At 39.4% G+C, this 229,199-nt stretch overlaps 2 protein-coding genes and 1 non-coding gene across 13 annotated transcripts; 1 reads left to right on the top strand and 2 right to left on the bottom strand.

Annotated features, from left to right (window-relative positions):
* Window positions 1–14,260: 14,260 nt before the first annotated feature.
* ECT2 (epithelial cell transforming 2) lies at window positions 14,261–111,644 on the bottom strand. Of its 8 annotated transcripts, none has more exons than XM_053572468.1 (27): window positions 111,464–111,644; window positions 110,491–110,620; window positions 83,362–83,507; window positions 82,071–82,150; window positions 81,870–81,962; window positions 79,737–79,919; window positions 78,138–78,227; window positions 77,266–77,373; window positions 76,233–76,306; window positions 75,411–75,541; window positions 75,157–75,272; window positions 74,991–75,053; window positions 72,789–73,011; window positions 68,214–68,350; window positions 55,668–55,787; window positions 53,307–53,375; window positions 51,809–51,919; window positions 49,771–49,867; window positions 47,427–47,508; window positions 36,323–36,401; window positions 36,036–36,155; window positions 32,717–32,855; window positions 31,196–31,350; window positions 20,379–20,486; window positions 18,797–18,943; window positions 16,964–17,231; window positions 15,515–15,591 (listed from the first exon to the last, which is right to left on the bottom strand). In XM_053572468.1, exons 3-26 carry the CDS (start codon window positions 83,483–83,485, stop codon window positions 16,965–16,967), a joined length of 2,916 nt encoding a protein of 971 aa, XP_053428443.1. In that variant the 5' UTR covers window positions 83,486–83,507; window positions 110,491–110,620; window positions 111,464–111,644; the 3' UTR covers window positions 15,515–15,591; window position 16,964. The 8 variants fall into 8 exon arrangements, with proteins under 8 accessions (XP_053428448.1, XP_053428449.1, XP_053428450.1 ...); XM_053572470.1 differs by having other exon boundaries at window positions 72,876–73,011; XM_053572473.1 differs by lacking the exon at window positions 16,964–17,231 and having other exon boundaries at window positions 14,261–15,591.
* Window positions 111,551–159,954, top strand: NCEH1 (neutral cholesterol ester hydrolase 1). Of its 4 annotated transcripts, none has more exons than XM_053572479.1 (5): window positions 111,551–111,917; window positions 142,429–142,657; window positions 145,294–145,363; window positions 157,539–157,710; window positions 159,108–159,954. In XM_053572479.1, the coding sequence occupies exons 1-5, from the start codon at window positions 111,780–111,782 to the stop codon at window positions 159,723–159,725; spliced, it is 1,227 nt and encodes a 408-aa protein (XP_053428454.1). In that variant the 5' UTR covers window positions 111,551–111,779; the 3' UTR covers window positions 159,726–159,954. The 4 variants fall into 4 exon arrangements, with proteins under 4 accessions (XP_053428454.1, XP_053428452.1, XP_053428455.1 ...); XM_053572477.1 differs by having other exon boundaries at window positions 111,697–111,914; XM_053572480.1 differs by lacking the exon at window positions 111,551–111,917 and adding an exon at window positions 132,803–132,880.
* Window positions 116,791–116,894, bottom strand: LOC128573183 (U6 spliceosomal RNA). The gene has a single exon (XR_008376352.1). It is a non-coding gene; the product is annotated as a U6 spliceosomal RNA (small nuclear RNA).
* Window positions 159,955–229,199: the final 69,245 nt, after the last annotated feature.

Raw genomic sequence — 229,199 nt, 5'->3', positions numbered from 1 at the left:
TTAAATTGGGGGAAAGACTGCCTATTTAACAAATGGTGCTGGGAGAATTGGCTGGCAACTTGTAGAAGACTGAAACTGGACCCACACCTTTCACCTCTAACAAAAATTGACTCTCACTGGATAAAAGACTTAAACCTAAAACATGAAACCATAAAGATTCTTGGAATGAGTGCAGGAGAAACACTTGAAGAAATTTGTCCAGGAGAAAAATTTATGAGAAAGACCCCCAGGGCAATTGAAGCAATACCAAAAGTACATTACTGTGATCTGATCAAACTAAAAACTTCTGCACTGCCAAGAACACAGTAAGTAAAGCAAGTAGACTGCCCTCGGAATGGGAGAGGATATTTGCAGATTACATTTCTGACACAGGTCTGATAACCAGAATCCACAGAGAACTCAAACCTATTAATAAAAAAAGAACAAGTGATCCCATTTTACTATGGGCCAGAGACCTGAACAGAAGCTTCTTCGAAGAAGACAGGAGCATGGTATACAGACACTTGAAAAAATGCTCATCTTCTTTAATTATCAGAGAAATGCAAATCAAAACAACTTTGAAATACCATCTAACTCCAGTTAAGAGTAGCCCACATAACAAAATCCCAAAACTAGATGTTGGCGTGGATGTGGAGGAAAGGGAACGCTTCTGCACTGCTGGTGGGAATGTAAGCTAATACATTCCTTTTGGAAAGAATTTTGGAGAACACTCAGGAATCTAAAAATTGACCTGCCAATGGATCCTGCAATTCTTCTACTAGGAGTATATCCAAAAGACCAAAAATCACTTTGCAAAAAAGATATTTGCACCAGATTATTCATTGCAGCTCAATTTGTAATAGCCAAATCATGGAAGAAGCCCAAATGCCCATCAACCCATGAACAGATTAATAAATTGTGGTATATGTATACCATGGAATAGTATGCAGCTTTGTGTTTACATGGAGGGATCTGGAACATATTCTTCTGAGTAAAATGTCTCAAGAATGGAGGGAAAGTATCCAATGTACTCAGTACTTCTATGAAACCTACTTATATTTACTCACACTTTCTTATTAAAGATAGAACACAACTATAGCCCAGGATGAAGCGAGAAATGGAGTGGAAAGGGAGGGGAGGAGGGAGCTTTGACAGAGGGAGGGTAAAAGGTGGGACCACACCTATGGAGCATATGACAAGGGTACAAGTCAAATCTATCAAGTGTAGAACATAGATGTTTTGGCACAATACTCAAGTAAATGAAGTGAAAGCTATGTTGATTGGTTTGATCTAACATGTCAGATTGTATAAAAACAAAGTCAGCACATTATACCCCACATATGCATGAATGTATTCATGATCTATGTGTATTTGACTTAATTTAAAAAAATAAAAATATATAAAACACACATTCCTCCTAAGGCACGTCTTAGAGGAGCATGATAGATTAACACACCTTTTGAGGGAACTAAAACCCCTTGTCACTTAGGTGTACATTGAATGTATTATTCTTCATTGTGGTGACATAGTTGGTTTGCTTTCCCCATATACAGCTTTTCCATAGAGATTGGGATAATTTCAAAAGATATCGAGGATGTGTTATCTGTTGGTCCTGTATAAGGTGTTGACAATCTAGTTTAACAGATTGATCAGACAAAAACATAACAGAATATGATAAATTCTGTGATACAGGTAAACACAAATGCTGCCACAACACACAGGAGGGAACTAATTCAGCCTGAAAAGAACATAGCATCACAAGGCCCCCTGAAGGAGAGAGCAGGTGAGCAAAAAAAGAGAAGGGCATTCTATGGAGAGGAGGCAGCACAAACAGAGCCAGAGTAGGAGCAGGGCTTGCTGCAAAATGTGGTCATGTGGGAAGTGGTGGGGAGCATAGTTCACTCTCAGTCCTACAGCCTTACAACCAGCGAAGGTGATGGAAGCTCAATAAAATCTTTGCTATAAAATAAATTCTTACATATTATTGTCTCCTGCTGAACTTTCTATTCTACTTCATGAATTTGTTTTGATGCTAGTACCATAATGTTCTAATTATAACACTGAATTTTTAACACTAAGAATACTAATTAACATTGATAATACAAGTAATATTTTATTCTTATTGTAATAAACTTTAATAATAATAATTAACATTAACACTATCACTACGTGACAGTGTGTGATGAGCTGTGATAAGTGCTCTGCATAGGGCATCTCTCTTACTTTTCATAATTTCCAAAGATACAGAGGACTATTAGTACCATCCCCAGTTCAGTTTTTAAATTATAATAGTAATAAGAATTTATTAAACACTAGTGGAGTATGAGTCACTGCTGGAAGTGAAATTTTTGCAATAAAACTATGAAGAAGTACTATAATTACCTCCTTTTTATACATGAAAATGATGTCAAAAGAGTTAGGCAACCTATCCAAAGCCACTCAGTAACCAGGAGGTGAAGTTGGGATTCAAGCCCAGGCAGCCTTATTCCAACCCGAAATATTCTGTTAAAAAATGTTAAATGATAATACAAATACATTACAAAGTCTTCAACACTCATTATTTCACAAGAATTTTGTTGGTTCTTTCCTTACAAATCAATTTATAAGTTGTCTTTGCATTTTTGAGATACATGCCCTTTGCCATATGACATGAAATGTTCTATTTGCTGTTTTTTTTTAAGTCTTTTAAGTATATGGAATTTTTTTGCCATATAAAAACAATTTATCTTTATGAAGTAAAACATGTCTATCTTCATGTTTTTTGGCTTCTGGGATTTTCCCACACCCCAAGTTTACACAAGTATTTTATTAAATTTTATTCTATATTTTATATTTTTATATTTTGAAGTTGAATTTTCAAATCGATATCAGCTTTGGATATCACTTTGTTTTATTCCAGATGGATAACCCATTACGCCACATACTCATAAACAAATTATCCTTTAGCCATCAAATTGGAATGGCAGCTTTATCCTTTATTAGTTTCTCATCACACTCTGATCTTCTGTATTACTTACTAATCTATTTGTCTACTCCCATCACAACACTAGGTAGGTTCAACTACAGCAGCTTTGAAGTATCAGTTTCCACCAGGAACACATTCCTCAGGCATCTCCTGTCTCCTACACACATTAGGGCAATTTTATTCTGTTAAGAAAAGTAGAAGGGGTTAAAAAAATAGACACTATTCTAGGTGAAAATGCAGTCAATTTACTTAGTAATTTGGGAAAAATTATTTTAAATATTAGATATCCCTATGTGGGATAAATAAGTCTGTACAGTCATTTAAAATTGAGACTTACAGTTTAATGATAGTTTCCCTGTACCTTTCTTATTAAATTTATTTCAAAGGATTTAATAAATTTTGTCATTGTTGTAAGGAAATTAAAACTTTTTTTCTTCATATGCTAACTAGATGTTTTTATATTGGAGAAAAGCTTCTGATTTTTGTATTATTGTGTAACCAAATATTAATTCCACAGGATTTTTAGGGAAGTCTCTAGAACACACAGCCACATTATCTTCAAAGAATAAAATTGTTGCTTAGTCTTCTTTCAATTTTATACTAATTATTTAATGTTCTAGTATTATTGGACTTAGCTAAAACTTTAAAAACCAAATAAATCATTGTGGTGATGGAGGGTGAATTTAACCTTTTCCTAATCTGTTGCAATGACGCTGTTATTTTAACATGCATTGTGATATCTGTCCATCGTTGCAAAGTCTTTATCCTGCTTACGTGATTTCATTCTACTGTTTTATTTTAAAAACTTTTCTCTTTTAAAAAAATTTATTTTGAAATAGTACAACATACAACTTAAAATTTAAAGTGAATATGATAGCAACAAATAAACACCCATGTGCACACTATACTGCATAAGAAATAAAAATTACCAGAACCTTAGATGCTCCCTCTGTGCTCTTTCCTCCCTGATCACTTCTCTTTGCTTAAACCCTCCAAGACGCTGCTGGTATTCAGAATTCCACGTTAGTATGCCCTTGCTCTCTTTCCAATGTTACCAGCTATCAGCTGTCTCTAAATAACTCAGTTTTGCTTATTTTGAATTTTATATAGAATAATCCTATATGTATCTTTCTGACTTTGTTTCACTCAGTGTGTTCCTAGAAAATTATCATTTATTTATTTAAGACAGAATTTCACTCTGTTACCCAGGCTAGACTGCTGTGGCATCAATGCCCAGCTCACAGCAACTTCAAATTGCTGAGCTCAGCGATCCTCCTGCTTCAGCCTCCTGAGTAGCTAGGACTTTTTAGTAGAGTTTGAGTAGAGTTTGAGTCTCTCTCTCACACTCAAACTGATCTTGAACGCCTGAGCTTAAGCAATCCTTCCTCGGCCTCCCAGAGTGCTGGGATTACAGGTGTGAGCCACGGTGCCTGGTCTAAAATTTATTTATGTTATTGCATGTAGATAACATGTATTCATTTTCACTACTGTGTGTTAGTCAATGGTACTGCTAATAGACATTTGAACTGTTTCAATTTGAGAATACTAGAAACAAAGCCCCTGCGGACGCTCTTGCCCGTGTCTGATGGTACACAACATGCAAGATTGTCTCTATATAAGAATGAGTCTACATTTTGTCATGTACAACTTTACTACAAGTAACAAACTGATTCTGTTCAAGGAATCACCTTATTTATCAATACATCAATTTACCTGTCCTTACAACCAAATAAGTATTGCTATCTGGGAAAGCCATGGCTCCACCTTATTCTCCTTCATGAATATTTTAACTATTATTGGTCCCTTGCTCTACCCAGTGAATTTTAAAATCAGCTGTCTTAATAAATTTTAAGTTCTTTTTCCTATTGAAAATATATGATCAGTTTGGGAGTTGTTTTTTTTTTCGACACATTAAAATTTGCTTTAATAGTTCTTTGGGGAAAAAATATCACACTTTTAGTGAATGAACAAAAAACATTTTTACGCTATTATTTTTATCTATCATGCCATGAATTCATAGGGAAAAGGTTCCAGTATCTCAGGGAGGCACCTTGCCATTGAATGAGTTTGGGAGATTTCTTAACAGTTTGCTGTTTGTTTAGATTTTATTTAATGTGTTCTAATAAAGTTTTAATTTCGTCCATAAAAGTCTTGTAAATAATTTATTGCTAGAATTATTTCTAGCATTTCATATTTTTGTTGCTATTGACAATTGTAATGGTTACCCTTTGCCTAAGCTTCTGATTTTTCTGGTGTGTAAGAATAAAATTGATTTTTACTTATTGACTTGTTTCTAAAACCTTACTAATCTCTCATTAATTCTACTAATTTATCTGTAGATTCTTGGGGGAGGGGAGCAGATAGCAGAAGAGTCTATGTAGATAACTTCTCTGCGAGTTGTTGGGTTTTTTTTGTTTTGTTTTTTTGAGACAGTCTCATTATGTCGCCCTCGGTAGAGTGCTGTGGCGTCACAATTCACACAGGAACATCAAACTCTTGGGCTTAAGTGATTCTCTTGCCTCAGCCTCCCGAGTAGCTGGGACTACAGTAGACGCCCACCAAAATGCCCAGCTTTTTTTTTTTTTGATTGTGGTTGTTGTTGTTTGGCAGGCCCAGGCTGGATTCGAACCTGCCAGCTCAGGTCTATGTGGCTGGTGCCCTAGCTGCTGAGCTATAGGCGCCATGCCACAAGTAAGAGAGTTTTTTTTCTTCCCTTTGAATTCTCATAAGTTTTGCTTTTTTAAATTGTCACTGCACTGGCTAGGACCAGTATGTTCAAAAGCACAGCCTTCTATTCTTTAGACCTTGAAAGGAATACTATCAAAATATTATCATTATGAAAGTCTCTTATTATTACCTTAAGATGCCCTTGTATTCCCACATTACTAAGAAGTTTTCCTGTTTTTAAAATCATGATGCATTATTGAATTTTTAAAATGTTTTTTTATTTATCAATTGAGATGATGCTATCATTTACTGCCGTACATGTTAATGTGGTAATTGCAGTAATCAATTTAGCATTGTTAAACCAACTTTGCATTCCAGGGATAAACACAACTTAGTAATGATACAATGCTGAATTTTCTTTGATGTTATTTAGCATGTTTAGCATGTTCTCATGTATAGTCTTTACTGAGATCAGACTGTAATTTTTCTGTCCTGTTCTGTCTTTGGTCTTAATATCAAGGTTAATACTAAACTCATTAAAAATGGACAATGTTCCCTCTTCATTATATTGCCCAGGATGCACTCGAACTCATGCAGATTATGTGAGGACTGTTTTGCTTATCTGTGGTGATGGACATTGCGAAAATTATGCACAGACCTTTCTGTGCTCATCAGCTTTTGTTAGTGTTTGTATTTAATATGTGGCCAGGACAACTCTTCTTCCAGAGTGTGACAGAGGAAAAGGTTGGACCCTCCTGGAAGCCTTACAGGTTACTTCTCCCTCAGCCTCTTAGGTAGCTTTGACTGCACACTGGCCACTGGGCCCAGCTCTTTTCATCTATTATTTTTGTATCTTAATTAATAAGTTTAAGACAGGATGAATCTGTTTCTTGAATTTTCGGTATACTTGCCCTAAAACCACTTAGGCCAGGTGTTTCTTTCTTTGTAGGGAATAATTTTAACTTTGGAATCTATTCTTTAATAATTATAGAACCATCAACAGAATAGGGCGCCAACCCCATATGCCAGAGGTGGTGGGTTCAAACCCAGCCCCGGCCAAAAACTGCAAAAATAATAATAATTATTATTATAGAACCAATCAGATTATTTTTCCTTATTAGAGCTGGTTTTGTTAATTTGTCTTTTCTTAAAAATGTTTTCAACTAAGCTTTCAAATGGATCCTATTATATAGCTTGTATCTAGATGCATCATTTCGTACCTAGGATTATGCGGTGTCTCTTTGTCTCTCTCAAACATGAGATGTCTGTCAATGTTATTAGTTTTCTCAAAGAACTAATTAAATGGAACAATGAACTACCAATGAACTATATACCTTCTGCACAAGTTAAAAAGTAGAATGCTGCCTATAGCCAGCCCCTTCCTCATGTTTCCCCAGGGAAGTCACACTATCGTGACTTTTATGATAATCACTCTTATAATTCTTTAAACCTTAACCAGATAACTGTGCAACCTTAACACAATAAAGCATCACTTTACCAACTTTTATACTTTATGTGAAAATCATACAGTACTTATATTTTATTCAGTACTTTCAAGATTTATCTAGTCATTTCATGTTTATTGATGCTTATTTAAAACTTGATTATAACACAGTATACTTACTCATTCTAATGTTGATACCTAATGTTGAAGTTTCTGATTTTCCAGCTTCAGTCTATTATGTATAATGCAGCTATATAAACTTTCTTGTGCATGCATCCTGGTATTCCTATGTCTAAGTTTCTCCAGGAAAAAAGTCTAGGGTTGGAATTGTTGGCTTATACATAACTTAAACTTTATTGATTAATGACTAAATGTTTTGTAAAATAATTACAAAATTGACACTTCTACAAGCAGAGATTTCTTGCCTCTTAAAAGAAGAGACTCCTCCTGGGTGCAGTGTCTCCCACCTGTAATCTGAGCACTCTGGGATGCTAAGGCAGGAGCATTGATTGAGCTCAGGAATTTGGAGACCAACTTGAGCAAGAGTGAGACTCTGTCTCTACAAAAATTTGCTGGGCATGGTGGTAGGCACCTGTAGTTGCAGCTTCTTGGGAGGCTGAGGCAGGATTGCTTGACTCAGGAATTTTCAGACTGCAATGTGCTAATGATGACCCTATTCCACTCTAGCCTTGGCAGGAGAGTAAGACCCTGTGTCAACAACAAAACAAAAAAAAAAGGAAAATACTTCTCTGCATCCATTTGTGCTAAGGCTGTAAGACGCATGCGGAAGAGAATCTAATTTGCATTTTATTCATTATGAGTGCTGCTGAACATTCTTAAACAAATTCATTAGCCATTTGGATTTCCTCACTTGTGAAGTGCTTGTTTTTCTATAGACATATCTAATTTTTCTTTTTGATTTTTTAGTTCTCTATACATTCTGGAGAGAAGTCTTTTGTCAAGTTACATGCACTGTAAACATCTATTCTGACTTCTACTGCCTTAATGATGTCTTTTTGCATGAATAGACATTTTTAACAGACTTTAATCATTCCTTCTGTAATGAACTTTTGGTAAAATATTTCAGCAATCTTTTCCAACCCTGGAGAGATTAAAATACTTTCCTGTATTATCTAGTAAAATCTTCATAGTTTTACCTTTCTTATTTAGGTCTATAAATGCTTGGAATTCATATTTGTGTACAGCATAAATAAGTTTTTTGTTTGTTTGTTTTTTAATAAAGATACCCATTTTCCTCAGCATCATATAGTGAGTAGATTCTTTTCCCCACATTATTTTACAGTGTCAATTCTATTTGGGGATTTTCAACTATAATTTATTAATTCATTTGTGTTTAGTGCACTAAAACTTCCAACACCTCACTGTCTTGATCACTACAGCTCTATGATAAACCTTGTTATCTGGCAGAGCAAGTGTTTTTACTTCTTTAACTGTGTTCATTATTCATCACCCTTTTTATATCCATACACATTTCAGAAACAATTAGTCATGTTCGGTGCACACACACACACACACACACACAAACACGCATGGTCTGCTAGCATGCTGACTTACTTCATTTAGATTTGTTCCATTTCATAAAAACTGCTATTTTTCAGTACCAAGGCATTTAATCCATGACTATGGTATAATATCCTAAGACCTGCCTTAATTAGTGTAAAGTTCCATAATCCCCCCATAGAGATCTTATACTTTCCTTGTTAGATTTACTCGTAAGCACTCTGATCGTCTTCATGTTGTAAGAGATATCTTTTAAGAAAAGTATTTGCTAATGCTCTGTGGCTGGTTATCTACTTACATGTTGATTTTGCATCAGAAATTAACCTAACAAATTATCTGTAGGTTATTTAGAATTTCCTATCTATGTCATAGTTGAACAATAACAGTATTTTTTTTCCTTTACTTCTTATACCATTCCATACTCTTGAAACACTGCACTTCCTTGGGGCTATAGTGAAATATTCACTGAAGGTGGCAGAGCCTCCTTCCCGATCACAGAAGAGGCATTTCCAATGTTTTATCATTAAGTCTGACATTTGTTGTATTTTTGTAGACAATCTTTATCAGAGTAAGCATGTCCGTTTCTATTCGTAATTTGCAAAAAGCCTTTATCGTAATGGACACTGAATTTAACAAATATTTTTTTCTGCAACTTTTGAGATAATTTTTCTCCTCTAATTTATCACACTGTAAAAATATACTGGTGGATTTCTAAAAGTAAATAACTTTGCATTCTGGCATAAATTCAACCTAGTCATGACATGTGCATGATTTTTTATATATTACAAGATTTGGTTCGTTAATACTTTATTTTGAAATTTTACATGTACTGCCACAAATAAGATTAGCCTTTTGTAAAGTGTCCAGAGTTATCTGGGAGCCATAAAATGAGTTAGGAAGTTTTCCCTTTCTCTGGTATTAGAATTTGTAAGATTCTTCTTTGAACATTAGAATTCACTAGTAAAGCCATCGCTGAGCCTAGTTTCTTTTTAGGAACAAATTTAAATGTGGATTCTATTTCTTTAGTGTTCATAGGAGCATTACAATTTTCTATTTCTTATGCATAAAGTTATATTTTCCTAGTGATATGTCTATAGAACTGCAGCATTCTGTTGCTTTAGCGAGTTCCAATTTGCACACGCCTTCTGGCATCCACACCTGTAGGTAGTTAGCAGTGCCTTCCCATACTGACTTCAGCTTTGGCTGTATGCTTTGTTTTGGCCAATGAGATACAAGCAAAGATTTGAAAATTGCTGCTTTTTAAAACCCTGTAACTGCTCATGTGGACAATCCTGTACTAGAGACTACTGATGATGACATCTGCCCTCATGACCTATCACCCTAACCAAATGCCAGGCAACCTGCGATTCCCTGAGTAGTGGGCTCCAAAGGTATGGGCATTCAAATCCTAGGACCTTATGTTAGTTGGCAAAAGGGACTTTGTAGATGTGATCTTGAGATGGGAAGATTATTCCAGATTTTCCAGGTGGGCCTGATGCAATCATGGGGGTCCTTATAATAAGAGGGGCAATATGAGATTTTTCTATAGAGGTGAAGTGTGAAAGCAGCAGAGATTGGAATGAGGCAGTCACAGCCAAGGAATACCAGCAGCCTCTAAAGAGGCAAGGAGCAGATTCTCTCCCAGAACTGCCAGAAGGAACAAGTCCTTTTGATACCTTGACTTTAGCGAGTCAGACTAATTTTGAACTTTTAATCTCCAAACTATAAGAGCATGTGTCTAAGCCACTACATGTGTAGTAACCGGCTGCAGCAACAATAGGAAACTAATACAGATTTTGGTGCCAGATGTGGAGTGTTGCTATATAATACTTAAAAACATGTAAGTTACTTTGGAATCGGTTAGTGGGCAAAGGCTGGAGGAATTATGAGCACATCAGGAAAACCAGTGTGTGAGCACATACTGCAAGTGTGTGAGGCAACACATTTGCTAATTACCTTGATGTGTACAAAGTATACATATTTTGAAACATTTTTATGCCACAAATATATACGTTTGTCAATTAAAAGTAATTAAGCAAAACCTAAATCATACTAAAAACGGGAAAGACCCTGATTGCCTTTAAGAAACTGTTACTAGAAAAATGAATGTTAAAGACTCAGCTAGTGAACACTCAGAAGGAAGTGACGATCCTGGGAGAGAGTCCTGTATAATCTCAGAGGATACCTAAATTGCCAGAAGGAGACTGCTGGCAAAAATATAAGTGTTAAATATGTGCTGGAAAGCCTCAGGAAGAAATGAGGAATATTATTGGAAATCAAGGAATGGGGATCTTTTACAGGAGAGGAAAGGGGCTGTACATGATGAAGTTGGATATTTAGCTAAGATTTCGAGGCAAAGGTACAGCCTGGTTTTTTTCTTGCTGCTTACAGTAAAATGTGAGTGGAAAAAAACAGAGGCACATCACATTTTACTGTGCTTCACAGACTGTGCAGTCTGTACAGACTGAAGACTTGTGGCAGCCTGTGCTGCGCAGGAGTCTATTGCTGCTGCTTTCCAGCAGGTGCTCACTTCCTGTCTCTGTCACATTTTGGTAATTCTCACATTATTTTGAGCTTTTTCATTATTATTATCTATGATGGTAGGAAACACCATCTAGGTTTCTGTAAATACACTTTATGATGTTTGCACAACAACTATTTTAACAATGCCTTTCTCAGAACATGTCCCCACCATTAGGTGACGCATGACTGTGTAAGTCAATACACGTAACCGGTATCTCCAGAGGGCCTAATACTGTCAGCATTCAGTAAGATGGCCCCATTCAAGCCCCCCGAAATCTCTGTGAAGAGATTAGGCATGTGACTCAGCTTTGTCAGTAGAAATAGAGATGGGATTATCCAGAAAAGATCATGAAAGGCCTCTTATCTAATGGAGTAAAATGGGTGACTTACATGAGAGCTCACAAGGATTCTGAGAATGTTATACCAGCAGAAACACTTATAGCTGGAACTACGTGAAAAGTTTGATCATGAAATTATCTACATCAAAGTTGCAACCTGCTCTCAGTGCAAGTCTTAAATACGCACTCTATAATGCGTAACATAGCACATTTCCGACAGCCTCAACACAAGAAATATTGTCAAATATTTAGATTTCTAAAGATGTTTAAAAACAGTATGCTAGTACAATTTCAAGGGAATTTCTCTTGTAAGGGCAACCATTCTACACTGTGAGGAACAACTCATCATGCTTGCTGAGCTGTCCATCTCCTGGCACTCTACTGAATCTGCACCTCGTGGAGACCAAAGTTTAAGAGTTTTCAATACAATCTAGGCTCAGCGCCTGTAGCACAGCAGTTATGGTGCCAGCCATATACACAGAGGCTGGCGGGTTTGAACCTGGCCCGGGCCAGCTAAACAACAATGACAACTACAACAAAAAATAGCTGGGCGTTGTGTCAGGCGCCAGTAGTCCCAAATACTTGGGAGACTGAGGCAAGAGAATCGCTTAAGCCCAAGAGTTTGAGGTTGCTCTGAGCTGTGATGTCCTGGCACTCTACCAAGGACGACATAGTGAGACTCTGTCTCAAAAAAAAAAAAAAAAAAAAAAAAAAACCATATACTCTCGGGTGGTGCCTGTGGCTCAAAGGGGTAGGGCGCCAGCCCCTATGCCGGAGGTGGTGGGTTCAGACCCAGCCCTGGCCAAAAACGCCCCCTCCCCTCAAAAAAAAGTTAATCTTTAATTTTTGGTGTTCCAGTTTTCTCCCAATCTGTGACTTGCTTTTTAACATTGTTTATATTGACTTCTTTTCTATTAAGGTCCATAACAAATTGACTAAGCTTTTGACTGAAAAGTGTATAGGGTAATTTGAAGAAAATTCACATCCCTTTTACACCTTTCTATTCATATACATGTTACTTGTCTCCATTATTTTTCTTCTAGGCCATCATTTTAATGCTCTCATTGAAGACTTTTTAATTGATCCTGCTCAGTATTTGATGTGCATATTAAAAGTTCAATGTTTTTCTACTGTTTTAGAAAACTATCAACTCTCTAAAAACTGCATTCCTTCCATAATTTTAATTTTTCTCTCCAGATACCTTATTAAAGAGATTTTGGATATTCATGTTCTATTTTTTATATCTCCTAAACACTTTTTAGTACTTTTCAACTGTGAGGCTTTCTAGGCAATTTTCTCAAATTTATCCATTTGTTCACTAATTTTCTCCTCAGTCATGTCTCCATTTTTATTCCTACAAGTTCAACTTGGTTCTTTTCCAAATCAAAGTTTTTTTTCTTTTAAATCATTCTGGCTTATTATTCACTATGAATTCTTTCTTAAACATATTAAAGTATTTTTCGGATTCCTCCATTATTTCTAATTCTTGGAGTACAGATTCTATTTGCTACATCTCTTTCTTTTCCTCATGCCTTTTCTTTCCACTTTTCTTTTAACTGAGATCTCTCCCAACCAGACTGAGTCCAGGATCAACTCTCCAGCAGTTTAAGATCTACAGTGTAGCCTTAAATCTCTTCAACCAATCTTTATCCACCTACACTTAACCACTATAGCTTTGATCTCTCAATTTCTCATAGGGTTTCCATTATTTCTTTTAAACTTAGTTATATATTAAAATCATTTCTTAGTTATAGTTCAGAGAAATGCTTGATGTTTCCATTAGAAGGGCTCCCGCTCTGAATGTGGTTGCTTTGTCACACTTGTTACCAAAAGTACTTATTTAGAATTTCTATTAAGAATAGAGGCTGGGTGGCACCGTGGCTCAAAGGAGTAGGGTGCCGGCCCCATATGCTGGAGATAGCAGGTTCAAACCCAGCCTTGGCCAAAAACTGCAAAAAAAAAAAAAGAATAGAGGCTAAGTTTTATTAAACAACCTTTTGGAATCTATTGAAAAATTATAGACCTGTCTCCTTTAAATTGTCAATATAAGTCATATTGATAAATTTTCTGATATTGAGCCACCCTTGCATTCTTGGAATAACACTATTTGATGAACTAAATGCTTTAAGGCAGTTCAAAGGACTCTTACAATAGTAAATAAAACATACATATGATTTTCTCAGTAGGGGAAAACAGTTAATTATATTTAATATACATGCTGGATACAGCATCTTACCACTTGAAGAACACACACAAGCTGTCTTCATCTGATAATGAGGATTTACCAAAAACCAAGAGCAAACACTTGATGATAAAAGTGTTGATAAAAGTGATGATAAAAGTTTACTTCCTTTGAACTTAAAATTACCTACTTGCTATATTTTGCTAGTGTAAAAACAATACTTTCCCAAATTCATGCCTTACTTCATGTTATTTCTTGTCTCTAGAAACCTCACCCTTTGGGAAGAATCACAAGCCCATCCCCAGTAAAATGGTAAAACTTGTATATTTTCTGCCAGAAAAACACATACATACAAATACAAAATTTTATGTAAAATATCATAGGATTCATGACTTTCATTCCACAAAGTAAATTCCAGATTAAAAATTCAGAGTCTAGCATACACAATGCTAAAACAAATTAATGAAGAAAGAAATTAACAAAACAAATAAGCAAGCAGATACATAAAAGAGTACAAGTTAATGCAGGCATTCATATATAACTAAAAATATTATTTTGTTTTTCTATTTATCTTAAGCAACATATTCCAAATCTAAGCCTATCAAAACTTACCTGAAAAAATTAAACATGACACATAAAAATACACTTAGGTTTTGGCTATTTTATTTACAAAGTTCTTACCAATACAACTACTTAAAAAATAAAGCAAAGGATCATATACTCAGAAGTGACAAGTATGTGATATAGAAAAAAAGTCAGTTAAGCTATTAAAGCAGATAACTGACAAATGTTTGCAGTACTCCCTAAACAAGTAGAAAAAATGCATTTATTCACAGGAACCTGACTATTTTGAATTACTACCTATACAAAAAAGCTATTGTGAAAGATAACATCAAGCTTTGAAATAAATTTTACAATAGCAAATAAATTTTCAATTTTATTTGAATTATAGACCACAACCAAAAGCTGATGATACATATATTTAAGCATTTTCCAGGAGATTAGTAAAATTTACTTATGACAACTTTAGAATTATTTCACAAAAGGAATAAACATTCTTTATCATACTTCTTTACCACATGGTCTTACAGTTTGAAATAAAATTCCATAAAATATCAAACTAAATCAAGATTTGCTAGTGGCTAAAATCACCAAAAATAGGTAGTCATAGAACCATCTCAGCTACCAATATATACTAACATCTTGCTTTGGCAAAATATACAATGTTTTTTAACCTTTCTGTCTTTATCTCAATTTGCAAAGATATTCTGAAACAATCTCCTTTAAATAGTGGTCTTATTAATAAGGGTAAATCTCTTAAAATCCACATGGCAGACTCTTGAAAACATTTGAGGAAAAAAACTGAAAAAGGAATAGTTAAATACTTTAAACGGCATATGTGAAAAAAGATCCCACTATTTAATTAGGAACCTATGCAAGTATTTTAAATCTATTAAGTACTCCAAAATCATTTAATCGTTACAGAAGCTGAGATACACCAGTATCTATTTCCATAAATTCATTCTCAGACATATACAGACAGACTCACAGCAGTATTTGGCACCCACCAAATAAAATTTACTTGCTGTTTCAGTGTTGCAAAGCTACTGACATCATGAATAACTTAAATTACTGGTCCTCAAATAGGGATTTGAATAAAGAGATAAATTACATCAAAATCAATATAATTTTTTACATGAATTAACTTGAAAAATATAAGAGGTAAACCTTACTCTTTCAAGAAGAAAATCAAATAGCATAGTTTAGTGTTTCTTCTTTCTGGCTTCCAGCAAGTGCTAATTACAAGTACCATTTAAGTCAGTTTGTTAAATATGAGTATGAAGTGTTTATACATTTCTGTAATTTAAGAGTTTTTAAAGCTTCATATCAAATGAGTTGTAGATCTACTTAAGGTATGACTTCTCCTTTCAAAGAAGGAAGGAAGGCTGACAAGGGAGGGAGATGAGATGCCCTGTAAAGATAAGACAAGACAAATACTTTATATTTTTAATTTTTCTTAAAAAAAAAAGTAACATACAGTTCAGTATCATGCCTATTACTTTTATGCTTTACAACAAAGCACTATAATAGTTAATTACAAGACATCTGATAATTCTAAACTCTTTAAATAAAATGGGGAATGGAATAGGGACAAAACACAATTAAAAGTATTTTAACATTCTGAAAATAAAAACCAAATGAATAGATCAGTTAACTAGATAATGGAACAGATATTGGCTTTCTGTTAGTAGTGATAACTTTCTTCTGTGAGATACTAATGATTTAGTGTTTCCGGTTATAAAATTATATTAGTAAACAAGTTTTTGACATAAAAGGACAAACCCTTGTAATTTCTTCTTAATTCATAAAGTAGAATAGGAATTAAATCATTTCATGAGAAATAATTTTCTAAAATTAAGCCAGATAGTCCCAAAGAGTGTTTGTATTATACATGAAACTCATGTGTATACATGTGAGCATGTGTACTTATGCACATATGTAATTTTGTTACATACCAAAATTAGGTATAATTAGTCCTGGATAAGTGACTACTAACTTGCTAAACTATGTAAACTTACTGTTTCAGAATTCAAAGTTACTATTGTCAGAATTTTTAACTATAACAAACAGAAAAAGTACATAATACAAAAAACAAGAATGAGTATAAATCAAAATAAACTATAAGGCTAATGTTCATTTTAACATAAATAAAGGGCTAACTGTAACTACACTTAAGGTAGGTGGAAGGAAGTTCTCATCAACAATGAAAACAGTGTTTAAAAAGCTCAGTTGGCAAGGTGCTACCACCCAAGTGATAATAAAATGACCTATATAAAAGTTTACATTTTCCTCAGGTGGCACTCTTAATGAATTGCCATATTAAAATTACAAACCTTACGTAAATGCCATAAATCTAGCATTAAGAATCAGATCTGGAATATAAATCCACTACTCATGACAATCATTATTATTCTTTAAAATGATCATTGTTCTATTATAAGAGGGACTCAATCTAACAAATGCAAACATTGTTACCTAAATTCATTGTACCCTCAAATTAACTTAAAACAAAAATAAAAAATAAAAATAAAATGATCATAATCCTAAATAAGAAAATTTCCAAAGTAACTTCATTTTTTTCAGACTTAAATTACCTTCCAAAAATATTTTTATGTGCCAACATGTAAAGAAACTGTATTAAACCTTAATTGTGAATTCAAAGCAGATATATAGTGTGACTTCCAAAGTCCCCACCCAACCAATGAGTTATCCACTAGAGAAAGAACACTTCCCTGTTTTTTGTTTTTTCATAAACACAAATTTCAGATAGCTAATAGGCTCACATCAAACTTCATGAGGCTTGCTTCCATTAGTGCTCGGCATATCTCCTAATTCTTCACAAATGTCAAAGATGATGTGAAAAGAACCTTTTTTGAAATTTGAAAAATCAGTATTTCCTTCTAGTATTTCTGAAAATCTAGCTCGGGAGGCAGAATGACGTATGGATGGAAACCAGGAGTATTTAGCGTGCCCACCCGTAGAGCCTGAGCGCTGAACATTAACATGCTTAGTAAATCCAATTACATTGCTTGTGGAAATAGAACGGGTAATCTGTTAGAACAGAAACAAGCATTTGAGAAGAAGACATGAATGTTTTTAATATATTTTAGGTGTTCCTATGTATATTGTCTATATAAAAGTGTCAGAATCATATGCAACATAATTTTCTATAAAATTAACTTACCTTCATTTGAAAGGCAACAAAATTTACAATATTTACTATAGATGCAGCAAATAAACAAAGGATAGTACTTTGACTTTGAAAATGCTTGTAATCTAATTTTAACAAATTAATGTTTATATTTTGTCAATTTTCATCAAATTACTTTGCATATATTTACATTATCAACTAGTATAATTTCTCTCCCATTAAGGTTAACCTTGATTAAAAACTTATGTAAATATACTAATAGATTTAGCCATTAACTCTTTCATGTGTTAACTAAAAACTTTAACTATATATATATAGTTATATATATATATATATATATATATATATATATTTTTTTTTTTTTTTTTTGTCTTTCCCTTGCAGTTTTTGGCCCGGGCTGGGCTTGAACCCACCACCTCCGGCATATGGGGTCGATGCCCAACCCCTTTGAGCCATGGGCGTCACCCAACTTTAACTATATTTTATATAATAAAAAGTAACCACTTATAAAACAGAGCCCTCATAATGTGCCAATGTACTATTTGAAGCACTTCACATATGATAACTCATTTAATCCTTATAACTACTTGAGACTCATTTTATAGACAGTGAAACTAAAACAGAGATCTTTAATAACTTGCCAAAAGTCATAAAACTAGTAAATAGCAGAGCAAGGATTTGAACACTTGGGTTCCAGAGTACATGCTCTTAACTACTACCTAAAAGGCCTCTCAGTATACAATCACATCAAATGCCTGTGTAACTATACGATACACACATATAATATTTAGGCCTTACAATAACAGTACGGGATAAGAAAGCACTATTAACATCTTTTCTTGCATCTGCAGATGAGAGAAGAAAGAAGAAACAGTCCACTTGCTTTTCTTAACCTCAATAGGTTAGGATAATAATAATTTTACAAAAACAGATGTATCATTCAAATACTTAGTGATAAAAATACATGTTAGAAAGCCACTTGATATTAATATCTAATAATTCTGAGTTTACTGGAAGTTTGTGTTGTTCAGGAAACATTTAAAAATATATATATGAATTTAGAACTCATATCATCCTCTGAATTCAGTTTCAGAGGTTATATTCTACTCATCACGGAAATTGTAGAAGGAATAAAAACAGTTTCTGCTACATTATTGAAACCAATCTGTATAAATAGAACCATAGCTATTAATATTAGTAAAGTGATAGGCCACACTAAAACATCTTTCTTTTCTAGAGATTTTAGAATATATTTCAATCCCAATTCAATCAAACTACATGTTTAGTATGTCTCTAGTTCATTAATAGTAAGGTTTTCTCAGTTGCCTTTACCCCAAGAGGTTAGAAACTTAAGGACACATAAAAAATGGTGGAAGATATTAATATTTCTATTTATTAAAAGTCAGCAAATTCCATACCAATTCCATAAATAAGTCACTTAGCCCATTCAATGAGAACCACTTACCGCTAATGATGAGGTGCTAGACAGACGAGTCACAACGTGTTTATCAATGCTGGGAGGGCTTCGTCCCTCCACTGAGCTATGGGAAGTCATAAGAGCCCTTCGTAGAGCTCTTCTTGGAGTTTTGGAGAAAGAAAATGCTCTTGTCACCTAGAATTAAAAAGAGTTACCATAAGGTAAGCCTGGACAAATGTGACACAGCTGATAAGAATGTTTATATGTAAAAAAGTAAAATATATATGAAAAAGTTTTCTACTACTAGTATGTGGCAGAATTAGAATCTCTTTGGCACACAGCAGCGAAAACAATTTTGTAGACTATTCCATCTTGCACTGAAAGAGCATTGTAGTCCAATGGAAAAAGGAAGAAAGAAAAAAACCTAATAAAAAAAAAAGAAAAACCAGAAGCCATAACATCACCCAAAAAACAATAGTTATGCAAATTCCCCACATTCATAGGAAAAAACAGGGTGCAGCTATTAATCGTGTTTTCAAAAACTAATTAATGACAGGGCCAAAAAGAAATGAAGCAAAGGATAAATAAGAAAATCTATATAATTATTATATAGAAAATCTATATAATAAGATAAGAAAATCTATATAATTTTATACCATTTCTGTTTGTGAACAGAAAATGGTATAATTTTATACCATTTCTGTTTGTAAAAATGTGTAGAGAAAAAGAAGCTTGGAAATGATTAGAATTAAAATGTAATCCTTGTGTTACTTGAGTAATTTTAAAAGCATTTTTAAATATCCAAAAGATTCACCATAAAATGTTACTATGCTCAAAAACAAACAAACAAAAAAAAAAAACAAAAAACCTAGCCTTAGAGAAAAAAAACTTGGGTTTTTGTCTGACTCAGCTAGTCACTAATCTTTACTGATTAGAGTGGTCACTGATCTTTAATACAAAAAATCAACAGAAATCTTTCTTTATTGTAAGAGTTCACTTGAAATATCATTTAATGTTTGTTTATTATACATAATACATATTAAATAATGGGAGAGATGGAGATGACCTAACATACAAGGCCTTTCTACAAAGGGAAAGAAAACAAAACTTGTAAATTTAACAAAAGAGAATATGGCTGCCAATTTCCCTTAGAACACTAAAATTCTAGTTGTACTTTTAAAAAGCCACGTTTACCAATGTACTTATACAGTCCTCAACAACTCTGAGAAGGGTGAGGAATTGTCTCTCCAACATGAGAAGCCTAAAACATACATCTAGGGTCAGGAACAGATTCTGAGTTTCCTGTCTCTATCATGTTAACATTTGCTGAAAAATATCTGAGATGATATTTAAGATGAACATACACATATCCAGATCAACAGTACATTTCTACTAAAGTAAATTCATAGTATTATTGCTATGACAAGAATAGGAGGGATAACAAGTTATAATTACTAGGACACAGAAATCACTGAACTAAAACTATTGTCTCTGTAGGCCATTTCCACAGAGAACAGTTTTGTTGTATAGATTATCTTTATACTGGTGCCTATGGCAGTATTATTATATTGAATATAGTCTGGAAAATATACTGTAGAGCTAAGTCAAATAATAATATACTAAAACTCACCTTTTTTGAAGTCTTTTTTATTGCTCTAGAAGCTCTACTCAATGTACTGTCCATATCTTTTGTATTTACTTCAAAGGATTCTGGATCAGCAATGTAAATAAGATTTTCCTATTAAAAAATAATACTCTTTCATTATTTTAAAATAAAAAACATAACAGTTCCTAAAAATCAAACTATCACATACATTCGTACATACAGGAGTACCTGCAAATAAAGCTACTCCAGATTTCTGATGTACTTGATGTTTGACATATAATCTCTATTCTGAAATGTCCAAATTTAAAGATAGTGGGGAAAAAAGCATTCAGTAAATGAGTAATTTGTTACAAGGACCATAGATACCAAAGCAACTGAAGACAGACCTCAATATAAATCTTACTAACAGAATCAATATTACAAACACTTTCCTTGATACAATCTCAAATAAGGATTTAAACTTTCTTCCTTCAATTAGCATTTGTAAGGATTCTAAATCAGAAGTTCTAAACCTGTGATCAAGAACTCTTAGGGTGACAAGGGATAGAAATCTGGGTGTATGCAACTCCCCTCAAAGCGTGCACAAAATTTTGCATGCACATTTGCAAAGTGCATTTTTCTTTTTTTCTGAAGTCTCAAAAAACACACAACTAATATTTATAAATAAAAGTAAAAGATAATTTCAAAAAACAGATCATGCCAAATCTTACAGACAACAGAAAAAGAAGAAATATTTCAAAATCATTCTACTTCATCTGGATATACTTGATATTAAAATTGGAGAAAATGTATTATTATAAAGAGGAAATTACAAACATATTTCACTTATAAATGAGGATGCAATATCCTAAACAATATATTAACAAGAACAAGTTGAATTAAAAATTAATGTTTAAGTAATATACTTTGGTCAGAATTAAATCCAATTTATGTGAGAATTAGTCAATATTTTCTTTTCTTTTTTTCTTCTTTTCCTTTCCCTCACCCCCTACACCTCATTCTCTGTCTGGTCTTCCCTATCCCCATGCCCCACCATGTCATTAATTGTCATTAATTGTCCTCATATCAAAATTGAAGATTCATACTTCTCCATTCCTTCACATTATTCTTAGTGAAGAATAATGTGTTTCCACCTCCATCCAGGTTAGTACAAATGCTACAAAATCTCCATTTTTTTAATGGCTGAATAATATTCCATGGTATACATATACCACAGCTTACCAATCCATTCCTGGGTTGAAGGACATTTAGGTTGTTTCCACATTTTAGTAATTGTAAATTGGTCTGCAATAAACAGCCTAGTACAAGTGTCTTTATAATAAAAGGTTTGTTTTTTTTTCCTTCTGGATAGATGCCCAGTAATGGGACTGCAGGATCAAACAAGAGGTCTAGGTTGAGTTCTTCGAGGTTTCTCCATACTTCCTTCCAAAAAGGTTGTATTAGTTTGCAGTCTCACCAGCAGTGTAAAAGTGTTCCTTTCTCTCCACGTCCGCGCCAGCATCTGCAGTTTTGAGATTTTATGATATAGGCCATTCTTGCTGGGGTTAGATGATATCTCAGGGTGGTTTTGATTTGCATTTCTCTAATAATTAGGGATGATGAGCATTTTTTTCATGTGTTTGCTAGCCATTCATCTGTCGTCTTTAGAGAAAATTCTATTCATCTCTCTTCCCTATTGATGTATGGAATTGTTGTTTTTTTTCTTGTGAATTAATTGAAGTTCTGTATAGATCCTGGTTATTAAGCTGTTGTCTGATTCAAAATATGCAAATATCCTTTCCCATGGGGTAGGTTGTCTATTTGCTTTGGTTGTTGTCTCCTTGGCTGTACAAATTAAACTGTAAAATTTCAGTTTAATTAAATCCCATTTGTTCATTATTGCTGTTGTTGCTATTGCCACGGCAGTCTTCCCCATAAAGTCTTTCCTCAGGATGCTATCTTCCAGTGTTTTTTCTGTTCCTTCTTTGAGGATTTTTATTGTTTCATGCCTTAAATTTAAGTCCTTTATCCATTTTGAATCAATTTTTTGTGAGTGGAGAAAGGTACGGGTCCAGTTTCAGTCTTTTACATGTGGATATCCAATTCTCCCAGCACCATTTATTGAATAGGGAGTCTTTCCCCCAGTGGACGCTCTTGTTTGGTTTATCGAAGATTAGGTGGCTATAAGTTGTTGGTTTCATTTCCTGGTTTTCTATTTGATTCCAAATGTCTATGTCTCTATTTTTGTGCCAGTACCATGCTGTCTTGACCACTATGGCCTTGTAATACAGGTCATGTAAAATCTGGTATGGCAATACCCCCAGCTTTGTCTTTATTACTAAGAACTGCCTTAGCTATATGGGGTTTTTTCTGGTTCCATACAAAACGCATAATCATTTTTTCCAAGTCTCGAAAGTACGATGTTGGTATTTTAACAAAGTGCATTTTTCTAAAGTGAGAGTTCACAACTTATACCACATTCCCAAAGGAGGTAAAGACCTCATATACCCACTAATCTATTCTGTACTTCTATGAGATCAGCAGAAGCTAAGGAGGTTTGGAGGGTATGGGAGATGGGGAGAAATTGGTTCAGGGGCACAAAATTAGCTAGATGGAATGAGTTCTGGTGTTCTACTGCACAGCGGCGTGGCCACACAGTGTCCTTCATAATAACTAGGAGAACATATTGAATACTCACACAATGAAATGATGAACCTATGAGGTAACAGGCATTCTGGATACCCTAACTGGATCACTATACAATGTTTCCATGTATTGAACGTGTATACACCGTACTCCATAAATATGTACAATTACATGCCAATTAAAAATAAATTTTTAGAAATACCTCACATAGACCAAGAACCACTGAATTACTAAAAAAAGTTAACTCATCTTGAAGTACTATAAATTCAAAATATTACTTGCTCAGTATGGTTGGCTGTTCACAAGAAATCAATCAGACAAAATGTTTTTGCACACTCCCATAACCAATTTTGCATAAATCTAGACTATGATTTGGTAAACTGCCTTGTGGTATAAGGCTATACTAGCACTATCATTTTGTAGCTAGAGTGAATTTTATACAATCTTGTCAAAGTTGTTTTTTTCTTCTTTTTTTTTTTTTGTGATTTTTGGCTGGGGCTGGGTTTGAATCCGCCACCTCCGGCATATGGGACCGGCTCCCTACTGCTTGAGCCACAGGCACCGCCCCAAAGTTGTTTTTTTCTGAACAGTTTCTCATCTGCAAAATGTAGAAACTATCTAGGGTATACCCAACTTATATAATCATAAGGCTAAAATAAGTTAAGGCACAGGAGTACTTTGAAATGAAATGCTAAGCCTCTTTACAAACAGAGGAGTTAAATATTATACTCTACAACTATAATACTTGCTTTGGCTCTCTATCCTTGATATCCACAGACAGCATTAGTTTTGCTAAAGCTTTTCTAATTCTATCATTTGAACAACCAAATCCCCTCTACCTGCCCTGACCTGCTCTTTCCACCTGATCCACTTGTGAATTGACTCTTGGTTGCTTATTTCATCCCAATCAGGTAAAAGTACACACCACTGCCAGCATCTTCCAAAAATAGCATAATTATTTTTTGAGTTAAAAAGAAATTTTAGCAGGTTCAGCACCCTTAGCACAGTGGTTACAGCACCAGCCACATATACTGAGGCTGGCAGGTTCAAACCCAGCCTGGGCCAGCTAAACAATGACAACTGCAACAAAAAATAGCCGGGCATTGTGGCGGGCACCTGTAGTCACAGCTACTCAGGAGGCTAAAGCAAAAGAATTGGTTAAGCTCAAGAATTTGAGCTGTGACGTCATCACACTCTAGTTCGCAACATAGTGACACTGTCTCAAAAAAAAAAAGAAAGAAATTTAGCAAACACAATTTAAAATAAATTACCCTTAACTCTACTAATCAATTACTACATATACTTTGGTATGTTTCTCACCAGTATTGTTCTACATGAATAAAATTTTTTTTAATAAACAAAATTTGAATCATAGTATTCAGTTTTTGTATTTTATGTTTTTCAGTGTGTATTTTTTTATGTCATTAAATATTCAAAAGAATTACTCTTAACAAATAGCTAACAAATCTCTTCTGATTATACTATAATTTTATCTACTATTTTTGTGCATTTAAAGTGGGGTAATAGAGAACTATTATATAACAGGTGTAGAGTTCCAGTTTGGGACAATGAAAAAGGTTCCAGAGATAGATGGTGATAATACTGCACAACAGTTAATGCCATTTAATTGCACACTTAAAAACAGTTAAAACTGGTATATGTTATGTTATGTACATTTTACTGCAATTAAAAAAAGAAATATGCTAAAGTCTATGTATATAAAAACCACGTGTGATTTCTAATCTAGAACACTTGAGAGTTGAACAGCAGAGTGTGAAAGTTCCTGGTGGATAAAATGGTATACTGTTTCAACCTCTACCTTGCCTCAACAGCCTTCAATAGTTTCCTTTTAAAAATTTCTTGCAATTTTGTGTGTAAAAAAAAAGAAATTGACATGTTGCTCTATTAATCTGCAGTGCTTTAATTTACTGAGGTGTGGTTTGTTTGTTTTTTTCATGTTTTCTGGCTCTTAAAACTTTCTTGTTTGTGAATTATCTACTTATATACTTTGCCCATTTTTAAATTAGTATTTAAATACTGGTGCTTTTATTTAATTATAGAAAAAACTATTTACTTATTTTTTTCAGTTTTTGGCCAGGGATGGGCTTGAACCTGCCACCTCTGGCATATGGGGCCAGCACTCTACTCCTTTGAGCCACAGGCGCTGCCCTAGATATACATTTTTTTACTCTTACACTGCTTCTCTGCCTACAAAATACTTCCCTACTTAAAAAAACTAATATTCACCACCTACATTTTTATAGGTTTTTAGAATGGTTTCATGTTTTCACATTTAACTCTAATTTATCTATAATTTATGTGACACAAGGTTAGAATATACATCTAATATTCTCTAATGCTTAACCAATTGTCCTAGCACCATGCCTTAACAAACTTAGTTAAATATCTACATTTATCATACAATAAAGTCTTCTTTGAAGGCCATTTACCCTTTCCATTGGTACACCTATTAATTTTTCAATCAATGCAATGTTCTGATCACTGTAACTTTATTTATTTATTTATTTTTTTTTGCAGTTTTTTTGGCCAAGGCTGGGCTTGAACTCACCACCTCCAGCATATGGGGCTGGCGTCCTACCCCTTTGAGCCACAGGCGCCACCCACTGTAACTTTAAAAGTACAATTTTATGTCATATAAAGAAAGTATTGTTTTCTAAATTTTCTTAGGTATTATTGCTTTTTCTTTAAAAATCATCTTTGGAATCATTTTAAAGCCAAAAGTTCCCTACAGGATTTTATAGATAGTAATAAATGTGTAAGTTAATTAAAGATGAACCATCATCTTTGTGTTTAGTCAGCATTCTCAGTCAGGAATATCACAGGTCTCTTAAGCACTGTAGCTTTCTTAAAACAGCTTTTATGAATTTCTGTAAGGCCATTCATATATATTTTTAATAAAATTTTACTGGAAAGAGATCTGTACTTTCCTGTACTTTCTGATTACTACCAGCATAAAGGAAAACTACAGTTATCCATATATTTACATTTTAATTGGCTATTTTACTAAACTGTGCCATAAGTTTAGTAAAATTGCCAATTAATAGTTTTCAGTTGGTTCTTGTCAATTGCCTTGCAAAATAATTCTGAATACTTAATGCCTCTTGCCAATCCTTGAGAAACAAAGCAGTGAGGAATGTGATTCAAGCTCTGTCTCTATTCCCAAGCTTCCCTTCACCCCCCCATCCACACACACCTCGTAAGATCGTGCTTTACTAAGATTTCCTAGTTTCCCAGTAGAGGGATCACAGTTCCTATACTGCTATATGTGTGAGTAAGTTACAGCTGTGTCTTTACTTTTGTGAACTTAATTCTGTTTTCATTTCATTCCATCTTAAATTTTGATTTCAATCAAATATATGCTAAAAACTTACAATTTGACCATAAGATACAGAGGTAAATTCAGAAAAATGTTTTGACATTTAAATATATTTTCCTCAAAGAAATAATAAATGTTTAAGGTGATTGACATGGTAATGATCTGTACCTGCTCATTATATAATGTATATGCATTAAAACTATACCCCATAATCATACTGTACTACCCATAAATATATACAATTGTGTGTCAATTATAAGTAAAATAATTAAAGCTAAAATAAATAATAGTAATAAAATAATAATATAAATAAATAAAATAGTAATAAAAAAATAGGCGATGCCTGTAGCTAAGTGGGTAGGACGCCGGCCACATACACCCAGGCTGGTGGGTTCAAACCCAGCCCTGGCCAGTTAAACAACAATGACAACTGCAACAACAACAAAATAGCCGGGCACTGTGGCAGGCACCTATAGTCCCAGCTTCTTGGGGGCTGAGGCAAGAGAATCGCTTAAGCCCAAGAGTTTGAGGTTGCTCTGAGCTCTCTTGCACTCTACCAAGGGTGACATAGTGAGACTCTGTCTCAAAAAAAAAAAAAAAAACCAACTAAAATAAATAAGTGTATTTCCCTCTATAATGTTTTATTTTTAAACTACAAAGTAATTTGTCAATATTCATTGCAATTGCTTAACTTATAATATGTTTTTAAAAACTAAAAGGCGAGAAAGCCAACAAAGTTAGCTGGAAAGTGATTAGAAAAAAGAGAATTTATTAAAAGTGACTGGTTACAAATTTAACAAACATCTATCAAAGATTCACCTATTTACAAAACAACTTAGAAACAGCTAAAATACTCTTCTTTTATGATAATATGAAGAGAAAATTACATAGGAATAAATCTAATAAATGCATGTTTGTGAAGAAAACTTTATTCTTATGGTTCTGGAAAGATACCAAAGGAAGTACCAAAAATCATACCTCTGAAAACCAAGACTGGCTAGACATAAGTAAGAAATGTATATTTTATTGCAATATGTTCTTATGTATTTTTTTCCTTAAGTATAAATACTTATCTTTTGATTTAAAACAGATGGTAAAAATCATAGCATACATAAAAACTAAACATTATTAATTTAAATATACTATTTGCATCACAAGTTTATGCAAAATGTATCAAAATTTTTCTTTCTTTTCTTTTCTGAAAAGAGATTCCACCTAGTTATGGTGCTGGGGCAGGAGAATGGGAGCCCTAGGCAAAATGTATCTATGTATGTATGTACAATGAAACTAAATTCCAAGTGTGTTTAATTTTGAGGAAATACTCTTTATAATTAAGGCCCCTGAAATTTAAATCCTTAGCAGATGCTAATTAAAAAAGGGCTTCTCAGTTTTTCCTTAACTAAGCATTAATAACCACCTATGAGCTAATAAGGGAGGAGGTGGCTTCATTTTTTCTCTCCAGAAACAACTAAATTGCTTCTAATTTAGGGGAGTGAAAAGATACAAGATCTTTTACATTCCTAAAGGATTCTGGGTTCAGAGTAACCCAGTAACAGTTCACTGAAACTAAAAATACAATGAAAACTGTTTCCTAAGATGTAAATATGAAGTTCTGTGGCTCTCCCTGGCAGAGGAGAGTAAACATGGTAAATCATGAACACGAGTGTGAAGTGAGGGAAACTTCAGTAGTCCTAGACTTCTGTTGCTCTTTTTTTAAAAATGATTCCCTCCATTCTTCCAAAAAATTTTTTTCTTCTTTTTAATCTATTCCTCTAAATTTCTAAAACAAAATAAAAATAAAATTTATAGTATAACTAAAACTCATTTTTAATAACAAACCCTTTTAAAAACATACTTCTTCAAAATATGGCAAACATTTAAGAAGCTTTGGAAGGGCAAGAATTTTCCCAATCAGCCCCTAATTCACCTAGTTCTGAAGACAGACTTGACAAGTTTAAGACTAAAAAGTAATAATCAATCTCTCCCATTAAGATACATAATAGTAATTTCAGGAGAAACTGAGCCTCAGCGATAAATTTTAGAACTTTATTCATGAGTATTAATTCACAGGACATTTTCTACCATTTGACATCTTAACTTAAGCAATGAACCCAACTACTTGTGAATTATCAGACCCTTTCTCTCCCCCTTCTCACCCTAAACTTTCCTTTCCTCTTAGTCCTTAATCTCCCAGATGCTAAAGAAAAAATAACTACTACCACGTGCCCCCTTCTTTGGCCTGTTACTCAGTGATTTCCTCACCAGAATCTATGGGTTAGAGTTTCTAACGTGGCCAAATTAAAGTAGTACCAATAATAGGCATTGACATTAATAATGTTCTGCATATGCCTAATAACTAGCAGAACAGTTATAATTTTAAGTATAAATCATATTAACCTTGTTATAAATATTATTGGCTCACAAGCACAAACTCTTTTCACATATGTTCTATTTTCAGTCTATTCCTCACACAGTTGGAAATTCTACTTACAAGTTTAAAAACTAAGAATGAGTATTGCGATTCATAAGTAGCCAGTAGTGATTTGACCACTGTGTAGGATAAGTTTGATTTTTAAAGGAAATATAAATAGTGGCAAAAGTACTGAATTGTACCATGTGCATTCAATTATCAAGTTACTTCTAAACTTACCAAATTGGGAAGGTATCATTGTCTGTATTCATTTGTTAACAAGATTATACTTTTGATATTGGAGGTTAGAAATTTGTAATGTCCTCAATAAAGCTACCATCTGACCTCAGGTGACATATGAACCATAAGAGAATGAATGCAATTAGAGATTACATGCTGGCAATAGATCTCTCTATATATCTACTGTATGTGGGATTCTGAATAAGATTTTAAATAAATTTAAACTTTAATCTATAAATTCTGAAATAGCAGAATATGGAACATGATATCCATGGAGAAAAAAACTATCATGAGGGTTTGACTAAAAATGAGAATATCTAGATTCTTATTAGCTTTATACTAATGAGTCAGTTTCACATATAAAATAATGATTTAGATTAACTTTTCTTTTAGCCTGAAAATTTTAACTCTTAAGTAAGTCATTTACGAAAGGGTTCAATGAATGAAATAATACAGAATAAACTAGCTGTATTTATATTACTCTTTTAATTAAGCAAGTTCAAATTACTTAGACAGTGGTTCTCAACCTTCCTAATGCTGCAATGCATTTTCATTGTTACAAAGGGGTAGCGACCCACAGGTTGAGAACCGCTGATTTAGGATACCAAAAATATATGCTACTAACTCAAGAATCAGATTTTTATATCTTTTATATCTTTTGTACATATATATTTAGAAATACTTTCTCTTCAATATGGGAAAATGTCCTAAAATAAGATACTCAGGCCTTTTAAAAAATTTACTACATGTAGAATTTTAAATGCAGGAAAGGGCTCAGTTAAAGTCACTAAAACATCTGAATTTATAAATATATTTCTTAAGAACAAGATTTCCACATTGAAAGAATTTTGTGGTCTAAGTATAAATAAATCAGAACATAGTTAAATGTTTGCTGCCATCTTGTGGCTTATTTTACTTCATAAAATTTTACCATTCACTGTCTACATCTCAGTTCTAGTATTGGCAATCCTGTGGCTAGTTAATTCGATAGATTGCATTTTAAGAAAAATTTGCCATTAATTTGACATTTCAGTATTGGGGTTATACATATGAAAATGATTATATAATACACGTAGTCTGATATCCTGATAAATCCAGGAGTTATTTCCATAATTAGGAATTACTATAATGTAAGGAAGCCCATTTTATATATGGATACCTAGAACTATGAAAAAAATTCTTTATTAAGGAATTGTGTAAGCCTTATAGCAAAAGCTAGTTTTAGCTAGTTCATTTTTCTAACTAGCATTATGTTGTACAGCTAGCATTTTATTTCCCTCTATGAACCTATTTTGTGAAAAAATTATTTTTTATTTGTAACAACATACAAAATAAGAAAAAAACCCAAACAAATCAAAAAGTCTGATTCTAAAAACTTTAGTAGAGGGCTTTAATTATCTACCTTACATACCACATTACATACCACAACTATGACAAAATGTTTTATTCCCATAAAAATGTCCAAGGCAATCTCAGTTACAGTACTAATGTACTGAACAGGGTCATCTACCTTATATTATATCAATACATTCTCTCAATCTATGTCATCTTTACTCAGATTAAGAGGTCTATATAAGCCTATTATTATCTCTCACACATACAGAGATGAAGTAATCAAATTATATTTTAGGGGATCTAGATTTTATCTAAGATCTCCTACAGGCTACCTGACATCTGGCAAAGTCATTTAACTTCAATATTTTGATTTTTCATCTATTTTCACTTTAATCTGTATAATAGTAATTATATACTCATATAATTTGATTTTAAGAGGGTGGTATGAGAAAAATGGATTGTGACAATCCATCTATTGCTTTCCATAGAATTAAGAAAAAAAAAAAAGAACAAAATACTCTCTGTTTTACTAACAGCCACACCTAAGAGCACCAGTGAAAATCACTGAGTATATTACAAAAAATTCCAAAGCTTCACTAATCAAAGGCACAGAAGATATAAGACTATTAAGGGCCTATCTGTATATAAGCTAGGGACTACGAAAATACTACTTATGTCTGAATTTTAAAAGTCTTGTCCAGAACAACTTGTTAAACCAGTGTTTCTGAATGTACACAGAACTAAAACACTCCTACATTCACAATAAATAAGCCATTAGAAACTTACAGGTCTATCAGTGTGAAAAACAGAGCTCTACAAGAAATGCATAGGTTTAGCCTGAATGTCTTGACCCAGAGTTTAAACCATCATTATAATACTGGTTACAGAACTTACAGCATCAGCTTTGCAAATGGTGTTGGCTACATGTCGACACAGCATCCTCAGCCAGTCTTCTTTTGGAAGTTCATCTGATGTCATCTGGAAACTGAGCAGCACATTTGCCTGCTCTGTTGGGGGCCTCACAAGCAAGGCAAAAGCGTTGTGGCAATCTAGGGTTCCAGAACAACCACAAGCATTCAGTGTTACTCCTTAGAAAATGACAGATTTATACAAATTTAGTTCCCTCAGAGCAACAGAATTTCAACGAAATTATTTCTTCTTTATACTCCTGACCCCTCTATTTTCAACTAGACAAGAATATCACAAAATTAAGTTGAAGCACTGGAAAGAATAATATATAGTACACCATGTAAGGAACCAATAATGATAACTTAATTATAAAATATAATATATTAAGCAATATTTCCATAATATTTAATCTTTTCTATAATGGAGTTTAAGAATAATTAGATCAAAAGGGGAAGATGTGCATGGGTTATATGCAAATATTATGCCATTTTATATCAGGGACTGGAGCATCCACAGATTCCGGTATCTACGGGAGATACTAGAACCAATGCCCCATGGATACCAACAGATGATGATATAATGTAACCTTTAATACATCTGAAATTTGAGAACTAAATGAAAAAAAGCAATATAAATTTTGCTGTTCAAGTTTGCTTTAAGAATCATTTCTCATGAATTGAAACCTTTCATCATTAGAGGAATCAGTGATGGACAAAGCTTACATTGTAAAAACATATGCCCAGGGTGGCGCCTGTGGCTCAAAGGAGTAGGGCGCTGGCCCCATATGCCGGAGGTGGCGGGTTCAAACCCAGCCCCAGCCAAAAACTGCAAAAAAAAAAAAAAAAACAAAATATATATATGCCCAATGTCCAGGATATGGCCATGCACATACAGTACCAAGTCCCAATTAAACATGGCATTGTTTTAGGTAAACAATTTTTGGCAATTTCAGGCCTGCAAAGGACTATCTCTCTAATACCATCAATGATGAGAATAAAAACTGTCCTTACTACATACTTGACCCCTTATCAAGTCTACCAGTAACTTTAGGTATACTTATTTCACTTGCATCTATTCTTAATCCATATTCTAAACATATCCCTAAAAATGCGGCCACTGGCAACAGGAAAGTTGTTAAGATAGGAAGTACAGGTAATAGACCCAGTTATCTCTTTTGTATCCTGAAGAAAACAAAGATAAATTTTAGTGTGAAAACAGGCTAAGCTTGGGCACTATTTTAATGCACAACCATTTAAGAGCTCTTGAACTCTTAACGGATGAGGATATCTTATAGGTTAAGACAATACTTTCTTCTGAAAACATAAAAAAATCAAGTATGTCTCTAGAAAAGGAATTGGAATAGAGGAACAAGAACAATTTCTTTAGCAGAATCAACCATTTTTAAAGATAATTTACCGGTTAAAAAAAAATCCTTAATGGAGTGAATCAAACCTACAATGAATATGAACTATTTTTATTGAACCAATAGTTCATCAAGAAGCATACCTTCTGTCTCTCTTATGTCCAGCACCTTCTTAATCTGAGAAAGAGGCATTAGATGAATATGCTTAAGAGAAGCTGGAGGTCGGGCATGGCCATGAGGACTCCTAAAGGTACCAATAACCTTGTGCCGTTTTCTTGCTATCTAATTATAGAAAATAAAAAAGTCATCATCAGTAATATGAATAAAAACAATTAAAGACCAACTAAAGCTAAAATAGCAATAAATACATGAATCTATATAAAACTCATTTAACCATATATAAGACATTCTAAAATTGCTATAGTATAAGCAGAGTTACTAGGTGACAAAAGAATATAAGTGTGTAGCAGAAATGCCCATGTTTATATAGGAACTCAAAAATCAGGAAAACAGCCAAAGGCATATTGTGTCTGGAAAAGGTTGCAGAAGTAGGAAAGAACTAGAAGCCTTGTGAGAAGCAATAGAATCAAACAATGAAGGAATCTTGAAACCAAAGCCTTGAGTTTAAAAGGGAAATTGGATAAATGAGAAAATAACATCTATGGTTCCTACTGTCATATTTTATACACTATTGAGAAAGGGAAATATTACAAATATAATTAAATACATTAAATAACTGATATAAATTATAAATTCAAGGTGTTGTGTTAGGATATAATTTTACCTAAACTCGGATCTCATTCAAAAGAAAAGAGGCAAAGTAACAGTGGAGAAGACAGGAGCAAAACTAGAAAGGACCATGTGATTCCTGATGTACCCAGGATCTTTAAATTTTTTATTTTTTACTTCTGTGAAAGCTTAGTATATGATGTTGCCTTTTGTTAAAGAACATCTCTTTTGCAATAATAATTACCAACTGAAATATATTAACATAAAAATTTAGTTTAAATTACTTACTAAACTAAGATAGATTGGTTATCACATAAATATGACAAAGTATGGCTGAAAAACTTTGTGGTGGCTACTGAAAAAAGACCAAAAGCTAAGCAGTGTATCATATCCACATTGATGCAGAAATATGAAACAGGTCCATGTTACATATCAAATATATTTATACCAGATATCAAAAGATCATTTATGTCAATATAGTGAAAATAAGCAATAAACTCTTAATAATTTTTCCACTGTAATATTAGAATATACTTATAAATTAATTTGATAATAATTAAATGATTTAAAGTTTATTTTTAAAAATAAGTGTTAATACTGAAAACCCTCAAAACACAGATAATACAAAAAAGGAAACACATTCAAAATTAGTTTAGTTTCCATAAAATATCACTTATCATATTAAAGAGAAAACAATATAGATTTGACCCATTTTGAACGTTTCTAACTTTTATCATTAAGTATGATGTTTGCCATAGGTTATCAGTTAAGGAAGTACCATACTTTTCATCCCAAATTTGCTAAGAAATGTGTTAATTCTTTTAAACAAATAAGCTAAAGAATAAGAGTTCATTTAGAATTTATTATTTTTGTTTTTTAAATATTTATTGACCATGAATTTTGAAGTCCAAATATGTCATAAATAAAGCAGTTTCTGTTGAAGTGATTATGAGGCAGGGAAGCCAAAAAAGAATAGAACAAAATAATACTAAATTCAAGAAGGCAAAAGAAATGAGGCCCTTCCAGGGACTTGGAAGCCACAGGGGATGGCCAAAGGCAGGAATTAAAGTGGAAAGTAAGTCCATGAGTTAATTACAGAAGGCTTCAAGGAATCTGGTGGGGATATAAAATCAAATTTAAAGCAAGGCAAGAGCTGTATCAGGAATAAGGAGGTGAAAACCAGAATAGATAGGCAAGGAAATACAGATAACCTAACCTATTAGATGAATGAACAAGATGACCTAAAACAAATAAATAAATAAATAAAAAAAGTGGATTTTGTCCTAGCCCAGGGAGGGAAATCTTACACAACCAGCACCCAGGTGGAATAAAGCCATTTTAATTGCAAAAAAACCCCAAGATGACCTAAGGGACTTCAAAAGAATAAAAAAGCAAACAAACAGAGAAACTATGTAAAATGAAACTCCATGATAATACAAATTGAGTCAAAATTTGGTCAAAAATTAACTTTCACGTAGCCCTGACCTCAGAAGCAAGACAAACTGAAGTTCTCATAGGAGAGACAAAATTGGTGGTTCATGATTTCACTTTCTCACTTTAGGATGTGGTCATTTATGTATGGTAATTTTTTTTTTTTTTTTCTGGCCAGGGCTGGGTTTGAACCCACTACCTCTGGCATATGGGGCCGGCGCCCTAGCCCTTTGAGCCACAGGTATGGTATTTTTACTTTCTTTTTACTTTTGTGCTTTTTGTAACATTAATGACCAAAGGAAAATATCTTTTTTCATTAAGCTTGTAACAACAAAACTCTGCATCTAACACAACTGACTTTTTTGGTGAGATTTTAGTGCATCAGCAATTGTTCTATACATGGCTTGCTGTCTAAGAGTCCCTTGTATGTTATACTATAAATAATTATACATGTGGTATAAGAGGGCAGCACTTGAAGGAGAGAAGGATAAAAGAAAGGAATACAGACTTTAAAAGAAAAAGGAAATCCTTCGACTGCTTTGATGAAGGCAACAAAGAGTTACTACTAACAAATGTCAAATAAGTCTTCTTGCTAACATCTGCCATATCAAAATGAACATTTTTCTCTACTAAGATGAAGGAAAATCCACTTCTTTTTATCTCTTACTAGACCGTTTCGTTGTTTAAAAGTACATATAAAAAGAGAGAAAAGATTGAAAAAAACCACACAAACATAATTCATTTTTTTGGTAGGGATAACACAGAAGAAAAACAATTTGGATAATTAAGAATCTTAGAATTAGAATCATTATACTCCAGCTAATATGCTGACCACTCATTCACTTTAAAATCTGAAATGGAAGAATCAAGAAATAAAGAATAAATACTATTAAAGTGTCGCGTTATCTCTCTCTTCAACAAAATAGGGACTTCATTTTTACTGGAAAAATCAAAGTAAATTTCAAAAAGAAAACCTCTTAAGTATTTTGTGAAACTTGAATAAATATAAAATAGAAACAAAAGTTCCCTAAATTCTTGACCAAAGCATTTATTTGCATAAAAATATTCACTTTGACTTGGATTTAAAATCATAGAAATTTATCATACTTCTTAATATCACAGTTTCTAAAAGTACTTTATTAAATCAACAATTATTAAATCAACAATTGGTCTAAACTTTCAAGAAAGTGATTAAGTTTACTTTAAATTTCTATAACGTATTTCAAGCAAAGCTTGGTTTAAATACTCAAGGAAGTCACAAAAGTCAGCAGAGCCATTATTCTATACAAAGTGCAACTTTACCTCAAGGCAGTCATTGAAGAGGAAGAGAGTTACTTGTTCTCCTCTGTCACAGGGATGCTCACCTAGAGAAATGGTTTCAACTCGTTGTACTAAACTTCGGTGAGAAGATAAAAGATTAGCCTGTGCAGATTGAAAATATGAATAATAGAGATCTTCTGATATCAAGTAATTAAGAAATCATAATTTAAAAGAAAGTGGTACCAAGGTTCTGCTTACATTAAAACTGTAGAAACCTCATTAACCAGAAAGAAAAAATAAATTGACAATTGTCAAAAAAGAATACTTACCGGGCAACCATCTACTTCATAAACAACATCAAAAATTTGTTTTTGAGCTTCTGTTTTTCTCTTATCCTCATTAATATGCCTGAAAATTAATAGTTATTTTTAAAACATGAAAACTAATAAAGCTCATGTCACAAAAACATCCTCTCATGTAACTCTGTCTTAATTTTGATAAGGGAATCAGTTAAAAAATTCCTTAAAACATCCCACTACTACACTAAATAAAAATTCCATCCAACTATTCAGAAAAGCACGTTTTACTATTATACTCCTTTGTATGTTTGTTTACATACTACATACTCTCTACAATACATTAAACTTCTACAAACCTCAGAGTAATAAACAAAATTTTGAAGTTCTAAATATAAGTTCAATAATGGTTTTATGCGGGTCATTCACACTTCATATGCTAGCTAATCGTTTCACTAAAAAACTAAGACTACTGCTTCCAGGCAAAATAGAATTAAGAAGAAACAAATTTACCCTTCTGCCTGAGACAACTAAAAAACCAAATGAATTACAAAGAAACAAGTGTTCGATCTCTGAGGGAAAGGAATTTAAGGCAAGCCCTACTATCTAGCTCTTAGCTCAAAGTTTCCTGCCTGTGGAAAGGACACAGTAGTGCCACCTATATCCCTAAATGAAAGAAGCAAAGATGGGAGTTGAGTGAGGAAAGATGGCTAGTTTGCAGGACAGATTACTGGAAAAGAGAGCTACACAGAAAGAACTCTATAGGTCTGCAGCAGGCTGGCTTCCTAGTGAGCTCAGCTGAGAACTCATCACTGCATGGGTAACCAAGTGAACGATTGCAGGTAATACTGCACGGGGCTTACCCGGAACAGTGACCCCAAAGTGGAAAAACTCAAGATTCATGTGCCATAGAGCATTAAGAAAGGTCTTTCCCCAATAGCAGAGAAAATTAACTCTAGACTAAATGCTGTTCTGATCTTGCCTAACAAAGTTTAAGAGCAAGCTGTAAAAAGGTCACATTGTTTTTTAAGTAACATAATTGCACACCAGAAAAAAAGCTCCTTTATTGAATGTAAAAATATCTAGCTCTCCAAAAATAAAACTGACAATGTCTAGAGTATAATAAAATAATACCAGGCATGTAAAGAAACAGAAAAATATGACTTATAACAAGGGGAAAAACCTCCAAGTGACACAGATAACTGAATTAGTAAACAATGTGAAGTTATCATATCCACCTTACAGGTTCAACAAATTACACTGAGGGTTGACATATTAAGCAAAGACATGGAACATATTCTTAAATGACCTAAACCCGTCATCTAGAGCTGGAATGTACAACATTTTAGATGAAAAATACACTGGGTAAGAAAGCATACAGCAGATTAAACACTGAAGAAGAAAAGATCAGTAAAACTGAAGACCACAATCGTGTCAAAATCAAAAATAAAACACAGAGATGAATCTCTAGACTTAACGTTTTACTCTGAGAAGCAAGAATTGCTATTTGGGACATAGATATAGACTGGTGGTCTTTGCTATGTTCACAGAACAAGGAGGTTAGAGTTCTATTAGAAAGAGAAATGTAATCATAATGTATTGTTTATAAAGAAAAGCTCGCTGGAAATAGTAAATTTTCCAGGAGCTGAAAAGCTGAATTAGTGAGTGATGATGATGATGGGTAAAACTAGTCTTAAAGTCATGGTCTGGCCAACATTTGAGTAACAAAGAGGCCAGAAGGAAAAATTTTCTCAGGGCAGATTTTCCTGAGGCCAGCAGTTGAGTTCTCTCCTGCTATTTCCATAGTTATTAGCAATCCTCTCAAAGTGTTGAGCTAACATCATCCTTTGGAAGTTTTAACTTCACCAAGATTAAATAAGCAATAAGAATAAGGTTTAAAAATCATAATACAAAAATTCAACACTATAACAAATTTAATTAGTTTTGAACCAAGAGCACAAGCCTGAGGGGCAACCATCTACACAAATCAAAAGACCCTGGGGGAGACTGGTGAAACCTGTTGTGGCCACTGAGGAGCACTTTAGAGACTGCCAACTTTACAAAAGGGACCACCAGTACAACACAAAGGAAGGCTTGGTTAGAGATATGTAGTATTACCGTTAAAATTACCCACTAGGTGGACTAAAAGAATTTCTTAGGTTGGGGTTTGTCAAGTTATTTACAGCAGTTACTGATGGTGAAATTTTAATTACAAGACTTTTTTGTCAAGTGAAAAGGCAGGCATTTAAGAAGGTTCAGAGTCTCATTATGATATGGAGTCTTGTTCTGATGTCTTGGGAAAAGCTCTCAATAGCCTGAAAAATGACAACTTATCCTGGTTTGCAGTTTGAGTATCTCTGGTTATGGCATCAGGCATTGGCCTACACATCAAACATAAGACTTATTTCTTCAAATTTATTTAGTTTCAATTTATAGGGCTTTGGGAACAGGATAATTCCCATTTTTACTAATTTTATGGAAGAAAGTTGAATTTGAGAAACCTAGAGTTTAGGTTCTAATCTAGTCTACAGGTAGGTAAAAGGAACTCAAAAACAATGAACATACCTGCAATCTAATCACAGGTGTAGAATAGATTTTATTGGAAATATAACTTTTTTTTTCCTAAACTGGCCATATAGAAATCTCACATTTAAACACTTTAAGCCAAAGGAAGGCCGACTTTAGATTTTACTTAGTCTCAAAGTTCTAGGGCCTACTGGGCATTGACAGTGTTTTTTTTTTTTTACTCACTGTAAAGCTAGGAACTTTTTGAAGTCAGGCATTTTATGCATATTTTCAAATATGACATTTCAGTCAAAGTTCCAGTCAAAATGTTTTAAACTGTATACTGCTATAAAGAACAAGCAGATTTTTATTGGACTTATGGAAACAACTATTTTGCCATAAGAATCCTAAAAATTAGTTTTCAAATTGTGGAGGAATTAAGTAGGGAGAGTAAAATAGATGTTTTTATCTGTGTTTACAAAATTACACTTTAACAAATGGTTGTAAATTACATACAGTTTCAAAGAGAAAATCTTCACCCAGAAAACATTTGAGTAAAAGAACCATCAATGTTTTGAATAAAGTAGTAAAAACATTATTTTCATCAGTTATTCAACTTCATGTAATTAAATTTTATCCCGTTTGCTTTCCACTAGTAGTCTGATGAATCCATTCTTTTTTATTAACACTCAGCTATGGAAATTTTTATTAAGTCCATTGATCTGAAACTTATTAGAAATCTATATACATATATATGAAGTCTTTCTCATGAGTCTGATCGTAAAAGTTTCTACAGAAGAATTAAAATAGTAAGTGTGAATCATAAAAACCCTTAGAACAGTGATGGTTAAAAATTCTGATAAAAGTTTACAATTGATAAGGAAATGCTATATAGCATTTAAGATAACCAAAATTATAACTAAAAAAAAGGTTTCTACAAATTTATTTAATTTTTGAAACATTTATATCAACAACACCCATAACGCAGCTAAAAGAAGATGTAGTATCATTTATCATTGAATACTTTTTTATAAAATTTACCAAATAATCCTAATCATTTAATATCTCTACAGGTTATGTCTTTCCATGTTTTCCAGGGGCCCACCTTGAAAAATCCTAATTTTAGGTTAAAAAGACTAACATTAGAATTTTATTTTAAGGAAGCTTGTCAAAGATGTTAAAAAGACTCAAAACACTTGATCAAAATAGGATCTCATATCACTTGTGAAGTAACAGTCATTTATGTAACCAGAGTGATAACCAAAAAGCTTTAAAAGCAATGCAGAGAATGACATAGATTTAAAAAAAAAAAAAGGAAGAAAAAAACCTAACCTTTTTAAAGCAGAGGATTTTATTTATTTTTGTTTCAAGCCATCAAAAGCCTAATAAAGGCAACACAGGAAATTATCTTGATAAAAGGTAGAATCTTTGGTTCTTAGGCCAGCTAAAATGTAAGGAGAAAAACATTGTATAGTGTAATTGTTTCTTCTTTCCAGAAGCTCATTTAGATAACCTCCAAATTAAACCCAGAGAAAAGGGTACTTAAACTTAGAGAGGAAATGTTACACAAATGAGTGTAACAATTCAAGTCAGATCAAGAAAAACCACAAGTACAACCAAGGCTTCAAGATAAACAATTTAGTGTCAGGTTCTAACAGCAGAGCAAGAGAAAAAAGTTACAGAAGAAGGGATAAAAAGTCAAAGAAACAAGTTATCCACCCAAGCCTTCTCAAGGGAAGAAAAAGCTAAAGATGGTGATCTATGACCTCTAAGATACAGCAAGTTAAATATCTGAGATTTGAGACTGAGAAATTTCAAAAGCAAAACTCTATAAAAATAAAACAATTTCATGGCTCAGCATCTGTAGCTCAGCAGCTAGGACGCCAGCCACATACACCGAGGCTGGTGAATGGAAATCCAGCCTAGACCTGCCAAAATAAACAAGGACAACTACAACCAAAAAATAGCCCTGGGCGTTGTGGGGCACCTGTAGTCCCAGCTACTGGGGAGGCCGAGGCAAGAGAATCACTTAACCCCAAGAGTTAGAGGTTGCTGTGAGCTGTGATGCCATAGCACTCTACCCGGTGCAACATAATGAGACTCTGTCACAAACAAACAGAATAAAATAATTTTAGATGAAGAGGGCAACACTTTTAAACGGAAATCACTGTATTTTGCATTTCCGATATACTCCTATGGATAATGCCCACCCATGTTTTGGGTCACTTTTTAGAAAAAAAAATCTTTCATTTTCATTTTTTTAATTCAAAATTTTATTTGCTTTTATTTAGGTACCTTTTTTGCACTAGAAAGGAATTTTAGCATATATTTTTTTCACATAGATTTACATTTTAACACATAAGCATAAACAAAAGAATTTAAAACATTTAAACAGATACAGAATTAGTACTATCCATGTATAATGTGCATCCTCATTTTTCTACCAAAACTTTGAGCAAAAAGGTATGCACCATTTCCAAGCAAAATATAGGAAACAGATACCAGGGAAAAAGGGGGGGCACTAAATAAAAACTGCAGTTTAGAAGATGGCTATTAAAGAAACAGGTTTTAGAATGAAGTATCCAAACATCTTCCAATTTTATTAATGCTTCAGGAAAACCTCCTTGTCTTAAACAACAGAGGACTTTGGTCCTATATCATCAGGGAATCCCTAACATCAATGTTTAATTATTAGAAAAACTTACAATTTTTTTCCAATTTCAGACAACCAGAACACAGATACCTTCCTTCATAAAACTAAGCCTTCATAAATCCTCTTTGACCAGTTTACACTTTTCACCATTTTCTTAAACACTCAGTCTTAGTCCTACATTTTTTTTCCATTGGCAAAAACAATTTTTTTTTTTTTTTTTTTGAGACCGAGCCTCAAGCTGTTGCCCTGGGTAAGAGTGTCGTGGTATCACAGTTCATAGCAAACTCCAGCTCCTGGGCTCAAGCGATTTTCTTGCCTCTGCCTCCCAAGTAGCTGGACTACAGGCGCCTGGCACAATGCTGGGCTATTTTTTGGTTGTAGCCATCATCATTGTTTGGTGGCCTGGGCTGGATTTGAACCCACCAGCTCAGGTGTATGTGGCTTGTGCCTTCGCTGCTTGAGCCACAGGTGCCAAGCCTGGAACAACCAATCATTTTACATTAGGACAAAAATCCATCACATAAGAGTATCTTTTTTTTTTTTTTTTTGTGGTTTTTGGCCGGGGCTAGGTTTGAACCCGCCACCTCCGGCATATGGGACTGGCGCCCTACTCCTTGAGCCACAGGCGCTGCCCTGGAGTATCTTTTTAATGGAATTACCTTTTTAACTTTTTAAATCAAAAATACATCTTTATATCCATAACTTACTTTATATCTTTCTCTCCTATTTACTAGGTTATTTTCTTGAGTTTAATTTCTCTGTACTTTTTTATTTTATATTATTTTATTTGCAGTTTTTGGCCAGGGCCAGGTTTGAACCTGCCACCTCCGGTATAATGGCTTTTGAATAACCTCCAAATTAGACAAAATTATTTATAATAGAAAACATTTGTCTTTTTATAATTTACATATATTAATAAATCTAAATATATTTAGTATTTTTATAAAATGTAAGAAGCCAAACACAGTGGCTCATGCCTGTAATCCTAGTACTCTGGAAGGCTGATGTGGGAGAATTCCTTAAGCTTAGAAGTTCAAGGGCGGCGCCTGTGGCTCAAGGAGTAGGGCGCCAGTCCCATATGCCAGAGGTGGCGGGTTCAAACCCAGCCCTGGCCAAAAAAAAAAAAAAAAAAAGCTTAGAAGTTCAAGACCAGCCTGAACAAGAGTGAGACCTCCATCTCTACTAGAAAAAAATAGTAAAATTAGCCAGGCATTGTGGCAGGCGCCTATAGTTATAGCAACTTGGAAGGCTGAAGCAAGAGGACTGCTTGAACCTAGGAGTTTGCAGTTGCTATGAACTAGGTTGATGCCAGGGCACTCTAGACTGAGCAACTGAATGAGACTGTATAAATAAATAAATAAATAAATAAATAATGAGAAGTCAAGAACAAATTATTTATTCAGCAATGTGTTTTAGGTTTTCATCGTATTTAGATATAACCCAGACTTATTTAGATATAACCCATATTATTTCTTACATAATATGACATAACTTTAAGATTTCAAATTATATAAAATGTCTATTTATAAATGCTTATCCCATTTACAATTGCCTAATTTATTCTTTAACAATCATACCTTAATTACTAATGAAACTGACGTATTTGACAGAGGTAATCACTATTTTATTTTTTATTAATCAATATTAGAGACTGTTAATATCAAGTGTTTTTCTAAGTAAGAACCTTAAAGTTAAATACATAGGTATGTTGTCAGTAACTCTGAAGGTAACAACTGTTTTACTAAATCAACAATACTGAATTATCCTCGCTATCAAAGAATTGTACCAGATCATGTTTTAGTTTGTATTTATAGCTTCATGACCAAGACTTCTAGCAAAGACTACGTTGACTAAAAATTTAAGACATTATTTTAGCAACAATTTTAAAACTAATTGATTTCTCAAAGATTTGCATAAGTCAAATAAACTAAAATCTTTTAAACTGGACTTAGGATATTTTATATTTGTTTAAACTAAATGGAATAAAGTTTCCTACAGGACCTCTGATCAACTATGCCAGATTTCTGCAGACACAGCAGATAGCATAATACATACACACATCTACAATCACATCTGAACATAAACACACACAAAGCTCTAATAGCTTTTAGAAGAATTTTAGTCACAAGATAGTAAAACTATATATAAACTAACCAGTTTATAAGACAGCTGGATCCAAATGATTTTTCTTTCATAATAAAAACATAAAACAAACTAGAAGTTGGGACTTCTTCAATCTGATAAAGGTAACCTACAAATATTCATACATAGTGGTGAAAGACTGAATGCCTTCCCCTTGAAATCAGGAATAAGACAAAATGTCCACTCTCATTACTCTGCTTAACATTGCTTCTAGCCAGGGCAATTAGATGAGAAAATAAAAGGCATCTAGCTTTGAAAGGAAAAGGTATAACTACCTCTGCTTGCTGATGATACAATCTTATTTACAGAAAATCGTAAGGAATTCACTAAAAAAGTATTAGAATAAACAAGATCAGGAAGAATGTTGTACAAGATCAACATATAAAATGTTATTATATTTCTATATGCTAGCAATAATCAATCAAAACATGAAATTAAGAAAGTAAATCCATTTACCATAGCCATCAAAAAAATCCTTAAGAAAAAGTTAGATAAATGCCACCAATACCTATAAACTAAAAACCACAAAATATAGTTGAAATTATAGAATAAATGAAAATATATGTTTCCAGATCAGAAGATTAAATATTGGTAAGATATTGCAAGAAATATCTTATTAAATCTACAGATTTAATAAAATTCCTGCTCAAATGATCTCATTTTTGCTGTTGTTGTTTTTAGAAACTGATGATAATCCTAAAAACCATACACAAATCTAAGAGCCCCAAAATATCCAAAATAATTACCACAAGGAAGAACAAAATTGGAAGGCATTTCCCAATTCCAGACTGGGAAAGTACAGTAATTAAGGAGGTTTGGTACTGGCATAAGCATAAACATGGATGTATGATACAGAGCTGAGAGTCCAGAAATAAACACTTACATTTATGGTTAGCTGGTTTTCAACAAAGGTACAAAATAATTCAGAGGAGAGAAAATATTCTTTTCAATAACTAGTGCTAAAACAGATTTCCTTATTTTAAAAAAGTAATTTTGATCCATACCCCAAAGAAGAACAAAGTTGGAAGGCATTTCCCAATTCCAGACTGGGAAAGTACAGTAATTAAGGAGGTTTGGTACTGGCATAAGCATAAACATGGATGTATGATACAGAGCTGAGAGTCCAGAAATAAACACTTACATTTATGGTTAGCTGGTTTTCAACAAAGGTACAAAATAATTCAGAGGAGAGAAAATATTCTTTTCAATAACTAGTGCTAAAACAGATTTCCTTATTTTAAAAAAGTAATTTTGATCCATACCCCATATATAAAAACTAACTCAAAATAAATTATAGACCTAAGTGATTTTTTACCTAAAGACTAGAACAAACTTTCTCGAGGTAAACAGGAAAAGTCCTTGTGAACTTGGGTGAGAATAAGATTTCTTACATAAAGTGATGTACCAACCATTTTTAAAAAATTAACAAACTAGATTTTAAAAGTTTTTTGCCTGTTTTTGCAAGAAACAGAAAAAATAATCTACAGAAGAGTAGAAAGTATTTGTAAGTCACATATCTGACAAAGCCCTTTAACTGCATATATACAAAAAGCTCTCAAAATTCAATTATATGAAAACTCCAATTTTAAAACAAATAGATAAAAGGTTTGAAAAGGCTTATCAATAAAAAAGATATGATCTCAAAAAACACACAAAAAGATGCCCAACATCATTTGTCATTAGGAAAATGCAAATCCAAACTACAATGACACATCACTATGCATCTATTAGATGCCACAAATTAAACGATGACTGGCTATCCCAAGTGCTGGTATGGACACGGAGACTCTGGAACACCACACATTAGTGGGAATACAAAATATTATTAACAATAGTTTGGCAGGTTCTTAGGGAAGCTTATGCACAATACACCTATCATCTAACTTTCCACTCCTCTTAAGGAGTTTATTCATGAGAAATAAAATCATTTATCTAAATAAAGACTTGTTCACAAATGTTGACATCAGCTTTATTTATAATAGCCAGAAACTGGAAACATTCGAAAGAAATGTCCATCAATGTGAAAATGGCTGAATGGACTGTAATATAACCACATGATAAAAAACAAAAATAAATAAACTATTAAAATAAGCAATAAGAAATAATCTCAAAATAATTATGCTGAGTAAAAAAACAGACAAAACACCCTCTACGTCACAGACCAAAATAAATAAATAAATAAAAACCAGATAAGAGACCATGCTGTCTGGTTTCATTACAAGTAAAATCATACAAGGTACGGCTATGCATACCTCATTTTATTGTGTTTCACTTTACCGAATTTCCCAGATACTGCATTTTTACAAATTCACAGTTTCTATCAACATTGAGTCAAGCAAGTCTAGTGGACCATTTTTCAACACCACCTGATCACTTTGTGTCTTTGTCACATTTTGCCAATTCTTGTAACATTTCAAACTTTTTCATTATTGTTATGATCTATGATCAGTGAATTTTGGCATTTCAAACACTATAGTTGTGGGGACCAAGGACTGGTACCCATATAAGACATCAAACTTAATTGTTAATTGTTAAATGTGTATGTTCTGAGTACACCACTAAACAGCCACTCCTCCATCCCTCTCCCTCTCTTTGTGCCTCCCCCTATTCCTCGAGACACAATATTGAAATGAGGCCACTTAATAACCCTATGATGGATGGTCTTTAAGGAAGAAGGGTACATATAACTCTTCCAGCAGCAACACAAGATGGTATTAGCCAATTTGAGCATTAATCTCTTGAATGAGAGAGGTCTCCACTGGACTCTCTATCTAGAGCTCCTTAAGAGCTCCTTGCAAGTATTTAAGAAAACTCTTTCATATAGTCTTTATGAAAACTCAATCAAAACACCTCATGAAATCTCTGAAATCCTAACATCTACTAAATGCACTGATACATAAAGTCCAGAGAATTTAAGTACCTTCTCTGACGCAAAAGTGTTAATGTCAAGTTTTTCACTCTGATCATAACAGAAGATTATTTCTGATCAGAACAGACCTATTGCTAAGTTAAATCCAGAGTAAGCAGCCTACATTTAATGCTTAAGCTCTCCAAATCAATTTCATTTCATTAAAAGACGCACTTTTAATACAACTCTAACCAATCCTGCCAATTTAAGTCCATAAAAATCTAGGTAAAAAACAAAAAGTGAAAACTAAAATTGGCCAAGTGAGGTGCCTCACCCTATAATCCTAGCATTCTGGGAGGCCAAGGTGGGTGGATTGCTTGAGCTCACAAATTCAAGACCAGCCTAAGCAAAAGCGAGACCCCATCTCTACTAAAAATAGAAAAACTGAGGCAAGAGGATCACTTGAGCCCAAGTTGACACCACAGTACTCTACCCAGGGCAACAGCTAAAATTCTGTCTCAAAAAACAACAAAGAAATAAAAATAAAAAAATAAATTTGAAAAAAAAAAAATTATACATCCTGTTTTTTGCTTTTACACTGGAAATATACACCTTTTTTCATTTAACATGTGGGCAGTTCATATCAATATAAAAATAAAAATGAGCTATAACTGGAGATAAATGAGGAAAATGTCTATTTGTGTACTTGTAACATTTTTAATTTTCTAAACCATTATTCTCTAGGCATAACAGCTTAATTATCTCCAGAAATATAAATTTTGATTGATCGGTGTATTCTTACAATACTTCCCATTGTATTCTTACAATACTTCTCATTTTAATGTATAACCACACTATTAGAAAAATACTTCAGATGACACTTTATAAAAATTTGCTATTGATATTTTTTGCTCCATTTATGAATCTAATTATTTCATCAATTCCATTCTAAATCTAAAAACAATCAAAATTGGAAATAAAGTACTTACGTCATTACTTCCTTTAGTGATCCAATAGCTTTTTCTAAAGTGCCTTTGTCAGGATTTTCATCAGTTGTATGCTTCTTAAGATCTGTAATAATAAAATGGTTTTTCCATAATTAAAAAGAATTCAGTGGACATGATTGCAAGAGGGACTTTACCTAACAATTGCAATCAGTGTAACCTGGCTTATTGTACCCTCAATGAATCCCCAACAATAAAAAAAAAAAAAAAAAATTCAGTGGTTTCCCATCTAAGACTTAAAAAATGCTATCTCGACAATACGTATGCACTGATTAATTTTAAAAGATAATATCTAATCTTAATAAAAGCTAAACAGTTTTATTCTTTTTTCTTTTTTGAGACAAGAGTCTCACTATGTCGCCCTCGGTAGAGTACCATGGCATCACAGCAAGCGATTCCCTTGCCTCAGCCTCCCAAATAGCTGGGACTACAGGCGCCCGCCTATGTTTTATTGCAGTTGTCATTGTTGTTTGGCTGGCACAGGCCGGGTTCGAACCCGCCAGTCTCAGTGTATGTGGCTGGCACTGTAACCACTATGCTACCGGCACCAAGCCAAAAAAACATAAACAGTTTTAAATAACATTCCCTACAAAGATCCTGTTACATATCATTAAGGTTTCCACACTTTTTTTATTGACTAAATTTTCAGAACACATATCACAGATTTTCTTGCACCTCTGTCCCAATCCCTTCTAGTAATGCTTGGGAACTACTAGATTCCTTAAGCCCTCTCCATGGTGCTGAATAAAAGCACATGTTCCTTAGCTCAGAAATCATTATCTGTATCATATTGCATATTGGGGCCCATGGCTACATGACAGAAAGTTATCTGGTGTCCTTAAACACAGGTTTCGTTGTTTTACAGAAACATATGAAACAGACAGACTTTTCCTATCCAGGTTGTTTATTATGATCCCTCTGCCATCCTCAGCATATTCTTAGCAAAATCAAAGCTCAACCTAGTCCACGTCAACCTAATTGCTTATGTGAAATAATAAGAATAAAACTTAGAACCCAAGTTCATTTTATCATGACATTTGATGGATTTCTATAAGTTCTTAATGAAACAGTAAGATACACAAATCAGCAAAAAAAATACAATGTTTTGGAAACTTGGAAATGTATTCCTATATTCTCCATATAATATACAAAATAGCTTTTATTAAAGAGTGGAGAAATTATCTTATAGGCTAGTAATTCTCAAATATATTAGATAACACTAGGAAAATAAAAAAATATCAATTTTTTAAGTTGGTACTATAATTCATATACTAACCAAAGTATTTTACAAAAAAAAAAATAGATTAAACAGTCACAAAATTAGCTCCCTTATCTGCTGTACATAGTATTGTAGTTAAAGTTAGGGATCAAAATGGTTTATTACAAATTTATTCCTGCTCACATTTGAGTTTTCAAACTTGCCTAACAAAAACTAACACTGCCTTAAAAATACTCACTACTTTAGCTAAATGTGAATATACATATGATTATTTTTAACCACAGGCAAAATTTATTCATAAAAACTCTGTTGTAAATCTCCCTTCTACTGATATCTGAAGTTAAAGCTCTATAGATGTTTCAAGGGTATTCTGAACCCAAGGCAAAAGAAAAAAAAAAAAAAAGAAAAAGACTAGATGACCAAGTATACAGAACTTCACTAAAACGCAGAAAAGGACTAAAAAAACTTGGGACATATGAATCAGCTCTCTCCTTGATTTTGTGGGTGACTTTTGTGAATACTTGGATATAGATTGATTCTGAATTACTGACACATCACGAAATAGAGGAAGACTTTTAAATGAAAAGACAAAAGTACTTAGAGTACTAGTCAATACACAGGCAGTCCACACATCACAAACATCTGATATATATTACTTGCACTTAAGAACTTACAGGTAATACATAAATGTGCCTATTCCAACTTACATACAAATTCAACTTAGGAAAAAAATCTATAGGGTGGCACCTGTGGCTCAAAGGAGTAGGGTGCCGGCCCCACATACCAGAGATGGCAGGTTCAAACCTGGCCCCGGCCAAAAAACTACAAAAAGAAAGAAAAGAAAAAAAATCTTGGAACCTATCTCATTTGTAACCCAGGAACTGCCTGTAAATGATACCAGAACAAATAATTTCCGACCAGTTCAAATTTTTGTAGTACTAGTAACTATTTCTCCACATTATCCATAAAGATGTTGTCCATATTTATAAAGATATATAAACTTTTATGCTGAAATCTAAGAAACTGAAAATGAGAAGAATTTCAACTTTTTAAAAAAAAAGGATTCCAAGAAATTCTCTAAAGTAATCTGATAGCAGATTAGACAAGTACCATTTAAAAGTAATGCAACACTTGGTAACCTCTGTACTGGTCGAATAAGAAGTTCAACAAGGCTTTGCCGTCCACATTCTGGTTTGGCTTGGTTTATCTGAAAAGAATTAATTTATTTAACAATTTAAGAAAAGGTTTTCTTCAAAGGTTTTCTACATTTATTAGATTACATCATTAGTGTCCCCAATAAGAACTAATAAAGAAGTAGGATGAGACAGTGCAGGGAAAACACTTGAAGAAATTGGCCCGGGAGAATATTTTATGAGGACCGCCCAGGGAATTGAAGCAACACCAAAAATACATTACTGGGATCTGGTCAAACGAAAAAGCTTTTGCACAGCCAAGAACACAGTAAGTAAAACAAACTTCAGAATGGGAGATTTTTGCAGGTTATGCTTCTGGTTATGCTTTTTGCAGGTTATGATTCTTGTCTGATAACTAGACTCTACAGAGAACTCAAACTAATCAAAAAAAGAATAACCCCATTTCTATGTGGGCAAGAGACTTGAACAGAAACTTCTCTGATGAAGACAGGCGCATGGCCTACAAACACATGAAAAAATGCTCATCATCCTTAATCATCAGAGAAATGCAAATCAAAACCACTTTGAGATATCATCTAACTCCAGTAATATTAGCTCACATCACAAAATCCCAAAACTACAGATGTTGGCGTGGATGCGGAGAGAAGGGAACGCTTCTACACTGCTGGTGGGAATGCAAGCTAATACTACCTTTTTGGAAAGAAGTCTGGAGAACACAAGGAACTAAAAGTAGACCTACCGTTCGATCCTGCAATTCCTCTACTAGGTATATAACCAGATGATCAAAAATTATCTTACAACAAAGACATTTGCACCAGAATGTTTACTGCAGCCCAATTCATAATTGCCACAACATAGAAACAGCCCAAGTGCCTATCAACCCATGAATGGATTAACAAATTGTGGTATATGTACACCATGGAATACTATGCAGCCATAAAAAAGATGGAGACTTCACATCTTTTATGTTTACCTGGATGGAGCTGGAACATATTCATCTTAGTAAAGTATCTCAAGAATGGGGGAAAAGTATCCAATATACTCACTACTACTATGAAATCAATATATAACCACCTACATACTCATACGAATGGCAAAACATAACTATAGTCCAGAAAGGGGAAGAAAAGAGGAGAGAGGGAAGGGAAGGGGATGGGGATATGAGAGGAGGGAGAGTATTCCGGGGGACCTTACCTAATGTGCATGATGCAATGGTACATTTCAAAACTATTAAGAAACGAGTATAACTGTGATGAATGTGTTACTTAGTTCAATGTAAGCATTTCACATTGTATATCAAAGCAGTACACTGAACCCCATAAATGCATCAATATACAAAGTTATGATTTACTTAAAAAAAAAAGGCCAGGCAAAAATTAATTAATTAATTTTTTAAAAGAAAAGAAAAAAAGAAGTGGGATGCGGGTTGCTCTCTGGCAAATTATTGGGATTAGATAATCTTCCAGGGCCAAAAATGACCTCATGGCCAGACAAGAGTTAATGCCTTATCAGGAGTGAGTCCCTCTTCACACCCCATATAGCTGGCTCATCTTCACTTTCTCTTCTGTCTACATTGTTCATAAGAAAAAAGTTTCAAAATATTAATTACATTAATACCATTGGATAAACAATGTAAGGCATCTGTAAAAGGAAAAAAAAAAAAATCACTAAAGACACAACAAAACCTCTCTGGAAAATCTGTAGGTGCTTTGAGGGCTAAAATATGTATAACTTTTTTTTTCCTTTTTAAAAATAACTACATGCAACATTCTCATTCATTCAGCTGCCTCTTGGCTCCTGCTCCCTAATACATCAAATATTCTAAAGGTAAAAACCATTGTCACTCACAGGTACAACTAAAATTAATACATGAACATTTAACATGTTGTTACATGGATACATTTCAACTAAAGTTATAATCTACATTTTTTGTAATTTTAATGAATTCCTTCGGAAATGATTATCAGATTTGTGTTTGAAAGAACTGTAGTTACCTTGAGAAATGCGTGAAATCTTGGTTTCTGTTTTTCACATTTAATAATTGTTTCCTTGCTCATTTCAAAGAAGTTTACAAAGGGCGGGTAGGTTTTTACCAAATCTTTTGACTAGAAAGAAGAAAGAGGGGGGAAATACGATTAATTTGTTATGCTTTTCACCATCAGAGACAAGGAAATGATATAATCTGACATATTGGGTGCAAAAAAAAGAAGTTTAAAATAATTTTTTTCTGAAATTATATGCCTAATTTCATCTTAGAAAGTTCTTAGTAAAAACTTAATTGCTAAAGAAAATACATCACTTGGTAGACAAAGCATAAACTGAAAAGTAAATAAAGACACAGAAAGAAATAAAAGTATATTAAAGCCTACTGCATTAATACAAACATGACAAAAATTTCTGTAAGATCATAGGATAGCAATTCAATTAGGCCTGATGCATACAGAATCTAAGAGTCCAAATCACTATTAAAAGATCAATCTTACTATCCAAATGCAAGCAAGAAAATGAAAAATGTCTTGGCAAATGGAGAATGTATAAAAAATCTGAATAGGTATAAAAAAAGATAATGCAGTAAAGATTTACATATTTGGAATTCTCAATCAACCAGAAAAAAATACCTAAGACTACTTGATAAAGAACAAGGTTGGGGATAGGACTCAGAAAAGAAAAATATTAAGTATAACGTGCCAGTACTTGAGGAACTGAAACTTACAAATCTGATACAAAGATTAACGTATAAGTCCTATTCACAGTGATTCATTAAAATGAATTTATTTTATAAAACTTAAGTTGTGTGGTTCTCATCTTAGTAAAGAAGCAAGTTCACTCAATGAACCCCCAACAACAACAAAAAAAAGCATTTCATTAGAAGTCTTTTAACACATTAAATGCCCCGTGAGCTGTACTAAACTTATGCTAGTTTTGAGACCTCATAAAGCATATATAATTCATGGGTCTCTTGACCTTATATTTTCATAATAAAACTTTATTTCCAAGGAAATAAATTTTTTTCTAGTGTGGCAATCAATATGTTAAACAGAAACAGACACAATAACACCAAAAGGTAGTGTCAATGAAGAGAAAAAAATTTTAATTGTAGAAAATGTCAAAAAATCGGAATCCATGGCCATTTATGAAAGGCAAATAATTTTATATATAGCAAAACAATGATAGCACAATGCAATAATCAGTATTCTTATAGTGATGATCTTGAGCTATTAAAAAATTGTTAAGTAATTTTATATATAGCAAAACAATGATAGCACGATGCAATAATCAATATTTTTATAATGATGATCTTGAGCTATTAAAAAAGTGTTAAGTTGTACATAGATACGTTTTAGTGGACAAGAACATTTCCAGTATATTTTATAAACATGACCATGTCAAACTTTTAAAATCTCTCACATTTAAACAGGTAAATTTCAGTTCCTGGCAGTCCTTGATCAGACGATTCTTTAATCCAGAAACTCAGAAAAGAAATACACTTACATATTTAAGAAAAATGTCACCAATGCTTTTGCTTTCATCCCAATTCACCATAAGGTCTTCAAGATCATCCTGAAATAGCACATATGTAAACATTTAAGATTAAACTTGATAGCCCCTTACATATCTTTTAATATTTCCAAGATATTCATTGGCAAGAAGCACTTTTAAAAAGTGTCTTAATTTGATGCACAAAATAATTAATATCCCATTCTTTCTCTTCAACATGAAATTAACTTTTTGAAGGCAAAGAAAATATCCTTTGAAAAATAAGAAGGAAAATATAGTGTCTAAAATAAATAAATAAAAAAGAAAATATAGTGTCTAATCAGTAAGACTAAAGCCATATTTCCCAGTATGATGCAATAGCTTACTATCTTTTCTTTTTGGCTTTTTGTTTTCTTTTCTGAGACATAGGGTCACTAGGCCGGGATACAAGAGCATCATCATTGCTCACTGCAACCTCAAACTTATGTGCTCAAGCAATTCTCTCTCCTTAGCCTTCCAAATGGCTGTCTTATAAAGCATTTAAATGTCTTCTAAATTTTTACAAATACGTAATATTTTAGAATGACTATGAAGAATTTTATAGACCACAGATTAGGGAAGTATGGTTCACAGGCAAAATCCAACCTGCTGCTGTTTTGGTAAAAAGTTTTAATGGAACACAACCACACTCATTCATTTACACACTGTCTGTAGCCTTCTACTGTACAATGACAAAGTGAGGAGTTGTGACAGAAACTATATGACTTGCAAGCCTTAAAATATTTACCATATTTAAAATTTGCAGGCCCCAGTTACAGATTACAGTCTTTAACGGCTAGTGTTAAATAAGATGCTTTAGCTACAGGATTGAAATCAGCTTTTAAGTTAAGAAAAGACATTGAGGCTGGGTACAGTGGCTCATGCCTCTAATCATAGCACTTTTGGGAGGCAAAGGAGGGAGGACAGAGATTTGAGACCAGCCTGAGCAATATAACAAGACACTGTTATATGGGACACACCTATATTCCCAGCTACTCAGGAGCTGAGGCAGAAGCATGAGGTTTCTGTAAGCAATGATGATGCCACTGCACTCTCGCCCAGGCAGAGCAAGAAAAACAAAAGAAACCCCACCATTTCAACTATTTTCATTATAATAGTCAGACATTACCATCTTCTCCATTTTACAGATAAGAAAACCAATGCACTTAGAGTCACCTGACTTCAATCTCAAATCTGTTTTATTTCAGAGTTCACATTCTTAACTACTACATGAAATATGATAAAAGATTTTGATAAAATACAAAAGGGCAAGCAATTGTTAAGTTGCATTTTTACTATATTATAAAGCTTCTATAATGTTTTTTATTTCCTTGCTTATTTTTTATTTTTATGTCTTTGCTTCTTTTTTTGTTGTGTTGTTGAGATTGAGTCCCACACTATAACCTGAGCAAAGTGCAATGGCAACATAGCTCTCTGCAACCTCAGACTCGTTTGTGGGCATCCCGCTGCCTCAGCCTCCAGAAACCACTGGGATTATAGGCGCTCACAGGGGCACCCAGCTGGGATTTTCATTTATTTATGAGTCCAGGTCTCAGTCTTGCTCAGGCAAGTCTCAAACTTCTGAGCTCAAGCAATTCTCCCTCCTCAGCCTCCCACAGGGCTGGGATTACAACAGGTGAGCACCATGCCTCATTTATAATGTGCACTAAATTCAAAAGCAATTTAATGTATTTAAACATATTCTGTAATTCAGACTGAATTTTTTAATTGAATGTAGAATAAACATTAAGACAGGTTAATTTGCGGAGAAAAATGATAAATTTTGCTCAACTACCACATAGGAAAAATAAGAAGAAATAAGAAGAAATATAGAGTTCAGCTATACCTATTCAAAAATTATTTTCTTATAAAAGATTGATACCTGGAAATCATGGCCCTTTCATCAAAGGAAAATTACTAAAAAGAGTATAGCATTGTTTTATATGGTTTATACATTTTTATGCCTATGCATGGAGAAGAAATAAATGACCTTTAAGTCCCTTACAGTTTTAGAGTTTTTCAAACAAACAAAACAAAACAAAAATATACAACCTTAGAGTAATAACAATAGAAACTTAAGAAAAATGGTACTTGGAGTCAGATGTCTCTATAGAAGATTCCATAACACCTTAATGCCTTATTTTTAGAATTAAAATCACAAGATAAGTAAACAATAGGCATCAACAGGATACTAGAACAAAGGGACCATTCATTCAAAATAATTAAATAAGAAGTTTTAGATACAAAACTTAATTAGTTAATCAGAAGTACTTGAAAGATCATAAAAATATAAACAATGCAAAAAAATTACTACCAACGTAACATATACAAATTTACCTTTATTTTAGTGTGTACATCAAAGATATCTGGGATGCTGCCAAAAATGGTCTTAATCTCTTCTGGTGCAAGGATAGGCCCACCACGTTGTCCTTCCTCTTCCAATGGTACCTGAAATAACTAAATGAAGAAAAAAGACTAAGTAGATTGCAGGAAAAAGAAAAAGCTAAAACATAGATAGTCAGAAAGGACAGATAAGATGTTAATGAAAAACAAAAAAGTAATAACAACAAAATTCTCCCTAAAATTGAGAAATTCTCTCATAACATTTTCCATTTGCTTCTGTTTATTTATACACTTAAGTATACATGTATATGTAATCTTGTCATGAAATGCCATGTTAGAAGCTAATAAAAGTTTATCACACAGTCCTACAAATCCATTATTAAAACTGTTAGTATAAGAATAACTTTTTACTCAAGTTACTAAGGAGGAAAGCAATAAGCAGTTATTTCAGACAGACTTTATATAAGTACTCAAATGTTTCAGAAATGTAGTGTAGAAACTTTGTTTAGGAGAAAGACACTGCATTTGAAGCTAGAAGATCTGTATGTATCCACATTTTTGCTTGTAGCAATTCAAAAAATTAAAAGAAATAAACTCAAACCACTAAGAAATTAGCAAGGTCATAGCATACAAAGTTAATGTACACAAGAGTACACACACATATAAGCGCACTTCTAATTTTCAAATGGAAAACAAAATTTAAAAAGCAGCATCATTTATAATTTAAAACACCTAAGTATAAATAAAAAGTAAAACATGTATGTGATGCTGAAAACTACAGAATACTGATGAAACAAAGACAACCTAAATAAATAGATACATAGTCAGCAATCGAAATATTCAACACAGTATGAATGTCAATTCTCCCCCAAATTGATCTATGGATTTAACATGATGTCAATCAAGTTATATAAAAGTTTATATAAAAAGGCAAAGCAACTCCTTACAATATACCTACAGTATTCAAGACTCTGTGGTATTAGGGAAGGGAGAAATACAGACATAACAGAACAGAATTAACACTCAGAAACAAACTCATACAAATATAATCAAGCAATTTTTGGCAAAGGTGCAAAAGCAATTCAATGGAGGAAAGATAGTCTTTCAACAAATGGTATTAGAACACCATAGGCCATAAGCAAAAATTATCCCTCAGCCTAAACATATCATATACAAAAAATAACCCAAAATGGATCATAAATCTAAGCATAAAACCTAAAACTGTGAAACTTTTAAATGAAAATATAGGAGAAAATCTTTAGGCATAGGTAGAGTTTTGGGGGTTTTTGTTGTTGTTGTTTGTTTAAGAGACAGGGTCTCAGTCTCTCATGCAGGCTGGAGTACAGTGGCATGACCAAAGCTCCCTGCAGCCTCACATTCCTGGAATCAGGCAATTCCCTTGCATCACCCTCCTAAGTAGGTGGAACTATAACCCTGGGCCACCATGCCCAGCTAAATTTTTTATTTTTATTTTTTAGACACAGGGTCTTACTATGTTGCCCCGTTTGATCTTGAACTATAACTTCAAGCAACTGTTGAGATTACATGCCTAAACCATCACCCCAGGACTAAGTGTCAATATACATGATATCACAAGCATGATGTATAAATGAAAAAATTGATAAATTAGATTTAAAGAAAAATTTAAAACTTTTTCTCAGCAAAAGACACTTAACAGAATAAAAAGACATACTATGGAACAGGAAAGGAATTTGCAAATCAGAGAGGGGCAAGATGGCCGACTAGAGGCAGCTTTCACCAGAAGCTCCTGTCCATAAGAAGAAAAGTTACACGGAAATGAACTGGAAGAAGTTGAGGTTGGGGAGTTGAGCACAAGGAGAAGAAATCAAGGTGCACATCATCCCCTGAGAGACAAACTGTGAGGGCAAGAAAGAATAAGAAAGAACATAGGTCAGGTACAGAGCAAGTAGACTGAAGATGCCTGGTGCCCAAGGGGAAGGGAGATGCCCCACCCACACACAGGCTTTCCACAAGAGAGCAGGGAGCAAAAGGACCTCTCATCTCACCCCATGGGAGAGAGCCATGAAGTCCCAGTTCTCCTGTACCTGGGAATTTCCACCTCTGAGTCCACTTCCTGTCCAGCACAAAAGTGAACAAATTTTCTCTCTGCAGTCCTGAGCCCACAGCCCACCCTCCCCACTCTCTGGTTGCCTGAACAGACTGCAGAGGTCAGTGTGTTTGAGGAGATCTCTGAGAGATCTCTGCATGGTGTGGCCGCTGTGCTAAGTGCCTACTCCCTCGCCAATTGCCAGAGGAAATTGTGACTCCATTGTTGTGGTGTGATCTCACTCCTGATAAGGGGAACCTTTTCCCCGGCCTCTGGAGAGATCATGCCCAGTGTCTCTGTCTGAGACCCCAGGCTCCCCTCCTGCCTGGAGAGACACAGGCCTAGCCTTTGGTGACCTATCCTGGGAAGGTCCAAAAACCAGATCCCCTCCCAGCTGTAGGTGATGGCTACATTATATCCAGTCCACATTGTGTCAGTCTGCAGCCAGTGGTGGGGAGGGGAAGACCAAGGCTTCTCCAAACTTGTTTCAATAAGGAATGTTCGAAGACCAGAGTGAGAACAATCGGAATAGTCAGCAGACTTCCCCCCACCAATACCACCACCACAAGCCTCGCCTGGGTGGAGGAGGGAGGCACAGGTTCACAGCTAATTTGAATTTATTTGTACCAAGGGGACTTGGTGTTATGTGTGTCTGTCCTGGGATTCACCTCCTCCAGAGGGGGACAGCAGCAATTCCCATCTTTTACAGCAGGGACTCCAGCAAAATACAGTAGTTCCCTTAAATTGGGTGACACTAGGCTGACACCAGGACATAATCAGTTTTGTGTTCACAGGCCTGCCCTCAGAGACTCCCATGTTGTAGCCTTGAAAGGGAGCTTAGCAATGCTGTGGGAGAAGGGCAACAAGCACAAGCTCTAAATATCAAACATTCAAATTATAGGGATTCCTGAAGAGGGTGGTCCTAAAGCACTGATGCTCTACTCCCAGATGTCATGGTGGAGAATTTCCCAAGCATTGTAACAGACAGAAATTCAGACAGTAGTTTGAGAAACCCTGCATGATTCAATCCAAACAAAGCGTCTCCTAGACACATTGTTATTAACTTTGCCATAAACAGCATAAAAGAGAAAATCCTTCAAGCAGCCAGACATAAGGTAAGTCTTACCTACCAAGGGAAAAATATCAGGATGATAGCAGACCTTTCAGCTGAAATTTTTCAAGCCAGAAGATGGTCATTGGCCATTAACCTACTTAAACAAACAATTTCCAGCCCAGGATCCTGCACCCTACTAAACTGAGTTTCATATGTGATAGAGATATCAAATATTTTACTGACATGCAAATGTTGGGGAAATTTGCTCAGCTAGACCATTTTAACAGGAAGTACTCACAGCCAATCTTCATACTGACCAGTACAATGGTCCATCACCAAAGTAAAAACATCTAGAAATTAAAGAACAAAGCCTCGCTTCCACAATGACCCAAGGGATAAAACTAAGCACTGGACCCCCACAAAACGAGAAGACCAAAATTCTACCATACCTAGCAATTCTCTCAATACAAGTGAATGGGTTGAGTTCTCTTCTAAAGAGGCACAGTCCGGCTGCCTAGAAACAAAAGCTCAAACCCAATTATCTGCTCTTTCTGGAAACACACCTAACCTCTAAAGATAAAACAAGACTCACGGTGAAGAGATGGAAAACAATATTACAGGCAAATGGAAATCAGAAGAAAGTAGGGATTGCAATCTTATTTGCAGAACAAAGGATTTAAATCAACAAAAATAAGGAAAGACAATGATGGACAATACATACTGCAAGGGAAGCATACAACATGAAGAGATTTCAATCATTAACATTTATGTACTCAACCTAAATGCTCTTAGATATTTAAAACGAACCTAAATAACTTGAACAATATAGTATCTTCCAGCTCCATAATAGTTCAAGATTTCAATATCCCCCTGACAGAACTGGACATATCCTATAAGCAGAAACTAAACAAAGAAGTAATGGACTTAACAAAACCTCCGAACAAATGGACTTAACAGACATATAAAGAACATTTCAGGGCGGTGCCTGTGGCTCAGTCGGTAAGGCGCCAGCCCCATATACCGAGGGTGGCGGGTTCAAACCCGGCCCCGGCTGAACTGCAACCAAAAAATAGCTGGGCGTTGTGGCGGGCGCCTGTGGTCCCAGCTACTCAGGAGGCTGAGGCAAGAGAATTGCTTAAGCCCAGGAGTTGGAGGTTGCTGTGAGCTGTGTGATGCCATGGCACTCTACCGAGGGCCATAAAGTGAGACTCTGTCTCTACAAAAAAAAAAAAAAGAACATTTCATCACAATAAAACTGAGTACAAATTCTTATCAGCCCATGGATCATCCTCCAAAATTGATCATATCTTAGGGCACAAATCTAACCTCAACAAATTGAAAAGAATAGAAATTATTCCTTGTATCTTCTCAGACCATCATGGAATAAACGCTGAACTCAACATCAGCAGAAATCTTCATTCCCACATAAAGTCATGGAAACTAAATAAGCTTATGCTGAACAAGTATGTTAAGGATGAGATTAAGAAGAAAGTCATTAGATTCCTTGAACAAAACAAGAAGGAAGCTGCAAGCCATCAAAACCTGTGGGATACTGTAAAAGCAGTCCTAAGAGGCAAATTTATAGCATTAGATGCCTTCATTAAGAAAACTGAGAGGAAGTCAACAATCTAACGGTCTATCTCAAGCAACTAGAAAAGGAAGAACACTCCAACCCCAAATTTAGCAGAAGGAAAAAAACAAAAATAAGAGCAAAATTAAATAAAAATCAAGAACGTAAGAATCATTCAGAAAATCAGACTAACAAAATGTTGGTTCTTTGAAAAGATTAATGAAATCAATAAATTGTTGGCCGGACTAACAAGAAACAGAAAAGCAAGATCTCTATAACCTCAATCAGAAACAAAAAAGGTGAACTAACAATAGATACCACAGAAATACGAAAGATCCTCAATGATTACTAGAAAAAACTCTATGCCCAGAAATTTGAAAATGTAGAGAAAATTGACCAATACCTAGAAACATATTACCTTCATAAATTCAACTAGAAAGAATTAGAAATTTTCAATAGACCTATATCAAGCACTGTAATTGCATCAATACAAAATCTCCCCAAAAAAGAAAAGCACTGGACCAGATGGTTTCACACCAAAATTCTACCAAACCTTCAAAGAGGAACTAGTACCTATATTGCATAACCCATTCCAAAACATAGAATTCTCCCCAACACATTCTACAAAGTATCACCCTGATTCCAAAACCAGAAAAGGACCCAACAGAAAAGGAAAACTATAAGCCAATATCATTCATGAATATCTAAGCCAGTGGTTCTGAACTTTCCTAATTCCGTGACCCTTTAATACAGTTCCTCACGTTGTAGCAACCCCCAACCATAAAATTATTTTCGCTGCTACTTCATAACTGTAATTTTGCTACTGTTATGAATCATAATGTAAATATCTGATATGCAGGATGTATTTAGGCGACCCCTGTGAAAGGGTCGTTGGACCCCCAAAGGGGTCGTGACTCACAGGTTGAGAACCACTGCAGAAAAGGCTTTTGACAATATCCAGCATCCTTTCTTGATAAGAACACTTAAGAAAATAGGCTTAGGTGGGACATTTCTTAAACTGATAGAGGCCATCCACAATAAACCCACAGCCAATATCATGGAGTAAACTGAAAATTTCCACTTAGAACTGGAACCAGACAAGGACATCCACTATCACCAGTGCTATTCAACACAGTGCTGGGAAGTCCTAACCATTGCTATCAGGCAAGAGAAGGACATCAAGGGTATTCAAATGGAAACAGAGGAGGTCAAACTCCCATTCTTTGTGGATGACATGATCTTACACCTGGAAAACCCCAGAGACTCAACTACGAAGCTCTTAGAAGTGATCAAGGAATACAGCAGGGTCTCAGGACACAAAATCAATGTCCACAAATCAGTAGCCTTCATACATAGCAATAACTGTCAAGCAGAGAATAAAATTAAAGATACAGTACCCCTCACAGTAACTTCAAAGAAAATGACATACTGGAATATATCTAACAAAGGATGTGAAGAGTCTAAAAAGAGAACTATGAAACCCTAAAGAAAAAAATAGCATTAAGTGGAAGAACATACCATGCTTGTGGCTGGGAAAGAATCAACATTGTTAAAAAGTCCATACTTCCTAAAGCGAACTAGAGATTAATGCAATCCCCATCAAAGCACCAACGTCATACTTTGAAGAACTTGAAAAAATAGTAGTTTGCTTCATATGGAACCAACCAAAAAAAAGACCTTGAATAGCCAATACAATTTTAAGAAATAAAAACAAATGTGAGGCACCTTTTACTAGATTTCAGGTTACACTGCAAGTCTATAATGATCAAAACAACATGGTACTGGCATAAAAATAGAGACACGGACCTACGAAATAGAGAACTAGAGATGAAAGCAGCCACATATCACCATTTGAACTTTGATAAACCAAACAAAAGCATGCAATGGAGAAAAGAATCCCTATTTAATAAATGGTGCTGGAAGAACTGGTTAGATACATGCAAAAGACTGAAACTAAACCCGCACCTCTCACCACTGACAAAATTGACTCTTCCTGGATAAAATATTTAAATTTAAGACATGAAACAATTAAAAATTCTAGAAGAAAATGTGGGAAAAACTCTTGACGAAAATCAGCCTGGCAAAAGATTTTATGAAGAAGACTGCCTTGGCAATTGCAGCAACACCAAAAATAAATAAATGGGACACAATCAAACTAAAAAGCTTTTGCACACCTAAAGTTACCACAACTAAAACAAACAGACAGCCTTCAGAATGGGAGAAAATATTTGCATACTATGACTTTACAGAGAACCCAAATTAATCAGCAAGAGCAAACAATCCCATTTATAAGTGGGCAAGAGGCTTGAAAAGAAGTCACTGAAGATGACACACAAATGGCCAATAAACACATGAAAAAATGCTTACTGTCCCTAATCATCAGAGCAATCCAAATCAAAACTGCTCTGAGGTATCACCTAACTCCACTGAGATTAGCTCACATCACAGAATCCCAAATCTGCAGATCCTGATATGATGTGGAGAGAAAGGAACACTTTTGCACTGCTGGTTGCAAACTAATACAACCTCTATGGAAAGAAGTATGGAGAATTCTCAAAGAACTAAAAAATGGACCTTCCATTTGATCCCACAATCCCATTACTAGGTATCTACCCAGAAGAACAAAAGTCCTTTTACCACAAGTACATTTGCACTAGAATGTTTACTGCAGCTCAATTCACAATTGCCAAGATGCCATGAATGGATTAACAAACTGGCATACATATACCATGGAGTACTATTCAGCCATAGGAAAAGAGGGAGACTTTACATCTTTTGTTTACCTGGATGGAGTTGAAACACATTCTTCTTAGTGAAGTATCACAAGAACAGAAAAACAAGTATCCAATGTACTCAATACTAATATGACACTAACATGTAAATAATTACATGCCCACACAAAAGAAAAACACAAGTACAGTCTAGTGAGAGGAAGGAGAAAGGAGGCAGAGGAGAAGGGGGAAAAGAGATGGTGATTGGCGGAATCTCACTTAACATGCATTATGTGAGGGTGTTTAGCACCCCTCATATTAATCTGAAATTAAAAGAAAAAAAAAAGATATATATATATATAATTTGCAAATCACATTTGACAAAGGATAATCTAAAATGTGTAAAGAATTCTCAGAACTCAGAAGGAAACTACCCACTAAAAAAATGAGCAAAAAACTTGAATAGGTTTTTCAACAAAAAAAAAGAAATATATATGCAAATGAGGATAAGAATAGATTTTCTAGTAATAAATCAATCAATTATGCAAGTGAAAACTAAAACCATGATGAGATGTAATAGAACAACTGAAATAAAAAAGGCTAATGTCAGGCACTGTTAAAAACATGAGCAACTGGAACTCTCATACATTATTGGTGGAAATGTCAAATGGATAGCATGTCTGGAAAAACATCTGGCAATTTCTTTCAAAGTCAAACAGTCCTTACAGTGTGATCCAATAATCCCATTCCCAAGCATTTACCCAAAGGAAGTGAAAATTTACGTTCACATAAAACCCATATACAAATGTCTATAATGCCTCCCTACATAATCAAAACTAAAAACCATCCAAATGTCCTTTATTTCTTCTTGGGTTTTTTGTTTGTTGTTTTTAAGACAGTCTCATTCTTTCGCAAAGGCCGAAGGGCAGTGGTTCAATCACAGGACAGTGATTTAATCACAGCTCACTGTAACCTCAAATTCCTGGGCTCAAGGGATTCTCCGCTTCAGCCCAGCCAGTACTGGGACTACAGGAATGTGTCACCATGTTCAGCTAATCTTTTCTTACCTTTTTTATGTCTGTTGTGTAGAGATGGGGGTCATGAAGAGGCTGGTCTTAAACTCCAGGCCTCAAGTGATCCTCCTATCTCAGCCTCCCAAAGTGCCAGGATTTTAGACACGGACCACCACACCCACCCAGCCACAAGAACATTTCTATAAGTGAAAAAAGGAAGTCAATGAAATACATAAATATGATTATATTGATATAGCTTGCATATCACACATATGTGATAGATCTATAAAGGAAATGATAAGGATAACATTTCAGATAATAATTATCTGAGAGGGGGAAAAAATAGGATTGGAGAAAAATACAATAGAGGTTTCAAAGATAATTGTGATAATTTGTAAGCATTCCTTTATGTAGCATTTATTAAAAAATCCTACACAAAAATATTGAGATAATCAAAATACAATGAGGTTCATTTAAACCTCTGAGTACCCTTAAGACATGTTGAACTATTCTAAAACAATTCTGCTGTGTTTGCTTTCATACCCCACATAAAATTAGGGGTATGATTCTACCTTTCCAATTCTACTCAAATCTATCCTCTTTTCATTTTTGATACTATGTACTATCCTAAACAGTTCAGGGCCTCAAAATCTCTCATAAAGACGGTTGAAGAAGCCTTCATATTGGTCTCTTTCCCTTCCCAATTTCTGCTGTTCAAAACATTCCTTCAAAGTGAAACAAGTTATCTTTCTGAAATGCAAGTCAAATGATGCTTGCTTGATGCTCCTTCCCATTTAAAATTTTTCTGTATTTACAGATGGCATAGCACACCAAATGGACTCTGTCTGTCCTGGCACAGGCAGTCCTATCTCAACAATCACTGTACCCATACACCTACCCCACTCTCACTACTCATAATACCTTGAATGACACACCTCTTTGATCACCTATATTGTTTACCCAATCTCAAACAGACATCCCACCTACATTCTTTGCATGTACTAATAATACTTAACATTTTAAAACTCACTTCAATTGTTACTTTATGATACCTTTTCTAATGTACAATTCATAGACAATTCTAGCCCAACTCCTTCCCTAAGCTGAAAGAATAGTAAAACTCATCTCACAAACCTAACACCATAACTAAACCTCCATAATGATGCTCATAATCTTCCATTTGATATTATAATGAAGCGTGTACAAGGGCAATTAAGTTTGGAAACTCATCCTAGCAAAAGTGCTATGTATACACTCATTACTGAGTATCACTATGGTCACCTTTGAAGTACTCCCCTTGGGAAGCTATGCACCAACGTCAGCACCTAGTCCACCCTCCAAAGCAACTTGCTGCAACTCTTTTTCTGAAGTGGCTATCAGAGTTGCCATCATACAGGAATGACAATTAAGTTCGCAAACATCCTAGAAAAAAGTGCTGTGAAAGGTGGACTACACTCTGGCATAAATGCATGGCTCCCCAAGTGGAGTACTTTATTTTTTTTTTTTTTTTGTAGAGACAGAGTTTCACTTTATGGCCCTGGGTAGAGTGCCGTGGCATCACACAGCTCACAGCAACCTCCAACTCCTGGGCTTAAGCAATTCTCTTGCCTCAGCTTCCCAAGCATCTGGGACTACAGGCGCCCGCCACAACGCCCGGCTAAGGGGAGTACTTTAAAGCTGACCATAGGGACATTCAGCAATGAGGTGTGCAGCACTTTTGCTAGGTTAGCTCATGAACTTAATTGTCTGACCTTATGTTGTTTTATCTCCTCTTCCAAGCTAAGCTTCTTTAAAACAGGAATCTTCTTTAATATTGGCATAGTACTTTTCCTTAACTGAGCACCTGAATATTACATGGAATAAATAAAAAAAATTTTAGGATAGTCGATGTGGGGAATAAGTTAAAATTAAGTTATTCTAACTCCAATTCCAAAAAAAGAAAACATTAGTCCTAAAACAAAGCTCTTTAAAAAGAATACTATCGGCGGCGCCTGTGGCTCAGTCGGTAAGGCGCCGGCCCCATGTACCGAGGGTGGGGGGTTCAAACCCGGCCCCAGCCAAACTGCAACCAAAAAATAGCCGGGCGTTGTGGCGGGCGCCTGTAGTCCCAGCTACTCGGGAGGCTGAGGCAAGAGAATCGCTTAAGCCCAGGAGTTGGAGGTTGCTGTGAGCTGTGTGAGGCCACGGCACTCTACCGAGGGCCATAAAGTGAGACTCTGTCTCTACGAAAAAAAAAAAAAAGAAAGAATACTATCATCAACCTTACTCTCAGCAATGCAGAATGAAACTTTATCTCCAGTCTAATAATTTCATGAGCTTTTTCAAAAGAGTTTTAGTGAACTTAACTGATATGCGCATTAGAATTCTAAAACTTCAATGCACTTTTACCATGGCCTGAAAAGACTGACATTTCTAGGCAGTATATGCTGCCAAAGTGCATGAATGGTATCTCCCAAAGAGACTTTCCATTACTCAACCATATTCTGGCTCACTATAAAAACTTCAACAAGAAACTCCTCTAGAGGCCAGGTGCAGTGGCTCACGCCTGTAATCCTAGCATTCTGGAAGCCGAGGAGGACAGATCGCCTGAGCTCATGGGTTTGAGACCAGCTTAAGCCGGAGTGAGACCTCGTCTCTAAAAATAGCCAGGCGTTATTGCTACTTGGGAGGCTGAGGCAAGAGAATCACTTGAACCCAAGACTTTGAGGTTGCTGTGAGCTGTGACGCCAAGCACTCTACCCAGGGCAACAACGGGAGACTGTTTGTCTCAAAAAAAAAAAAGAAAAGAAAAAGAAAAAAAGAAAGAAAGAAACTCATCTACGATGACTTCCCTTGAGAAAGAGAGCAAACCTGACTTAAAACAAGTAGAATTTAATACAACATAGGGCCTTATAAATACCCTGACTGCCACTAAAAAGATTAACTGTGAAGACTAACTTCTCATTAAGAAAGAAGATTTCCCATCTCTTATCTATGCATTTTATCAATAGTACACTTAACTAAAGTCTATTAGACTGAACCCAAATGAGTTATTTAAAAAATTCAAATAAAGGTCAGTTAAAAACTAAACCCAAGACAAAGTACAGTGGCTCACACCTGTACTCCTAGCAGTGTGGGAAGCCAAGGCAGGTGGATTGCTTGAGCTCAGGAGTTCAAGACCAGCCAGAATAACAGCAAGACCTTGTCTCTACAAAAAATAGAAAACTCAGCAGAGCATAGTGGCACACGTCTATTGTCCCAGTTACTCAGGAGGCTGAGGCAGGAGGATGACTTAAGCCCAGGAGTTTGAGGCTGCAGTGAGCTATGATCAGGCCACTGCACTCTAGCCTGGGTGACAAAGACTGTCTTAAAAAAAAAAAAAACCTAAACCCAAATAGACACTCCATATGGTTTTTCTATTGATAGATAAGCTTAGTGGATTCAACTTCATTTTCTTTACAGTACATCAAACTATCTCCCTCATTTATGCCTTCTTCCTGTGGATACCAAAATAATACCCTATTATTATCTTTCAATATCTTCTTCAATCTTGTCCTACAAAGATTATTCATTAGATTGATTTTTCTTCAGTAATAACCTCATAGTACATTTTAATATTGGTTAAGCAATGAGTGAACATTTATTTATGACTAACCACTCTTTACTTCCTATGTCCCATGAAAGATTAGTAAAAAAAAAAAAAAAATCACTAACATTGACACTGTTATGCTTCATTGCTATTTTTAAACAACCATTTCTTTCACAAATATACAGTACTAAATAAAGCAATGACTCTAGAACACATATTTTCAGAAGTTACCTGCCACTTCCAAATAAAAATGCAATACCTTGACAAGGATAGCTGTCAACGTTCTGAATTAAACTCAATCCCCTCTGAAATCATCTACTGAGGACCATTTTCCCTTTAAAGTCACTATTAAAATGGTGCTTCTTCCAGACGAATAAAAGGTAATACTATGGTTATAATGTTCCCTTAACAGTAGTTTTTGTCACATATTTTCATTTTTAATACCCATGCTTACATAATTTTCTTAAGAGATAGTATCACCTGGGTTTTTTTTTTTTTTTTTTTACTTAGGGGACAACCAGAACAAACATCATGTTACCATTAAACTTATACTTACCTGAATAATTGTAGCCAATATATTTACGTAATTACTTTCAGTCTGATAGAGCTCCTTTGCAACTTGCCACCTAGCTGACTGCTTTGATGGAACTGGAGTGGAATTTTTGGAAGACTTAGTACAAGACTTCGGGGTTTCTGAAAGTTAAAAAGGAGAAACGATTTAATGGAAACCACATATAGACACCAAATGTTGTACAGCCTTACCAGGATAGAAGAGTGAGAGAGAAGACAGCCTAACCTTGTAAATATACCACCACAATATACATTCCCATTAAAACACAATTTCCTCAGAGGGTAAGGTTAAAAAAAAAAAAAAAAAAAAGATCAAAAATATCAGTGATTCAAAACAAACAAAAAATAACAATCAATGACTTGAAATTAATAGGCATTCTACTAAATACATGGCCTGTACTCTTCAAAAATATCAAGGTCATTAAAAGCAAAGAAAGACTAAGGAACTGTTCCAGATTAGGAGACTAGGAAGAGATGATAAAACAATGTGTGATACTGGATTGGATCCCAGACCAAAAAAAATAAAAAAAAGAACTTTTTCTTTTACAAAAAACTACATGAGGACATTAACAGGACAATTGGTGAAATGGACTGTATACAGAATAGTTCATGGTATTAATATGAACTTCCTCACTATAGTAATTGGAATGTAGTTAGAGGCAATGCACACCGCATCTGCAACTTACTCTCAAACAATACAGATAGAAAAAATTCATTTATATGTGAGTTTAGAAAAAGAGACTTTGACTGAATGCTAAAGCAAACACAATGGAATATTTTCATTTAGGAAATCTGGGCAGAAGGTAAAGGAATCTTGGTAAAGCCAAAATAATAAAATTTTTGAAAAGGAACTTGTAAAAATACTTAAGTTTAAAAGGAGAGGAAAAAATTATGATTACACAATTACAACAGAAAACTTTTCATATATATGTATATATACATGCACAGGAAGCCACCCTCAAAAACCAAAATTAGGGTGGTGCCTGTGGCTCAAAGGAGTAGGGCACTGGTCCCATATTCCGGAGGTGGCAGGTTCAAACCCACCCTGGCCAAAAACTGCAAAAAAACAAAAAAAACAAAATTAACTGAAAACGCTGTTAGTTTGGATTATCTTAGCAAAATATAAAACATCCAGTCCAACCCAGAGTGGAAAACAGATACATTAGTATATTTTATATGTACTTTATGAAAGAAAAATTAATTTACAAAAGTTTTTGATTTTTAATTTTTTTAGTATCAGTATAGTTACAGTACTTTAACATTATATAGAAAATCTCCTAATTGCAAGCTTTTCAATAGGAAAAGGAAAAGAGGAATGTATGACATGAAAGAAGAATGTATGACATGAAAACAATATGATCAGGGCGGCACCTGTAGTTCACTGCGTAAGGTGCCAGCCCCATATACCGAGGGTGGCGGGTTCAAACCCGGCCCCGGTCAAACCACAACAAAAAAACAGCCAGGCATTGTGGCATGTGGCATGTGGCAGGTGCCTGGAGTCCCAGCTACTCAGGAGGCTGAGGCAAGAGAATTGCCTAAGCCCTGGAGTTGGAGGTTGCTGTGAGCTGAGATGCCACAGCACTCTACCAAGGGCGATAAAGTGAGACTCTGTCTCTACAAAAAAAAAAAAAAACACGATCAATATTTGCAGCATATCCATTTCATTTAATGATAAATAATTTTAAACATTTTTATATTAAAACAATTGTGTACCATAGTATTTTGGATGTTTTAAAGATAACAAACTTAAAAAGAAATTTCCACTTACCATATATACCCAGAAGCCCCTGCCATTATAGAATCCATAATACCCTTCAGTAGGAAAAACTAAGATGCACTGAGCTAACTTAATTATATTTAGTGTAGGCCATGATCTAGAAACTGAGCATTCTATTGAGTACGTAATATATTAGTATAGTTATCATGTCTGTTTTCTTCAGTGGTATTTTCTTCTCCTATATCCTAAAATGCATGTTCAAGCTTCAGTCCTTTTATGATCAGCTTTTATCATGCCATGCCCTTGTCCATTATGATTGTGGAAACCAGCATATTCTCAGATCAATACTATCTAATCACTGTCCCCAGCACCTGGGTCAACTTTTCTAAATGGCTATGGACATTTCTACCCTAACATAACCTGGATTTCTCTAATGCTATGCTATCTTCCCCCAAAATATAAACTTCCTATTCACACCAACGCAACATTTCTTTCATTTAAATTAATGCTTTGCCTTCATCTCCTCTTATTCCCTTCCTGTTACTCCAAACTATTTCCCTATTGCTTCTTACCTGGTTCACTTCCTTATCTAAAGACTGACTGTGGCTGACTATGTCCTCGCCTGGCTACTTTCAAACTGCCTTCCTTCTAATCATTCTTCAGAACAAACCCCCAAGAAATAGTCAATTACTCTGCTACTCAAAGAGCTACGAAACCCCATTCAAGCGGATATCCAAGTCATCTAGTATCAGTTCGTAACCTTTCCTATTTAACTCTTACTTCTCTACTCTGAGCAATCAGATCTGTCCATCATTTCCTAAAAATTCAATTTGTATGCTGTGGTCTGTATACTTGCTCCTCTTTATATTTTCAAAATCATCTCAGTCTTCTGAGCCAACTTTAAGTTCACTTTCAATTCTTTCCATGAACATTTATTGAGGACCCATTGTATTCTCAGACTGGTCTGAGAATAAAGAGAATAAAATACACAAAGTTCATGTTCTCTTAAAGGTTATATTCTGGTGAAGCAAATCAACTAATAATTAAACAAAAATACAACTTATAATAATGATAACTACTACTGAAGAAAACAACAGGTAGTGGCAGACTAGGAAGGAGGAGAAGAGAAAGTTAACTTTACAGAAAACCCACTAAGATTTCCGTGAAGGAGAGAGAGCAAGCATAAATGTCTGGAGGTTCAGATGTACTAAATACTAGAAATACGTGAAGAATAACAGAGACAGCATGACAGACACTTACAGAATACAAGTATTATTAGAGAGCGTACCACCACACAAAGCGAGGTAGATGAGTACAGGGTTGCACGGGGATTTAAATGTCACGGTGACACAAAGCACACTGAATGACCTTAAAGCAAAGAGAGTAGTGTCATCTAACTTAAATGCTGCATGCAGATGCAGAAACTAAAACGGAGAGACCACATTTAGGAGACTACTACAAATCACCTGGAAGCAATCATTTTTATAAAAAAGACTTACTTTTTAAAAAAGGTGGCAAAGGAACAGAGGAGTGGGGAATAGTAGAAAGAATCTAGAATTCTAATGTGGTTATGCTAATTTTAAATGTCTGTTAGACACGGACAAGGAGGTATCAAGTAGACAGTTGGACAGAAAAGAAAACAAATTTGGGGAGTCATCAGTACACAAATGTTTTTTAAAACTGCAGAATTAGAATCAACAGATCATTTTTAGGAAGAATACAATAGAAAAGGAACAATGACTCAGGAGGAACACGTAAGAGTTGAAGAGAGAAGGTAGGCAGGCACAGGAGAATGAACAGTAAGCAATGTCACAAAGCCGAGGGAAAATGTGCTCAGCGTTATGCACAGCTAAAAACTTCTATCTTCCCAGAAAGAGCAATTTTGATAGCAGGGACTGCCTCTCAGTAGGATGGGCTAAAAGGACAGTGAGATCCTTTGTCTCCTTTAAAGGCAATTCTTTAAAGTATACTGATACTGATATGAAAAAGAAAAAAAGTGGGACAGTAAGCGGAGTGTCAGGGGTCAGGGGAAATTCTGAGTTTTTGTTTCTTGAATCTAGAAAATATATTTGTTTACAAACCAAAAAAAGAGGGCAATATTGATAATCAACAGAGAAAGTAGTTATAGATCCCTTCTAGTATCAGTTCAGCACAAAGTTAACTTGCCCTTCTCTGACTTTGTTCTATTTTCTCTGTAAGTCATGTGACAGCTATGATTTTTGTTTAGCTAGTTTTAAGAATTTACTTTTCAAGCCAGGCATGGTGGCTCATACCTACAATCCTAACACTTTGGGAGGCAGAGGCAGAAAGACTGTTTGAGACCAGGAGTTCAAGGCTAGCCTGGGAAACACAGCGAGACTTTGTCTCTACAAAAACTAAAAAAATTAGCCAGGTGCAATGGCACACACCCACAGCCCCAGCTATTTCAGAGGCTGACCCAAGAGCCTAGGAGTTTAAGGCTGCAGTGAGCTATGATGACATCACTGTACTCTAGCCAGGGCAATAGAATGAGAATCTGCTCTTTGAACAGCTCCATCACCCTCTAGCTATGTGACCCTGGACACTTGTTACTTAACTTCTCTGTACCTCGGTTTAGTAATCTGTAAAATAGGGATAAAAAAACCCTACTATAAATACACAAAATATATAAAGTACTTAGCATTTAGTAAGTAATCATTAAATTGATGTATTATGCTTATTTCCATGTGTCTTTTTTCCTTAGCTAGAACAAAGGTAAAGGTAAATAAAGCCTTTCATATTCATTGTAGTAGAGATATATCTATATTCTAACAACTATTCCATCTCACTAAATTTTAAAGATCAATATTTTAAAATGTAAATTACCTCCATAGTTAATGCTAGATTCTGGTGTATTGGAGATATCTAGGAGTGACCCTATAGAAAGGGAATGTTCAGCTGACGGGCGCTTACGGGGAGGGAAGGGTGACAGATCTGTCTCTCTGGAAAGCTGAGCAAGTGTCTCTTTTAAACGACGTCTTTTGCGAGTGCTGTTTGGGGTATTTAGAGAAAGCAGTGACACTGATTTCTTGAGCTCAGGAGTATTAGCCTGTAATCAAAAACACGAAAGCTCAATTTTACTTCCATGGTTCTTTACTGAGACAGGAACAAGAGAAAAATACTTTTACAAGTCTGACAAAATCTAGATTTTGCACAATAATTTAACAATCTTACACTGCCAGGCAATTCAGAAGCCATACAAAATGTTAACAGTCAAGAGACCACAGTAATTGTCTAACCCCAAGCACTTTGCTTTTTTCTTCATAGCACTACATTACATTTCCATCTGTAAATGTGTTTACATCTACCTCCTTTTTTTGTTGTTGTTGCTGCAGTTTTTGGCCAGTGCCAGGTTTGAACTCACCACCTCCAGTATATGGGGCCAGCGCCCTAGTCCTTGAACCACAGGCGCTGCCCATATCTACCTCCTTGTTTAGGCTACAAGCTCCACAAGGACAGGGACCACTCATATTCTGTTCAGTGTTCCTGGCATTTAGTAGTGGCTGGACACAGTACTCTCCAGTATTTGCTAAATAACACTTGATTTTTAAGAGTTCTTTCCCAAAACCTAAAATATACTTTTTAAATTTTACGTTAAGAATTTTACATTTTGGCTAGGTTTGGGGGCTCAGTCCATTCTAGGAGTCCAAGATGGGAGAATCACTTGAGCTAAGGAGTTCCAGACCAGCCTGAGCAAGAGCAAGACCCCATCTATACTAAAAATAGAATAATTAACCAGGCATTGTGGCAGGTGCCTGCGGTCCCAGCTACTCAGGAGGCTGAGGCAGGAGGACTGATTGAACCCAGGATCTGAGGTTGCTGACACACAGCTCTCTAGTCTGGGCAATAGAGTGAGAGTCTTGTCTCAAAAAAAACTTTTTTTTCACATTTAGAAGAGTCTAAGAGCATAATATGATCCTATTTAGATTTTATAGAAACAATAAATCATCATCTTCAATATTCCTTTCAAAATTCTTAAATCGCAAACTGAAGTAAACTTAAAGCCTGCTTCTATAGATTGAGGCCACTTTGGTAAGTGATAACACTCTTCACCACGTGCCATCATAACCACTGGATTTTCCTTGCTTCATTCTACCATTTAAGTCATCCTTTTTTTCGAGACAGAGTCTCACTTTGTTGTCCTCGGTAGAGTGCCATGGCGTCACAGCTCACAGCAACCTCCAGCTCTTGGGCTTAGGCGATTCTCTTGCCTCAGCCTCCTGAATAAGTTGCTGGGACTACAGGCACCTGCCACAACACCTAGCTACCTTTGTTGTTGTTGTTGTTGCAGTTTGGCCAGGGCAGGGTTTTAACCCGTCACCCTCGGTATATGGGGCCAGCAGCCTACTTGCTGAGCCACAGGCGCCACCCCATTTAAGTCATCTTTTTAATAACGGTTTCTCCTTACTATTCTTTGATAGCTCCCAATACTTCTAGGATTAATATCCAAACTCATTAACACATGAAAAACTTCTTGATTACACCTATTTATGAAGTTTTATCTGTTGTCCTTCTTTCCTGTACTTTTTAAAAGCCATACTAAATTACTTAATATTTTAATATATTCTCAAGCTTTCATACCCTCTCCCATCTGCTGTTCTAACTGGATTATCTTTACCTAGTCTAGCAAGTTGGCTCAACATTTATTTGCTTTTTCCAATCCTGACTGAGCATCTAAGAAAGAGTGAGGCTACCTAAAACACATTACTCAACTGTAGCACACACTGTTCCACATTGTAACTTGGCAAATCTATCTTTCCATTCAGGTTCTAAGTTTCTGAAGACAGAGATGTTATTGTTTATAATGCTATCACCAAGAATTAGCACAGAACATTTATTAGTTCACAATAATATACATTACATTGAATAGTTCCACTTAAATCTATATAGACTATTATTCAACATCCAATTGTTTAATTATTTGAAACTCCTAAACATCACGTAAAAGATGATATGTATATTGTATTATGCTCTTATTTCTATACGATCAAGTTCACAGAATAAATGAATAAGGGACAAAAACCATACCTTTTCATATAAATACATAGTTTCTCCGGCTCGGGCATCCATTTGAATGCTTCCCCAAAACCACTAGGTAAGAGAAAAAACATTTAAATGAATAGTTTAAATTTACCTCATCAGAGAAGTCATAAGTTATGTTTTAAAAAAACAATTTCATTCAAGAATCACTTACCTCTTGCTTGACAACATAAAGTTTCTTAGAAGGTTCAAAGGGAAGTTCTTTTACTACATTCTCTTCAACTATAAGGTGAGTGCATCTTTCATCTCCAACTGGTAAATAGTTACCTCCTGAAGAGGAATGCAAGCAAGAATAAGGACGCCACGCTACTTACGACAAACTCCAATTTTTAAAGAGGAATACTCACTAGAAAGTGTTAAGCAAGAATAAAATATATATACAAAATTTTTAAATATGTCAAATTTTACCTTGCATTTTTGTCATTTCTTCCATATTGCTTTTCTCTTCATCTGAAAATCCGAGGAAACTTAAAACACAATCTTGAAATGGAGGAACTTTAAGTTCATTTCTAAAGTCATCATCGGCTGCACAGAAATCCCTGAAAATAAAGTAATGAATTGCAGCCCTAATTAAAATATACTCAGACAAACACACACAAAATATACACAATCCAAATATTTAGATTCATTAAACTATTACCTAATAATTTTAAATTTTTTTTTTATTGTTAAATCACGGCCTTGTATATTAGTGCAATCAAGAGGTACAATGTGCTGGTTTCATATACAATCTGAAATATTCTCATCGAACTGTTCAATGTAGCCTTCATGGCATTTTCTTAGTTATTGTATGTAGACATTTGTGTTCTGCCTTTAGTAAGTTTCACCTGTACCCATTCTAAGATGCACCAGAGGTGTGGCCCCACCTCCTAGTCTTGTGCTATAGTTGAGTTATAGCCTTCATGTAAAAGCTATAATTTAGCTTCATAGTAGGACTGAGTACATTGGATACTTTTTCTTCCATTCCTGAGATACTTTGCTAAGAAGAATATGTTCCAGCTCCATCCTTAAAATGTTTTTGATAATGAAAATTATTTCACAAGGTAAAATCCAAAGATACCATAGATATCTTTTCAGGTTTCATATAATTTTTTTAATAACTTTGTTTTTCCTAGATTTTGAATTCATTTTTTCTAATTATCTATGAATTTAGTTTTTTCAGCTCATGGATTTATCCTTAAAACATATCTTCAATTTATACAATGAATTACTAAATTCCTATATACTTACCGTTCATTCCGCCTTTCCCAAGCTTTATAAATCCATTCTGGCTTCATAATTGGAGTACCCAGACTCACAGCAACCTAAACATATAAACATTAATGATGATGAATTTCTCCTTAAATAACTGCATTCAAGGAAGGTCTAAACAATTACATACATTCTTTTTTTGCTCAGTTAGACTGCCATTCATCTGCTTTGTAAACAATGAAAATTAAGAGGGAAAAACTGCGTTTCAATCATATAACATAGATCAAAATAACTTTAAAACAAGTTCCATAGTGTCCAAACTATTTCTTTATTTTAAATAAATATATGTCTAAGTTAATTTCTAGTTCATCTTATTAAATTTCTATTTCTCCTTTCTTCACATTTGCTTCCTTGGAAATACTGACCCCCAAGATGGCACTACACAAGAAAACAGCTGACTGAGTCACTAACATCTTAAATATGAGTTGTAAAGTTTAGGGAAAATTCAAGAATACTCAAAAATTACCATTTGCTTCAGAAATACATCAAGGAAGGGTGAGAACAAATATCAAACTTTTATTTAAATATTCAATTACAATCTTAAACGAAGATTTCATTCCTAATAAAATACTTTCTCCTGTTCTTTTGTAATTTTGACAAGCTAAACCTTAGAACCATTTATTAAGAACAGAGCTGTTTTTATAAAGCAGCCCCAGCCAAAAACTGAAAAAAAAAGACTAGTGTGTCTTCACTAGTGAGATTTTGCTAGTGAGTCTCTAGAGGAAAAAAATAAAGACCACTTAGATAAGAGTGAAATATCTGCTCTCACACTTCAAATGTTACCATCTACTGACTCACCAATCCTACTCATCTTTCACCATCTAACCCAAGTTCCATTGCCTTCTTAAAATTTAACCACTCCTATGAATCAGTATTTTTACTGAATATATTTGTAGCAAAAATTGAATTTCTATCCTCAATAAATTGTGGGAGAAATAGAAGAGTGTAATTATTAAACTCATCCGAAAATAATGCTGTATTGAAATATACAAAAATACCCAAGTTTACATACCCTGAATTTTTCTCCTTGGGTACAATTTGCCACCAAATGTGTAACTTTTGAATTGAAGTCTTTTCGAATTACCCCACCCATGTGATGGACCAATGTCACCAATCTGACCTCAAAAGAAAAATTAAGCAACATTGACTTTATGGTTAATTTGAATAAAATTTTAAACGATGTTATCATTCATTTAGCATTTACCAAACACTTTGTTTATAAGATGCATACAAGAATTTATAGAGATTAAACTATGTCAAAAAAAGCATTGAAAAAAGAACTGTCTACTATCAAGAGCAAAATTATACAGAGATGAGCTTAGTAAAGATCATCACACAAAACTAAATTAATTAAACAACTGGTTTTCATACTGCCTAAATCTACTGCTGCTTTTTAAAATACCATACTGCCTAAATATATTGGTTTTTGAGGGTTTTTTAACAGTAGGTCACAGCACATCAAAATTTTTCCCACAAAATTATAATAAGACCCATTAGCGCAAACACACAGAATACTGTGAACCAAAGAATCAACTTTCTGTGAATTCTCTAAGGTAGTAAGAATAACTTTAAAGCTAGACTTGTGTAACAAAAAACGGCAGTGTATAAAAACAACTTCAAATAACCAGTGTAGCTGATATGATACGGAGTTACGAAACTTCGTTGTTAATTCCTATCAGTCATTCTAGACAAAATATCTGTTTCTTTACAGAGCACTGCAGAATTTGTTTCTTCACAAAATTTAAACCCTAGTATAGCCATAGTATTTTCTCCTTTAATATCTTTAAAGTAAAACCATGATAATAAAAAAGGGGAAAAGCTAATTCAAATTTATTTTGCTAGAGAAAAGTATTCTTTTAATGGAATTTGTTTTATAATACTTACTAGTTCTTCTTTCTTTCGGAATCCAGTAAAGCACAGTACTAGATTCATCATACTTGTACAATATAATGGGCGACATGAAAATGGCAAAGGCTGAGGATACAACAATTTTAAATGTGTGAGCTTTCTTTTTAGTAGAAAATACAATGCAACTTTCTCAATCTAATGACATTTTGCCCTCTTGCCAATCAACTTTCCCAAGCCAAAGATTATCTGGCATTTTTCCATATCTTTTCTTTCTTTGAAGACAAGGTCTCATTCTGTTGCCCAGGTTGGAGTACAGTGGCATGATCATAACTCAGTGCAACTTCAAACTCCAGGCTCAAGCAATGCTCCTAGCTTAGTCTCCTGAGTAACTGAGTCTACAGGCACATGCTACCATGCCTGTCTGGTTTTTTAAACTTTTTTGTAGAGACTGAGGTCTTGATATGTTGCCCAAACTGGTCTTTAACTCCTGGCCTCAAATAATCCTCCCCAAGTGCTAGGATTACAGGCGTGAGCCAGCATTTTTCACAATGTAACAAAAAATAGTAAAAAAATAGACTGTAAGTATCACAGTTTTAAAAATGCCCATGATTCTCAAATCATATTTAACATAATCTAAATATACTGTACTATCAGAAAATTAAACAAAGAATATATTCGTATCGAAACTTTTTGTTCGAAAACACATTGACACATATGAAGTATTATCCATAAGCAAAGATTTTAGACTTTATACACTACTGTAAATAATCCCGATGAAAGTTATTAAAACAGGTTAAAGGAATCCTATAATAAACATTAGGTAACTATACCACATACACTTAACCCAAATGATTCCAGTTTTTAAACTAAAAGAGAAATTCAGTGAATGGTTTAAAAAATAATAATAAAAGAACATATCGTATATCAATGTACACAGCTATGATTTAATAAAAAAGAAAAAACCATATCTATTCCCCACCATTATGCAAGAAGACTCTTTTTCATAATTTTAATCTCTGAAAAGCTAATTTGCTTTTTGAAAACAACACCTCTGAATCAAAACATTAGAGAATTAAAGGTTATCAGGCACTTATTACTGGCATCTACAACAAGGAAGCACAATTTCAAGTGAACAAGGCAAGTTTAAAAATGGCAGAACAAAGCAACAAAACCAAATGGGAACTAACTCTGCTACAACTCTTGTATTGAAATGCTGTTTAAAAACAAAAAGCTAAAATAAATTTCCTAATTCTAAATCATGCAGTAATAGCTGTTTACAAATGGAAACATGGTATCTTTGCGTATAGGAGAATAAAAGTTTAAGTATGTGTTCACATTCCTGGAACCTCAATTTAAGCAAATTATCTCTTTTAATACATTGCAGTATTAAGATTGTATCTGTGTATATACATATATACAGTTGTCATTGTTTAACCTTGAAAGGCCTTAGCTTTTCATTACCAAAGTTTGCAATAGGAAGAATATGAATATTCCTATTCTAAATATTCCATACTTTCAACAATGGGATTTTTCTACTTATACATTTTCTGCTAATTAAAAATTAATAAACATTTAACCTTAAAAAGTCATACTACACGAAAAAAAAAGTCATACTACACGTGTATTATTTCTTACCTCTCTGTTTTGTGAACATTGTAAAACAACTGGTGGTCCAATAACTCTACAATCAGCCTTGTATAAGTCGTTAAAAACAGAATCCTGGAAGTCCATGACTATGAATACATTTTCAAATTCTGGAGAATCCAAACCTTCAAATTCTTCCATTGACTCCATCTTTACAAAGTGTGCTTTAATTTCCTTGATTTTTTAATATAGTTATTAGAAATAAAAATTATTTTATATCATATAAAAGTAATTCATTACTCTAAATCAATTCAATATGTTTAACATTTTTATTTTTATATTTATAGAAAAATTAAGTTGTTTTTTTGTGTGTGTGTGTGGTTTTTTTTGGCCGGGGCTGGGTTTGAACCCGCCACCTCCGGCATATGGGACCGGCGCCCTAGTCCTTGAGCCACAGGCGCCGCCCGAAACATTAAGTTTTAAATCATACAATAATTACACTTAATAGTGAACAACCACACTTCTTTACTTAATTTGCATTTTACTCATACTTACCTCCATCCAACTTAAGATCTAAAATTTTAAAGATCAATATTAGGAAAAAATAAGCTTCTGACTTATTAATAGTCATTATAAATTATCAAGTTCCATAAAATTCAAATGAAGTTTTTTAAGTACATGCATTTTTGTAATAGGATGCATTAGAAAGATATCCACTATTTCTTTTTATTCTAACCTGGAAAACAATACCATACACATAGTTCTTTTTGCACAAATTAATTACATTCAGAAAAATGAGAAAATATTAAATCACTTAATATTTACAAAAGGAAGATAAGCATAATTTCAATAGGTAAGTAGGAAAAAGGAGAAAGATATGACATATATGCAATTTGCAGCACAGTTTATGTAGGATATAAAAAGGCAAGTTACTACGCTGGGGTAGGGAACCTATAGCTGTAAGGCCACGTAAGTGCAGCCATTTGAATCCAGATTTTACAGAATGAACCCTTTTACTAAAAGGGATTCAGCACAGAAACATGAAGATTTTCTTGCCTCCTTTGGCACTTAAAAAAGCACAATCTTGAAATCAGAAGGGTACAGGTTCCCCACCCCTCTATGAAAAAGAAAGAAGATACTTAACTTCACCTATGCCTAAGCCTATACAACTCCTAAGTGAAAATAACAGAACCATTTAAGAGGAAACTCAGAATAGATCAATAAATGATTTGGGCTTTTATATGCAAAGCTAATGTGCTGGGTCTGAATTGTGTATTCCTAAAATTCATATTGATGCCATAACCTAAAATAAATAAAGCCCTTCGAATATGACTATATTTGAAGATAAGGGCTTTAAAGAGGTAAGATTAAATGACGTCACTGAGTGGGCCCTAATCCAATCTGGTGTCATTATAAGGGATTTTTTTCCCCTTTTCTCCCCATTTTTGGGTTTTTTTCCTTTTTTTTAGAGATAGGGTCTCACGCTGTCATCTAGTGCAGGGGCATAAGCCTTAGCTTCTCAAGTAGCTGGGACTAAAGGAGCCCAGATAAGAAATTTGCGCATGCAAAAAAACACGCTGTGAGCACACATAGAGAGTCATGTGAAGAAGCAGGAAGGAAAACATCTGCAGGCCTAGGAGAGGCCTCAAGAAAAACAAACCTGCTAACACCTTAATCTTACACTTCTAGTGTACAAAACTATGAGAAATAAATTTCTATTGTTTAAGCTACTCAGTATGTGGTATTCTGTTATGATTATTTTGCCACACTAAAATAGCTGAATTAGAGAACTGGATGTATTTCACATTCTAAGAAGGCAAACCCCAGGATGATTGGCAGTTATTATGATTTATAATTTTGGAAATACACCAAGAATTTAGAGTAAAGAATTAATAAGAAAAAAAGAACGAAAAGTTTAAAGAGAATTATCAGATCTTTGTAAATTTTACATCATTTAAATTTAACAATGAAGTCCTTATAAAGAAATTTGGTAGTTAGAACATGTGCTATAGTTTTGAGTTTCAGAAACATCCAAATTTAAAAAGTAAGTATAAAATAGTTTCTATTCAACAAGCTTCAGAGTGCACAGAATACAACTTGGGCTAATTCCAATCACCATAAAGTGGAAAACTATGGGATCCAGGGAAGTGCAGCATGCCGCATGCAATGAGGTTTGTGACCTACCATATTAACAATACTTTTTATTAATTTTTCATCCGATTTTCCAGGACAACTTTCTTTTATCTTTATAACAGGGACTTCCATTACTTTAATAGTCTGTGGAAAAGAGACTTAAGTATGAGATTAAGAAAGCTATGAAACTATTTATATACTGATGGAAGAAAAACAGGTCTTTTTAAAAAATGAAAAATTAAAACTCTGTACCTTTAGAGCTTTTATAAGTTCTTCTTGTTTTCCAGCTTCTTGAACCAATATCACTCTTGTTTCAATCTGAGGCATTTCCTCTGTTAAAATTTAAAATGTTTACTAGGTACTAACGTTACAATCAGTAGTTCCTAATCCCTCTTTTGGCTTTATCTGGTATGTCTTCTGTCTTTGAGGGGATCCTACCATTCTCTAAAACTAAAATGACTTAATTCTCGGCAAATTAAAAAAATATTTGGGGCAGTGCCTGTGGCTCAAAGGAGTAGGGCGCCAGCCTCATATGCCGGAGGTGGCGGGTTCAAACCCAGCGGCTGAACTGCAACCAAAAAATAGCTGGGCGTTGTGGCGGGCGCCTGTAGTCCCAGCTACTCGGGAGGCTGCGGCAAGAGAATCGCTTAAGCCCAGGAGTTGGAGGTTGCTGTGAGCCGTGTGATGCCATGGCATTCTACCAAGGGCCATAAAGTGAGACTCTGTCTCTACAAAAAAAAAAGTGGAAAAAAAAAAAAATTGGCCATATATCACTTTAGAGAAAGACAAAACATATTTATAGCAGGGTATGCAAACATGAGCATTCCTCCCAATCAAAGAAAACACTACCGTGCACAGCAGTGGTTCTCAACCTTCCTAATGCTGTGACCCTTTAATATAGTTCCTCATGTTGTGGTGACCCCCAACCATAAAATTATTTTATTGCTACTTCATGTGTGCAAAAATATGTGTGTTTCAAAAATACATATTTTTCCGATGGTCTTAGGCAACCCCTGTGAAAGGGTTGTTCGACCCCCAAAGGGGTCGCGACCCACAGGTTGAGAACCACTGGTGCATAGCCATCCAACTACAACTGTAGGAATGACCCATTTATAAAATAGTAACGGAAGAAGTAGCTCTTCACTGAACCAGACATAACTGAATAAATTCTAGCAAACAATGTTGCAACTCCATCACCCTGACATACAGAAAAAGCGAGAAGAAACATTAACATGCTTCTACCTTTTTTAAATTGGAAAGTACTAATCCAAACAATAATCAGAAAATCTACATAGGGTAAGGGGATTGTATTAACAAATATTTAGGGGCGGCACCTGTGGCTCAAGAAGTAGGGTGCCAGTCGCATATGCCGGAGGTGGCAGGTTCAAACCTAGCCACGGCCAAAAACCAAAAAAAAAAAAAAATATTTACTCAATGCCCATACTCTACTGTAACAATTGGGACTACAGTTAAATCATAAGAAAGTCAGCAAGTTTAGGATTAAAATAGCAATTCCATCTTTTAAAGCAGATAATAAGTTTACCTTCAACACATGAAGCAGATCCAATACATAAGTTTTCCTTGGAAGTTTCAGTAACCTTAAAATCAGAAATGGATGAGTCTGCCAAACTAGTCCTCTCAGTGGATAACAAACTATTTCTAGCCATGGTCTCAACTCTTCTATGTTGGCTGAAAAATAAAATTTGAAAAATGCATGAAACAAACATGATCAGTGGGCAAATATCAGCACTAGAGCTCTAATTCTATATCTAGAATTTATAAAAAGTATTATTACCCATTTTTCTTAATATTTAACCAAAGAAAAGCACTCAACTTCTCTGAGCCTATTTCCTTTTCTATGAAAATAAGCATTAATACCTGACCCACAAGAACATAATAAAAATAATATAACGCATCAAAAGCACACAGAACATTACCTGACATATACTTAGCACTCAAAATATGGTCATAAATATTATTCTAATATCACCTTACTACTCTCACCCCAATAATCCCAGCCAAAAACGTGGAATCCATCCCTCTTTGTTATACCACATTCTTCCTCTTCAAAACTCCTATCAATCCCAGTAAGTATCTCTGGAGCCTGGCCCCTCTATGCCCAATGCCACAATGGTACTGGATCTAATATTGTTGTTGCTCCAAACAACTTTATCATGTTTCTTTAGACATCACTCTCTACATGGTTTTAAGGGGTTCATTCCTAAAAACAAATATGACCATATAACTTCCCTGAGTACCCCTCCTTATATGACCAAGTCCAAATTTCCCACAGTTTATAATTTTGTCCCAGCATACCTTTTCAGGCTGATCACCTATAACTAACTTCCACAGTCCCCATACAATTAGGAACAATGAATTTCTCAGCATTTTCCAAACTTTAATCACAATTTATTTCATACCAATCTGCATTAAATGGTACTCAGTTCTCCACACAGCGTATCTTCTAACACACCAATCCACCAATCTTGACTCACATCACACCCTATGGATGTCTCTGAGCCTCTCATGTATAACTGGACTGCTCCCTTAAGGGTTTTCATGTTACTTTATTTTTTTTTTATTTTTTTTGAGATAGAGCCTCAAGCTGTCACCCTAGGTAGAGTGCCATGGCATCACAGCTCACAGCAACCTCCAACTTCTGGGTTCAAGCAATTCTCCTGCCTCTACCTCCCAAGTAGCTGGGACTACAGGCACCCACCACAATGCCCGGCTATTTTTTGGTTGCAGCCATCATTGTTGTTTGGCTGGCCCGGGCTGGATTCGAACCCGCCAGCTCAGGTATATGTGGCTGGGGCCTTAGCGGCTTGAGCCACAGGCGCCAACCCTCATGTTACTTTAAAAACATCTCTCCTCTAAAAGATTTGACAAGACCATTATGCATGTGTTAGCACCATTATGACTCTGGCCTATGAAAAAAATCCAGATTTTTCCAGAACTTAAGAGCTTAAAAGTTAGGCAAAGGAATACATAAAAAGCTTAATAGGTTCTCATCAGTTAAAATTTTTATATAAGCTTTTATATAAATAACCTTGGAGCCACCAACTTTATCTACAGGTACATGTCAGATCTACTTTAGATTAAAAAAATATACAAATACCTTCATCCAGATTCTTAGCTAAGTAATAGTTTAAACTATATGCCATAGAAAAATAGTAAGGTATCACCAGTATCATTTCTGAAGAGTGATAATAAGTAATGTAAAAATTGCACACTAATAGACTGAAGCACGGTTGTTAGGTGACACACTTCAAAGTCAGGTAACTCAGCTTCTGTCTCAGCTCTGCACTTAGTAGTTTAGCTTCAGTTTCTACATAGGTGAAACAGACATAGTAAACAACTCAAATACAATTGATGAGAACTGAATAGATGATGTCTTAAAATGATTAACTATTAATTCTCATATTATAATCACAATGGGACTATTTCTTATTATTTCACCATATTTCCATGTCAATCCTAAGGCTGTCCAAAGAAGCTCCGATAGTTTGAAGAGTCTTAATCTAAAATCAATAATATGTTTTTGTTTATACTGTCTACTACTCAATCAATTCCAATGATAAGAAAAAGCCTTAAAAACTTTCATTCAAAGTTCCCTAAAAAGAACGATAAACAATAAAGTCAAGAGATAAACTAATGTACTTTAGGATTAGAAAAGGAGGGGAGATTTTAATAAATCAAAAACAGAATATGAAAATGTTTACATTTTTGTCCTATATTTCCTTCTTTAAAGACAATCAAAACAAGTAATTAATAATTAAAATTGGCCAGGTACAGCCCCCATCTAAACAAAAAATAGAAAAATTAGCTGCTGAGTGTGGAGGTGTGCACCTGTGGTCACAACTACTTGAGAGGCTAAGGCAGGAGGATTGCTTGAGCCCAGAAGTTTGAGGCTGCAGGGAGCCTAGGTGCTAGAACCAGACTCTGTCTCCAATAATAATAATTATTATTATTAATTGTTGGCCAGATAAGGTGGCTCGTGACTGTAATCACAGCACTTTTCGGAGGCCAAGGCCGAAGATCACTTAAGGTCAGGAGTTCAAGACCAGCTTGGACAATATGGGAGACCCAGAACCAAAAGAAAATTTAGAAAGTAGCTAGGCATGGTGGCATATGTGTGTAGACCCAACTACTCAAGAGGCTAAGACAGGAGGACCAGTTGAGCCCAAGAGAAGCTATAATCATGCACTACAGCCTAGGTAACAGAGATCCTGTCTCTAAAAAAAGTAATAATAATAATTAAAATTGTTCCTGATGATACAGTATGCCAAAACAGCTGTGGAATTTATAGAGAAAATGAGATGCCTGGCAGATTGATAACAAAACTAAAAAGAAATATACCAAGCACTGCTTTTTACATTCTTGTGTTGCAGAAGATTTTAATATAAACTACAATACAATCAATTGTCATAAACCAATGCTGCCTACTTCTCACCCAAGAACAGATGCAAGGAGTTTCTGACTAAACACATTATCAACACATGGCCTCTTTTTTATCCCAGAAATAAAATTTGTGACGTAAACACTCACTTTAGCTTTCCTTTTTAACCTAAGTAACTTTTAGGCAATCCTCTTCCAGAGTGAGGGACCAAAATGCCACCCTGGGTATACTGGTGTTATTAACAATAACATGATTAACAACTACCATTTATTTAACCCTTCATAGGTGGAAGACATTGTCCTAAACATTTTACTTGTACTTGTTTAATCTTTGCAGCAATCCTAAGAAGCAGGTACTAATGATCTGCATTTTATAGCAAAGAGCCCTAGGCATAACGAGGCTCAGTGACTCCCCCTCCGTCACACTGCGAGTGGTACAACAGGGATTCAAAGCCGGCTGATTGCAGAGGTTGTGGTTTTAACCACTCCGTATCAGTGCCTGCAAGGGTGGCGGTGGGTAATGGCCTGGCTATTACACGCAAAAAACGAAAAGACGAATCTTAGAGCAATACCAGTATGCACTCTGAGACTAGTCACAGGGGGCCCCGACTCGGCGGTGCGGCGGCTGGCCGGGTCCCTTGCCGACACTCCGTCGCACACACCCTTCCTACAGAGCGCCAGCCCGGCGCGCGGCGAAGACGCCCGGCAACTCCGGGGCCCCGGCGCGGCCGGCTGCCGGGTCGGGGGCCCACGGCCGAGCAGAGCGCCGAGTCGCCCGCAGGCAAACGGGCCTGTGGTTCTGGGGGAGCCCCTCCCGCCCCCTCATCACCCGCACAATCCTCACCGCTCTCAAAAAGAAAGCCCTGCGAGTTCCAGCTTTCAAACTCCGGCTGCTCTCACGGACACCGCCATTCCCCGCCGGTGGCCGCCACAGCCAATTCAAAACGCAAGCCGCTCCCGCGGAGAGCCATGGTGATTGGCGCGAGAGTCCGACCTCCTCCCCATAGGCTGGAGTCCCCACAGGGCTGGTGATTGGTCGCTGCTCTCCAACCGCCCCCCGGCAGGCGCCGGCTGACTGGTTGTGCGTGCGTTTCAAATAAGCCAAACGGCTCGGACGTCGGGACGTCAGGGGTTGGTAGGTAAGTGCCCGGATGTGGCCTGGAGGCGGCGCGGGTGGTTCCCGACGTCCCTGGGAGCAGCAGGTGTTTCTGTGACTACCTCTTGTTTTCTCGGTAAACATCCCATTTCCTCAGGATGGTTGGGTGGATTGGGATTCTTTGCACCCAACCTCAACTTTTTTTTAAAAGGGTTACCAAATTCTTTAAGCTAAAATCAGTGCCTCCGCGGATGATTTCCCCCCGCCCACTAGTTGCTTTGAGTTGTTACGTTTTTCCTGCCCGAAAATCTTTTCGCCTTTAGGGATGGATTTAAAATTTGAGTTAGAGGATTTTAACTTTGGTGGTTTTATTGGCGTGTGGCAGGGCTAAGGACCCAGCCTAGAACTCAGGCTTCCCCGGTGGACTTAAAAGCAGCGACTGCTTGTTTAAATCCTGACGTACACTCCTTCGAAAGCAGAGAAATTTTAAACAATAAAAATAAATCTTGCTGTATGTAAAGCACTGCGCTCTGGTCTAGTAAATATCACAGGTGATTAGAATAAATTCTTAGTGTTTCTCACATCTTTAAATAAAGAAGTATAAGCTTGCATTTGAATAAAAAGTATTCCTCAAGTTTATAGAATCCTCTGGAGCCAGAGTAAATTGCTCCCCTCCCCGTACCATACCATGAGAACTTTAACTTTTCCTTTAAAGTCTAGCCAAGATTTTATCATTTTCCCGTGATTAGTACAGCTATTATGAAAAAAAAACTTTTTTCTTCATTTTCTAAAAGTAATACTGTGTAACACAATCTCTTAAGAAATACACCTCTACCAGGTGTGTTTTTGCATAGTTATCACCTGACAGCTGATTTAAATTAAGGAAGAACGAGAAATCCATTGCCAGAACCTTAAATCCCAATAAGAAGAGGAAAGCGTTTACTTTGCAATGGAACTCTTCAGACCAGTTCAAACAGGTCATGAGGATTTATAATTTCTCCTAATTTTGTCAGGCGGCCTTAGAATGCCTGAAAAGTTTGTGATGCAGTCCTGTAATTATTGGTTTCCCTGCTTATCAGTATTTGCGGTTGGGCCCTCTTGATGATGCTGTGATAACCACTAGGGCAGAAGAAAAGAAAAACAGTAATTGTAATTTCCATTTGAAATGTGCGTATTTAAATGTGGGTGTGCCAAAAGTCTCATTATTGAAAATATATTAATTGACTGGAAAGCAGCCCCACTTCCTTGTGCATTGCTCCTAACTCAACGGGCTTCCCACCCAAGCCTAATGATTGACTATATACACTATTACTGCACCAAGTTTCAGTGAGTCCAGCAAAAGCTATAACTGATTTTTTTTTTTGAGACAGTCTCACTATGTCACCCCAGTAGAGTACCATAGCATCATAGCTCACAGCAACCTCAAACTCCTGGGTTTAAGCGATTCTCTTGCCTCAACCTCCCAGTAGCTGGGACTACAGGTGCCTGCCATGACACCCGGCTATTTTTTTTTTTTTGCAGTTGGCCCCAGCCAGGTTCAAACCCACTAGCCTCCGTGTATGTGTCTAGTGCTGTAACCACTGTACTACGGGTGCTGAGCCTACACCTGATTTCTTTTAAGGGATATGGGGCAGTTTGACAAATAGGCAATACAGCTTTTCTTACTCCCTTGGGTCTTCATTTAGGCAGCAAACATTTATTAATTGTATGACAACCCTTGTGCTTGACGAGGGTACAAAGATGAATAAAACATACATGTCTGCTTCTCTAGACCACACAATCTGGTGAGGGAAATCAGCAGATAAATAATTAAAATGCAAGGGAGAAAAGAAAACATATATTGGCAGTTTACTATATACTTTGCCATATTTAATCCTTAAAACAGCCCATGAGGAGGCATCGTTACCCCTATTTTACAAATAAAATTGTTGGAAAGGTTTAAGTAACTTACCCAAAGTCACCTAGTAAATATTATGCCCTATATTAAAACCCAGAAATAATAGATAAGTGTAAGTAAATTCTAGATTTGTCCGCAGGCTCAATAAAGGAAATGTAGACAGGGAGTATTTCAGATAATCGTGTGCATGGGGTGATTATGAGTATATGCCACTTAACTGCAACTAGCAAAGTACAGATTTTTGCAGTTTTAAAAAGCTAGCACTGCAAAGGCAATTGTTATACTTTGTTCTTTAACGAACAATAATCTTCACATGTAGGTACAAAATATTTCTACACTGTATAAGCTAAATCCAAATATATCAACAATGTTTGGAAGATTGGATGTTCTAGTTAACTTAGTCATAAGTTATTCATTCAATAATGAGCACCTGCTAGGTCTGGAACATCTGAGACATCTGCTAGCACCAGGAACACAGCCGGTGACAAAACATTAGACATCTGCTAACACCAGGAACACAGCTGTGACAAAACAGACATGGCACTTACACCTTCTAATGGAAGAGTTACATTTGTAGTGAAAATTTACTCTGCAGACAGGTTTTCACAGAACTTGAATAAGTGCAAAGAATAATAAAAATAACCATCTTTCTGATTCAGAAGCTGTTTCAAATGCTACAGTGCTTTAGGGTCAGCATTAAGACAAATTTTTAATACTATATAGGACACAGACAATTGAGTGACATTAACTTGGAACTTTAAAAAAGTCTATTATTAGCTCGTTTATTTGTGGTTAGGCTCCCATATAAGCTCAGGATGTACATGGGAAACAATAAATGGGTTAGTGTGGCTGAATCAAAATATATGAAGGGAAGATTGGAAGATAAGTAAACAATGCTAGGTTTGGAGCTCAGGACGGACTCCAGTGTTGCAATAAGCTTTATGCTGAAAACAATGAAGATCAATTAAAAATCTTAAGGAAGTTATATAGTCTGTGTTCTTTTTTAATAGCAGCAATCTGGCAACAGAATTCCATTTGAAATGGAGCTATTAAAGATAAGAAAGACCAATGAGAATAATGTTGAATTGGAACAGACATAAAATGATAGTTTGAACTAAAATAGAAAAGGTGGATTGGAGAGCTATAAGAGTAGAAAAAATTGGAGTAGAAAAAATTAGTAGGACTTAGTAACTGATTAAATGTAGAGAATAAGAGAAGACTCTTCTTTTGTATATGTAAAAATATAAAATTATTACATTTATCTAAATAACTGGAAAAACAGCAATATCGTTTTAAAAAATAGAACAATTCCCTAATTCAGAAGACAAGTTCTGTCTTCCCTCCTTTTCCAATGCCTGCTTCCATCCCAGGTTACTTAAGTATCCATATTGATGAACCAGCTAGCTAGATTCACAGTTCCTTGAATTCTTTGAATCCCAACACTTCAACAGTACATTCTGATGGACATATCCTAAGTGTTTTACAGTTAGAATTGCTTTAGCTCATAAATACTAGCTTCAACTTTTTTTCCATTCTCGGTCAGGCACTGTAGCTCACACCTATCGTCCCAGCACTTGGGGAGACCAAGGCAGGGGATCACTTGAGAGCAGGAAACTGAAACCACCCTGGAGACCCTGTCTCTACAAAAAAAAAAAAAAAATACAAAATTAGCTAGGTGTGGTGGTATGCACAGAGTGAGACCTGTCTCAAAAAAAAAAAAAAAAAAGATAGAAAGGAAAGGCCAAATACTCCAATCTAATCATATTTGCTCTCTATCCCGTATCCCTTTCACACACTAATCAAGATGTTTAGTCTTCAGTTCCTCCTAAATCCCTTTCTTTCTAACCCATAGTCATTACTTCAACTACTAGACGGCCACCACAGCTCACTTCTCTGTCTGCCTTTCTGAATTTTCCTTCTCAGTTTCTTTTTCTCAGTTATCATTGTTCCCATAAGTATTATTCTTAGGCAACACTCTTTCCCTGTAGATCAGTGGTTCTCAACCTTCCTAATGCCTCCTAGTGCTGCAACCCTTTAATACAGTTCCCCATGTTGTGGTGACTCCCAACCATAAAATTATTTTCGTTGCTATTTCATAAGTGTAATTTTGCTACTGTTATGAATCGTAATGTAAATATCTGATATGCAGGCTGTATTTTCATTGTTACAAAGGGGTCGCGACCCACAGGTTGAGAAACGCTGCTATAGATAAACCCATTCGTTCCCGAGGATTTAAGTTATATGCTAATGGTTCCAAGTCTCTCTTTCTCGATGGACCCTATTGAAACCCATTCTATAAAGCCAACTATTTACCAAAGGTCTCCACTCCTGAGACCCACAGTCGTGTGCTAAAGTGAATTCCTTTCTCCCCAGCTCTCCATCCCTTTCTCCTCTGTCTCGAGTGTCTCTCTCCTGAGTGACAGAATTCCTGTTCACTCAGACTCCAGGTTGGCCCTCCCGACATCTTCCTGCTCCTGTCCTCTCTGTTTCTCTGCATCACTTACCATCATTCTCCCAATTTTACCTGAAGATGTTTCTAGAATCTGAATCTTCCCCTTTAAGTCTGCTGCCCAGGCTTAGGCCTTTATGACCTCTCATCCACACTATGGCAACAACAACCTTTGGTTGCAGAGAGAACTAATCTTTCTGTCTGCTCCCAGCCCTCCTTTACAGATAGATCTCTTTTTTAGCATAACAAATATGACTCTGTCTCTCCCTGCTTAAAAACAAAATGACACCAAAAATAGAGGGTGTCAAAAAAAGTATACACATTTTAAGAAAGGAAAAAACTGTATTAAATTTTAATACTCAAGTCGCATTTGACTGCTGCAATTACAAGGGGTGCTCAAGGTGACTTGTATTCATTTTGTTATTGGTATATACTATTAGGATTTTAATACAGTTTTTTCCTTTTCTTAAAAATGTGTATACATTTTTTGGCATCCTATGTATGTTTTCTGGCTTGCAGAACAAATATCAAACTCCTTTATAATTACCACTTGGTTGAGTTTAAATTAAAAATAATAAAAAAATTTTTAAAGAGAAAAAGTCCCAAGTTCCTTAACACAGTATACAAGATCCTTTCCAGTATGACTCTAGCCTTAGTCCCTGCCACGTCCTCTACCTGAGAGCATATGTCCTGCTCTCAGCCGCACTGGAAGCCTCCTCGCCCACAGACCTGCGGCCCTCTCACCGGCCTGCGCACTTGCATGTCCTTTTCCACCTGACCTTTTCAAGACCCAACTCAAACATCACCTCAATGAATTTTTGGGTTGTTTTATGGAGCGTTGACTGTTCCATCTGGTACAACACATTTATACCTCAGAGTGCCTTCCTTCACCTTGGATTGTAAACATTGGTTAACACAGCTGTCTCCTGTATTAAAATACAAGATAACATGGCTGGGCGTGATGGCTCACAACTGTGATCCCAGTACTCTGGGAAGATGAGATGAGTGGATCACCTGAGCTCAGGAGTTGGAGACCCACCTGAGCAAGAGCGAGAAAAATAGAAAAAAAAAGCCAGGCATTGTGGTGGCACCTGTAGTCCCAGCTACTTGGGAGGCAAGAGGATCACTTGAGCCCAAGAGTTTGAGGTTGCTGTGAGCTATGATGCCATGGCACTCTACAAAGGGTGACAGAGTGAGACTCTGTCTCAAAAAAAAAAAAAAAACATATATATATATATATAAAATAAAATAGAATGAGATACTCAGGGACAGAGAGCAGGACCTTACCCTCCTCATCTTTGTACCCTAGCACATAGCACTTGTGCACTCAATAAAGATTATGGAAAAGAGGGAAGGAAGATTAGCAGTTTTAGTATTTTTATTTATATCTGTGTTTTACTTCCTGTGTTAGAGGCTGGGGTTTCTACATCGTTTTTATAACTGGTAAATGAGCAGCTATAGGTCAGGTGTGGTGCCTCACCTGTAACCCAGCACTCTAGAAGGCCGAGGAACAAGGATCCCTCAAGGCCAGGAGTTTGGGATCAGCCTGGACAGCATAATGAGGCTCTTATCTCTACAAAAAATATTAGCTGGGTGTGATAGTATGCACCTGTAGCTACTTGGGAGGCTGAGGCAGGAGGATAGCTTGAGCTCGGTGGTTTGAGCTCAGGGGTTTGAGGTTACAATGCACTTAAGCATGGATAACAGAGCAAGAACTTGTTTATAAAAAAATGAAATTAAGGCTCGGCGCCTGTAACTTAAGTGGCTAAAGCACCAACCACATACACCAGAGCTGGCGGGTTCAAATCCAGCCCAGGCCTGCCCAAACAACAATGACAACTACAACCAAAAAATAGCCAGGCGTTGTGGTGGGCGCCTGTAGTCCCAGCTACTTGGGAGGCTGAGGCAAGAGAATCCCTTAAGCCCAGGATTTGGAGGTTGCTATGAGCTGTGATGCCATGACACTCGACCCAGGGTGACAGTTTGAGGCTCTGTCTCAAAAAAAAAAAAAGAAAGAAAGAAATTAAAATATATGTAATTAAAACATTTCGGCACATAGTAAATATTCAGCAGATGTTCACTGTCAGTATTCTTTCCATGTCTGCTGCAGCAGCTGCTGCTGACATCTCGGCTGCAGCCTACAACTGCCTGATGGGACTGACGGTTCTCAATGCTGTCTGCTTGCCTGCCCGTGAACTCAGCAGCAAGGTCACCTGGGCTGTTCTCCCTTTGCCCCACCCTACCCTGCCATAAACCCCATCCCCAGCACACCAAGGTTGAAACAGGCAAGACCTCCCTTGCGTTATTTCCCATCAGAAGGAGCTTCTCTCTTCTTTCCTTTAAGGGAGACCTTACTGTGCCTAAGCTATCTCCTTTTGTCTGGGAGATACGGCCCCCTTGATGTTGCTTTGGGCCAGACTTCTGTCTCCTTCCAACACAGGTCCTAACCCAAGATTCTTTACTTAAATGTTAGCCTGTTCCTCCAGGTCCCTTCACTGGAGATACTATAGTTAGTGAATTTATATGTCAAGAGGACAAAAGCTGTTTAAGTTTGTGTGGGATATGTGTGTATACATAGTTTATCACAATGACAAATTTCTTGAAAGAATGAACTATTCAAAAATTCTTACCTATCATCCACATCACCTAAGATGCTTAATGAACATATTTTAGACACAAAATCATAAAGACATTGAGTTAAATTTACTTACTATATTAAAGAGTGTGATATATTTTCCCAATACAATAAAACAATTTGTGATGGGGAGGATAGAGTTACTAAGGTTCTTCACAGCAGGACCAGCTTCCCCATCTTCCCCAGCCTGGGTAACATTCTGGACCTGGCTTCCTGACTCCCATCTCACACTTGTTCTAGTCTGTTCCCTCCTCCTTATTTATATTCCCTTTCTTTGCTTTCCCCTCCACCTTCTTCTTCTTTTGTAAAGTATGTACTCCTCCAGGGCAGCAGAGAATAGGGACTTTAGGAAGATTAGTTTGGGGGATGGATCCCCCACCCCCATAACAAATGTGCACATTGCCAACACAATCACTCTTCCATTCAGAGTGAACAAGATTCATAGTTAGTTCTGATCTATTATTGAGAACTAATACATTTAAAAAATTATTACTTAAAAAAGAAAAAAAAAATTATTACTTTGTTGCCAAGATGACCTGGCCACTATTTATTGTGGTGGGGTTTTTTTACCTAAAGTTATGACGAAATATATTATAATTTCTAGATTTTATTTCAAATGGTGAAATGTTACATCATCAAGCAGTAACTTTGTTTTATCGTAGGATTAAATCTTGCATCATGGGATTAAATGTTTTACTTAACATAAATATTAAGATCACCAGGTGCAGTGGCTCACACCTGTAATCCTAGCACTCTGGGAGGCTGAAGCAGAGAGGATGCTTGAGCTCAGAGTTTGAGACAAGCCTGAGCAAAAGCAAGACCCATCTCTAAAAAAACTAGCCAAGCATTATAGTGGGCACTTGTAGTCCCCACTACTAGGGAGGCTGAGGCAAGAGGATCAAACTCCTGAGCCCAGGAGTTTGAGGACGCCACAGCACCCTACAAAGGGCAACAGAGTGAGATTCTGTCTCAAAATAAATAGATATATGCATACATATTAATATTATGTCACATAGATCTCATGGAATTGTTTTTCTATATTTCTATCCTTATCCCACAAAACATTTATAAATTGCATAGTTGTATATAATTTCACATTAGGTACAGTTACAAAGATTTATTCCCTCAAGAATATATCATATAAGATTTTTATTTCAAAAGTTTTAATGATAACCATGAAATTCTGTTCTTTTTGGAATTATTAACATTTTCCAATTAAAATGTCATAGTTCCAAGTTCGTTTTAATGTAGCATCTTCGACCCTGTTAAATAAGATTTAGAAATTATAATCACTGTGAGCCAGAAGAAGCATACTTCAGTAGTCAGTAATTAGTGTAGGAATCGTTGCTTTATTCATATGAACCATTAGGATATAAATCATGACACGATTTGCAAGGCATTTAAAATGTTGCTTGGAAAAATAGAATTAGCTTTCCTTGACAGAGCAAGAAGTTTCCAAGTATGATAAAGACATTATTTCAAATTATGTAAATTTCAAATTACGTAATTTTATTAGTAAAATTTCAGTTGTTGAAATAAAAATCTCTGCCCCTTAGTCTCACTCTTCTTCTTACAGATGAATTTTATCAAAGACAGTAACATAACTTAATTAGCAACAAAGCCAGGACCAAAAGTTTTATTTCCATTAATATATTCTTCTCATTATAGATATTTATATTTTATCTTGTACATGTAAAAATACCAGTATATCTATTCATAATGCATGTATGTTTTGTCTTTGAAAGAATTAAAATGCTTTCAGTTGTATAAGAGCCCATCAGTCTTGGTCACCAATCTACCTCTAGCATCTAGCAACACAGCACATTCCTGGCACAAAGTAGGTTCTCAAACTTTATTCCAAGAATGGCATGTAATTGATTGTCAAGAATCCATATTGCCTTCATCTAATCCATTCTCCAGCCTGCATTTAGAATGACATTGCACAAATGTAAACCTCCTTACAACACTTCCAGCCTATAGGCCTGCACGGTCTGGCATCTCCCTGTTTTACCAGCTTCATCTTGCATCATTAGCTCAGTCTTGAGGCCTGACCACACCTTCCTTACTTGTCAGGGGTTTCTGCTCCTGCTTTTCTCTCTGCTTATTGCTTTAGTCCTCTAACCTAGAGTAGGCAACCGCAGCTCCTCCTTCCCTGTGTGCTCGCTTACAACTCCTCAGAAGGTCTCGTAGGCCCCTGTACTGCCAGAACCCACGCTACATAGCTCCCAGCGCCATGAGTATCTCTTTTGTGGTACGTGACAATTACTGGATCAGCATTTGTCTCTTCCACTGTTTAAGCTATTGAAAGTAGGGACAGTGTCTTTTCATTCATCATTTTGTCCTCAGTGCCTCACACATAAAATGTACACAAATATTTGTTGAAATAACAAGAGAATGAATTAATGGATGAATGAATTTCTTATTATATCGGTGGTACTTTTTTCAAATATACTACAGAAAGCTGTTTTTTTTTTTTCTTTTTTTATCTAATCCACTATGACAGTTTTTCCCATTATTTCTTGCTAGGTATAATGGATTGTGTGGCATATTTCCAAAATTAATAAATTTATATGAGAGATTAATTTAAGCCAGCCACAGTGGCTCATGCCTATAATCCCAGCACTTTGGGAGGCTGAGGCTTAAGGCCAAGAGTTCAAGACCAGCCTAGGCAACATGTCAGATCTCTGTCTCTACAAAAAAAGAACTGGGTATGGTGACACACACCATAGTGCTAGCTACTGGAGAGATTGAGCCAGGAGGATCACTTGAGCCTACAAGTTGGAGGTTGCAATGAGTTGTGATCATGCCTTTGTACTCCAGTCTTTGAGATGGAGCAAGGCCATCTCTCAAAGATAGATAGACAGAATAGATATATGGACAGATAAAATAATTTTCCTCTTTAACTGACATTTGAGTAAATGATCTGAGTATTGAATGATTGCCATACTAGGGCCAGCCCATGTGTGAGTGGAAGAGAGTTAGTGCCTATGCTCCTAAACACTAACTCAGTAAGCCTTGTCAGTGTTTGTGAATGTAGGCAGTTATACCTATCAAAAATTGTTTTCTTACAAGCTATGCTTTCACACGTGACACACTGACACCTGTAAATTGCCTCTTCCACACCATCAACTGGCATGCAGACATCTAAGTATCCCAAAGTATCTGCCAGTTTAATTTTGATGATAGTTCCATCTTTGCAGAATAGTATTTGCTATGACAATTTGAAGGCTTTGATTATACTTATCAATGTAATCATTGCATCTCAAATGAATGAGAAAATGTAATTGCTAATGTAATTGAAGTAAAAATGGAACCCTGGTGATCAAAAATAGTCGATATTTGACCTCTATTGTATGTCTATTTGATATAAGCAGATTAACTGCATTTAATAATGAAGTAAAAATTACATGTAGTAAATAATAGAAATATATTGGGGATGATTTTAAAAGATGAGATACAATACTGAAAATACCTTGCAGTTGTATAATACAACTATGTATAAATCCTATGCATACTAAGAAAATGCCAGGAAGGCTATGTTAACCAGTGTGATGAAAATGTGTCAAACGGTCTATAAAACCAGGGTATGGTGCCCCATGATCGCATTAATGTACACAGCTATGATTTAACAATAAAAAAAAATCCTATGCATAGAAAAAATTAACTGTAAAGAAATACATGACATGAGAAACTCCTTAGTGTCTGTATCTAGACAGTAGCACTTGAGATTACTTCTTCTCTCTCTTTTTTAAATACTTTTCCAGTTTTCTATCATGACCACTTTTAAAGGACAATTTTTGTTTTCTTGTCTGTTAAATATTTAATGCTTCTTTCCTAAAAGTAGTCATATTTTCCTTTGGAGAAGCCCTCATTGAATATAATTTTATTGGGAGGTAAAGCCAGTCTCCTACACAGATCTGAATAGGGCTGCTTCCCACCCCATGCCTGAGGCTCTGCCAATTACACGCTCTCCCATAAGACTGAATTTTTGGTATGTGCTAAAGATATGCAAAGAGTAGAATGCCATATGTATTGCAATAGCATCAGTGTGCCAACCAATAATCTCTGCTGGTGTTTCTAACATCTAGACTGCTGGGGCCCTCTAAATCCTGCCCACCTCCCAAGGGTTATCCTCCCACTGATTTTGTTCATTTACAGAATAAATGAATTGTTTTTTCTTCGAGGTAGTTAGAATTGGTTTGCATTGCTTGCAACCAAAAATGTGCAAGTTATGTTGCTTTTAAAAATACAAAAGTTGTTGGCTCTACTTTCAGAATACAAGCAGACCAGTTCTTATCCCTCCACTACCCACTGGTCGCTGTCATCTCTCACCTATATCACTGCAACCATCTCCTTACTCATCAACCCATTTTTTTTTTTTTTTTTAAGATAGAACTTCACTCTGTTGCTCAAGCTGGAGTGCTAATTACAATCTCAAAATCCTGGGGATCAATCAGTTCTCCTGCCATAAAATATTTTTTTGTAGAGACAGGATTTCACTATGTTGCCTAGGCTGATTTCAAACTCTTGGCCTCAAGCGATCCTCCCACTTTGGCTTCCCAAAGTGCTGGAATAGATTCCATGCCAGCCTTCCCAGTCTATTTTTTATAAAACAACCAGAATATTCTTGTTAAAACCTAAACCAGATAATGTTGCTCTGCTCAAAACCCAGGTCAGTGCTCACACAATGTTCTTTAAGGCTCCGCGCAGTCCACACTGACATCGTCACCTGCTCCTCTCAATACACACTTCTACCCACACTGGCCATTAGCTGCAGATTACACATGCCAGGCATACTTCTCTCTCAGACTGCTTCCCCTGCTCTCAGGACTTTCTCTCACGTATGCTTGATTTACTCCCTTTTCTCTTTCATGTCTTTGCTCAAATGTAGTTTCTCAAATGCCGTAGGTGGTTACACCAATATTGCAGCCCCTCCTCAAGCATTACTGGTCCCTTTGCCCAGCTTGTTTTATTTCATAGCCATGAGGACCGTGAGTCTCTGACCACTCCCACCCCCACCATTGGAATGCACCTGTTGAAAGTATATCTACCAAAGTATACTTTCATTTTTTAACTTTTTACTGGAGCATTAGAAAAGAAATTGCACACAAGTATGCAAACACACAATTAACCAATACTCGTATATAGGAACTCCCATACTTTTTCAACTTTTAAGAAAAATTTCTTCTAGCTATAAAATTTGTACCTTGCTGGCTCAACTTATTTGCAAACTTGAAGATCTATAAGACAAAACAATTTGTGATTTGAAGAAGAGATATCCTTAAAAGTGGTTCTGAGCCAAAAGTTTATTTCATTTTTCTTACTAAAGCAATGTGGTTCAAACTACAGTGAAGTGTATTTGCTTAGTTTGGAAATAGCTCTTGCACCATAGAGGTAGACTACGTCAGACCTGCATATTCTCCAACCATCCACGCAGGACATGTCCGTAGACATTTCCCTTTGGTTTAGGAAATCAGTGTTTCCTTTCTTTATCCTCAAGTCAAGTATCTATCAAAGAAATTTTATTTTATGTTACCATGATTACATGTTAACCATGATTTTATGTTTACCATGATTAAAATATTAAAAATATGGAGGGCATACTTATAATCACTATTGGTAGGTCAGACAAGATATAAATTAGTTCACGTACAAAATTTCATTTTAGCCAAACAGTAGGCATTTTCCCCACTCCGCAGATGAAACGACTGAGACTCAAAGAGTTTCATTAACCTGCTGAAGACCACACAGGTGGCGTGGCAGGTAGGGTTTCATATGGATCTCTGTGATTCTAAAGTTCATGCTCAAGCTTTTCACTACCAAGACACTTTATTTTGTGTACTACATATAAATGAAGGGCACTCCATCCAAAGCAATAGAGTGAGACTTTGCCTCAAAAACAAAGTTTCCAATTTGTTAGAAAGACATAAATATTGTCTTATGTGACTGATAGCAACACATCAAAATACATGAAAGCCAAAATTGAAAGCATTAAGTGAGGATGTAGAAAATTCCACAATTAAAATTGAATATTTTGGGCGGCGCCTGTGGCTCAAGGAGTAGGGCGCCGGTCCCATATGCTGGAGGCGGCAGGTTCAAACCTAGCCCCGGCCAAAAACCACAAAAAAAAAAAAAAAAAAAAAATTGAGTATTTTAAGACCTATCCATCATCAATTGATAGAAATGCTAAGCAAAATCAGTAATGAGAAGAATCTGAACAACCTATTAACTATTACACCTAAAAACTGCAGAATATACATTTTTTTCAGGAGCACATGGTCTGTGTATTGAGAGTAAACCATATGCTGGGCCATATGACATGTCTCAACAAATTTTTAAGAACTGATTTCCAGCTGGGTGCAGCAGCACACACCTGTAATCCCGACTGCTTAGGAGGCTGAGTCAGGAAAATCACTTGAGCCCAGTACTTTGAGACCAGCCTGAGCAACAGAGAAGACCTAAAATCATACAGAATATGTTGTCTAACCAACCACATGGAAACTAAATTAGAAATGAATAACAGATACGTAAGATATCCCCAAAATTGAGAACAAATTTATAAAAACCATGGGCAAAGGAAGAAAGCACAGGAAACTTTAAGACATTTCTAATTAAATAGCAACAAAATAAAATATATTAAAATTATGGGGTACATGGGCCACACCTGTGGCTTAAAGGTGTAGGGTGCTGGCCCCATATACCAGAGGTGGCGGGTTCAAACCTGGCCCCAGCCAAAAACTGCAAAAAAAAAAAAAAATTATGGGGCACAACTACAGTAATACTCAGAAGGAAATGTGTAACTTTAAACGTTTATATTAAAATTTAAAAAGAGGCTCAGCGCCTGTAGCTCAAGTGGCTAGGGTGCCAGCCAAATACACCAGAGCAGGTGAGTTCGAATCCAGCCCCAGCCTGCTAAACAACAATGACAACTGCAACAAAAAAATGACCAGGCATTGTGGCGGGTGCCTGTAGTCCCAGCTACTTGGGAGGCTGAGGCAAGAGACTCACTTAAGCCCAAGAATTTGAGGTTACTGTGAGCTATGACTCCATGTCACTCTACCAAGGGTGACAAAGTGAGACTCTGTCTCTAAAAAGTGAAAAAATGGTAATCAGGCTCTTGATGGATGCCACTGCACCCAGCTATTAGGAAGACATAAAATGCATAGCTGAGGAAGCAGCCCTGTAGCCCAGTCTAAAACTTTTTACCTATCATATCAATGTACACAGCTAAGATTTAATAAAAAAAATAAAAAATAAAAAAATAAAACTTTTTACCTGGCTTCCTCTTCTGTCTGCAACTTAAATGCTGTTTGTTCCGTCCTTAGCCCTTTCTCTGTTTTTCTCACTTTTTTATTCCATAAGTACCAGAATTTGTGACCAAGTGAAGGAACTCACCCCTGAAGGTACCTTTAAAGCCAAAATATCTAGTCTTTCATATGCAATTTTATCAATGGAAAACAAGGCTGATGTCAAGCAAATCAATTTATTGAAGCCTTAGTTTCCCATCCATAAAATTGGATTAAAAATAATTCCAAATCTACTGATCTCACAAAATTGGACAGATTAAATGATAAAAACACATGTGACTTTTATCACTTAAAATTATACAATTATCAGAATCTACACAGTAGCACAATAGCCGTACTGGTATCTGAAATAGTGGGGAGCACAGTTAGTTCCATTTTATCATTGAATGATCTGACCAGAGAATAGATAGAAAAGCATCAGACATTGAGCAGTAAATAATTCCTAAGTATGATATATTTTAGCTTTAGAGATAGCTTCAGGGTTGAGTTCCTTTTCTTTGCTACAAATTCTAGCACTCATGGCAACCTGTAACCTGGTTAAAATAGAACATTAGCCTGAAAGGGAGGAGGCCATTTTGCTCGGCAAGAAATGTATAGGAAATGAGTCTTTCTTCCTTTCCTTTCCTTCTTTTTCTGTTTATACTAATAGGAATGAGTTTAAAGGAAATGGATCTTCTTTTGGCATGCTGAGTGACCCTGTAACAAAATTTAGCTTCAGAATTAAAAACTTGCTTCCAATCAACTCAATTGAGGCCTTGAGGAGAACAGAACACAAGGACTTAGGCTGAAAAAGGATAAGATTTCATAACAAACATGGAAAAGTTAGCATAAATGATCATGGAAAAAAATTCTTCTCCTGACATTTGGATCTTCAGGCCAGGCAGTGGCTAACGCCCATAATCCCAGCACTCTAGGAGCTGAGGCAGGTGGAATGATCGTGTCAGCCTGTAGTGTGAGGCTGCTGTGAGCTACAAGTACACAGCACCCTGCCCGGGGGTCAGAGAATGTCTCACAAAGATAAAGTAAGTAGATGATCAAAGAATTTCCAAAATCAATAAGACCTTCATGTAATAGAAATAGGCTATCACATATAATAAAAACCTTAATATGTTAACATTTTTCAGATCAGCCTGGGAACTAAGTCTCTTCTTCCTTAGTAAAAGTACAAAGAGTACAGCTTCATTAATTGGATGCTACCACTAGATTACAGATCTCTAGCTACCACTAGATCTCTACCACTAGATTACAGAATTGCTCTTGCAATTTTAATCATGATGTAAGTCTTGGTTTACAAAATAATTTGGAATGAGTTAGGTGTATTGCAAAAGCTGAATGATTCATTTTACCTATGGGAAGGAAAGATAACTTCAGGCCACAAAATTTAATCATGCTCCATGTTTCTTTGCAATGATAGGGTTTCTTGCCAAATACACATTTCTGTGATTTGACTATGATTGCCTATTGGGCTAATGCTATATTTTAATAATCCTTTGTTTTTCCCCAATATAAATTACTTTTGGGGGGGATAGATCTTATATTTTTCTCAGAAAAATGCATTTTTAGAGCCTTATTTAATGAGTTTTTTGAAATATTTTTAGGCTATGTTTAGCCCTCTCATATAATAAGAGGGTCTTGGAGATAGAAAGACTCCGAGGCACTGGGTCCAGACTGTTGTTTTAACAAAAAAAGAAATTAAGACTCAAGAACACTAAGTAACTTTCCCAAAATCATAAGAGATAATTGAGAGTAGAGCTCAATCAAGAACTCTCAGTTAACTTTTCTTTGTTAGAATATGTTGTTTGAGGCAAAAAAGAATCTAGAATATTGTTTTATATAAATGGAATTAAAAAATTACATAAATAAATGTAGTGATGAACATTTTCAGTGAAAGTTCTAAACTATCCTCTGTAATTTTCTTTCACTAACAATTATCTGTAACATCTTCGTGACATTCTATTTAAGTAACTTTTTCCTCTTCTCTCCCTAGAATCTTTAGTATTATTTCAAAAACTTTATTGTAGAAGTAATTAAAGAAATTGGAAAATTTTAAATGATAAAAAGAAAATAAATTTTCTATTGTTTTACTACCCAAAACAGAAATGCTGTTGAAGTTTAGATGTATTTACTTTATTTGTCTTTAAAAATTTTTGTATTGTTTTAAGACTTCTTGCCATAGTATATTAGAGACAAGTTCAGAATTTATTCGACTACAATATTCAAATAAATGAATGTCAATTAATAAATGTCAAATTAAATAATCACTAGCCATGAAACACCCTAGGATGATCAACTATGCCCAGTCATCATAAGGACCACATCTTTTCTGGTTGGGCAGATCATCAAGGACACTAAAATAACAGTTTCCTGGAGGGGACAGAAGTTTTTTTGTTTGTTTGTTTGTTTGTTTGTTTGGCATCACAGTTCACAGCAACCTCAAACTCCTGGGCTTAAGCGATTCTCTTGCCTCAACCTCTCAAGTAGCTGGGACTACAGGCACCCACCACAACGCCCAGCTATTTTTTTTTGTTGCAGTTGTCATTGTTTAGCTGGCTTGGGCTGGGTTGGAACTGCCAACCCACCACAGAGCAGGGACAGAAGGTGTTTCAAACTGCAATGCGCCTCATTTGAAACAATAAATACCTTTGATCCAAGAATCTAACCTGAACCTTACTGCAGAGCACATTCCCACTTTCAGAAGCCCTGAGCTGAAACTGACCAGATGTTGGTTTAAAAAACATTGATTTTGCTTACCTCCAAGCATCCCACCTCAGCCTCCCAAAGTTTAAGACTGCGGGATGAGCCCTACATCTGGCTGACTTCACGTGTTTCTCCTAGCCAAAACTCTCTCATTTTAAATATTCCAATGTATTTTAGAAGATGTGTGCTTGCTTCCTGGCCTTCTGGCTAAGAGCAGGTGGAGAAGGTGTTTGTGTGAGTTTGTGTGCACAGTAGGTGCTTTGGAGCAGTGCAGACATATTTTACTGCAAAGCAGACAGTCACCACCAGTGAAACACAGGCACAGCTCCTCCTCACAAACACTCTTCTCCTATCACCTAAATACTACAGTCACTATTTTGGGGTAAAAAAAAAAAAAAAAAGACTTACAAAAGGTCATTTGTCAATTATAAGGTGAAGAAAAATACACCCTGCCTCTTTCCCCATTAGCCTGAATTAGTGATTAGGTTAAGTGTCAATCAAAAGCCAAAAATCTGAGCTTGAAAGGGTGAGCAAAGGTGACATGACTTGTACAGAACTCCCTCAAACCATCTCAGGAAGCCTAGGGACCCTATGCATAGCCACTATGGGAAATAGGGGTAGAAAGGGGATCATCTCATTTCTCCCCACCATAAAGGTTATGATCAACATGTCTATAAAAATGTAGATTATCAAGAGATAAATATAAGTTTGCTTGCTTATCATAACAAGTGTGGGAGCCATACAAATATATGAAAACCCAAAGAAGGGCCAGAGGGCTGAAGCTTAAATACCTTCTTCATTAAGAAGAAGGAAGTAGAGGCTGCAGATAATTTTAGAGGGATAGTAAATGGTTTTAGGAGATAAATATGGACCCAATGCTCAGAAAATGGTTAGTAAATAATTCTCTTTGGGAACTTAACAGCACTGGAGGACAGAGTTCATCTGGGCTCCAGGCATGGTGTTTAATTTTCAACCTCCTCTTCTGTGACAGGAATTTTAATCTTCTCTGGTTAATGGAATTTTAGGGAAGGGATCAAAGTCAATTGCATTCTTCCCTTTGGTTTCTAGTTAGATAAGGGAATTTCAGAGAACCGCCTTGTCTCGTGCTTTGAGACAGAGGATTCAGGAGACCTTGAAGCTGCTGCTCTTTTAGCATGTTAAAGTGCGGTATTTTGGAATATCATTTTCTTTTTGTAAATTTTATTTTTAAATTTAATTTTTAAACTTTTTCTAGAGACAGGGTCTCATTCTATCCCCCAGGCTGGAGTGCAGTGGCACCATCATAGCTCATTACAGCCTCAAACTCCTGGGCTCAAGTGATTTTCCTGCCTCAGCCTCCCATGTAGGACTATAGGCATGTGCCACCAGCCTGCCTAATGTTTAAATGTTTTTTGTAAAGATAGGCTCTTGCTATGTTGTCCAGGCTGGTCTTGAACTCCTGGCCTCAAGTGATCCTCCCACGTTGGCATGAGCCACTGGGGGAAGGGTGGGATGCCCAGCCAAAGTGCTTCCATTACACACTTAACTCTCAGTTACTCTACTGGATTGAATGGTGTAACCACCACCACCAGCCTTTCCCTCAAATTAATTTTATTCCTAGAACCTTAGAATACAACCTTATTTAGAAATAGGGTCATCATGGATGTAAATCATTGAAATGAGCTCATACTGGGGTAGGGTAGGCCCCTACTCCTATAAGTAATGTCTGTAAGAGGAGAACAGATACAAAGAGCCACAGACAGTGAAGACAGCCATGGGAAGACAAAGGCAGAGACTGGAGACATGGATAAGCCAGGGAATGCCAAGGATTGCCAGCAACTAGTGAAGCTGGGCAAAGGCAAGGACAGACACTTCCCCCAGAGCCCTCAGAGAGAGCGTGGCCCTGCCAATACCCTAATTCCAGACTGCTAGTCCCCAGGCGTGTGACAGATCTAGCACCCACATCTGTAGTTTTCAGCCACCCAGTTTGTAGTACTTTGCTACAACAGCCCTAGGGAGTGAATAGAATTACTGAGGGGAAAATCCAGGAGACTGGGAAATAGGGTGCCAGGAGTGGTCCCTGAGCTGCTCTTAACAATGGAAAAAGGAGGCTATTCGATGCTCTAGACAGGAAGCCCTGAGTTGCCATGGGCTGTTTTATAAACCTACACATCCTTGGGGGGATGAAGTAACAAATGGTTGCGGGGAAAATAAATTCCTTTTGTTCGTTGAACACAAGCCTATATTTTCTGTCCTGAGTATAATACTATCATGATCGGCAAGATCAAGGAAAGCTTCAAACTATAATCAGTGGAGGGTGTTATGCGAACTAGACACGTGTTATAAATGCAATCATTCACAGACCAATTTTTTTGAACATGCTGTATAATGATTTAGACTTTAATCATATGTTAACATTGCATGTGAACCACATTGTTGAGAATGTTCATGAATATAATTCTAAGTAAAAACATTTATGTACTTCATGTCAGTCTTTTTTATTTCATATACTTTGTGTTAATGGTTTGATATATTATGTATCCTTGCTGATATACTGTATCATATACTTCTTATATACTTTGCATAAGTGGTTTAATATGATATGCTCAGGTCACGCATCCTGGGTGCTCCCCAGTACAGCCCTGACATCGCTGGTAAGCTTCAACCCTCTAAATCCAATGCCCTGCTGGACATTTTCGTGAAGGTGTTTTACCCTGAGTGTATCACAGGACTAAACTCATTCTTTTATCCCCCAAATCTGCTTTGAGTCCAGTTTTATTTTGTTTTTTGAGATGGGGTCTCACTCTGTCACTCAGGTTAGAGTGCAGTGACATCACAGCTCATAGTCACCTCAAATTCCTGGGCTCAAGAAATCCTCCTGCCTCAGCCTCCCGAGTAGCTGGGACTATAGGCCCCACCACGGTGCCAGGCTGATTTACTTCCAGTATTTTTTTATGCCAATTAACAACATTACCAAAACCAGAAACTTTGAAGTCATTATTGGCTCCATCCTCTCCCTTGCTTTTTCAAGAATCCAGCTAGAAAATCCCAGTAATTTAACTTCTCAATTACTTCTTTGCCTTCATTATCTGGGACTACTCCGTTTATCTAGTTCAGACAGTTCCCTCTCCAGCCACTTCTAGGCCTCTGTTGTCTACTTGTCCTCCTCCTGCTCCTAACAGTGAAGGCCCAGGCCCCAGGCCTGCTCCCCACCACCCACCCCAGGCTCTGTGTCCTCACTGCTGTGGCTGCAGGTGCCTGGTGAAGACTCGCACCCATTTCTAACTTATGCCTCTCCTACGAGCTCCTGCTTGTATGCTCTGGAGCCTACAAACTCTCTCTACTTAGATGTTTCAGGGATACCTCAGACCTAGATATTCTAAACTAAATTTTTCATTTTTCCTCAACCCTTTTGCTCTTCTACCATTCTTCATCTCTGAAAAGGCACAATCTCCCAGCTTCTTCAGCAAGCAACCTGGGAATTCATCTTGGCTGTTCCTTCATCTCATTGCCTGACGTAAGTTCAAGCTAATGAACACCATCTCCTGGACACTTAGAAGCAACATCCTCCCCACAGCTTCTTCTGTTCTCTCCCCACCAATATTCCTCCTACATTGCTGCCGGAGTGACCTAATGAAAACATTAATGCTTTCCCACTGCCTGGAGGATGATTTTCAACCTCCTTGGAAAAGCACATGAGGCCTGTGTCATGTGGCCTCTGCCTAACTCTTCAGGTTAAACTATCACCACCCTCCACCTCCCTGCCTCCTGGAATATCAAACTACTTATAGTTCTCTGCTCACACCACACTTTGGGGCTTTTGTGCAGTCTCTTCCCTCTGCGTGGGATGCCTGCACACTCCCCTATAGTCTGCAAAACCTGCTCAGTCCCCACCACTTTTTTTTTTTTTTTGCAGTTTTTGGCCAGGGCTGGGCTTGAGCCCACCGCCTCCGGCACCTACTCCTTTGAGCCACAGGCACTGTCCAGTCACCACCACTTTTGTGGATCTTCTTCTGTAAAGCTGTCCTCTGCTTTACATCTCTAAACTCTTAACATATTTGAGTCAATCCATTTACCTGACTTTCTGACTAGAGTGGACACTTTTTGTAGGGAAAGGCATCATGCCTTCATCATGATAGCACCTACCTAACACTACCTTACAGACAGCAGCACTCACTAAGTGTCTCAGTTTTCATCTTGGAGGAAGAAGCCCACTTTACATGGGGTAGTATATGCCTTTGGAGGGAAAGTTATTTCAAGTAATAAAAATATTTTATTGAGTGATGATATTGCTATGTCATATATGTATTTAAAAGATTTTAATAAAAATTAATTTAAGGCAATTCTATAAAATCCTATTAAAATGTCAATTGCTTGACTCAAACTACCTTATTTCCTTATAAGCAAAGCATCGTATTGACTCTTCTCTTTTTACTATCTTTCATAATCTATGAGTGTCTCCTATCTCCTCTGTCTCTAAACTACATCCTAAATCTGTCCCCTTACCTTCGTTCCACTGTTAAACTAAACTGCCACTCCCGGCCACCATCACATCTCATCAGGACTATGGCAAAAACCACCTCATAGGTCCCCCCTCTCCACGGAGCATCTGAGTGCGCTTTTCCTAATGCAGATCAGATCACGCCTTTTCCTGCTGTGAAGCCTCCAATTGCTTCCCATTGCCCCAGATATTCAGCTCCTGAGAACGGCCTGCGTGGTCCTAAAATACCTGCGCTCCCACCCACGCTCCTCTCTCCCTGGGCCTGCACATTACGCCTCACACACTGCTCTCACCTCACTAGCTCTCTTTCTGTTAGCATCTTACACCATCCCACTTGTTTCCTCCACCTTAGATGCCAGCGTTGTTGTCTTTTCCTGTCATTCAGGTCTCGGCTCACATGGCATCTTCTGTAACAGGCTCTCTTCCCCACTCAATTTAAAGCAGCTTCCAGCCACTGGAGGTCACACCACCCTGTTCTATTTTCTTCACCGACCTAATAACTCAGCAGAGTGGCTGAGCAGTGAAGCACATGTGCTCTAGGCCCAACCACTGTGGGCTCACATCCCAGTCGCATCCCTCACTGGCTAGTGAGTGGGGCAAAGTGCTTTGTCTTTCCATGCTTCTTTCAGAGTAACAATAGTGTCTACTTGGTGGAATTCTTATGAAGATGAAATGAGTTAATACATTCAAAGTGCTCACCACAGAATTTGACTCATAGTAAGCACTGAATGAATGTTGGCTATTATTGACTGTTTATTGTTTGACCCTTCTTTCTGCACTTTACACTCCTAACCCTCATTCCCTGCCACCAAGCGTGTAAAATCAAAAAAAGCAAAGAACTTACTGCCCTGCCACCCACAACTCCTTTATTTCCAAGTGTGGGCCAGGTATGTTGTTGAATGAGTGAAATAATAAAAATGAGGGATGAAGGTGTTTATGTTTATCTCAAATTGGTGTCTCTTGCTTTAAACACAGGTTCTTACTCTGACATCCAGGCTGAAGTGCAATGGCATGATCAAAGCTCGTTGCAGCCTCAAACTCCTGGGCTCAAACGATCCTCCTGCCTCAGCCTCCTGAGTAGCTGAGACTGCTGACACCATCCTATCATGCCTAGTTAATCAAATTGGCCTCATTCTCAAAAACTCTCAGATCTACAGAGGAAGCTCTGAGAATTACTGCAGTTTCTTCTGTTCTTAGTGTCTATCTCTTAGTGCACTGCTTAAGGGAAGCTGCTCTTCACAGGGAGGCAGGAAAAGTAAATACCAGCATGTGACCCACAAACTGGAGGGATATGAACAAGATGTTGAGCTTCTCTAGTACTCCAGCGGCTCATCAACAACACTGAACTTGTTACTACTAGCTAAAGATGCAAGGCTGGGTCAGGTGTCGGGGGTCTGGTTTTTTTTTTTTTTTTTAGATTAATTTTGTCATTAGCTCTAAGATCTATAGTTTTATGAACATATGGTCAAAATACAGGAGAAAAATGTTAACGTCCCCAAGGTAAAACTTTGAATTATTTTGCAAGTCACCTGAAAGCAAGTATGTGTAACCAAATCCAGTGATCAGCTTGGTTTATATCTTCAGGATTATTTTTAATCACTTGTAAAGATTAGTTTCTAATTTTAGCACATACACTCAAACACACACACCCCTACCTGTTTAGAGTTATATGCTTAATCAATCACTTAGTTTAGAAAATGAGAAAAAAATTACCTCAAACTTATGCTCAAAAAACCAGGGACGGAAGTTTGTTCTCTGTGTCGTTTTCCTCCAACTTTGAAGAGGGAACCAACTGTCTCCTAATAACCTCATCGTCAGGCCCAAAGGTATTGATATGTCATTTCTGTGGATTACATCAAATTTAAATTACTTCGTTATGTGCCAGGTGCTCCAAGGCCTTGATGAATGAGTTTGGATGCTCTCCTGCCCCCTCCTTAAAGGAGTTCTAAACGCTTTCCTCCTGGATTTCTGATCGCAGTGCTCCTAATTTTTTCTCTCCCATTTTGTGTTCCTCAGTCCCCCAATCTTTAACAGAAAACTGGATTTGAATGTATTTTCTGTTACCATTGACTCCCTGAAAGAACATTTCCAGGTGGTGTACAGGTTTCTCCATTAAACAGTTATTGCTTTTTCCCTTAATAATTAATATTTATGGGGAGATCTCTGATGAGGAATAAAATTCTCTGTCGAATCTTTGCCCACCGGCCTTAGCACTTATTTACTATTTTCTATGATTATTAGTTGGCATTCTGTGTAAGGAAACGCCTTTCTTCTTTCTCCACTTATTTATGCATTCTTATTAGTACAGATTCCTGGCTTTTTATTTCATTCAGTGATTTATACTCCATTATTATGGTTCGTGTTGACGTAAAATTATCCCAGCACTAGCCATCACTAGGTCCTTTAGGCTGACACCTGTGTCCCTTCCCCAGACCCCATTGTTTTTTGTTTTTTGGTTTTTTTTTTTTTGAGCACTTTCTCATTTCTGACACAAAAGCCTCGTCTTCAACTTTTTCTGCCCCAGCTCAAGCAATGGCAGGTCAGAAATACATTCGGCACCCAGTCCTGATTTCCCAGCGCCATTCTCCACTGGAGAATGGCGCTGGGAAATCAGACTGGGTGCTGGATGTACTCCTGGCACGCCTTGTTGAGCTAAATAATAACAGCACCCTCTTCGCCCACGTACGTGTTAGAACTCAGACCCCACGGCGACTCGGCTCTAGGAAGCAGTTTGCACCGTCTTTCTCGGCAGCTTCTCCGCTGGGGTGAGCGTGCCCGCGCCGCGCTCGCCCTCGCCCTCCGAAGCTGCCGACGGAGCCGCGGGCGCAGCGCTTCGCAGGGACACCGCTGGGGCCGCGCCAGCCTCCGACTTCCTCCCGGCGCCGCCTCCGATTGGCTCCCGGGCGCGTAAGAGCCAGGGACGGCGGCCGGGCAGCCAAGCGCCGGAGCTCCCGCTGGCAGCGCCCTTCTCCCGCGGAGGGCGGGCGGGCAAGCGAGGCGGCATGCGGGCGTCCTGCGTGCTGCTGGCCGCGCTGGCCGCGCTGGCCGCCTACTACGTGTACATCCCGCTGCCCGGCTCCGTGTCCGACCCGTGGAAGCTGATGCTGCTGGACGCGACTTTCCGGGGCGCACAGCAAGTGGTGAGGCGCAGCCCGGCTGCCCCCCTTTGTCCCCTTGGGCAGCGTGGGTCCGGGAGGCGGGGTGTCCGGCGGGGTCCGGAGCGCATGTCTGCCCGGCCCGCGGAGGCCCGGGCGGACTAAGGTGGCGGGAGCTCCCCAGGTGTCGCGCGCTCACCGCTCGGCTGCCGGCAGCGGGCTAGACCTGTCTCTCCTTGTCTGCGCTTGTGACTGAAGAGGGGAAGTTCTTGCTTAGAATGTGATAACCGTGCTAACGGTCACCTTCTTTCTTGGTTTGCAACGTGAGGAAACAAATCCTTCCGTATTTGACAAGCCACCCTTCCCCCACCGTCGCTCCCTGGTGGCCGCCGCTAGAGAGCGAGTTAAACGTATAGGCAAGGCTGGGGGGAAGCTGGCTCTGGTCCGGGGACGCGGCCCCTAAAGCAGGTGCGCCCCGGCTGCGCATAGCTGCTCTGAGCAGTGGCATGGGTCGGGTCTGCCTGTCATCCGCCGGTGAAGGTGGACCAGGCGGCTGGGCGGGCTGGAAAGGAGGTGGCGGGGGCAGCTACAGCCCTTGCTTGCATGATGTATGTTTTCTGCCCGCAGCATTCATTTTCTGTTCTTGACTGTCCAGGAGATAACCTTTGCCTGAGCAGGATACCTGCCTCAACATGACAACGGGTGATATATCTCACTATAGACAGGAAAATGTAACTGCCTCTGGCTTATCCTGTGGCAAGAGACATTATTTTTAGTGTCAGAAAATCTAGAATCTAAACTACAGTCTTTCTACAGCCAAGGATGAGACCTCTGATTGGATGCTATTTCCCAGCAGCCAGCTCTATCTAAACTAACCCTCCAAAACCTAGCGTCCTCCTTCTCTCTCTCCAACTTTGGGCTTTAATATTGTTGTAAACTCCTTTCAGGAATGACAACTAGAGAAAGGGGGGATATTATAATTTTTCCTAGAGTGTATATTCCTTTTCCCTATCCACTCTAATTATGTGTAGGATTACACAGTGTGTGAACCTTTGCCCTGTCAGTCTTTTAACCAGGGTCCTGCACACGTTCCTAGTGTGGGCTTGCATTGCCTGGATTCAGCCACATTCTAGACCTCCATGGCCCCTTCCTTTCCTCCTGCTTCCTCTAATGTTGACATGGTGGGAGAATGATCATTTCTCCACCCTTGGTGCCAAGGAAGGGCACCATTTAGGATGCCCTGCAAACCATCTCTTCCCCCATGACAATATGCAATTTGAAAGTAAAACCCTTTGAAGATTCTGGAGAACAATAGTGTTTACCAGGGGAAGTTAAATGGTCTTCTACAATAACATAAACATAGGAAAACAGGAAAAAAGAAACTGCTGTGTTGGCTGCAGAGATTACTCTTAGTTTTCAGGAAGTCTTACCCGATCATAAGTAATCTGGGAAAAGTCAGGTTTGGAGAAAAGCCTTTCTTCCCCAACCAGGCTGCCAACATAGCCAGGGCAGACTATGGAGTGGCCTCTGCAGAGGGTGCCTTCAGGTGGGTTTGGAGATAGAAGTGTGTGCAACTTCAGGTCACAGGTAGAGATAACAGGTGTCCTCACTGTGGCTCAGGAATAGATTTGAAGACAAGTAGCTCGTGTCACTTCTCTAAACTAGGCAGTTTGAGACCATGCAGAGCAGATGAAGGCTTATTCAACCCAATAAAGCAATATACCAGTGTCACCTCAAATTCCCCTGAGTTTTCACTGTGAAATTGGACAAATAACTTACCTTATAAGGTTGTTGTGACCTTTAATGGTGTGTTTAAATGCCTGACACTTGTAGTTTTTCTTCTAAGAGTTGTTCCTAAAGGTCCATTATGGATTATGGGGAAAATCTGTCAGATTGTTCAACTTTGTTCAAACAATAAATGTAATAAACTGGAAGTAATTTATATCATTGAAGCTGGAGAGCTATTATTAAATTGCATGATATAAGCCTTGTTACTCAAATAATTTTAGTTTCAGTTGATTGGCTCAATGGCAAAAGCAATTGAACCTACTTTAATGATTAAGTAGGTCAGCCCATTTCCTACCAGAGCACAGTCTGCCTGGCATCACATGTGAATACTACTCCATTCTGTTGTTGTTGGCAAATGCTTCTCTCAGTACTAGCCGTCTTTATCACGTTTATCTTGTGCAGAGTGTCAGATTGAGATTATGTTCATTGTGCTTTTCTTTCTCCAACATTACCTAAGAGGAAGCTACTTAGGATTCTCTAACTCATCTCAAAAAACAGATGCTACATTAGAATTAATTACCTAGGAACCAATAAAACAAAAACCTTGTAAGAGATTTACTCATAGGTGTTTTTAGTGGGTTTAAAGAGTTCCCTAGGTGATTTTAATTGGGACAGAATTTGGAACCACTGCTTTATAAGATAAATGAAGTGCATCACTGTTGTAGATAATATATTTTCTTTAAACTGTTCAAATTACTGTGTATTACATAATGTTGCTGCAAATGAGCACTTTTACATTAGCATGGATCCGTTTATCAGATTACTTGGTTGATACTTTGGCTCTAAAATACTAGCTAGACAAATTTCAGTGTTACAGCAAAGACACCATAAGACTTGAACAGTGGAAAAGCACAAACAAGAGGTCTGGGGAGGGCAGATGAGCAGCTTAGATGAAGAGCAGGTAGGAGGAGAGTGTTTGGGGAAGTTCTGCAGACTGGTTTCAAATGCTAGGCAAGCAAAGATTTTTAAAAAAGGTAATCCCCCCCCCCCAAAAAAAAGCAATGGTAATCCCAGCTACTTGGGAGGCTGAGGCAAGAGAATCACTTAAACCCAAGAGTTTGAGCTTGCCTTGAGCTATGACTCCATGTCACTCTACCAAGGGTGACACAGTGAGACTCTGTCTCAAAAAAGTGAAAAAATGGTAATCCCAAAACAGATGAAGATAAGGAGAATTTCTCTATTGGAGAAAATGTATACTTTTTGAGGAAAGTTTGGCAATATCCACCAGAAGCCTTAGAAAATGGGTTTATTCTTTGAGCCAGCACCCCTTCTAGGTGGAATTTATCATATAAGTAATGATGGATACAGGCAAAGCTGTAGCTACAGAAATGGAAACATTTTATAAGATTAAAGTCCTTGTTCAGCCAGTGTAGAAGCACTTCCGTTTATAATGTGAAAGAACATTCAGCAACTTTTCTTGATTTGATTTTGATTTTTGTTTTATAGCATCATTTAAAAGAATACAAATTTAAGAATAAGAAATTAAATTATGCTAAATTCATATTTGGGAATACGAGATAGCTAAACAATTGTGAGAAATGGCTGTAAAATAGCTTAAACAGCAAAATCAGAATCAAAATCTTCTTTTTCTATATATGTGTCTGCATATTTGTATCTGCATTTATAGAAAAGGCAGGACAGTATTGTTTACAATAGGGAGGTTTTTTTCCTGGACCATAAGGTCTTCAATTTTCATATTCTAGTTTTTCTACAATGAACATGTAGTAGTAAGTTTTTAAAAAAATTTTATTTCAGATTGATATAAGGGTACAAACAACTAGGTTACATTGTTTTCATTTGTTAGACAAAGTCCAAGAGTAAGAAGAAATTATTAACTTTTTCCCTCAGGGGTAGTTTTCCTATTTCTAAAGTAGAACTGATGTGCATATATGTGTCAATGTCATGTATATTTCAGTAATTGTCCTTTGAGAAAAATCAGATTTCTTTTAAAAAAGCCTTCTGAATCCTCTGATAAACATAACCACACAGTGCCATGCTCCATGCCCATGTCACTTAGATTTAACACAGATTGAAAACCTGTGTGAGTCTTTGGGGAGGCACTAAAATCACCTAAAAAAGAGCCACAGTCTAGTAAAATGGAGAAATCATGTTAATAGATAGCTATTAAAAAGCTAGGTATTATAGAAGAGGTAGTTACAAAATCTAATAGGAGGGAGAGGCCTTGTACAGTTTAGAGAGGTGTGGAGGTATGATGACTAAAGGCCATAATGATGTCTCAGGGGTGCGGAGCGAGAGCCTGGCTTGTCTCACCTGGGTAATCTCCTAACTTACTAGTTCTTATTCTATGAATCTTTTCAGTGACATGATATAAAAGAGAGGTTGCTGAAACTGGTATATCTGCTGAATGTTCCTCCAGTTTCTGAAGGATAACAGTGCTTTTGGACTAGTTGAGCAAGGTTTTTCATCTTGTAAAACGTTCCCAGACTTGTTGAGATTTAATGTCACTTCACTTGGATTCTCTGTGCATGATGCACTTTGGGGCTGTGTGAGTGTGGTTTAAATGACAGTTTAAATGACAGGAAACTCTCAGAACACCAACGTGCTAAGCTCCTTCATAACAGTTTTGAACTGGAATGTTTACAAATATTAAATAAAATTAACTTTACGACATTAATAAATAAGTTATGTCTATTGCCTTCCAGACTTGTAGTGATGTGCATTCATGTAAATTGGAAATTTCACTAACCACAATAATGTTCAGCTGATTTGATAGGATTTTCTTCAAACACATTTTAGTAAAAAAGACTTAGAATAGCATTGGGACGGTATTTAATCAGTATTCCTTCTGACAGGTGAACGATCTGAGTTGATATCTACAGGCAGAACCTATGAAACATTGCCAGATTGATTCAGCTACCAGGTGTGGAAGACAATGCCTATTTATAGTTTCCTTTTATTTTTTCTAGCACTTTTACAAATAGAGCCCTGAGCATAGAAATACCATCATTATTACTTTATTTCAATGGGTCGTCCTATTTCTAACATGCAGCTTGAGCCTTGATCTCAGACATTTCTGTGAAATGTGATAGGACAGCTGATCATTCTTAAACATTCTATTTCTGCATAGTTGCTCCTTTTAAAATAGTGAGCATATATTTACTTTTTTTTCAGAAATATGGAATGCTTCACAAATTTGCATGTCATCCTTGCACAGGGGCCATGCTAATCTCTGAGTGGCTCCAATTTTAGCATGTGTGCTGCTCAAGTGAGCACCGTATTTACTTGCGCTGCTGAATGAAACTGTGGAAACTGCCACTTATTTTCTCCTTCAGTTTATGCTTATAAAGGATAAAGAAATATAATTGAATTTTTCAGTGAAAAGCCTGCCTATATCCCCTGGCTAATTGAGATGTGTCTATGATGAAATTCTAACAATCCATATTTCAGTGTTTTCCAAAATAAAAAATGAAAATCCTACTATGTAGAAATCATCCCCCATTCAATAAATATTAGCAACACCAATGCTAGGAGCTGGCAAAACAGAAATGAGCAAGACAGATACCCACTCATCTTGGGGAGTTTGCAATTGAGTGAGGGAGATAAACCAATCGTCAGTGGCAAGGTGCTCTTGAATAATAGAAGAAGAGCTACGATAGGGGCATTTGGGGGTTGCTGCAAGAGCCTTGGAAAAGACACCTGAAGTAGACCTGGGCACTGGGAAATGTTTCTCTTTCACGTTGATATTTCTTTAATCTGAATTATCAAGGTTGAATTTTTTTAAAGATAGCATTTGTTAAGCATATATTGAGCGTTTAGTCTGTGGCAGGCATGCAGTTCATGTGCCTATATTATAACACTATCAGATGTTCTTAATTTCTCTTTGTGACAAAGGAGGAAACTGAAATGGAAACAAAAGTAACTTGTTGGAGATGACGCAGTTTATAAGAGGAGGAACCTGGATTACAGTCCATTCCGTCTTACTTTTTTCCAAGATAGAGTCTCAAGCCTCCCAAGTAGCTAGGACTACAGGTGCCCACCACAACACCCAGCTATTTTTTTGTTGCAGTTGTCATTGTTGTTTAGCTGGCCTGGGCCAGGTTCGAACCCGTCGGCCTCAGTGCATGTGGCTGACGTAGTAACCACTGTGCTACCAGTGCCCAGCCAAAGTCTGTCTTACTTCTGAGTGCAAGAGCAGTCGAAAACCAGTGGCGGATCAGGCACACAGGAAAACGGTCCCTCCCTGACCTCCCCTGTTGTTGGTGTGGGCCGTCACCTGTTGCACTAGATCACCTTTCCATAGGGACCAGCCAAGTAAAGTGGGTACGAGGGGAGCTGCAGCAGGATGTGAAGGCTCCATCTGGAGAGGATGGTGCAGCTAAGGAATTCAGAGTGGTCTGGGCTAGTTGGAGCTTAAAGTTCAAAGGTTAGAGACCGAGCCAGAGGGCAGCGCAGGTCATGGAGGACTCTGTGGGCAAGAAAGGAGCCGTTCTCGTATTTTTTGCATGTGTTTCAAAGCGTGACACCACTGAAAGATTTTTAGCAGAGAAGTCACGTGGCTAAATTCGTGTTTTAGGACAATCCTTCTCAACAGCAGTGTAGACAGGAATCTAAGAACGCAGAAGGGAAGGCAGAAGACCACTTAGGAAGCATCAATCCAGGAGAGAGCATGAACTAATGGAGCTGTGTTGGCAGGGACGGTATGGAGTGGAGAAGAGGAAAGAGTGAAAGATGAGTCCTGGGACAGCGTTGATAGTAATTAGGTGAATCGTGAGGATAACCTTTCTCTAGGAGAAAGCTGGCCTGAGGGGAAAGGTAGCTATGACCTGGATTTGAAGTGTTGGTGGGACTAGCTCAAGGATAGCTATTTACAAATGTCTGCATCCTCAGGTCCAGGGCTCAGGAGACCTGGGCTGGAGGTGTGGATTGGGAAAGGGGTGGTGGTGGAGGGAATAGAAAGGAATGTGTGTGGAGTGAGAGTGGAACTGGGGGATCCCAGCGGCAGGTGGAAGAAGAGGCCAGTTCTCTGAGAAGTGAGACCTTAAAGAACATAACTTCTGTTAACACCTTACACTTGCAGCATTAGAGGCTCTAATTAGATGTCCTTTGTTTTTTATGGTAAATAACTGGTTGGCATTGTTGTTTCCATATGTCAGTTCAGGAAACCAGAGTCAAAAATGGTCACTGATGCCGTCAGTATCCCAGGACTAGCTATAGTGGCAAAACAGGAACTGGAAGCCACATTCCTGCCTCCTCGTCTTGGGCCGTCACGCCAGGCCAATCTCATGGTAACTTTGTCACTGGTGCACTCTCTGTTTTTGGACCTCCCCTAGTTAAATTAATCGATCTTAGTCCTTCTCAGTCTTTTTCATATCATAGGAATCATAGAAATGATTGTTTGTTTAGTGTACTAGGGGTGTCTGGAAACAATTTGGGAAGAATCTATATGGCCTTGAATGACAGAATTCACAAGTATTTCCTTTCCCCCAGAGACAGGGTCTCACTCTGTCCCCCAGGGTAGAAGTGTAGTCAGCCTCAAACTCCTTGCCTCAGCCTCCTGAGTAACCAGGACTACAGGTGCCTGCCACCAGGTCTAGCTATCTTTAAGAAATATGTATTTTGTACAGATGGGGTCTCACTTTGTCACACAGGCTGATCTCCAACTCCTGGACTCAAGGGATTCTCCCATATCAGCCTTCCAAAGACTGGAATCACAGGTGTGAGCCACCATGCCTGGCCAAATTTATAAAGAGTTATATATTTTAAAAAGTTACATGATTTGCTAATAGAATGCTAACTCTGATAATTTTTGAATCATTATGAAAAGTGGCTTTAAGTCTTTACCTTTATAAAACAAACATTCATATCTGGTGGCCCACCTGTAATCCATTTACAGAGTTCCTGTGGGGAGGCTCACCTCTGTCTGGTTTGTAACTGTTGGAATGCACACTTCCAACACAGATGGTCCCCAAGTTACATATATTTAGACACCATATAACGATTGTCTTTATATCACAAGACACCTGGCACCTGGCCTTCCTGGAGCTACAATCCAGCGCTAAAAACATAGGCCAAATAGGCCAAATAGTTAAGTATGTAAAAGCATTATAGGAAATGTGGAGAAATTTGTTGGCAGGCTAGTGATAATGAAAAGTCCGGAAACAGGTGAAATCCCCTGAGGAGACCATGTGAATGAGAAAAGGTGGGGCCACAAAGGTGACAGAGCATCAGGGGACAAAGGAGAACTGGGAAGATGGTGTCACAGAAGCCCCGGAGGAGCGCAGGAGGAGGTAGGGGGCAACTGTGACGAGCTCTGCCCAGAGGCTGGGGATCACGAGGACTGACACTGGCCAGTGGGCCACGTGGTGCTCTGCGTTAGGTGTCAGCCCATAGCCTATTTTTGGAATGATTTTAAGGATTTCTGCCAAAACCGATGTTTTAACTTTGGCAATGTTGATATTGAGCTGTCATTACTAATAGGAATAGTTAAAATGTATTTTATAGGTTGTGATTAAAACCTGAGATGGTTACCAATGGATATTGCTGATGTACTAAAGATATATGTATATGTTAAATATATATATACATATATGTTTGTGTGTGTATGTATATATATATATATAGCACTGGGTGCAGTGGCTCACACCTGCAGTCCCAGCACTTTGAGAGACCAAGGTGGGAGAACCCCTTGAGCCCAGGAGTTGGAGGCTGCAGTGGGCTGTGAGCATGCCACTGCACTCCAGCTTGGGTTACAGTAAAAACCCATCACAAAAACAGCACAACAAAAAAAGAAAATGCAATAACTCTTTTCCCAAATAATTAACTAAATTTATGTTTGGCGATTCATCTGTGTGGAAACATTTTATAGTCTCTGTCTTCGCAGGCTGAGCAGTTTTCTCTGCCTACTCTCAGACAAGGCTCACGTCAGAGGAGTACCAAGCATGTCCACTTTAGATTGAACCTTGTTAGTTCTGTACTTGGCAGTGTGACATTTAAATGCATCTTGTATACTGGGCTTTTGTCAAGGACAGTGGGTCAGGGTTTTCCACGATACTGGATTTTAGCCCCCATAGAAGCTGCTTCTGACCAGAAATCAATAATCAATTTCTTCACATAGCTAATTAAAATTGCATAATTCTGAATTACTCTTTAATTGAAGCTCTGTCCTAGATGAAAAGGAAAACATTATTATTAGCTATGTCAACAGAAGGAGCTTGTTTGGTATTTCAGTTACTTTAAAAACATTAGCATGTTTTCTGTCTCTAGCATATTTTTTGAGGCAAATCATAGAATTTTAACTGCTTTAAAAAGTTGATTTTTTTTTGGTGGTTTTTTTTTTTTTGGACAGAGTCCCACTCTATTGCCCAGGCTAGAGTGCTGTGGCATCATAGCTCACAGTCAGGCCAAACTCCTTGGCTCAAGCAATCTTCCTGGCTCAGCCTCCTGAGTAGCTGGACTACAGGTGCCCACTGCAATGCTGGGCTAGCTTTTCTATTTTTTGGAGAGACAGGGTCTCACTCTTGCTCAGGCTGGTCTCTGACTCCTGAGCTCAGGTGATCCACCCACCCTGATCTCCCAAAGTGTTAGGATTATAGATGTGAGCCACTGCATCTGGCCCAAAATATTAGACTTTGGTTTGGGTGTTGTCAGTGGCTAAATGTTTTCATGCTAGTCCCAGCTCTAACCACCCCTTCCCTGGTTTTTTCCTCCATTTTCAGCTACACAGTCAGGCAAATGATCATGGGTAGCATTTTAAAAGCTGTGCAAACTTGCGACCTTACTGTTGCCATAGTGAGGAGGGCCTCATGCACATGGGGGAGCTATGTGCACCCCCAGGGCCCGTGAGTAAGCACTGAGGTCATGGCCAAGTGTAGTGTTCTGCTCTGTTACCGTCCTTCCCCTTTCTGCTCACGGAGGAAGACATGTTTTTCGAAGTGTTGAATAACATATTGCTAGCAGGTGTTCACTGATTACCCAGGCAGCGCAGAAACCTTGAGGTTCTCATGCTCTGAAAAACCAAAGAAGTAGACATCTCAGCACAGCCTGCTGAGCACCTCAGTTTGCCAATAGCCCGAGCCTGCTGGGAGCCAGGTGGAGGGAGCCACTGTGTGTCTGAAGAACTTGGGCCAAGGGGCCCAGAGGAAGTGCTGGTGCATCTGAGTGGATGAGAAGCAGCACTGGTCAGTCAGACAGGAAGGCCATTCCAGGAAGAGCAAAGCAGGTGCACACCCAGGAAACAGCTTCTACTGAGTTTCTGAAGGTATAAAATCAAAGTTTGAAGATTTTTACTGAACTGAACCCTGGGTGGTTGGGAACTTGCCTGTGTTGCATTGTGAAGATCTATTTCAGTGTGTCCCTCTTATATAGCTAACAGGATGGTGGAAGATTCTTTCAAGAGTAAATACTACATGGTGAAATAAACTCTAAACTACTTACTACAAACATTCTGTTACAAACTTGTAGAGTAGCATTTAAATTTTGGTGGCCAAATATGTAATTTGGTTGAAAACAAAGTATCTTTCTACTGTTCAGTTTTAATAGCTTTTTGTCTTCAACAAAAACTTCTTTAAGTCAGTCTTTCTTGCTGGGTCACCAACATATTGCTTCAAAAAGTCATTCTTTGTTTAAAGTTTGATACAAATGCTGCAGTTGTTGGCAGCTATGGAGGCCCAAGCTTCATGCATGTTTGTGCACAGACAATGGTGAGTCTGTGGTTAGAGAACTTGACCTCTCTTGATATCTGGTTTTAACTACCCGTTCAGTTTCCCTCTCACCCTGTTTTCCTCTCTCACTCCACCCTTCTGTTCCAGTTTTTTATCCTGTCATTGGTAATTGTCTCTCTGTTTAATTACTCCTATGAGACTCCACTTCTCCTGCCTGGTGGGAAGCTCTGGATGTGAGGGCATGTCTGGGTTTCCCCACTGTGTGCTTAGCTCCTGAAAGTACCTGGCACAAAGCGAACACATATTGGTGAGTGAACAGATGAGTGACCAAAAGTCTCTGGACAGCTTCCGCAGTGGAGAGCGTGCTGGTGGTAACACCCTGACGAGAAGTAGTGCCTTCTTATCCTGCCTCTCAAGGCAGCATCGGTAGAAACAACCTGTGAAAACTAGTAAATTGGGCTTTCACTTGCTCAGAACTGCTGTTACCTTTCCATGAAGAGCCTAGGCAGGAAAATGGTGAGGAGTAAGCTGCTGCCTCTTCAGAAGGCAGGAGCTCAGCAGGCAGAGTGAACATGGGACGTGGACAGCAGTGTGTCTATTCATTCAGCAATTTATCTGGAGCACTAATTACATCCAGGGAGCAGGCTGGACCTAGGGAAACAAAGATGAAGTCGGCAGATGTAGGAACTGATAACAAAGTAGAAGCTGGAGCCAGGTATGGAGAGGAGAGAGCAGCTGACTGGGGGGGAGAGGAGAGAGCAGCTGACTGTGGTAGTGTGCCACCAAGGGTGGGGGATGTCTGAGAAGGAGCCTGAAGGATGAGCTAGAGTCAGTCAAGAGGGGAAGCAGGAGAAATCCCAGTAGCAGATGGAACCCTACAGTGCAGCCCTCTGTGTCTCTGAGGAAAGTATATACTGCATGCAAGACAGACAGGTTGTCCAGGCAAGGTGTATACCAGGAAGAAGTCCGCAGGGACGGGAATGGGCAGAGTGCATGTCTGGGTAGAGGGAAGATGTCACAGGGTAGAGAAGGATCAAGTTCTATAATCCTGGGCATCACAGAGGCTCTCAAACTTTCCCTACAGAAGCATAATTCCTTTAGTAAATTAGGGCTGAAATTTTTTTAACTATAAAATAAAAATAATCATGCTATAGAAATGTTAGAAAATAGAAAAAAAATAGCCTACAATCTCACGTTAACAGGACCATCATTTCTTTTTGTGTATAAGTTGTCTTGCTTTTGTTAGATTATAATTTTATCCACTTAGGATTTTCCCAGAAATTTTATTAGATTTGTCACGACTCTTTATAATAGGTGCATCAAACAGCTTGTGCCATTTTTAAACCTAACTATTCCCCTACTGCCCCAAATTCATATTGTTTAGTTACTTGCCAGTATAAAAATTTTACAATAAACATGTTGTATATAATTTGTTTTTTAGGATTTTCTTCAAGATTCTCAAAAAAGTAGACCTATTAGATTAAAGGCTATAAATATTTTTGCAGGTCCTGTTACTAATTTCTAAGTTATTTTCCAGTTTATATGGTTAATAGAAATTAACAAGGAAACTCCCCTCTCCCCTCCCTTCCCTTCTCTTTTTTCTCCCCTCCCCTCCCCCCTCATCTGCTCTCCTCTCTCCTCCCTTCCCCCCTCCTCCGCTCTCCTCTCTCCTCTTCCTTTCTTCCTTTTTCTTAAGAGACAATGGTCTCCCTGTGTTGCCCAGACTGGTCTGAACTCTTGATTTCACACGATCCTCCCACCTCAGCCTCTCAAGTAGCTGGGGACCACAGGCACTGGCTGGTTCTGGAACCAGCTGTTAGCATGGCCTGTGACCCTTAGCACAGTACTGGTCACCTGTCATTGTAACACCCAGTTATAAAAAGTCCACTTTCTGGCATTCAGTGAATGTAGATCGTGATGTCCTTGGGAAGGGGTGAGGAAGATAGAATTTAGGCAGCTTGGGCTTTCTTTCATACATGTTTATTTTTTAACATACTTGTATATCCACTTAAATATCCATAGGTATTTTGTCTATAATATTCTCATTAACTTATTTGCCTTTTGTCTTCTAACTTTAACCCGGTGATTATATCAGAAAAATTAATCCTTATCTTCCATTTGTTTTGTAATTCCCCCACGAATAAATATAATTACCTCTGACAAGAAAACTGCATATACTTAAATCAAGAAAAAGGAAATCTGTGTGTCTTGAAGGAAAAATAACTTTTAAAAAGACATAAGGGTATCGGTCTATGCAGTCCTTGAGAGGATCCAGTAAATTCCTTGTAGCTTCTCCATAATCTCCAGCTTCATTTTCATTACTTTCTCACTAAACTGCTTGTGTGCAATAACAATTTAAAATGTAAACTAAAACTGAAAAAATAAAATTTCTAATTTTATGCCTTAGTTTTGTTATTGCTCAGATTTGGAATAGAACACGGTGGATGGTGCATATTGTTTGTATGAAAAATGAATGGACTTTCAAACCAGCTCGAGAGCCAGAGACTAATTGCACACATTATTTCTGACTTACACTGTATACTAAATATTTTTTAATTCATTGCAGCACGTAAAATCTGAGCTATATCACATGATAATCTGAGCTTCTTATTCTTTTGCACAGTCACTGTCCAGCAGCACTGGGCCAGAACGTCCAGGTCCCACAGTCACTGTCCGCTGAGCAGCTGCCGTTTCCTCAGGGCACTGCTTCTCTAGGTCTCTGCAAGCCTCCCCGCTCGCTAAAGCATTATGTTTCCTTTACTCATTTTCACTGGTTGCCCTGGCCCTTGAAGACATGACTTTATGACCTGTGTTCTACAGTAAATACTCATTTAATATTTTGTATAATTAACACATTTATTGAATAATTTTCATTTGTACAACTTTCATATATTCCAAATGGTTCCTCAGATTGAGGGGTTAGGATCTATCTGGGAAGGTGAGACATAATTGCATAACAAGTAAAATAATGTGAGGGTATAAGCCTCTGTAGGGGCCCACGCGCTCACCCCCTTCCACTGGAGACCAGGACCCCTTCTGAAGAGCCTTGCCTCAATTCTCTTTCAGAACACTGTGCTCTGGGCTTGCTCCTCTCATTCCCTGGGACCCTGAGAAAGATCTTTAGGGTGGCTCTGCATGTCCCCATGTCCCAGTAACTAGTATTTCATAGAAGTTGTGTGAGTGAGGAAAACCAGCATAGCCCATGTTCTTCTGTGTAGCTGGATGTAAGATCAAGGATCTTGCACAAACATCCACCCTTCTGTCGCCCACGGCCATGCACCATGTGGACATTTGTTGTCCCAGGCAAAGGGCTAGGTGTGTGCTGAAGACCAGAAGGAGTAGACCCAGCAGAGGGGAAGCAGTACTTTGAGAGCAGGCCTCCCCTGCTCTCAGCCGGGTTGGAACCCTGACTCTGGCCCCAATATAGAGTGGGACCTTGGTAAGTCACACAGACACTAGACTCGGGCTTCACTGGTGAAAACAGGGGGCCTGGGCTAGACAAGTCTTCCCAACAAGGTTTAAGGGAAGTTAATAGGTGTGAAAAGACTAAATAGGAAGCAAGTTAAATGTCCCTCTTACCATTAGACCTTGTTGGCCTCTTTACAAAGCCGATGTGCTTTGTGACTCCCTGAGAGAACTGACACGCAGCTTTTCGATTACGGAAACTTTGACTCTGCTCGTCTCAGTCAGCCATTCCATAAAGCCATCAGGGAAATGGGCTTTCCTTCCAGCTCCAACATTCTAACATTCTACGTGCATAGAAGGTACAAACCCAGTGGTGTTAGAGGGGTCGGAGATCTGGTCATCTAGAGAGACTGTGGATAGGGAGGCTTTAGGACGCTGTGGGAAATAGGCACTCTCTCTGCATCCTGGAAGCAGGTGGACCAGGGAAGTATGGGGAGGAAATAAAACCAAAACACAGGCAACAGTCAGTGTTGCCATCAAGGAGAAGAGGAAATAGTTACAGAAGCTTTCTGACCTATAAATGGGAGGATTTTTTCCCCTACAGATGTGGTGAAAGAACTTGGGGCTAGGAGTCTACAGACCTGGTTCCTGCCCAGCGGTGTGTATGAGCTGGGTGGTTTGGAGCCAGCCAGCCCTGTCTGATGAGCTTCCTCACTTTTTCTAGAGGAGCATCCATACTGTGGGCCCTTTGGGTTTTAAAATTATATGATTTAATTGGCACCCTGTTTAAGTTAGTAAAGATTTTGGCCTTAGGAAAGGATTTAGCAATGAAAGTGTATGAGGAGATGAGGGCTGAGGCTGGGATTAAAGAGAATTAGGTCCAGAGAGGCCTTTACTAGCCCAGTAAAAGTGGGGCTTTAATGGTGTTCTTCTAACCTGTGAATTCCAACTGTGGCAGTTTTTCTACACAACCACACATAGACTAGATACATCCTGTCACTTGGCTCCTTATGTCTACGTGGCTGGATTTCCCAACTAAACCAGACTTCCGAACTGGATGAAGTTATCATTAACTCTCCTGAGGAGTTAATTTATGTTTTGATTTTTGTCAGTACAGTGCCTGGATAATTGCACTTTAGTGAGTTGTTTCCAATTTTTATTTGCAGTTTTGGGACATTTTCTAGATGTGAGTAATTTGGCATATTTGCTAAAATTTTAGTAATCTCTTAATTATCAGACACAGCAATGCATGTTTTGGTAAATAGTTTTCAAGGATTAAATATATGCTTGTAAGTGTGATTATGGACATTAATTTATTCCACAAGTGTTTACTGAGCACCCTGTACACCAGGAACTGTGCAGGGGTGAAGCAGTGGACACCTCCATCTTATTCTTGTGAGCTATGTGGAGAGTACCTGACTGCAAAGAACTATTGCCTATGAAGACATTTGCTCCCTCATTCACTTTTATTTGATACTATTTAAGTTATAAAAGAACAATAAAATAACTTTCGGCAAAGCTTTGCCAGAAAAAAAATACGCTTAGTCACCTTATTTACCCAATACATGGCATGAGAGGAGAAAAGTGTTTGATAATGTTTAGTAATACCACTGTGGTACGCACCATATGTTTACATTTCTTTATTAGATCATTAGGTCACACACAGTTCAAAATCCACAGAGACTCTAAGAGTCTTTATGTTAGATGTAGTCTCCCTGAGAAGCCTTAACTGCTATATGCCCGTCTCTTCCCAAGCAATAAAATTTGATTATGCTCAGTTTGATATTTAATATGGTACACACAGCAAAATAATGAAGGCACAGCTAACACAAGAAAACTAAAACACTTTCTTCTGAGTTGAGGACAGGGGCACACACTTGGATTGGTTCTTCAAGTATGTATTTTCCCCAAACATATAGTTTCAATGAAAATTCTGATTTTATTTTCACAGCTATACTCTAAAAGCTACATGGCAAAAAGAATTCGTAGCCAGCCTGTGCGGCAGCTGGTAGTCTAGCACTGTGAGAGGCTGGCACAGGAGGGGCTTGAGGCCAGGAGTGTGAAACCAGCCTGAGTAACAGAGACCCCATCTCTATAAAAAAATAAAATAAAAATAAAATTAGCCAGGTGTGGTGATACGTGCTTATAGACTAGCTACTCAGCAGGACGAGCCAAGAGCATCACTTGGAGCACGGGAGTTTGAGGTTGCAGTGAACTATCATAGATGATGCCACTTGTGACAGAATAAGACCCTGTCTCAAAAAATTCACATAAAACCAGGTACATATTTTGGAGAATTTGTTACATTCTTTCTCTCTTCCAGAAAGCACTAATATCTCTCAAATGCTAGGCAGAGTTATTTAATACTTAATTTTTTTTGTTTTTGGTTTTCTTTGTAAATAGACACTACCAAGAAAACCCCTAGACATCGGTTGTAAGTGTGGAAAGCAGTGCACTGGTTATACACCCTGCTCCCCGGAAGGTGCTGTTTCCCTGGACTCAGAACGTTCTTCAGAATGGGGAGTGGCAGTTTTCCTGGCCTTAGTAACAAACAGTAGGGCCTTTACAGGCTTCCTCTCTTCCATCACTCTCTGAAGTCCAAAGCTGACCTCTGGATTACAAAGGATACAATTTGTGTCCCCCTCAATTCATGAGTGGATTAATAAAATGTGGTACATGTAGACCATGGACTTCTACTCAGCCATTAAAACAACCAAATTAATTCCTTCAGTATGACTCTGGATGGAAACGGAGACCATTCTCCTTAGTGAAGTCTCGCAAAAATGGACAAACACCACATGCACTCACTACTGAAGTGGAACTAACCCAACAGCACTCAAGTACACAGACAGACAGAAGTAAAACTGAACACAAACGGGGCAGGTGGGAGAGTGGAGGCGGGGATGGCTGAAATCGCACTCAGTGGGTACAACACACACTGGGTGACAGGCACACTTACAACTTTGACTCAAGCAGTACAAAAATAACTCATGTAACCTGAACTTTCGCATTCCCATAATATTCTGAAATAAAATTCCAATTTTTTAAAAGACAGCATTTTCCTTGGGCTCTGCTATATCTGCATTAGAACATTTCAGGGCTAGAAGAATCAGACAAATAAGCATGAAAACAAGAAAACACGTTCAGCCTTGGCTGAGTGTTACACGCGTGGTATGACAGTGTGGTGGATGGGTTTCTGATGACAGCTTTTACTTCATATCCAAACCTCACAGAAGAGATGACGAAAAATTGTTTCAAGCTCTACTAGTTGTTTTAAACACCTGTGGATACAACTGAAAATCCGGCATGAAATTTAGGGGTTGGCCAGGATCTGATTGCCTCACTTAAATATAAGAACATCAGAGTAGGGGCGGCGCCTGTGGCTCAGTAAGTAGGGCGCCGGCCCCATATGCCGAGGGTGGCGGGTTCAAACCCAGCCCCGGCCAAACTGCAACAAAAAAATAGCCGGGCGTTGTGGTGGGCGCCTGTAGTCCCAGCTACTCGGGAGGCTGAGGCAAGAGAATCGCTTAAGCCCAAGAGCTGGAGGTTGCTGTGAGCCGTGTGACGCCACGGCACTCTACCCGAGGGCAGTACAGTGAGACTCTGTCTCTACAAAAAAAAAAAAAAAAAAAAAAAAAAAAAAAAAAAAAGAACATCAGAGTAGGTTTGTATTGTATTTTAATAAAAAATCCAAGTCTTTTTCAAGTCCACCAATATTAAACAATTCTGTTTATCTGGCTGGTTTTTTTCTTTCCTTCTGCTCTTTGATCTCACCAGACATCTGCAGTAGGGAGGCCTCGTCTCGCCCCCCCCCCCCAGCCCCCATCCTCTCAGTCCTCTCAGCCTGGGGGCCTGGCGTCCCTGGGCTTTGCCCGCGGGCTCTCGGAAAGTGCGTGCCTGCAGGTGCCACCCTTCCCCGGAGCTTGGAATTCTTTGTCCAGCCCTTTCTGCTGCTCTGAGGCCTGGCCTCCATCTTCAGACTGGGGCCGTTCTCTGCGGGGCCCCCACGCACCCCCGGCTTCCCGCAGCTGTCCACGGAGGCCGGGCTGGGTGTCCAGGTTGTCCCGCAGTTCGGGCAGGCCCCGCCGCCCGTGCGCTCTCCTTACGCAGGTGCGGGAATGGAGCGGGCTCCCTCCTGGTCTGTGCCCCACAAGAGTGCGAGGCACCAGGGCAGGCGCAGACACCAGACTTAACCCCGAGGGAGCAGAAACGTGGCTGGTTGCAGGCGTGCCTCGGTCAGAGTGCAGTCCGGTTCTGTGTGCAGGAGGTGGGGCGGGGCCTCACCAAGTCTGAGGGACGCCAGCCACCTCTTTCGCCCCAGGAGTTCTGAGAGGAGGCGGGGTTGGGGGGACAGTGCTGACCCGGACGGTTTCTGAACCACCCTTTGAGTAGCACTGGGGGGGCTGGACAGCCTGATTGTGCGAAGACAATAGAAATAAAAGAACTAGTTCTCTACAACCTTCCCTTAACCAGGTGAATTTTAAAAATTAATGATTTATTACATGTCGTGAATTCTAAAGAAAATGATTTACTGACCCATTGGTAAGGCCAACTTCTCTGTCTCTTCAGTTGGGAGCTGCCTTTTTTAAAGGGACCTTGAGTTTTTTTGTCTTGTGGGGTAGGGGAGTGGGTGAAACAGACAGGAAAATACCATATATGTTCTCAAAAAGTACAAAAAGACCAAATTCAGAGTCTTCAAATTAAGACTATTTTAGTACCTTGAAACATGGTTTCAACCCTATTTTTCTCAGGGCCACAGAACAGTAGTAGTCTTTACTTTATTCCACAGTCTAGAAAATTCTCCCCTATTTTCTTCTGGCAAATTATTTATCCTTATGTTGGGTTTCAGGCTTGATTCTTGGGGCACTCTGGCCAAAAAAATGACCAAACACACCATTGTTCACGATAGACAGCAAACAGGTCCCCATTGCCCAACAAGACAGGGGGTTCGGTTAGGGCTAGGGGTTCTGTTTATACTGCATGGGTTGGGCCCACTGTGACGTCACCTTGGAACCAGAGTCTTACTATGCACGTGGCCCTCCTGTGAGCCTTTCTGAAAGCCCATGGTGGGGTGTGGTCCTCAAGGTACACTTAAGCCAATGACACAGTAATGAGCCTTGGGGCTGTTCTGGGTCACCTTCCAGACACTACTGCACTTGTGCGCTCCAGAGTTGTCTACATCCTTTTCAGTTGGCCCCTTAAATTCTGGGGTGTACCGTGTACCCCAAGTGTGAGCAGTTAGGATTAAAGTGAACTGCACTGAGATGGGGGCCTGGCCTTGCTCCCCCACATGCGTTCCTAGCTATCTACCTAACACTTAGGGACCTGGCTCAAATGTTACCACTGCTGTGAACACATTCACTGCGAACTCCTCCCAATGGAAGTTTCTACTTTTCTGTGACCTGCAGTATTTTCCCCATTTTGCTTTGCCGTGTACTGTATTAAAGTGTAATAATATATGTCTGTGTGTACTGGGAACAAAAGATGAATACAAGTCATGCTGAACACCACTTGTATTTGCTGAAGTCAAACATGACTTGAGTATTACCATTTTAATACAGTTTTTCCTTTCTTAAAATGTGTATACAGTTTTTTGGCACCCTGTGTATATTTGCCTTAAACACTGTCAGCCTATTAAGGATGGAACCCCCTGTTTATATTTCTCCTTGTATCTTACTGGTTTTGGTGTCTGGCAGGCAACTGAACAAATGGATGAAAAATAAATTTGGATCTTTTTCCTTGAGGTGAAATACTACAAATTTCCCTCAGAGGACAATGTAGTTATCCCCTCTGTTGTATGGATATTAGATTTAGACTTAATATGAAAGTGGTTTCAATTTTATGAATCTGTTACAAGAAGCTTCGCCTGGTGTGGTTTTAAAGCCTCCCTTGTTTGGATAGCCTATCCTGGCGGCCAGTGCCTGCCTTCTTGAGCCTTTGGACTGGCAAGCCATCCTGCCTATTAATGCCTCAGGCCAAGGACTCACTGAGCTGCAGGAACTTAAAACTGCTGGCTGTAGAAACTCTAGTTGTCGTAGAGGCTAGAGGCTTTGTACTGATGCTAATTCTCAGACTGTTTTTGTAGGCAAACTGATCCTGCTCGCAGCTGAGCAGATCTCCCTGCAGAGAGAATAGCTGCCAGCGGGTTAGGTTTGGGGATGTGTTTTGTGACCCACTTCCCTTCTCTACCCTGAGTTTAAACCATTTACTAAGTACAGCAGAACCTGAGAGGCTGCGGCTTTGAATAATGACTTAGAGATTGTCTTCTGAGCTCTTTGTAATAATATTTAGAGTGAGGGGTCAGAATGAGTTGAACTTTTGAGTCCTGTGCTTGCTTTGCCACTTGGGCCTCTATGATCCTGAGCAAGGCATTTGACTCCTCTGAGCCTCACCATGTGGATGTGTTCAAAAGGATACTTTATGCATTATAATCATCATCTGAATCTGACTCTGCAGATACCTGTAGATGTCCATAGAAATCATTTGCCGTATATCTTTCTGGTTTATGTGCTTTGTAAGAAATGATTTTTCAGGCAGCGCCTGTGCCTCAAGGAGTAGGGTACCAGGGTTCAAGCCTGGCCCCTGCCAAAACTGCAAAAAAAAAAAAAAAGAAAGAAAGAAAAGAAAAAGAAAGAAATGATTTTTTGAAGGCTGTATCTAATTTGCTGCTTTCTGCCCTTCATACAAAGTTCCAGCTTCTGGAGCATCCTGCGTAGCTGCTCTGAAGTCAGGCCCGGGGCATGGGTGGGTAGTCTCCGGAGTACTCCAGGGCTTTGTCTGCAAATTTAGTTCTTTTGTGCTGCCTTTAGTTAGCGGCTACTAGGAGCACTCAGATAAAAACAAGTGCTGCTGCCCTGGCAATCAGGGAGGCTTTTAGCAGTTTGGATGGCCTCAGGAAAGGCGTTTGTACCTGAGGCAGTGGGAAAAAAATTTGGTTCCCGAGACCCAGACCTTGTCCTAGGAGCTCACAACGGCTAGATAGGTAACAGAGACTAGAGGAAAAAAGAACTCAGTTTTTTAAAAGTCTCATTTTCACATACCTGTATTTGGAATCAAAAGAGAGGAGACAGGAGTGGGACTGAGGGAGAGGTGTTACCAGAGAAGGCTCGAGGGAGAAACACGGGGCTGAGGACAAGTTGGATGAAAGGGATGGGGGGTTGCTGCTTGGTCTGGAACTGCTGTCGCTGAATCCAGGTGAATCACACATCCTTTCTGGCCCTTAGTTTCTTGTGTGTAAATGTGGGAGGCTAAATGTGCATCTCAGATGTAAAAATTTCCAATTTTATGATGTAGGTTAGAGAATAAACTCCTAAGTGGTAGTAGAAAGTGGCAGGTGAGGATTTGAGAGCAAGAATGCTTAAGTTCAGACCCTTCTTGCCGTTTACTGTGCATGACCTTGGGTGATTTGCTGGGCCACCCTTGGTCTGAGATTCCTCCACAGTGAGACCAGTGACTGGCAGAGAGCAAATGTCAGCTTGTTTGAGTTGTTCGCCTTGACATAGCCTCTGGAATGTGGCAGGATTTGGGAGCTCAGCCAGTATTTTGGCAATATGGAAACTTCTTGTATTCTGTGTGACAGTAAAAAACAAACAAAAAGAATTGTAACTAAAAAGAGACAAGCTTCCCTTTTTTCCCTCCTTGAGATTGAATTGCAGCCCTAGAGGTTTGCTGGGCAGGAGAGAACAAACTGAATATTCTAGGGTAGGAGAGTTAGGGTTTTGGATCCCTCTGTGAGCTCTCTCTCTGGTCCAGGTCATGTTGTTACAAAGTGGTAGTGAGATTCTCCTCGGGTTTGCTTTGTAGCTTATAATGAAATGCTTGGGTATGTGGAGCAAACAATTTGAAATTTTATAATAGAGCAAAATTACATGCTTATTTTTGTGCTTTACAGGTTCCCTCTAGTGCTTCACAATGTGTAGAGGGCTCACCTGTGCCCCACACAGAGCTCTTTGGGTCTGTGTGTACCTTCAGTGTGGGACAACAGGTTCATTCTACGAAAATGAGTAAAAGAAAACAGCAAGGACAGGATAAGAAAGGCACCTTACTGGATGGGGACCACCACGTCTGGAGCCTCAGCAAGTACACACACTCACTGACTTGTAGCATGTGTTGACTTTCATGGTGTAAATATTCTCACGGTGGCCAAGTTCAAGAGGTTGACCTAATGTCAACTGACTTGGAAAATTCCTGTAAATTTATCAGTTGGTTTTTGTGACCCAGCAAGAGCTGGTTTCAGCATACCACTGAAGAGCATTGCCAAAGAAAATAGCAGGTTAAAAAAAAAGGATAAACTTATGCTATGCTTGAGTACATTGGTGAGGTGGTGAGTAATGAGGTTGGAATGTCGAATTCAGATTTGTTGTTTTCTATAGGAAATGGGAAGTTTTTAAGAAGCCAGGTGAGGTGACCAGCCTTTCATGGGAGGGACTCTGACAGCTGGATGCATCAGGTGAGAGAAAAGGAGAAAGTTGTCTAGAATTCAAGTTTGCAAGCCAGTGCATAAAATAATGAGCATCTTAGCTATGGAAGGCTTGAGAGTGTGGGTAGAACAAGAGTAAGGAAATGTTGGCAGGTGGATGAACATGAATTGATGATGGAAATCATGGGAGAGAAGGAAGGAACTATAAAAACAAAGATTGATATTTCTAGCGTGGAAGCTAGACTTATGATCAGAAAATTAACTGAAAATTTACTGTAATGAGTTGTGTTGGGGCTGGAGAAAAGTAATTTTGAAGAACTTATGGGCTAGATCCTGGAGACTGTTGGTAATATAGCCCTGGAGCTTGAGAAAGATAGATCAGGGACTGGAGATCAAAACATGGGAGTCATTGGTATATGAACAGAGGTCATAGCCATTCAATTTAATAAGCTGCTAAGTACTTGCTGTCTGCCAGGCACTGTACCATGATAGTACATTGACTTGCTCAAGGAAATAAGGGATCGCAAAGTTGATGAATTAAAAAAATTGAACTTTGGAGGACATCTTTTTTTTTTTATTTTGTTGACATAATCTCACTCTGTCAACCTGGATAGAGTGCTGTGGTGTCATGGCTTACAGCAGCCTCAAACTCTTGGGCTCAAGCAATCCTTCTGCCCCAGCCTCCCAAGTATCTGGAACTTACAGGAGCCTGCCACAATACCAGGCTAGGTTTCAAACTCCCGAGCTCAAGCAATCCTCACGCCTCGGCCTACCAGAGTGCTAGGTGTGACAGCCTTTTTTTTTTTTTTTTTTTTTTTCTTCTGGAGACAGGATCTAGCTTCAGGCTAGCTCTTAGGCTCAAGTAATCCTCCTGCCTCAGCCTCCAAGTAGCTGTGACTGCAGGTGTGCACCACCATGCCTGGCTAATTTTTTTTATATTTTTTATAGAGACAGGAGTTTCGCTGTGTTGCTTAGGCTGGTCTTGAACCCTTGGGCTCAAGTGATCCTCCTGCCTTGGACTCCCAGACTGCTGGGATTACAGGTTTGAGCCACCTGCCCAGCTGAGAGCACCATCATTTAAAGGGATGTTGGGCAGAAGAGGGAGAACTAATAAGTAATAGACCAAAACAAAACAAAAAACAAACCACCAGGAAGGGAGATGAATTGTTAGTGTGGCAAGAGAGATGAGAGACTAGAGATGTTAAGGGAGAAGTTTCAAGACAGAACATGTTGTCAAAGTCTGCAGAGAGGCCCAGTAAGTCATTGAAGTTGGTTGGCTTTGGGGTCATGGGGTCATTGGTGAGCCTAGTAAGGACAGTTTCCTCAATTGTAAGAGGCCAGAAGCAATGAGTTGCAATGAATTGACATCAGATTAGATAGTCTTTGAAAAGTCTTTTTTAGGATAAAAATAGACTAACATCAATAGAAATCAAGTTGTTTAGAGATGAGCCTCACTTTTGCTCCTTGCCCGCTGTAAACTGATCTGGAACGGACTCTTCCAGGGCCAGCCCTTCCACCTGCTTCCATCTCCTCCTTTTCCTCTGGGGTCTTTTTTTTTTTTTTTTTTTTTGAGACAGAGTCTCACGGTGTCATCTTGGGTAGAGTGCCATGGCGTCATAGCTCACAACAACCTTCAACTCAGGCTCAAGGGATCCTCTTGCCTCAGTTTTTTCTATTTTTAGTAGAGACGGGGCCTGCTGTTGCTCAGGCTGGTCTCAAACTTGTGAGCTCAAGCAATCCACACGCCTCGGCCTCCCAGAGTGCTGGGATTACAGGAGTGAGCCACCACACCGGCTTCCTCTGGGGTCTTATTCACTCAGCCCTTTTCACCTCTGTTCCTTTGTCCCTCTTCACAAACTGTTTCCCAAGCAGCATGCTCAAGTGTCTGGGCTGTCCTGCTCCCTTCCTTATCTCTACAGTGGCAGCAGCCCGTCTGCATTCCCTGTCTTCATTTCTTCAGCTCCCACCCACTTTGCAACCCATTACAGCCTGGTTTTTAGTCCCGTGTGACACTGGCTTTCAGGCTCATCAGTGACCCCATGGTCAGTTACCATCAGTGACCTATGTGGCCTCTCCGCAGGTGTTCAAAACTTTCTCTTTCTTGAAATTCTTCCCCTTAACTTCAGTTTCTTGTTTCTCTTGCCACACTAAAAACTTATCCTCACTCTCTTTTTCTCTCTCTTTCATGCTTGCTCTTTTTTGTCTCTTTTGATTAGATCCTCCTCTCCTGCCCACCAGCCTTTTAAGTGATGGTGTCCTGCCCCCAAGGTTTCATTTTTTATTTTATTCACTTTTACAATTCCTGCTTTCCCTGAGCAAACTAACTTTCCCTCTTGGGTGAAATTCACTTTGTGGCCTAAATCCTCTCAGAAATGTTGCCCAAAGAGCCCTGTTCTCTGATCAGAGTTAGTTGGAGTAGAGATGCAGCCCGCAGCAAGGAAGGCCATGTTTTTACTCTTGTTCAGGGAAGGGACTGATGCTTTGCACAAAGTCCCCCTATCCTCACAGGTCAAGGGCGGTGGGGAAAGAACTGCAGTCTGGAACAGACCTGCCCACAACCAGAAACGTCTGTATGCCTTTCCCCAATCTTCTCTCTTCCCCAGACTGCTGATCATTCTTTAACTCAGTATGCCTTTGCTTACATGGTCAGACAGCCTCTTTGGCAAGCCTGTCTTTCCTCTCCAGCCTTGATGATGCACCTCTGTACTTCAAGTCTGTATCCACACCATGTCATGATCACCTGTTGCACCTGGGATAGTCCCTTGCTTGTGTATTCCTCAAAAGCAGCCCCTTCTTCTTTGTTCATCTTTCTTCCCCCAGTGCTTAGTATGGTTGTGAGCAAATAGTCACTTAGTAAACCTTGGTTGAATTAGCTGACTTGATTTGCTTAGTAATCCTCAACCTTGTTATGCATCAAATCCACTTGAAGAGCTAAACAAATACTCATGCCTTAGGTCTCACTCTCAGAGATTATTTTTTAATAAGTGTGGTATGGAATCCAGACGCTGGTAATTTTTAAAAGCTTCCAGATGATTCTGATATGCTCCTAGCTATGAGAACCACTGGGTTAAGTTAATGCAATAGATATATGCCAGATTTTCATGCAGATAAATAAATGTTCTGTTAGATTAGAGATTTTCCTGTCATAGGCATGATCACAGCAGAAAATGGAAAGGAGAATGGAAAAGCTGTTTGCCATAATGAAGTGACCATGCTGGAAAAGTGGGGAAACCGCTGATGTAGTTTCCAAACCTGTGAGTGTGGGGAGCGGAGCAGGCAGTGAGTGAGGCAGGACCCATGCTGTGAATATCTGATGCAGTCCACTGGAGTTGCAACCTGACCAGATGCTATGTAATTTGTGTGTGTGGGTGTCAGTGTGCTGCTGGTCCTTCCCCCTCTGGCCCTCCCCCGATATAAGAATACAAATAGGCTTTTTAGAGGTAATTGTCTTACATCTTTTCAACCTGTAACAAATTCAGTACTTGGTAAGCAATGTGGTCCTAACAACAAATGTGCCTAAGGGGGAATGCTAGTCCCAGCTTCCCTAGAAACACTGGAATGTCTGTCCCTAGCTCTGGTTTCTTCATGCAGTGATCTTCTAGACAAGAGGTTCAGTGACAGTAACAGCCCACTCATATGGGGCTCACTGTGTCCCAGCCACTGTCCCAGGTGCTTCAGTTTCTGGTCCCCACAGCCATCTTTTGTGGTAATTGGTGTTAATATTTCCACTGTGCAGAGGGGACATTGAGGTGCAGGGAGGTTCAGCGATCTGCCCGGGCCAGTGCTGGTCCATTGGGGGCTGGGCCTTTCACTCAGGCAGGTTGGCTCTAAGGTGTCCCACTCACCTCTTTTAGACTGACCTTTTATTGTATTGCCCTGTCCTCTTGCCACCTGCCCACAGGCATTCAAATTAAAACACCTTGGCTCCTTGGCTCCAGTCCTTTCACTGTTACCAGTACCCATCATGGGCGTTTGCCTCCAGAAAGGCCCAGTTTAGACCAGAAGCCTAACTGGACTTCATCAGCAGACAGAAGAAATCCCTTTCTTTTCCAAGCCTGTGAGCCACAGTCCAGGTCTCCCTTGCCTAAACTTAACACTGCTCAGCTCACCAACACCAACCATTCTCTTTCCAGCCTTCGTTTCCTCTGTTACTCTAAGTCCTAGGAGATGGTTTCTTTCTCCTTCCTCCAAATTCTCTGTCCATAGGATACCTGTATACTCCATAATTTATGTCTAATTAATCAACAGAAAGCAATCCAATTCATAAATAAAACAACCAATTTACATATTAATAGCAGAGTACCATTTCTGCTTGGTTTGGTCACCTGTGGTCAGGCCTGGGGAGGGATCCAGCACCTCCACCAGACTTCCCTGTCTGGTTCCACTGAGGTCTAAAGAGCTGTGCAGACACTTCCATCTCTGTGGATAGAATTCTTCCCCCAGATCCTGGAATGGAATGGTCATAGAGCTGAGTTTTGAGACCCTGCCCTAGAGCTCTTCACCTGGCCAAGACCAGGCACAGCAGTCCCAGCCACAAGCCTTGACCTTGGGCTGCCTTTGTGCTCCCAGAGTCTCCAGATCCTTCTAAAGAGGTCTTATGAAACTTTGTGCTCATTCCAGAATGTTACATAAGTGAATCTGAATCTTATTTCAGAAACTCAAGGACACAGAAATATAAGTTGATCTGTATTTTAAGCATTCATTCATTAGATAGAAACTTAATCCCAGTGAGGTTAGGAATTCTCACTCATCACTGTTTCCTTTTAGATTTTGGAGGATCTTATATAGTGCTGAGGTGTGGAAGGTTGGGAAACCGTCAGGGTCTCACTCAGGCTCAACCCACATCTTTGTTCCACCTGGTCCTTGGTGTTTGGCTCCTATCTCTGGGATAGCCTTTGTTCTTAGGGTAAGGTAATGGACTCTTCAAGTCCGGGAGTGCCCACTTCTGTCCCTGCCAAACTCATGAGTCCATCTAATGAGCTGTGGAGGACCGAGAGTTTGTCTCAGGTCTGTCTGCAAGATATCTACAAAGACCTTCCTGCTTCTGTGCTTCTATTGGGCACACAGAATGCTTCTGTTGCTCCTTCACCAGCTGGAGCCCAGGGAACACTCTAAGCCAGTTGAGGCACCATCTTCATAGACATCACATTGTACCTGTTCTTCCTGAGGATCTAGCCTCTTCCCAAGGTCCTGTCTGGGCATGAGGCGCCGTCAGCTGCTTCAGTCACCACAGACCTGCTGGGAGCTACTGCATCCTGGGGTTCTTTTTTCACTGGATCCCACATACTTACTCATACAGCCCTCATTTCATCTCCAACACTTTACCTTCTCTCCACCTAGCCTGGGAAGTCACTTCTCCTAGAAGTCCTAGGAGACTTCTTATTCATTATGTAATTCTAAATCAATGCCTATTTTATTAATTCTCCGAATGACTTAGTCTTTTAAAGAATCAAAAGAAGGAAGGTAACTTCCATTTCTCTATTTTTCTCATAGCCTCTTCATAAAATAACAACTATAGAAAGGCTCTGCCGCTGCCTTTATTTGCTGGCCAGTGGCCATGGAAGGAGCAGAGAGAAGAGCCAAGGGAAACGGTACATATCAGAGAAGAAAAGCTGGACAATTTCCCAATTCCGTCATGCCACATGCAGTCTCACAGACCAGTGAATGTCATCTGTAGGGCTCAGAACAGCTTCCCCACCCACACTGAGCTATGCCACACCCCTAGGACAATTCTGTGTGTTCTACAGCCCCTGGTGGTGTTACAAATCCAGCTTCTATACGGGTCCTTCTCTCCTCCCTCCCTCTAGGGAAGATGATAGTACCTACCTCACAGAACTGTAGCTGAAATTTAACAGCCTGCCCTAGCCCTCTCTGCAGGCACTTGGGCAGTGATAACTACTGTTAATAACAGTAACGTTCAAAGTAGTGAAGGCCACAGTTTGTTGTTCGGTTCCTTGCATTTTCAAATTTTGAAACAGTCTTGAGATTGGCTGTTGGGTAGCTGTTCTGTTCTCTGATTTATCAATACAGTTTCACACATGAGCAGAGGTTTGCTTTTAGCAGCTTTCTGGGGTCTCATCCACCCATCCTCCTATCCTTTCTTACTCCTGTCTTTTTTCTCTACATAAACAAACTGTTCGCTCCCTAATCAGCACTTCTGCCCCCACACTGCCTCATCACTATTGCAGTCAACCCAGATGGTCGTTTGGAAATTCGGTTCATGCAAGTCAACGTAAGCTGATGCTCAGAGGTGCTTCTGGAAAGGGATCGACACGCAGTCACACCCGCATGTACTCAGCACAAGTTATGTAAAAGAAGCCCAGTTGGGTTCTCTTGGAAAATGGACAGTCTTCTCACCTCTGTCTTGTAAAGGCAATCCATGTGTTGTACAGTTTCCTGTGGTTGAAGAAACTCATATGTTAAATAATTTGTCTTAATACTTAATAAAGTATTAATTTAATTTAAAAATATAGTCTAGAATACGAGAGGGCCAATTCTGCCATTACTGTGTTCATTTTTTAGTGTTTCATGTCTCTCACACTACTTGTCCTGTGACAAGTGGAATGGACCCTGTGTCCATCTGTGTTGACGAGGGTTTGTTGTATGTGCTCTAGAAAACTTGGCAAATACGGTAATTCTCAGCTGTGCCCTGGCGGATCTTGATATTCCCCAAGTAAGACTAACATTTCACCACAAAACTCTAATGATGAATTGGCAGAGAACTTAAATTGATGGCTAGAATTTTCTGGGTGGGTGAGCGCCTGGGCACGTGTGTGATCACATGCATTTATTCAAGGTCACAGACATTGATGGTTGTTTTAACTTTTTCAGTAAATTTGGGTAATTGATGTCAGGGCACATATTGATGATGAATTATTTTTTAATATTCATTTGCTCTGCTGCTTATACTTGCCAGAAAATGAATATTAATGGATTTTCTAGAATGGCTGTTCACTGTTAGATGAATTACCTCTAGTCCTTGCTTTTCAGGAACACTTGCTAATGGTTTTATAATGCAGCACTTTCTAATTCTTTTCATGACAAGGTGTGTATACACACACACACACATTCATCAGAGTAATAAAGTTACAGGCACACCACAGCGGATGGCCAGGCTGCACAGAGGCTGAGGGACGAGCATTCCTGTGACCCTGGAGGACCCCGCAGCCTGCCTGTGCCTGGGCTTGAAGCTGCATTACTATGCACTGCAGACATCACCATGTGGCTATGATTTCTGCCAAGAGCATTGTTTCCTCAATCTTGGGATGGCCTTCATGGTCTCATTAGCCACCAGTGTTCCATCTCATGTTCTGCAAAAGAGCACTGTCACTCTCCAGTATCCCCTTTCTGAGGAATCTGTAGAAGTGGAAAGAGGGGAACAAAGTCTGAAGGGTCTTTCTGGGTAAGCAACCTAGGTCTCCTCTGTCTAAACTCCTGCAGCTAGGACTTCCCAGGAACACCAAGTGCAGAGCTCAGTTCCCTCAGGGCTCAGAGGAGACTTAGAGGAGGGGAGACTCAGACACACTTCTAGAAAGCTCCTGGTTAATGCTACTTCTTGGCCTGTTGACCAAGATCAATTGTGAAAAGCTCTGGTATATCTGCTGGTCTGCCTGCAAATGTCAGGGCCCCAGTTGACCTTGCTCTTTCTCTCTTCACAAACAACCAGACTCCAATGTGTAAGCTTCAAAGCACCTCACAAATATTTAATGTAAATGTAAAACTTTTTTCTCTTTTATTTGCATTTAAATGAAATATCCTTTCCCCACTTGAAGTATATTATTAGAACACCTATGTGTTTATTTAGAGGAAAGAAAAGGAGATTTGCATTTATTCACAAGTCCTAAGTTAGAGTCCCAGAACTACCACTAACTAAAGAGGCAAGTTTAGTTCATTTCTAAGCCTTCTCAGTAAAATGGTTCTGGTGACAGCTGTCTAATTCCTTTGTCAGAGCTGTTATGAAAATAAGAGTTTATGAGTAAAAATATTTTGTCAGTCTACAAGCAAAAAGTAAATACAATCGGTTGTTTTAAAAATGTCCAAGGCCGAGGTGGGAGGATTCCTTGAGCTCAGGAGTTTGATGCTAGCCTGAGCAAGAGTGAGACCCCCCTTCTCTAGTTAAAATAGAAAAACTAGCTGGGCATTGTGGCGGTTGCCTGCAGTCCCAGCTACTGGGGAGGCTGAGGCAGGAGGATCACTTGAGCCCAGGAGTTTGAGGTTGCTGTGCGATTATTTGTAGGCATTTGGACGCGGAGCACTAGTTTACGTAGCTCCGGTGATGACAGAGGTGACCAGACTGTCCTTTATCTCTCCCCTCATCCTGCAGAGTAACTTCGTACACTACCTGGGACTGAGCCATCACTTGCTCGTCCTGAATTTTATCATTGTTTCTTTCGGCAAAAAAACTGCCTGGTCGTCTGCCCAAGTGAAGGTGACTGACACCGACTTTGATGGCGTGGAAGTCAGGGTGTTCGAAGGCCCTCAAAAGCCAGAGGAGCGGCTCCAGAGGAGCGTCGTATATGTCCACGGAGGAGGCTGGGCCTTGGCAAGCGCAAGTATGTCCTGATCACCTCAGGGCGTTTGGCACTGGGGCTGGCCCTGGGGGCGGGCATGTGACTGAATCTTTCTTTCTTAGTAGGGAAAGAGCAGGGGCCCTTTGTCTCAGTTCCCTTGGACAGTCTCAGTTGCCCTTGTTATCCCAGCATAACCCTTTTCACTTTCAAAGGGTTTGCATGACAAATTATGTGGTTACCCAAGTAAAGGTTTTTGCTTGGTGGTTTCTTTGTTAATTCAGGGAATCTGGGTTTTCTTCCTCCTGATGAAAATGTTTCCTGTGATCTAAATGGTAGACTGGCTCACTGTGAAGCACTGGTAATAGCTTTCTGCCCCCAAGCAAGGAGAGGCTTCACAGTCCCAGACCATGAGGGAGCTACGGGCAGCTCTTTTACCCACTTGTATTTTGAAGACATTTCTATAAAATAGAATGGGTATGTTCTTAATATACGTGTTAACTCAACATTTTATCTGCTTGTGAAAACAAAGATTAAAATACAAAAGGAAACAGTCTTACAAAGTTGGAGAATAGAGTTAGATAACGTTCAGGAAGAGAACACCTTCCAGATGGCAGGGGGCCCAGTAAACAAGGGAGGGGAGGGGGAGTTAGGGGTTGGGTGCCAGAGCTGGGGCCTTCTCCCTGCTATAACGATCCGATCCGTGACCTACTACTTATCTTCAGCCCAAAGCTTTTGGCATCTCCTAAGTTTAAAAGCAATGGTAATTTATCTCTTTTATTATTATATGATTTTTTAAAAAATGTAATAAAGGTCAGAAGTATAAGTTTTTCTAGCAATCCCATTTAACCCCATGCCCATTGTTTATTTGTTCACTCAGTGATTTGTTCATGTTCTCAGCAGGTGCTCACTGAGCATGCATGTTTCCTGGGGTGTGGGGCTTCAGTGCAAAAGCTCAAGAAATTGTGGGCCTGCCCAGACCAGTGGTCACTTTAATGTGTGCTGGGGCATAAGGATACAAAGCAAATAGGACAGACTCTCTGACCTAGAACACACTGAGTATGTAGTGTGGATACCTGCCAGGCAAGATTCACACGAGGACAGTAAGCACAGGTGTCCAGGAGTGGCCTGGAGTCCAGGGGTCTCACTGGCCAGGCAAGATTCACACGAGGTCAGTAAACACAGGTGTCCAGGAGTGGCCTGGAGTCCAGGGGTCTCCCTGGCCAGGTAAGATTCACACGAGGGCAGTAAGCACAGGTGTCCAGGAATGGCCTGGAGTCCAGGGGTCTCCCTGGCCAGGCAAGATTCACACAAGGTCAGTAAGCACAGGTGTCCAGGAATGGCCTGGAGTCCAGGGTCTCCCTGGCCTTTTCTGCATAATTCTGACTGATCACTCTTGCCAGAGGAAGAGTCTGGGCTGATGGAGCTTTGCCGATGATTGTGTTGTTCTTAAATCTTTGGTTCTAAGACTACTTTGGAACACCTATAAGAAGGCCTTTGGCTGTCTATTGGCATAATGTAGACCTTAATTTATTGAGAAAACAAGTAAGGGATTTCATGAAAATCAACCAAAAACTTAACTTGTTATGTGTTTATTGTCATAAGTGGAAATAGATTAGACGAACTTTATAAAGGCAAGAATTTTCCATAATAAAATTGCTTCTGTCACTGCAGACCTTTGAATCCTTTTTCTAAGAAGTGCTAAAACTTGGGTGGCGCCTGTGGCTCAAAGGAGTAGGGCACCAGTCCTATGTGCTGGGGGTTGCGGGTTCAAACCCATCCCCAGCCAAAAAAAAAAAAGAAGTGCTAGGGTGGCGCCTGTGGCTCAAAGGAGTGGAGTGCCGGCTCCATATGCCAGAGGTGGTGGGCTCAAACCCAGCCTTGGCCAAAAACTGCAAAAAAAAAAGAAGTGCTAAAACTTCCTAAAATTCTAGTTTCTTATGTTTTAAAGAGAATATATTCCAATTGACGACTTTCCTGAATTTCAGCAAATGAAGATGTTAAAACAAACTTTTATGTAATTGCTTACTTGCTGTAGTTTTTATTATTTTTTGGAAGGTTATGTACATTTGAAGAGCTACAAAATCAGAATTAATGGTACATTTCATATAGTCCATTATGAAATAAATGTTTAATTAGTTAAAGACATTCAAAATCTACTCTGGATTCCCTGTTATTTATAGTAATTGCATTTTATCAGAAACCAGACTTATTTGTACATTAACTCTATTGTTTGCATTTGCTTTGTCTTATGTTTTTATTTTTATTTCATTTATTTATTTATTTATTTTTGAGACAGAGTCTTACTTTGTCATCCTGGATAGAGTGCCGTGGCGTCACAGCTCACAGCCCTCAAACACTTGAGCTTAAGAGATTCTCGTGCCTCAGCCTCCCAAGTAGCTGGGACTACAGGTGCCCACCATAATGCCCAGCTATTTTTTGGATACAAGGTCTTGCTCTGGCTCAGGCTGGTCTCAAACCCATGAGCTCAGGCAATCTACCTGCCTCAGTCTCCCAGAGTGCTAGGATTATAGCCGTGAGCCACCACACCTGGCCTATGTTTTTATTTTTAATAACTTAACTCCAAGTCTAAAAATTGTCCACACTTAGCAGAATTTAAGACTCAATGGTATTAAATGACCTATTTGTAGTGATTATTCCATTCTCTTTGTCTCTTCTAGAAATCAGGTATTATGATGAGCTGTGCACAGTAATGGCTGAGGAATTGAATGCTGTGATTGTCTCCATTGAGTGAGTAATTAATGCTAGTCATAGAAAATTCTATTTTATTAAGCAAGGATTCTAGGCAGCAGTATAGTTAATTAATTTTGAAAGTAATAAAGTATAAAATAAAGGCCCAGAGTGGTGAAGTGATTCACCCAAGTTCACACTCTGCGTAATGAGAAAAAAATAATTTCTGACTCTGCATATAACAAAATTTCTTGAATTAGCTTTGTGACAGTTTGAATTACCTTTCTATTTTTAGTTTTGAAAGCTCCTGGAAAGGGAATTAACTAAAAACTAGAGAAATGTATAAAGTTATCTATAACTGAAAGAAAGTTTGATACTTTTTTAAATCTACAAAGCAATCAGGATTTTAGAAGAATCTCTCTTACACAAATCTTTGGGAAAGTTTTTCTCTTAGAATCATATTCTATAATTTGGACCTTGAGACTAGAAATGTGTTCAACAAATCTTGATGACATAGTTAGCAGTAGTAGCAGTGGTAATATTAGTAGTTTGAGTTGTCTCAACCGGTTCCACATAAGCCACTTTTGTGGACAACTAAGAAGTCTCTGGATAATAATTATAAAAATTATAGTGATAACACAAACATCATGATGTTGGCTCTGTGTTACATGTTGTAGAAGAGCTTTTGCATATATATTTGTCCTCCTTTGGTTGCTGTTTGGATGCTGCCCTCTCAGCCAGGCCTTTCTTGACGAGCCCATGTAAAGTTACAGCCCGCCTTCCTCTATTTTCTCTCCAAGGCTATCATCAATGTCTTACAGACCACATATTTAACTTATTATGTGGGATTTTTTTCATGAAAATCAACCAGAAAATTAACTTCTGATGTGTTTATTGTAGTAAGTGGGAATAGACAAGATGAACTTTATAAAGGCAAGAATTTTAGAGATTTTTGTCTGTTTTCTTCATTGTTGATTCAGTAGTGCCTGAAAACATCCCTGGCATATAGTAGGCATTTCATAAATATTTATGAAATGAACAAATGAAGCATCTTACACATATTTACAAAATGAATGAATAAGTGTCTTACTTAATTCTCATATATGGCATGTAAGATGAATATTTTAATATCTTTTTCATAAATGAGGAAATTAAGACCCAAGAAGCTAAGCAATTAGCATGAGGCCACATAGCTAGACGTAATGCTAGTCATAGAAAATTCTATTTTATTAAGCAAGGATTCTAGGCAGCAGCATAGTTAATTAATTTTTAAAGTAATTAAGTGTAAAATAAAGGTCCAGAGTTACTTACAGTCGCATGGAGGGTGAGAATTAAACCCAGATCACACAGCTCTCAAGGGGCTGGGGCCTTTCTAATCCATTATCAAGCCAACACAGGGGAAGCTGAGATGCTGAGTGGTAGGACTGTGCCATCAGCCGCTTTTCATGCCCCGGGCTCATTCAGTGTCCCTTTCCCTGCCTCTCCATCACCTCCTCACCTGTGCATGGCTTACCCCCTCCTTGCACCTACTCCAGATCTGAGACCTAAAAGGATCCGTTCTTCTGTATTCCCTGAGTCATTTAGGCATTTCTGACCTTGGGGACAAAAGCCCTAAAGTCACACTGGGTGGTGCTGGGGCTGCCTCCTCAGTGGGTTTGGCTCCAGATACCAGGACAGCTCCCAGGCCTCACTGAACTCTCAGTTGGGGCTCGCAGATCCCCCATTTTGGTGACACAGGGACCTTCAAGCTGGCACAGGAAGGCAGGGGCTGCTTGAGCAGCTGAGCCCCATTACAGAGCAAGGCCCTACAGCTGGGTACTGAGGAACAAGCTTTAGGGGCCCTGTGGTGGTCAGCTAGGAGGGAAGCTGGGCTTATTTCACTTGGGACCGTGAGGATTCTTTGTTCACACACAGGCCTGACCCTGTAAGACTTCAGTGTCAGCACCTGGCAACATGGCCCAGAGCTGTTCCCACATGCCCTTCTCTACCTATCAACATCTAACCCAAGTAAAGCAGGTGTTCTTTTGAGTCTAGGCTTATCATAAACTACATAAGAATGGAGGAAATGTTTTTAAGGAAGTTTCTTTAAAAAAAAAAAAAAGAACTGAAATATAGAAACATAGAAAGGGTTGCTTTCATCTTTACTGTCTACTGTGCTTAACCCACACAACGTGGCATCCAGATGGGAGAGGTCACAGAGCAGCCATCAGGTGCCATGACTCACAACTCTGTGACCACAGGCAAGTCACTTAAACTCATGTCAAAGTGGGGTTAGGAATCCTTCCTATGGGTTGAGCTACTAGGAAAAGAGGCCAGGGCGGTGGCACATAGATACAGTCCCAGCTATTTGGGAGGCTAAGATGGAAGTGTTGCATGAGCCCAGACATTTGACACCAGCCTGAGCAACATAGCAAGACCTCGTCCCTAATTAAAAAAAAAAAACCCAGAACAGAAACCATGTCTTTGCTTCCTTTGTGGCCCAGCACCTGGTACAAGGCTCAGCATGTGCATGCCAAGTAAGTATGTGCTGAGCAGGGATAATGACTTCAGAGAATCAGTTTAGACAATTGATATAAAAGGGCTTTTGATGCTCCAAAGCCCTCAACAAGTTGGAAGGACTGGATGCTCTAGCTGTAGAATGAGAAGGTCAACTTACCATTTATTTATTAATGTGCATTTGGAGTTCACCAGTTTTTTTTTTTTTTCAGAGATAATGAGATAATCTTTGCTGGGATCCAGGCCAGCCCACAGAGAGGTATAGCTAACATCATAGGACCTTGTTGTCTCTCTTGGAAATATGCACCCAAGGTCTAACTTGGGAAGATACTTCTTCTCACCAGCTCACATTCCTCTTCCTTTTATTCCATAAATATTCATTGGATTCTTTTTCTATGCTAGCTACTGTGTTAAATCCTGGTGACAGATGTGATGCTGCCCTCACAGAGTTTACCCGCTAGATAAGAAAGCTGACCTTAAGAAGGCATTAAGTGTGAAGTGGTAGAAGCTTCTAATGGGCAAGACCTTAGTTTAAAGGAACAGAGAAGGCATCTCAAAGAAAGTGACATTGGCCGAACCTAGTTAGATGAGTGAGCTGGTCTGGGAAGTCCAACATGGTGTGCTGAGAGGGCAGGGGAGGGACGGAAAGCCCAGGAGTGACTGAGGAGGACAGATGTGAAGGGTGAGCCTGAGGGCTGCAGGAGCTGGTGGACCCTTGCTTCTCCTGGAACTCCCCCTGCAGCAGAAAGGCGTTTGCAGCCTCTGCTCCTTATCCTTGAGGCTCACAGGAGCGGCAGGGATTTCTCTGCTCTACTTTCTGTGTGTTACAGCCTTGGGGAAGGTGTCATCTGAGAAAGCTGGTGGTCAAGGATTTGGGATATGACATGAGACCAGGAGTGGGGACTCCTCAAGTCAGGTCACTCGTGCTGCTTAATGATCTGCACATAGCCCCACCAACAAAGGCTAGTGAAGCCTGGGGTTGCAAAAACTAGGTAAAAGCCAGGCCTACCACTTAGTAGCTTCTGCAACACTGTGGTATTTCTACATACAAATTGCACAATGAGTAATTGTTGAATCAACAAAAAGTTGATCTTGTATCTGAGATACACAGTGTGTCCTCCTTTACATAATTCGGAGGGTCTTATTTTGTACTCATAAACTCATTTTACATTCCCCAACATCAGCCCAGTTTAGCTGGGACATGGCTCCGTTTTGCCTGGTGTGTATAATGAAGCACAATGCTAGAGCCCAAGACAAAAGGGACAAGGAAGACTTAATATCTTTTCTGAAAACATAAAATACAGTCTAATAAAGTAGGTATGTTGAATGCTAGTCTTCCAGGGATTTATCTTGCTCTTAGGGGGTGTGGAAAATGGTTTCAAGTTGTGTTTAGCTTTTAATTAAATCTTTACTACCCCCATACACTCTCCATCTTTAATTTTTTTTTAATTTTTTTGTATTAAATCATAGCTGTGTACAGTAATGCAATCATGGGGTACCATGGGCTGGTTTCATGAACAATTTGAAATATTTTTATCAAACTGGTTAACATAGCTTTTCTGGCTTTTTCTTTGTTAGTGTGTTAAAACATTTATATTCTACATTTAGTAAGTTTCACATGTACCCTTGTAAGATGCACCGTAGGTGTGGTCCCACCAATTATCCTCCCACCACCCATCCTCCCCACTCCCCATTTTATGTAGGTTCACCAACAAATGGGATGTGGCATCCCGTGTAGAGAGCTGACGACTTTACAGGGCTCAAGAAAACAATGTTGTTAACGTAAACAGAAAAGACACTGGAGTCCTGATTTTGGTTTTCTGGTCCCAGAGTGATGAGCAATGGGACTTTTATACCTCTGTTTCTTTCATCCTTAAAATTAGAAGAGTGCGGCTTGGTGCCTGTGGCTCAAGCAGCTAAGGCGCCAGCCACATACACCTGAGCCACATACACCTGAGCAGGTTCGAATCCATCCCGGGCCCGCCAAACAATAATGACGGCTGCAACCAAAAAAATAGTCGGGCATTGTGGCGGGTGCCTGTAGTCCCAGCTGCTTGGGAGGCTGAGGCAGGAAAATCACTTGAGCCCAGAAGTTGGAGGTTACTGTGAGCTATGATGTCACAGCACTCTACCCAGGGTGACAGCTTGAGGCTTTGTCTCAAAAAAAAAATAAAAATAAAAAATTAGAAGAGTGCAAAAAAAGAAAAAGAAAGAGCACAAGCTGACAAAATCACAGTGCTTTTAGGAGGCACAGTGGGACACGTCTCCACAAATAGCTGTACATGTGAGATAGCTCAGAAGACACTCAGTGACAGCGACCTCACTGTGACCTTCCCTCTCTCCTCGTCCTGCTTGTCCTTAGAGTCCTGCGGGACAGGTCCTCACTCTTCCCCCCTGTTGGCCAGCCTGGAAGGTGGGCAGATAAACTCTTGGTAGTTCCCATCTGAAAGGGGGAGACCTGCTCAATGCTTCCCTTCTACTCGGTGCAGGCCGACCCTCACAAACCTAACAGTGTCACAGAGAGAAAATACTGGTGCTTCTTTTAAAAAGTAAGTAGTTTTGGCTCTACGCCCATAGCTCAGTGAGTAGGGTGCTGGCCACATACACTGAGGCTGGTGGGTTCAAGCCCAGCCCAGGTCAGCTAAATAACAAATAAAAATAACTGCAACCAAAAAATAGCTGGATATTGTGGCAGGAGCCTGTAGTCCCAGCTACTCAGGAGGCTGAAGCAACAGAATCACTTGAGACCAAGAGTTTGAGGCTGCTGTGAACTGTGATGCCACGGCACTCTACTGAGGGTGACATAGTGAGACTTCTCAAAAAAGAAAAAGTAAGTGGTTTTATTTCCTCTGCTATTATTAATGAATCTCTCCTTTTAGGCCGTTTTGTTTTGTTTTGTTTTGTTTTTTTGAGACAGAGTCTCTCTCTGTGACCCTGGGTAGCATGACTGGCAGCATAGCTCACAGCAACCTCAGACTCCTGGGCTCAAACAATCCTCTTGACTCAGCAGCCTCTGGAGTAGCTGGGATTACAGGCAGCCAACACCACACATGGCTAGTTTTTCTATTTTTTGTAGAGAGGGGTTCTCGTTCTTGCTCAGGCTGGGCTCAAACTCCAGGGCTCGGGTCCACCTGCCTCAGCCTCAACCTCCCAGAGTGCTGGGATTGCAGAGTGAGCCACCATGGCCAGCCTCCTTTAGATATATTTAACTGCTGTCACATTGGCTCTGTTTTCTACTAACAAAACAATCTGCTATCTTTTCTCTTATGGTTTAGGTCTTTTACAATTTTGGTGGGGGGAGAGAGGGAAATTGGAGCTTTAGAAAAGGGCCGTGTTGCATGTAGGACCCCAAAACACTATGAGCTGTGAAGCGTCCTTCCACTCAAACCTGAGTCTTATAATTTTTAGCTTTTGAAACCACACCCAGGGAGCAGGGAGGCAGGATGTGTGGGCTTTCATGGCCACCTGGGGGAGCTGGCTCCCTGTGTACTCTTGGGTTAAAGGAGTGGTTTGCCTCCAAATGGGAGGAGGCAGTTTAGACAAACGGGGAGCCTGGGGCCCTCTCTGCTGTCTGCATAGATCTGTCTTCTGACGTTTTAAGTTGTGAATAGATCTTCTGAACTTCACAGCGTTCAAATAGACCTCAAGGATGGCTCACCATGCCACTCTCAAGATTCTGGTGAAGGGAGGGTCCTGTGTCTAGAGGCTCTGAGACGGGCATTATTCTCTGCCCTCAGCCAAGCCTTGACTGCCCTCTGCCCCCCCCCCCACCTCTGCTGAGTGGTTAATGGTCAAAGCTCTCTCAAGGGGCCAATTTTAAAAGTAGAAACAGAAAGATCTGTCCTCACATTTTATGCACAAATCACATTTTAAGAAAGAGAAGAAATCATCTATTCACAACCCTTCTGCTCTAGTGCAGTGTTTTATATAGAACAGAATAAACAGATTCTTCCTCTGTAGTTGTCTCCTTCAAATACAAAAATGTGGACTAAATTACTGATTTGTTTTGAAAATCAGTAATTAGTAAAATATGGACTTAATTACTGATTTGTTTTGGATATCCCTTGCTAAAGAGAGGAATTTTCTAAGATGGGGTAATATTAACCATTTCATGTCCCCAAGATGAATCTATTAAGGTTTTCTTGGGAGATGGGGAAAAGGAAAACAAACAAAAGTTCTCTCTCTCCAGCTGAATCTAATAATATAATTTCATTACAAGCACCTTTCACCTAACTGGCACTACCAGGAGAGAACTCATTCCCACAGCAGGAGATCATGCACGTGATTTCCAGATCGGGTTATATCAAGGGAGAATGCCTGCTTCAGCCCTCAGAGCACTAGTGCTAGGGGCCATCCATGTGCTTGGAGCAGCTCACATTTCCCCACAGCTCATAGGGGTGCACAGTAGCTGCCCTTGATTTAAGGAGCAACTTGTCAGTCTTTCTGAGCATTGCTTCACCTCCTCAGCCCTGAATAAGGAGGTGATGAAGGGAGCAGGGGATGCATAGAGATGGTGCTATCTCTTTCAGGTTGGTGCATCACAGCCTTTGGTACCTAAGTGTGACTTCCCATCAGTTCTGCAGGTGTCTGTGTTATGACATATTGTCAGAGAGACTTGGAAGGCTCCAAGTGAGTTGTTACTTTTGGCTGGAGACTCAAAGGTTTAATGGAAGAAGGAGCATTTGAAGTGAAACTTAAAGGATGAGAACATTTGATGAAGAGGCAATAGGGGTGGGTCTCAGGGGATGGAGAAGAGGGATCAACGAGTTGGGAATGGGAAAAGGGGCAAGTGGTTCCGAGAAAAGTGAGGATGTGACTGCACTCCATGATGCTTCTGAACCTGGCTGCATTCAGAATTATTTGGGGGAGATTTTCTTTGAATGTAGATGCTAGGCCCTACCCCAGACCAATGAAATTGGAGTATTTCATAGAGGGACTCACACCTCAGTGGGTTTTTTTAACTGCCAAGATTATGTATGTACGTGTGTGTAATGCAGATGCAGACTTGAGAACCCCCGAGCTAATGCATGCACATAAGCTTTTGTTTGGAAAGAAGAAAAGTATGTAATTAAAGATACCACAGGCCAGGCTGTGTGCAAAGTGGATTGTTTTGAGAATATCATAGAACTACCAAACCATGAGATAACTTCTGGGATATGAAAAATCTACAATTTAGAGAGATTTGATGAGGTGATGATAGAGTGTATACATATATGTACACACACACAGATTGCTGTGCATTTTGAAAATGAGAATACATTTAAAGGGGGAGGGGCACAGGTTTTGAAGTCAGTTGCGTGTCAGACCCAGCGCTGCACTTCCTAGCCACTGCAGACAAGCCATTTATCCTCTTTAACACATGGCACCTCACCTAGCAGCAATATGATCTTCTTTATAGACTACACATTTTTTCAGCTGGTTAAACTGCATGCCTGAGTTTATACCAGGTTTTGTTTTTCTGGTAAGAGGTACATATAGTGATAAACATTTGCAACCTAGCTGGCATTGTAGTCATCTCTCCCTGGAGTGAGTAGGGCAAATCTATATAATAAATATAAATGATATTTATATGATAATATAATATAAATGATATTTATGAATAATAAACATAAATAATAATATTTATTTAATTCAAGATTTGCAGTTTTTAAACAAGAATGTCATAACGCTCTTGCTATTTTGCAGGGATGTGGCTGTGGACACAGCAGGAGGCCCCAGTGTGTGCATATTCACGCACACTTTCTTTGGCTGTGCCACTCATGAATTTCCTCCTGATTCTTGTTTTTATGTGTCTATAAAGATACTACAAAATTTTGTTATACTTCTAAGTGAATGTTAAGCTACTTTGAAGGTTCACCTTAAACCAGGTGACTTAGGAAATACCTAGTTTCAGTATGCTGTCCAGTCTATAAATGTTTTATTAAGTAAAACTAAAAAATGTTTCCAGCTTAAACAAAGATAAGGGGAGGAATTAGGATATGCATTATTAAGGGGATTAGGAAGACTCTTGCATCATAATCGGTCTTTAAGCAAATTTACCACTGTCTGAGGTAGTTATTAATTGGCAAGAAGGAGCAGTAGTATGTTCTTTTAGATTACTGTACTCCCTTGCCCTGATCCAAATGCACTGGGACTTTTTCTGACATGACTGGATGTTCTTGGGCATGTTACTTAACCACAGGGACATTTCCATGGTTGTAGCAGGGGGCTTCAACTTTATGTGTAACTCACAGGGCCGAAATGAAGATTAAAAGAGTTAATATATAAAAAGGGCTAGAATAATGACATTTAGCAAGGCTTTGATAAATACTAGCTTTTGATAACACAATACCAGACTGGAGAGTAAGGACATGCCTTTGAGATATCAGGCGCCCATCTGGAGGGTGAACCTGCAGATAGGTGCATTCTTGTAAGCCAAGACATGAACATCCAGTGTGGAGATTTATTTCTAAAAGTTTATTAATGTGTAACTTTTTCACCTAGGAAAGATGCATTTATTTCTGTTCCACTTCAAGAGAAACTTTTGATTATAGCAGGAGCAGTTAAAAAACAAAGCCAAGCTATCCAGCCTTTCTGTGAATTTTTCTGCATACAAATAAATATATCTTGTGAATTAAAGAAACAAATGCAATCCTATAGTGCATGTTAAGACACTGAAAAATCAACTGGAGAAAAACATTTTGGATCACTTAATTAGTCATCACAAATAGAAAAATAAGAAAGAAATTTAAAAGCTTACTTTATCTGCTATAAGGCATCCATTGAGGGAATTTATTGTTAACATTTACCGTCAAAACACTATGATTCCTGAATGAACAGCTAGCTCTATGTTCACTACTTATCAAAGTATTTCAAAAATATTTGTCCATGTGATTATATCTGTAATAAATGTCAAGGTGTATAATTACCTAGCTGGGTTCTAGAAGGGAAAAAATAAATGGCATTATATAGAGAAGCTTAGAAAAACTGAGTCTCTGAAAATAGACATGCTAATTATAAGATGGAACTTAGAAGACTAGATTCTTGAATAACTGTTACTATGTTTTAATGAGGTAGTTTCTATCCTACCTCATTTAGATCTGTGTTTGACTTATTTTACAAGTCAAGTAACTTTTCTGTGCCTCAGTTTTTTCCTTTGCAAAATGAAAGCATGTCAATGGGTGGTGACTGTGGCTCAGTGGCTAGGGTGCCGGCCCCATATACCAAGGTGGCAGGTTCAAACCCTGCCCCGGCCAAACTGGAACAAAACAAATAGCCAGGCATTGTGGTGGGCGCCTGTAGTCCTAGCTACTCGTGAGGCAAGGGAATCACTGAAGCCCAAGAGCTGGAGGTTGCTGTGAACTGTGAGGCCACGGCACTATACTGAGGGCGACGAAGTGAGACTCTGTCTATTAAAAAAAAAAATGAAAGCACGTTAATACACAAAAAAGGTTTATTGGACAGATGATACATGCCCAGCACATTGGTAGATACCAGAAATACAAAGATGAATAAAACACAATTCCTCATGTCAGAGAACACAGTCTTTTGAGGATATATATACATATATATATATATATATATATACACTGAGTAGAGTGCTGTGGTGTCTTAGCTCACAGCAACCTCAGACACTTGGGTTCAAGTGATCCTCTTGCCTCAGTGTCCAGAGTAGCTGGGACTATAGGTGCTCACCACACACCCAGCTAGTTTTTCTATTTTTAGTAGAAACAGTGTCTTACTCTTGCTCAGGCTGGTTTTGAACTCCTGAGCTCAAGAGACCCACCTGCCTTGGCCTCCCACAGTGCTGGGATTATTGGTGTGGGTCCTTAAAGAAATAATTGTGATATGAGGCAGTAAGAGCAGTAACATACATCAGCACGTAGAAATATTGAAGGATGGTTTTCACAAGATGGCGCTGAAAGCAAAGAAGGAAGCTCCTGCCCCTCCCAAAGCCAAAGCCAAAGCCAAAGCAAAGCCATTGAAGGCCAAGAAGGCAGTGCTAAAAGGCAGCCACAGCCACAAAAAAAAAAGAAGATCCGTACATCACTCACCTTCTGGCGGCCAAAGACTCTGAAGCTCCAGAGGCAGCCCAAATATCCTCGGAATTGCGCCCCCAGGAGAAACAAGCTTGACCACTATGCCATCATCACGTTCCCCTTGACCACTGAGTCTGCCATGAAGAAGATAGAAGACAACCACACACCTGTGTTCATTGTGGATGTCAAAGCCAACAAGCATCAGATCAGACAGGCTGTGAAGAAGCTCTATGACGTTGATGTGTCCAAGGTCAACACCCTGATCAGGCCTGATGGTGAGAAAAAGGCATATGTCCAACTGGCTCCAGATTATGATGCTTTGAATGTCGCCAATAATATTGAGATCATCTAATTCTAAATATATAACTTTTCACCATTAAAAAAAAAAAGAAAGGGCTCAGTGCCTGTGGCTCAAGTGGCTAAGGCGCCAGCCACATACATCTGAGCTGGCAGGTTCAAATCCGGCTTGGGCCCGCCAAACAACAATGATGGCTGCAACCAAAAAATAGCCAGGCATTGTGGTGGATGCTTGTAGTCTCAATTACTTGGGAGGCGGAGGCAGGAGAATCGCTTGAGCCCAGGAGTTGGAGGTTGCTGTGAGCTGTAATGCCACGGCACTCTACCCAGGGTGACAGCTTGAGGCTCTGTCTCAAAAAAAAAAAAAAGAAAGAAAGAAATATCAAAGAATGGTATCCATCTCAACTTCAGAAGCCAATGGAGATGTAGTCAAGAAAGGCTTCCTAGAGGAAGCCAAAACCTCCAAGGATGACTGAATTAATAGGCAAAAGAGGAGAATGAAGAGTGAGTGGCCATCCCAAAGACAGACAGCAGAGGTGGGTACGTAAGGTGATAGTATGCCTGCGGCATTTGACAAAACCTGGGTTCTTTGGGACTCTTTTTTTTTTTTTTGGCCAGGGCTGGGTTTGAACCCACCACCTTTGGTATATGGGGCTGGCGCCCTACTCCTTTGAGCCACAGGCGCCACCCTTAGGGACTCTTAAGTGAATCTGAATTCTACTGGGAATATAAAGTAGGATCCCAGAATTCTCTGATCTTGCCAAGTGTGGTGGTAGGAGGAGCCCCAAGAATATCCTAGAGGGCGTACATGAGGCTGCCGTGCAAACTCAGTTTTCCTCTTGCTGGTTAAAACTGGCCTTTTAGTTCTAGTCTTCTGGGCAGTGAATGAGTTGCTGGGGTTGAATGTCAGGCTCAGACACGCCTCTTCAGTGGAGCACAGCTTCTTTATATTTATCAAGTAAATTGTGAAGAATACCCTGTGCACTCATGAAACCAAGACCACAGATGGTTAACAGTAAGTATCAAGTCACCTTCAACCCAGAGGTGTTGTGAATGGAACACTGACTTCCAGAAATAATGTTTTAAAATCTATCATAGTTCTCTCCAGACCTTTATGATGATCAACACCTACCTTTTACGCTAAAGTTCTGTTTTGAGTTGTCGGTGATAACTAAGCTTTGTTTTGTTTGGTGGATGATAGTAAAAAAAAAAAAAGAAAGAAAGAAAAAGGACTGTTGTTAATATAAAATCATTACTTTTAAAACTATTTGATTTGCAAGAAAATAAATAGTTTAGTATTATATTTATCTTAATTTCTTATTCATTTATTTCTGGCTTTAACATAACCAGTTTCTCTTTAAACTTTAAATATACTATAAAAACTTGGTGGAGCCCTTAAATGAATGCAACTTTTTTCTCCACAGATACAGGTTAGTTCCTAAGGTTTATTTTCCTGAGCAAATTCACGATGTTGTACGTGCCACAAAGCATTTCCTGCAGCCAGAAGTCCTACAGAAGTATATGGTGGACCCAGGCAGAATTTGCATTTCTGGTGACAGTGCTGGTGGAAATTTGGCTGCTGCCCTCGCACAACAGGTAACACCATTGCCTGTGGCAGGAGGGTACAGGGTAGGGGCCAGCAGACCAACAGAGTCTCCACTGCATGTGGCAGAGGCATCAGGTGGGCTGGTCCCTGGACAGCCCAGTCATGTGATTGCAGTTGCAGAGCTCAGAGATCTTGTAGAATTAGGAAGATAGGTCATTGAACTAAGTGTCCTCTCTGAGTCAGTTCATTGAGCTGTTTCTACTCCTGTCTTTTGGAAGACTGACACAAATTTATTCTCCCTAGGAAGTCATTACATTTTGGGTCTTGTAGGGAATAAAATATTAAATAAGGTTCACATCTTATCCACTCAGAACACCCAGTTGTGCTCAGTGCCAAAAGATACAAGTGAAATGTTAACAGGAGTTTAAAAACCTAAGAAATTATGTACCCACAAAGGATTCACTCAGAACTGAGTTACAAACATATCTTTCTTAGTAAGCAGCCAGCAGCTTGAGAGGGATGGTGGCAATGGAAATTTTTTATTTTTTATTTTATTTATTTATTTATTTGAGACAAAGTCTTACTCTGTCACCCTGGGTAGAGTGCCGTGGTGTCATAGCTCACAGCAACCTTAAACTCTTGGGCTTAAGCCATTCTCTTACCTCAGCCTCCCTGAAAAGCTGAGAGTACAGATGTCCACCACAACATCTGGCTGGTTTTTCTATTTCTTTCTCTCTCTGTCTATCTCTCTCTATCACTTTCTCTCTTTCTTCCTTTCTTTCTTTCTTCAGAGTTTCACTTTCTTATCCTGGGTAGAGTGCTACAGCATCATAGCTCACAGCAACCTCAAACTCTTGGGCTTGAGCAATCCTACTATCTCAGCCTCCCCAGTAGCTGGGACTACAGGCACCTACCACACACCTGGCTAGTTTTTCTACTTTTAGTAGAGACAGGGTCCCACTCTTACTTAGGTTGGTCTCAAACTCCTGAGCTAAAATGATCCACCCACCTTGCCCTTCCCAAGTGCTAGGATTTCAGGTGTGAGCCACTGTGCCAGGCCTAGTTTTTCTATTTTTTTCTTTTCTTTTTCTTTTCTTTTTTTTTTATTGTTAAATCATAGCTGTGTACATTAGTGCGATCAAGGGGTACAATGTGCTGGTTTCATATACAATCTGAAATATTCTCATCAAACTATTCAACGTAGCCTTCATGGCATTTTCTTAGTTATTGTATGTAGACATTTGTATTCTGCCTTTAGTAAGTTTCACCTGTACCCATTCTAAGATGTACCATAGGTGTAGAGACAGGTCTTATCCTTGCTCAAGCTGGTCTGGAGTGAAATATTTATTTTTTAATCAAGCTTCCTACCATGACTTGTAGAAATTTAACACTTTGAGAGAGTCAAAGTAACACCTTAAGATAAATGTGTTTGCTTTCTCTTCTGCAGTTTAATCAAGATGCCAACCTGAAAAATAAGCTCAAACTGCAAGCTTTAATTTATCCAGTTCTTCAAGCTTTAGATTTTAACACACCCTCTTATCAACAAAATGTGAACACCCCAATCCTGCCCCGCTATGTCATGGTGAAGTATTGGGTGGATTACTTCAAAGGCAGCTATGACTTTGTGCAGGCAATGATCGTTAACAACCACACTTCACTGGATGTGGAAGAGGCCACTGCCCTCAGGGCTCGCCTAAACTGGACATCCCTCTTGCCTGAGTTGATTACAAAGAGCTACAAGCCTGTGGTGCAGACCACAGGAAATCCTAGGATTGTCCAGGAGATCCCTCAGCTGCTGGATGCCCGTGCTGCCCCACTCATCGCAGACCAGGAGGTGCTGCGGGACCTCCCAAAGACCTACATTCTGACGTGCGAGCACGACGTTCTTAGAGACGACGGGATCATGTATGCCAAGCGTTTGGAGAGTGCAGGTGTGGAGGTGACCCTGGATCACTTTGATGATGGCTTTCACGGGTGCATGATTTTTACCAGCTGGCCCACCAATTTCTCAGTGGGGATTCGGACTAGGAATAGTTACATCGAGTGGCTGGAGACCAACCTGTAAAGAAGTAAAACTTGTAGAAGGCTCCAACAAGCTCCTCTTTGACCTCCTGTACCTGCTTTGGAAAAATACATTTGGGGGTTGACTAATCCTTCCTCCCAAACCCAAAACTACCCTCAACTACTGCTTCCCCCAATTGCTTATGAGTTACAGAATCTGTATTCCTTGGAGACTTTATGATAATCTAATATTTTAAAATTAATTTGACTAATATAAGTGCAAAAACATCTGACTTTGGTTCCTAGAGTGAGCCAGTCTGTTTGTTCTTACTATTTTGATCAACTAGTACTAATACCTTCAGCTACAGAAAGCAGAGCCAGGACCTGGAAATAGCTTTGGGTTCTGGCTTCATTTAGATGTTCTTGCAGAAGAAATTTTTCCAGAGATAGATGATATAATCATCTTTAATGAGTCCAGAAAATACAGGCTCTTCTTCACCTGGCCAGAGCTCACCCGGGGTTCAGAGCAGTGCTCAGGGTCCACTTCCAGGCCAGGTCTCAGGACCAAGCACCCTCTGTGGTCGAAGTGATTTGTTTCCTATGGGAATTTTGGCAAAGGCTTTCTAACAAGAATAGACGTCTGTAGGTACAGTTGGATTGTGATGATACCTGAGAATACTCTCTACCACTCTTGTTGAAAACATCAGGCTGCATGCGCTGAATATCTGCACATCTTCAAGTTTCTATGGTGTTTAGATATGCCATATCCTTGAGCGAATCTTTTGGAGCAAATTTATTTAGATTTAGAATAAATTTTCCATTACAGAAAAAGTAAAAACAGACAAACAGAACAATCTGTTTTTCTCATAAAAATGCTTCTGGCATAAATTAACCAAGAGCAGTGTATATATATTTGGCATAGTCAGAAAATATATTTAATGTTAGTTTTAAAGTATTAAAAATACCTTCAGAAGGTCTAGTCTGTTCTTGAAAACATCTTTTTCACTTATATGGCTTTAAAGTGGAGATATTTTGATATAGTAACAATGTATTGTTTATCTTTTTAAGTTATTTAATGATATATGTAGCTAGACTTAGGATTTTTCAGAAAGCTGTCCATAATAAATGTTAAAAGTAATGGTATTTAAAAAACTATTTTAGGGCTTAAAAATTATTTAGAGTTATATCCACATGTAATTTTATGGAAAGAAATAAAATACTACTGTACATTAGGCATAAATGTTTTGGTGCTTATCTGCATATACAAGTTAAAATTAGAAACCACAGCTGCACCTAGTGACGTGATGTAGGGTTGTAGTCAGTGGCTTAGGCATGACACTTACTGCTCTGCTCTTTACAGAGGGACACATGCTCATATTCTCCAGGACAAAGGGCAACATTGGCACCTGGTACCTATATCCTTCATTTTCTCCCTCCAGCCAGGCCCAAAAGTCCTAACAGCCCAAGTTCACATAAAAGTTCCCTCTTTACCTCCAGTGGGAACATCTTTGGCATAGCAAGAAACTCCACTTCTGATTTGCTCTCCTTCCTGCCACCCTGCTCTGCTCCAGCCATGCTCTTAGTGACCTCAGTGAGCAGCGGTGCGGGGCACCCTGGAAGGAAGCAGATTCCGTTCACTCCCTTGAAGAATGAGTATTTCCTTCTTCCAACAATGAAATAACAAGTGAAAATTTTAGCATACTTAATTTTTTGTTTATTGTATGAGCCAGTAGCATTTTATGTACAAAATAGAAGTAAATACAGCTCTCTGTGTGTGTGTGTGTGCCTGTGTATGTACAAAAATAATCATTCACGCTAACTTGCTTATGTTCTTTTGCAAATCACTTACCATCTCCGGCTGCTTTCCCTTTCCTCGGCACTCAGCTGAATTACTTGATGATCCTTGAGGTCTTTTCCATCCATAAATTCTGTATATTTTGTCAGATTGGCAAATTATATTGGCCTCCTCTTCTATGGTGGTTTATGCATGTATCATCAAAGATTTTTTTTCCTAAAAAACTGGGATTTTAGTTCTCTTGCATGATGATAGCTACCCTCCTTATATAATGCTATTTTTTTGACACTATTTGAAGAAATCAGTGTTTGGACCTTATCTTGAGGTCATCTACCTCTAAGAAAGAGAAAATATAATATACGCACAGGGTTCCTTAAAATAATGTTTTTGCTCTGAATTGTGAGCCAAATTCTCTAGTAATTACAGATAACAGATGATTCCAGATCTCTAAAAGGCTCTCTTAGATGAGAAGTGAGTGAAGGAAAACGGATCAACCACTGTTTCTGGTAAAATACTTGAGTTTTGTTCTTTTAGTTTTTATTCTTATAAAAAATGTTTATGCTTTGCAGATAGATAATTTTTAGTATTATGGCTTTGTTTTTTCTATGACAAAGTTGGTAGTCATTTTTGTAATATCATTGTGTGCGAAATATGAACATTAATATAGGATGAAAAAACCTTGATGTGACACACAGTACAGTGAACTGTGGATCTTAGTGCTTTATCATTGATTTGTTAAGAACTTAAGACTATTGCATAATTATCTTGGTGGATATAATATTTTATGCACGATTTTTTAATCTTTGACTTAGCTTATTTCCCACTGCAAAGGGAAAGGCAGATTTTATGAAGGATGTTAGCAGAAAATATATTTTATAAAATGAAAATCCAGTGTGGAGATAGGAAAGTATGTATCTGTTATACATACTATACTCTGTTAAGTTTGAAATAAAATGGCTGCATCTGGGAATGTGCCTCTTTTGTTTTGCCTTGTCCCATTTTGGGGCTCCATTTGAGACAGCGTTCTGTCTTTCTCTGCGTGTCCCTACCCAAATCTTCCTCCCGCTGGAGCACTCCAGCTGTCTTTCAGTCACTGACGGGGCTCAGTGGCCTCCTTGAAGATACTCACTTCTTGTCTGGATACAGTTTGTGTTGTCCTGCCCAAGGAAACCTGCTTTGGACTGGCTGGAATAGTAATAGGAGCCAGGCAGGCCTGGACCTATTTGGGGATCTTCAGTGCACATTAGGAAAGGACGATTGTAACACTGAACCATTTCAGCCAAAGAAGTATCAATATCATTGAAGGTAAGCTATCATCACGAACAAATCTAGTAACTTCACACTTGAGTTTATTATGCTTAGTTTATATCAACATTATAGGAATTTACTTTCTTGTAGAATGAATTGTTTGTGTTGGTTCTAAATGGTCATATGTATGTACAGGTGTGTAGATCAGCGTTTCTTATTCAATTATGGTTATACTCATCTTCAACTAAACCTGTTGGTGTGGCTGCACTTTGCTAGTAGGATCTGCTAACAGTTCCTACAGTTTTCCTTTGGGGCATTCTAAATGTAAACTCTATTTTAATATTGTTTTTCTTATGATTTTTCATTGTCTTTTTTTATCTCCTGTGTTTTTTGCCTGACAACATCTCATATTTCCTAATAGACCCCCATATTTAAACATCTAGAAGATACTGATATCAGTATGAGATTCCCTAAGTTCCAAAGACTGGAAATGTAAATATGACTTCTAATAGGGATACGGGGACGGCTCAGCCCTGGCACTCAGGACAGGCCTGTGTCATTAGACAGTGTGAGAAGCTGGTGACCTCATTTGCAGGTGTCTTCTGTTTGGAAGGCTCCTCTCCAAGATGCTCTCAGGGCTGGCTCATTGTTGATTTTCCATTCCTCAGGGAAGTACACCTCTGCAGCCAGACTGTCTGCCCAAGCTCGCCCCCAGTCCTCCAGGTACCACGCCCCGCCCAGCCCCAGTTACTCTCCACCACTCCTGGGACTTACAGAGGACTGAAACTGGACCCTCACCTTTCACCATTAACAAAAATTGATTCTCACTGGATAAAAGATTTAAACTTAAGACATGAAACTGATGTTTCCTGGCTCACTTCTCTACTGGGAATGGTATTTATTTGATGATGTGCATGTTTTCTGGTTTCCCCATACTTAAATGTGGGCTCTGAGAGTAAGAACTTTGTCTTCTCCATTCCTATTTCCTCACCACTCAGAGCATATAGTGGACTTTTGAAAATTATATATATATATATATATTTTTTTTTTTTTTGTATTTCTACATAAGAGTATGAATAGGTTACATTGTTTGCATTTGTTATGTAAAGTCCAAGTTGTAGTTGATCACTTCACCCAGGAGGTGTGGCATGTACCCCTACATTGTGCCATTAGGTGTTAGCACGCCAATCTCCTCTCTACTCCCCTCTTCCTACTTCCCCCTCCCCCCACCCCACTCTCCCCTTATTTTTTCTTTTTGTTTTTTGTTTTTAGTAAATCATACCTGTGTACATTATTAATGTATTTACGGGGTACAGTGTGCTGATTTTATATACAATTTGGAATGCTTACATCAAACTGGTTAACATAAACTTCACCTCACTTAATTGTTGTATTAAGACATTTATACTCTACTCTTAATAGATTTGACATGTACCCTTGCATTATGCACAATAGGTGAGGTGCCACCGATTACCCTCCCTCCACCCAGTATCCCCTCTCCCCTCCCCTCACCCTTCTCTTCCCTCCTTCATTCAGGGCTTATAGTTGTGTTTTATCATTCATATGAAAGCATGGGTGATTATATATTGCTTTCATAATAGTACTGAGTACATTGGATACTTTTTCTTCCATTCTTAAGATACTTTACTAAGAAGAATATGTTCCAGTTCCATCCATGTCAAGTTTCCATCTTTTTATGGCTGCATAATATTCCATGGTATACATATAACACAATTGGTTAATCTATTCATGGGTTGATGGGTACTTGAGCTGCTTCCATGACTTAGCGATTATGAATTGGGCTGCAATAAACATTCTGGTACAAATATCTTTGTTGTAAAATGATTTTTGGTCATCTGGATATATATACCTAGTGGAGAAATTGTAGGATCAGTCAGCAGGTCTACTTTTAGTTCCCTGAGTGTTCTCTAAACTTTTTTCCAAAAGGAACATATTAGCTTGCATTCTCACCAGCAGTGCAGAAGTGTTCCCTTCTCTCCACATCCACGCCAACATCTGTAGTTTGGGGATTTTGTGATGTGGGCTACTCTTACAAGAGTTAGATGATATCTCAAAGTGGTTTTGATTTGCATTTCTCTGATGATTAAAGATGATGAGCATTTTTTTTCACGTGTCTGTAGGCCATACGCCTGTCTTCTTCAAAGAAGTTCAAGTTTCTTGCCCACAATGAAATGGGATCACTTGTTCTTTTCTTATTAATTAGTTTAAGTTTTCTATGAGTTCTAGTTATCAAATAACCTGCAAATACTTTCTCCCATTCTGAGGGCTGTTTGCTTGTTTTACTTACTGTGTTCTAGGCTGTGCAGAAGCTTTTTAGTTTGATTAGATCCCAGTAATATATTTTTGGTGTTACTTCAATTGCGAGGAGGGTCCTTCTCATAAAATATTCTCCCAGGCCAATTTCTTCAAGTGTTTTCCCTGCCCTCTCTCCAGGTATCTTTATAGTTTCATGTCTTAAGTTTAAATCTTTTATCCAGTGAGAATCAATTTTTGTTAATGGTGAAAGGTGTGGATCCAGTTTCAGTCTTCTACAGGTTACCAGCCAGTTCACCCAGCACCATTTGTTAAATCAACATTGTTAAAATGTCCATACTACCCCAAACAATATACAAATTTAATGCAATCCCTAATAAAGCACCACTGTCATACTTTAAAGATCTGGAAAAAATAGTACTTCGTTTTATATGGAATCACAAAAAAAACTCGAATAGCCAAGACATTACTCAGAAATAAAAACAAATCAGGAAGAATCATGCTACCAGACTTCAGGCTATACTATAAATCTACAGTGATCCAAACAGCATGGTACTGGCGCAAAAAATAGAGGTAGATGTATGGAACAGAATAGAGAACCAAAAGATGAACCCAGCTACTTATCATCACTTGATCTTTGATAAGCCTATCAAAAACATAAATTGGGGGAAAGATTCTCTCCCCTTGTTTGGATATGGTTGTGTTTTTCTCTCAAGGGGGTATGTAGTTGTTTATCTACAGTTTCATATTAGTACTGAGTACACTGGATATTTGGTTTTCCATTCTTGTGATACTTTACTTAGGAGGATGTTCTCAAATTCTTCCAGGTTAGTACAAAAGATGTAAAGTCTCCATCTTTTTATGGCTGAATAGGATTTCATGGTGCACATATACTACAGTTTGTTCATTCATGGATTGATGAGCACTTAGGTTGTGAATTGAGCTGAGATAAATATTCTAGTACAAATGTCCTTATGGTAAAAAAAAAAAATTTTTTTTTTTTTTTCTGGGTAGATGCCTAGTAATGGAATTGTGGGATCAAATGGAAGATCAACTTTTAGTTCTTTGAGGATCCTTCATACTTCTTTCCAAAAAGGCTGCACTAGTTTGCAGTCCCACCAACAGTATAAAATTGTTCCCCTTTCCCTACCCCCATGCCAGCATCTGCAGCTTTGGGACTTTGTAATGTGGGCCATTCTCCCTGCAGTTAGGTAATACCTTAGGGTGGTTTTGATTTGCATTTCTCTGATGATCAGGGATGATGAGCATTTTTTCATGTTTGTTGGCCATTTGTCCTCTTTGGAAAAGATTTTGTTCATGTCTCTTGCCCAGTGATAAATGGGATTGTTTGCTCTTTTCCTGTTGATTAGTTTGCGTTCTTGATGACATTAGCCTGTGGAAAAATTTTTATGAAGACTCCATTGGCAATCGCAGCAACAGTAAAAATAAATAAATGGGACTTAAACTAAGAAGCTTCTGCACAGGTAAGGACACAACGATTAAAGCATACAGACAACCTTCAGAATAGGAAAAGATATTTTCATGTTACAAATCTCATTAATAACCTGAAGCTACAAAAAATATTTTTGAATAAATACCAAGAAAAATTAAACTTATAAGAATTAGGGTATTAATTTTCTTGTATCTTTTAGAAGTAAGTTTATGTCAAATATAGTTACTTCCAAAAAAAATTAAACAATTAAAAATAATTTAAGCCCTGTTTGTAACTACCAAATTTTAAAGTAAAAAGTGTTTTTAAATGAATGACAAATTTTTTTGGTCCACAACTTATATCTTTTCAAAATTTTTCTCATCAGACATTGAATTTTTGCTATGATAAATAAAACTTTGCAAATGCCCTTAAAAGGCATTTTATATATATTTTCCAAGTGTTCCACAGAAATCACTTTTAGAATTTGAGAAATTTTAACCAGACAAAACAATTCTACCACTTTTAGAATGTTGTCTTCCCTTCTGTTTCCATTACTTTTTAATAGAGAATCATATGTTTATTCCAGTCAAATTCATGAAATCAAGAAATAATAAAAATTTTGGTCACAGGTTAAAGTTATTTTTATTGTTCTACTTTAAGATAAATGGTTTACAAACCATTCTTTTATAATGGAAACGTGATGAGTATGGCCCATGTCACAAAGTCCCAAACCTGGAGGGCTCCTGTGAAGAGAGGGGAACACTTTTACATTGTTGGTGGGACTGCAAACTAGTGCAGCCTTTTTGGAAAGAAGTATGAAAGATCCTCAAAGACTTATAAAAAGCTAAGTGACATCTCACCTTCTTCCTTCATTTCCACCGCTTTGATAGAACGAAGTTTTCTTCCTTACTGGTCAGAGCCAGTACCTCAATTTGTGTCCTTAATCCAGTTCACTATTGTCTCTACCAAGGACTTACTAAAGCATCTCCCTCTCTACTCCCTGTCTCTCTATATTAGTCAAATCTGTCCTGTCCAAGGGAAAATCTCCTTTTGCCCTTTATTTCCATCTTCCTTTCCTTCAGATCCAAAGTTATCTATAGTCTAAAAATTTGACAAATATCATAAACATCACAAAATTCTATTTCATGGAATTTCCATTATAAAAGAAAATTTCACATTTAATATATACCATATTTAGGTTGAACTACATAAGAATTTTGTAGATTAAACTAGTTAAATATCATCAATTTTATTATAGTGTATTTCAACCTGATGGTTTCCTACTACTGGATTCTTGGGTTATTTCCAAATTTCATTTAATAAACATTGATACAGTGAACATTTTATCCATAAATCTCTTTGCAAATCTGTGATTTTTTTAAGGATAATTTCCCAGTAGTGGAATTGCTGAGTCAAGGAGGGTGAGCAGTCTTTATGGCCTTTGACATGCATTGCCAAATTTCCCTCTGGATAATGCAGATTTATCATCTCTTTGCTATCTTCACTGCTGTTTTCTTAAACTCAATTATTCTGTTCAGCTAACATTGGTATCAATACCATGAAATCATCTGACTATTGGTTATCTGCTCAGCATAATCTTCCAGTTAAAACTGTTTTTGTGGATCTTTTTTTTTTGAGAGAGTCTCACTATGTCCCCCTCAGTAGAATGCCATGGCTCACAGCAAACTCCAACTCTTTGGCTCAAGCTATTCTCTTGCCTCAGCCTCCCAAGTAGCTGGGACTATAGGCGCTCACCACAATGTCTGGCTATTTTTTTGTTGTTGCAGTTGTCATTGTTGTTTAACTGACCCAGGCTAGGTTCGAACCCACTAGCCTGGGTGCACGTGGCCGGCACCATAACCAATGTGCTACGGGCACTGAGCCAGTTAAAACTACTTTTGCATGCCCAGAACTTGTATAAATCCTCCTTTAAGCCAGGCATGGTGGCTCACACATGTAATCTCAGCACTTTGGGAGGCCAAAGTGAAAGGATCATTTGAGGCCAGGAGTTCAAGACCAGCAACATATAGCAAAAGCAGCATTTCTACAAAAATATATATATTTTTAAATCAACCAGGTCTGATGGTACATGCAATAGCTTAGCAACTTAGGAGTCTGAGGCAGGAGGATAGCTTGAGCAATCCCAGGAGTTGAAGGTTTCAATGAGCTATGATTGCAGCCGTGTACTCCAGCCTGAGTGACAGAGCAAGACCTCATCTCTTAAAAACAAAAAAGTGTGACACACACACACACATTCCCTAAGCCCCTATAGACCAAGTAAGAGTTTAAAATTATATGTACTAGAATGTTGTTTGGTCTACCATTGAATAACAAATTATTACGAATTTAAATCAAAACCCATTTGTTATCTCAGGATAACTGAGATTAGCTTAATGGACCATTTGCTAAACACAGTGTTGACTGGGGCTCCAAACATCTGATTACCTCTGAGCTAGAACATCCACTACGACCAAGGGGCAGGCATAGAAAGTCCACAATGACTGTGGGGTGGGCATAGAAAGTCCCTGATGACCGTGGGGCGGGCATAGAAAGTCCACAATGACCGTGGGGCTGGCAAATGCACTAGCTGTTGCTCAAGTGCCTTTCTTCTTCCTTAAATGGCTTGTCCTCCTGAACTTGGATTCTAAAAAGCATGGCATCTGGATTCCAAGATGGAGCATTCTGGGTGTACGAAAGTGGAAAGTTTTGTATTCCTAAGATACAGATTTGAAGTCATGAGGCATCACTTCCACCATATTCTGCTGGTCAAAGCAAATCACAGGACCAGATTTAAGGGAGGTGGGGACAGACACCACTGTTTAATGGAAGGAGTGACAAAGGATTTATAACTATTTTTAATGCACCATAATTCTTGCCAGAAGGGAACTTCCATTTTGACTGGTCATTGATAAGGACAAAATCCTCTTTTTAATTTTTTTATAGTATATGTGATGATTGGAAGAATTTTTCACAGATTACTTCTGGCCACATACATTTCTAACCTCTGTTGCTGGGGCTGAAGAATAATCTCATCCTGTCATCCATCTGCTGCTTCAGCAGAGTGTGGCATGGGTGTTCCTGGAGGCTGTTCCTCTGCTGGGTGAGCCAGCACTGCCTTACCTGAAGCAGCTGGGAATCACATAAATGTATCTCACTAAACCCATGATAAATGTGTCACCTGTGCACTCCCTCCACCCCCCACCCCCGTGACCTCTCAAAAAACACCTGCAGCCACTCCAGGCCATCTACCGGGAGGGAGGAGGCATAATGGAAAAGAAGTTGCCATGACACTAACCAACTGCAGCCAAAAACTATCTTCACCTTTGTGTACTTCAAAGAAGCCATAATCTTCGCAAGGAGCAGTGAGGCCCTCGTGGTTCCCCAGGCACAGTCTCATGATATGTCTGCCCCTGCTCAAGCTTCAGACTCACCGTCACCCTCCTCCCTCCTGGGCAGCCGTCAGCCCCAGATGAAGGTGTTACCTTCTCCTCTGCCCAGCCTCTGCCTTAGATAATCCCCATGTCATTTGGTTGTGCCCCCTTTTCTTCAGTCACCCAAGCTAGAATTATGACAGTTTTCTTCATCCCTCCAATCCTCCAGGTTTCAGCTGCCACTTCCTAAGATAAAAAAAAAAAAAAATGTCTGCCTGCAGACTTGGCTCAGGAAATTCGGGATCCCAGGGTACTTCCTTTGGCTCTTCCGGTATCCAGGTATCTGGTCTCTGCTTTTCCTTCTTATTTTCTCAAATATGGGAATTCTCTCAGCAGGTAGGCTTTGTTGGCTCACTCTGCCAGCAGGGTGACCACCGACTCTGGTTGGGGTTAAGACGCCCATTTCTTTCTTTCTTTCTTTTTTTGAGGTAGAGACTCAAGCTGTCGCCCTGGGTAGAGTACTGTGAAATCACAGCTCACAGCAACCTCCAACTCCTGGGCTCAAGCGATTCTCCTGCCTCCTCCTCCCAAGTAGCTGGGACTACAGGCGCCCGCCACACGCCCGGCTATTTTTTGGTTGCAGCCGTCATTGTTGTCTGGCAGGACCGGGCTGGATTCGAACCCGCCAGCTCAGGTACATGTGGCTGGCGCCTTAGCCGCTTGAGCTACAAGCGCCGAGACAAGGCGCTCATTTCTTTGTTTTTCTTTTCTTTTTTTTTTTTCTCTGTAGAAACAGAGTCTCACTTTATGGCCCTCGGTAGAGTGCCGTGGCCTCACACAGCTCACAGCAACCTCCCACTCCTGGGCTTAAGCGATTCTCTTGCCTCAGCCTCCCGAGTAGCTGGGACTACAGGCGCCCGCCATAACGCCCGGCTATGGGCGCTCATTTCTTAAGCGGCGTTTGTGCGATGTCGCTCTGCCATGGGTCACCCGGAGACCTTGCCGGGGATTCCCGCTGGCTGGTCCAGCTGGCCGGTTCCTGGCGCTGCAGCTCAGCCGGGCAGACTGCGCGCCTCACCGGCATTTGTGAGGAGGAGTCTGCCGATGGCTCCCCCGCCAGGGGGTCGGCTGGACGCGACCAGCCCGGGGTAACCTGGCCCTGGCCCGCGCGGTGGAAGCTGTGGAGGGAGCACCGTCTCTGAGATGGGGAGACAGGGGAGGGCGGACCTCAGAGCGGCCGGTTCGCCTCATCTTTACCCAAAGTTGCTGCACACGACGCAGCACGCACAGCAGAAAACCTCTGCCTTCCCGATGCTCACGGCCTCCCTCCAGGGTTCGCGTTTTTCCTTCTGTTCCAAGAGTGGTTTCTCGCCGCTCCTGATTGACGGAGCAAGCCGGGGGTCTCAGACGCGAATCGGCCTGGGCTCCGGGCTTGGGATTTAGAACAAGCTCTTGGTCATTCTGTTGCACTGGGGGCTCTAAGTTTGAGCGCCACTTGACTGAAGGGGCGAAAGGAATCTTTTGCCTTGGGGTGGCAGGTCCGGGGTGGGGCGCCTCACGTTGAAGTGCAAACGTATCACGTCGGAGCTGCGGTTTTCAGATACTCTGGACGGCTTGTTAAAGCTCAATGGGCCCTACCCCCAAAGTTTCTGATTCTGCAAGTCTGAGGCGGGACTGCGAGGCCCCCAGTGCTGCCGCTGCTGCTGCTGAACATTTATTGCGAGAACCCCGTCTCGTGTCACCCACTTCATAACAGCGTGGGTTGAAGAATGTATAAATATTTATGAAATACTTTAGAGCTATAAAAATGTCACACAGTAATTGGCGAATTCCTCAGAGAAATGAATAGAGACTAGCTTCTAGCCAGGCGCCGTGGCTCACACCTGTGATCCCAGCACTGGGGGAGGCCGAGGCAGGAGGATCCCTGAGCTTGGAATTGGAGACCAGCCTGAGCCAGAGCCAGACCATCTCTACTAAAAATAGGAAAATAGCCGTGTAGTGAGGGCACCTGTAGTCCCAGCTACTCAGGAGGCTGAGTCCCGAGGATCTACTGAGCCCAGGAGTTTGAGGTTGCTGTGAGCTGTGATCCCCAGCACTCTAAAAGGAAAAAAAGGAAAAAGAAGACGGGGAGAGGGGGAGGAGGAATTCTGTTTGACATGAAACTATTGAAATTTAAATTATGTGTATTTTTCATATGTTCCAGTCGCATTAAACAGAATAGCACTAGGACACTGTGTCAGTGAAACTGACTTGATTAGACAAAGTTGGCATTTTTAACTCAGACTGGGAACTGAGGACCAAATGTAGGTCTTTAATGTTCAGGTGAATGTGGTTCCTGCTAACTCCACTACAACTGACCCAACAAATGCAGACAGTTAAGGAAAGAGGCATTATCGAGGACTTCTCCTTATCTGAGTTTTCATTAGTCAAATTCCTTTAGAACATACAGGAAGAAAAAATTTGCCATTACATGAAAATATTCCCTGATGAACTGAACACTTACGAAATCACTACCCTCTTAAGCAACATTCCCTGCTCAGCCTGAGTGACTAATTCCTCATCACAAGACAGAATTTTCTCAGTCTTTCTCTTGCTGATTGTAGGATATTATAAACATCTGACAACACAAGTCAGCTAGACAGCAGTTGTAATTTTTGCAAAAGATGCAGAATTTCATAAAATTCAGGCAAAAAATATAGAACAACTCCTCCAATGTCAAGTATAGTCATTTGTCATGAGGCTAGGTAAAAACTGAAGATAAATACAAAGGCAAGGAATCAGATAAATTAACATTAAAGAAGAACACACAACAAATACCTCCAAAAAATACTGACTTAAATATCAAATCATTTAGGCTGGTCATGGTAGCTCACGCCTATAATTCCAGCACTTTGGGAGGCCGGGTATGGGACAATCACTTGAGGCTAGCAGTTCAAAACCAGCCAGGGAAACATAGTAAGATCCCCATCTCTACAAAAAATAAAAAATTAGTCATCCATGGTGCACACACCTGTAGTCCCAGTAACTCAGGAGGTTGAGGTAGGAGGATGTCTGACCTGGCTTTTTAAAAAACAACAAAGAATTTTTTTAAATCCCGATAAAACGCTTGTTTAGAAACCATCTACCTTTGATGGTGTTGCATGAGGGTGACATAAACTAAATGATGTAACACTGTGCCATCCTGTAATTTTTCTAAGAAAACATGTCTTCTCCAAGCCAAGTTAACTCGACATTTTTTGCACTAAGAATTAGTGCATAGCTGTGAATAATCATACATATTTTGTTAACTTTAAGATAAGTATTTTTATATATCAAAATATATTTTATCAAATGTATTTATCAAAATGTGCTTCCTGTCATGAGAAGATGATTACCTTTGGCCCTTTCCTGGCATCATTTATTCTTGGATAGTGAGTGCACCTCATAACTCTTAGGTTCGACCAATTCTCTTGCCTCAGCTTCCTGAGTAGCTGGGACTACAGGCACCCTCCACAATGCCTGGCTATTTTTAGAGACGGGATCTTGCTCTATCTCAGGCTGGTTTCAAACTCCTGAGCTGAGGCAATCCACCCTGCTCGGCCTCCCAGAGTGTTAGGATGACAGGAGTGAACCACTACGCCCCGCCTCTTATAACTGTTTTCTGTGAAGAACTTTAAAGATGTATCCACACTTTGTGTCAGGCCTTTTGCAAAAAGGTTCCTCACTTTTATAGCAAAATAGAAGCATAGTGCCAACAAGTAAAGCTTACAGTAACAGCTTAAAATTTGTGTCTGTCTGACCCCAGAGTCTATTCTCTGTAAGTCAGAATGCCTCCCAGGACCTCACAAGTGGGGGCAGCTGGAAACCAAGGGTGCTACTTTTCACTTTCTAATCCTCAATTCTTTGAATATTTGGCAAGTGCTAATGGTAGTGCTTCATGTCTGCACAGGGGACACACAGGTGGCAAAGCACCTTCTCATAACATTTCATTTGGAGTTTGCTGCCACCCTAGGAGGAGGTGGGACTGGGGCAAGCAGGGACCTGGCTCAGAAAGTGCTTTTGTGAGGAAACCGACCCCCACCCCCGCCCAGCTCTGAACTGGCACCTTTAGATGGGGGTGAGTGCTCCTGTCTCTACCTACAACCTCTGTCTTTTGCCACGAAAAGGGAGCAGAGGAAGTTAGAAAAGAAATTAATTAACAAAGTTAACATCTAAATATCTTCACCAAATACATGGCCCTCATACTGTGACGCTTTCCAGCTGGGCAGCTTTGGTGTCCCCCTTCTGAGCAGTGCCCATGACCTGGGAGGAGCTCTGAGGTCACATTCTCCTATCTTGGAGGATGAGGAAGGTCCTGGCTTACGAGGTCTGTGTTAGGAAGAAAATCAGCAAGACACCTTTTCAGTTCTCTGTCCCACGTAGCTGCTGCTCAGGGGAAGCAGTGGGGTGGTTAGCAGTGGACACAGACCCTGACATTAGCAGCCTCCCAGCTGTTTTCTGGCTGTTCCCTGTTCCTCAGTTTTACTTCCCAGGGCCAAGACCTCAGTAGCAACACAGCCAGCACTTAGAAAGTCTCTGTGCCCTTATTCTCATAGAACTCTAGGTTTTTCAAATCTGTGATTTATTCTGATAAGCCCTGAAATTAATCATATTCACCCCAGCTCTGCCCCCTGTGAAGCCAGAGAGAGTATTTGGGCTTTCTCACCCATATTCCCAGCTGGCCGTGACTATACACAGTGATATTATGCCTGTGTCACTGCTGCTTAGCCACCCTGTTCCTCTGGGAGCACATGTACCCTGCTTGTGCTGGCTTCCTAGGCAGCTCTGCACCAGGAGCTGGACCGGGGAGGGGTTTTCCACACTGGCCCCTCCAGAGTTGGGTAAAGCTTGCTGCACCTGCCCGCAGTGCCTGGGCTCCTCTCCGCATGTCCCAGTCGGAACATTGGCCCTCACCCCAATTCCCTCATCAACCCCGCCCCCCCCACCCCACAGCTGGTAATAACACACAAAGTGACAGTTTAAATTTTGGACTCAACAATTGCAGGGCAAGAAAAAAGAAATCCCTTGGTCCTGCATAGCTAATGAAGGAAAGCAACTGGAAATAAAAACAAGCTTCTTCAAACCCCTAAATATACACTCTGAGCTCAGTAAAATCTAACTTCAGACTTTTTGCTTTTGTTTTCCCTTTTCTGTCGGTAAGCTAATCAGTTTTAAGATTATCTTTCCCTTAAGGCAGACATTTCAGGGTTTTGTTTTTTAGAGTAATGAAACTTTTGTTCCATTTCCTCGTCAAGCATGAGCATGCACCTCTCTCTCCTCCTGGACTCAACTTGAATTCTGTCTAAAATACTCCATTACTGGGAAATTCCAGACAAAGTTCCTGCTGGCAAGGGAGCAGTTTCTACATGACTCACCCTGCTCAGCTATACTCAGATGCCTGCGTCCTCCTGAACTGCTCACACAGTCTCTCCACAGGAGTGAGGGGGCAGGGGAGGTGGGACTCTCACCTCAGAGAACAAGAAGGCAGCAAAGTCGCTCCCGTGGCTGAGAATATAGATGCCCAGATGGTGTGAACTCACTGCATGTGTGAATACATAAACATTATATATATAGTATATATATATATATACATGTATACATACATATATAGAGAGAGAGTGTCTTGGTATTTATCTTGGTAGCTTGTTGTTTAAGTAATAATTCTTCTCCTCTGGAGAACTCAAAATGGATTTCTGTCTTGTCTGCATCATCCTGGGGAGGGAGAAAATGTGAGGAAGAGGGCGGAGGAGAGGAATTGGGGAATTTGGGTGAGTTTGCACGGGAAAGCCTGCCTCTGTTGGAGTTCCTGAGATTTGTAGGAAAAGGTACAAAGTCCAATTACACATGGGCCTTGATCACCTAAGTCACTTAGAGTAGGTTTTCCTAGGTAGAGTTCTAGAGCCTCCTGAAATTTAAGGAGAAAGTATAAATTCTCCCTTGGTGTTTGCTCCTCTCAGAACAAACCAGGGGTGTGCGGGTAGCTTCACACTGCTGCAGGACTCTCAAGACACCTGGTGTCCCTGAGCAGGAAATGCACAGGAACAACTATCTCTGGCTTCTGGACCTCCATCAAAACCAGGAAAGACAGAGGCTTTTCCTGCACTGCCAAATCAAAACAGCTCATCTTGCTTAGGGGGTGGGAGTCACAGTGAAAAGGATTTGGCTCTGTAGAAAAGCTGATCTTCCTCACCCAGGGGTCTCTCTGAAAAACCATCATTTCAGAGAAAAAGTACATTGGTGAAAATAAATGCATACTTTTAAATGTATATGATTTATTTAGAGACAGAGTCTCAAGCCGTTGCCCTTGGTAGAGTGCTGTGGCATCATAGCTCACAGCAACTTCCAACTCTTGGGCTTAAGCGATTCTCTTGCCACAAATGCCCGACTATTTTTAGGTTGTAGTTGTTGTTGTTTGGCGGGCCTGTGCTAGATCCAAATCCACCAGCTCCAGTGTATGTGGCTGGCGCCTTAGCCTCTTGAGCTACAGGAGCTGAGCCTATATATGTTTTACATGTAAAAAAGAAGAGTAAATTTTTTTTTGTTTGTTTCTGAAGATAGAATCAGGATGAGAAAAAAAAAAAGCAGACATGTGGGCGGCACCCATAGCTCAGAGGGTAGGGCGCTGGCCACATATACCGAGGGGGTTCAAACAGGACCCAGGCATGCTGAACAACAGTGACAGTTACATCCAAAGAATAGCCGGGCGTTGTAGTGGGCACCTGTAATCCCAGCTGGGCATTGTGGTGGGCACCTGTAATCCCAGCTACTTGGGAGGCTGAGGCAAGAGATTCACTTAAGCCCAAGAGTTTGAGGTTGTTATGAGCTATGACGCCACGGCACTCTTCTGAGGGCGACATAATGAGACTCTGTCTCAAAAATAAAACAAAACAAAACAGACATGCACTGACAACACTCGTTAAGAACTTCTAGCATGTATTAAGCAAATGTAGAAAGAAATAGCCTGGGTGTGCCTGGATTAGCTGCCAAGATCTGCTTTCAACATTTTCAGTGCAGTCTGAAAAAGATCAATCAGTGTTCCAAAAGTCTGCATCTCTGAAGGAAAGAAAAGTACCGGTAACACATCCCATGCTGAGTTCACACACAACTTCTGGTGTTTAAATAAAACAAGATGCTTTTATGAAGTGCTTTGTGGGGTGTTTTTGTTTGTTTGTTTTGTTTTGTTTTAGCCAATAGGCTAGAGTAAGAAAATGCTTTTTTTCCTTGCATGTGTTTTTGTGTTCATGTCAATATTTATTCACTCCAAATTCCTTGCCAAAGTTTGAGGGTGTGCCTGATTTCCCTGAATTAGCCACATTTAAAGTATCCTTAAGTTTTGTTTTACCTAGCTTTCACTTTTGTTTCTTATCATTCCAAATGGAATAATAGGAATTCAGAACTGGGAGGGTTACAATCTCTTATTTTATAGATCCAGAAAAAGAGGACTGGCAACTTGCTCAAGCCCTCCTGAGCTGCATACAGAGCCCTTCTTCATGACTTTACTCTGGTTTCAAATGTCGGGTATAATTCCACACTTTTCCTTTATTTAATTAAAGTTTAGATTTTTAACTGCACTTGAAGCCATCTGGAAGCCAGACGACTGTCCATGGGCAAATAAATATACTCAAAGAGCAAGTTAGACCCATGTCCCTCTGTTGACTGGATGTGGTACAGACAATGCTTGCTTAGTAACTGGTAGGGCACAGGCCTGGACCCATCGATGCAGACACCAGCTGCAAACACCTGGCCAAACAAAGCTGTGGACAAGGGCAGTATCAACCCTGTCTCCACTCTGTCCCAGAGAATTAGGAGTTTAGTGAAATAAGTTGGAAATGAATACTTAACGAACATGACAAAACTATAAGGAAAGGAGAATATATACTTCAAAGTAAGGTGTCTAATAGTCTGTTAACTAGAAAATAGCTACTAAGCCTTAAACACAGAGTCAGTCTAATGTGACTCAGTCGGAACAGATACCCAGCACAAAATTACTTAGGCAGAAGAGAGAATATTGGTTTGCACAACACAGAAGTCCAGGAGGGCCTTTACGTATAGCTCAATACAGATATTCAGAGAGGAAGCCAGGAACGTCTCTGTGTCTCCACTCCACATTCTTCTGTGCTGGCTTCTCAGCACATTCTTTCCCATGGGAGTAAGATTGCCATCAGTTGGTGCAGAATTAGAGTCTACCATGTTAGCAAGGAATGGGAAAGGAACTGATCTTTTCTAATCCTAACAAATCTTCCAGAGCGAATGCTTTCTCATTGACCATCTTGGCTTATCTGCCGTTCATAAGCCAATAATGCTATCCACTTGCCTCTGCCTAGATGTGAAGATAGAAACAGTCCATTACAATTTCATGGATCAAACGGGGGCAGGATGGCTCCCCCAAACAAATCAAAATATAAGTACCAAAAAGAAGAACAGATATTGGGCAGTACACAATTATACTTTCCCTTACATTAGTATAAACAATCATTAAAACTTTTCCCACTATGGCTTGGCGCCTATAGTACAGTAGCACTAGCCACATACACAGAGGCTGGAGGGTTCTAGCCCAGCTAGGGCCTGCTAAACAACAATGACAACTGCAACAAAAAAATAGCCGGGTGTTATGGCGGGTGCCTGTAGTCCTAGCCACTTGGGAGGCTGAGGCAAGAGAATTGCTTAAGCCCAAGAGTTGGAAGTTGCTATGAGCTGTGATACCACAGCACTCTACCAAGGGCAACATAATGAGACTCTGTCTCTCTCTCTCTATGTGTGTGTGTGTATATATATATATATATTTTTTTTTTTTTTTTTTAAAGCTTTCCCCACTAATAAAATTCATCCATCAACAGTCATAGAGCTCCTCTTCTAGAAAAGGAGACAACCTAACATTGCTCAAATTACTATAGATAAGCTCTGGATCTCCTCAGTTTTCAAGTTATGGCATTCTGGGCTAAATTATACATGTATTTACCCAGCCTCTATATCTTCAGTATAAGATGGCATAACCACAATAAAAATCAATTTTGGAGATGGGAAAATGGGAAAACGAATACAAAAGTCACTGGTTTATAGCATCAAGGAACACTGCTAGTCGAGGGTAGCAGATTCTTCCTGCTAAGACAGCAGAGTGAGTTTCAAAGCAGCCGGTTTGGCTTTCCCCAGTCCTGTCCTCTGACCACTGTCACAGGCTTGGCTAAGGTGGGCGTTAGTGAGCACCATCTCAGTTGAGCACTACTAAATTAGTCTACTGCCAACCAGCGTGGGTTCTTCAGCCTAAGGATTGCATAAGGGATTGTTATTTTTACAGGCTTTGGTTTTATGGACTAGGTCGACTTGGGGGTTTCTCTGGCAACACATCCCCTTTTATTAGCCTGTGTTACTTTTTCAACCCCACAGATCTTGACTAGTTATGGTTCTTACTAATCAAGAGCTAAACCTGAGTGACTGTGTCATACATGAGTCCTAGTGGTTCTTCTGTCCTGTAAGTGCCCAGCATGCAGCTTGGCAGGGAGCCTCTCCACAGGCACAAAACTGTGGCCTGGGTTGGAAAATCACAGTTCTCCCCTCACCCCACCCACAGGGCATGGCTTCTAAAATGGGAGCAGTCAACAAAACAGCCCTGAAGGATGTGTTGGGGACTGAAGAATCAAATGTCTTCTGATTTCAATCTTATATGTAGAATGTTTTTTTTTTTTTTTACCCTTATTTACTTACTTTAACTTTAGCTCAGTGAAGAGAATTCAGGTTTTTAACTGTGCAAAGCTCAAGCCCATTTGCCATCCAACCATATTGGGTTTGTGGACACATGCAAATTATCTTTCTTAGAAAAGCTGTATTTTCTCTCCCCTCACCCCCGCCTTTCAGGCAGGCCACACTTGATAGATGCTTATCACTTATAAGACTTTACTGAAGTTTGCAGGAAGTAACCCACAAACCCTAATATCCTGATGTTTTCCCACCAAATCTTACAATATCAAACCTTGGTACAAGGGTTTGATCTGATTCTGTTGAAAAACTAGTAGGGAGAAAATATTTGCAAAAGACATACCCAATAAAGGACTGTTATCCAAAATTCACAAACAGCTCTCAAAATTCAAATATAAGAAAAGAAGTGTCTTGGTCAAGTAGGTAAAAGGCCTGAATAGACAACTTACCAAAAAAGATATGCGTATGTCAAACATGCTTATGAAAATATATTCAGCATCATGTGTCATTAGGGAATTGCAAATTACAGTGGGGCCTGCTGCTCCACACCCATTAGAATGGCTTAAATCTAAAACACTGATGACCAAATGCTGGCAAGGGAGTGGACCAATGGGACATTTTGTTCCTTGCTGGTGGGAATGCAAAAATGGTATAGGCACTTCGGAAGACAGTATAATGAACCAAATGCTTTTCTCTCCCCCAAATTTGTATGTTGAAACCCTAACTCCCAGAATGATGGCATCAGAAGGTAGAAACTTGAGGAGTTATTAGGTCATGAGGAAAGAACCCTCATGAATGGGACTGCAAAACTAGTCCTTTCTGCAGTGTTTGGACACAGCTAAAAGGTGTCATCTGTCAACCAGAGAGTCGGCCCTCACCAGATACTAAATCTACAACCGCCTTGCTCCTGGACTTCCCAGCATTCAAAATGATGAGCAATAAGTTTTTGTTGTTCACAAGATACCCCCAGTTTACAGAATTTTGTTATCATATCCCGCACAGTCTGAGAGAGATAGTGTGATAGTTTTTTACAAAACTAAACATGCCCTTACCGTGTGATTCAGCAGTCATATTCTTTGTATTTACCCAAAGCAGTTGCAAGTTTATGTCTATGCAAAAAACTGTGCATACCTGTTTATAGCACCCTGACTCATAATTTCAAAAACGTTGAAGTGACCAAGATTTTCTTTGGTAGATAAGTGGGTAAATAAAGCGTGGTACCTCTAGACAATGGTACGTTGTTCTGCACTAAAAAAAAAAAAAATGAGCTATCAGGCCAAGCTTAAATGTGAAAGAAGCCAGTCAGGAAAGGCTTCGTATTACATGACATTCTGGACTATGGAGATGGTAAAGAGGGCAAAGGTTGCCAGGAGTGAGGAGCAAGGGAGGGATTAATATTCAGAGTACAGAAGATATTTATGGCAGTGAATCTATTTCATGGTGCATATGTGTCAGTATGCATTGGTCCAGACCCATGGGATGTACAGGGCCAAGTGTGAACCCTAATGTAAACATAGACTTTGGGTGATAATCAGGTGTCAGTGGGGTCATCAGGATATCAAATGTGCCACTCCGGTGAGGAATGTTGATAGTGGAGGAGGTTTTGCAGTTGTAGGGGCAGGGAGTATATGAGGAATCTCTTTACTTTTTGCTCAATTTTGCTGTGAACCTAAAGCTACTTTAAAAAATAAAGTACATTAAATAAAGTGACAGTTTGGCTGGGTGTTTTACCTGTCAGGAACTTTCCCTGCTCAGCCAGATGTATCAGTGCCCTGGGATGCATCTTGTCTTGTATGAGTCCAATTTAAGGTCTGTCCCATGTAAGACCTACCTCATTTGCATAACTGACTTCTAGAGTAGTTAAGATTTCTTGAGTCATTCAGAAACCCAGTTAAGACTGGCTTAGTCAAAAATGAAAATATATCAGCTATGTAACCGAAAAGTCTAGGATGTGGTTGGATTTGGGCATAACTAAATCAAAGTCCTTAAAAATATATAGTCAGAAGTCAGTCTCTCTCAATCTCTTCCCATCCTCATACTCTGGGGTATGGCTCCCTCCACGTTGTGGCTAGGTGGATGTTTGCATCTCTAAATGGCATCCGCTGAAAGAAAATATTACCATGAGAATGTGACCACCTCTCACTCCCTACCATAGGAATGTGACCTTTTGTAACTGTTCCAGGAGATAGCCCCAGGAGCTGCAGCAAATGTTTACTATTAAGCAAATATTTGACTGTTAGTCTTGTCTTAAGACAGTTGAATAATGAACCAGAGTTCTTCTTATCTGGAGAGCCCCTGCTATGTCTACTCCCCCCCCTACTTTATGGTTAGAGCCCCTGCTATGTCTGCTATTCCCGCCTACTTTGTAGTTTTTGCCTTTATAAGCTTGTAAAAACTGCTGTGCAGGGCTTGACTCCTCGGCTTCTAAAGGAGTTGTGGGTCAAGCCCCAGCATGCAGGAATAAAAATCCTCTTGCGTTTTGCATCAAGCGCCGTCTCTTGCGGTTGATTGGGGTCGTCAGAGCTCCGGGCAGAGTGGGGGGTCCTGCCCCAAGTCTTTCACCGCCATTTAAACAATACTTAGAAGCAATAATGTTCCTTTCTCAGAAAAATTCAAGCTGATAGCTCATGGGACAGACTATAGCCACTTGCCCATGGCTAAAACAACTTTAGTCCATTGTTCGAAAAGTTTTATTTGTTTTTAAATTTCAGATTGGTGTGGAGGTAAAAACAGAGTCCATAGTTTGCATTTGTAAGGCTTCAGTTTGATTTGTAGATGTGTCCCACAACCGGGTGTTGTGCCATGTACCTGTGCAGAATTTACTCCAAACCTTCCCATGTCCCCCGCCACCCCCACTTGAATTTCATTGAGTTGTTCTCTCATGTATTCATGTAATCTACTAGTTCCAATTTAGTACTGGGCACATGTGATTCTCATTTCTCCATTGTGATACTTCACTTGGGAGAATGGTCTCCAATTCCATCCAGGTTTTTGCAAAAGAAATCTCCATTTTTTTTTTTTTTTTTTTTAATGGCTGAATAGTATATCTATGGTATACCATGATTTATTGATCCATTCCTGTGTTGAAGGGCTCTGGAGGTATTTCTACATTTTTTCGATGGTGAATTGTGCTGCTATGAGCATTCGAATGCAAGTGTTTTTCTAGTGGAAAGCCTGTTTTTCTGTTGGGTAAATACCTAGTGAAAGGATTGCAGGATCAGTGGTACCAGTCAATGGTAGGTCTGCTTTCAGGTCTTTGAGGAATCTCCATAGTGCCTCAGAGATTAGGCAGAGGCTGCACTAATCTGCCTTCCCACCAACAGTGTATAACTGTTCCTTTCTCCCCACATCCATGCCAACATCTATTGTTTGGGGACGTGATGAAGCCCCAAACCATTCTGTCTCAGAATAGATAATATCTTAGTGTGGTTTTTGATTTACATTTCTCTGATGATTAGAGATGATGAGCATTTTTTCATGTGTTTGTTGGACATTATTATATCTTCTTCAGAGCAAAACACAGAAGGTATCTAAGGCAGTGAAGCCATTCTGCATTATACTACAATGGTGAATACATGTCATTTTACATTTGTCAAATTTATAATTCTGTATAAATTTTATGTACATTAAGAAATAATTAGTACATCAAAATTTCTTTTTTGCTTTGGATGAGGCTGAAAGGAAAGAAAGTAGTAATCTACTTTATAAGGCTAGAGTAAGTTTCAGCTATGGTGTCAGGCATGTTGTGAACATTTTAAACCTTTGTGAATCTGAGTTGTGCACCAAAACCTTACCTATTCCATGAAGTTGAAGTATTGCACAGACAGAAAAATCTAATCACTGTTGTATACTGAGGGAAAAATTTTAGGTTATATGCCTTAAGGATTCTGGAAAAATGCATTTGATATGGTAACTCACTAAGCAGCTTTGGAAAAGAAGGTAATATGTCACAAATGGCATAAACCCTTCAATGTAACTTTGAAAATCTTTACTTAGAAAGAAAACATACCAGTTTAGTATAAAGTAAAATTACCTGATTGTCCTTTCCACAGTCAGTAAAAATTAAATAAGTGACTTTTGTTCCTTTTGATTTGGCAAGAAGAAGGAGCTTCCTTCCTAAAATTATTTCAAATTCCATTCCAGGAACAAACAGAAGCTAAATTTATTTTCCGTATAAATGTTCCACTTTCATTTCTCTGTTGTTTTACTATGAGCAGTAACTCAAGGAAGAAGAAGATTGTTACAATGTTATATTTCTAGAATTGAGTGAGTTCTTTAAAAGTTCTTCAGGAAAGTAGAGTAACTATGTAATTTTTATTTATAGAAGAGGATTCTTGGAAGATGATGGAGTAGGAAGCACCAAGATTCTATATCCCCACCCACACAGCTAAATGCATCGTCAGACTAGAGAGTAATTATTTCAGTTAATTTTAACAATAGCCATTTCTACCTCTCAGCTGCTGGGCAGGTAGATGTGCAGGTGTTTCTGGAACAGCTCACATGCTGCTTTGTCCAGAGGGGGCAAAAAGAATTGTCCTCCAATTCTTGGGGCTCTGTGCTCTGACTGGTGGCTTTTGCTCTGACCATGGAAGTGCAGACAGACCAGCAGCCTTTCATGTTTCCATGAGGCCCTTCTTCCTATTGTTGCAGCCTCTGTCCCCACACTCACAGTGACTTGCAAGAGGTCTAAGAGGTGTCATTTCCCCTCCCTTCATTTTTCTCTCTTCCCATTTTGAGAGCTTGACATTAAAGATTAGGACATTTGAAACAACCACATATACAGTGGAAATTAGAAAGTCACCGCACATACACAGAGAAAGGCACAGACTCAGAAAAGACCTGAGAAGATCTTAAGTTTACACTGCAGGCTGATCCTCAGCACCCAGACAGCCTACAACAATCAACGAAACAAAACCAAACAAAAAATACCAAGCCCTAGGGGAAGGGTGAGAATCTTTACACAAGTCCTAAAAGTGCTGAGAGAACTGAAGAAAGATGGAGAGAAAGTCAAGGATACAATGTCTTGACCCAAAATAAATGACTATGGCAAAATCTCAATCAATTAAGGTCTAATAAGCCATGAGGACACACCCAAGAAAAACACAACCATAGACAAACTTGTGGTGATCTTCTTGAAGGAGAATTTGTTAAAGTCGTATAGGCATACAGAAATCAAAAAAGGACAGGAGTGGACTGGATACTGAGATGCATTCTTCCTAGACCTAGGAAAATCTACATTTTACATAAGATAAGGTGAATGTTAGAAGAGAAGAAGGAAGTAAAGAAAGCATGAATTACGTAGATGTCTCAGGCAAGGCAGAAGAAGGTCCGATCCTATCTTGTCTCTGTTGTACACCTGTTAGGATAAACTTGTTATTCATTATTAGTGTGATTGATTAGACTTTTAGTCTAGGATTATACTTTTAGTCTAATTGATTAGACTTTAGTCTTAGGAGCTAGACATAGCTCTCAAAACTAGTTATAATTTGCATGGTCTTGGTTATGTAGGCTAGCAAGGAATTTCCCTAATGAATGATAATGTGAGGCCAGTGTTTCACAGCTGCCCAAAGCCTTTGTCTTCCCTTTTGCATAAAAAGTTGGGAAGGGTAGTTCTGAGATTTTTATTTTCTCGTACAAATGTATGAATAAAACACATCCCGTGATAAAAACAATTGGTGGGTATAACTCCAAAATTGCAATGGGTGCCTTGTGTACAGGAGGCCATAATTTCTACACCTATTCTGTGTTTAGCAGTGGAAACCACCATCACAGGCCATGCCAAAGGGGCCCACAATTAAGTATATGATGATTTTTCTTCCATATGTGACAGCAATAGTTCTGACTCTCCTGCGGTCATTTGTCATCCTTGCCCACAGCAGGGGCCATGAACAATAGTGACCTGAGCCCTGTGGGTCGCCCCTGTCCTCAGTGTTTCATAGTCTTCTCTATAGAGGACTTTCACTTCCTTAGTCAAATATGTTCCTGGATGTTTTATTTTCTTTGTTGCTACCGAGAAAGGTATAACATTTTTTATTTAATTCTCAACGTGACTATTGTTTGCATAAAGCTACTGATTTACATACATATATGTGGTAGCTTGAGATTTTACTAAATTTATTTATCAATTCCAGGAGTCTTGTGGTTGAATCTTCAGAGTTTTCTGATATAAGATCATGTCTTCAGCAAAAAGGAATAATTTGATCTCTTCTTTCCCCATTTGGATACACTTGATTTCTTTCTCTTGCCTGATTGTTCTGGACTTCCAATACTATGTTGAACAGAGTGGAGATATGAAGTAGTGGACAGCTTTGTCTGGTTCCAGTTCTAAGTGGGAATGCTTTCCATTTTTCCCCATTCAATATGACATTGGTTGTGGGTTTGTTGTATATGGCCTTTATAATTTTGAGGTGAGTCCCGTCTATGCCTGTTTTGTTAAGCATTCGTGTCACAAAGGGCACTGAAGTTTGTCAACTGCTTATTCTGCATCTATTGAAAGGATTATATGGTCTTTGCTTTTCACTCTTTATTCAATGCATTAAATTTAAAGATTTGCATATGTTGAAAAATCCTTGCAAATCTGGACTGAAGCTGACTTGGTCATGATGAAATTTTTTTCTTTTTCTTGAGACAGAATTCCACTTTGTCACCCTCGGTAAAGTGCTGTAGTATCATAGCTTACAGCAACCTCAAACTCTTGGGTTCAAGTGATTTGTTTGCCCCAGCCTCCCAAGTAGCTGGGATTACAGGCACTCCCACAATGCCTGGTTATTTTTAGAGATGGGGTCTCACTCTTGCTTAGGCTTGAGTGAACTCAAACTCCTGAGTTGAAGCAATCCTGGGCCTTCCAGAGTGCTAGGATTACAGGCATGAGCCACGACACTCCGCTTGACTTTTTTTTTTTTTTTGATGTGCAGCTGAATTTAGTTTGCTAAGATTTTATTGAGAATTTTTGCTTCTATATTCATAAGGGATATTGGTCTGTAGTTCTTTTTTAGTGCGTTCTTTCCTGGCTTTGATACCAAAGTGATATTGGCTTCACAGAATGAGTCAGGAGGATTCCTTCCTTCTTAATGTTAAGGAATAATTTCTGCAGCATAGGTACAAGCTCTTCTTTGTAAGTTTGTTAAAATTCAGGTGTGAAACTGTCTGGTCTGGGGCCTTTTTAGAAGATTTTTTTATTGCTGCTTGAATTTTGGTGCTTGATGTTGGTCTATGAGTTCTATATCTTCCTGATAGAGCCTATGGGGTTGTGTATTTCCAAAATTTTGTCCATTTCCTCCATGCTTTCAAGTTTGTGAGCCTAGAAATTTTTTTTTTTTTTTTTTTTTTGTAGAGACAGAGTCTCACTTTATGGCCCTCGGTAGAGTGCCGTGGCCTCACACAGCTCACAGCAACCTCCAACTCCTGGGCTTAAGCGATTCTCTTGCCTCAGCCTCCCGAGTAGCTGGGACCACAGGCAACGCCCGGCTATTTTTTGGTTGCAGTTTGGCCGGGGCTGGGTTTGAACCCATCACCCTCGGTATATGGGGCCGGCGCCCCACCGACTGAGCCACAGGTGCCGCCCGAGCCTAGAAATTTTTATAGTATTCCAAGATATTTTCCATTTCTGTGATTTCATTTTTACTTCCCCTTTTTCATTTTTGATGGAGTGTATTAGAGTCCTTTCTCTTTTGTTTCTGATTAAACTGCTTGGTCAGGGTTAATGGCTCATTTCTGTAATCCTAGCATTCTGGGAGGTTGAGATGGGTGGATTGCCTGAGCTCACAGGTTCAAGCCCAGCCTGAGCCAGAGCAAGATCTCATCTCTAAAAACAGCTGGGTGTTGTGGCAGGTGCCTATAGTCCCAGCTACTTGGGAGGCTAAGGCAAGAGAATCGCTTGAGTCCAAGAGTTTGAGGTTGCTGCGAGCTATGTCACCATGTACTCTACAGAGGGCAACAAAGTGAGATTCTATCTCAAAAAATAAAAGAACTAACTTTTTGTTTAATCAATCTTTTATATAGTTATTTTATTCTCAATTTCATTTCGTTCTGTTCTGATCTTGGTTACTTCCTTTCTTCTGCTGAGTTTGGGATTGGTTTGCTCTTCCTTTTTCAGTTCATTGAAATGGTTCATTAGATAGTTCATGTGTGATACTTCTGTCTTTTGGATGTAGGCATTTAAGGTGATGGGTTTTCCTCTCAGGACTGCTTTTGCTGTATCCCACAGATTTTGATAACCTATGTCCTCATTATCATTTAGTTCAAATAATCTTTATCTCCTCATGGACCAAACTATCATCTAGCAATAGGTTCTTGAGTTTCCAAGACTTTGAGTAGGGATTAGTGTTCCTGTTGGAATTGATTTCTAATTTTATTCCACTGTGGTCTGAGAAGACACATGGTACAATTTCTATTTTTTTTTAAATTTATTGAGATATGTCTTGTGGCATAGGATATGATCAGTCTTAGAGAATGTTACATGAGCTGATGAGAGAAATGTGTATTCAGTAGTTTTGGGGTAGAATGTTCTATAAACGTTGGTTAGGTACATTTGTTCTAGAATTCTGGATAAGTCCCTTGTTTCTTTGCTTGTTTCCTGTTTGGAGGGTCTGTCCTGTTCTGAAGTTGGATGTTGAAGTCCTTGGTGATTATACTGCTACTATGTATCATTTTGTTTAAATCAAGTACAATTTGCTTTGTGAAGCTGGATGCTCCTGTGTTAAGTACATAAATATTTAAGATTGTTAAGTCTTCTTGCTAATTTTTTCCCTTCACCATTATATAGTGACCATTTTTGTCTGCATTTACTTTCGTTGATTTGAAGTCAATGTCATCTGACATTAGAATGGCTCTACCAGCTGTCTTTTGGTTTTTATTTGTATGGAAAATTGTTTTCTATCCCTTCACCTTGAGTCTAAATGAGTCCTTGTGGGTAAGATGTGTCTCTTGGGACAGGAAATACTAAAATATTTGTACTGTACTAAAGTACTTGTATTTTTTTTAATCCATTCAGCCAGTCCATGTCCCTTTATGGAGAGTTCAAGCCATTGACATTTATTCATTTATCGAAAGTATTGATATGTGTGGTGGATTTCTGTTCATCCTCTTGGGTAGATCCTTATTACTTTGCTTTATCTCTTGACCCATTGTGGTAGCTGGGCTCTGAACTTTATCATTTAGATGGTTTTACACTGGTGGGTGTCTACTGTGCTGATCATTGTATAATGCGGACCTGAGTACTTCCCACAGGGCAGGTCTGCTCTTTGCAAGTTCCCTCAGTGATTATTTGTCTGAGAAAAATCTTTATTTCTCCCTCATAAAAGTAACTTAGTTTTGCAGGATACAAGATTCTAGATTGGCCATTATTTTGTTTTAGAACCCTGAGAATGGGTCCCCAATCCTTTCTGGCTAGAAGGGTTTTAGTCAAGAAATCAGCAGTTGGTCTACCAGGGGTCTTTAAACTTTTTAAACAGGGGGCCAGTTCACTGTCCCTCAGATTGTTGGAGGGCCGGACTATAGTTTAAAAAAAACAACTATGAACAGATTCCTATGCACACTGCACATATCTTATTTTGAAGTAAAAAAACAAAACAGGAGCAAATACAATCACACTGCCGCATGTGGCCCACAGGCTGTAGTTTGAGGACTCCTGGATCAGTTTTCTTTTGTAAGTTACCTCCTGTTTTCATCTTACTGTCCACAGGTGGGCTTTCTTACAGCCTGATGATGTGTGTCCTGGTGACTACCTCTTTATGATGAATCTCCAAAGAATCCTGTGTGCTTCTTGTACCTGGATATCTAGATCCCTCACAAGGCTTGGAAAATTTTTCTCAATAATTCCCTCAAACAAATGGTCTGACTGTTGTGACTTTTCTTCTTCACCTCCAAGGATGCCTGTGACGCTTATGTTTGGCTTCTTTATATAGTCCCACGTTTCTTGTAGGCTTTGTTTGAACTCCTGTTTCTCTGTTCATTCCTTTGACTGACTTATTTGGTAAAGAGGTATTATCTTCAAGTTCTGAGATTCTTTCTTCTACCTGATCGAGTCTATTCTTAAGACTTTCCACTGTGGTTTGTAATTCCTTGAATGAACTTTTTATTTCCAGAAGTTCTGTTTGGTTTCTCTTTAGTATGTCAATGTCTTTAGTCATTTTCTGCATTGACTTTGTGGCTTGTGTTTGACTTTCATTTTCTTTTGTATTTTCGTGAGCTTTCTGACAACCCATGTTTGAAATTCTTCATGTGTCATCTTAATCTTTTCATTTAGGTTGGTATCCACTGGTAAGGACTTATTGTTTTCTTTGGGGGGCAAACTTTCACTTAGATTTTTCATATTTCTTGAGTTTCTCCACTGGTTCCTTCTCATCTGGCCTATCTATAAAGAGCCAAGGGTGCTGGGGCTGGGTTAAAGGCCTGTCTCTGAAAACCCAAAGAACTGTCTCTGACTGTGCCAGGGTGAAGAGGACTGGTCCTGAATTGTCTATGGGTTGCTCTTGCAGGTTTAATGAACCTCTCTGGTTACCTCTGACCTGCTCTCTTCACCTTGTCCCAAAAGACAAGGGGTATACCATTATTCTCACAGTTGTTGGTTGATGTTTGTGTAAGTGAACCAGCTGACAAGATGCTCTTTTGTGGGGTGATGGGACAAGATGGCTGACAAGAGGCAGCTTTTGCTAGTAGCTCCAAAAGAGAAAAGTTGGACTGAAGTGAACTCAGAGAAGTTGAAATTGGGGATTGAACACAAGGAGAAGCCAAGATGCACATCGCCCCATTGAGACAAACTGCAAGAGGAAGAGAGAACAGAGATCAGGTGTGGAATGGCAGAACTGAAGGTGCCTGGTGACAAAGGGGAAGGGAGACCCTCAAACAGGGATATTGCTGTGGGCTTTTCACAAGCAGAGAACAGATGACCCTCATCTCACCCCATGGGAGACAGCTATGAAATCCCAGTTCTCCTGCACCTAAGAATTTCCACCTCTGGGTCCTCATCCTGCCTGGCACAAAAGTAAACTGTTTTGTCCACTGTCCTGAGCTCACAGCCCACCTTGCCCCCTCCTCTCATTCCCCAACAGACTGCCTCCTGCAGAGGCTAGCGTGTTTGGCCCCCTGGTGTAAGAGGAAATTGTGGCTCTGCAGCACTTTGGCATGGCGTGGTCTCTCCCTAATGCTAGGGAGGACCTTTCTCCTTCCCTCTGGAGAGGCCATGACTAATGTCTGTGCCTGGAGACCCCTGGCTCTCCTCCTGCTTGCCTAGCCTCATGCAACCCACCCAGGAAAGACCAGATCTTCCTCCCCAGCCAAGGCTGATGGCTGTGTTGTATCCAGTCCATAGCCAGAACTTCAGGAAAAAGACTGGCTTTTCTGAACTTGTTTGTACAAGGTGTGTTTATGCCACAGGAGTGTGAATAGTTGGAACTGTCAGTGGATTTCCATCCTCCAGCCACTGCTTATGGAGTAGGGGTGCAGTTTGAATTTGTTTATGCAAGGAGGGGTTATTGCTGTGGTGGCAGGAGAAGTGGGTCTGTCTGCATATTCCCCTTTTTCAGCCATCTCCAGTGGATGGCCACAGCAGTTCAAATCTTTTACAGCAGGGACTCCAGCAAAATAACGCAGCTCCTATAAACAGGGTGGAGGATGGGCTGACACTAGGAGAGAATCAGTTTGCACTATCTAGGAGACTCCCCCAGCCTACCACCCTCACCCAGTGCTCTCGCACCCAACCTGGAGAAAACAAAGTTGGCTCTCAAAGACTCTCCCCCTGCAGCCCCAAAAGGAAGCTAATGAGGCTATGGAGGAAGGGCACAAGGCACAAGCTCCAGATGATTTGAATAGTCAGTGGTGAAGGGGTGGCAAGCCCCATTTCCTGGGGCTCTTGATTTACTCACCCTGCTAGTTTTATGTGTTAAATAGGTCTCTGGGGTGCTACCTAAAGGTCCCCAGTTAGATTTCTCTTTCAGTCACTCCTTAGGGACAACCTAACATTTTAGCTACAAAACTATAATTAATATAAAAAATAAGCTGAAAATACACATGGGGAGGAATGAGCTGAAGAACGCTGGCAACATGAAAAATTAAAGTAGATCAACTCCCCCAAGAGATTACAAAGGAGACAGAATAACCGAGGTGGGAAGATCGCCTGAGCTCACAAGTTGGAGACCAGCCTGAGCTAGAGCGAGACCCCAACTCTAAAAATAGCCGGGCATTGTGGCGGGCAAGGCTGAGGGAAGAGAATTGCTTGAGCCCAAGAGTTAGAGGTTGCTGTAAGCTATGACACCATGGCATTCTACCAGGGGTGACAAAGTGAGACCCTGTCTCAAAAAAAGATAAAAAATAAATAAAAAAGGAGATACAGAATAAAATACCATCCCTAGAGGAACTATTGAAATGTCAGAAGTAGAATTCAAAATATGGATGAATGGAATTGAGGGGAAGATGGAAAAAGATATCCAAAATATAGTCCAGAAATTATCTCAAGAAATTAGAAAAATTAGGCTCAGCACCTTTAGCTCAGCGGCTAGGGCGCCAGCCACATACACTGGAGCTGGTGGGTTTGAATCCAGCCTGGGCCTGCCAAACAGCAATGACAACTACAATCAAAAAATAGCCAGGTGTTGTGGCAGGTGCCTGTAGTCCCAGCTACTTGAGAGGCTGAGGCAAGAGAATTGCTTAAGCCCAAGAGTTTGAGGTTGCTGTGAGCTGTGATGCCATAGTACTCTAAGTGGGGCAACATAGTGAGACTCTGTCTCAAAAAATAAAGTAAATAAAGAAATAAAAATAAGAAATTAGTAAAATTAAAGACAAAGTCACCTAGGATCTGGAAATAGTTAAGAAAGATATAGCAGAGCTTAAGGAATTGAAAGAGGCATTCAAAGAGCTTCAAACACAATACAGAGCCTCCATAATAGAGAAGGACATGGGAAGAAAGAATTTCAGAAATTGAAGACAAGATATTTGAACTAATCCAATCATTCAAAGAGGGGGGAAATAAAAAGAGAACAAAAACATAATAGCCACTGAGAGAGTTATGGGTTTGTTCCAAAAGACTGAACTTTCAAATTATAGGGATTTCTGAAGGAGAAGAAGATGGTCCTAAAAAGTACTTAAGCTCTAGTTGAAGACATTATTCTGGAGAGAGAATTCCCCAAGCATTGTGAGAGACATAGAAATTCAAATAGTAAGATTGAGTTGGTGAAGTGTATTCTTGGTTATCAAAATACTTATAGAGCTTTGAGATTTCGGATTGGTAAATATTCACGATGTGTGAAAAAGCATGATACATAATGTGCAATCTCAGTCCCAGAAAATTGGATATTGTGTATGTACACTCGGGATCTAGAAGGACGTGTCAAACTATAAACTGCTTGTGATTGTGGATGACTTTGTTCTTTGCTTCTTGTGTTTTTCAGTTTCCTGTACTGCATATATTAACTTTAAACAAATAAAGGTTATTAGGCAGTGCCTGTGGATCAAAGGAATAGGCCACCAGCCCCATATGCCAGAGGTGGTGGGTTCAAACCCAGCCCCAGACATAAACTGCAAAAATAAAATATAAAATAAAATACTTGAAAAAACAAAAAAAGAAATTCAGATTCTAGATAGTTTCAGAACCCTAGTATGACTCAGTTCAAACAGAGCAACTCCTGTTACATTGTAATTAACTTTGCAAAAGTCAAAATGAAAGAGAAAGTTCTCCAAGTAGCCAGTCATAAGAAAACTCTCACATACAAAGGGAAAAATATATAAGGATGACAGCAGGCCTTTTAACTGAAACTTTTCAAGCCAGAAGAAGGTGGTCATTGGCCATTAACATTCTTATTTTTTTTAACAATTTTTTAATTAAATCATAATTGTGTACATTAATGCATTAGAGGGTATAATGTGCTGATTTTATATACAATTTGGAATGCTTATATCAAACTGCTTAACATAGCTTTCACCTCACTTAATTATTTATACTCTACTCTTAATAGATTTGACATGTACCCTTGCAATATGCACCATAGGTGAGGTCCCACCAATTACCCTCCCTCCACCTGGCCTCCCCCCTCTACTCCCCTCCCCCATCCTCTCCATTAACCTTTATTTCAAAATAAATAAATAAAGGTTAACCTTCTTAACCATCTTAACATTAATCTTCTTAAACAAAATAATTTTCAGGCCAGGATTCTATATCCTGCTAAGCTAAATTTTGTGTACGATAGAGAAATCAAATATTTTACCGAAATGCAAATATTGAGGAAATTTGCCACAACTAGATAAGCTTTACAGGAAGTACTTAGATCATTTTTCATACTGACCAGCACAATGGTCCCATCACCAAAGTAAACACACTCAGAAATTAAAGAACAAAAACCTTGCTTCCACAATGGCACAAACAAAGGAATAAAACTAAGCAACAAACTTCCACAAAAGAAGATGAACAAAACTCCACCATACCAGCTCAGTGTACATAGCACAGTGGTTACAGCGCTAGCCACATATGCTGCGGCTGGCAGGTTTGAATCTGGCCCACGCCTGCTAAAAACGACAAATGCAATAAAAAAACCCCAGGCATTGTGGCAGGCACCTGTAGTCCGAGCTACTTGGGAGGCTGAAGCAAGAGAATCTCTTAAACCCAAGAGTTTGAGGTTTCTGTGAGCTGTGATACCACAGCATTCTACCCAGGATGACAAAGTGAGACTCTGTCTCAAAAAAAAAAAAAAAAATTATTTTATTTATTTTAATAATTGTATTTATTTATTCATTTTTGGTATTGCATGGGACATGGTCAAGCTAAAAAGCTTCTGCACATCTAATGTTACCACAACTAAAACAAACAGACAGCCTTCAGAATGGGAGAAGATATTTGCATACAATGAATCTGATAAAGGGCTGATAACTAGAATTTACAAAGAACTCAAATTAATCAGCAAGAAAAGAGCAAACAATCCCATTTATAAGTGGGCAAGAGACTTGCAAAGAAATTTCACTGAAGACGAGACACAAATGGCCAACAAACACATGAAAAAATGCTCATCGTCCCTAATCATCAGAGCAATGCAATCAAAACTGCTCTGAGGTATCACCTAACTCCACTGAGATTAACTCGCATACCGAAATCTGCAGATGCTGGTGTGATGTGGCAAGATGCTGGTGTGCTGTACTGCTGGTGGGACTGCAAACCAATACATCCTCTATGCAAAGAAGTATGGAGAATTCTCAAAGAACTAAAAAGCGGACCTTCCATTTGATCCCACAATCCCATTACTAGGTATCTACCCAGAAGAACAAAAATCATTTTACCACAAGAACATTTGCACTAGAATGTTTATTGCAACTCAATTCACAATTGCCAAGATGTGGAAGCAATCTAAGTGCCCATCAACCCATGAATTGATTAACAAACTATGGCATACGTATACCAGGCAGTACTATTCAGCCATAAGAAAAGATGGAGACTTTACATCTTTTATGTTTCCCTGGACGGAGGTGAAACACATTCTTCTCAGTAAAGTATCACAAGAATGAAAAAACAAGTATTCAATGTACTCAATACTGATATGAAACAAACATATAAACAACTATACACCTACAAAAAAGAAAAATATCGGTATATTCTTTTTTTTTTTTTTTTTTTGTAGAGACAGAGTCTCACTTTATTGCCCTCGGTAGAGTGCCGTGGCGTCACACGGCTCACAGCAACCTCCAACTCCTGGGCTTAAGCGATTCTCTTGCCTCAGCCTCCCAAGTAGCTGGGACTACAGGCGCCCGCCACAACGCCCGGCTATTTTTTGGTTGCAGTTCGGCTGGGCCGGGTTTGAACCACTACCCTCGGTATATGGGGCCGGCGCCCTACTCACTGAGCCACAGGCACCGCCCAATACTGGTATATTCTAATGAGGGGAAGGGGAGAGGAAAGAAAAGGGAAAGGGGAGGAGGGAGAGTAATTGGTGGGATCTCACCTAAGGTGCACAATGTAAAGGTGTCCAGCATGCCCCCTGGGTGAAAGGCTCAATTACAACTTGAACTTTACTTTAGAAATGATACCAACATAACCTAAACCAGGCGTCATCAAACTTTTTAAACAGGGCGCCAGTTCACTGTCCCTCAGACAGTTGGAGGGCCCGACTATAGTTTAAAAAAAACAGCTATGGGGTGGTGCCTGTGGCTCAGTCGGTAAGGCGCCGGCCCCATATACCGAGGGTGGCGGGTTCAAACCCGGCCCCAGCTGAAGTGCAACCAAAAAATAGCCGGGTGTTGTGGCGGGCGCCTGTAGTCCCAGCTACTCGGGAGGCTGAGGCAAGAGAATCGCTGAAGCCCAGGAGTTGGTGGTTGCTGTGAGCTGTGTGAGGCCACGGCACTCTACCGAGGGCTATAAAATGAGACTCTGTCTCTACAAAAAACAAACAAACAAAAAAAAAACCAGCTATGAACAAATTCCTATGCACACTGCACATATCTTATTTTGAAGTTAAAAAACAAAACAAAACAGGAACAAATATAATCACACGGCCTCATGTGGCCCACGGGTCGCAGTTTGAGGACCCCTGATAAACATTTGTACCCTCATATTAATCTGAACAACAACAAAAAAAGATATTTTTTAATGGCCATGGTAGACTCTGGTCCCCTAGGTGGAGAACTTGAGAGCCCTAGCTTTGGGACGGACACTAGTTCCCAGGCATTTCTTTTTTTTTTTTTTTTTTTTCTGTAGAGACAGAGTCTCACTTTATGGCCCTTGGTAGAGTGCCGTGGCCTCACACAGCTCACAGCAACCTCCAACTCCTGGGCTTAAGCGATTCTCTTGCCTCAGCCTCCCGAGTAGCTGGGACTACAGGCGCCCGCCACAGCACCCAGCTATTTTTTGGTTGCAGTTCAGCCGAGGCCGGGTTTGAACCCGCCACCCTCGGTATATGGGGCCGGCGCCTTACCGACTGAGCCACAGGCGCCGCCCTCCCAGGCATTTCTTGATTTCTACCACCACCAGAGTCGGGGAGGGGCAGGGCACTTTGTGGCTTGGCCGCCAGAGCCTCCCTGTCAGTAGGCGGCACCAGGGGGATGGAACCAAGCTGCAGGGCTGTTTCTGGGTCCTAGACTGGCTGTAGTCACTCAGGATTTGAATGCACCAGGTGGTGGGTGGGGCTCTGGACCTTCCAGATGAGTCCCTCAACTCTACTCAGGGGAGAGGGGTGGGGAGTGCAGCTGAGCAGGGCTGGCTTGGGAGGGCTTGCCCTCAGACTCCACAGAAACTGACCAGGCTGCTGATTTTGCAGGGATCAAAGGTTTGCTCCCAGTTTCGGGGTGGAGCCCTGCCAGGAAGAGGCTGAAAAGGCCCCACCTAGCCAGATAGTCTGTTTATAGACGCAGGTCATTCTGAAGTTCATAGACTACATGTGTAAGCCCTCAGCGCACCTTGGTCTTCTCCTTGGCCCCTGCTCCACAGTCTTCCACAGCAACCACTGGCAGGCTGGATCCTAGACCAGCCAAGTGCCCCTGTAACTGTACTTGGACCAGGAGGTTCCTCAGGGTCGCAGACTGAGCTGAGAGTGTGTTCCTCCCATGGGCAAAGGGTTTCCTATGAGCATGTCACAGCCGGGCCCCACCACGTGCTCTCTCCCCTAGATCTGTCCATGTGGGCTCGCTTACCTCCCAAGACCAAGTAGATCAAGATAGACCATGAGGGGAGAAGCATGCCTGAGCCCTGTGGCCCACGGGGTGTCTGAGCAGGCTTGATGTCCCACTTTACAGGACATGCCTGAGACCTGTGGCCCACGGAATGTCTGAGCAAGCTCGATGTCCCACTCTTCAGGACGTGCCTGAGCCCTGTTGCCCACAGGCTCACTGAGCAGGCTCCATGTCCCAATCTTCAGGACGTGCCTGAGCCCTGTGGCCCACGGGATGTTTGAGCAGGCTCGATGTCCCACTCTTCAGGACGTGCCTGAGCCCTGTGGCCCACAGGGTGTCTGAGCAGGCTTGATGTCCCACTTTTACGGACGTGCCTGAGCCCTGTGCCCCATGGGATGTCTGAACAAGCTTGATGTCCCACTTTTCAGGACGTGCCTGAGCCCTGTGCCCCATGGGATGTCTGAACAAGCTTGATGTCCCACTCTTCAGGACGTGCCTGAGCCCTGTGCCCCATGGGATGTCTGAACAAGCTTGATGTCCCACTCTTCAGGACGTGCCTGAGCCCTGTGCCCCATGGGATGTCTGAACAAGCTTGATGTCCGACTCTTCAGGACGTGCCTGAGCCCTGTGCCCCATGGGATGTCTGAACAAGCTTGATGTCCCACTCTTCAGGACGTGCCTGAGCCCTGTGGCCCATGGGGTGACTGAGGGGCCTCCATGTCCCACTCTTTAGGACGTGCCTGAGCCCTGTGGCCCACATGGTGTCTAAGCAGGCTCGATGTCTCACTCTTCAGGACGTGCCTGAGCCCTGTGGCCCACGGGATGTCTGAGCAGGCTCAATATCCCACTCTTCAGGACATGCCTGAGCCCTGTTACCCACAGGGTGACTGAGCAGGCTCGATGTCCCACTCTTCAGGACGTGCCTGAGCCCTGTGGCCCATGGGATGTCTGAGCAGGCTCGATGTCCCACTCTTCAGGACGTGCCTGAGCCCTTTGCCCACAGGATGCCTGAGCAGGCTCGATGTCCCACTCTTAAGAACGTGCCTGAGCCCTGTGGCCCATGGGGATATCTGAGCAAGCTCAATGTCTCACTCTTCAGGACATGCCTGAGCCCTGTGGCCCATGGGGATGTCTGAACAGGCTCGATGTCTCACTCTTCAGGACGTGCCTGAGCCCTGTGGCCCATGGGGATGTCTGAGCAGGCTCGATGTCTCACTCTTCAGGAAAGATAATCACTTAAGCCCAAGAGTTTGAGGTTACTATGAGCTGTCATGCCACAGCACTCTACCAAGGGTGACACAGTGAGACTCTGTCTCAAAAAAAATGAACTGGGGTGCCCAAATGGGTTGTTATCTTTGTCTTTCCTCATTTTAAAGGAATTTTTACATTCTTAAGCCAATTTAGATTACTTTTCAGAAGAAGCAATGGAGAAGAGAAGGCATCTCTAAATCAAAATTAGGATCCAAAAACCAAATTTCTAGGAAAAGAACCAGTTCAGAATAAACCAAGGACTGTCAACGAAAAACAGAAGGTCTGGAGCTCAGGAGGACTTACTATTTCTTCCAGAGGAGAAACTTGGAGTCAAGGGCCCAAAAGGGGTTGTGATGGTACCTAGGAATAAGTTCAGGTTATTCCTTCAGGGATCCTGAGTCTTCTCTGAGCCCCAAGTTGGGCACCAATTCTGTGGATGGAAAAGAAGCCAGACTCAGTAAAATAATTTAAGGTTTATTCTGAGCCAAATTTGAGGACTATAACCCAGAGACACACCCAAGAAGCCTTGAGCAAGTGGACTAATGGTAGTGATTTTACAGTTTGGTTTTGTGCATTTTAGGGAGACAAGAATTATAGATGAGGTAAAAAAAATCAATACGTGGAAAACATACATTGATTGGACCAAAATGGTGGGACATCAGCCCTACAGGAAATACTCAGGCTCATTCTTCATAACAAGCAACAGGAGGATACATCACCAAAGTAAACCTACCCAGAAATTAAAGAACAAAGTCTAGCTTCCGCAATAGTGAGTGACATAAAAGTAAGCTCTGGAGATACTCAGGTGGTTGAGGCAAGAGAATGGCCTAAACTCAAGAGCTGGAGGTTGCTGTGAGCTATCATGCCACGGCACTCTACCACGGGCGACAAAGTGACACTCTGTCTCTGATAAATAGAGAGAAAGAAGATATCCTCCCCAACACATTCTATGAAGTAAATATCACCTTGATCCCAAAACTGGGTAAGGACCCAACAAAGAAAACTATAGAACATTATCATTAATAATACTGATATAAAGATATTCAACAAGATATTAGCAAACAGAACACAACAACACATTAAAAAGGTTATACACCATGATCAAGTGGGTTTTGTCCCTGAGAAAGAAGGTTGGTTCAACATATGCAAATCTACAAATATAATACACCATATAAATATAATCAAAAACAGACCATATGATTCTTTCAATTGATGCAAAAAAGGCTTTTGACAATATCCAGCATCCTTTCATGATAAAAACACAAAAGAAAACAGGCTTATAGGAACATTCCTTAAGCTGATAGAGGCTACCTATAGCCAACCCACAGCCAATATCATATTGAATGGAGTAAAACTCAGAGCATTTCCACTCAAATCTGGAACCAGACAAGGTTGTCTGTCTCCACTGCTATTTAACATAGTGTTGGAAGTCCTAGCCATGGCAATCAGGCAAGAGCAGGAGATCAAAGGAATCCAAATGGTGATAGAGAAGGTCAAACTCTCCCTCTTCACAGATGACATGATCTTATACCTGGAAAATCTCAGGGACTCAACTACAAAGCTCTTAGAAGTGATCAAGGAATATAGCAGCATCTCAGGTTACAAAATCAATACCCACAAATCAGTAGCCTTCATATACACCAACAATCGCCAAGACAAGAACAAAATCAAGGACTCTATTCCTTTTATGATAGCACCAAAGCAGATGAAATACCTGTGAATATATCTAACAAAAGCACTGAAAGATCTCTATAAAGACAATTATGAAACTTTGAGAAAGAAAATAGCAGAAGATGTCAACAAATGGAAGAACATAACACGCTTATGGTTAGGAAGAATCAACATTGTTAAAATGTCCATAGTACCCAAAGCAATCTCTAGATTTAATGTAATCCCCATCAAAGCACCAATTTTATACTTTAAAGATCTTGAAAAAATAGTACTTTGATTCGTATGGAACAAAAACCAAAACAAAACAAACAAAAAAAAAAAACCCTGAATAGCAAATACAGTTCTTAGAAATAAAACCAATTCTGGAGGCATCAAGTTGCCAGACTTCAGGTTATATTACAAGGCTAGTGATCAAAACAGCATGGTACTGTCACTAAAATAGAGATACAGATCTATGGACTAGGACAGAGAATCTAGAGATGAACCCAACCACATATCATCATTTAATCTTTGCTAAGCCTTACAAAAAGATGCATTTGGGAAAAGAATCCTTTAACAAATGGTGCTGGGAGAACTGGTTATACACATGCAGAAGACTAAAACTGGACCCGTCCCTCTCGCCATTGATAAAAATTGATTCTTGTTGGATAAGAGATTTAAATTTAAGACATCAAACAATAAAAACTGTAGAAGAAGAGAGTATAGGGAAAACACTTAAAGACATTGGCCTGGGAAAAAACTTTATGAGGAAGACCCCCATAGCAATTACAGCAACACCAAAAATAAATAGCTGAGACTTGATCAAGCTAAAAAGCTTTTGCACAACTAAGAGTACCACAAACAGAACAGACAGCCCTCAGAATGGGAGAAGATTTTTGCATGTTATGAATCTGACAAAGGCCTGATAACTGGAATCTACAGAGACCTCAAATTAAACAAAGTGCAAACATGGCTTGGTGCCTGTGGCTCAAGTGGCTAAGTTGCCAGCCACATACACCTGAGCAGATGGGTTCGAATCCAGCCCAAGCTGGCCAAACAACAATGACGGCTGCAAACAAACAAACAAACAAACAGCCGGGCATTGTGGCAGGCACCTGTAGTCCCAGCTTCTTGGGAGGCGGAGACAGGAGAATCACTTGAGCCCAGAAGTTGGAGATTGCTGTGAGCTGTGATGCCATAGCACTCTACCCAGGTGACAGCTTGAGGCTCTGTCTCAAAAAAAAAAAAAAGAAAGAAAGAAAGAAAAGAAAAGTGCAAACAACCCTCTCTATAAGTGGGCAAGTGATTTGAACAGAAAGTACTCTGTGGATGACAGATAAATGGCCAATAAACACATGAAAAAATGCCCATGGTCTTTAATCATCAGAGAAATGTTAATCAAAACCACTTTAAGATATCACCTAACACCAGCAAGATCAGCCCACATCACAAAGTCCCAAAACCCCAGATGCTGGTATGAATGTGGAGAGAAGAGAATATTTCTACCTTGCTGGTGGGATTGCAAACTAATACAGCCCTTTTGGAGAGAAGTACAGAGAATCCTCAAAGATCTAAATGTACATCTTCCATTTGACTCTACAATCCCATTACTAGGTATCTACTCAGAAGAACAAAAATCATTTTACCACAAAGACATTTGCACTCAAATGTTTATTGAAGCTCAATTCATAATTGCCAAGTTCTGGAAGAAACCTAAATGCTTATCAACCTATGAATGGATCAATAAACTGTGGTATATGTGTACCATGGAATATTATTCAGCCATTAAAAAGATGGAGACTTTACATCTTTTACATTTACCTGGGTGGCATTGAAATACATTCTTCTTAGTAAAGTATCATAAGAATGGAAAGATGAATGAATATCCAATGTACTCCATACTAATAAGAAATCAGTATATAAACAATTACAGGTTCCTAAGAATAATAAAACACTATTATAGTTCAGGGAAGTGGGAGGGGGGATGGAGGAGGACGTCTGGCAGAAGGAGGGAGGGCAGGAGGTGGGATTTCATCTAACGTGCACATCGTGAGGGTGTGTAACACGCCCCCTGGGTGAGGGGCTCATCTACAAATGGAACTTTGCCCTGGAAGTGAGAACAAGGTAACCTAAATATTCATATTAATTTGAATAAAGTTTAAATAAATTAAAAAAATAAATATATAAATAAATTTTAAAAAATAATGAGACATCTCAAAGTGGAAGATTCCAAGTTGTAGATGAGCTTAAAGATTTTTTAGCTAATAATTGGCTGAGTTAGACTTTGTCTAAAAGACAAGAAGTCAGTGAAAAGGAATGCTTAAGACAAGGGTCTGTTAATCAGAGACAAAGTATTAGACTTAAGTGGTTTGTTGTGTATAGTGAGGATTTGTAGGCAGGTCTTGAATATCCTTAGACCTGTTTATGAGTCACAAAGGACATCTCTAAGAAGGGGAGGAGGCATGACAAAGCATAGCTAATCTCTCCTCATGGCTAGCTGAATTGCTTTAGGATTCCATTGGCCAACAGTGCGTCCAGTCAGTCACTGAGGGCAGGCATAAGATTTTATTTTAGTTCACAAGTAGCTGCCTCCCCCCATCTCTTGAAAAACATCAGCTTTTCTCTAAAGAAAAACTAGAGGCTTCAAAAACCTGAAAACAGTCCTGTGTAATAAATGTTAACGACCGCAAATTGAAAAGGAACAAAAACAACCATACATTAAATAAGCCTTTCTTCAACACAGAAATGGAGAATTCTGAGTGACTTTAGGCTACTTTCGATGTGTATGTATGCATCCACAGCACAATTCATTCTAAAGACAGAGAGAATGAAACAGGAAACCTTGAGCTTTATCCCATCATGTTATTGTTTGTAGTAATGGAATTATTGTTTCAGAATTTTTTTTTATTGTTAGGTAACGCAAGTTAGCAATGATATTTATTTTGTTAAAAAAAAAAAAACAAGATTTTTCAGTATAAGAGAAATGGAGACATAATTATAGTGAATAATTTAGGTAAGGATATAATAACGTTAAAATGAATCAGAAATAATGATACAGGGTTCTACTGCTCAAGGCTGGACAGGGACCCCCATTTTCTAGAAATGGATGACAGACTTCCATCTCTAGGCACACATGGACCACCTTTTCTAGGCCACAGTCAAGCAAGGTCATGAAAATAGTAGCTTAGATGGTTCTGGCCAGTTCCTTCTGGTAGGGAAAGCACATACCTTAATGCCCGAGGCAAAAACTGCTTAGACCACATTCCTGTGCTAATTTTAGGATCATTTTCTGCCTGCAGACCTCTGGCCAATTGTGACATAACTTCCCCCCAAAGCCCCTGCCCTCAGGATAGGATTTAAACCACTAGACTTCATGAATACATGGGGGACTTCTCACTTGAGTTCCCCCACTCCGCTGCCAGAGGTTCTATTCCCCCTCTTTTGCTTATTAATCATCTTTCAATCAATAAACTCTGTTCTGTTCTGATCTGTTTGGTCTGTGGTTTCATTTTTTGAACCCCAAGATCAAAAAGGACTTGGCATAGAGAGAAATTTCAGCAATATCAATATGAAATCTTGTGCTTTTAAGAGAAAAATGTATCTTTCCTAGGATTATCCACTACAATGACAGGATGGATGAAAAATACTTACCAAGTATACTCAGTACACATATTGAGGTTTATAATATTATCTTTCCACAAAAACAAAGACTTCTTGGAGAAATAGCCAATTCTACGTCTGGGTCTACAAAGGTAAAATGAGCAGAAGACAAGATAACTTTCAAAGATTAATTTGCATGGGCACTTTAAAATGTTTTTAAATTTTTGACACAGTTACAACCTTACAGGGAAATTGCAAGATTATCTGGAATTCTAAAGCCTCTTCATCTAGATTACCCAATGTTAACATTTTTACTGCATTTGCTTGATTTTTTTCTCTCTTAATACATATTCTAAATTGTTTGAGAATAAGTTGCAGGCATAGTACCCTTTACCTGTAATTCTTCAGTATATGCTTTCATATGACCACACAACAATAATCAAAATCATGACATTAGCATTGATACAATTTAATTATCTGATTGATATTCAGACCTTTTCAGATCTGGTCAATGATTTCAATAACATCCTTTTTAATAAATGAAAATCTTGGATTGTTGCATTCACCTGTCGGGTCTCTTTAGTTTCCATTAATCTTGAACAGTTCCTTTTCTTTCCATTTATCATGACACAGACATTTTTGAAGAGTACAGGCCAGTAATTTTGGAAAATCCCTCAATCTGGCCTTACTGATGTTGTCTTGCTGTTAGATTCAGGTTGTGTCTTTGGCAGGATGTCACCAAGTATTGCTATGTCCTGTGCAGTGCAGCTTACTGGGAGTTACGTGATACTGATTTGTTCCTTTCCTGGTGAGAACAACTTTGGTCAATTGGCTAAAGCTTCATGTCAGTGTATTTCTTAACAGTTCAATTTACTTTATCGGGGTTTACAGAAAAGACAACTAATTCATGTTTTCTGGGAGCAAAAGGTAAATAGTTAGAAAGTATTCCAGCAGAAATTATATACGAGAAAGTATTATATAGACTGGAAACACATTTAGATGAGTACAAGGTATTATTATTATTATTTTTGGTAACAATTCCTCTTTTAAGGTTTCCAAGGGAAAAGGAACTCCCAGTGGTATGAAAGATGACATGAGAATAACTGCAAAACAAAGATGTGTATCAGTGTTGTAGGCACTGGTAATAAACATTTAACCTGGATCCAGGGCATTCTCATCAATCAGGCTGGAAGAATCAAAGCTAAATTGCCTTAATCCACAGCAACTTTCACTTTGACTAGTGAACATAAAAACAGGTATGATTCATTCCACTGAAAATATATCATTTGAAACCCCCCCCACAGATCAGTAAGTCCATTTCTGTGTCATTCAGTTTTCTAATTGCAATTAACGCTTTTATCAAACTGTTTCTCAGATCTGTATCTTTAAACTTTTGAATATCCTTGTCAAAGTGTGGAGAAAGATGTATTACTTCCTTGGGGGTTTATTTCTTTGGCAAGTGAAGAAGCTAAGGAAATTTTACCCCAAAATATGACTGCTTGGTATAAAGAATATTTTGAATTAAAGGCCAATCATAATCAGGAAGCATGGGAAGAGGCCTTTCCTTTGTCTACATAAAACCTGAGTAACCTGCTTGGGGATCAGAAGGGGCTGCTGACTTCCTTGCTAACAGACGTGGCCCCAGGGTCATTTGAAGCAGCTCTCTCTCAGGTGACTCTACAAATCCATCTGTTTCCCCTCATCTACACATCTACAGCAAGCGCAACCACCTGCTGCACCTATGCTTTCCATACTCTCCCCCTTCTCTTCTAAAAGGCATCTATAAAGGTCTCTGATCACCACTGAGTCACTGGGTAATCATTCTTGTGGTTTCCCCCATGTGCATGGTATTTGGAAATAAAACTTTCTCTTGTTATTTTTTTTTTCTTTGAGACAGAGTCTCACTTTGTCACCCTCAATAGTATGCCGTGGCGTCACAGCTCACAGTAACTCAAACTCCAGGACTTAAGCTATTCTCTTGCCTCAGCCTCCCAAGTAGCTGAGACTACAGGCGCCTGCCACAATGCCCAGCTATTTTTATTTTTTGGTTGTATTTGTCATTGTTCTTTGGCAGGCCCAGGCTGATTCGAACCCACCAGTTCTGGTGTATGTGGCTGGCGCCCTAGCCACTGAGCTACAAGTGCCCAGCCTAAACCTTTCTCTTCTTAATCTACTGTAATTGTGAGTTGATCTTTCAGCAAATCAACCAAGAGAAAAGGGCAGGTTTTACCGTAATCCCTACACTAGTGAGAGGTTAAGGACTGAAAATGAGAGATTATTCCTAGATATGAACTAAAGGAATCCAGTCCAGGTTCTGTGTGGGCAACGTGGCTTTATTCCACTCAGGTGCGAGTGAGCTGAGTTTGAAAAGGAAGTCAGCACGTGGGTCAAGGTGGATGTGAATATAAGAGTTCAGAGAGGTAGGGATTGGCAAATTCACTTCTTTGTGGGTGAGGCGTGCTTGCACTCATTCCTTCCTGGACAGGACATTCTATTTGGCCAGGTCCCTATCAACTAGGCGTTACATAATCTAGAAATTAAAAGAAATCAGAACACTGTTAAATACTTAACAACTTAAGTTGCCTCATAATTTGAAAAAGGCCAAACTAATACAAAAGAATGATAATCGGAGGTTTCTCGGAACCCAAAAGCAGGCAGTAAATCTACTCAAGGGTAACTACTCCCCCACTGCCCCACCCCTGCTATCTCTCTCCCACATTAAATTAATCTCTCTCTCATTCTCTCTCTCTACACACATTTACACATGCACACACCCTTTTAGTTTTCTTTCTTTTTTTTTTATTGTTGGGGATTCATTGAGGGTAAAATAAACCAGATTACACTTATTGCATTTGTTAGGCAAAGTCCCTCTTGCAATCATGTCTGATTCATAGCTTTTGTGGAAACAACATTAATTTTAAAAGTGAAAGCTGTATGCTAACGAATTAAAACAACTTTTAAGAAAAAGCCTTTTTTTCTTCTTCTATGTAAATGCAGATATCACTGTGGGGTTTTGTTTGACTTCCTCAGCCAGACAGAGGACATGTTGTTAGGATTCTGCATTAACTCATACTTGCTTGGTGTTCATTATCAAGGCCCACAGTGGCCAAATTTTGAAATGGGTAGAGTTTTGCTTCATTTCCTTCCTCTCAAAGATATGTTTTCCATTTGTGCCTAATTGAAAGGGGTTTGGTGGTGTCGCCAGAGAGAAGACCAGGAGACGTTCAGGCCAAGTTTAATGAAAGCTGACTGAGACCAGCTTGGGCAAAGATGGAAGCTGTAATTGTTGCAGGAAGACGAGGCCCAGTGGAGAGAAAGAGCACCCAAACACCTTATTTAAGAGGAAAAAGGCTTTTATTCAGCCAGCAGAGCTAACGGGATAGAATTCAAAATGACCACACGCCCCGACTCCTGAGGTGGGCCTGGTAGGCCTTATGTTCTAGGAGAGCAGAAGCGGGAGGAGGAGGGAGGATAATGGTTTAGGCCTCTAACACTAACAATGTGGAGTTTGCAGATTGTATTGATCTTTCCAGTCAGTTATAGGAACACTCTGACTGAAAGCTCATGTGGTGAGAATAAGGTGGAGGCAGTCGGGGCAGGGCCTACAGCTGGTCTGCTCTGTTCAGGTCCTATGTGACCTTCACCTCTGGCTCCCGTTAAATTTAGCTCCCACCCTAAAGATGCGCATCTTGAATAGTTTAGGAAGATTGATTTAGGAAATTGAGAAATTTACTTTTTTTCCTTTGGGACAGAGTCTCACTTTGTCACCCTGTGTAGAGTCATATGGCGTCATAGCTCATAGCAACCTCTAATTCTTGGGCTCAAGCAATTCTCGTGCCTTAGCATCCCAAGCAGCTGGAACTACTGGTGCCTGCCTCAATACCCAGCTATTTTTTGTTTTTAGAGACGAGGCCTCAGGCTGGTCTCGAACTCGTGAACTCAGATAATCAACTCACCTCAGCCTCAAGAGTGCTGGGATTACAGGCGTGAGGCACAATGTCCAGCTGAAATTAACTTTTGAATTGGAAATGTTGTAATAGGCCACTGAGTTATGCTGATTATTACTTAAAATAAGGGTTAGTGTGGTCTTTGCTGTAGGAGGATCGATTTAGAAAATTAACTTTTGAATTGGAAATGTAATAGATTGTCACTGAGTTGTATTGATTATTATTTAAAATAAGAGTTAATGTGGTCTTTGCTTTGAACCTTTGTGTATAAAACTGTAATTTTGGAAATGGCAGGACAGAAGAGTCTTAGGCTATTCTCACAGTTCTCCAGAATTTCTGGCCTTCTGACAAAAAAGTTTGGTGGACCTATGCCCATCTCTACATACTGGCTGACAGTGACAGGCGGCTGGACCCTCTTCAACCAGAAACATGACGAACTCGCTCATTCATACCAGGTGTCGGGGACTGAATACACAAGTGCTCCGCAAGTACTGCCAGTTTCAAGGGCCTTAACAATCTTGTATTGCTTAACATTGGAAATATAAGTTCTCAGAAATGTGTCATTAGGTAATTTCAACCTTGTTGGAGTGTGCTTACACAAACCTAGATGGTGTAATCTACTGCACACCTGTACAGCATGTTGCTGTGCTGAGTGCTACAGGCAATTGTAACACAGTAGTAGAACATTAGTGTATCTAAACATATCTCAATGCAGAAAAGCTACAGTAAAAATAGAGCATAAAAGATAGAAAACAACACATCTGCCTAGGGCACTTACCACGAATGGAGCGAGCATGCAGCACTGGAAATTACTCTGAGTGAGTCAGTTAGTGAGTGGGTGGTGAGAGGAAGTGAAGGTCTAGGCCAGGCATCCTCAAACTTTTTAAACAGGGGGCCAATTCACTGTCCCTCAGACCGTTGGAGGGCCGGACTACAGTTAAAAAAAAAAACTATGAACAAATTCCTATGCACACTGCACATATCTTATTTTGAAGTAAAAAACAAAACGGGAACAAATACAATTCACACTGCCTCGTGTTGCCCACGGGCCATAGTTTGAGGACCCCTGGCCAAACTGCAACAAAACAAATCACTGGGCGTTGTGGCAGGCGCCTGCAGTCCCACTGCTCGGGGAGGCTAAGGCAAGAGAATCGCGTAAGCCCAAGAGCTAGAGGTTGCTATGAGCTGTGATGCCACAGCACTCTCCCAAGGGTGGTAAAAAAAAAAGAAAAATTAACCTTAGTTCATGGTAACTTTTTTACTTTCATAAATTTTATTTTTTAACTTTCTGATTCTTTTGTAACAATACCTTAAAACACAGATTATACAGCTGAAAAGAAATATTTTCTTTCTTTATATCCTTATTCTGTAACCATTTCTCTATTTAAAATTTTTAGTTTTGTTTTTTTGTTAAAAACTAAGACACGAACACACTTATTAGCCCAGGCCTGAACAGAATCAGGACCACCAGTGTCTCTGTCTTCCACCTGCACATCTTGTCCCACTGGAAGGTCTCCAGGAGCTGTCCTCTCCTCTGGTAACAACTCTGTCTTCTCTACACCTCCTGAAGGACCTGCCACGGCTGTTTTTACAGTTCACTTTTTTTTTTGTTAGCAAAACAAGTACACTCTAAAATGACACAAGAAGTATGGCAGAGTGCTGTATGTACTTACATGTGCTTTTATATGGCTGACAGTGTGGTGGGTTTGCTTACACCAGTGTCATCACAAGCCCCTGGAAGTCCCATGTTCCTAGCCAGCTCTGTGCATTAACCAGTGGCTCGTTGTGTGACCTGGACAGGATACTTCTCTGTAGACTCTATTTTCTACCTCTGAAACTGTGAAACAGTTCCCATCTGTTTTTATGTTCAACTGTTCTAGAATTGTCACTGACTTTTACGACAGGTCTTATTGTGATGAAATGATCACTGGAACAGGTGTGCCTTTGTTTTTTTTTCTTTTTTCTTTTTTAATCCTAACTGCCCACAGCTGCTCATCTCTAAAAGATAGCAGTAGAGTTATAATTGGGCAGAAATATCTACAATCCCTCAGCACCTGCACTAGTCTGCTAGGGCAGCTGTAGCAAAGTACTACAAACTAGGTGGCCGAAATGGAAATTAATTGTCTCACAGGTTTGGAGACCAGAAAAACCAGGCAGGACTGGTTTTTCCTGAAGGCTGCGATCAAGAATCTGTTCTTGCCTCTCCCCCACCTTCTGGTGGTTGGAAGCCAATCTTTGGCAGTTCTCAAATAGAGGCCTTACCCTGCCCCCCCACCCCCACCCCCTTCACGGGTATTCTGAGTGCTTGTCAGTGTCAGACTGGATTGAGGTCCATCCTAACAACCTCATTTTAACTTAATTATCTCTGTAAAAATCCTCTCTCCAAATCAGGTCACATTCTGAGTTATTATTATTATTTTTTTTCTGAGTTATTATTTTTAACACAGGAATTTTCAGGGGAATAATTTTAACCACAGCAGCACCAGAACTGCTCACGTGCAGTTTATCAGAGGAAACATCACAGAGAATGCTGCAGACCCAGCCTCCTGCCACTGTGCCTCAAGCCACATCTGCACCCTGGGTTCTCCTGCCCACACTGTGCCTGACACCAGACTTCATCTTTCTGGCAGCTCCAGAGTTAACAACAATCTGGATGCACGTTTGGTGTTCTGCCCTAACTTTCCTCAGGGGCTGCAACAGTGCTGGTGCACTCCCAGCCTCAGCAGGTCCTTATTCTCCAGCCCTGGACCTAACCATTCTCCAACCAGCTGGGCTGAGAAACCCTATCCCAGTCAAAGCTGAGACCCCCACACATTTGAGAAGAAAGTGTAAGAAAACTCGGATTCCCAGGGGTCACACTAAACGTGCCCTGTAAAGCTGAAGGAAAGTACTACCAAATCCAAAAAGGGGGGGGGACCAGATATGTAGCAGCACCCCTCGCCCCCTACCATAAGAATGTGACCTTTTGTCCTAGGAAATAGCCCCGAGCTGAAGCAGATAACCGGTAACTGGTTTTGAAAGAAAAAAGCTAAGCAAACGTTTAACTGCTGATCTTGTCTTAAGACAGATGAGTAATGAACCAGAGTTCTTCTTATCTGGAAAAGCCCCTATGTCTGCTACCCCTCCCTAAAGCCCCTGCTATGTCTGCTGCCCCTCCCTACTTTATGGTTTTTGCCTTTATAAGCTTGTAAAACCTGCTGTTCAGGGCTTGACTCCTTGGCTCCTAAAAGAGTTGTGAGTCAAGCCCCAGCATGCTGGAATAAAATCCTCTTGCTATTTGCATCAAGCGCCGTCTCTTGCGGTTGATTGGAGTCGTCAGAGCTCAGGGCAGAGTGGGGGGTCCTGCCCCAAGTCTTTCAAAGCAATAAGCAGAGGTAGAAAAAAGAAAGAAACCAAGCAGCAAACGGGCAAAACAACTACCTCAATTTGGGTTTTTTATTGTTGTTTGTTCGTTTGTTGAGACAGTCGCACTGAGTTGCCCTGGGTAGAGTGCTGTGGTGCCATAGCTCACAGCAACCTGAAACTCCTGGGCTCAACTGATCCTCCTGCCTCAGCCTCCTGAGTACCTGGGTCTACAGGCCCACATCCTCTAGTTTTTCTACTTTTAGTAGAGACAGAGTCTCACTCTTGCTCAGGCTGGTCTCTAAGTCCTGAGCTCAGGCGATCCATCTGTCTTTGCCTCCCAGAGGTGCTGGTATCATAGGCATGAGCAGCTCCCAGCCAAACACTCCAATTTGTAAAAAGGTCATTTTGTACAGCTGCAAGACGTTGGGAGCACCCTTCCGGTACAGACAGCCCTTTCTAGCCACATGTACCTCAGCCCATGACCACTAGACTTTTCCCTTAGTAATTCCATATCCTTAGAGCTGCGCCTCCGCCTCCAAGCCTTCCTCCTGTGTGGTGACCCCGGCCTGGAGCCTTCTTTGCTCTGTGATTAAATCTTCCGTTGTTCTTGGTGGTTTCCAGCAGGCTGCTGACACACTACCCTCTCTCTCACTTCCCCTACTCACTTAACCGGTCTTCCCTTTGGAGCTTCCAGAATTCACGCAGGGACTAAGTTGTTCACAGTTCACCGCCCCCTCCCCACTCCCTGCACTTACCGTTCAGCTCCTACCTCCGCTGGGCTCCTTCCTGCCCCAGCCTTCTCCAGGAGGCACCGGGAAGGCCGGAAGCTCGCCTCTGTAGGGCTCGGGTTTAACACCCCATCTGACTGCACAGCTGCCTGGGGTGTCCCAGCACCAATTCTGCCCTTACAAAGCTGGCAGAAACTCTGCGACTTAGCTACCTCCAAGACCACTCCCTCCATCCTGACCACACTTTACGCCCCCCTCAGAAGGAAGAAAGAAGCCCCCTAGTACTGGACAGCGCGTGACGCAGCGCCGATCTCCACAGTGGATGAAGTCCGTTCCTTTCCAGCGGCAGAACAGGAGTCTCCTTTCTCCCTGTGGCTTGGTGCGCCCTGGCACTTGCGCCCTGAGCTGTAGCTCCCCTGTGAGCTCAGCCCACAGATGTAGGTGCGGGGAGTGACTGTGGAGAGGTGACATGCGGTGGGAACAGCTCAGAGACTGGTACCCAGGGCACGAATAGAAGACTTACCCATTTCTCTCTGGGGACAATGGCCTAGAAATCCCAGCAGAAAGAAACTTTGTTGGTTTCAGAATGAAAAAAATCTGGAATCAGCAAGGAACAGAGTTGCCTGATAGAGTAAAAACCCCAAGGCTCTGCAGCAGCCAGATTGGAAAAATACCGAACACGTCCCTCTTCCTTCGCGTGCCACCTTCTACGGAAGCCTCATCTCGTCCCTGCAGCTGAAATTAATCGTTGCACTTCTACAACACGGGCTCCGACTGAAGCGCTTTTTTCACTGAGATTTTAATTACAGGTATTTATGTTTGTATCTCCACGCCTGTGTGTGTCTGTGTCCAGCAGGGCCTCGCCTGCGCCACGCACGGAGCAGACACCTACCAAATGACTGGTGCACCGATGTGCATCCCAGGGGGCCGCGCACGCCCGCATCCCGCATCCCAGGGGAATGCTCTTTCCAAGATGCAAGGACAAAGTTCCTAAACAAGGTTTGAACAGTGGTCGTCTTTTTCAGGGCATTCTTCATGACCATAACTTAGGTAATATCCTACTGAACTCAGAAATGTGACCACCTGCCCCGCGGGAAACTCCACAGTCTCAGGAGTTTGTTAGATAGTAAATAAGGTGAAAAGACAGGGTTGGAGAACCCGGATTTGAACGTGCCTACCCCACACACGTGACCTGAGCGCACGGGCGGGCACCCCCACAGAGCCTGTCCGCGGGTTTGCTGTGCCATTGGTGCTATGGCTCAGCGCTACCTTCTGAGTTTAAGGAGCCTCAATACATGCCATTGAATCAGGAAAAACCCTCTATTGTTAGAAAATGAAAGACAGTTACTTACAGACTTGACAGGGGCTCATGATAGCTGTTTGAAACTCCTTGTCTATCAATTCATATCAGTACTATTTCTGGATCTTTTTAAATGATAGATTGCTCTTTTTATTCTTTATATTTTCCTTCTAGCTTCTGTTTTGTCATGCTGAACTGATATCTTTCATAGAAGTTTCACTTCAGGTAAATGTAATAAAATTCTAACAGTAGGATTCAGCTAAATTCCTATAGTTAACAGCAACCCTTGGGGACAGCTTCTAAACAAAAGAGTACTGTGGGATCCTAGACCCAAGGCATCATTGCAATGGGTGTGAACTCCAGGGCGCCCTGGGTGCTCACACCCTGCTCAGGCTGGCCCAGAAATGCAGTAAGCCAGTAGGGCAGTGAACTGCCCTATGCTATGTTATTGAGTTGCTGGATTTTCATTCTTCCTTTAAAAGTATCATTTTATTCTGGTGGAAAATTAATTTAAATAATTAAAAATAAATTCCTGCAGATCAGCCTGATAACTTTGGCATTAATCAGCTTACTGTTTTTGGATTTTATTAAGGAAGATTTTGGGTTGCACTCACTCTAGAGCTAGATTGATCCTAATCCTAAAACATTACCTAAGACACGGTCTCCCCTGAATGCCCAGAGTGTACAGAGAGGTCTTTTGACTGAGTTGCTGGAACTGGAAAGTCTTCCAGTCCTCTGGGACATCCACCAGCTGTTCAGTTCATAGATCAAGGTGGGCTTTCCTACCTCCTCCCCCAGCTCATGAGGTCACACCCAGGGAGTGAGAAGAGGAGTATTCAAAGACACAAGGGAGGTGGTGTGGGTTTCTGTGTGTTTCCCTTCTCTCTGATACTCAGTGAGACGGCCATCATCTCTGCACTTGGCTTCCCCCTTTGTGCCTCAGTCTGAAAAGTGTCCACAGGTGATCACAAGGCTCAACTTGTTCCCTTTGTTTTGGGGATAAGACATGCTACCTGTTCAACCCCTGAAAAGCATTATTTCCTACATGTGCCCAGCTGTTTATAGTGGGGGGACAAGTCCAGTATAAGTTGCTTCACTGTGGTTGGTATAGAAACTTACGTTAGTTCATTCAAATCTACATTTGACTTCAATTGAGAATATACTTCAGGAATCAGTAGTGACTTTTAAAAGACCTACTATGAACGCTTCTGCTCTTTTTTTCATCTACAAAAGAGGTCTGGTTAATTAGCCTGATTAACTTCTAGAAACAAACTTTTCTTTACTGGAATAAGTGGTGGTCCAGACAGTCAGGTTGTGTGGGAATCTTGTGCTGAATATCCGTGCCAGCCTGAAATGGCACGAGTATGGAAAGAGCCCTGTAGCCCACACCCATTGCAGTGGCCCCTGCGGTCTAAGATCCTACAGCACTCTTCTTTAGAAGCTGTTTCCAAGGATTACTGTTAACTGACTCTAATGAAGAATTTAGCTGAATTCTATTATTCGAATCTATCTATCTACTTTGAGGCAGAGTTTAACTCTGGCTCCCTGGGTACAGTGCTGTGGTGTCATCATAGCTCATAGCAACCTCAAACTCCTGGACTCAAGTACTCCTCCTGCCTCAGCTTCCTGAATAGCAGCCACAATGCCTGACTAGTTCAGGCTGATTTTGAACTCCTGACCCTAAGGGGGTCAGTGTTCTGAACAAGTTCTCAATATGTTTATTTCCTCTACCCATTCTCCTTTGTCTGAGGTAATATAATCAGAGGAGTAAATGTGTAATCATCTTATACTCAGAAAAAGGCCATGTTTTCTCCTAACTTTATCCAGAATTCTTCCTTCAAATACATGTATTACTTTCCACTTACGTGTCTTGGACTCTCCAACCCAAATGATTAAATTTTAAAAATAAAATTTTGTTGCAAACAAACTTGGGAATGCCTTTTTTTTTTAAGTCACTGAAAAAATCTGAAGCGGGTGAGATTCATCTGTTCCCTACAGTCTCGCTGCCAGGGTACAATGAAAGCAGTTAGCAGACAAAATTTTTATTCATGCAGATATTTATTTAAAAGATCATTCAATTACACACACAAAATAGTTCTCATATTCCATTCTGAAAAGACTGGTTAAGTCCATGCTCTCTGTCCTTCAGACGTGAGAATCCCCATCTCAGTGAGACAGCCATCATGTTTGTGCCACAGTCTGAAAAGTGTCCGCAGGCAGAAAGCCGGGTGATCACCAGAGTCACGTGAGGTGAATGCAGCTACACTCTTTTGTCCTTATGGGCAATATCAGGCAACCAGAAATCTTAAATTCGGGCAAAGGAGTGCAACAACCAAGGCATCACTGACAGGAGCTAGAGGATTTGGCATCATCCCTCCAGATAAAAGCCAGGGGACTTGCTAGATTCATACACCCTTTTCATAAAGTCTTGGTGAGTATGCCAATCCACATATCCTAAATACCTTAATTTCACTAATGAGAACTAATTTCTATTATTTGTCACGCTAGTTAATCGGTCATTATTTTCACCCATAAAAAGACATTTCTTTTTTTTTTTTTGGTTTTTTTGGCCGGGGCTGGGTTTGAACCCGCCACCTCTGGCATATGGGACCAGCGCCCTACTCCTTGAGCCACAGGTGCCACCCTAAAAAGATATTTCTAACATTTACTATGCCAGTTAGCAAACTGTAGGGTATTTTTTGATTATAACACCAGCATTTGGAATAACTACTTCAGGAGTTTAGAATGTTAGCTGACCATCAAATCTGTGTTTTTCTTTTTTTTCTTATTTATTTATTTTTGAATTTAAGGGAGACTTTAATATTCTAAAGCAAACTAGTTGAAAAATGAGTGGAAGTTAACAGAGTAGGAAGAACATAATAGAACCTAACAGAGACCAACAGGAGGGAGGGTGGCTGCCGGTCACAGCCCCTCCATCTAGGAGATGAGGTCATCACAGATCCTGTGTGGCTTATCCTTTTCCTAAGTCTTCTCCTCCACTGTCTTCTCCAGTGAGTCCATCTGCACCTACAGCTTCCTCCGGCTCACGGGGAGGTCAAGGCCTCCGCTTGGGCCTCGCCCCAGGTCGGTCTCCTCACTCGCCAGCTCAAGCTTCTCTTCTGGGTGGGCCCTAGTGCCCAGTCCCTCTGGCTCCCTTGCTAATTCTCACTGAATATCCCTCTACGCACATCTGCCACTCTTCCTTCTCCTTCTGCTGCTGGAACCTCTTGAGTAGGTTGAAGACAGACTTTTCCATGGACTTCAGGTCTGCAAGTAAGTTAGGCATTTTCTTTTAGAACTTTCTGGTTTGGACTTTGGCAAGTTCCTTCTGTCTCTCAACCTCCTCCGCCACCTCCTCCATCCTGTCTATGATCTGCCCCAGGACCAGGTGTCTGCCTTGAGACTCCTCACACCTACTTTTCAGCTCCAGATTCCCCTCCTGTGTCACCTTCACTGCCACAGCCAGGACCTCCAGGGAGTGCACTGGGGGCCCAGTGGTACGTAAGGGTGGTCCCAGGCATAAGGACACACAGGGGTGGACCTGGCACAGGAACATTACCCCCTCTAGAAATTGAGCTCTGTGAGTGGGGCTTCTGGCAATTTCCCAAGGAAGGCTAATCAGGGTCCCAGTGGCTGCAGTTACTGAGAGATGAGGACTGTCCTTTAGGAAGGCCGAACTATAGTAAAAGGACCAAGTCAAGGCAGCTCCTTAAGTGTGGAGGTTCTGAGCTGCTGCAGGCCGTGCCAGTGGGTCCTCTGCAGGCATTGCCTCCTGCCTCCATCTGTGGGGACCCCCTTCCTTGGTCTCTGGGATCATGGCTGCCAAAGCCACAGGCATGTCCTTCGATGAGGCTGGGCGTGGCTGCAGGCTCAGACTGAGTCCTCCACACCCCAGCCCGCCTCAAGCGCTAGGCTACAGGCGGGCCAGCCTGGTCTTGGGGCTGACTGGGGGACAAGCCCCCCAGTCAGCAGCTTTGGCGTTGTCTCCAAACAGACTCAAGTTCAGCTTACCCAGCTTGACCCAGTCAAGGTGGGAAGAGCCATTTTCCTGCAAGGCTTGCTCAGGGCTGCCAGACTCCCTCTCCAAAACTATTGCTGTTACCACAACTTAACAGATGGCTCTATCATCCACCCAACTGCCCATTACAAAAACTCAGCATGTTCTTCTACCCCTGTCTTTCCCTCACAGACCATGATGCATCCACGAATAAATATTGTCTGCTTCACCTTTACAATATATCTGGCATCACACCACTGTCCAGCTAAGCTGGGCCACGGCCACCTCTTACCTGGATGCTGCGGGCGCCTCCTGCTTGGTCCTGATGCAGGACAGATGGCGCGGTGGCGCCCCAGCCAGCTGGAGGACCTGCCGCCTCCGCTTTGGCGGTTTTGGTGCAGAGGCAGCCGGCAGAGGAACCAGCGAGCTGGAGGGTAGACAAGTCGGGGGGCTCCCCGTCCCACCCCCACCAGAGGCTCCAATAGCCAAAGGAGCAGAAAAACTGCTGGGGAGACACCTCTCCTTTCCTTTACTTTTGTGACTGAAAACGGAACCACCATTTCCTATGCCTAGATCAATTTCATGTAAGTTTCCTAGGCCTCAATTCCGTGAATGGACTGTGTCCATTCATTAATACATTCACCTCGCCCCAGCGGAAGGATCTGTGTCCATTCATTTCCTGGCCAAGGAACCCATGCACCTATATATACTGCTAGAGAGACCCAGAACAGAGAGAGCTTTTCTCCCCGAGAGCTTTAGTGTTTTTGTATTCTTTTCTGTAAATAAATTCTGTTTTACCACCGATTTGTGGTCCGCGGATTTTTTCTTCAAATCACCGAGACCAAGAACCTGAAATTCCGGTATCAGTCCCTTGTTCCACACTTCTTCCCCTAGAGTTGTGCTCCACACAGAAGCCTAAGAGAACATCTGAAAATCAGCTCAGGTCTTTCCCTTGGCTTTCTAACACCTTTTGAATAAAATTCAAAGCCCTTGTCTTGGCCTACAAAGCTATCCACACTCTGGCCTGCCCTGAACTGCCTCATTTTCTCACCCCTCTGCCTCACCCCTTTCTCTGGCTGTTGTCCTGGTCCCCAGGCTGTCCAGGCATTCCCGCTTCCTGGGGCCTTGCCACTTGCTCTTCCTGCAGCTAGGGATTCTCTTCCCACAGATATTTTTCTGGGTAGTAATCAGCTTTAAGCTTACCAACTTTTGTGGCAAAAAAAGGCATACATTGCTGTGGCGTCACAGCTCACAGCAATCTCTAGCTCTTGGGCTTAGGTGATTCTCTTGCCTCAGTCTCCCAAGTAGCTGGGACTACAGGCGCCCAACACAATGCCCGGCTATTTTTTGTTGTTGTTGCAGTTTGGCCAGGGCCGAGTTTGTACTCGCCACCCTCAGTGTATGGGGCTGGTGCCCTACTCATTGAGCCACAGGCCCTGCCCAAGACATATATTCTTAAACAAACTTATTTCTGAGATAAATAACATTTGTACCAAATCAATACAGTCCACCAGCCCGCAGGCAGTGGAGTATGCTTTAAAAAGGCCAGGGGCAAGTATACTTATCATATAAAAACCTTCAGACCTCACAGGTATTCCTGGAGGGTATCCAGGCAGTGGGCAGTGGTCACCTTCCTGGAACGGTTTTCCCCTGTAAAGTACAACTCGGTGCAATTCAACTAGCAATCGAAGACACTGGCATTTGTGGCTATGTGCTGTGGACATTGGTAATCATCATTGCTTGAAAAGAAAATGTGGCACTATCTGCGAACCAGTTATAGGATACTCACACCTGATTCTCTGCTTAATGAGCTGCACCTTCTATGTTTTTCCTTGGAGTTAATGTGACCACTTAAAGGAAGTTGGGAAAGAGGACAAAACTCTTCTGTGCTTTCCCAGGCAACCCTGGTGGCCAAGGCCAACTTGCCTCTGAGGCACAGCAGATGCAGAGCCTGGGGTCCATGGTACTTTCAGGGAGCCAGTAAAAGAAAACAAAACTAACCTTTCAGGTTGAATGACATGTTTTAATATAGTTTTATTGTTACACCAACAAAGTTGTAAAATTGCTTACTATTTTTTATAGAGGAAGGAGCCTGCAAAGCAAAGTGCAGGCCCACGAAAGTCACAGGACAGCCCTTTCCCAGGGAAAGGCAATTTTTTGATCTGATTACACAATTTTAAAGTAGAAGAGAGAGAGGGAGTACTGCAGACAATGGCTTCTTTGAGTTTCCCCATGATGAAAGGAAAACACTACTTCAAAATCACCCTCATAAACTGGTTCTCACCTCAAATCCCAGCGCAGTTGCCTAACTTATTGACACAGTAGAGGTAGTTGCATCCTGTTCAGGGAGGGGTAAGAGCCTCTGAGTGCAGCATGGGGAGCATAGATGCAAAGAGAGCCCAACACAGGTGCTGTATCCTCCAGTTACCCAGCATTTCTTGAGAAGCACACCTGTGATGACAATAAAGTTAGCACAGTGGGTACAAAGGGTGTGGACAGGGTCTGAGAACTATCCTGCCAAGGACCCATAGGTCACCAAGGAAATAGTGGAGATCAGAATAATTCAAAGCTGACAGTGACTCTGCTACCTCCTCACCTTCTCAGCAACGGGGTGGAGGCGGAGGGCATCTGGGGAGAGTTTACAAAGTGAGGTGCCCCCTAGGGAGTCTGCTATTTGCCCCCCTCCTCCTCCAGGGAAGTTTCTTACCCTCCCCTTGAAAATCACTGCCATTACTGGTGGGAGTATATTTTTGGCTATGAAGATTCAGAGGCAAAAATGACAACTGCTGATGTGGAAGACAAAGTGCACAGAGTTGCTGAGAGCCGGCCGTCCAGCCACCGGCGCCCAGGTCCTTAGTACTGTATGCAAGCCGCTTAATCCTCACAGTGATCCTGCGCGGGGGTGTTATAGCTACTCCAGTTTTGTAGATAGAGAAACTGAGGCACAGGGAGGTTAGGTAACCTGATGGCCACGCTAAGTCAATCCCAGAGCCTGGCCCAAAGTTTGAACTGTGCCTAAGTCACTGAGTAGCAGAATCAGCAGTGGGAACAGTGCCCACATCTGTTACAACTGTTCGTGTGAACTACACAGTGAATCTGTGTATTTTACCAATAGTGACATTTGTGTTTTTCTCAACTCCTTGTTTTGTAAAACCCTAGGGAGAAAGCCTTTTGTTATCACTGAATAGGAATTCTGCAATCCTGGGTGGATCCAGCAGTTCCTCTGGAGGCGCTTAGCAAAGGATTATCTTGTTTCAAGGAAAACTTGCCACATCATGAAGTAACTGAATTTATGCTTTGAGATGCCACATGTATCAAAACTAGTCTGGATTTGTTCATAGTCTTAATCCTTTGCTGTAGGTTTCTGCCCTTTCCAGTGGATTAAGAAATGCAGTCCAGATTTCACAACAGTCAGCTCTCAACATAGGTACTCAGGGGAATGCAAAGAACTTTAATTCAACACTAGCATCCCACCAGGAAAGGGTGTTAGAAACCCACTGCTTTTGTAGGAATTTTCTTATTTTTCTATTTCTTTCTTTCTTTTTTTTTTTTTTGAGACAGAGCCTCAAGCTGTCACCCTGGGTAGAGGGCTGTGGTATCACAGCTCACAGCAACCTCCAGCTCCTGGACTCAAGTGATTCTTTTGCCTCTGCCTCCCAAATAGCTGGGACTACAGGCGCCCTTCACAACACCCAGCTATTTTTTTTTGGTTGCAGCTGTCATTGTTGTTTGGCGGGCCTGGGGTAGATTTGAACCCGCCAGCTCAGGTGTATGTGGCTGGTGCCTTAGCCGATTGAGCCACAGGTGCCGAGCCATTGCTTTTCTGTTTCTTTACTGTGAGCTTGAGTAGGCCTGTGCTTCTTTCTTCAGCAGCCATCACTGCCTGCCCCAGGTCCTGCTCCCACACTGGCCTTGACCTCTGCCCTGGTATGCTAGCTCCACACCCTTTCCCAACACTGCAGGGTGTGGACTGCATCTGTCAGGGAAGACAGCTGTCCTTTCGAAAACTCCCCCCTGTTAAAGGTGTTTCAGCCATCTGAGAAGACAAGAAATGCTCCTTCCTAAAGGCACACTTCCCAATCAGATGTTTGAATACAAAGCCAACTTTTATTTAAGGGTGGTCAATAAATTATTTTACAACCATAATGATCTGTCTCATTGCAAATGAAAATGGACCCATGACAAGAGTTGTGGATGGTCCCAAGGGGAAGCAGAGTGCTTGTCCTCCAGAGCTACAACGGCATGGGGACACTCCGCCAGTTCTCTTTCCCAAGGTGTGTATATGCCGTAGTTAGAGTGTTTTTATGTGTGCAAAATTAATACAAAATTATCATAGCTATTTGGAAAACAAAGAAATGCCCAAAGTGAATATAAAACAATGCATAGTCTCACAGCCAGGGATGATATGTGCTAATCATGCTGGCATGTGGCCTCATATCTACCAGCTCACTGAAAGACCCATGCTCTGCTCACTGTTTTCCCCTCTAACATACCATGATTTTTCACATCATGCTACTTTATTGGTGTATTTGGTCCTTAAATTGAATCTAACATGTGTAATATCTATATTTATGTTGAATTACATAAGATGTTTATAAATTAAAGTAGTTGAATATCTTCAATTTTATGTGTTTCTACCCGATACTTTCCTATTACTAGAGTCATAGGATCTGCCCAAATTTTATTTTATAAACAGTGATACTGAAGGAAAGTACTACCAAATCCAAAAAGGGGGGGGGGGACCAGATATGTAGCAGCACCCCTCACCCCCTACCATAAGAATGTGACCTTTTGTAACTGTCCTAGGAAATAGCCCCGAGCTGAAGCAGATAACCGGTAACTGGTTCTGAAAGAAAAAAGCTAAGCAAATGTTTAACTGCTGATCTTGTCTTAAGACAGATGAGTAATGAACCAGAGTTCTTCTTATCTGGAAAAGCCCCTATGTCTGCTACCCCTCCCTAAAGCCCCTGCTATGTCTGCTACCCCTCCCTACTTTGTGGTTTTTGCCTTTATAAGCTTGTAAAACCTGCTGTTCAGGGCTTGACTCCTCGGCTCCTAAAAGAGTTGCGAGTCAAGCCCCAGCATGCTGGAATAAAATTCTCTTGCTGTTTGCATCAAGCGCCGTCTCTTGCGGTTGATTGGGGTCGTCATCGCTCAGGGCAGAGTGGGGGGGTCCTGCCCCAAGTCTTTCAATACAATGAACATTTTCCCCATAAATGTCTTTGCAGAACTGTGATTTTTTTTTTTTTTTTTTTTAGGATAAGTTCCTAGCAGCAAAATTGCTGAGTTAAGGAGGATGAGCATCTTCATGGCCTCTGATGCATGCTGCCAAGTTTCTCTCTGCATGATGCTGACTTATCATCTCTTTGGTATCTTCACCATCATTGCTGTTTTTTAAAACTCAGTTATTCTGTTCAGCCAACCTTTAGTATTAATACCATGAAATTATGTGACTACTGGCTACCTGCTCAGCTAGTCTTCCAGTTTATACTTCCTCAAACAGTATTTTTGCATGCCCACAGCCTGTATATTTATTTCAAAATATGGCAGTGAGCCAAGCATGGTGGTTTACACATATAATCCCAGTGATCTGGAAGGCTGAGGTGGGAGGATCTCTTGAGGCCAAGAGTTTAAGACCAGCCTGGGCAAGATATTTACAAAATATTCTCTACATGTTGGTTGCTTCTTTGTAAAATTTTGTAATAACTATTTTGCAAATAAATAAAGGTACAATTTTCCATCTTCTCTATGTATGCTGACTTTTGAGACACTCTATACTTTGGAAATAATAGTAAGAGACCTTGGGGTATGGTTGCACTTGACTTGAAAAATCCAAAATATATTTACTATGTGGACATCCAGACAGTTTAGAATCATTATCTTTACAAACAAAGAAAACCAAAAGCAATTTCTCTTCCACATGTCTGGCCAATGGTACTTTTGTTGCCACTTTCTGAGCTTTCTGAAATTCTTTCCTATGCAAATCATATGATTTATTGGTTCCAAACATCTTATTTTGTCAGTGGTAATCATCTAAACATTATCGCTTTTGATTGCTTGGGGGAAAACACTTTTCAGAGACAGGAAAAGGCTGTTATGATCTTTAGACTCTGATTAGACTTCCTGACTTTGAAAGAGAGCCCTGCGATAGGAGGTTTACCGCGAGATGGAAAACAGTCGCATGTAACTTGCTCACACAGCGAGCAGACAACATGCAAACTGTTGAGTTATTTACATTTGGGGGGGTATGTAGTCATATGAAGAAATTGCAGTCACCATAGTCTTTTTCCTTCCCGGACATAAATAACTCATACTGGATTTTTATTTTTTTGAGACAGAGTTTCACTATGTTACCCTCGGTAGAGTGCCAAGGCGTCAGAGCGCACAGCAACCTCAAACTCTTGGGCTTAAGCGATTCTCTTGCCTCAACCTCCCAAGCAACTGGGATTAGGGGCGCCCGCCACAATGCCCAGCTAATTTTATTGTTGTTGTAGTTGTCATTGTTGTTTGCCAGGCCTGGGCTGGATTCAAACCTGCCAGTTCCAGTGTATGCGGCTGGCGCCCTAGCTACCGAGCTACAGGTGCCAAGCCTGGATAGTTTTCTGATAAAGAATGTGCTTTAAAAGTCATTATACCTCTCACATCCTAAGCTGTGCATTTGTAAATCTGAAGTAACAGATGGGTGACAGCTCTGATTATCAAAGCAGGAGCAGAATTTATACCTTAAAGTTATTCCTTTGGGTTACATGGAAGAGGTGGAAGACTTTAATTTTCTTGACCACAGAACACTTTTTCTTCTCCCCTCCTCCCTCATACACAAAAAAAGCATGATGCATTTTACAAAATGCTGATTTAGTGAAATAGGACCATGCTTATTCATTATAAAGTGAAGTCTATTATCTAAAGTGGTTGAGCTGTGTGAACAATGCCCCTAATGGGAATCCAGAGCTCTTCGATGGGGAGAAAACGAAGAAGGATCAGTACTTCAATTCCAAGAAAATAAGTATCTATCTTGCTCATATTTTCTAACATCTTTTTTTCTTTTTTGGCAGTTTTTGGCCGGGGCCGGGTTTGAACTCAGCACCTTCGGTATATGGGGCCGCACCCGACTCTTTTGAGCCACAGGTGCCGCCCAATCTTGCTCATATTTTCGAGATCAACATTAATTTTCCACTATGGCTGTATCAGCAGTCCTCCTGCATCTCAGGTCTGGCTGACCCTGACCTCACAGCAGCCACTGCACTCCATTAAGGAATCCCAGAGAGCACATGTGTGAAGTAAGTGAAGGAGGGGTCAAAAGAGTCAATCTCAGGAAACCCAGACGCTGAAGCCAAAAGCAGCCAGAGCAAAGCATTTGTGCTTTCTTCAGTAGACACAAGAGGCTTCAGGTAGAATAGTTTTACAGAATTAAGATAATAAAACATCCAGAAAAATGAGAACTTTTCAGAAAGGGAGATTTGATAGGCATTGTAATAGTTTGCTAGGGCTGCCATACCAGAAATTAATTTTCTCGCAGAAGCCAGACCTCCACGATCAGTGCTGTCACGGTCGGTTTCTTATGAGGACTGTCTTTCTTGCTTGATGATAGTGGGCTTCTTGCTGTGTCCTCACATGAACTTTCCCGGTAACTCTGTTTTGTAAGACTGTGACTCATGGAATTAGGGCCTGCCCTATGACTTCATTCAACCTTGATTACCTTAACTCTAGACATAGTTACATTCTGAGGTTTTGGGGCGATTAGAATTTCAATATACAAATTTTGGGGAGGATAGGACACAACTCTGTACAGAACAGGGCTTAACATGGGTCAAACGTATGGTTTTTACATATGGCCATAAGTTCTATCTCCTGAAAAATGTGTTTAGACTTTAACTCGAGACAATGTTAAGACAACTCTTTCATAAGTTGTACCTTTGAAAAATGTGCTTTTATAGTGTCCTGCAAGGTGTAATTTTACTCTCTGCTCCTCCAAACCTTATCTGTATTTGGAATCATCATTTTAACATGATTTAATCATTCAGGAGACAGTGGAACTCTTCTCCTGAAGCTTTCCTCAGAAAGAGTCCCCCACATGAGTCAGGTTCACACATATCTATGTGGGGGAATGGCCGACTCCGAGTCTGGAAACAAGAGTCCCATTCATAGACTCCTGCCTCTATCTAGCTGAGAGGTCTTGGAAAGCTGCCTGCATTTCCTAGGACAAGGCAAAATGCCCCTGTATCCTAACTCAGGAAACAGGTCCAAAGAGTTTCTGCACTTCACTCTTCACGTGGTTCTTCTGTAACTTTCTCTGACTTGCAGATGGCATACAAAGTAGCAGTTTGCTAGGGCAAGAGTCCAGGCTTAAACATGCCACATCCTGTAAATGATATACACAAGCTAGTAGGAACTTCACAATAGAAACTCACTGATTTCAACAGAGGAAAAAGAAACCCAAAGAAGATCAATTTCCTCTAAGTAAAGATGTTGCGGAGTCCCTTTCACCCATCAAAATATTTCTTTAAATAAACAAAATCCCTTCCAAGTATTTTTTCTCTGTTACTATGGAATGAATATATCATCTGATTGATTATCTGTGTGTTGACTGCCTTCCTATGGTCATGGGGTAGAAAGATCTGTCAGATGGCCATGCTGTGGTCCAATGTTTGTGTCCCCTTGCCCCCATTCACATGTTGAAATGTAGGCACCAAGGTGATGCCATTAGGAGGGGGGTGTTGTTGGGTCATGAGGGCAGGGCCTTCATAAGTGGGATTAGTGCCCTTCTAAAATAGGCCTGAAGGAGCTCATCCACCCCTCCCACCATGTGGAGACACAGTAAGATGGCCCCATCTTTGAGCCAGGAAAGCTTCCCTCACAGAGACTGAGTCTGCTTTGGATTTCCCAGCCTCAGAATTGGGAGAAATCAATTTCTGGTGTTTATAAGCCATCCAGTTTGTGGCATTTTGTCACAGCACCCAAGTGAATTAAGACAGCAACACATCAAGTATTAGGGCTAAGAGAGATCTTCATCAATCCAATGTAAACTCTTCAGGTTTTTTGTATGAAAAGAAAAGAAAACAAAATTGAGGTCCTGGAGATCAGACCAGCCGAACCCAGGGGAAGTCAGAAGTGCCACTAAGCCACTGTTAGGTCCCTCTGGCTAAATGTGTGGACTTCCCCATCAGGGACAGTCACTCATATTTCTTTATGTCTCCATTAAACACCAGAAAACTGCTGGGCTTATGTAATACTCTAAAAAAAAAAATTTTATATCAACAATGCCACTACCTAAAATGGTGGTAAAGGCTAAAAGCAATCAGTCCTCAGAAACAGGAGACAGATATTAGTTTAATAACCCCAGAACCATTAAGAATTATTTTAAAATATTAATTTGGTAGAATAATTGCTATATCCAATGATATCATCAAGAAAAGCAGCCATGTGATTATATGACATGCTAGAAAGAATAATACTTACTGAGTCCCAACACCAAAGGACAGGAGTATCAATGGTGGGGGGTCGGTGGTAAACTCTCACCTAAGGGCACCATGTAGGGTCTAGGGCACACGTCTGGGGGAAGGGCTCAACTACAACCTGGGCCTTATCTAACAAACACAAACAGCATAATCTAAGCATATGTACCCGAATATTAATATGAAATTAAAAATAAAGAATATCCACGACTTTCTTGGAGAAGAAGGTGTGAGGGCTGTCTACAGGAGATAGTGGGTATTGATAAGGTAACAGGGAAATAGGTCAATGAACAAAGCTGGGGACTGAGAAAAAGACCCATGTGTATATGAACATTTCACATGTGACCAAGTAAGAACTAGAGGTGGGTGGGAAAGGAGTGGATTTATCAAGAGAATATTTAGGACCAGTTGGGTATCCATATGAAAGGAAAGTAACGAGGGGGGTTATAGCCTCCTCCCTACCAAAGGAACTATATATATATATATATATATATATATATATATACACACACATATACATATGATATGCATATATGTAATCAACAATTCCAGGTAGATTAAAAGCACAAATATTAAGACATAAACAAATGGAGATACACACCACATTTATGACTTGGAGTAGAAAAAGGGTTTCTTTTAAAAAATGGAAAGAACAAACTATAGATTGTCTTCTTATCAAAACACACCACTAAGAGCGCAAAGAAAGTCCACAAAAATACTGTATTTGCAACACATATAAGCAACAAAAGACAAGTATTCATAATATATAATTTCTACAAAATGATAAGAATAAAACAATCTAACAAAAAAAGTACAATTTTTTTCTCTTGGCACCTGTAGCTCAGCGGCTAGGGCGCCAGCCATATACACTGGAGCTCGCAGGTTTGAACCTGGCCCTGGGCTGCCAAACAACAATGACAACTACCACCAAAAGATAGCTGGGTGTTGTGGCGGACACCTGTAGTCCCAGCTACTTGGGAGGCTGAGACAAGAGAATTGCTTAAGCCTCAGAGTTTGAGGTTGCTGTGAGCTGTGATGCTACAGCACTCTACCAAGGGTAACATAGTAAGACTTTGTCTCAAAAAAAAAAAAAGTAGTACACTTTTTTTGAACAGTTATTACACAAAAGATGGTACCCTAAATGAACAACTATGTATCAAAAGATATTCAGCCTCATTACAAGGATATGCAAATTAAAATCACAGGGATATGCTGTGATACAACAGCTGGCTGACAAAACCATGATATCAAGTGCTGTTGAGTATGAGGTGTTAGGAGAACTCTTTTACCATTAGTAGGATTATAAATTGGTGCTAGCGTTTGAAAACTTTCTCCATGAAAATGATATATGTATGATCTACAACCCAGGTAAATGAGCATGGGCATCAGGAAACATGCATAGCAATGTTCACAGCAACATTATCCAAAAAATGAGAAACCATCCCGAAGCCCATTAACAGATGAGTGGGTGGACTGTATAATATTAATACAATAAAATATGGAACAGCAATGGAAATTATAACATATTATAGCTTCATATATCAACACGAATGAATTGTACAAATAAGGTTGAGTGAAAGAAGCAAGTCATAAAAGTATATTTATTGTATGATGCTATTTACATAGAATTCAGGCGTAAAACTGCTTTTAAAAGAAGCAAGAAATTAAGTGCCACAACAAAGGTCACAATAGCCATTATCTCTAGGAGCAACGAGAGAACACGGTGACTGACAGGGTAACAGACCTTGCTCTGGAGGAAGGTCTTGAAGTAGACTAAGGCTGTATTCTCCTTAGTAAAGTACCACAAGAATGGAAAATCAAGTATCCAATGTACTCAATACTAATATGAAACCAAATGATGAACAACTACACACCCACACAAGAAAAAAACACAGTTAAACTCCAGAGAGGGGGATAGGGGAGCGCTCACCTAGCAGACCAGGTGGCATGCCTCCCAGGTGGGTGGAGGGCTCAGCTACAACTTGGGCCTTACCTGACAAACACAAACAATGTAACCCAATCACTTGTGCCCTCATATTAATCTGAAATTAAAAAAAAAAAAGAAAAAAGGCCAATATTCTAATTGTTTAATTATATATGCATATATGTTTTACACTATCTTCCATGTGTATTATATATTTTATAACACAAAAATAATTTTGTATTACAAACATTGGATACATTGGGGAGTTTTAGTAGGTTTAACTTAAGAGTAGGTGACTATAAGGCAATTTGCAGTCACTATTTTAATGACAAGGATATTACTCAAGTGTGAATTTAAAACAATATAGCCTTTAAATTTTAAAACATTTGGTAAATAATTGCTGAGTCTTTCCTGTTGCCAATAGCAACCTGCTTTTCCATTAACAGAGAATTTATCTTTCAAGTATTTGAAATATGACAATATTTATAATTAATGTTTACAAATGTGTGCTTTGAAGGTGTTATTTAAATTCTTTTGCCTAATTTTCTTTCTCTTCAGGATTGATTCTTTCAACAAATAATTTGTAATAATGACTGTTGGCTTCAATTTTGGAGTGTGATGCACGTAGTTGTGTTAAAGATTAACTTCTTGGCCTCATTAAACAGAACTTGCTGCTCTGTTTTTTCTTCAGTAGAAAACACGGAGAGAGGTAAACAATTTTAAAAGGAAAAGAGACAAAAAGCCCAATAAAGTAGAAAGGTATTGGACTAGAAGTGGGAAGGTGTCACTGAAGATTCAAATTCTTAAAAAGAAAAGGCTATCTGCCGCGGTTGAGTCGCTCAGCTGTTCAGCAGTGGGGGAAGAGGAGGGCGAACGGTGTAAGCTCTCTGGGCAACACTGCTGATATCCCTGACGGCTGGAGGCACACGC

Source organism: Nycticebus coucang, chromosome 20 (assembly GCF_027406575.1).
Source record: "Nycticebus coucang isolate mNycCou1 chromosome 20, mNycCou1.pri, whole genome shotgun sequence".
Lineage (NCBI taxonomy): Eukaryota > Metazoa > Chordata > Mammalia > Primates > Lorisidae > Nycticebus > Nycticebus coucang.
Note: the sequence above shows the minus strand (reverse complement) of the source record. Positions and strands in the feature narration are given on the sequence as shown.

What these genes read in the sequence shown, in the direction of transcription:
- ECT2 (XM_053572468.1), bottom strand. Translation starts at nt 83,485, where the DNA reads ATGGCTAGAAATAGTTTGTTATCCACTGAGAGGACTAGTTTGGCAGAC. An exon ending in ATGTACACACTAAAATAAAG is followed by an intron (nt 53,376 to 55,667) that starts GTAAATTTGTAT and finishes GTGCTATTTCAG; the next exon opens with GATGATCTTGAAGACCTTAT. An exon ending in GATTTCACGCATTTCTCAAG is followed by an intron (nt 49,868 to 51,808) that starts GTAACTACAGTT and finishes AATTCTTTTCAG; the next exon opens with ATAAACCAAGCCAAACCAGA.
- NCEH1 (XM_053572479.1), top strand. Translation starts at nt 111,780, where the DNA reads ATGCGGGCGTCCTGCGTGCTGCTGGCCGCGCTGGCCGCGCTGGCCGCC. An exon ending in TCCGGGGCGCACAGCAAGTG is followed by an intron (nt 111,918 to 142,428) that starts GTGAGGCGCAGC and finishes CTCATCCTGCAG; the next exon opens with AGTAACTTCGTACACTACCT. An exon ending in GCTGTGATTGTCTCCATTGA is followed by an intron (nt 145,364 to 157,538) that starts GTGAGTAATTAA and finishes TTTTCTCCACAG; the next exon opens with ATACAGGTTAGTTCCTAAGG.